At 43.4% G+C, this 288,358-nt stretch overlaps 4 protein-coding genes across 14 annotated transcripts; 3 read left to right on the forward strand and 1 right to left on the reverse strand.

Annotated features, from left to right (window-relative positions):
• Positions 1-15,756: 15,756 nt before the first annotated feature.
• UCHL3 (ubiquitin C-terminal hydrolase L3) lies at positions 15,757-41,452 on the reverse strand. Of its 2 annotated transcripts, XM_033147957.1 has the most exons (10): positions 41,351-41,452; positions 40,233-40,244; positions 36,163-36,291; positions 33,234-33,390; positions 32,783-32,868; positions 31,235-31,282; positions 22,782-22,988; positions 18,324-18,399; positions 16,327-16,385; positions 15,757-15,975 (listed from the first exon to the last, which is right to left on the reverse strand). In XM_033147957.1, exons 1-10 carry the CDS (start codon positions 41,390-41,392, stop codon positions 15,892-15,894), a joined length of 900 nt encoding a protein of 299 aa, XP_033003848.1. In that variant the 5' UTR covers positions 41,393-41,452; the 3' UTR covers positions 15,757-15,891. The 2 variants fall into 2 exon arrangements, with proteins under 2 accessions (XP_033003848.1, XP_033003849.1); XM_033147958.1 differs by lacking the exon at positions 22,782-22,988.
• Positions 41,453-42,054: 602 nt separating this feature from the next.
• LOC117045109 (mediator of RNA polymerase II transcription subunit 22) lies at positions 42,055-46,284 on the forward strand. 2 transcript variants are annotated; one of them, XM_033145889.1, is made up of 2 exons: positions 42,055-42,091; positions 45,822-46,284. In XM_033145889.1, the coding sequence occupies exons 1-2, from the start codon at positions 42,068-42,070 to the stop codon at positions 46,233-46,235; spliced, it is 438 nt and encodes a 145-aa protein (XP_033001780.1). In that variant the 5' UTR covers positions 42,055-42,067; the 3' UTR covers positions 46,236-46,284. The 2 variants fall into 2 exon arrangements, with proteins under 2 accessions (XP_033001780.1, XP_033001781.1); XM_033145890.1 differs by lacking the exon at positions 42,055-42,091 and having other exon boundaries at positions 45,796-46,284.
• Positions 46,285-49,509: 3,225 nt separating this feature from the next.
• Positions 49,510-58,090, forward strand: COMMD6 (COMM domain containing 6). 3 transcript variants are annotated; one of them, XM_033147961.1, is made up of 7 exons: positions 49,510-49,749; positions 52,360-52,418; positions 55,162-55,227; positions 55,579-55,655; positions 56,154-56,322; positions 56,957-57,109; positions 57,618-58,090. In XM_033147961.1, the coding sequence occupies exons 1-7, from the start codon at positions 49,692-49,694 to the stop codon at positions 57,666-57,668; spliced, it is 633 nt and encodes a 210-aa protein (XP_033003852.1). In that variant the 5' UTR covers positions 49,510-49,691; the 3' UTR covers positions 57,669-58,090. The 3 variants fall into 3 exon arrangements, with proteins under 3 accessions (XP_033003852.1, XP_033003850.1, XP_033003851.1); XM_033147959.1 differs by lacking the exon at positions 57,618-58,090 and adding an exon at positions 57,297-57,391 and having other exon boundaries at positions 49,670-49,749; XM_033147960.1 differs by lacking the exons at positions 49,510-49,749; positions 52,360-52,418 and having other exon boundaries at positions 56,159-56,322.
• Positions 58,091-63,153: 5,063 nt separating this feature from the next.
• On the forward strand, positions 63,154-144,226 carry TBC1D4 (TBC1 domain family member 4). Of its 7 annotated transcripts, none has more exons than XM_033147968.1 (20): positions 63,155-63,755; positions 95,461-96,057; positions 96,976-97,065; positions 98,801-98,905; positions 101,271-101,403; positions 104,623-104,714; positions 105,308-105,418; positions 107,386-107,508; positions 112,044-112,118; positions 113,638-113,864; positions 119,674-119,814; positions 126,974-127,134; positions 130,730-130,939; positions 134,501-134,659; positions 135,480-135,638; positions 137,198-137,442; positions 139,531-139,690; positions 140,664-140,833; positions 141,870-142,046; positions 143,795-144,226. In XM_033147968.1, exons 1-20 carry the CDS (start codon positions 63,306-63,308, stop codon positions 144,005-144,007), a joined length of 3,798 nt encoding a protein of 1,265 aa, XP_033003859.1. In that variant the 5' UTR covers positions 63,155-63,305; the 3' UTR covers positions 144,008-144,226. The 7 variants fall into 7 exon arrangements, with proteins under 7 accessions (XP_033003858.1, XP_033003859.1, XP_033003853.1 ...); XM_033147962.1 differs by lacking the exon at positions 119,674-119,814 and adding an exon at positions 133,632-133,634; XM_033147969.1 differs by having other exon boundaries at positions 107,389-107,508.
• Positions 144,227-288,358: the final 144,132 nt, after the last annotated feature.

Consider the following 288,358-nt stretch of genomic DNA (forward strand, 5'->3'; position numbering starts at 1 on the left):
CCTATCAAACAGCAGCCAACTTCAGTGCTAAAGCCCACTGTATTTCTACAGCCTGTTACCCCAACTTCTCTGTATTTTGGGTCTGTAGCATTCCCACCCTTTATTACCAAGGAAACCGCTTTCCAGTTTTGGTGCATTTACCTGCCTCCTCCAAACAATGACACCCAAGGACTTGCTTCTTATCAGCAATCCTTTGGGACCCAGGTCTTGACAGCAAATCTTTAGACAGCTGCAGACTAGGTCTCTGTTTTGTCTTCACTGCCTGATGACCTGCCCGCATCTCTGGTAACCTGACTTTGCCTTCCAAAAACCTCCCGCCAGAGGCCCCATCTCACACAAAGAAATGGAATGCAAAAGAAATAGGATGCAAATTGACAAATAAGGAAGCTTTCCTGGATGGCATTTCTAAATATGCAGAGACACATCCAAAACTGATCATCCTTGCTTCCGAATCACAGTGATCTAATATAGCTTTAGGACGCATTTCCTAACTTACGTCAGGGCTTCATAAGGGCTGCAATTTCTAACACATGGTTTTTATGATGCTTTATGAACAACATACCATTAACAACACAAGAATTGGCTGGCTGGATCTAGTCTGACAACAGCCAGCAAGATGCTTTGAAGCTCAAAAGCAAGACAGAAAGGCAAATAAATGCCTTTCCTATTCTCTCTCCAGCGACTGCCTGCTTAGAGGCAAGCATACCAGGGAACCCACTGGGCTCTTCCAAGCATGTGTGCATAGGACTTCAGCTTCAGACAAAGGGATGTACAAGTTGTGGTACCTGTTCCTTAAGGGAAAAAAAGCTCACTCATCCAAACAGCCGGCATGAGTACAGTAGTGCAGTCAAAACAGGGGCGTACCCAGGATCAAAACTAGGGGGGGGGGGGAGCCATGGTCGTTCAGGTTCAAAAACAAAAACAGCTTCAAAAAACAGAAAAACTCCCCCCCCCCAACAGAAAGCCCCAAATGGCTGAAAAACTCAGTTTCCCAGGATCCTCAGTCCTCGCAAAGGAACTACTCACCATGCAAGGGAACTCAGTTTGCCAAGCTCCCTTGAAACGATGAATCCTGGCAACGATGAATTCACCCCCTGACACTGCCCAAGTCTCAGCCTGCATCCCCATTTGACCAAGCAGGGTGCAGGCTAGGATCCGGTCTCTGATAGGCACGCCAGCTCTTTGTCGGCATGAGGGAGGGGGAAACAACCGGCGCAACACACACACACACACACACACACACACACAGAGTGGCCAACTGTTCCTTGGCAAGAGCGGGAGAGCTCAATTGTTATTGAGATTTTTGGAGGGGGAGAAAGACCAGTCTTGAGCTTTTTTGCCTTTTAGGCTGCCGATAACCATTTAATTTTTATTTATTTTTTGCTTCTGGGGGGGGGGCAACTGCCCCCCTGCCCCCCCTGGGTACGCCCATGAGTCAAAACAAAATAAAATAAAAAATTCCTTCCAGTAGCACCTTAGAGACCAACTAAGTTTGTTCTTGGTATGAGCTTTCGTGTGCATGCACACTTCTTTAGATACCAGTAGTGTAGAACATTCATGGGACCCCTCATCATAATCAGACCCTTTTCGTCTTCTCAATAGCCACATCTTAAATGAAATAAAACTCCATATCTCTTTAACGTATTAGCTCCATCTGTTCTAAGAAAAATACTTCAGGTCCTAGGGGATAGTCTGCAGTGTACATTCCCTATCTGAAATCGTATCATCGTTGCATTTTAACTATTGTAATGTTTGAATTAAGCATGCTTACTATGCTTCACTGTGGAAGCTCTCCCTATACTTAAGTTAGAAAACACACACACAAATTTGTATTTCACCATTTCACATTAAGAATTTTATTGTTCTTCCCACCTGTGTGTTACTGGCAACAAAAAGAGGGACTACTGAGAGTGCTATTGCTACCATATGTTAACAAGCAATACAATGTGTGGTTGCATTTATATTCTTAAAGTGCATTTTTATCAGTGTCAAGGATATCATCTTGCACATACGCCTTTGAGTTGAAAACGGGTATCAAGATAAATGCTAGAGGTGCTGCCAATGCAAAGCAGACATTTGGTGGGGCTGTATAAAAACAAAGTATTTTTGGTTCCAAAACAGAATGGCTAGCATCGCAATTCCTATAATACATAAAATCTACTCTACTTCTTTGCCACATTTGAAATTCCAGTTGGCCCATTTAAAAAACTGAGCCATTTGACTGGCTACTGTCAGAAACAAGATGTCTGACTTGATAGACTCTTTGTCTGACCCTGAACTCTTGCATCTAATAAATGAAAATTATTTGAGTCACTCAGTTAGAACACCCTGTTGTTCAGTCGTTCAGTCGTGTCCGACTCTTCGTGACCCCATGGACCAGAGCACGCCAGGCACGCCTATCCTTCACTGCCTCTCGCAGTTTGGCCAAACTCATGCTAGTCGCTTCGAGAACACTGTCCAACCATCTCATCCTCTGTCGTTCCCTTCTCCTTGTGCCCTCCATCTTTCCCAACATCAGGGTCTTTTCCAGGGAGTCTTCTCTTCTCATGAGGTGGCCAAAGTACTGGAGCCTCAACTTCAGGATCTGCCCTTCCAGTGAGCACTCAGGGCTGATTTCTTTGAGAATGGATAGGTTTGATCTTCTTGCAGTCCATGGGACTCTCAAGAGTCTCCTCCAGCACCATAATTCAAAAGCATCAATTCTTCGGCGATCAGCCTTCTTTATGGTCCAGCTCTCACTTCCATACATTACTATACAGAACACCCTACACCCTTTTAAATGTGTCTGTGGGAGGGGGCTATTTCTTTGCTTTGTTTTTGTTAATGTTTTTATTATGCATTTTGCACTTTTTTATCTTGTATTTTTATGTTGTGAACTGCCCCGAGATTTACGGATGAAGGGCAGTATACAAATTTAACAAAACAAAAAAAAAGTACATGAAGTTCATTTAGCAGCTATATTGAGGATACCTCTAAGGCGAAATCTCATTTACTGATTAAAAAAGAAATCGTCTGCAAAGGTAAGAAATGGGGCAAGGCCTCTTTGCAAATGTCTTTACTTGGCAAGTGGAGCCAGCAGGAGTTAATTGCAAGAGTTAATCACTACTTCTTATTTGTTATGCTTCTCATCAAGAACTGCAAGGTCCTATTTCCCCATAAAATGGGTGGTGGTGGGCGCTAATAGATTCTTCACTCTGGTTGGCTATAGCTTCTGTGGTGTATCCATAATCAAATTAAGGAAACACATTGCAATTGACATCATGGCCCAAATACAAAGCCAGAGCCCAAGTTATCCAGGTACTCTCCTTCCAAGATTAAAAACTATCTGTGGCTAAATTCACCTCCTAACTAAAATCATAGAGCATAGGTAAGAGAAGACCAGACTCTGTGATTATACTAAATTTTAATGTGCATAATGAAGAAATCAAAAACAGACCAGCTGCAACAAACACGTGTCTATTCTACAAATGTCAACAAATAAGGCTGTAATCCTAACCAGCCTACTCAGAGAAAAGTCCTATTGAATTCAATTAGGTACTCATTGGTAAGTGAGGTTCAGATTGCAGCCTAAATTGCTGGGTATTATTATTATTATTATTATTATTATTATTATTATTATTGGTTCCAGGGTAAAAGGGAAAAGTCCCAGTTATTAATAGATATCCATCAAAGGAAAAATCCTCCCATATCCTTAAATAGTACACAAACTCCTTGAGGGTAAAGAAAAATTCAATTATCTTATTGACCCATTAACTTCACCTTTGTGAAGCAATATTCCTTTTTCAAACACTATGGTTGCAAAGAAGCAAGTTTAAAAACCTGTTTCAAGAGTCTGAAAGCAATTCAGGGCAGAAGCATGATTCTCCGTGATAGTGCCCATCTCAATTCCATTTTTAGTGCTACGGGGCAAGCAGGGGTTCATAAGCCCCATATTTACCGGCACTTTCTAACTTGTAGCTCTGCTCTTACTTGTTATAAAGTCAATTGTAGTTAACACTACAATTACGCTCTGCATTCCAGCACACCTGGTGTGTGCATGTAAGCTCAGTCTTCATAGTTCCCACATAGGTGCCATAAACCTGTAGGCTCAGAGTCTACTTGCTGAGAAATTCTACCACCCGAAACAGGACAAGCCATGGGAATACACTTAAAATTCCAGTTTATTCATTTCCTGAAACAGAAGAAGGGGGGAAGTGTTTCCCTTTTCCCTCCCTTTTAGAAACCTAGTAAAATGTGTACAGAAATTCCCGGAGTTGCAAATAATTTTCCTTGAGAACTGTGACTAGTTTTACAGTAGAACTTAAGTGTTCGCTTTCCGAAAGTGCACAGGTGCCTCCAACTGTTGGGGATGTTCAAAAGTGCTTCTGCTGAACTGAGCCACCAAGACACCTTTGTTAACTTTATAGAGCGTCACCTCTCTCAACTACTTGAGTTCCAAGCATAAGTTAGGTTCTTTTCCGGAATCGGCTGTCAAATTTCTCCCACAAGTGCAATTCCATTGTCCTTGGCAGGACTACATTAGTTCAGGTTGACAACTCAATTGCCCCCTTAAGAACGGCACACAGACCCAATCCCTGCCACAAAATTTAATATATGCTTTGCTAAGTGGAAAGGAATGCACCCTCCCAAATCCCGTTGTTCATTCGAGAACATTGAAGGCGAAAGTTAAACCAGATCTGAAGGCCATCTCACTTAACCATCTGCACCTGAGCAGGATTCTTCATTCCCTGCATTCTTAATGAGCAACTCCCAATAACAGCAGTCTGCTTATCAAGGCCAAGAAATGCCTGAGTTCCTAAACCAAACTTTTCACTGAAGGCACTGTTTTCCTGAAGTTGCCATGTGGAAGATAATGGATACCGAATGCAATTCACCAAAGTGTAAAAGGACATGCATATAAGACCCACTGTATGTTTCAACAAGCCATCTTCTAGTACCTGAAAGGCTAGGAAATTTGTTGCGGGAATCAGGCTTCCATGAACTGGTGTAGTGGTTAAGAGCGGTGGACTCGTAATCTGGGGAACCGGGTTCGCGTCTCCGCTCCTCCACATGCAGCTGCTGGGTGACCTTGGGCTAGTCACACTTCTCTGAAGTCTCTCAGCCCCACTCACCTCACAGAGTGTTTGTTGTGGGGGAAGAAGGGAAAGGAGAATGTTAGCCGCTTTGAGACTCCTTCGGGTAGTGAAAAGCGGGATATCGAATCCAAACTCCTCTTCTTCTTCTTCTAGAGCAGTGTTTCCCACACTTGGGTCTCCAGATGCTTTTTAGAATACAACTCCCACCATCCCTAGTTAGCAGGACCAGTGGTCAGGGGATGATGGGAATTGTAGTCCCAAAAAAGCTGGAGACCCAAGTATTGGAAACACTGTTCTAGAGCAAGAAAGCCATGCCCTTCTAGTTGTTGCTGATGGACTACAAATCCCATCACCCACATCCGGCGTAGCCCATAGATAGGGATAATGGAAGCTGTGGTCCAACAACAGCTGGGGGTGGGCGTGCTACAGGTTCAAACGCCTATTCTACAGAACCTAAATATCCTGTAATAAGAAACTTTCCTATACATTAAAAGGATATGCCAACATAGGAATAGTTAATGGGGATATACCCAAAGAGAAAGTGGATTTTTTCCTATACGCGACAACCGCGGCGAGAACATTAATAGCCCAGCATTGGAAGGATAACTACATCCCAACCAAGAAAGAGTGGCTGAGTAAGTTAGCGGAATATCTGGAATCGGCAAAGCTGACCAATATAATAAAACAAAAGCCAAAAAAGGTAATTCAAGACCAATGGAACTGTTTTAATGAATATATGAGTAAACAAGGATTAAGAGAAAGGTTTTGGTTATGTCTAGAATAGCAATTAAGTGGATCTATGATAATTTTGATGTTGAAGGGAAGAATGGCAAAAATGTTCAGATAGTGTAGGTAGTGAAATGCAGCGATGGAAGTTGGTTATTGTAACTTTAACAATAATTTACCTTTTTTGTTATCTCTTTCTTTGGTCTCTTACTTTTTTCTCTTTCTGTAATTTCTTTTTTCCTTTTATTGTTTGTAATGTAAATTGTTTCTTTTATTGTATCCAATGTGTATTTGTAAAATTTGTAAAATTTTGTAAACTATTTGGAAATAAAATAAAGACTTAAAAAAAAGGATATGCCAACATAGAAGGGTATCCAGCAATCGCAACACAGAAGCAACTCCAACTTGGTACACATACTCTGAAGTTATTCCTACAAAATCCAAGGGGCCTTATTTCCAAATGAGCTAATGAATACCGCATCAACCCCATCAAAATTTCCACAAAATCTCTGCTTAATTTGAGCCAAGGCTCCACCCAAGAACCTGTGGCTGCTGAACTCTCAAATGGCAAAAAAAACCTAGTCAGAGCCATACCCAGGCAGCTCCTTTAACAAGGAGCTGTATCGGCACCCCTCCGTCCCTTGCACTCTCTGCCAAGGTGCCTGTGTGCCTCACCCAGTTGCCCAGGGCAGTGGAGGAGCAGTCCAGGAAGAGCACAGATGGACTCACTCCAAGCCAAAGTGGAAAAGGTGCAATTTTTGAAACTGCACCCTTGGCAGAGCCAACCTAACCAACACCTGGGTACACCTCTGAAACTAGTGCTCATACTAGAGGAGAAAAAGTTGGGTGGCCCTTCCTGATATCCGTAAGGCCCACATCCCAGCTCCCTTCAATTTTACCCATATCATACCACACCCTACCTAGAGTGTGTTTTCCAAGTAAGGCAGTAGTTAAAGGGGCCACCCCCACCCTGTTATTTAACAAGGCATGAAATGACAGGATGTATGCAAGCAAGGATACCTTTACCTCCTCAAATCCCCACCAGGCACATCTGGAATTGGTGCTAGGCGCTTGCAAGAAGGTTGCATGACCAACCGGCCAGCCAGCCAGCCACTCCACTTTTTTGCAAGTTAAATGCTACACCCAACCCCCTGCAAGGAGCAGTGCTTTTTCGCCCCTGGAGGTACTCAGGGATATGCAGTAGGGCAGCTTTTGTTTCAGAAGTATCACATTGGCTTTTTTCCAGGCTACAAAACTTTCTGAGACTTCTGAATGGAAAGGAGAGAGGAGAAGTGTATACACACACACACACACAAAACTTATTTAAAAAGTTGAACCAATAACTTTTGTTTTATGGACCCAAGGTAAATCTGGAGGATGATTTGCTCTGTTACAGACCATTTCCCCGTTCCGTTCTCTTTTCCACCCACCCACCTCCCCGTTTTAAAATATCTCCTGTCTGATGAAGAAGTGTGGGCAATGCCAGGGCAAGGAGGACGGCGCGGAGAAAGCGAGGGAGAAGCAGCCTTCATGTGCTTGTTGCTTTTAAAGGGCAATATCTATAAATGCTCGCGACAAAAAAAACAAGTGCCCCCCCCCCCAATTGCCCAGCTTTTCTACCTGCGGGACGCTGAAGGGACCCCCCCCCCCCGCGCGGCTCTCTTACCTCCACCCAGCGGCGAGCTTCGGCAAAGGCGCCCTCGCCATCCTCTCTGCTCTCCATGGCCGGCAAGAGAGAGGAAGGCACGGCGGGACTCCCGTGCTGAGGAAGAAGAAGGAGAAAGCTTGTGAGAAGCGCCCCACCGCCGAGGGAAACGGGGGGGACGGACGCCGAGGGAGGGGGAAAAAACCCACCCGCTCAGGAGGCGTCGCCAAGTCGCGAGCTCCCCACCACGCGAAGTTTTTACGCCAAGCGTAAAAAGGAAAAAAAAAAGGGACAAAGTTTGGGGAGGGACCCCTCTCCACCTCCTCACCGTTACCTCAGCGAGAAGCGAGGGGCTCAGCCCCCTTGGCCCGCTCCAGCCCCGCCGCGACGCGCCCTTTCCCTCGTCACAGACGCCCGGCTCTTGCGCTCGGGCGCTGCGCAACCGGGGACCCCTCAAGCGCACTTTCGCCGCCGCCACGGGCAGCCCCTTTCCCCGCGCGCGCTCTCCGCTAGGAAAGGCGCGCCCGCCCCACTTCTCCTCCTCCTCCTCCTCCTCTCCAGTCCTCCTTCACCACCTACCTCCAGCCGGCGCTCCAGCCAGCAGCCGCGGGCAAACTTTGGCCAACTTCCCCGGGGGACGACGCAGGCGCGACTCCCACCTGGCGGCAGGTAAGGCAACGGCAGCCGCGCTCCGAGGACCTCCTCGGTCTCTCCTTAAGGAAGCCGCGCATTGTGCGGAGGCGCCCCCACCCTGCGAAAAAGCGGCACGGCACCTGGATAGAGAGAGCCTCATTGCAGGGTTTTCCAAATCAGCGGCCTGGACCTAATCTAGCAAGCCCGCAGCGATCAGGTGCTTTGTCCATTTGGAAAGCGCTGTTGGCTTTGCGGTGGTCACCCTGTGTGCCTCCTTCCGTGAGAGGTCCAAAGGGTGGCAACATGAGAACCGGCCTTTTTTTCTCCTCTTCTTGCAGTGGCTCCCCATTTGTGGAATGCGGTCTCCAGAGGTTCCCCTGGCACCTTCATTACCGGTATATATTTTTAGATGCCAGGCGAAAATGTTCCTCTTCAGCTAGACCTTGGGCTGATTAACATTCCATTGCCTTTTAAATGTGTCTGTGGTGAGAGGGGTTATTGGTTCATTTTGCACACGTTATTGTGTATTTCTGTGTTTTCATTTGGTGTGTTTCCATTGTGAAAAAACCCTGTGCTCTGCGGATGAAAGGTGGTATACAAATTCAGTAAAGAATAGTAATAGTTCTACAGGTGAAACTAAAAAAATTAGAATATCGTGGAAAAATCCATTTATGTAAGCAATTGTTTTCATTAGCTACTGGAGTTTAATATACAAGATAGACTCATGACATGCAAAGCGAGATATGTCAAGCCTTTGTTTGTTATAATTGTGATGATTTTTGTGTTCAGCTTATGAAAACCCCAAAGTTGAAATTGTTAATTTGGGGTTCTCATCAGCTGTACGCCATAACCATCACAATTATAACAAATAAAGGCTTATACTCATGACATGCAAAGCGAGATATGTCAAGCCTTTATTTGTTATAATTGTGATGGTTATGGCGTACAGCTGATGAGAACCCCAAATTAACAATTTCAGTTTTGGGGTTTTCATCAGCTGTACACCATAACCATCACAATTATAACAAGCAAAGGCTTGACATATCTCGCTTTGCATGTCATGAGTCTATCTCATATATTAGTTTCACCTTTTAAGTTGAATTACTGAAAGAAATGAACCTTTCCACGATATTCTAATTTTTCGAGTTTCACCTGTAGAAGGCAGTTTCTGGAAATTTAGGGATGGTAATATAATAATATATTTTTATTTATACCCCACCCTCCCCGGCCAAGACTGGGCCCAGGGCAGCTAACACTGAATATAAATACAGTAAAAACATTTTTTTAAGTGTTCAGGGAAGCTATAATTGTGTTATTGTAAACTTTGGACCAGTACTGCACCCATAAACGCAGCTTCCTTGTTGGAACTGAACACAGTATATCATCCTTATCATACTTCAGTGAGACAAGGCAGGGCTTACTTTTATTCCAGCACCAATATAAACCAAGGGGTTGAGGTTTCTGTCTCTGCATGTAAGAATGCAGGCCTTTGTGGCAGTCACGTGGGGGAACGGAAAGCATTCTGTTTACTGTGTCTATCAATCGTGGCTTTTGTTGCCTTGGAAAGTCCAACAAGGGCATATGTCAGAGGAGAGATTCACAGCATCTTGTGATGACCCCAGGTGCTCAGCCCTAGTCAAAGATGTAGAATCCAATGCTTCAGTTGTTACTGAGCCAATGTATACGGCCTCTATATTTCTCCAACCTTATGTATCTTTCACATATTTAAGCTTAGAGGTAAACAATGCATAAACAGGAATAAAATAATTCCACTGATATTCCAAGATGATGCATATCAACTTTTGAAAATACCTGGAAAGATCAATTGTAAAGCTTCCATCCCCTCACTACCTGAAGCCAGTAAGAACAAATAAAACATGATCTCTCCCCCCCTTTTTTTCTTTGAACTCCTCCTGGATGCAATTGCAACATAAAAGTCTAAATGCCTGGATACTTCAAACTGATGTAAAATGTTATTTTAGGCACTCCAACATCCTATCTCAGTTGCTATCAAATAATATAAGGTAGTTGGTTACCATAAATTTTCATTCTTTTACAGCTCGTGTTTAGCAAAGTAAAGTAAAGGGACATCCCTGTTTTGTCTGAACTCAGGTATTACAAGAATTCTTTTAATTGCCTTCCAAAGAGCAAGTGTGTTGTGGGAAGACTGCTGTGGTCCAGTTAAGTTCTCCTTTTGGAGAATTTACATAATCACCAGCAAGTGCCGTTTATCACAGGGGCCATTTGTTCTGTAGCAAATTGAAACAAGTCATTTTATTAGTTACTGTTTAAAAACAAACAAACAAACAAACAAAAAACCTAATGCGTACGTTCCAAAATCGTTCTGAATGCCATATATGCTCATTTGGAAGAGAGATTCTAACTTTCATTTTCCTGTAGTCACTAGGACAGCTGGAGGTTACAGGGGCAGGGCAAGGGGGAAGAGAAAGGGAGACTGACAATCTCAGCTATCTACTCTTCCAACTTGATAGCATATCTTAGCCAAAGCATCCTACATTCCAGACAGTTGTTTTCCCATACATAACTCTCCAATAGCAAGAGGACCAAGACACAGAAGCATTTATAAAAGGGAGGGGTTTTTTGTCTTTTGAAATTGAGCCCTTGTAAATTCCTCTGTTGGGTTTGTTTTTGTGCAAAAAAGTTACTACTCTGTCATCTCTAACAGTTCCTTTCCCCTTAGATACAAATATTAGTTAACAGCCCAACTTCCGAGAGTTTGCTTTTTTAAAAAACAACAACAACACAGTGCGATCCTCTACATATCTATTTAGAAGTACAGGTGAAACTCGAAAAATCAGAATATCGTGGAAAGGTTCATTTATTTCAGTAATTTAACTTAAAAGGTGAAACTAATATATGAGATAGACGTATGACATGCAAAGCGAGATATGTCAAGCCTTTATTTGTTATAATTGTGATGATTATGGCGTACAGCTGATGAGAACCCCAAATTAACAATTTCAACTTTGGGGTTTTCATCAGCTGTGCGCCATAATCATCACAATTATAACAAGCAAAGGCTTGACATATCTTGCTTTGCATGTCATGAGTCTATCTCATACATTAAACTCCAGTAGCTAATGAAAACAATTGCTTACATAAATGGACTTTTCCACGATATTCGAATTTTTCGAGTTTCACCTGTATGTCCCATTAAATTCAACAGGACTCACTGCCAGGTACGAGAGTGTAAGATTGTAGCCTAAACTGCTGATAAAACAAGGTCTGACTTTCCCCATGGGTCTTTGAAATTTTCTTGTAATTAGGGTAAGGTGCCTGAACATCTCATGCCACTTTGATGGGAAACTCAGTTGGCAGCAAAGCAGCTAGGTTTCCCATTGAAAGCAATGGGAAATGCAAGGAACAAAAACAAATGCCATAAAAATGAATAATTTGAATGACTGAACAATCAGGGTTTTTTATAATTAAAAAAATTGACATATACATATACTTTAAGAAACCTCGCTGTATGGAGATTACTAGAGCAGAAGTAACTTAAGAGATATTTCATATTGGAACAGCGAGACAACAGCCTTAAAATTCTGGTGCCGCATTTAAATTTGAGGGGTGATCTAGAAGTTCAGACCTGTAGTAGAGCCATGAGCTGTTTTCCACAATGGTTTGGTAACAAGCCTCACTCCCTACCTTTGAGACACAACCACTATGACGGCTTTAATTCTACTCGTTGCTTTCCTCCTACTTCTCACTGTGATGCTGTTCCCAGAGCTCATAAAAAAAACCGATGAGAGTAGGCTTGAGATACAGGTTGCATAACCTAGAAGAGGCAGCAGCAATAGTTGAAGGGAAGGCCAGGCCAAGCTAAGCAGCAGCAGCAACCTGTATTAACCTATGGAAAGCAGGCATCATAAGATGGACTAGATTAACCTGTTTGCTTCTAGGAAGGCCCTCCTCCTCTTTACCTGTTGCACTGTGCAGGAACAGTTTTCTCAAACATCCTTCGGTTTCCATCATTTGTTCCTATATGCAGCAATGACTTATTTCACAAAGCGTGTGCATGTTCTTTTTTTTAATTATTATTATTATTATCATCATATATGCAATATTTTACAAAGTCATACATTAACTATTACATATGCAAATAAAAACAAAAACTAACATAAACAATTTCTGCTGTATATGCGTCTTTTGTTGTTACCCCTATCCAGTATTCATTTCTATATATATATAAACTACTACAAATTATTCCAAAGTAATTTACACATTATCAGCCAAGAGTAACTTGTCGGTAACCATAAATAAGGATAACAAAGAGAAAATACAAAAGGAAGAAAAAGAAAAGAAAAAGAAAAATTAAGCCAAACCCCCCCCCCCACGCACCCCAAAATTGAAAATCAGTATCGACAGATTTTCCTATTTTTCCCAACTTCCAATCAAACCCAACCGTGTATTTCGCTCTTTCTTATGAGTGTTTCAACCTGTCCACATCTCCTCAGTTAGATCTTTATTCCCCTACCTTTCCAACCATTACCCTATTTTCTCCTGTCTCCTTCCTACTATGTCCTGGGCTACTGAAATGCTGGCATGACTATCCGACCTTTGCTATATTTCTGAACATATATTATATATCTGGACCAATTTTCTTGAAAGCATGTGCATGTTCTCAAGCTAGTACGTTTCAGCCACACTATCTTAAAACCTTGCTCCGTGTTTTACTGTTAACGACGACGTACGCAATGTGGGATTGCAATTGCTCCATGGCAAGATACCCATAACCTCTTCCCTGTGACATAAATAGTGACACACTCATTGCAGTGTTTAGCGAACTTGTAAAAAATATGTTATGTTTGAGGCTCCTGGAGTTCAGGAAAGGGGTACCTCATACAGGAAGTGGATTGAGGCTGAATAAAAAGGAGCAGTGGTGGTGGAATATTAAGTTGTAAACAAGCACAATACGACTTTGGAACGGGCTTACTGCTGACGTGGAAGTGAAAGTCTAGTGCTTTTAATCTTGCCATTTCTACTTGTTTTAGGGCACAAGTATATCTGTAAGCAGGACCCAGGTGGCGCTGTGGGTTAAACCACAGAGCCTAGGGCTTGCTGATCAGAAGGTCGGCGGTTCGAATCCCTGCCACGGGGTGAGCTCCCGTTGCTCGGCCCCAGCTCCTGCCCACCTACCAGTTCGAAAGCACCCCAAAAAGTGCAAGTAGATAAATAGGGACCGCTCCAGCGGGAAGGTAAACGGCGTTTCCGTGCGCTGCTCTGGTTCACCAGTAGCGGCTTTGTCATGCTGGCCACATGACCCAGAAGCTGTCTGTGGACAAACGCCAGCTCTCACGGCCTATAGAGCGAGATGAGCGCCGCAACCCCAGAGTCGGACACGACTGGACCTGATGGTCAGGGGTCCCTTTACCTTTAATATCTGTAAGCACTGCAGCTCTAAAAGCCAAAGCTATTTTCCTGAATTTAAAAATGAAACACCTGAGCAGATCTCACCATAGGTGCATCTCTCTCTCTTTCTACCCCAAAATATAGGATTTTTGCAGGCACTTGTCACTCCAAGAGCGAGGCTCATGGAGAATTTACATTACAGGCACAAATGCAGCTAGCACAAATAAGCAGATGTTAGAAACAGGCAGATGTTTCCAATTACAGTATTCTTCAGGGGAACCTTCGAAAAGTTTATTCTCATTTTTCTTTGTCGGCATTCAAGTGATCAAGTCATCCTTAACTAAAAGCTCAGCGGTGCTAGCTCGAACAAACAGATAAATGAGGCTAACCATTAGAGGTTTTCACAAGTGTGTTAGAAGTACACATGTGCGTACAGACATATACACAGCCCATAGCTCAATTAACCGCTCAGTGCTTGCTTTGCTTCAAGTCTTTGCAAGGAAAATAAAACCCTTTTAATGAGACATTTAGCAACACTGACAAGAGTAAGGATGGGAAAGGCCACAGGTCAGGTTAGTGATGAAGTCTGTTGAATAGTTTGACCATCTGAATGAATTCAAAACCAGGGGGCTGGTGACATCTTCAATGATCCTGAATCTTAGCTGGAAAAGAATATGGGAACCATTAGTTAGCATGGCTGCAAATGGTTTTTTTTTTGTCAAGGCTTGCAGCCATCTCTTAAGAACATGGTTCCTTATCATTGGTGGAAAACTCAGGGGAATTATGAACCGAGTAGCTTGACTTCTGTAGCAAATGTTACAAAAGCAAGTAAGAGCTAATCACAAGCGTATAAAAGAAAGTCAGAGACTTTATTAAGACACAATACAATAATGATCTTCTTTAGTCCAGTAGCTGGCAATTTAATAGTGACATCACAACAGATATACAGGTGAAACTCAAAAAATTAGAATATTGTGGAAAGGTTCATTTCTTTCAGTAATTCAGCTTAAAAGGTGGAACTAATATATGAGATAGACTCATGACATGCAACGCGAGATATTATTTGTTATAATTGTGATTAAGGCGTACAGCTGATAACCCCAAATTAACAATTTCAACTTTGGGGTTTTCATTAGCTGTACGCCATAATCATCAAAATTGTAACAAATAAAGGCTTGACATATCTCGCTTTGCATGTCATGAGTCTATCTCATATATTAAACTCCAGTAGCTAATGAAAACAATTGCTTACATAAATGGACTTTTCCGTGATATTCTAATTTTTCGAGTTTCACCTGTAAAAACTTCAGAAAGGCTGTATCCTCTTATTAATCTTGATGCACCAGGATTAAGATGAAAAGTCAATCGGTTGGGGGGGAAGAGGTATACAAAGGGTAGTAATATTAATTAATGAATTGGTCAGAGATATTAATATTCCTCATTGGCAGAGATAGCTCTAGCCCAGGCTTCTTCAACCTCGGCCCTCCAGATGTTTTTGGCCTACAACTCCCATGATCCCTAGCTAGCAGGACCAGTGGTCAGGGATGATGGGAATTGTAGTCTCAAAACATCTGGAGGGCCGAGGTTGAGGAAGCCTGCTCTAGCCCATGTTATTAGTGTCATTTGCCATAAAAACCTGTGCTCATTTCAGAGGTGTATGGCATATGTTATTAATATGGTCTGTCTACACAGAGTCAGTTCTAAGGCCTACTTCGGTTAAAGAGCAACCCCAGAATGCAGAAAGTCAAAAGCTTGTTTTCCCCTCTGACAGATTTGGGCCAGCTCAGCTGAGAGCAAGTAGCCTTGCTCCTGAATGGGGTTTGGATCTGGTGTAACTTTACACTGGATTAACATATATGAGCTTCTTGTGTACAGGACTGCTCCCTTAACAGCATCTTACGAAGCTGGCAACTGCTTACCAAAAGTCCATGCAATAACCCGTAAGACCAGATCAGTTACTCTGCAAACAGGAGTTGTCTTGACCTTTCTTTTGTTGCACATTCATGTTGAGAACTGCATTGTGCCTGCAGCAATTTCCTTTATAGTGATGAAGCTTTCTCTGGCTGTTGCAATCAGAGAAACTGCTATGGGTCACAAGCCATGTTAGACAGCATCAGATGGATTTTGCTGTGCTATATATGAGGATGATCAGGATTGCTTGCTCTCAGTAAAAAAATCCCCCCCAAAAAACCTGTGAACTGGGTCCATGGCTCTTTTCATTATGTTGTGCTACTAACACAGCTGCTCTTCTGGAATGCATTCATGCAATCATTCAAAATAACTCTAGAAGAAACAGGCTACATGAGATAAAGGACAAATCTGAAGTTTAATCCACATCAACATGTTATTTGCATGGTATCAAAAATTGGATCATTGATTTATGGCAAAAGCATTATTCTGTTACAATACATTAGGCAGTTTCTGTCCTTGTGCAGGAATAATTTAGGCAGCTGCTAGAGCAATTGCATTGAACCTTAATTCATCTGGATCACGTTCCATGAATTTCTTGCATACTTCTACTGCATCCTAGTAAGAGGAAAGAAACGATAAAGATGCGTCATCTATTCTGCAACCCAAACAAAACGGAAACTGATCAATCATTGCCTAACTAACATTAGGAGTGGTGAGAACAGTTCTGCATTTGTTTACCAGGAATTTTGACTGATCAGAAGACCGATCATAATGATAATACCAATTAGAAAACAATATTCAGTATGCCCAGCTTCTAGCAGTACTGGCAATTTGAAGCTCATCTAAATTCGTACTATATTCTACAACAGCAGTTTCACAAAATAACCTAGTAAATACTTCATACCACCCACAACAGCTCTGCTATAAGAAGCGTCAAAGTCTGGTGATATGAAACGATATTCCTACCTCTAAAAAAGTGTCGTCACTAGATTGCCCATGGTTTATTGGGAAAGGCTTCCGTCCATCTGTTGGGAAACACAGAAAGAAAATTTCTAAGAATTCATGTGGAAAGCATTAAGTAGTAAATTTGACATGGCTTATCTTCTTCAGGGGGGCAAATACTACACCTCATGTGATCCCATAAAATAAGTTTTAATGTCATTTAATCCTTTGATATTTTCCCCACTATACAGTGAAATAACAGGGCTAGGAAAAATTAAGTACTATAGTTAAATTTGTACAAGTAGCAAAGATTTAAAATTTATTATTATTATTATTAAATCACTTTCCACAACATACGGTATGTCCCAAGGCCAATGTATGACAGTAAACCCTGCTAAAAAAAGTTACAAAACTACCAAAAAACCCCAAAACAAAACAGGAAGTTTAGAAACAACAGAAAATGGGCATCTGGGATAGCTACAAATTGCTGCACTGCAGGGGGTTGGACTAGATGATCCTCAGGGTCTCTTCCAGCTCTATAATTCCATGATTCTATGAACTATGGCTGAGACCTATTCATTCAGCTGCAAAAGCTTGTTGGAGCAAAAATGTGAATGACGCTGCATTAACAGCATATACCAATTCCACTGACAGAGTTAGTCTTGAGAGATGGGCATTGTTCTAGTTCTTCCTTTATAAACATGTACACAGATCAAAGCAAATGGAAACCTACTGAGTTTTTCATGCTAACTTACTATAAAATGAATCAAGATCCCCTGTAGACTAGCTTCCCATTGCCACCACTAGGGCCCAGAAAATGCTTTCCAAGTTCAAACAGGACACAAAGACAATAGCCCTTCTATGTTTAGTTTTAGAAATTCAGACATTCACTGCCATTAAGTATGGAGGCACAATTTAACTACATTGTTAATAGTAATAAGCCGATCCTCCATGACAACTACTTTTTAAAGCTATCCAACATAAGAGGCCAAATTCATGAAGCCAACTTCTCAGCTTCTATTAAATATGCCGGGCAAGACTTCGTCTTCCATTCCCAGTTTTCAGTTTCTCGTGTAAATTCATTTAGTTTGGTAGCTATTTTTTATTCCATCACGGACAGATCCCTAAATTGTTTTCATATGAGGTATGCGCTTCAGACATTTTCAATGTGTTTACTGCAATGGTTGACTTCTATATACGCAGCAATCCAAGAGGCAGTTCTGCAATGCACATTCTTGGTTGCGTTCCAGAGACCTAGAGCTGACCACCCACATTTTGCAAGCTAAGTTTTTTTTTTTTTTTAATTCTGTTCCCTAGCCTATTCTGGTAAATTGTTATCTATAAATATAAAGAGCATATTTTTTGTTACAAAGCGTAAGTGTTTTGTGTTTAGGTGGTCTTCCAGGATTCAAAAAAGCAAACAATCTGAACAGACTAAATAAGGCACAAAAGGACAGAGGAGATCTTAGGAAACTTTGGATGTATAGTTTTGGTGCTATGGTTTCAAATCAAAGAAGTTATACTAATGACGCAGTACTAATGAGTATTAGAAGGTCTGAGGTCTTAGGCAACTGCCTCTCTTAACCCTGTTACTAGAGACTGAATCCACAGTCTTTCACATGCAAGGTTTGCAATTGCAGGTTTCCTATGACTTCAACTTTATACTGGCTCATGGAAGACAACATACATCTTCAAAAGGTCACTCTAAATCCATGGAACGTTCAAGGTAGGGGGGAAACCATTACCAACTCATACATTTAAAAAATCAGAAACAAGTTATGAACTAAAACGGAGGCCTGCTCATCAGGTTAACAGCTTTCCCCTTCCAAAAGTAGCTGTTCCAACATTCTTCAATTCTTCTTAACTGTGGTTCTCGAAAGGCAGAACATGACCGAGAATTCTTTACTGGACGATCTTGTAATCACTATCCATTCTTGGCAGGCTATACACCCGAGGTAAAAAATATCAAAAATTAAGCATTGATAATATGATCCCTTTTGGAAGAGAAGGATTGCTCTTACCCAACTCGTAGAGATTGCCATCAATGTTTACTAATGCGATGAAGTGAAGATCTACCTTTTCATCTATACTGGGTGCCTGCGAGAGAATACAACATGCATGCGAGTCATTAGTAGGCGCTGAAACTGTGCTCTACCCAGTTGGGAAGAACTTAACCCGAGCCAGGGCTCAACCTATGAACCCGGTTTGAACAATACATGTGAAGTATAAAAGACAGGGGCTTCTAAATAAAGAAAAGCACACTGTTCCTCAAGACTGAACCAGCTTCTAGGGTTGGTTTTGGTTCTGTCCAGGCTTGACCTCTGGCACCTCTCATTTGAGAACTTTGGCACTGGAGAGAGAAGAGTCCTGTCTCAAAGGAATTGAGGGTGAAGATGGTCCTTTGGCCACTACTGTACCTACAAAAAAATATACTTGTAACACACACACACATACCTGCAATTTGGGCAAATATATAAATTTTCACTTGACAAAAGTATGCCCTCTCCCTTTCATACACACCTGACAGATGCAAGTCCCACGGAACACAATGAGGTCTACAGCTAAGGCGTAAGATTGCACTGTTAACTCCCTATTTTGAGTCTGTATACATCATCTTATACTGAAATGGTCCTTTCCTAACAAAAACACAGCTTCCGTTTTGCTGGTCTGGTTATCAGGCAATGGTCACAGGGCAATACCAGGAGAAACAGAGGATGGTGATACAAAACGGTACTTGACTAATCCTGGCACCATAGTGCACCATGTTATTTCTGGCCCCAATACTAGACTTAAAATGCTATTTTTACTGTGAGATTTTTAGTAAGCCACTTTAGTGAGCCCTTTGGTGCATTAAAGTGGGTTGCAAATAATAAAATTGACCATGGCTATTTACTGGGCATTTTGCAGCCACACAGTTTACAAAATGCTAATGATCATTATACTGCAGCCCCCACCCGCACCCATGCAAAACAAAAGCTAAAATGAAGTTTTTATATTGCAAACTGCCCTGTGATTGATCTTTGGATGAAGGGTGGTATAGAATAATGACAATCCGGTTTTAACAAAATAGCCAGTATGACAGTTTAAGAATTAGAAACACAGAATGGCTGTGTAATTTAGAAATAACAAATGTATTACGGTAATTTAATTCCACCTATGCCCACGTGTACAAAGTGTTGGTCTAACAGACATCCAAAATACACTGTTCTTCATGGCAACAGCTCCAGAAGCTGGTTAAAATTAACTCCATTTTTTAAGAAGTCTCACATTTCTGCCAAAAGGTATTCCAAGTGTTCTCATTGATGCAAGAAGCATTCCAGTGCCAAAAACTCTGGGCTAGTACAACATTGCGGCGGCACACGTTAAGAACACTAGAAACCTAATGTAATGTTATGACAGTGTCAATTTGCAGATATAATGGCACAAGTGTCCAAGCTACAGACATTCATTTATAGATTGGAACAGCAGCTCCCTGTAGAGATGAAAGATTTGTGTAAGATTTGTGAAGGTGTTAAGAAGAGAATACAAAACAACAAAGGATGGGACACCTTTTTCTGCAAAGAGGCACAAATATATAGTTTGCAACTCTCTTTTTGTGGGGGAGGAAGACACAACCAAAGGGGAGATTGGATAGTGGCTTACAAAGCTGCACAAAGTGTGCAGGAAATGCACAGGAAAAACTCACATGACTCACGGATTGGTGTCTATGTGACTGATATGTCCATGTGTGCTTTGAATGTCAAGTGGAAAAAGCATGGCTATGAAACATGGTCCGGCTGACTTTTCACCCATGGCCACTTATAATTGCCAATCTTATAACAAACTTGTAATTTTGAGACTGTAGCGACTTCCATTGTGGAAAAAAATAGGGGGATGTTGTCAGGAGTATAGTCTCAAGATGTTTTTCCTACAAGTCACTATTATATTGGGGTCAGTTGTGCCTGAAGACTCAAAGCAGTTTGCCGTGTAGTACTTAGCACTCAAATTCTGCATTACTTACACAGGGGCATGCAACCTTTGTGCCTTTAATGAAGGATTGCATTGGGGGGCCTGAAGAGGTTTCTTCTAGACCCTATCAGTTTTAGTCTTAGAGAAGCATTTGCCCAAGCTTATCTTAGTTCCAGGTCTCCTTCAGATCCTAAATTTTCATTGTCACAGATTTTCGGTCCCACATTCATGTCACTTTTAGGAAAAGGGTATAAAAATACGTCAACACAAAGCAGACCTGAAAGTTGTGTGAAGATGAAACGTATAGATCTACCAGCTTTTCCAGATGTTACTGTCTGTGTGGGCAAAAACAGCAGTTTCTAACTAGACAACGAATGCTTCTATAGCAGCCATTTTCTCTAGAACTGATGGCACTTGCCCATTCAGTTATTCCTAAGAATCGTAATGACAAACTCCAAACCGCTATATTCTCATGCTTTCCCTGTGACTCTCCTGTTGTCCCCTCCACCAAGTGTTCACTCACGGCAATGAGTTTGCACGGAGATGCAAAAAAAAAAAAAAAAAAAAAGTCGTTGATGTGTTCAAACTGACATTGCACATAGACAAACTTTTGTAGCGGAGATCGGCTGCTGCACTTTTTCATTTCAGAGTGACACCACGCCTGCGCTCTGGGCCAGTGACTGAAATAAATCGATTCATTCACACCATGGCTGCATCATGTAGATGCAAAGAATGCAAACCCTGTTTGTTCCCAGGTTCCTGCGGACATCTTTAAGTGTAACAAAGACAGGATTGTGGGGGGAAACAGCTCCGTCAGTTATAATTGTGCTTCCAGCTGATCACAGAAGACCATTCACTGTCCATTGTTAAAGGTTCCTGGTGCTAATGTATTCATTGTCTTACAGAATTAGCAAGCTTTCCAACAAACTACATGGATGGGTACTAGGATGTAGCCAAAGGAAAAGAGTTTCCACAATGAATGAACATCCTTCTCCATCCTGCCTCCATCTTGTTTGGTCAAGATGCTGTGGAATGCTATTGATCTTGTATATGCTGCTTAATCTTTGAGCTGAAAGATACCACTGACATATTGATTTTTTAGAAACAGGTAGGTAGCCGTGTTGGTCTGCCGTAGTCGAAACAAGATATCTGAAGAAGTGTGCATGCACACGAAAGCTCATACCAATAACAAACTTAGTTGGTTTCTAAGGTGCTACCGGAAGGTATTTTTTTATTTTTTATTTTTTAGAAGTTTGCCTTCTGGTTAGCACTTAGTAGTCTACACAGTGTTCCAAAGAGGAGTTTCTGCTGTTATAGAAAGAGCAAGATTGATGAACTTCCTTATCCCATTTCTTGTTATGAGAATCTGGGTCTGGTTTAATTCAATTTCTGAAAGTATTGCATATCTCGACAACTGCCTTCTTTGATGATTTTGAAAGAACTTTAAATGCTGTATGTGGTCTATATGGTCCATATTTGTTTACTCTTTACAATACATCTTAATAAGTTCAGATCACAGCTCTTTTAACTTATCCAAGAGTCTTGCTACTGAGTTGGTTAGGAGATATTTTACATCCTCCATCAAACCAACTGTTACAGCATAACATATTTCTCCAGAGTAGGGTATTTTTAGTTTTATGTAGGTCAGTGTCTGTATATTATTTTTTTTAATACGGAAGTAATAGCAGTAAGCATCCATCAACTTTATTTATACAAAGTTTTAATGCTTATATGAGCTCTTTTTTTAAGCCAAAGGCTAGCATCTAAATAAAATTTTAAAAACCCATTCATGTTCTCAGTACCACATAGAGACAGTGTTCAGACTCTCTTCCTGGTAGCTAGGCCTCTCCCAAACTAGAAGTAAAAAAGATTAGAATTTGAATACATAATGCAGTTTAACACAGTCATAAAAAAGACAAGGGAAATTTGAAAACAAGATAAGCACCTCTTGTTTAAGTTGCAGAAAAATATTTGTTCATTGGTATAATTCAAATGCCTGTTTCTACAAAAAGAAAGGAACAAGATCAACCAAGATCGAGATCATATTGGATGATTTTTACAATTAAACAGAATACACATATATTTACTGCAAATGTAAACAATCAGCGATGCCAACAGAACATTTAATCCATATTGTACATCTCTGATGAAAGATTTAGATCAGGAAGAGCTGGAGAATATTGCAAAGCACGCAGAGCACTGGGCCCTGGGAAAAAAAGCAAAGAGACTTTCAATTAGATGTGAGAGGAGCGGATTTGGCACAGAACTAAGAATTAGCAGACCCAACGAAACACCAGTGAGATACGAGAAACCAGATGGAAGATGGGAAAAATCTTGGGGGGGGGGGGAAGTAGACGTTCCTAATGCTATTTGTCATTATTGAGAGTCTCCTGATGAAGATTTAAGACAGTACGCTTCGTCTACTGGGAAAAAAGGCCTAAGGGAATTCAGAGCCAAAGAGTCCCGCCAATAAGCCTGAATGTCGAGGGCGTCTGCCGCAGAGAAGAGATGGAAGATTTGACTACACTTACAAAAGAATGGAGCCCAATAGATGATAGGGGTATTGTGGGCCGCCATCGCTGGAGGGAGACAGGTGGACTGGTAGCCTTTACAGGGCTTGTGGCTTTTGCAGAGGCTACATGATTGCATCTGATCAGTGTCAAGGAAGCAGAGCGACGCAAGGGTGAAGCCTTCATTTTGCAGTGGCTAAACTCAGGCTGTGGTGAGGATGATGGTGACTACACAGATATTGAAAAGAGAAGAAAAGAAGACACAACTTTACCCGCTTTAGAGGTCACTGTACAGTTTTTGCTCATGTTATTTTTTTTTATAAATATATATATCTCCCGCTTTTCACCCCATCTGGGTTTCAAAGCAGCTTACAAAAAAAAAATTTAAAAACACACCGTAAGTAACATTTAGAAACACAAACTTAAAACATGGCAGAACAAAACAGAACTTGCGTCCGTGGTGCAAAGGTCCCGGAAATAAAACTGCTTCAACCCAGAGCCAGAAACGTTGCAGGTACGGTGCCTGCCTGTTTTCTAATGGGAGAGTGTTCCACAGAGTGAGGCCCATAGTGCTAAAGACATGACTCCCCACTGAAGCGACTCAAGCTTCTGGTCCACAGGGGACCACTAATACTACTCCCCCAGATTACCTAAGGGGTTGACCTGGAACATGCAGGTTAAGACATTCAATGAAGCATCCTGGGTCTAAGTTGTTCAGGGCTTTGGACACCAATACAGAAACCCTGAACCTGGCACAGTAGCAGATGAGAAACCATGCAGGTCTTTTGAACACGGGTGTCATGTGCTGACAGCAGTTTCCTCCCAGCACTAGTCTAGCTGCAGCATTTCGCATTAGCTGAAGCTACCCAGAGCCGTCTCATCCATTGGGGCTGGTGGCGCGGCGCACCAGGGCGCAATGGCCTGGAGGGCGCCTCCGCCCTCCAGCCCCGCTGGCAGCGCCTGCCGGCAGCGCCCTCTGACTCCCGGCAAGGGAGCTGGCCGGCCACGCCACGCCCTCTGGCTGCCCAGCAGAGCACAGGAGCTCTGCGCGCCCTTCCAGCGCTTCCGGGACGGGAGGCGAGGGCAGCCGGATCGCGCTCCGCGCGCAGCCGCCCGCCCGCCCGATCGCGCTCCGCGCGCAGCCGGCCACCCACCCGATCGCGCTCCGCGCGCAGCCGCCCGCCCGCCCGCCCGATGCAGCGCGAGCTGCCCAGCCGCGCCGCGCCGTCCGGCTGCGCGCGGGAGCGCGAGCCGGCCGCCCTCGCCTCCCATCCCGGAAGCGCTGGAAGGGCGCGCAGAGCCCCGCGCCGCTCCAGCGCCACGCCCCTCATCCCCCGCTCGCCCACCCCCCTCCCAAGGGGCGGCAAGCGCGGGAGGGAGGCGGCGGAGAGGCGGCATGGCGGGGGCGCCGGAGGGATAGCCGCGCCAGGGCGGCAGATCCCCTTAAGACGGCTCTGAAGCTACCCCACCCCACAGCTGCCCCACACAGGTTATATGCATACGAAGGGACAGAAATTTGACTGAAGCTATCTAAGAGCTGTTGCGATCTAAACGTTTGCTGTGCTGTTCTTTTTTTCCATGGCAAATGTGTTAGTGCTGCTCTTAATCTTTCATAACATCAAGGCTCATCTAAACCACCTGCAAATGCAATTTCAGACACCTTGTGATAAATTCTTGTGGGACTGTTATCTTCCCACCATTCTGTTATTTGGTGGTAGGTAGGGGATGGAGTGGTGGTTGGTGGAGAGAAATAAGAAAGCTCTGGTGTGGTTCATCACTTCATGGGATGGGCACTCTAGGGCCGGAAAGGCAGACTAACAGCCTTCAAACGGCAAAATTGCAGACCCTGCTACCTGGGGCACACTTGGTGTGAGTTGGTCTCCCTGATAAAAGAAGCTCAAGGATCAGTTGCTTTTTTTGTTTTTAAGTGAGAAAACCACAAAAGGTGGGATCCAAGTGGGGGCAGAGAAGTCAGGCCTGAACCCTGGGAAGTCAGAGGCCCTGTGAATTGGTTGTCCCCGTGTCCTGGAGACTGACCGGTTACCTGTTCTGGATGGGGCTGCGATCCCTCTGAAAGAACAGGTTGGGAGTTTTGGGGGTGCTCCTGGATCCATCTCTGTCACTGGAAGCTCAAGGTGGCCTCAGGGGCTAGGAATGCTTTTTACCAGCTGCAGCCAATAAACCTGTTCTTGGACAGGGATGATCTGGCCACAGGGAACCATGCATTGGTAACCTCAATACTTGATCACTGCAATACACCCCAGCAGGTGAAAAAAGCTGTGGCTAGACTGCTGATAGGGACAGATGATCACCAGTATGTACCGCTGGTGCTCAAAGGTTTGCACAGGCAGCCCATACCCTACCAGGCCAGGTTCAATGAAGTTTCTTGTATTAATTTACAAGGCCCTGAAGAATATGGGCCCAGGATGCTTTGAGGGTCACCGAATCCCTTATAGCCCTGCTTGATCACGGGGGTCTTTGGGGGCAGTCCCTGTTAATGGTTCCCCCATGGCTGTCCAGTACTGTGGTCCCAGTTTTATAGAAGTCCCTTCCACTTGAGGACAAACAGGTGCCTTCCCTACTTAACTTAATGGCACCTACAGATTTTTGTTGTTGTTATTATTTCGGCAGGTGTTTTAACTGATGTTTAATTTTATAGTTTTAACTGATTTTTATTTTTTTGTATTGCATCTTTGCAAACCGCTTGGAGACACTGTAGTTAAACAATATATGGACTGTTTAAATAAATAAGTAAAATGGAGTTTAGTAAAGGCCAGTTTACAGTATATAGCAAGCAGGATCAAGCAGTAGAGCTTTCTCTGTGTTCTACAAATTTAAGTCACCTGGGAATGGGATTATATATTTGAATCCTTTCCCCATAAAGCATGTAGAAAATAAGTGTGTCAAGGAGAAGGGTTCAAGTTTATCCTCCTCTCTCAAAAGCTAGTTATCCCGTACTAGGGTTGATACCATTAGTCAATTCCAACTCCGACAAACTTTTTTCACACAGCTCTTGAAGAACAAGGAGAGTACCATTTGGTCAAGAAATCGCACAATTAAAAAAAAAATACTGTAATTTGAGTCCTGGAAGACTCTATACTACAGCTATTGCTAAAGGGAGTGTGAATGCTAGACTTATCCCTTTACACCTCCTTTCCCCATGTAATTCATCGCTCCTGTGACCTGCCAAAGCGGAGAGGAATACAGTGAATTCAGCAGCAGCAAGGGGGACTGGGTGGAATGCAGGAAATATGACTATTGTCATCTTGAAGTCCTTCGGGAGCCCTAAAATCAAAAGGCTGCTCTAATGGGCAGTTCATTGCACATTTGTCTTTTCAGAAGCGGTAAAGTTTCACCGACAGCCCGGTGGGCGAGTTGCAAAATGCAGGCCTATCACTCAAGAGTTGCCCAAAGTCTTCTCATAACTGAAATGCCAAAGCTAGATAACATATTTAGCTCTGCATTCCAGAACGCCTCAGCCTTATTTGGGAAGGGAGGTTTGGCTTCATTTTCCCGGTAGAGGAATTGCTTGCCTAGAAACACAATAAAAACAAGCAATAACTTAGCTTGGTTAACACTTGGCAGGAAATAACTTTACGGCATGTGTACTGTACTTTGAAACTCTGAATAACAAGTTTCAGGAAATCAGCGATGAAGAGTCCCATCAAGACAAGGCCATCCATCCAACACACTGCTTTTATACTTGTAAGGTAGCAGGAACTGATTAGGATGCTAAGGGTTTAAAATGGGAATGCATTTACCCATGTTAAATTTAAGTTAAACTGCATAAATTGTACTATTAGATAACCCCTAGCCATCAATTCACTGGATATAATTTCCATTAATCCAAGGTTAATACATACAAAGTGTTGCTGGCTGGTCTACACACACACACACACACACACACACACACGGCTGCCAGGAGCCCCACATTTGCAAGGTTTTCTTGTTTCTTTTTAAAAGGAACTTTCTAGCCCGTGCAGAACATAAAAGTTAGAAAGCAGCCGCCATTCGAAGCAATTGCTTTCTGAACATATGCACCTGCTCCTGCCCTTCCAAGGAGCGCCGTCAAGAGCTGTGATTGACAAGTACTAGAGAAAAAGTGACACAAACCTAAGGGAAGACCAGGAAATGGCCTCAAAATGACCCAGGAATTACTTTTTCCAGACATTTGGAGAATGGACTTTGTGGGTCATTCCAAAGCCATTTTCTTTTCACCTCCTCTGGTATGGAAGTGACTAAAGAAGACAACTAAGAAAAATCCATGATTTTAGCGTAGCTGACTCAACGGTGACATGTCCACCGAAAACCAAAAGGTAGCAACAGAGTTTGTATTCTTTCTAACAACAGAGTTTGTATTCTTTCTCCCCTCCTCCACGGTTTGTAAACATAAATAAACCCCAGCAAATAAAAAATTAAATCTAGCATTATAGTACATCATCCATGTTGCAGCAGAGTATTGTGGTTAAGAAAGCGCGGCTGACATCAGTTCTAGAACGAAGCCCAGTACAGCCATACAACACTGCTGGGGCAGGTGGTCTGCAAGAGTTGTATACAACAAACCTGCAGTGTTGTTGTTGTTGTTGTTCAGTCGTTCATTCGTGTCCGACTCTTCGTGACCCCATGGACCAGAGCACGCCAGGCACGCCTATCCTTCACTGCCTCCCGCAGTTTGGCCAAACTCATGCCAGTCGCTTCGAGAACACTGTCCAACCATCTCATCCTCTGTCGTCCCCTTCTCCTTGTGCCCTCCATCTTTCCCAACATCAGGGTCTTTTCCAGGGAGTCTTCTCTTCTCATGAGGTGGCCAAAGTACTGGAGCCTCAACTTCAGGATCTGTCCTTCTAGTGAGCACTCAGGGCCGATTTCCTTGAGAATAGATAGGTTTGATCTTCTTGCAGTCCATGGGACTCTCAAGAGTCTCCTCCAGCACCATAATTCAAAAGCATCAATTCTTCGGCGATCAGCCTTCTTGATGGTCCAGCTCTCACTTCCGTACATTACTACTGGGAAAACCATAGCTTTAACTATACGGACCTTTGTTGGCAAGGTGATGTCTTTGCTTTTTAAGATGCTGTCTAGGTTTGTCACTGCAGAATACACCTGCAGTGTAGCCCACGGCTATTACTCAGTATCTTGTTTTTAGGGAACTGCAGCTGTGTGGGATTGTCGATCACAGCAGCAACGTGGGTACAGTATGTCGATATACCACGCAGTTTACCTGGTGATATATCACAATGCTAAAAACCAAAATAATGCCCAGCCCTACTGAGAACAGTGGGGATATCCAAATATTAATTTGCGTTATGACCTTAAAGATTCCTTGCTTCCATCAAAACATTGGCCTGGTTCAAACGGTCCCCTCAAACCATAGCTATGAAAACTGGAAGTCAGCCATGGGTGTCAACAGAGCAATTGGCAGTGGAGCAAAGCAGCTGTGATCATTACAGTGAGCGCCCACACGCCAAAAATCCACATATATTCATGATTCGGCTTAATGTTACATGTGAACTGAGTGGAATCCATGCTGCACAGGAAGATGTGGGGAAGGAACCACATGATCACACAGCTCACTACAAGCACAGTTAAAACCATTGGCACTGCTACCGTCCAAAATTAGAAAGCAATTTTAACAGCAGCACTAAATGTGTTCCAGACATCCATACCAGTTTAATACTAGCATAGCATCTTTTCAGTACTGTACCAGCATACAAATAGTCATTGCAGCACGGCTATTACAACAATCCCTCAGGCCTATTTCAAATACAATGCAACATTGCAACAAGTAAACTCTCTGTCACAATTTCTAGTCCAGATTTTTTGTAACGATTCCTAACTAAATTTAGGACACACACATATAGCCCAGTGAAAATATGCTTCCAATTTTACCGTCATGCACATCCACTCCGGAAAGCGACTTTGTATACATTTAGCAAATGGAAAAAGGCATCTGGCAAACAGTATTTCATATTGTAGCACCGAGTATTGTATCCCCACCTAGAGGTTACACAGCACAAGTTTGCTTTCTACACCCTTGTAACACAACCAGTGTTAAGTCAGTAATGAAATGAGGCTTTCCCAACTTAAAAACTCACAAGGTCAGGCACCCAGCCCATTTTAGTTAGTGGCTGGTTCACACAGCTTGTGGTTAAGTCTGGAGAACGCTAAACCACAGGCCCGGGTCAAATGAAACATTAAGTCAAGCCACACCTTAGCTTGGCACGGCAGCCAAAAGGACCAGGGAGGAACAAGGCAGGTCCAAGCTCATCTTCAGGAGCCTGTGCATTCACCTCAAACCAAGTTTTAGTTTCGTGTGATGTACAAGCCAGGCCATTAACACTGAAGTCCTGTGACACTTACTGTGACTGACAAATAATTACAGTTCCAGTTACAGGTGGGTAGCCGTGTTGGTCTGCCATAGTCAAAACAAAATCGAAAATTCTTTCTAGTAGCACCTTAGAGACCAACTGAGTTTGTTCCTGGTATGAGCTTTCGTGTGCATGCACACTTCTTCAGATACACTGAAACAGAAGTCACCAGATCCTTAAATATAGTGGGGGAGTGGGGAGGGGTATTACTCAGAAGGGTGGTGGGAATGGGTGATAGGCTGATAAGTGTGGAAAACCTGTTGACGACTCTAAACGGCTGCAATTAGACTAATTAGAGTAATACCCCTCCCCACTCCCCCACTATATTTAAGGATCTGGTGACTTCTGTTTCAGTGTATCTGAAGAAGTGTGCATGCACACGAAAGCTCATACCAGGAACAAACTCAGTTGGTCTCTAAGGTGCTACTAGAAAGAATTTTCGAAATAATTACAGTGTAAGCTTTTGGGGCGCTCCAGCCCAGTTAATATTTGTTAGTCTTTACTGTGCCCACAAAGCTCCTTGATTGTTTTTGCTACAAAATACCAGCAAGGTTTTCACAGTAATGATTCATTTAATCTGTTGCAGGTAAAGGTAAAGGAACCCTGGACGGTTAAAGTCCAGTCAAAGACGACTATGGGGTTGCAGTGCTCATCTCGCTTTCAGGCCGAGGGAGCCGGCGTTTGTCCGCAGTTTTTCCGGGTCATGTGGCCAGCATGACTAAGCCGCTTCTGGCGAACCAGAGTAGCGCACGGAAACACCATTTACCTTCCTGCCGGAGCAGTGCCTATTTATCTACTTGCACTTTGACGTGCTTTTGAACTGCTAGATTGGCGGGAGCTGGGACGGAACAATTGGAGCTCACCCCGTCGCAGGGATTCGAACCGCCGACCTTCTGATCGGCAAGCCCTAGGCTCTGTGGTTTAGACCACAGCGCCACCTGCGTCCCACAATGCATAGGCGAATAATGCTAAAACAAAATCAACACAGATGTTGTTGATTTTCTGCTGCATTTAGTAAACCTGGCTCCATACGCTGAAATTTATTTCACTGTATGAATGATACGAGACAAAGTATGCAGCCATGCTTTGGATGGCCTAATGTGCTACATAAACGTTACATGTTATCTTTAAATACAAAATAAAGTATCCGTTTTGCCTGTCGTGGGCCTTTGGGGCACAAAGTTTTGGAAAGGTTCCACTGCAGGGGAGACCAACATCTAGTAGCTAAATGCTCATAAGGAAAGCTTAACCATTGCAAGGCAGCGCATTGTGAGCTGAAGAACACATGAACACACCAATGCTATCAGGTTTTCTTTTGCCTCAGCCCTATCCCAAAGAGCCTGGGAAGGAGAAGGTAGCACACACAAGTGGGGGACCGCTTTTATTGAATGTATCCTGCCTAAACCTTCACCTATTGGTACTTTGCCATTCGTGGTGGCTAATGGACACGATCCAAAATTAAAGACAAGGCTAAATCCTGCTGAAATTGACTAAAAAATAGAAGCATTTCAATTTTACCATTGATTACACCAGATGGGTCTTTAAAAAAAAACACCAGCCATCAGCCTATAACCACAGCTGTCTCACCACATGGGATTGGCTCAGATTAGATTAGATTAGAGTGTATTTTAACATTAAATGTGTTCACAATGTGCTCATCATGTATGTGCTGCTGTGAACTGAAGAGGAAGCGCAGAAGAAGACAATGTTCCTATGGTAAGAAAACGACTATGCATTTACGATATTAAATAAAAAGCTTCCTATTAATATTCATATAGCACTTTCCCCAAGCATTTGGTTCTTCAGATATAAGGCCTCATTAAAAAAAAAAAATCCCATGAACTGACATCAACCTAAGCACAGCCGCTTACAACACCAGTGAAACATATTGTATTTGTAACCTTTTTAAAAATATATTTCATACATCCATATGGACCCTTGCTATTTCCCTGCAGGATAGATACCACTTTTCTAGTTTTTATCAACCCAGTGGATTTTTTTTTACAGAAAAGAGAGAAACTCCCCCCACCAACTTGTTAGAAACTGCATACAGAAAGATCCCTACTCAAAATTTTACTCAAGGGGAAAACACATTAAGTTCAATACCTCAGTCTGACCTTCATGGGCACTGGATTCATGAGTGACACGGATCGCCTGAAACAATAAAAACGCAATTAGTTTATAGGCAAGATCTTACATTATACAGTGATTTATCATAATCGAAGTGCCAAACCCAGATTTTTAAGTTCCCTCCAACTGTCTAAATAAAATTACCATTCTGAACTCTTTTTTAATGAAATCATGTACCTTCAAATCCCAAGTAGCATTTAGGGGAAGGGTAGGTGGGTATTGAGGTTGTAAAGAGGTCTGGATTGATGGTGGGAGCTCCTCATTGCCCCCTCTCCATCCCAGGGCTGGGGAAAAAAATTAAGATGGTCTGCCCTCAAGAGACTTACGGAAATGAAGGGATACTTGAATGCTATGGGGAATTTTCCAGTTGGCATGGCTTGTGTGGCCCTGACTTTACTGCAGAATAGCGAGACGGAGGAGCTCCAGGCTAGACAGCAGCTAGAGTACAGGTGTTGGTTTCCTAGCAAAACCAACAAGACACAGATTAAGAGCCCACAGCTGTGCCTGCTGGCTGTGATGCCACTAGTACGCCAACATCTATCCAAACCAACTTCATCAAACAAGGTTGTACAGGTGCTGGAAACCCTGTTTGCAAGCAGCAAGGGACTGGATCAGGGATATCTCATTATCACACTGATGCTGCACAGGCACCTTATCTGTTACTGGACCAAATTCGAGCTGTTGGCATGCATTAATATATATATAAAGCCCTTAACAGCATCAAACCAAACCATTTGAAGGAGCATCTCTTCTCATATCTTCCAGCCTGGGCCTTGTGGTCAGCCAGATTGGGTGGGAATGGGGTGCACCATGAGAGGCTTTTTGGCAAATGAAGTTGTGTCTCTGAACTCAGGCATATGGGTGAGCAGTCCAAGTGCACTGCTGCCAAGGGGTTTAAAGGTAAAGGACCCCTGATCATTAGGTCCAGTCGTGGACGACTCTGGGGTTGCGGCGCTCATCTCGCTTTACTGGCCGAGGGAGCCGGTGTACAGCTTCCGGGTCATGTGGCCAGCATGACTAAGCCGCTTCTGGTGAACCAGAGCAGAACACGGAAACGCTGTTTACCTTCCCACCAGAGTGGTACCTATTTATCTACTTGCACTTTGACATGCTTTCGAACTGCTAGGTTGGCAGGAGTAGGGACTGAGCAATGGGAACTCACCCTGTCACGGGGATTCAAACCGCCGACCTTCTGATCAGCAAGCCCTAAGCTCTGTGGTTTAGACCACAGCGCCACCCATGTCCCTTGCCAAGGGGTTTGGAATGTCTTAATTTAATGCTTCTATAGTGCTGCCTTTCATTTTATTCATTTCAAGCAACAAAGGGCAGGTGATATATATGTTAGATAATAAAATTCAGCCAAATATATGTAGTTCTTAGACTTCCCTAATATTATATGAACCCAAAACCCTGCATTGACTGCCCCACCCAAAGCCTGTGTGATCTGGCTTGACACAAACAAGTATTTTGCCTAAAAGCGAAATACTCCCGTTTCCCAAATTTATATTAAGGAATGATACTGACTTCATAAGTTTCTAGATACTTGGCCCTCTCTTCAGGACTCATGGGCATAGAGTCATCTAGGAACTTCTTAAGTGAGGAGTCAGTTTCTAGAACAAATAAAAGAACATGAATTTTAAAATATGTTAAACTATGTTACTTTGAACTCTTTGACAAAATGCATTACTGCACTTATCACATCTTATTTTTTTCACATGAAGTGACAACATAAATAATTACAGTACCTGTTAAGAACTGAGGAGAACATTAATCTTAAAAATCCATGCTGAATTTGCTATGTATTTTATTCCGCTGCAGCTATTCATATTGTGGCAATTGTTTTCCAAGAGCATTTCAGCCAACTTTTGCTTATTTCTAAGTTTTCTGCATTTCAGCATAAGCAATGAGCAGTTCAGGAGCGCCCCCTACCCTTCAAACCACTGAAGAGGCACCATAGTAGAAACGAAGGATTTACCAAAGTTAATTTTATCCCTGTTGTTTGCAATAGCGTGAATCAGCCCAATAGTTCCGCAGGCGTTGCTGATTGTTTGCTTCATGAAATACACTGATGGTTTTACTTCTTGTCCCTGAGCTTTTATTTTTTCTTCCTCTTCCGTTCGGAATGTTTCATACTAGAAGGCAAGAATAAAAAAATAAAAAAACACGTAGCAATTCGCTTTTTTCCAATCCCGTTTTTTTTAAAAGAATAATTCTATAACATAAGCAGTCCTTGCCAAAAAGAAGCAGCAGAACCTAAGAATAAAATTTGTTCTTGCTTTGAGATACTGCCACTAGTAAGCTGGAGACCTTTCTAAACGTTATAGATTGTCTAACTGACTGTTTTACTCCCAGTAAACATGCATCAATTCATGCTCTTAGCATGGCTAGTTTTACTGCTAGTAAGACAAATTCACCAACTTCTTTTACAAAGAGCACATCACAAGCTAAAGGTAACTACTGTCAACTGAAGCAAACTAAACCTTGCTAGTTTTCACATCTGCTAGCTCCTGCTTAAAGTCTATACACTATTACACCGAGTTCTTTCATTGGTTGAATAATCTTCAAAGCACGCGACAGCTAGTTGTGTCTATTATATAGCACATTCTGTTATAAATCTCTGCCTGCAATGTTTTAACCTTTGCTCCCAACCAAGCTATCTCAAGGAATATAAATCATTAGAATATCCTAAAACAAACAACAAGCCTATTGAACAGGTGTTTAACATTTCCAAACATATTTAAACCTTTCCCGGATTTCAGCAACTGAGATACACTACAACTTGGACTGTTGCAAAGGCCTGGCTTATGCTGAAATAAACTTTGGCCCAGCAGCCAGGGAGCGGGGGGAATCAGGGAACAGCAAACCAGCTGAGGGCTCCTCTTGGGTACCTAACTGCAATCTTGCTAAGCCAAGGTTTGGCTAATCTGGTCACAAAAACCAGGGGAAAATAGTATTTCACGTGTGGTCCTAGCCATGTCTCCTCAGGGGAAAGCCCTGCTGAATTAAATGTGGCTTGGTCCAAGGTAAATGGGTTAGGATTGTAATGTTAGTAAATTAAAGCAGCTTAGGTTTTCATAGCAACAAAAACAGTTGTTTTGAGGAAAACCACATACTTCGTTGTTAGATAAATATACACACTGAGCAACAAGCTTGACCTTAGAAGAGATATTTGCCTATTTTTCTTCTAAGAATGCCTGCTTCCTGCCACTTCAAAAAGCAAATATCCTGTTCTCAATTATTAGTGAACTTCATTTTAGAAGAGCAGATCATTTTTAAATTTAAACAATTAAGCAACTCAACACTGCAGTTGTAATTGGAGGCCCAACAGGTTAGTACAGGTTTTGGCCTGCACAGCTTGCTATATGAACAGTGTCTACACTGGTGACCCAAAAAATTAAATATCTAGGTTTCCCCCCACTAAAGAATTATGTTTTCCAAAGAGGCTGTGATTGAGAATGCAAAAACGAAGTTGAAAGTACAGTGGAACCTCAGTTTTCGAACTTAATCCGTTCGGGAAGTCCGTTCGACTTCCGAAGCATTCGAAAACTGAGGATCAAAGGGCTGTCAGCAAGTTGAATGGGGGAAATTGAGAAATGCGCCTCGGAAACCGTTCAACTTCTGAGGCGCATTTGAAAACGGAAGTATTCACTTCCGGGTTTTCGGCGTTCAGCTTCTGAAACATTCGGCAGCCGAGACGTTCGAAAACCGAGGTTTGATTGTACTGTGAGAACTTGATCAATGCAGGCTTGTAAACACCCATGGCTTCCATGTGAGCAGGTCAACTATATGAAAAACCCTCTATTTTTCAGGCAGTCAAATCGAAAATGCTTTCCTTACCATTAAATGGCCAGTTGCTACTAATTTTTTGGAATTATTTGCAAATGTGTGGCTAAATATATGCTTCATACCCAGGAAGGATTTATCGGGAAAAGTAGAGGATTGCAGGTGTTAACTATTTCTCCCTGCTCCACATTATCACTGTTTGCAGACCTGCCATAAGCTTTAAGACAGAGGTAGGGAATCGTTCCCACCTGATGGGGCAAATTCCAGGTCCCTCGTTCCCCAACAAGTCACTCTGACAGGGGCTGACATATGATGGCAGGTGAGCAATTTTGGCAAAATGACCTGGTGAGACAAATTGGGCATGCAGGCTGTAGGAGTATTTTGGTCTACTGAGATTTAGGGTACAGGATCAAATCCTGACTTTGGAGAAAGCCTTAAACAGGTTCAAGTGTCATGAGAAACTGTGGCTTAATAAGCTAGAGTCTCTTCACCCAAACAAGGTTCATGAAGGAAGAAGGGGGAAATTGGAGTGAGCATTGTTCTAGTCTGATAAACCATGGTTCGTCAGACTAAGATCTGAACCTACCAAAGCCTGCTTTCCTTAGGTCACTTGTAAGACAACAGAGTTAAAGTAACAGGTGGGTAGCCGTGTTGGTCTGCCATAGTCGAAACAAAATAGAAAATTCTTTCCAGTAGCACCTTAGAGACCAACTGAGTTTGTTCTTGGTATGAGCTTTCGTGTGCATGCACACTTCTTCAGATACACTGAAACGGAAGTCACCAGATCCTTAAATATAGTGAGGGAGTGGGGAGGGGTATTACTCAGAAGGGTAGTGGGAATGGGTGATCAGCTGATAGGTGTGGAAAACCTGTTGACGACTGCTGCAATTAGTCTTGCAAGGAAAGGGAAGGGGTGAGATGGCTAAAGATAGCTTTGTTATGTATAATGAGATAATCCAATGTCTTTGTTCAGACCAGGTTTCTCCATGGTTTTAAGTTTGGTGATTAGTTGCAATTCAGCCACTTCCCTTCCCAGTCTATTTCTGAAATTTCTTTGTATTATGACAGAGTTAAAGTTCTTCATTGGGAAGATAACTGTGTTGGAGATAAATAATAATTACCTTTTCTGTTACTGGAAAGAGGAGAAGGATAGCACAAACAGGTCTTGGCACCATGCTAAGGAGTTCTGGTTCCATGCCGTACACATCTACAAACTGCCAGCTGGGATGTATCCCTAGCTGTTTGAGAAACTAGTAAAAAAGAGATACACGTTAAGCATTTATCAATACAGTAAGTATATCCTTCACACAGTGTACTGTAAAGAAGATTCTTTGCAAAAGAAAGGTTATACAGTGGTGCCCCGCTAGACGAAAATAATTCGTTCTGCGAAAATTTTCGTCTAGCGGGTTTTTCGTCTTGCGGAGCGGCAATGACAGCCGCGCTCCGCAAAACGAAAAAAAAAAAAAGACGAAAATTTTTCGTCTTGCGAGGCAGCCCCATAGACTTTTTCGTCTTGCGGGGCAGCCTTCCGCTAGACGAATGCCTTCGTCTAGCGAGTTTTTCGTCTTGCGAGGCATTCGTCTAGCGGGGTACCACTGTATTTTGCGTCTTTCAGTATGGTTCAACGTAGACAGTACAAGTGACAGAGGATGGTAGCAATGAACAGCAAGGTTAAGTTATACAGTATATTATTAAGAAACCGAATTCTTAAAAGCTCAAGGAAAAATGGTTTTGCTTCTGGAACTTAAGTGTCTAGGGAGCAATGCAATCAGTTTTGCAAATTTAAGGCTGACTATGGCTTGTGATTCTCAAACTGCGATTCCTACACCCACAACATCCCTGCATTTTAAAGTAACTTTTCAAACTCGGAGGACTTTTATATAAGCAGTTTGTGATGTGGCACAACAACCTTCTGCTCAAAGTAAGAAATTCAAGGGTTCCACAGCCTTTGGGTGCCACCCACCCCACCATCGCAAAGAAGCAATCTTCAAACTATGCCATTCCTAATTTCATTTCCCACTGCTCTCTCCAGAAATTAGAAAGTAACGCAGTTGAAGATAACCAATTTTATCTTCAGAGACTCACCTGCAAGTTCTCTTACACTAATCAATACAGATGCACAAGAGAATTAACTGTTCACATAGGTGACCCCACATTTTCCACATAGCCTCTGGCTTAACCCCTTAATCCTTATCCTGACCTGTACTGTACCTGGATTTTAAAATGTGTTAACTGTACTTGGTCACAAACATCACTTGCTTCTCTGATCCCTACTTAAGTTATAACAGAACTGAGGAGATAAACTACATAGAATAACTGATGGAAGAGGAAGATGGTGTTTCTACTGCCACGAAGCACACTAGGGGACCTGCAGCATGTAATTCTCAAATGCTTCACTAACCATAAATTGCCACCCAGAAAAGGGCCTTAAATAGGGTTGCAACAATCTGAAGCCATGCACTTCTCTGCATAAACCACTGATTATGCAGAGCTTGAAATTAAACAGCACCTGTGCATGAACACAGATATAGAAGACTTATACTTGGCTGTCAAAATCTAGTTACCGATGGTACAAGCCGGGCCACTGGAATTCAGTAGATCTTTAACTTGTGTGCTACATTAATGAAACTGCTGAACTCAATGCGATCCCACGCAAACAGCCTTTATCTAGCAGATAATGCATTTACAATGCAGGCTTTTCTGGGCGGGGTCTCTGTGCCACTTACTCTGCAAGTTTCTCTTCTTTCGGTCTTCCATGTACCCGGTACTCTGCCAAAACCCAGCACTGACTTTTCACAGCTGGGGAAACCCAGCACCGTGCTATGGAATCGGCGGACTTCCACCACAAAGCTTAAAGGTGTCAAAATGAAATTCAGTGACATGGCAACTGTCGCTTGACACTCCTGCCTGCCTGCCTGAATCTTAGCGCTGTGGACACGGAGAGGAGAAGAAACAGCAGCTGCCATAATATATCGCTGTACCTCCCTCCAGAGTATGCCAAGCAGGAGAAAGTATGCACTGCTTGGGGCATTGCTTGCTTGCCATAAGAGGTCAGGCGACTGTGTGATTCCTGTGTGAATAATCCTTCTCCAGGAAAAAAAAAAGAGATTGTGAAGAGGTAAAGGCAAGAACTGCATTTACTGAATTTTACAGGGATGGCTTAAGCAAGAGTTACTGTACTAGTACTTATCTGTCACATAGGCCTAAAGGGAAATTCCTTCATGAACCCTATGTGCTGATGCACTAGCTTTTGAGCATGCCAGAAAACTCATCTGCTGTGAAAGATTTCGTTACCACCCAAGCAATAAGCAATTAACCTGTCTCGTCTTCTCAGGGACGCTATTGAGCAACATCTGCAAAAGCCTAACGTGTCACATTCGAAAGACCGGATTACAGTTCTTCACAAACACCACAAACCTCTTGCTCCACATATCCATCTCAGATTCAACATAAATTAAGATTCTTTATTCTGAATCTTGTACAAGAAAGTGCCTTGATGGCCTTTTATCTATCCTCTAAGCACCGGGTTAACTAGTAACTTACATGTGTTCGTTCTTTTAAAAGTCACTCCTCATACTTTATACACATATTCAAAAGGAAGTCACCCTTCCACATCAACTCCATCACTTAATTGTCATCCTTTCCTAGAAAACTGATACTGTCCTATGCATGCAGGAAGTGCATTTCATTCCTGTGGTGTCACCTAGGACCAGTTATACAGGACAGATCAAGAACTATGATAGGTATGGCAAAATACAGAAACTGCTTAGTCAACTGTCTTGGGTAGCTGACATACACAAAGGAAGATGATACCCCATTCCATTAATGCTAAAGACATGTTAAGATGCAAAAGATAACGAAGCTATGGTGAGCCAAACAAAGTGTTACAGAACCAGATCAATGTGTTAATAGAAACAGTGAATCAAATTTCTAAGCATTGCAAATTAAGATTAACAAGACTAAAGATACGGATACTTATACTTAGGATTTATAACTTAGATTTATGCGGAAATTGTTCAATTTATTTGGGTACTCCCCCCCCCCCCCAGCAAATATTTTTAATGGAATATATGTACAATACAATACAATAACCGTATAGTATAGTATAATATAATATAATATAATAACAATCCTTACAATATTCCTTTGTTTTGAATGCATCTTAAGATTCCCAAACTGGAAACTCATGCTCCAGTCATCACAGACAGAATAAAAAAATGCTTATTATGTTCATTTATTATATATTATGTCAAATCCTATGTAGGGACGCGGGCGGCACTGTGGTCTAAACCACAGAGCCTAGGGCTTGCCAATCAGAAGGTCGGTGGTTCAAATCCCCGCGACGGGGTGAGCTCCCGTTGTTCGGTCCCTGCTCCTGCCAACCTAGCAGTTCGAAAGCACGTCAAAGTGCAAGTAGATAAATAGGTACCGCTCTGGCGGGAAGGTAAATGGCGTTTCCGTGCGCTGCTCTGGTTCACCAGAAGCAGCTTAGTCATGCTGGCCACACGACCCGGAAGCTGTACGCCGGCTCCCTCGGCCAATAAAGCGAGATGAGCGCCGCAACCCCAGAGTCGTCCGTGACTGGACCTAATGGTCAGGGGTCCCTTTACCTTTACTTATACTTAGAAACATTATGAGACCATGTGATAAACAGTGATGAACACTGTTATCAAACACTGTTTATAAAACCATAAAACACATTTTTACATTCATGAGTTTCTTTTCTCCCAAACTTAAATTCTCCACAAGGAGATGCTTTCCCTAACAAAATGAGTAGGCTGCAAGGAGGCGGTCAGGGTATAATTTTTTGTGGTGACTGTGCAGGGCCTTGAAGGAGAATGGGAAACTCCCTGGCCTTAAAACAGGGAAGGCAGCGAGTCAATTTCTTGCAACAAATGCAAACACGTATTGCAGCATCCTGAAAGACCAACAGATTTATTGCGGCATAAGCTTTCATAGACCAGAGCTTACTCCATCAGATGCCCAAGTGTTATCTTCAAGCTGACGGATGAGAGAGAGCCTGTGAGTGGGCGTACAACACACAGACACACACGCATGCACACAGAGACAGAATAAAGGAGGAATGTAAACATCACAGCCAAAAGGTTATGGGAACAGAACAGGTGCAAAACCCAAGAATAAAACAAGAACCACTTTATCTTAAATGAATAAATAAATAAAAGATGCTCACCTGGTTTGTGACCTGAAAAAAAAACAGGAAGAAGAAAAAAATGTGGTTTAGTTCTAGTCAGTCACGAAGCAGTAAAACTCAAACTGGAAATGCTTTAGCTCATTCCCCACCCTCCTGAAATCCTCAACAGCTAATGTTCCCCTATGCATAACCCCCTCACCCCAGTTCCCCCCCCTTTTATTATCTTTCATTCTGTCATCCTTATGTTATACATCTTGATTTCTATACTGTAGACCACCCTGTGATCTCCGGATGGAAGGTGGTATATAGGTTTACTAAGCAAGCAAGTAAACAAACAACCCCCCCTTTTGTCATTTCTCTGCCAACCACCTTCCCCTCCTTCCCAAAATGAACTCAGAATTGACTCCTACTGCCACTGCCACCGCCCCAAACTTAAATATATTAAATGCAGGTGTTGGTGTGTGTGCGTACATGTATATAAACTGTGTGTGTGTGTGTGTGTGTGTGTATATATATATATATATAATTGTATATATGCATATATATATATAATTGTATATATGCATATATATATAAATTGTATATATGCATATATATATATATAATTGTATATATGCATATATATGCACATGTATACATATATGTATATGAATGTGCAAGCATATATATGTGTATAAAATATATGCATGCATACCTATATTTATACTTGTGAGCATAAATATACTCATATATAGATGTATATAAATATATGCGAGTGTGTGCACATATGTGTATGCATTAAAAGAATATGTGTATATTACATATATGTGTGTACACATGTGTGTGCATATACTTATATACAGGTGTCAATAAATATGCGTGTGCGTGCACATATATGCGTGTGCATTGATATAAATATATATAAATATATATAAATATATTGTGTGTTGCGTAGATGCGTATATGTGCGTGTGTGTACAAATATATATAGATGTAAATAAATAGGTCTGTGTGCATTACATATATCTATACACACACACAATATATATATATATATATATATATATATATATATATATACACACACACACACACACATATATACACACACACACACATCGACGTGTGCGTGGCCCCGGCCCCCTCTTTGCTCCCTCCTCCTCCCCAGGCTCTCTCACATCGGGGTTCGCCTCCAGAGGCAGCCAGCGGTGGGACTCCATGGCTCTCTTTCTCTCTCCCTCGCGCGCTCCACGGGCCGGAGGAGGAGGAGGAGAGAGCGACGCTGCTGCCGGCCGGGATTCTCGAGACCTCGGTCTTCAGCTCCCCTCGGTCCTCTTCCGCACGGAGCCCGGCCCGTCCGCCCCGTCGGACAGCGTCGCTCGCAGAGCCCGCCCCGCGCGCCTCTAAGCCTGAGAAAAGCGTGGCCCGTACCAATGCCTCCCAAGACGTACGGGGGGGGAAGGGCGGGAAAGGTAATACGTACGCCCGGCTTTTTTTCTTTTCTTTTACCCCCTTCTCGTCGCCTGCGGCCCCGTTGAAATAAACCCGGTATTAAAACAGCAGAATAAAATGAGGGCCGCGCGGCGTTGTGTAAATATGCCTGGTTTCCTTCTCTTTCCCTCCCCCCTCTGCTCTGCGATGAATTGGTTTCTCCCACGGCCGGCTGAGCAGCTGCAGGGTCAGCCTGCTGCCTCTAGAGGGCGGCGCTCGAGGTTCCGCCGCAGCTCTGTGCTGGCCCACCCACGAGGCCAGGTGAGTCGGCGCAGCATCCGCAGCGGGGGCAAATCTTTATCCCCCATCTTCTTGCTCCTGATTTGGATCTTTACTGGCCCGTTCCTCCCTGGAGGAGAGAGGAAGAGGAGGAGGCCCTCTTGAGGTTCCTTTCAGGCACCAAAATGTCTTGGGCCGGCCCTTACCTGGTAACAAAGTTTAATCCCTTGGCGGAACAAACCTCTGGCTCTTTTAGTACTTGTAATTTTTTTTTTAAAAAAAAAGGTCCATGGAAGCAGCGCACCGTGAGAGTTAGCAGAATGCTTTGTTGGGTTTAGAATAATAGAATTGTAGTAATAATAGCGTAGTCAGCTGAGTTGGCAAAAATGACAGAAAAACTGAGAGGTGATGCTGATCAAACATTTTTAATCTCAATAAACCATTAAAAAGCAAAAACAAAAATTGTAGTAGTAGTAGTAGTAGTAATTTATTATTTCTACCCCACCCATCTGGCTGGGTTTCCCCATCCACTCTGGGCAGCTGCAGCTCCCAATAGAATATTAAAAACACTATAAGACATCAAACCTTTTTTTAAAAAAAAAAGAAGTTGGAAGGGACTCCTTGCACTGAAAAGCAGCATTTCAGTGCAACAGGAAAGAGGGAGGCAGAGCTTGAAATGAAACTACCGGTACCTTCCCATTTTAACATATAGATTCCGGGGGCTGAATGCCTAATGTGGTTTTCTTTCCTTTTTGGATATTTAACTGGCATTCAATGTGAAATAGTTATTTTTCCGGGTGTTTAATATGCCAGTGTTTAACCTAACTATTATTGTTATTATTATTATTATTATTATTATTATTATATTTGTACCCCGCTCATCTGGCTGGGTCTCCCCGGCCACTCTGGGCGGCCTCCAACAAATATTAAATACATTAAAATGTCACAGATTAAAAACTTCCCTAAACAGGGCTGCCTTCGGGTATTTTCTGAATGTCAGGTAGTTGCTTATCTCTTTGACCACTGATGGGAGGGCGTTCCACAGGGCAGGCGCCACTACCAAGAAGGCCCTCTGCCTGGTTCCCTGTAGCTTTGCTTCTCGCAGTGAGGGAACCACCAGAAGGCCCTCAGCGCTGGATCTCAGTGTCCGGGCTGAATGATGGGGGTGGAGACGCTCCTTCAGGTATACTGGACCAAGGCCGTTTAGGGCTTTAAAAGTCAGCACCAACACTTTGAATTGTGCTCGGAAACGTACTGGAAGCCAATGTAGATCTCTCAGGACCGGTGTTATGTGGTCCCGGCGGCCACTCCCAGTCACCAGTCTAGCTGCCGCATTCTGGATTAACTGCAGTTTCCGGGTCACCTTCAAAGGTAGCCCCACGTAGAGCGCATTGCAGTAGTCCAAGCGGGCGATAACCAGAGCATGCACCACTCTGGCGAGACAGTCCGTGGGCAGGTAGGGTCTCAGCCTGTGTACCAGATGGAGCTGGTAGACAGCCGCCCTGGACACAGAATTAACCTGCACCTCCATGGACAGCTGTGAGTCCAAAATGACTCCCAGGACCGCACACTAGGACATCTTCCCTCTGAAGGAAATGCATATGTATGGCTGGAGTAAAGGATAAGGTCAGTCTGGCTAGTCCAGCATTGGCCAGTAAAATGCTTCTAGTTTGCACGGCTTGAAGGTTTACAGATCAGATATTTTGGTATCCTGTGTCTAAATACAGGACCCTACTTGCTTTGTGTGGCGCACTCACCCATACAATGTGAATATATGGTAGTTTCTTCTTTTAATATTGAAAGTGCCATTGCAACACAATTTTTTATTGAGCAAGACTGCCAAGGAAGCCACAACACCATTAAATGAATGATTCACCCCCTGTTATTCACCCCAGTTTCTAGCAGTTAATAGCAAAGGAACAGCCTGAGCAAAATCTTCCAATACCTGAATACCTGATCATCCCGGATAATAGTTGTTGACAGCAGTACTTCCTGCTGTCTGATTGTTTTTATGATTAGCTTTTAATTAATACATGACTCTTACATTTTTGATATCGTATCAGTGTCCGTGGATGAATGCAATGCCTCAGTGCTGATTCACAATTTTTCTATGCGCAATGCAGATGATGGGGGGGGGTAGACCTTCCATGCATCACAGAGCCACAACCAATCACAGCTTTCAGCATGTGTCCACTGTAGGTCATTGGGTGTGTCTGGGGATGTCCCTCCCTTTCCCATCTGAAGTCCCCTAAGCATCAAGCACTGTTTAGCTTCTGTTGCCAATGATGTGGCCAACTTAGCATGGCCAGGTTGTTTCATCACATACAGGAGACTCAGCTTTCAATTGGGTTTTATTCCAGTATGTGAAGCCCAAATCATGTATGGTCAAAACACGTTGGGTTCAAAGGTGAGTGGGATCGTCAGTCTTTTTTTTCCCTCAGACACCTACCGTATTTTCCGGCGTATAAGACGACTGGGCGTATAAGGCGACCCCCAACTTTTCCAGTTAAAATATAGAGTTTGAGATATACTCGACCGCAGATTCTCCACCTGGCGTATAAGACGACCCCCGACTTTTGAGAAGATTTTCCTGGATTAAAAAGTAGTCTTATACGCCAGAATATACAGTAAATCCTTTCCGCCCCCTTTGATTTTTTTATTATTTGCCAAGCGTTTAAAGCTTGAATGCACACAAGTTAAATGTACATAAGTTGCAAGTCACCTGTAGTGCATGTTCTGTCTCTTCTGTTGCCCTCCCACCAGATGTAAAAGAGAACAACAACAACTACCAGACTTTTAGAAGACATCAGGGAAGCTTTTAATGTTTGATGGATTATTATATTTTAATATTTTGTTGGAAGCCGCCCAGAATGGCTGGGGAAGCCCAGCCACATGGGTGGGGTATAAATGAATTGTTGTTGTTGTTGTTGTTGTTGTTGTTGTTATTTTGTTTGTTGTATTAGCCAGGGGTCAGTAAACTTTTTCAGCAGGGGGTCAGTCCACTGTCCCTCAGACCTTGTGTGGGGCCGGACTACATTTTTTTGGGGGAAATGAACGAATTCCTATGCCCCACAACCCAGAGGTGCATTTTAAATAAAAGCACACATTATACTCATGTACAAACACCAGGCAGGCCCCACAAATAACCCAGAGATGCATTTTAAATAAAAGGACACATTCTACTCATGTAAAAACACGCTGATTCCCGGACCGTCCGCGGGCCAAATTTAGAAGGCAATTGGGCCGGATCTGGCCCCTGGGACTTAGGTTGCCTACCCATGTATTAGTCTATTGCAACTTCATTAAATGAATAGCTTGTTACGTACAGTAACTTAATTCTGGAGTCTGCCTTAGAAGATTCTTTGTTCAAAAACAGCCACTTTAAAGTCAGTAGCAATAAATGGATACAAAACCTGACATCAGAAGGGGTAACTATTCAGAAACCCCTGGGAGAGAACTGCAAGCTTTCAGGACACTCCTGTTACTGACCTTAAAATGGCAATTTTCGAACTCAGGAACGTTAAGATCAAGCATGAAAATGCTAGATTACAACAGTTTGATAACAGGGGATTTGTGACAAGAGCAGCCTCTGCAATGGTGGAATGAAATAATCTTTTCCAATCCGGGTGGGACTGTGTTTCAATTTATCACAGTCAAGCCATCATTTTATATGTATGCTGGCTTTCCAAAGGTAAAACCATGTTCAAGGAGGCTGACAACATATAAAACTACAAAACATAACAAAAGTCGTCATAAACAATGAGCAAAACATCAAAAAGTACCCAAATGAAACGTTTTCCCCGCCCCATTGGTTGGACGTAGCCAATGAAGGATGAATCGTTCGCAAGAGAAAAAGAAAAAATGGCCGCCTGGCCACAAGAGGATTACATGTATTAAGTTGTAACTTTTTCTGACCTTTTTGCCCCCACAATGTCTCAGCAGCACGTGCTCCCCCAGAGCAAGGAAACCCTCCTCCAGTCTTACAAGAAGAGGCTGAAAGATGACATCAAGTCTGTCATGGATAACTTCACAGAGATAATCAAAACTGCGAAGATTGAGGAAGAAACCCAAGTTTCTCGGGCAACCCAAGGCGAGCAGGACAACTATGAGATGCATGTCAGAGCTGCAAATATTGTCCGGGCTGGCGAGTCTCTTATGAAGCTCGTCTCTGAGCTAAAACAGTTCCTGATCCTCAACGACTTCCCTTCCGTCAACGAAGCCATCAACCGGAGGAACCAGCAGATGCGCAGCCTTCAGGAGGAATGCGACAAGAAGCTTATTGCCCTGCGTGATGAGATCTCCATAGACCTCTATGAGCTGGAGGAAGAATATTACTCTTCTAGGTACAAATGAAGCCATGGACTATTCCCCTGTAGTAACCACAACAATTTCCTGTTTCTGGCATGGGAGGCGGTGGCGGGGTGTGTGGGAAAACAACAACAACTGTCCTTGTTTTAAAAAAAGCACCCCTAAATTCTCAGCACCCAAAGAATCCTGGCCCCAAAGCGGTTTTATTGAGTACTTTATGTTTGGCGTGAGAGGTGGGTGTTTTGGAGGGCAAGTGCACCATGTAACTCAGACTTTTTGCACGGAGATTTGGAGGTGAGCTTCCCTCCTGCCCCCTCATCGACATTGTGATCTTGTCACCTACATAACTTGCAAACAGGAACAGGTATTGGATCTTGAACTGCCCAGAGTGCCCTAATCACTAGTCAGTGTAAATTGCAATCCTAACCATGTCTACTCAGAAGTCAGGGCCGGATTTAGGTTTGATGAAGCCCTAAGGGCAGGCATGTCTAACAGGTAGATCGTGATCTACTGGTAGATCCTTGGACGTCTGTGGTAGATCACTGGTAGATCATTGGCTCCCCCCAAAGAAGCTGAACAACTGTGGCTCCCCTTAAAAAAGCTCAACATTTTACCTCCCCCCTGAAAAAACTCAACAACTTTGACCTGAACCCCCGCAAAATGGGGCTGCCTCCTTCCTAAAAAAGGCTGAACCCCCCTGAAAATAAAGCTGAACCCCCCCCAAAAGGGGGTAGATCACTGCCAGTTTTTAAAACTGTGAGTAGATCACAGTCTCTTGGGAGTTGGCCACCTCTGCCCTAAGCTACTGTGGGGCCCTTTATATAATAATAATAATAATAATAATAATAATAATAATAATAATAATAATAATTTTATTTATACCCCGCCCTTCCCAGCCAGAAAACCGGGCTCAGGGCGGCTAACATCAATTAAAATCACAGCAAAAAAAACACACCATAAAAACGATCAATTTAAAATAACAGATTAAAATACAAATTTAAAAATTCAATTAAAACTGCAGGTCTCAATTTCAAAATAACCCACCAATAAAAGATGAAGCATAAATATTAAACAGAAACCAACCTAAAGGCCAGGTGGAACAGCTCCATCTTGCAGGCCCTGCGGAAAGATGCCAAATCCCGCAGGGCCCTGGTCTCTTGTGATAGGCTGTTCCACCAAGTCGGGGCCAATATTGAGAAGGCCCTGGCCCTAGTTGAGGCCAACCTAGCTTCTTTGTTGCTCGGGACCTCCAAAAGATTATTATTTGAGGACCTTAAGGTCCTACATGGGACATACCAGGACATATGTCCAGCTGTCCTTTGTCAACAACAAATTGTTTTGTGTAGTCCAGAAGAAATATATGCTATATGGTAATTTATGGAACCAATAGGTATCTAAAGCCATTGGCACATAACAAAATATATATTTTATCAAAGAAAAACCGAGTTTTACCCCTTTAAATTTTTGGAGGCCCCCAAGAGAGTGGGGCCCTAAGCTATATCTTGTTTAGCTCATACGTAAATCTGACACTGTCAGAAGTAAATCCTCTTGAATTCAATGGGGTTTGTTCCTCGCTAAGTGGGATTAAACTGCTTTGAATTTCTTTATTTTCACAATCAAGTGGTGTATAAAATTTATGAAATAAATAATAAATGAAGGTGCCAGCTTTAGGCCACATTCATACAATACATTAAAAGCACTAGGATGCCATGCTGAACAGTTATGGATTCCCCCGGATAATTATGGGAGCTGTAGTTTTCGAATGTGCAGAGATTACAGGGTTGCAATTAATTCCCTGAGTTCCCTGTTAAAATAGATTGATTGTTAAGCCACTCTGGAAATAGTAGGTCTGTGAGGGGAATAAGGGCCTCCTAATAGTGCTTAGCATCGTTAACTACAGCTCCAGAGTTCTTTGGGAGAAGCCATTATTGTTTAAAGTGGTATCTTATGCATGGTAGGAGCATGCCATAGTCCATGCGTAGGCAACCTAAGGCCCGGGGGCCAAATGCGGCCCAATCGCCTCCTCGTTCTGGTCCGTGGACAGTCCGGGAATCAGCGTGTTTTTACATGAGTAGAATGTGTCCTCTTATTTAAAATACCGGTACATCTCTGGGTTATTTGTGAGCCATAGGAATTCGTTCATTTCCCCCCCCCTTCAAAATATAGTCCAGCCCCCCCCCCAAAAGGTCTGAGGGACAGTGGACCGGCCCCCTGCTGAAAAAGTTTGCTGACCCATGCCATTGTCAAACACAACAATATCTGAAGGGCTGCAATCCAGAAGATATGGAACTTTGGGGTTTAGGATGCGATCATATGCACCCGTAGCTGAAAGGGACCACAGCTGAATAGAGTGGGGCTTGCTTCTGAGTAAAGATACTTAAAAGGTAAAGGACCCCTGGCAGTTAAGTCCAGTCGCGAACGACTCTGGGGTTGCGGTGCTCATCTCGCGTTACTGGCCAAGGGAGCCGGCGTACAGCTTCCGGGTCATGTGGCCAGCATGACTAAGCCGCTTCTGGCGAACCAGAGCAGCGCACGGAAACGCCATTTACCTTCCTGCCGGAGCGGTACCTATTTATCTACTTGCACTTTAATATGCTTTCAAACTGCTAGGCTGGCAGGAGCTGAGACCGAGCAACGGGAGCTCACCCTGTCACGGGGATTTGAACTGCCAACCTTCTGATCGGGAAGCCCTAGGCTCTGTGGTTTAGACCACAGCACCACCCGTGTCCCTATATAGGATTTGACATAATAAATAAATAATAATTGGACATAATAAGCATTTTTTATTCTGTCTGTGATTACTGGACAATGATTTTCCAGTTTGGGAATCTTAAGATGCATTCAAAACAAAGCAGTATTTTAAGGATTGTTTGGTTATGCTATTATATTATATTATATCACATTATATTATATTGCACATACATATATCCCATTAAAAATATTTGCTGCGGGGGGAGGTACCCAAATAAATTAAACAATATTCACATAAATCATAGGATCCAAAACAAAAATACAAAAAAGCTGCTGCAGCAAAACTCGGCTCCCAAACAAGTCCCGCCTTAAATGATAGCCCAGCCCAAGATTCCTACAGACCTCCGGGTGAACGATGGACTCCAACTCCCATCAGTCCCTGCCAGCATGACGAACGGCCAGGAGTTATGGGAGTTGTAGTCCAGAAGAAATAAAATTAAGTGGAGGGTGGGGAGAATGGAGCGTTTTCAGGGGGAAGGGGCCACGACTTATTCCAGCGGGAGTCAACTGATTCCCCCGGGCAAAAATGCATGCTAGCAAGACCGCAGACCTTCTCCCCGCCCGTAAACCGTCCAAAGCGACCAAGAGCGGAAGAAGCTCCGCCATCGGAAACAACGGAGGGAAACCCTGGCTTCTGATTGGCTAGGAGGGACGCCTCGGAAGGAGAAAAATTCTTTGTTGCTGCGAAGTGACCAATCAGGGAGCCGCTCGTTGTTCGTCGACGTTCTAAAGTGGGAGGCGCGTCCTTTGATGTCTATGGCCGCGGGAGTCGCCGCGATGGTGCTCGGAAACCCGCTCGGACCTTGGGGTGAGTTTGGGGAGAGGTTGGTTGGTCGCTTTGGGGACTGGACGAGGAAGCATGCTGTGGAGGTTGACTTTAAAAAAAGGCGGGGGGTCCGTATATTTTTACCCGGGAGTAAGCCTTGTTGAACATAGTGTTTGCTTCCCCTCAAGTGCTTCCTGGGCTACGCTGCCTCCTAACTCTGCCTAATAATAATAATAATTTATTTATACCCCGCCCATCTGGCGCTGGGTTTTCCCAGCCACTCTGGGCGGCTTCCAGCAAAATATTAAAATACAATATTTAATCAAATATTAAAAGCTTCACTAAACAGCGCTTCCCACTTCCTACATAGGTGGTTCTAGAACCAGGTAGGTAGCGGTGTTGGTCTGAGGCAGTCAAAATAATTTTTTTAAAAAATAAAAAATTGTCCACTAGCACCTTAGAAACCAACTAAGTTTGTTCCGGGTATAAGCTTTCCTGTGCATGCACACTTGCACAAAAGCTTATATCCAGAGCAAACTTAGTTGGTCTCTAAGGTGCTACTGGACATTTTTTTAAATTTGTATTTATTTATTTCAAGTACATAGGTGGTGTTTATCCTGTGCGTCTTTTGCAAGCCGCCTTCTCAACGTGCTTGCTCTCAAGTAATCCCTCTGTTTCACTTTTAGCCATACCTAGAAGCTATGCATTGCTATTATTTGCTATTTATTAAATTTGCATATCACCTTTCACCTGTAGATCTCAGGGTGGTTAGTGGGCCTTTAGATTTTGTGAGAGTGCTACAGCTCATCCTTGACCACTGGCCGTGTTGCCTGGGACGGATAGGAATCAAAGTGCAACAACATCAGGAGAGTCACAGATCCTCCATTGGTGCTTCAGGTTGTCCTAAGAATAATTGCCCTACAGTTTCTTTATCCTAGACTCACAGAAGTGTAGATTTGGAAGGGCCCCTGAAGGTCATCCAGTCCAACCCTCTGCAGTGCACGAATCACAACTAGATCATCCCTGACAGATGGCCATCCAATCTCTGCTTTAAAACCTCCAAGGAAGGAGAGTCCACAATCTCCCAAGGGAATCCGTTCCACTGCCAAAACAGCTCTTGCTGCCAGAAAGTTATTGCTGATGTTTAGCCACAATCTCCCTTTTTGTAACTTGAGTCCTGCCTTCTGAGCAGGAGAAAACAAGCTTGCTCCATTTTCCACGTGACAGTCCTTGAGATATCTGTCTCCTCTGTGTCTCCTCTTTTCCAGGCTAAACATATCCAAATCCCGCAACAGTTCCAAATAAGGTTTTGTTTCCAGACCCTTAAGTGCAGGCATAGGCAAACTCAGCCCTCCAGATGTTTTGGGACTACAACTCCCATAATCCCTAGCTAACAGGACCAGTGGTCAGGGATGATGGGAGTTGTAGTCCCAAAACATCTGGAGGGCCGAGTTTGCCTATGCCTGCCTAAGTGTTTCCTGCCACCCCCTGCCCAGTGAACACCTAATTTTTCCTGACGTCTTCCTGCATATGCTTTGCCCCTCAAAAAACTACATCCCATACTTGTGTGGACTATGGGTGTCTAGGAAATGCTTGATTCACTTTCCAATATTCATCATTTTTGCAGCCACTATTGAGCAGAAAACAACATCTCCTTATTCATTCATTAGTTGGGTTAAATAATACAATGTTTATACTTTTATCTAATAGTAAAATACGTTTAGATAAAAAATATTTATTTGCTTTTCTGTTTTATATCATCAATCAATGCATAGTATGTTACCATCAAACATGTGGTAGTAAGAGAGAAAGAGAATATTATTTACAGATATATGTCTAATATATATACAGTGTGTGTGTGTGTATATATATATATCTGTAAATAATAATAGTAACATATTCCTCCAGTTTAATTGACTCTTATGAGCCGTAATTTTAACTCCCCTTCCACTCTTTCTCTTGTTTCCTATCTGTTGTCTTTCTGACTGCGTTTTCTTATTCTGAATTATTTTCATTACTTTACACTACCTGTATTCCACTTTGTCCCATCTACTGCTGCGTATTTTTTTTCAGTCTGTTACACTTACTTTCTTCTTATAATATATTTTCCATATATTCTATATATAACATCCAGTCCTCTTTTTTAAATTCTTATCTGTTTTTCTTAAATCTATTTGTCATGCTGGCACATTCTATATATTTTAATATTTTAAGGTGCCATTCTTCTCTTGATGGTCCTGCATCTGTTCTCCACTTTGTGCTACCAGAATTGCTTCTGGGAATTTTAACAATAGAAATCCCCAAAAACAAAACTACTCTATGGATGTATGCGACTACAGCTGCCCGAATTCTAGTAAAAGACCTTTTGAAAACCATTTGTGGAGCAGTTAAATTCATGAACCCCTCTGTTCATATGAACCAGAGTGTAAAGTTTTTTTGGGGGAAAGGATCCTCTGTTTTTTGCTGTGCCAAGGCAAACAGGTGCAGCTAAGGTGTTTAAACCCACCAGCGAAGTGCACAATTTTGGGGATTTTCTTCAGGCTGCTGCCAGCGAGATACCCACTGATGGCCGTTTTCCACCCTGCTGGTGCATTGGTTAGAGATACACAGTGATTTAAATGTGGAGCTCAAAATCGTGTCTCTGTTTTGCAGATTTTGGCAGTACCGCAGACATCATCAGAACAATACCACAGGATCTGTTTGCAGAGCTAGTAAGTAACGCCGGTCTCCTTTCCGCCTTTTAATCATGGATCATTTTATAGCGATTTTGCTCCATTGTGTGCCTTACGGTTTTTTAAATTCCCTTCCTAGTATTTCTGATGCACAGTTTCATGAAAGAAAAGCAGTTTTGCTTCAGAGGATGGTGGGATGGAGCTATGCTGTCTCCTCACATGGGACTGGAATATTTTAAGATTTGAGATGCACTCCATTGAAAACAGTGGAGCTTACTTCCGAGTAAACATGCATAGGGTGGCACAGTTCATAAACAATTCTACCCTATACCACTTTAAGGAAAGCGTATTTATTTGTCTCCAGGATAAACTTCAGATTGGTTTGTATTATTTAACTTATATTCAAAAAATACTGTATTGGCACGAACATAAGCCGCACCCACAGATATGCCGCACCTCTAAAATTCAGAGGGCGGGGGGAAGAGAAAAAAAGACAATACCTGAATATAAGCTGCTCCCTTAAAATTCTGCAGGCACTCACACCCGTAAATGGCAAATGTGGAAGAAAATCTTATGGGTACTAGAGAGGACCTGCAAGTGGGTTAAACACCTGTTTGTAGCACTGTAAATGCAAATAAAAAATGAATACAGCACTGTAAAATACAGGAAAAGTGATGAATGACATTAGAATTAATTGCACAACAGTCTCAAGCTCACAAATCGGCAATAAAACAATTTTGGTTCCATATGTCTGTTTCAGCAGCGATATTGTAAAAGCCAATTTCCGTAAGGTCACGAATTTAAGCCGCACTTTAACTTTTCATGGTCGTAATTTGGGGGGGGGGGAGAAGTGTGGCTTATATTTGGGCTAATATGGTAAGGGTAAAGGTAAAGGGACCCCTGACCATTAGGTCCAGTCGCGAACGACTCTGGGGTTACGGCGCTCATCTCGCTTTACTGGCCGAGGGAGCCGGCGTACAGCTTCCGGGTCATGAGACCAGCATGACTAAGCCGCTTCTGGAGAACCAGAGCAGCGCACGGAAATGCCGTTTACCTTCCCGCTGGAGCGGTACCTATTTATCTACTTGCACTTTGACGTGCTTTCGAACTGCTAGGTGGGCAGGAGCTGGGACCGAGCAACGGGAGCTCACCCTATCACGGGGATTCGAACCGATGACCTTCTGATCGGCAAGCCCTAGGCTCTGGTTTAGACCACAGCTGAAACCGTTTTAGGTTCTAGCCTGTTAATATGGCCGCATTTGCATATAACTCTAAGAAACCATGGTTTAATGTGAAAACGATGGTTCCTGGAGAGGAGATGGCAGCCACGTGAGCCAGTTTGTGTAAGCCATAGTTTAGTGTTACATGCAAACCAGGCCCTTATCGCATTATTGGCACGTATAGGGTGCTTGGCGAAGTGAAGACTATTATATACAGACCCCCTCCCAAGGACAGCCTCCGTGGTTCAACTGTCCAAGGAAGTTGGACTAGATGAGCCTTTGGGTCCCTTCCAACTCTACATTTCTATTCAATAATTTTTTTAAATTTGAATTTAATTTATAGAAGTATATACTCCAGTAGTAATGTACCGGAAGTGAGAGCTGGACCATCAAGAAGGCTGATCACTGAAGAATTGATGCTTTTGAATTATGGTGCTGGAGGAGACTCTTGAGAGTCCCATGGACTGCAAGAAGATCAAACCTATCCATTCTCAAGGAAATCGGCCCTGAGTGCTCACTAGAAGGACAGATCCTGAAGTTGAGGCTCCAGTACTTTGGCCACCTCATGAGAAGAGAAGACTCCCTGGAAAAGACCCTGATGTTGGGAAAGATGGAGGGCACAAGGAGAAGGGGACGACAGAGGATGAGATGGGTGGACAGTGTTCTCGAAGCTACTAACATGAGTTTGGCCAAACTGCGGGAGGCAGTGGAAGACAGGAGTGCCTGGGGTGCTCTGGTCCATGGGGTCACGAAGAGTCGGACACGACTGAACAACAACAAAATATACTGCTTTATCACTTTTTTTAAAAAAATCGTGGCTTACAATAGTATCTGTGCGTAAGAAAAATGCATAACTATGTAAAATCTGAGACTATCAATTTCCATTATGGAAAGACGTAATCTTAATTGCTGGCCTAACCTGGGTGGCATAGGAAAGTTTTCAGCAGATGTCTAAAGGTTTAAACAAGATGCACAATGAATCTTTCTTGGCAGAGCATAAGCTTTAGTTGATTGTTTACCGTTTAAAGGTAATTTTCATATTAGCAAGGCCAATACAGACCCATTCTTGGAAATACTGTATGGATGTGCGAGAGAATTTACAATAGAAGCAAAGCACATCCTTAATGCCCTTTTAGTTAATCTTTTTTGTTATTGGCCATTCTTTAGTACAGTAGCTCACCATAGCCAAGGAAGCCTGAAAATAAGTCTTCCCTTTAACTCTCAGTCTCGGTTATTTAAAACGTGCATGCATTAATCAGTCAGCTAAAACTTCTGGTTAAAGCTTGCAGTTGTGGGTATGAAAATTGTCCAGGCAAGGCCTTCCTTACTAGACGATTCCTCGCTGGATGATTGACAGTTGCCATGTTTTTGAATGATCTTAAAACCAGGGATTCTTCCACCACCATTTTATCACACTCTTACACTCTTGCCATTGAAAGCAAATGGATGCGGTTTCGTTTCCGGGGGGTGGGGGGGTGGATCCTTTTAATTACCACGTATTGCATTTGCAATTAGCAAGTCGTTGTCATCCAAGAACCATTTAAAATCTTCTTTCTTTGCAGTGTGAGCAAATCATTCGGAATCTTCAGTGTCAGATCCCAGCTGTGAACACAGTGGAACTATGTCAGGTAAACTGAATTGCTAAAACAATATTGCATAAGTAAGAGATGAAAGGATATAAGGAACGCAAGTTGAAAGCACAGTGTAGATTAAAGGAAATCGAGAAAAGGGTGGAGGGAAGGGTGAAGGGATGAGGGTGGGCCGAGCTGCATCTATATGTATTTTTTTGGTATATTTTTATTGATGTACAATACCAGAGATAGATTCATGGAGTCTTGAATGCGGAATGTAATGACTGATAATTAAAATAAAACTTATTTGATTTTTTTTTAAAAAAACAACAACATTGCATGCATATTAACAACACCCGTTAGAATTTGTCCTCTGCTACAACCCAATGAACTGCTTTTCTCTCCTAGAGATTTCAAGCAGCTGGGATTGAAATAGTCGCTAGTGATCTGGAAAAGGTTGTTAATGCCATTTCCTTTGTATTCAGGTAAGCAAACATGGTCCTCGGATCTCAACTATATTGCTACTGTTTACTGCAGGGAAGAAATTTAATATCTGCAATTATGAGCAGTGCTCCTGTGAATTAAAAACACTGATTTACCCTTATAGCCTAGTTTGTTAGCCTGCCCTATAATCATCAACGATACATAGGGATTCCTCATACATATTATTTGGTACACCATTGGCCCAAGGCAAACCATGATGCTCCGCTTAACCTCCTTGACAGTGTTCTTTGTGAGATTGAAGTGAAATAATTCCAGAATTCACTGGAGGAAGAGCAAGCCACAAGTATGACAAATGATCTAATTTTGTTTAATTGTATTTTATTTTATTTGGGTGTTGTTTTTTTTTTACAAAAACCCTGCTAAAATAGGTGTAAAGCAGTCTTCCAGGGGAAAAGCAAAATTTTAAATCAGCTCTTTTCTGTTTAAAATCTAGCAGTGAATTCTTCCTTTCCCTTCCTCTCCTTTTTTGTTTTGTTTAGCACAGCAGCAAAAGATAAACTCTCGCCAGAAGACCTGTCTTCCAGGCTAGGCGGTGCAGCTGGCACTCTGCCGAAACAAGCTGTCCAGGTTCTTCGTCACGTCTGGAACGAACAGGGCAGCTCAATCGCAGTGTCAGAAGATGCTAAAAATGTAGCAGTTGTTGGACGGGTAAAACAATTTGTTTTAAAGGAAGTTTGCATTGGGCTAGCCTCCTTCTGCAGAGCATGGCGTAAAATTCTAGTTGCATATTATTGTTTTCCCATGACACTGTCCTGGTTTGCACACCACATCAAACCATAGTTATTTAGAAAACAAAAACCCACTATGGTTTAACATGAACGAGCAGCACAATGTTGTGTGCTGTGCAAAAGTTTCCAGGGTACCCCTCCCTTGCTATCTCTGAGCTGCAGATGTAGGAATGTGGTTTTGTGCAAACGGGGGCTCGTGGTTTGTTTGGGGGAAGCAAACCACGAGCCTGGGTTCAGAACAAAAAAAATCATTATTAATTAAATGACAATTTATTTCTAAGCTGTGTATTAATGTGGCGTCCACGGTTTGCCAGCAGTTCTGTTGACTTCAACAACTTGGTTCACATCTGAATTAGCACACTCTGGTTTCCTGTGAACCAGAATATCAAGGAGGGAATATGACCATGCACATGTGCCCAAGTCTGTTTAATGGAACGCCAAACTATGGTTTGGTGCTCCATTTGAGCACACTACTTGCGCATTCCGCCAGCCTCAAAGAACTCAATTGGCCACATTGTCCGATTCTCTCCCCCTCCCTCTTTATTTATTTGCAGCTTATTGATTTTCAGTGGAAGCTGGGGATGGCAGTGAGCTCCGACAGCTGCAAATCTTTGAAGTCTCCTTATGTCACGATGGCAGTAAAAGTGGCAGATGCTTCAGGCCACATCACAAGCAAAACATTTGAAATGACGGTCCCACAATTTCAGGTTTGTATAATAACATAAACCCTTCCAAAGGTTGGCACTTGTTCTAACGTGGTTACAAATCAACTGGGTTGCAATGGAAACACCATTGGTTTTCTGTGTTCCTGTTAACCTAAGACTCCAAAACTGGGGGAATGCGTTGACTTTTTGAAATATGTTTTGTGTAACAGTGTACTATGATTGGCTCTAGAATGAAAAAGAGAGAGAATTTGGACATTAGAGGAGAGAAGGGAGGTTGAAGAAATGCAGAAGTGTGAAAAGGCCCTGACTGGGGGATTTGAACTTAGACATACAAGCCAAACACTGTAGGTCAGCTTTCCCCAACCCGTGTCATCCCGGTGTTTTGGACTGTAACTTGCATCAGCCTCTGCCAGGATGAGCAGCGGTTAGAGATTTTGGTAGTTCTACTCCTAAACATTTGGGGGGCACCAAATGTTTGAAGTAGGCTGCTACATCTCATGGACTGTGTATCCAAATAATCGTATATCCTTTCCTCTTTTTTCCATTTTAGAACTTCTACAATCAGTTCAAGGAAATGGCAGCCGTCCTTGAGACAGTTTGAGCATCTGCTTCGCAGTTGTTTGAACCGAACGAGCTGTTCCTGTTTGCCTTAAAACATTGTGGTTTTTGCTAAGGGAAGGTGTCGTTTCAATTTCCTACGCAACTTTGCCCATCTGCTGGACTGTTCATGTTCAAAAGCCTGTAAAATGTCTTCTTATATACTGAAATGCCACACATAAGTAGAAGGATGTGCTGCTTAAGAGCAAATGTAGTGGGCATATGATTTCCACCAGAAGAACCCAGAAAAGTGGATTCTGCAGGAGAAGTTCCCTGAGTGCTGTTAGCCACAATTATAAAGCTTGTGGTTTCTGTTAATTTTTAGCTCTATCATACTGATTAGCCTGTTACCCATGAAACTTGACGTGCCACATACTTTAGGAACCAAAAATGCTATTGTTTTCTATTAAATCTAATGGTGGGAAACATAGTTGCACATTTATTTCCCTGATTGTCTGCTGCCTTTTGCTTAAGAACCTTAAGACTGTGTGAATGTACTTGTCTGCTGTTAGACGTTTTAAACAGTAATTTTAGGCTGGGATTTGTAGTTTTCCATGCATGCCCCAGACTGCAGAACCTTGGGCCTTCTGAAAATCAGGAGTGGTCCAAGGGGGCTGCATCTGATAGGCAAAACTGTCTGGCCCCTGTATGCATGCATGTCCCCCCTTTTTTAGATCCTAGCTAGTTCATTAAGGGACGCGGGTGGCGCTGTGGGTTAAACCACAGTCTAGGGCTTGCCGATCAGAAGGCTGGCAGTTCGAATCCCCGCGACGGGGTGAGCTCCCGTTGCTCAGTCCCTGCTCCTGCCAACCTGCCAGTTCGAAAGCATGTCAAAGTGCAAGTAGATAAATAGGTACCGCTCTGGTGAGAAGGTAAATGGCGTTTCCGTGCACTGCTCTGGTTCGCCAGAAGCGGCTTAGTCATGCTGGCCACATGACCCGGAAGCTATACGCTGGCTCTCTCGGCCAATAAAGTGAGATGACTGCAGCAACCCGAGTCGGCTGCGACTGGACATAATAGTCAGAGGTCCCTTTACCTTTACGCCCATTAAAGGTAAAGGGACCCCTGACAGTTAAGTCCAGTCGCGAACAACTCTGGGGGTTGCGGCACTCATCTCGCTTTACTGGCCGAGGGAGCCAGCGTCTCCACTCTGCAGACAGTATTTCCAGGTCATGTGGCCAGCATGACTAAGGCGCTTCTGGCACAACGGAACACCAAAACCAGAGCAGCGCACAGAAACGCCGTTTACCTTCCCGCCGGAGCGGTACCTATTTATCTACTTGCACTTTTGGCGTGCTTTCGAACTGCTAGGTGGACAGGAGCTGGGACCGAGCAACGGGAGCTCACTCCGTCACGGGGATTTGAACCGCCAACCTTCTGATCAGCAAGCCCTAGGCTCTGTAGTTTAGATCACAGCGCCACCCACGTCCCTTACCTTAGCCCATTATGGGCTATTAAATACAGCTTTGGTTCTATTGCAGAGCACTTGCTTAAAGTGATTGCTCCCAAACTAGCCCTGAAGCAAGCAGTGAATGCTGACCCAGCAATTAAGTTTAGGAAGTTATAATTTGATGCATAAGCCCTCAGCCCGTGTCTGCTGGTGTCCTTCCGCAGGAATGGTCTCTTCAATGGAGGGTCTGGGTAGGAGTCAACAGTTCATCCACTCTTTATTTTGACGAGTTTCTTGCCTTGTTGCAAACCTGTAGTAATTACTAAGAGGCCTTTTAACTGCTACTAAATGACCTCTGAACGGCTTATTGTATCAACAGGGGCAGTGAATATTTTAGGGCAGTGTAGAATCCTCTGGAATTTTGTACAAATTGGAAGGACAGATCCTGAAGCTGAGGCTCCAATACTTTGGCCACCTCATTTGAAGACTTCCTGGAAAAGACCCTGATGTTGGGAAAGATGGAGGGCACAAGGAGAAGGGGACGAGAGAGGACGAGATGGTTGGACAGTGTTCTCGAAGCTACCAAACTGCTGGAGGTAGTGGAAGTGCCTGGCGTGCTGTGGTCCATGGGGTCACGAAGAGTCGGACACGACTAAACAACAACATATCATCTGATCTTATAGATGGACATACAACAACCAGGTAGAAAAGAAGGGAAAAAAATGGAGCACAGTGTAAGACACTGTAGCACCAGCAAAAATAATAAAGATACCGTACTAGTTGCAAACTGCATGATGAAATAGAGTTTAAAGTGCTTAAGTCCCATCTTCTGTTTATCTAAGCCAGCCTCTCCATAGAGAAACCTACTGAGTAGGACAGGGGTCAGCAAACTTTTTCAGCAGGGGGCCGGTCCACTGTCCCTCAGACCTTGTGGGGGGCCGGACTATATTTTGGAGGGGGGAAATGATCAAATTCCTATGCCCCACAAATAACCCAGAGATGCATTTTAAATAAAAGGGCACATTCCACTCATGTAAAAACATGCTGATTCCTGGACCGTCCGCGCGCCAGATTTAGAAGGTGATTGGGCCAGATCCATCCCCCGGGCCTTAGGTTGCCTACCCATGGTGTAGGAGAAGGATCTGTATCTCAAGCTGTTGTGACAATAATGACTAAGTAATCCTTGGGCTCCATCACACTCAGAGAGGAGCCAGCACAAGCTCTGATGCAGAAGTAAATAATGCACAGATGCAACGGGCAGTCTTCGTAGGTGTGCATACTTTGAGCTCCCAGGGGCCTTTGAAATTACGTTATCTCTTTCCACAGACCTCCTCCTCATGCAAATAGACCCTTGCCCATGGTTTGAGGATTACTAAACTCGCTGCAGAGCTGTGCGTGTGCTCTTGTGTTTTAACAGTCATGATCACAACCTAGCATACTTACCCAAATATGAACCCTAAACACTGACTTCCATGAGCAAAATGCCATTGAAACCTGAAGCACTTTCTCCTAAGTACCGAGCCACTGCAGGGCTTTTGAGGATAACAAATGATAGGCGGATTAAGGGATAAGAAGCCAAATGATGAAATAAGTGGATAAGCCTGTCAGGAGATGAGGGGGGATTATTAAATGGGTTGATGCGAACGGATCCCCGGATCGTGAGACAGGAGAGAGGGAGTGCCGTTTTGCTTTTGGGGATGTTGCATCCCGATCATAATTGTATTTACCCTCAAAAGAAGGCTGCTGGTTTCAGTGGTTCTTGCTTTCAAATAAACAGGCTTCAGTAGCAGCCTTTAATTGTTTTAAAAAGGGAAGGCGAGGGTTTGGGAACCACTGGTCTAGTGTATAAGATGTGCAGCTGTAGTCTTTAAGGCGCCAGCCCCCAACCTACAAATCAAATTAAAACACTACCCCTTGGAAATCTATAGTATTTTGGGGGAGGGGTACCATATAGCCTATAAAACCTTAAAATGTGAACTTTTTTGGGGGGGGTGAGGTGGGCAGAGACCCATCTCTTTCTAGGTATGATTAAAACAACACCCCTACAGAGCAGGATGGTCCTTTAGGGCAAATTGGGCACCAGCCTCACCTACCTGCTTTCAGTTTTCCTCAAGCCTCAGCATCAGAGGCCAAAACTAGAAATAATTGACACTGGCTCTGCTTATGGGTGGTCCCCCTGCCATGTGCCTACCGGTTCCAACGGGCACCAGCCGCCACTGCACCCTCAAATGATTCAGGGCGCAACATGACACACCAAGCAGAGCTCGATAGGGTTTCTTACGCCCTGAACTTGACCTGCTGCAATATCCTAAGTAGGCTCGTTTCATACGCAAGCCCCCATGACTTCAGCATACCAGGTCATCATTCTTTCTTGGTAGCACCAAAGTGACCTCCACAGGCCCCAAGCCTGGGCAGTGTTTCTGGAAGTCCTGGACCCCTGTCCAGAGGAAAGCAGAGCAGGAGTTTGGATTTGGATTTGGTATCCCGCTTTATCACTACCCGAAGGAGTCTCAAAGCGGCTCACATTCTCCTTTCCCTTCACTCTGTGAGGTGAGTGGGGCTGAGAGACTTCAGAGAAGTGTGACTAGCCCAAGGTCACCCAGCAGCTGCATGTGGAGGGGCGGAGGCGCAAACCAGGTTCACCAGATTACGAGTCCACCGCTCTTAGCACTACACCACACACTGGCTCTCACTGGAGTTGCTGGAAGGCGGCGTACAAGACCCCCCCCCCCAAACCATCTCAGGGACTCCACTCCGGATTTGTGTAGGGTTTACTCTTTAATCTCTAGTGGAAAAATTCCACAAGGCAGCGGAGGTTTAGGGTCAGGGTTTTTCTTTTCCTAGATGGGCAATCTCCCCAGTTTGATGAGCCCCACTTCCCTCTCCAGCAGGTGCAGAAACCATCTTTTCCACCCTTGGACCCGCTATTGGTCTCACCTGCTCAATCCATTGGAGCCTGTCTTCACATGCAGGGAAAGTCCCTAACTCAAGGGTTTGAGTGAGACCCATAGGCTACCCTCACCTACAGATCATAATTTCATTTACTGTATTTTTAATATCGAATCTTGGTGTTTTTCTGTCACCTCAAAGCACCTCAGGGAGTAATATTCAGCAATGCTCATTGCATTAGGATAGGGCTGGGAATTATGCCCCTTGTGGCGTTATTGTGGCTTATGTCACAATAAATCCCTCAGTCCATCAGCCCCGCCCCCCACCCTTTGTTTCCTCTCCCTCTCGGCCACCCCCCCCCCGCCTGCCCGCCTAAGAGTTACGTTAGAGCCTTGACGCGTAAGTTGCGCTGGTTCGACGGCGGCGACTACCCAAGCAAGAAGGCAGGCGCGCAACCCGGGCGCAAAAGACGCCACTGAAGACCGCGCTTAAACTTCCAAGTTAATCCACTCAGGATCGCGCTTGCGACTCCTCTGCTGGATCTTGCCGCTAGATCCGCCCTGCGGCAGCCAGCGGACCACGAAGGGTGCGTGCATGAAGCCGACTACCCCGCTCTTTCCTCCCCTTCTGCTGCTGGGCATGTGCGGCCCGACGCGCACACATGCGCGGAGGATGCGCAGACGGCGAGAGGACTGTAGCTTCGCCTTGCTTGGCTGGAGCCCGGATCGGCTTCTGCAGCCGCGTTGAGGCGGTGAAGGGGAGCCTCCGAGAGGGACTAAGACGCATCTCGGTGTTTGTTTTTTTTTGGCCGTCGGGAAACCAACCAGGCGGAGGCGGCGAGTCTCCTTTGCGGGCAAACTGCAGGGGAGGGCGGGCCAAGGCGTCCAGCCCGCCTCCCAGGCGCGTCGCCTTTCCGTGCGCCACCCCTCGCTCCGAGGAGGCGGGAGGAGGCAACCCTCGCGGCCGCCTCACTGGCGCTGCCCTCCGGGGTGGGCGGGCGCAGGAGGCGGGCGCGGACGGGGACGGCCGTCGCGCAGCTCCAGGCGAGACCCGCAGGAGCGCGGCGGGTGCTGGGAGAGGGTCGCGCCACGGAGCCCTGCAGCACCTCCGAGGGACCGCGGCACCGGGATAAATGCACAAAGAGTCAGCAGCCACCGACGCCGCCACCGACGTGCTGCCTCGCTGCTTGCAGCAGGGCATGAAATGTCCCCGTTTCCTCGCGGGGGAGCCGCGCTGAGCTGCAGGTGACCCGCTTTCCAAGGGCCGCGCAAGGCTGCGCTCCTTCTTCGGACGCCGTAAAGGAAACCGAGGACGCCTTTGGCTGGGGCTCTTGCTCCCCCCCGGGCTGCTCCTGCTGGCCTCATGGAGAAGACGAGCTCGGACGGGGCTTTCTCTCACCCCCTGGAGCCCCCCGCCGACCCGCTGCAAGGCGTCGGCAAGGCGCCGTCGGGGGAGAAGCGCTTCAAGTTGTGGTATTTGGGCTGGTCGTGCCTGGACCGGCGCACCACGCTGCCCATGCTACCTTGGCTGGTGGCCGAGATCCGTCGGCGCAGCCAGAAGCAGGATCCCAGCTCGGTGCCCGCCCGCGAAGTGCTGCTGCTGCTGGGCTCGCCCAACCTGCGCTGCATCCCGTCGGCCAGCAGCGCCTCGAACCCGGCCGTGTTCATCTTCGAGCACAAGGCGCAGCACATCTCGCGCTTCATCCACAACAGCCACGACCTCACCTACTTCGCCTACCTGATCAAAGCGCAGCCCGACGACCCCGAGTCCCCGACGGCTTGCCACGTCTTCAAGGCCACCGACCCCAGCCAGGCAAGTCCAGGCCCGAGAGGAGGGAGGGAGGGACGGCGGGAGGGCTGGAGTCGAGCGATGGGCTGCGGCCGCTTCCGCGCTTTGGCCGCGGGCGCGCAAGGGATGAACAAGCGGCCCGCGCCATGCGGGGCAGCGGGTTCCTCGGCCTGCCTCTGCAATGTCGCGCGCGCCTCTTCCTCCTTCTCCGCCCTCCCCCGAAGGAAGGCCACGCGCGGGCTATTGCCAGTCGGAGTGTGCAAACAAACCCGCATTTTGTATCCTTGCAATAGTCCTGCGTGGCCCCCGGCCAGGCTAGGGCTGCCGCAAAGGTCTTTTAACTCAAAGTGGGATTTGAACCCAGCTCCAAGGGTTCTTGTGCCAGTCTTCGGACTTGTGGGGGAAACACCCGGATCACCCCAAAGTGGAATGCATTCACAGACTGAGAGAATGTGCTTTTGTCTAGTAGTCTCCTAAAGTAGACAAACATTCTGGTGAAAATGATCTGAAGGCTACAGCAAGGTGCATGGTAACTTGAGAGAAAGCATCACTCCACTCACTTGAGCTTCTGAGGAAACTTGCTTAGAATTGGGCTGCAAATGTAACGCACAGAGACTGTGATGGACAGCTAGGTCTGCACACCTTTTTGAAGCTGTGAGCACCTACCGTGTTTCTCCTAAAATAAGACACCGTCATATTTTTTCCCCCTCAACAAAACACAGTATGGCTTATTTTCAGGGGATGTCTTATTTTAACCGCATCGCATCAGTACGCTGTATAGCCACGCCTCTCCAGGCTGTTTTAATGGGAGGTGCCGCATCACTATGGCTTATTTTCGGGGAACGGCTTATATTTCGCAAATGCATAGAAATCCTGCTATGGCTTATTTTATGGCCATGTCTTATTTTAGGAGAAACAGGGTAGCTAATATTCCAGGAGGGTAGCGTTGTGTGTCCAAGGTGGTTCTTTCCAAAGTCTGCTCTGCCCCGTGAAGTATATGCAGAAGGGAAAGTAACTTTCTGGTGAATCATGGTGGGTTTCCAGATTTGCAGAGGTGTGTATTCCTGTTAATGTATAGCCAGGTGACATATATCACTTACATTAGTGTGGTGCTGGGGATGGCAGTGGAACCCTGGAAAAAGCAGTGTGAGAACGGCTGCCTGTTCTTTCCTTGAGTTCTGTCTCCTATACAGAATGAGTTCTACAAGTCCCTTGACTGCATTCATGAAGGAGACTCTAACCCAGGCATCCTCAAACTCGGCCCGCCAGATGTTTTTTTGGCCTACAACTCCCATGATCCCTAGCTAGCAGAACCAGTGGTCAGGGATGATGGGAATTGTAGTCTCAAAACATCTGGAGGGCCGAGGTTGAGGAAGCCTGCTCTAACCAGGCTGTTCTCTGAATCCTGCAGTGGGAGCCAAGAGTCAAAATAGGGCACCAACGGGTGGAGCAGTAAACTATATGCAGGTCCTGATGTGTTTCTAATTAAACCCTAAAACTATGCCACCTGTATGCAAAACACACCTGTGCTTTAATTCAATAAAAAACAGTAGCAGCTGTAAGGGGGAAATAATATGATTAGATTTTTTGAGTATTGCACAATGCATGTTTACTTAGAAGAAAATCCCCACCCCTGGGAATAAGTGTATATGTAAGAGCCTCAATACTTATGCTGGGTAACTCTCACTTAAATGCTAATAGCAGTCCAAGTATCTATCTTTGCCACTAAACCTTCTCTTCCAAATTGTTCTACTCCAGTAGGACACATTTTGGCCTTGCTGTACTTAATCTTGGTTCATTCCTTCTGCTACCCAAATATTGTTGGGTATTTTCAGTTACCTTTCCCTAGAGCTCTCCCCATGTTACCATGATTGCATTAGCTTTAGACAACTCCAGCTAAGGGGATTTAAAAAATAATAATAATTATGCACAGATACTGAGAATTAGTATCTTTGAAATTAGGACCCAAATCTAGCTCAGGTGTTCCTTTTGAGTAATGAAACCTCCGTAACCGCTGCTTTAGGTGACTCGAGAGGAGGAAGGAAACACACAGGAGATGTGAGATACCAAGTTTGGTATGCAGGAGAATGCTAATTCTTAAGACAAATGCATTCAGATGCAATGAAGGAGATAGGTCCATGGTTTGGGGACCATGAGGTCTCCCCTGTTGGAGGCATACCAGTTCCTGGGAATTACAAGGAGAGTGCATTTGGGTCTTGCTTGTGTTTCTCAGAGGCATCCAGTTGGCCATTGTGACAACAGGATGCGGGTCTAGATGGGCCTCTGGTCTGATCCTCCAGGGCTCTCTTTATGACCTTGCATCTTGGACAAGCATTTTCCTCCTTTTTAATGGAAAAAAAACCCCCACCGTTCCCGAATCTTCAGCTATGGCGGTTGCTTCAGGGTTCAACCAGATGGGCAGTTTCTTGGCTTGGCACTTGCAGTTACAGGACGACGACAAAGAACCAACTTCATTTGTATTGCTGGCTCATAGTGCTGCTTCGTGCCAATATTTACTACCCTAGCGGTGTGCAATTTGTCCGGATTGCTTCTGTGCCATAATAAAACACCAGTTGCACCTTATCGGGAATACCCTGAAGGTTCACGATGCAGCTTTGTGAGTGAAGCTGAGCACCTGGTCTTGGCTTGCTCTGGCATCACCGTATACAAGATTATCTGGGGACCAGGTGTAAAGATACTTTGAGCTTCTTGAGAGAAGTGTGGGTCTGGGGTATCAGATACTCAGTAGCCACTAAAAGCTTGGCTCTGGTGACTTTTACCAGAGCTGCTTTTGAGGTCACATATGTTGCCTAGAAAACTTGGTAGGCTCTATAAAGTTCTGGAGATCTTTACAAGCATTTATTATTGCCTCTCGGTACATGTGGCCTGCAGCAGTTTTGCAATCGCAGCTGCCTGCAATCTGTTCTATTCAGGGCAGGCAGGGGCAGAAACATGGAATGAAATGGCAAGTTCTCTTGATACAGAAGCTCTATTTCAGTTAAACTAGCATGAGTTTTCTGCAGAATATCTTGGAGCACAAATCTATCCCAAGTTTAACACCTTTAAGCAAGTTAAAGGGCTATGGTTATAAGATAACTGCTGTTATAATAAGATGAGTTGTTTGAGGCACAGTGTAATCAAAATGCAATGAATTTCAAACTTTTTTTCCGGTTCTGATTCAATGTGATCCACAATTACCCTTGTTGTTCAGTCGTGTCCGACTCTTCGTGACCCCATGGACCAGAGCACGCCAGGCACCCCTATCTTCCACTGCCTCCCGCAGTTTGGCCAAACTCATGCCAGTCACTTTGAGAACACTGTCCAACCATCTCATCCTCTGTCGTCCCCTTCTCCTTGTGCCCTCCATCTTTCCCAACATCAGGGTCTTTTCCAGGGAGTCTTCTCTTCTCATGAGGTGGCCAAATTACCCTTACTCAGCTAAATAGTTGAAATGCCAAAACAACAAAGCTTAAAGGGAAATAATGCAAAGGAAGCAGGATTTAATAAAATAAAATAAAAATTGGTTTTCTAATAATGGCTGGGTGCTTTGTTTTGCTTCACAAGGATTAAATGCCAACTTGTTTGGAAAGTCTTGCTGCACAGCTAGTTGACCACTGCTGTGTGGAACGCTTAAGAGAACACAGGTAACACAATCTTCATCTCTGTTCTAAACTATGGGATGGAAAGCTGAGGACCAAGCCCCACGTTAGTTTTGAAGTTATATATGCCTCTTATAGAGCTCCTCGCTTTAGCCATATAGTAGACGCAGGTGGGCTTGCTTATCAGAAGGTCGGTGGTTCGAATCTCTGCGACAGGGTGAGCTCCCGTTGCTCGGTCCCTGCTCCTGCCAACCTAGCAGTTCGAAAGCACGTCAAAGTGCAAGTAGATAAATAGGTACCACTCCGGCGGGAAGGTAAATGGTGTTTCCGTGCGCTGCTCTGGTACGCCAGAAGCGGCTTAGTCATGCTGGCCACATGACCTGGAAGCTGTACGCTGGCTCCCTCAGCCAATAGAGCGAGCTGAGCGCCGCAACCCCAGAGTCGTTCACAACTGGATTTGATGGTCATGGGTCCCTTTACCTTTACGTAGATGCACAATGGAGAGGAGGTTTATCTAGAAGTCTAGAAGTTTATCTAGAAGTCTAGAAGTCTGCACTTTGCATGCATGGGGTCTCTTGTTTCACAGATTTGTGAAGAGTCCCAAGCTTGTGCTAAAGCAAGTGCATTCTACAGGTTCAGAACTGCTTCACCAGAAATGGTTTAAAGAGATCGCTGTGACTGAGGATTTGCTATGAATTAGCTCATTCATTTGGATTCATTCGATCACAGAACTCCTTAAGCCGAAGCCCCTCTTTCTTCATTGTGTCTTCCAGGAAGTATGAATGAAATGTCCTTGTGCAGAATATTAAACTTGCCTAGCATGCAGCATCACACCTGCACATTTCTCCTGTGAAGGACGTTTTGTGTCAAGCAAACATTCATGCCACCTGCCCGACCCATTAAGATGCAGGGCTGGACTATAAATAGGTAACTCATTGTAGCTATGGGCAGCTCTGTCAAAAGCTTTTTAAATAGTAAGTTAACCTGGGAGATATTAGTGCAGCAGTACCACCCTCATGGTGGGACGTGGGTGGCGCTGTGGTCTAAACCACTGAGCCTCTTGGGCTTGCCGATCAGAAGGTTGGTGGTTCAAATCCCCGTGATGGGGTGAGCTCCAGTTTTTCGGTCCCACCTCCTGCCCACCTAGCAGTTTGAAAGCACGTCAAAGTGCGAATAGATAAATAGGTACCGCTCCGGCAGGAAGGTAAACGGCGTTTCCATGTGCTGCTCTGGTTCGCCAGAAGCGGCTTAGTCATGCTGGCCACATGACCCGGAAGCTGTCTGCGGACAAACGCCGGCTCCCTCGGCCTATAGAGCGAGATGAGCAACCCCAGAGTCGGCCGTGACTGGACCTAACGGTCAGGGATCCCTTTACCTTTACCTTTATCACCCTCATAGTTTGTGATCAGTCACCAAAACAGCTCTTAGTAGAATTATTCACTGTACTGGTGTAGTAAGAGAAGATGTGTATATGTGTGTGTGTGTGTTTGTGTGCACGCGCACAAAAGTGATGATAAATGTTTGGCTGAAGAAGCTATTACTTTAAAACTGCCCCTTCTATTTTCAGGCGTTATATAGTGTTTTCCTGTGGCCAAACTATACATTGTGGTTGTCAATGGTTGCCGTGTGTGTGTGTGTTTTGGTGCTGCGCTGCCCCATGAATCAGCTGGTTTGCATGTCTTTTGGTGCTGCACTGCTGCACAAATCAGCTGATCTGCAGCACCAAAATAGGCACATTTCAGTTCATGCTTTTCAAAAAGTATAAAGTGTTGCCGAATATGTGCGCGCAACAGTACACTTTGTTTTGGCACTCACAACCCAGGAGCCTTGTGGCGAATAGCTTTTCTATCGCAGTTTCTAACACTGCCCTTTAAGGGAGGTTTCCAACATTTAACGTAGGAACATGTAAAAACATCAACCCAAAGTGCCATTGTGAAACTAATTTTCAGAAAAGGCAGCTAAATGTTCCAGGACGTAAGGAGATTTCTGAAAACGTTTTCAGGAATATATGCATATAAATTGCCTGATACGTTAAAAGGAACAAAGTGCTTTATAGATGCGCCCTAGGCTTTGCTGTGTTCCGGCTCATTTCCCTGCGTAGCTACCCCTAAATGACAAAAATAAATAAATGCAGCATTGTTCCGAAAGAACAAAACATTATGAACAACCTGTGTTTCTCTGCTGCATGAACTGAAGGAGTCAAAAGCACGTTTAGGAAACTTCAGCCTGAGCACTTGTGATGGAAGCTAAGAGTCTTCTGCAAGGTTCTGCTGGAATAAATCAGTTTGACAGGAGAAAGGCTTTGTGTAGGACTGAGATCTGCCAGACTGCGCATCACATCAGTTTCCTGGAACTCTGCCATGAGCCTGGGAGGGATCTGTGCTCTGAATGCTTCTTTATTAGGATGTACTGGGTACGAGTTTTGACCTCTTGTTTCAGGCATGTCATAGGAGGAGTGGGAGCGACAGCTTTCGGTAGTTGTTCAGAATTAACCAGCAATACAGACACTGTTTGTGTGTGTGTGTGTGTGTGTGTGTGTGTGTATGTAAAAAAGCAGATGAACTTTTCTGGACATGGTTCCGGGTAGCTACTGGAACAGTCGCTTCAAATCGAAGCCCAAAGTAGCAATGGACTTCCTGTGTCTCAACATTCAATTCCACGAGTGTCGCTCTGCGCTGGAACGCTACTTTATTGTGAAGTGATTTTTTTTTGCAGCCCGCATTTCGATGGCTAGGTGCAGAAATGCATCATTCCCGACCAGGGTGGATTTGATTTAAATCAAATCGATTTAAATAACAATTTAAATCACTAGTCAGTAAGACTCGGTTTAAATCACTAGTCAGTAAGACTTGATTTCAGTCACACACACCCCGAAAGACTCATTGTTTCTGGTATAATCTTAATATTTACAACCAGATGAAGGTTTCATTTTTGGAACAATAAATTTTCAGAGTAGTTTTTATTTTACAACTCTTATGGTTATACTATTAGAAATACATAGACCGATAATTAAGAAATTGTTGTGAGGTTTATTAAGTTAACTGTTTATATTTGGACAACTTTTCTGCTGTACTTTATTGGAAGGAGAAAAATAATCATTTCCTTAATAACAATTTAAACAATTTGTTAAACTAAAACAATAACATTATAGCATATGTATCTATGTTTGTTAACTGAGGTGGTTAAGTAACAACAACAACAACAATAATAAACAACTTAGACTAAGTTTTAGTACACATGAAAAACTTAAAACAAATCCTTATTTCCTGATGAATAGCATTTGGACTATAATGTAACTTAAATAGAAAACTATCTTTAGAAAGATTTTCCCTCCGAAATAATTTTATTTTAAAAATCCCATTTAAATTTGAAAAATCAATTTTAATTAAAAAATCAATTTTTTTAAAAAATGTCATTGATTTTTATCCACCCTGTTCTCGGCCCGTGTCCCATTTTAATGCAGGCCTTCAGCCTGGGAAGAAGCAGGTGAGAGTAGTAGTCTCTCCCCTCACTAGGCTCTGAGAGTATTTGGAAAACAGCAAGAAATGTTGCTACTTCTGAGTGATTTGAAAGCTCAGCACGATGGCAGGCAAATACCCTGAGTCAGAGGAAACACAGGGCTGGCTGATGGTAACCATAGATTTTGTCTCAGCACAAAGAACATCCCAAAAAATGTGAATCCCGGCAGTAGCTCAGGGATGGGGTAGATGTAGCCAGTTGTCATTGGACTCCAATTCCTATCAGTCCCAGCCAGCGTGAAGGATGATGGGAGTTGTAGTCCCAGGAAAATCTGGAGGGCCAGATCCCCCCCCTCGTGTGTTCCTAGATTGTACATACAATTATATTGAGGCTTTCTGGATGTTATGGAGGGTACCTTAACAGTTTTGGGTTACATTTTGCACGATATATCCTATCCTTGAGGTAGAGAAGAACAATTGTCCTGTTTTTGAGGTTTCTCAAGCAAATGGACTCTTTTGGATTATATGTGATAGCAAAGCTGAGGGACGTTCCCTAATAAATTTCAGCGCTGCCGTTTCCACGAGTCTGTTCGTGGGGCCTGAAAAGTCTTTATATTAGCAAGCGGGAATCTTCAAAGTGTGCGTAATTTTAGCTTGGCAGTGCTTGGTTTAATTTATGGCTTTAGAATAGCTTTCCTTATGAGGTTATGATTTGTAAGTGGAAGGAGTTACTCCTTTTAACCACAAATTAAAAAGCACTCACAAAAACTGTAATTTCTGTTTTTTATTTTTCTGAATGAAGAAGACTGTAAATAGAGCGAGTTAATCTTTTTGTGTAAGACTTCACAATAAAGCAGGGTGGAATTGATTTAAATCAAACCGATTTAAATCACGATTTAAATCACTAATCAGTAAGGCTCAGGGTGGATTTAAATAACAAAAATCTGATTTATATTTTTAAAAAATCCGATTTAAATTAAAAAAACACCACCCTGAGCCTTACTGACTAGTGATTTAAATCGTGATTTAAATCAGTTTGATTTAAATCAAATCCACCCTGCAATAAAGAGACGTGGGATGTTGTAGTTTACTTTTTCTTTCTTTAAGGGTGAACATTAAATCTGATTTTGTTTTGTTAGTTGTACTTCCTTCTGAAAAATCAGGATTAAGGGGACAAAATAGATAGTTCTGGTCCAGGGTATCTTCTTGTCATTCCAAACAAAAATATTTGGGTAAAGTTGCATTTTCTAGTGCAGCATCCTCATTATCTGCAGTGGGCTATGGAGAGGCTGAAGGATTGGCTGTGCATGGCACTGACTCAGGGTGGAGACAGGAGCAGTTAATTCTTATTTAGCGGGTCATTCCATGTCATTTCAACGAGGTCAGGTCACCCTCCATTTCGGATGTTGATGAAATTTGGTGTACACCCTTCCCTTATAGTTGAAAGAAACCCCCTTAAATTTTCCCCCTCTATCTCAAACGGTTTTAATTTTATAGCATTTTGAAGTTTCGTTAAATCTGTGTTGTTTGTCCCTCTTGAGACCCTCAGCACAAGATACCCTTGTGTACATTTTATTTTTTTTCTCCATAACCAATGATCAGATCTCTTTGAAATTGTACACAGAGCTCAATAAAATGATGAGCATTTCAGAAAAAAATACACCACCACTCAAAAGATTTTATAAATGCTTATTTATTTATTTTTTATATAAATGCACTTGCAGCCTAGTTTTTTGGTGGAAAAACTAGGTTTAGAAAACCTGAATTTACAGCGTGTGGGCATGACGTAACCAAAGGTTTTTGATGTTGAAAATTATTGCAAAGGCATGCTCTTTCTCGACAAAGAATGAAATTTATGGGTTTTTTTATTCCTTGTCACAAAAATTTTACTTTTTTTGGACATCATGGGGGGGGTGGCTACTGGGTAGCCATTTTGTAAAACTTTCCTATATGATGATTCCTGGAATACTGTAGGAGGAAGCTAGAATAAAAAATCGGACAAGTTCTAATACAAGCCATTGTAGGATGCTACCATAACAGGCAACAGGCATAAGAAAAATTGAAATGGCAAGCTATAATCTAAAACTTAAATATTAAAGAACAACTTTTCTAAAGATTATTTTTCTTTCGTTCCTGATCTGCACTGAGGGAGAGAAATGTGTTTGGGCTCTGGCCTTCCAAAGTGGACTGCTAGCAAGCTCCATTTATCAGAGGCGCCATTCCTTCCACATGCCCCTCTTGTTTCTGAAATTGCAACCAAGGAGCCAGCAGGTAATCAGATTTGGCCATGGGGCCTGCAGTAGCTAATCTGTATTTTTTTCTGGTTCCCGGCTTATATTTTCTGCATTAGAGTCTAAAGCTGAGAGTGTATGGTAAGCAGATTTAGTATTATATCTTAATTGAATGTGAAATGCAAAATCTCCTTCCTTAGGTTGCTGACGTCTGTCAGTGTGTGTGTGTAGGGCATTATTTATCGAAGATGATGATTTCAATTTTCAGTCTTTGGGGATCTGAATGTACAGAGTGTGTGCATCACAAATAGGATAGTTTGTCCAAATGAAATAAATAAATTGAGAAAAACAAAACAACAATAACACAGATTGGCTCTGAAAAATGGGGGGCTCGTTCGGAAAGGAAGCAGTTCATTTTTGCAAACTAACTTTTTTTAGTAATCAGTCACGCGTTATGGATTCTGGATATAACCAGCCAGTCTTGCAAGTAGCCCATCTAGAAAGTTCTGAGTTCAAAAGCTCCCTCAGCACTCGGCCTCTGTTTCCCCAGTAGTATATGAAAACAACCCCAGGAATCTTAGTTGTGAAACTGTGCAGAAGCTTCCTCTATCTAGTTTTTCATCTTCCTCTTGGACGATACATATTTGTTTATATTTTAGGCACCCTGCGTCAGTGAGTCAGCATAACCTACTTAATACTGCAAAGAAAGATAGCTGGCTGCTAACGTCGTAGGATTTTAAAGGACATTGTATTTGCCTGATATGCATGCATTAATTTTTTTAGTAATCCTGGAATTCTATATAAAAATAGCAAACTTTGAGTGTGAATCTTTTTGTAGCCAAAAACAGCACCATCCAAGCCCATGAAAGTGGTATCTGCAAGCTTAAAGGTACCCCTGACAGTTAAGTCTAGTGGCGGACGACTCTGGGGTTGCACGCTCATCTCGCTCTATAGGCCGAGGGAGCCGGCGTTTGTCCGCAGACAGCTTCTGGGTCATGTGGCCAGCATGACTAAGCCGCTTCTGGCGAACCAGAGCAGCGCACGGAAACGCCGTTTACCTTCCCGCCAGAGCGGTACCTATTTATCTACTTGCACTGGTGTGCTTTTGAACTGCTAGGTTGGCAGGAGCAGGGACCGAGCAACGGGAGCTCACCCTGTCACGGGGATTCGAACCGCTGGCCTTCTGATCGGCAAGCCGTAGGCTCTGTGGTTTAGACCACAGCGCCACCTGTGTCCCAGGAAGCTTAGGAAACAGCAAAACTTACAGAGGTACAAAATAAAAAATCGGAGGGGGGAACCCTAAGGTGGAATTCCCCTCTCCGCCCAAAAAAGTAATCCCAGTGAGGACTGAAAGAATGCTCAGTAGACATGGAATCGTTTACCCTTGACCGAAAAACGGTACACTCCTTCTATCTGGGATTGTCGTCCTCTTCCACTGAGTGCGCAGCTTCGGGAGGGAAGCACATGGAGCGGTGAGGGAGGAAGGGGACACCCGCCTAGCCACCCAGATCAGCCGAATCAACCCTGGCGATCAATGGGGTAACAGATGTCGCAGCCAGATCGCCCTCACATCCAGTAGACATGGAATGCTGAATGTGAGGAGGAGGAGGAAAAATAGAATGAAGGCTCTCTAAAGGCGTGGCTGGCTGTAATCCTGAACAGGAACACTGCATACTGTAACATTTTGTTGCAGGACCCACTTCTGCCATATACTGTTGCTTTGTCAATGAAACAGTCGCCTTGAAAAATTGGTGCGCCACGCATGGATATAATTTTAAATTTATGCGCAGTGCTGCAATACTTGTTCACAATAGCGATCCGATTGGCTTGATGTTGGAGATTTGACAGCGTCCCGATTCACGCTTGCCCTACATAGCGCAGGTCCTTTTCCTTTTTGCTGTCTTCCATACCTGTGTCCTTTATTGTGTGTGGGGATGTGCTTGCATTTGATCTGCAGATAACGCCACACATATCAACAGTCAGCCGGGTTGCAAGGGTTGAGTTGTTTTCTATGCTTGAATATTTGTACTAAATGCTTGGATGACCACTTACCAGCAGAAGCACAGAGTCTGCCCGTTTTCCAGGCGAGTTCCCAGCTCAAATGATATTGTTGGGAGATCCAAACCCTTGATAGACGCATCCCGTAAGGGGGCCTTGGCGTGACTCATAGTTGGAGAGGAAGGTGGTTGGAATCGGAGAGAGGAGGTGCATCCTGGGAAGTCACTCTTGGGCAATGGCTTCACTTGCATGGACAAAGGTGCACCACAAGGGTAACTGAGTCATAGGGCAGTGGGCCATTGCCGTAAGCCATCAGAGTGGTACCTTGTTTCTCAAACTTCATCCATTCCGGAAGTCCATTGCAAAACCAAGGCACGCTTTCCCATAGAAAGTAATGCAAAATGGATTCCAGACTTTTAAAAACATCTCCTAAAACAGCAATTTAACATGAATTTTACTATCTAACGCAGGAGTCAGCAACCTTTTTCAGCTGTTAAAGAAAGCTTTTTTGGGGGGGGGGTAGTTTTATAATCTACCTTTTACCCGCTGTTTTTCTGTTATGTTTCCTAGCCATTGGCCAGCCTTGCTGGGGCTGTTGGGAGTTGTAGTTCAGCATCCGGAGGGCCAAAGATCCCCTGACCACTGGTCCTGCCAGCTAGGGATGATGGGAGTTGTAGTCCAACGACAGCTGGATGCCCAAGTTTGGGAAACACTGGTCTAGGCCCAGTGTTTGTAAAATGCATTTGTTGGACTATCTGCTTCCCTGATGGCTCGACCCAGATCTTTGCCATTGGATTCCTTCTTGGTAGTCCTTGTGAAATGTTTGAAACGGTACTCCCCTCTGCGATTGAATTATGTGCCCCTGATGACATCTCCGTACATAAATCAGCTTCCATTACACTCTTCCACTTGGTCTTTCTCAAGCGACTTACATACTAGAGTGCGAATTACGTACGCCTGCTGCTTCTGAGCTTTTTGAGCATGCTAATAAAAATGTCCGTATCCTGAGACTATGTGGAAGGCATGTCCACACATGGAACAATATGAAATGCTCTTGGACAAAGTATGCAGGTCTTTTGATGGCATTGCCTGATGTAGCTGTTCTAAGTGTATTGTTATTTGTTTCGTTAACAAAATGTTCGCAAATAAAAAAGTGTTTTTTAAGAGGCACGCCTTTCATTCTGCATGCAGGTGCCCTCCTGTTTCAGAAACTGGATTTCTTCCAACCTTAACTTGAGTGAGTAAGGATTTGAACCGATGTCTCAATAATTCAGTCTTTTGTTCTGAGCTAGTTTGGTGGTGGTGGTGGAGATATTTCTAGTGGTGAATGATACCCTGCAATTTTGAGTGGCTCATCTCGTAGGGCAAGTGGACACGCAGTGGTGCAAAAACAGGGAGGAAAGATGTGATAACTTGCAGACTGTGTAGGATCAACCTTGCTTTGAGGGACAACTGAAAGTCATGGTGATGTAATGGGATTTAATGGGCCCATTGGGATTAAGAATTAACTTTCTCTTGGCAGTACTAATTAAGTCAAAGATTGGCATGTAGAAACAATAGTATGAAGAACAGAGGGCTTCTGTATTTCAAGGATCCAGGCAGGATATGGTGTGCAATATTGCAGCCCTGGATAGACTCTGTGTTTTGGGAGGGGGAAATCAACCCAGGATCTGTTTTTAAAAGGGGGAAATACCCTGTCCAACTCTACAGCAAAGCTGCTCTGCCATATATTTGAAGCAAAAAAATAAAATGGTGATTAATCACGGAGCATCTGCAAGTCAAGTTAAGAATTCGGTGGTTTATGTGCGTGTTTGTTTATGTTTAGGATGTAGTAAACTTTGTTTGCTGGAAAAGAAAATGCAGTGCTCTTGCGAGTATGTCCTGCTGAACTCATTGGGAGTTTCTTTTGATTCAACATGCGTAAGGCTGAGCTGCCAGAGTTGGAGCGGGTTAATAGAATTAGCTGATCCTTTCCGTTATTTGTGGCTGTGCCTTCAACAGCAGCCTGATGTGCAGAAATTATTTGGTGATGATGTTTCATTCCGCACAGAGAAAACGCTGACCTGCTGATTTCTGGACATCTCATTGCATGCAGAAGCACTTGAGCAGCTGGTCTTGTTTACCGAATCATTTGGCCACCCCAAATTGGTTCAGTCATCTTGCTGCTTAAGAGCTGAAAAAGAAAACTTCCCATATGGTTTAAATACTTTTTCTGTTTGTACTCTCCATCCTATAGTAGTAAACTTAAAATAGCAACTCTGATAATGTGTTCTGCCTTACTCTACTTCGGATGCAACATCCTTTGCTTTCTGGCGTTTTTTTACCATGGAAGCTTGTGCTATATTTCAGTTTGCAACTAGATACCGAAGAAAACGTTTAGCTAAAATAAGTTTTCATGACTCTGGTTCTTTTTCTGCAGCTTTGGAATGATTTATCATAAATAAGTCTAACTGAGGGACTTTTCACATTTCTGGACCAGAAACTTGTAGTTTTTAGATATCCTTGTTTGTAATAAATATAAAAAGGGGCCTTGTACATTTTATTTTATGTGATTGGGAGTAATGTCAAGGTCTGGGTCTCAATTCTGGCAATATTTAACTAGTACTGGCTTTTCAGAAAATAACATTACTGTAGTATGAACAAACCTGAAAGGGAATAAAATGAAGCTAAGCTTTTCTGTTTTCCTTGAGTAAATGATTGAAATCAAAGCAAGTTTTTTCAATAACTTGTTTTTTCCTTTTTATTGATAGGAAGATAGCGGCTTCAGTGGCAACCCTTTCTCACTCTGAGAGTACATAAACTGCATCTTTCTTACGTTTGGAGTTGTTGTCATTGCAAGTGCTGTGTTTAATGCTGTTATAGCCCCTGTTAACGGCAGGAAAGGAAAAACATTTAAATTTAGCCATATCTTTTATATGGTGGGACGCAGGTGGCGCTGTGGTCTAAACCACAGAGCCTAGGGCTTGCCGATCAGAAGGTCGGCGGTTCGAATCCCCGTGACGGGGTGAGCTCCTGCTGTTCGGTCCCAGCTCCTGCCCATCTAGCAGTTTGAAAGCACGTCAAAAAGTGCAAGTAGATAAATAGGTACCGCTCCGGCGGGAAGGTAAACGGCATTTCCGTGCGCTGCTCTGGTTCTCCAGAAGCGGCTTAGTCATGCTGGCCACATGACCCAGAAGCTGTACGCCGGCTCCCTCGGCCAGTAAAGCGAGATGAGCGCCGCAACTCCAGAGTTGTCCGTGACTGGACCTAACGGTCTGAGGTCCCTTTACCTTTACCTTTATATGGTGCTCCCCCCTTTTTTTGAACGGTGCTGCATTCAGAAACTTTTGGGGAACCCTTAGTATATAAACATGTCTCACGAGGAACCTGGCCCCAGTGACCAAGCTTGCACATCTTGCTTTGGATTCTGGGAAGTGTTTGAAGTGCACACTCAGTTTATGCAGTGCATTGTCCTGGCTTGTATAAAACAAGCCCAAAGGAGGCCACCGACCCGTTCACAGGTCCTTGTGTGATCAGTGGAAACAGATGGTCCTGTGAAGTATTAACCAATCTCATTTCCAACCTGATAATTGCCACCAGCCCGGATTTTAACTTGTCTGAATTAATTTTAAGATGCATTTTAATTAATTGATGTCTGTTTTTATGCATATTGTGTTGTTTTTATGATGTTTGCTGCTCTGAGCCCAGCCTCAGCCCGGGAGGGCAGGATACAAATAAAAATTATTATTATTATTATCATTATTATTTATTTTTGGGGCTGTTTATCACATTGCATGACCTGTGGGAGGGACGTGTTGTAGGGGGAAGATCGGTCACAAAGCTGTGCCTTGCAGAACTTGTATCTGGTGCTCCTGGTCCTATCTGAGACTTCTCAATGAAAAGCTTCCTCTGAATATGTCTGGAGCACCGCTGGTCTAAACTGCAGCAATCTTCAAACATATACTAATATGGTAAGCAAGATTTTACGAGCCACCAAGTCTTGAAACACCAGAGATCTAGGATTTATCAAAGCATGCAGTAGCTGTTCATCATTCTTCTCCCTGTTCAGTTACTGGGGAAGGGAAGGAATGTGAATACAGGAAGCTTAATGGGCTTGTGGTGGCACTTTCATGTCAGTAGCGTTACTCTAGGGTAACGTGCAAGAAATAAAGCAGCTGATGTTCTTCCTGGCACGCGCACCTAAGGCAGTAGATCTCAGCCCATAATACACTTGCTTAGTCTTGAGCTGCTGCAACACTTTGTTATTCCTGGCATGGGCAAATGCCAGGATCCAAGGAGTGTGCCAAGTAACTCTGACTGCCTTAGGACTTTTTGGATGACTTCTTCTCAAGCAACATCCTGTTCTCCACCCCACCCTCACTTCCAATCCTATGCAGCATGGACCACTTACGGGACTCGAGAGAATTAATAGAAGCACTTAACTCTGTAAACTGGAGACCATCTATTCAAAATGGCGGACGTTAGGTAAAGCTGAGGAGTGTCTCGAGTAGCTCTTGGATCAAGACCAAAGTACCAACAAAAAATTCTGCTTGCTTAATTCTGTACACAAGGCTGCTGTTAAAGACAAATGATTTTCACAAGTTTGAGCAAGGTGTTAACACAAGCCCTGTGTACTTGATAGAGCATCCATTCTTTGAAAGGACCAATTTTCTTGAAAATAAATAGTTCACCCTGTCTAAACTAAATAGTACTACTTTGATGCAGATGAGAGTGTTCTGAAATAAACGTTGACACTTTGCTGTAGCCGCAGTCCAAAGCTGGTGAGATCGGTTTTGCCCTCGTCTTCTCCTCTTCCATTTTACTGCCTTATATGAAAATATATGTTCAGTTATTATGTAAACCTGAGTGTTTTATTGCTTGTGGTCCAGATGAGGAAGGAAAGTAGACCGCATAATTGCAAAACGCTGTTGGTTTATTAAGCCTCATAACTTTCCTTGGGAAGGAACTCTTTTCTTCAGGGAATGAACGGGCTTAATCTGTTCCACTGTTTACAGCGCAGTTTCTTGCAATATGTTAATTTCCAAGAATAACTCGTTTTGACGTGTGGCAAAATAGCGGCTCCTCAGCACTGACATTGGAGTGACCTTAAGGAAAGGTACTAATAAGCTCTTAAGCTTTACTGAAAATGGTGGGATATACCGTATTTTTCACTCCATAGGGTGCACCGGACCATAGGGCGCACCTCATTTTTAGAGGAGGAAACAAGGAAAAAAATATTTTTCTGGTTTCCCCCCTCTAAAAGCCCTGTTTTGCAGCTTTTTTTGCAAAGGGAAAAGCCCTGTTTTTCTGAGGATCAGCTAAAAGTTTTGCAGCTTTTTTTTTGCAAAGGGAGAAAAGCAAAGCTCCTTTTGCAAAGGGGGAAAAGCAAAGAGGAAAAGCCCCATTTTTATGGGGTTCAACTCACATTTCTGTAGCTTCTGAAGGAAAGGGAGCCATTTCTACAGTTTCCAGACAGATAATCTAATCAGCCAGTCCCATGTCGCTGGGGAAACAAACAACCTCCCTCTGCAGCACATTCAACAATGAAGGACGGGGCTGAAAGGGAGCCGGGACTCTTATCTCTCTCCCAATCTCTTGCTGATCAGCTGCTGAGCGGGGTCCTTTCAACACCCCTTTTTCTCTTTGTAAAATAAAAAGCACTATCTGCTTTTGGCCCCTGGGCAATTCGGCTCCAGGGACCACCATTCGCTCCATAAGACGCACAGATATTTCCCATTAATTTTCAGGAGGGAAAAAGTGCGTCTTATGGAGCGAAAAATACGGTAATTACCAAAATATCTCTTTCGTACAAAGGTGAGGAAGCTACAACCCGCAGGCGAAAGTTGGCCCAGCAGACGTCCCAGTTTGACCTGCGAGTCTGTTTCTTCCCAACCGTGGCTCCCTACCACATCCTTGACATCACATAAGACATCGGGTGGGAGGCAGGTATAGGTGTGGCCTTCACTTTGAAGAGCCATTTCCTAGTGGTTTCAAGAGAAACCTCCTGGAAGTGCATTTCCAAGGTGATGTCTCTCAGCCATTGCTAGAAATTCCCCAGGCATTAGGCCAGTTTTGCAACTGGTGCGGGTCTAGTTACAACAACATGGAGATCTCTAGATGCCAAGCTGGCACTGAGATCTCCACCTGGCTGGCCCCTCCAGCTTTCTTAAGCAGCTAAGCAGAAGAACTCATTTAATGCAAGGACTACATGGTTCATCCCCTCCTCAGTTTATCCCTACAACGACCCTGTCAGGGAGGTTAAGAGGTTGTGACTGACTCCACCTGAAATATTTTCCTTGAAGCTTGAATTTGTTTTATTCTGGATTGTTTTATTTAACGTTTTAATGTGTTGTAAAACACGGAGAGACCCCCCCCTTAAAATATAAAGTGGTATAGGAATGAAAATAATAATAATACTGTTAGGGAACCGTCAGTTCCCAGAGGGGCAGTGCAGGGGCTGTGGAAATACAGAGAGCCCCAGCGCCGCGGGGACAGCAGCAACACCCCCAGTGGGGAAAGCGGGACGTCCTTTAGCAGGGAGGAGAGACAGGAAGCTAGTCAGGCGAGGAGGGGGCTTGAGTATGCTGCAGAGCCCCAGCGCTCACCTAGCCAGGCCGGCAGGGAGGAAAGCATGACGTTTCCGTTGCTCCAGTTGCGTAGAGGGGTGAAACGCAAGGAGGCGGGGAAGAGGTTTGGGGTGCCGAAGTTGTTTTGGGGTGCTCCCGAAAAGCGCCACTTCCAGAATCTGGGAGTGACTAAGCAGGTCATGGATTTTGGAGCTCTGCACTGTACATATTTGTAAATAGAAGGAACGGAGGAACGAGAAACCACCACCGGAACCTCACAAATACAGTGGTACCTTGTTTTTCGAACATGATCCATTCCGGAGGACCGTTCGAATTTTGAAACGTTCGAAAACCAAGGCGCAAAGGGAAGTCTGCAGGAAACTGGGGGGGGGGGGAGGGAATAACAGGTACACGCAGCGGAAGCCGTCTGACTTCCGAGGTGTGTTGGAAAACGGAAGCATTTACTTCTGGGTTTTCGGCGTTTGAAAACCGAAAGGTCCAGCTTCCAAGACGTTTGAAAATCAAGGTACCACTGTAATAATAATAATAAATTTCATGATTACAACAGTGCCACCTAGACATTCCTTTGTGGCAACCGTAACCAAGGTTTAAGGCTCCATTTGGTGATTAGCTTCTATATCTGAGTTTCTAACACTGCTTTGAAGTGTGTTTTCAAGTACCGTAGTTTCTCTTGAAACTGCTTTGAAACACACTTCAGATTGTTAATTCAGGAATTACGGAGATGAGATTGTCAGTTTATGAACTTCATGACGACAAAGTATTGTACTGTATATGACAATATATGTGTCTTTTTATGGCTTGACATTTTTCTGACTTACTAGATTTATATTTTTGGTAAGTTTTTGTGTGTGGCGTTAACAGTTTATTTTGCTTACGTTCAATTTATTCCTTGTTAATGCTGTGACGATATGTGAAAGGAAGAAAAAACTGGCGTGTGTTTTTACGGTATATATTCCTTGCTAAGGAAAGGAACATTTTGATCTTCCCTTTCCCTTTCGCTCAATTGACTTCATTAGCCTCAATGATGTCATCCATGTAAATTTAATTATATATTTGTGTGATCCCCGTTTGGCTGAAATCAGTCCGTGATTAATTCAACATTTTGTGTTGAAAACTCATGATATCATAGCTACCACCAGTAGAAGCAATGGCACTAACCAGGACTGGAAAAACAAAACTGCTTAAGGAAACAGTTCTATCAAGTGCTATTTTTCTAGAAAAAAGGTGTCTGAACAAACCACGAACACCTCCCTTGTTCTCTTATAATGGTAATGGCGCCCACCTGAGATGTGCCAAAACTGAGTCCCGGTCAGGAAGAAAGCCCCGGTTCTACCCTACCAGATGGTTATTGAATAAAATTGAAACTAGATGTCTGCTTGGTGTGTCTTTTTGTACAGCCCTGGTTGAGAGCAGGATGTTTCGAAAGCAAAATCTGGGTGATTGTTTAAGCATAGCAGCTAGTGTTGAAGTGGGATATGTTATTATGAAATGTTGTCCACAAGCAACGAAACTTACATCCTGGTTTGTGTTCTGACAAAGAAAATACTTGAGGAATATTTGGCGGTCAGTTTTCCGCTTGGTCAGTTTTCCGCTTGGTCAGTTTTCCGCTTGGTCATTCAACGGTCAGTTTTCCGCTTGGTCATTCAAAAATGTCAGGATTCCGTTGCCTTTTGCCCTAGAAAGTTGTTGTCTTTTATAGTTATTTTCCCAGAAAGGATGTTGCTTTAAAAAAAAAAAGGAAGTGATTGATGAAAGTTAAAAGACTGTTGATGGGAAAACTAATTAACCTTATATAGTTCAGTTCTTGTTAGTAGGAGAAAATGTTAAGACTCCGAAGAGCAATAAATCAGATTAATTATCCTGCTGGATGCAGGCATTTGAGGCCCAGAACCAAATCATCTTGATGTGGGAATCGTATGAGTAACTTGGTTGAAAGTTGGCTGCATAAGTTATGAAGCGGGGTGCTTTGTAGATTTGCAAGATGGATTAAATGTAATGGCTGGGATCCAGACAGTTGCATTAGGCGTGCCCAAGAGCTTTGACATGCGCAGTAAGATTTTTCATTATTTTTTCCACAGTAACCTGCAAAGCCATCTTGCAAATGCTTTCAAAACTTGCCTTGGTTCCTAAAGCAGTTTGTTCAGTGGCAAGGAGGACAAAAAAACAACGGCCAAATTCAAGCTTTGAGCCCTATTAGAACCTTTTAATGAGGGTGAAAGAGGAGAGCGCAAAATATGGTCTGAAGCTCAACATCAAAAAAACTAAGATCATGGCCACTGGTCCCATCACCTCCTGGCAAATAGAAGGGGAAGAAATGGAGGCAGTGAGAGATTTCACTTTCTTGGGTTCCATGATCACTGCAGAGGGTGACAGCAGTCACGAAATTAGAAGACGCCTGCTTCTTGGGAGAAAAGCAATGACAAACCTAGACAGCATCTTAAAAAGCAAAGACATCACCTTGCCGACAAAGGTCCGTATAGTTAAAGCTATGGTTTTCCCAGTAGTAATGTACGGAAGTGAGAGCTGGACCATAAAGAAGGCTGATCGCCAAAGAATTGATGCTTTTGAATTATGGTGCTGGAGGAGACACTTGAGAGTCCCATGGACTGCAAGAAGATCAAACCTATCCATTCTTAAAGAAATCAGCCCTGAGTGCTCACTAGAAGGACAGATCCTGAAGTTGAGGCTCCAGTACTTTGGCCACCTCATGAGAAGAGAAGGCTCCCTAGAAAAGACCCTGATGTTGGGAAAGATGGAGGGCACAAGGAGAAGGGGACGACAGAGGATGAGATGGTTGGACAGTGTTCTCGAAGCTACTAACATGAGTTTGGCCAAACTGCGAGAGGCAGTGAAGGATAGGCGTGCCTGGCGTGCTCTGGTCCATGGGGTCACGAAGAGTCGGACACGACTGAACGACTGAACAACAACAACAACAGGCACTCAGAATAGTTCTCTTGGTTTCAGACAGTATTAGGCAGCAGAGCAATCGGTGCTGCTTTTCGTTTTAGTCGGTCCCATGTTCCGATTTAGGTTCTTTCCTCTTCAAGCCTCACAAAGCTTGAAAACATTAACTTATTAAATGCGCAACACGTGTTTACGTGGATGCAAAAAGGAGGAGGAGGTTTCACTGTTCCATAAATGTGCAAACTTGGAAGATTCATGTCTCAGGATAATTGCCACGAGAAAATGAGCAGCAGAAAAACACACACCCCTGATTCACTGTTCCTTAATGCTTGAATTAGACCTTTTGGGATGTACAGTGGTACCTTGGTTCTCAAACGCCTTGGTACTCAAACAACTTGGAACCCAAACACTGCAAACCTGGAAGTAAGTGTCCCGGTTTGCAAACTTTTTTCAGAAGCCGAACGTGCTCCGTTTTGGGTCTTGCGCTTCCGTTTTGAGTGCCACACTTCCGTTTTGAGTGTTACACTGAGGTCTTGTCTGTTTTTGCTATTTATTTTGCGTTTTTGTTTTTGCGGCTCTTTTGTTGTTTTTGTGACTGTGTGGAACCCAGTTCAGCTACTGATTGAATGAAGGAATGAATGATTGTGTGACTGCAGTCCATTGTTTATTGCTTTCATTTTATGGACCAATTGTCTCGTTAGATAGTAAAATTTTAGGGGTTGTTTTTAAAAGTCTGGAACGGATTAATCCATTTTGCATTACTTTCTATGGGAAAGTGCACCTTGGTTTTGGAACGGACTTCCGGAACAGATTAAGTTTGAGAACCAAGGTACCACTGTATAGCTGCAGCAGAAAACAGCAGCTTTATGTCTCTTTGTTCTGACTTGTTGTTGTTGTTCAGTCGTTCAGTCGTGTCCGACTCTTCGTGACCCCATGGACCAGAGCACGCCAGGCACGCCTATCCTTCACTGCCTCCCGCAGTTTGGCCAAACTCATGTTAGTAGCTTCGAGAATACTGTCCAACCATCTCATCCTTTGTCGTCCCCTTCTCCTTGTGCCCTCCATCTTTCCCAACATCAGGGTCTTTTCCAGGGAGTCTTCTCTTCTCATGAGGTGGCCAAAGTACTGGAGCCTCAACTTCAGGATCTGTCCTTCTAGTGAGCACTCAGGGCCGATTTCCTTGAGAATGGATAGGTTTGATCTTCTTGCAGTCTATGGGACTCTCAAGAGTCTCCTCCAGCACCATAATTCAAAAGCATCAATTCTTCGGCGATCAGCCTTCTTTATGGTCCAGCTCTCACTGACTTACTCTAATAATATGTCTTGACTAGTTTCCTGTTCTTATCAGTGATGGGCGATGACACCTTGCAACATGGCGATGTGTTTCACACACATGAGTGAGTGAGAGAGATGCTGTTTTGCTGTGATGTTTGGTTCTGGTTCTGACTTAAATTGCAGCTTGCAGCTGTGATAATGAATTCTTCATAATACCTTCTGTAAGCCAACAAGCCCTACATGGGCTGTTAGTGGAATGCATTTTTTTTTCACTTGCAGAAATATCATTTTTATTTTCTTAAGGACCCTCCTGTTCCTTTGGCAGCACTCAGTTCACTAAAGTTCTTAGAGAGATATTGGATCAGGCCCAATCCTGTAAAGGGGAAGAGAGTACCCATCTCTGAACCTGCTGGCTGCAGGGCTCTCTGGGTAGTGCAGAGAGCAAGTACTTGGCCTAGTTTTCCCCGTGATAATAAACCCGTGCCCAGGGTGTACCACTTCTGACTGCAAGCCCTGCTTGGAGTCCCTTTAATAATTTAATAACAATTATTTTATTCGTACCTCGCCCATCTGACTGGGTTGCCCCAGCCACTCTCAATTTCTCAATCTTAAAATCAGTTCTTAGCGTTACTGCAGGAAATCTGCCTTAAAAAAATAAAAATCCTGATGCAAACTCGTGCCTTTTAGTGTGAATTTCTCCTGACGAACACATTTTTTGTTCTGTTTTTCCTCAATAGAGACATTTTTAGAATGCAGTTTTCCTAATATAATGCATTTTCTTGTGATTTTTCACTAACATTTCACCAACGCATGCCATTTTATGTATACTCATAGAATCATACAGTTGGAAGAGACCACAAGGGCCATCCAGTCCAACCCCCTGCCAAGCAGGAAACACCATCAAAGCATTCCTGACAGATGGCTGTCAAGCCTCTGCTTAAAGACCTCCAAAGAAGGAGACTCCACCACACTCCTTGGCAGCAAATTCCACTGTCGGACAGCTCTTACTGTCAGGAAGTTCTTCCTAATGTTTAGGTGGAAACTTCTTTCTTGTAGTTTGAATCCATTGCCCCGTGTCCGCTTCTCTGGAGCAGCAGAAAACAACCTTTCACCCTCCTCTATATGACATCCTTTGATATATTTGAACATGGCTATCATATCACCCCTTAACCTTCTCTTCTCCAGGCTAAACATACCCAGCTCCCTAAGCCGTTCCTCATAAGGCATCGTTTCCAGGCCTTTGACCATTTTGGTTGCCCTCCTCTGGACACGTTCAAGCTTGTCAGTATCCTTCTTGAACTGTGGTGCCCAGAACTGGACACAGTATTCCAGGTGAGGTCTGACCAGAGCGGAATACCGTGGTACTATTACTTCCCTTGATCTATAGATGCTACACTCCTATTGATGCAGCCCAGAATTGCATTGGCTTTTTTAGCAAAGGGTACCCAACATGGTGGCTGTTGTGGACTACAACTCCTATCAGCCCCAGCCAGCACGGCCACTGATTGCGGATGATGGGATTTGTAGTCCAAAACATCTGGAGGGTGCCATGCTGGAAACCACTGCCTTTTTGTATATATTACTTGACTGGAGAACTGCATTTCAAAATTCAGCGAAGTGCATATCTATAAAGATGCGACTGTTCTTCGGTTCGCAGCTTGCTTTGGAAAGTGCAAACCTGCTAGGTTTGTCTTTAAATGTGAGTTTACTGTCCCCAATCCTTACGTGCTAAGTTTCTCTGCAAAGGCTTTTCCACTTTTCCTGAAACCTCATCTCTGTAGAACTGAATGGGCCTAAGTTATGCTCTGGTGGGGCTTAAATGGATGAGATCCCTGATCATTCTTCAGCTGGGAAGTGATGGTTCCATATTGTTAGTAAACCTTCTTCAGTTGGTCAGTGGCCGTACCTCGCAATTGAATTACTTGGAGCTGCAGTTGGCGGTAAAATTCGGGGTTCACTGAAGGACACCACGAGCTGCCAGGGGGTTTATGCAGGAAAAACCTTTTGGAGGCAGGAACCTCTTGGAACTGGAAACAACCTGCATTCTTTTAGTATCCATTAATTGAAGCTCCACTGCACATACCTGTGTGTGTGTGTGTGTTTTTTTTTAAAAAAAATCTGGAAACGAGCCAGAACAGCCAGTCTTTCAAGGCCACAGATAAAATCACCTTTATTAAAATGTGTGCAAGACAAGTTCTTGCAGACCTAACTCTGTAGACAGCTGTGCCCACATTCCTACATCGGGTTATGGAGAGGGCAGCGTTTTAAAGTACGTCAGACACAAATTGCTAGGTAAACAGAAATGTCTTGCCCGACGTTTCAAGCCTAGTTTTCATATCGCTAGGACTGGGTTCGGATATAAACCTGAAATAAACAGGAAACTGTACCAGGTCTGCGCTTTCGGCTGAAGGCTTGTGTGTGTGTGTGTGTTAACTCTGGCCTGCTTGTTTATTGAACGTAAGATGAAGGAAATCTACCTTTACCTCTTTTAGGCTGCAACCTAAGGAGTCTCAAAATGGCAGTGCAGGCCGTAAAATGAACCAGTTGTGTTGTGTGCAGTCCTCTTTAAAAAGGAGTGAACAGGTGACAATATCAGGGGTTGGCAAAAGAAGTTATATGCCCATAAAGGAAGCATATGTGTTGGTTATCTTGGTTTTGTGAGGATTATGCTTTGTCATTCAGTTATATTTTGGGCATAGAGATGTAAAATTTCCAGAAATTTTGAAGCTCGGGGGGAAAAAACAGTTTTTTCCGGTTTTTTTTTTTGTTGTTGAAAAAACAGAAATGTTCGGAATTTTTTTAAAAAATGCTACATTAGCACTTCTTTTTTCTTTTCCAGATTGAAAGTCATTCTGTTACTTTAGAAACATAAAATATAGCTATGGAAAATTTTAATGGGCATAAAATTATCACAACTAGCATGTAAAAAATATAGTGTATCCAAACAGTTACCCAGAATTACAAACAGAATTTACTTTAAAAATAATATTTATTTGTGTTTGTAACAAATGGAGCAACAATCTCCTGAACTGTTTACTAGTTTATGTGGAACCCAAAAAAAGAAAAACTCCACAAAACAATTTTTAAAAATCCAGAAGTAACAATTATTCATATTTCCTCTCCACAGTATTTTTAAAAAAAACATTCTCATAAAAAAGAACTGAAGAAGGAAGTGGGACTAAGTTTCAATGAATGGGCATGAAATTTAATCAGAATCATTTTCTGAGCTGTAATTAGGTATATACTTTCAGGCCCTTTTTGTTGCTCTATATTTTCTTCCAGTGCTTTGAGGCCTAGTGAAGAGGAACAGAACCAATGCATACCACACGCATGCAAAAACAAAACTGAAACCTTTTTCTTTTCTGGTGACAACAGCACCTCCTAAAGGAAGAAATGTATCTTGTTTTTGCATTGGAGAGTTCAGTTTGTAACCTAGGACTTGCTTGTCCTCACAGAAATTAGAATAATCTGATATACCATACATATTTTTTTAAGAAATGATTTATAAAATATTTGAACCCCTTATCTTAAAATATTTTATTCATCCTGTTAAAATAAAACATTCCATAATCTATTTTCCCCCCAATTTTTTGGGAAAAAAACAAAAAAGGCTTCAGGGGGAAAAAATGGTTTTTTCCCTAATTTTTCCGGGGTTTTTCCGGGCCTTTACATCTCTATTTGGGCATGAAGTTCTTTTGCCTTTACTTCTTACATCTCGTCTTCAATAATTGCTGCCAACATAAGCATAATTTTAATGGATTTCTAGCAGGTGTTCAGGGTTGTGTGTGTTGCCATATAGCAGCCTCTCTAAAAGATCATTACGAGGGAGGAAGTCTGTGTTGATGTGGCAGCGGAACATTTAAGTTTTCAAATATAGATGCAGAGCTCAGAAAAAGAGAAGTAATATTGATTGCAAAAGCTGAGGCTGGCCCATTTTCCTCCTAAGCAGAAGCAGAAATATTTTCAGCATAGGCATTCTGGAATGTGGTTTTGTGGAGAATAACGGCTGATAGGGAATCTGTGCTAGAGATGTGTAGTTCATTTGTTAATGATGAAGGATAAACTTGCTATTTATCAGGCTACATGGGGGGGGGCAGGACATTTGCACATTGTGCTACAAACATTCACACTTCAATAAAGGTTAGGGGTTGATATCCTTATGTAACTGTATATACTTGTACTGTTATGAGTTTGTGGGTGTTTCTATGTTTCACGGGATTCCAGATATTTATTGAAGCTTAATTGAGTAAATACAGGCGTGGCAATTCCTATCTCTGACCTAGATTCCTGCTCTGGAGATATTTCACTTCCCAGCATACAGGTGAAACTCGAAAAAAAATAGAATATCATGCAAAGGTTCGTTTCTTTCAGTTATTCAACTTAAAAGGTGAAACTAATATATGAGATAGACTCATGACATGCAAAGCGAGATATGTCAAGCCTTTATTTGTTATAATTGTGATGATTATGGCGTACAGCTGATGTGAACCCCAAATTAACAATTTCAACTTTGGGGTTTTCATCAGCTGTGCGCCATAATCATCACAATTATAACAAACAAAGGCTTGACATATCTCGCTTTGCATGTCATGAGTCTATCTCATATATTCATGTCATGAGTCTATCTCATATATTCAACTCCACTAGCTAATGAAAACAATTGCTTACATAAATGGACTTTTCCACGATACTCTAATTTTTCGAGTTTCACCTGTATGTTGCTCACCTGTTCTGACATACCTTGAAAATATCCTGCTTGCCTGGAGGTGCAGTCTGATGCACCTGGGAGAGTTGTGTGCAAGTTAATATTATTATTCTTATCCACAATATATCCACCCCTCTAAAACCACACTGCACACCATAAAACTACCTCTGGAGCAATTCCCAGCACGTGGTTATTGAGCATGTCAGGAGGAAGACTAGGCTAAATCCCTTTCCCCTGACACTGAATTAGTATGTGCAGGGAATTTTTTTTTTTTTAAAGTACTCAGCCGCTGTCGGCTGTGGTCCATCCTAGACTGTTTTAGCACTTCATCGAGAATTGGCGCTTTGTGTTGCCGAAACAAACTTGAAAATACTTGCCACAGGTGCAGTAAATAAATAAAAGGCTAGGATTTGATTTGGTGCAAGAAATACATGCAAAGATGGTTATTATGGCAGTATCCGACAGCAATATTTAGTTGGTTGCAATGATCTCATTGGTTGGATAGATGGATGAGATGGATGGACAGTGTTCTCGAAGCGACTGGCATGAGTTTGGCCAAACTGCGAGAGGCAGTGGGGGATAGGCGTGCCTGGCGTGCTCTGGTCCATGGGGTCACGAAGAGTCGGACACGACTGAACAACAACAACAATGATCTCATTGCAACCTCAGATATGCTGATGACACAACCTTGATGGCAGAAAGTGAGGAGGAATTAATGAACCTTTTAATGAGGGTGAAAGAGGAGAGCGCAAAATATGGTCTGAAGCTCAACATCAAAAAAGCTAAGATCATGGCCACTGGTCCCATCACCTCCTGGCAAATAGAAGGGGAAGAAATGGAGGCAGTGAGAGATTTCACTTTCTTGGGTTCCATGATCACTGCAGAGGGTGACAGCAGTCACGAAATTAGAAGACACCTGCTTCTTGGGAGAAAAGCAATGACAAACCTAGACAGCATCTTAAAAAGCAAAGACATCACCTTGCTGACAAAGGTCCGTATAGTTAAAGCTATGGTTTTCCCAGTAGTGATATATGGAAGTGAGAGCTGGACCATCAAGAAGGCTGATAGCCGAAGAATTTATGCTTCTGAATTATGGTGCTGGAGGAGACCCTTGAGAGTTCCATGGACTGCAAGAAGATCAAACATATCCATTCTTAAGGAAATCAGCCCTGAATGCTCACTGGAAGGACAGATCCCAAACCATAAGTTTGCCCTAGCAAAAGGAAGAGCCTTTATCTGTGGATATTTCTTGCTCTTTCTTCCCCAGTCTCCTAAGCAAGGCTGATGTCGTACCAAAAATCAGATTGGTCCAAATCTGATGCATCAATACCATTGATTTGTGCGCCTCTCTCTGTCTCTCTCTCTCTCTCCAGCCTTCTATCTCCTACAGGTTGTGCTCTCAATAAATATAGGCTGCTAAACAAGCTCGGTGCCCCAATAGCTTTGAATTCAAAATCTTATAAATTGCACCCGTCTCTTCATAGAGCAATCCCTTGGCATACATCCCTTGGCAACTGCAGTCTTGAGCGATCAATAAACCTGCTCCTTTAGATACAAAGCTTGTATATGCTTGCTCACAGAAATAAGAATATGTTTTCCCTACTTTATGTGCATCTTTATGATCAATATAATAACACTTAATGAGTAGATGGCGGACTTTCCACTTTGATCTTGGAAGCAGATTCACTGTTGGATAATGCTTTTAAGCTGAAGTTTGAGTTTATATGTTTATAAAATCATGTAATCCGAAGTGGGGTCTCTTTGCATCAGTTAGCACCATTCTCCAGTGTTTACATGAGTGTAAACAAAATCAAAGTAATAACACTTGGGTTTGTGTCTTTCAGAGATGCTCACATGTGAACAATTTAAGGAGAATTTTAAACATCTGTGTGCATGATGCAATATATTACCCAGAGTTTACAATCCATCCATGTTTATACCTGCAGAATACTTAAAACTTTAGTCTGCTTATGTGAATCAGACCCCTTTAGTTTAGTTTTAATTATATAGTTTTTAAGAATGCAACTAAAAGGGCCTGTAGACAGTTAAATGCTTGACAGCATATGCGCTTCCTGTGTTTTAAATATCAGGAAACACTCTGCTTTTGAATCTGTAATGACTGCTCCTTGAAAAACCATGCAACTTTTGCTGTGAACAGAGTGTCTTAAGGAAATGCCATGAAATAGCTGCCAATTCTGTAGCAAGAGAGACTCCCCCCCCTTGCAGAAGAAAAAAGTATTTCTAAATACAGTCCTCTTTCTGTTTCTGGAGTTCTGTAGAACTTCGAGAATGCCTTCACTGTTTTGCTGCAATGCTAATAACAAGGTACCACTTTGTTGCATATGGAATAGGAGAGGCTTCCAGCTTACTAAATCTCAAAGCACTTACCTAAAAAATTCATAAAGAAAATATTCATGCAGCTAGTGTGTTATGTGTATAGCATTTCGGGGGAAATTTGCTAGCAGAATAGCTTCAGCTTTTTATATGTGAGATGTGTGGCAGAACTAATACTATTCACAGGCTTCTTCGCTTGAAGTATTGTATTATAATGTATTTCCCATTTTCCGTATCCAGAATGGATATGGTCGTCAACATAAGCTTGCATGCAGCGGTGGTTTTGTGCTACTGTAAAGCATATCCCATCAAATGAAAATTGGCTGCCCTACCTTGTCCGTTCCCACCACCACCTACCCTGGTCGCTTGAATTCTCCAAAAATTGTATGTATTCAAACTCCAAATGGAGAATTTTTGTACTGTGGGAGCATGCCATATTTTCCTTTGATAGGTCAATGCTCAAAGTAAATAAATGAACTATTGGGTTGTATCTTTTCTAAACCTGTGAGATCAAGCTGATGTTGAAGTTCAAGTAGAAAGTCACCTTTATAATGAACAAATTTCTTAACCATACTCAAGTCTTTGAAATTTTAAGTTGTTGCACAAATTCTACTGTCATAAGAAAGGATGCTTTTAATGCTTAATAGTCATGATGGAGAATGTGGTTTCTGAGGACTCTAGGGCTTGAATACTTGTGATTAGAAGTGTTGGTAGAATTGTAGCCATTTTTCTGCCGTTTGTGGCAATTGTAATGTGCTCTGCTAGGTGCTGTATAGTTTTTATTTATATTTTATTACTTCTTTCATTTCACACTGGAGAGCCACTGTGGTGTAGTGGTTAAGAGCGGTAGTCTCGTAATCTGGTGAACCAGGTGCGCGTCTCCGCTCCTCCACATGCAGCTGCTGGGTGATCTTGGGCTAGTCACGCTTCTTTGAAGTTTCTCATCCCCACTCACCTCACAGAGTGTTTGTTGTGGGGGAGGAAGGGAAAGGAGAATGTTAGCCGCTTTGAGACTCCTTCGGGTAGTGATAAAGCGGGATATCAAATCCAAACTCCTTTTCTTCTTCTCTTTACTGTACAGTGGAACCCCGGGTTACGCACACCTCGGGTTGCGGACGTTCGAGTTAAGAACGGCCGCAACTCGGAAGCGTTTCCGGAGCATGCGCGGCCCCCGGATGCGCAGAACGTTTATGCGCACTTTGCGCATGCGCAGAAGTGCTCAAATTGTGCTACTTCCGGTTTTTCGGGGTTTTTTGTGCGTTCGGAATACACACGTCCGTGTTACGCACGGTGACCCGGAACGGATCGCGTGCGTAACCCGGGGTTCCACTGTAGTTTATTGTATTTCAGTTTGCATTCCATAGAATTCAAATTGCAAATCAATAAACTATAATATAAGAAATAAAAGAAGCAGTCAAATACAATTGTAATCGATGTAAACATGCCGCAGACTACCAGGATGAAGTTTGTGGAGTTCTAGTGGTCCATGGACCACAGTTAGGAAATTTGCGTTCCTAACCCCTTTGTCCAAGCTTGCAGTAGTAGATGTCATTGTCCCCTGCCCACTGAAGTGTGTGTCTTTTGGGGGTGGTGATAACAGAGATGCACTCCCTGTCTTGGTTATGCTTAGATTTTTCAGTGTGTCCTGTTCATGAATGCATGGAGCAATTGATAACTTTTGTTGTTCAGTCGTTCAGTCGTGTCCGACTCTTCGTGACCCCATGGACCAGAGCACGCCAGGCACGCCTATCCTTCACTGCCTCTCGCAGTTTGGCCAAACTCATGCCAGTCGCTTCGAGAACACTGTCCAACCATCTCATCCTCTGTCGTCCCCTTCTCCTTGTGCCCTCCATCTTTCCCAACATCAGGGTCTTTTCTAGGGAGTCTTCTCTTCTCATGAGGTGGCCAAAGTACTGGAGCCTCAACTTCAGGATCTGTCCTTCTAGTGAGCACTCAGGGCTGATTTCTTTGAGAATGGATAGGTTTGATCTTCTTGCAGTCCATGGGACTCTCAAGAGTCTCCTCTAGCACCATAATTCAAAAGCATCAATTCTTCGGCAATCAGCCTTCTTTATGGTCCAGCTCTCACTTCCATACATCACTACTGGGAAAACCATAGCTTTAACTATACGGACCTTTGTCGGCAAGGTGATGTCTCTGTTTTTTAAGATGCTGTCTAGGTTTGTCATTGCTTTTCTCCCAAGAAGCAGGCATCTTCTAATTTGGTGACTGCTGTCACCATCTGCAGTGATCATGGAACGCAAGAAAGTAAAATCTCTCACTGCCTCCATTTCTTCCCCTTCTATTTGCCAGGACAAAGATCTTCCTTCTGTGTAAGGACTGGGCTATCCCTTTTTCTGGACGCCCATCCAAGGAAAGTGTAAGGTAAAGTTACCAGACATCCCCGTTTCCCAGGGACAGTCCCCGGATTTACAAATCAGTCCCCTGACAAAATCCATCTATTTAGTAGGAAGTTGAAAAGTGTCCCCGGATTCATTGGGGTGGAAAATCTGGTAACCTTAGTGTAAGGCAAACCTCCACTCCGGAGACAGCAGCACCCTTCTCCTAAAGGAAGCGCCTCTCTTTTTGTTAAAAAGTTCTCGGGGTTTTTTTCAGTTTTCCTCTTGTTAATGATGATTCTCTTTCTCCTTTTCTAAAGGTTCCAGATGTCATCAGCAGCATAAGACAGGTTTCCAAAGCAGCCCTAAAAGAGGACGCCAAGCCTAACAAAGACAGCGAAGATGCCTTCTACAACTCTCAAAAATTTGAGGTTCTGTACTGTGGCAAAGTGATGGTGGCCCACAAAAAGGCCCCTTCCAGCCTGATTGACGACTGCATCGAGAAGTTCAACCTGCACGAGCGTCAGCGCCTGAAACTGTTGAGCGAGCAGAGGAATGCGGAATCTATCGCGGATCTTATGGAGTGCGATGGGGAAGTGCCCTCTTCTCCCTCGGACAGTCCGTTTGAGGAGGTGGACGGCCTGAACGGTGGTAGCCCCGGGATGTTCATAGTTGGGAGCCAGCCCAACCTGGCCAGCTTGGCCAGCTCCCGCGTCTCTTTCCCCGAGCGCATCTTGGAGGATTCGGGGTTTGATGAGCAGCAGGAGTTCCGATCCCGGTGTAGCAGTGTTACGGGTGTCATGCAAAGGAAGGTTCACGACAATAGTTTGAAAACACAATCCCGGAGACGTCACGCAAGTGCCCCAAGCCACGTCCAGCCTTCTGACTCCGAAAAGAACAGGACAATGCTGTTTCAGGTATGTTCTGTGTGTAATCCAGAATATTACACACAGGGGTCTTTGCCGCAGGACCACATTCATCCAGTGCTTTACCAGCTGCACTGGCTCCCGGTGGAGTACAGGGTCAGGTTTAAGGTGCTGGTTTTGACCTTTAAAGCCCTATGCGGCTTAGGACCCTCATACCTAAGGGACCGCCTCTCCTGGTATGTCCCAGGTAGGACCTTAAGGTCCTCAAATAATAATTTGTTGGAGGTCCCGAGCCACAAGGATGCTAGGTTGGCTTCAACTAGGGCCAGGGCCTTCTCAGTACTGGCCCCGACTTGGTGGAACAGTCTGGCACAAGAGACCAGGGCCCTGCGGGATTTGGCATCTTTCCGCAGGGCCTGCAAGATGGAGCTGTTCCACCTAGCCTTTGGGTTGGTTTCAGTTTAACCCTGACGTTTCGTTCTTTTGGGGTGATTGGTGGGCTACTTAAAAATGAGGCTGAAGTTTAGATTTAGTTTTAAATTGTATTTTAATCTGTATTTTAATGAACTGTTTTATGTTTTTGTTGTGATTTTATTAGTGTTAGCCGCCCTGAGCCCGGTTTGGCAGGGAAGGGTGGGGTATAAATAAAAATTTATATTATTATTATTATTATTATTATTATTCACAGCTGGGAGGGTGGAGTGGATGGGAAGGGATTGAGGCAGTGGCGTAGCAATGGGGGGGGCGGTCCGCTCCCTTTGCCACGTCTCCAGGGGTGAGATGGCATGCGGTTTGCTGGCGGCGGTGCTCCAGCACCATACAGACGGTGCCGGGTTCCTCTGCTCGCGGCTCCAGCCGCATGTAGAGGATCCTCCATTCGCGGCTGCAGCCACAAGCATATAGGATAGCTATTTGTCCATGATGTTCTGATTGCCTTAACACGTCGTTGGCGTTTTCTCTCTTTTCAAGGTTGGTCGATTTGAAATTAACCTCATCAGTCCAGATACTAAATCGGTTGTGTTTGAGAAGAACTTTAAAGATATCTCCGCATGTTCTCAGGTGGGTATCCAAGCTAGGTTGAAGAGTGTTTGGAGAAAACAAGCTCGGCACCTTCAGAATAAAAGCAGATTTGGAAAATTATGTGTCAGTGGAAGGACTGAGGTGGGAGGAACTATTTGTTAACATCTGCTTAGTTGTTCCTGCTTTTCACTGTTGAATTCAATATAGTCTAGCAGAATATAATAATAAAAGGGGAATGCCAGAGAATTATCCTGCAGTATCAACAACAGTTTAAGCTGGAAAAAAAACACCTAAGATCATGGCCACTGGTCCCATCACCTCCTGGCAAATAGAAGGGAAAGAAATGGAGGCAGTGAGAGATTTTACTTTCTTGGGCTCCATGATCACTGCGGGTGGTGACAGCAGTCATGAAATTAACAGACGCCTCCTTCTTTGGAGAAAAGCAATGACAAACCTAGACAGCATCTTAAAAAGCAGAGACATCACCTTGCTGACAAAGGTCCGTATAGTTAAAGCTATGGTTTTCCCAGTAGTGATGTATGGAAGTGAGAGCTGGACCATCAAGAAGGCTGATGCCGAAGAATTGATGCTTTTGAGTTATGGTGCTGGATGAGATTCTTGAGGGTCCCATGGAGTGCAAGAAGATCAAACCTATCCATTCTGAAGGAAATCAGCCCTGAGTGCTCACTGGAAGGACAGATCCTGAAGCTGAGGCTCCAGTACTTTGGCCACCTCATGAGAAGAGAAGACTCCCTGGAAAAGACCCTGATGTTGGGAAAGATGGAGGGCACAAGGAGAAGGGGATGACAGGGGATGAGATGGTTGGACAGTGTTCTCGAAGCTACTAATATGAGTTTGGCCAAACTGGGGGAGGCAGTGGAAGACAGGAGTGCCTGGCGTGCTCTGGTCCATTGGGTCACGAAGAGTCAGACACAACTAAATGACTAAACAACAACCAACACTTTGAATTGTGCTCAGAAACATACTGGGAGCCAATATACCAAGACCGGTGTTATGTGGTCTTGGCGGCCGCTTCCAGTCACCAGTCTAGCTGCCACATTCTGGATTAGTTGTAGCTTCTGAGTCACCTTCCAAGGTAGCCCTGCGTAGAGCGCATTGCAGTCTCGGCCGGCGTACCAGATGAACATACAAATTTTATACACGTACCAGTGTATAGAAATAAACACTGCATGTGATCCATTTCAACTCAGGCCGAGGCTGCCACCATTTTCATTTTGTATGCTTGGGCCTAGAAGTCAGGAGCTATGCCAAGTAGAGACTTAACCATTTCGGATCTTTTCATGTTCCCCTCAGAAAGAAAGGGCACACATCATTTTGGGGTCCTTCTCGATTTGCAGGGCTTTGGGGAGTGTCAGAAATGTGTACTGAGGGGGGGAACAGGCAGTGGAAGCAGAAACAAAAGTCAGAAAAATGATCCTGACTCTTCAGTGTAGTAATTCAAAATGGTGATCTGTTTGCTTTTGTTTCTTTTTTTGGAGATGTGTGTTGGAGCGGGGAGTATTACATATTCAGAAATGTTCGTCTGTGTTTATTTATACCCTCTTTAAAACAACCACAAAAGGATCGTGGTTTTTCTATCTATGTGATTGGGAAGCACTATACAGGAAAATGAGGTTTAGTTAGTCCTGATTTTTTAATAGTAGTAATAATAATAATACTGTAAATATAATGCTTGAGTCCTAATGATCAGTAGTTGATGAAAAACAATTAATTTTTTACTGTATGTTTAGCATTTCGTTTTATTTCTCTCCAGGGCATAAGACACATAGATCACTTTGGTTTTATTTGTCGGGAATCTGCGGAACCTGGGATCAATCAGTATGTTTGCTATGTGTTCCAGTGTGCAAGCGAATCGCTGGTAAGTCACTACTGTTTAATGTATTCTTCTGTCCATCTAGTGGTTTGTATCTCAAGAGTTATAAAACTTCAAAATTGTGGTAAGATTTTTGTGTTCCCTTTTTTTTTTTTTTTTGGACGCAGTCCAAATCCATAGCGTGATCTCCTTGTGACTCTTAGTTCTGGACAGTGGGAAACAAACCAGCACATGCTTCTAGTCTGTGTTTTCCTTCCCACATCCTACGGCAGTAATTTCATGTGCCAGGGCACAATTGGCAGATATTTCATACCCATTTTGAGCAGGGTAATGAAGCAACACATCTCCCTTTTCTCTTCATCCTCACAAGGGCAGGAGGAAAGAGACCCTGGGATTCAAGAGTCTATGATGCTGCAGTAGCAGGGGAAATCCCAGAAACAATGCAATTGACAAAAAAACCCAAAAACCAACAGTACCCACCCAAAGTACTATAAGCCTAAAAGATTATAATAGTTGCGTCCCCCCACAACCAACACCCATAGTTGCAAAAAGGGTATTGCTTGTTCTGATGCCTGATTGACATTACTTCCTACATGGCTCACAAATAACTAAATACACTAGCAAGCTTATGCATGCCTTCAGTGTGGTGTAATGGTTAAGAGCGGTAGACTTGTAATCTGGGGAACCGGGTTCACGTCTCCGCTCCTCCACATGAAGCTGCTGGGTGACCTTGGGCTAGTCGCACTTCTCTGAAGTCTCTCAGCCCCACTCACCTCCCAGAGTGTTTGTTGTGGGGGAGGAAGGGAAAGGAGATTGTTAGCCGCTTTGAGACTCCGTAAAGGTAAAGGGACCCCTGAGCATTAGGTCCAGTCGTGTCTGACTCTGGGGTTGCGGCGCTCATCTCGTGTTACTGGCCGAGGGAGCCGGCGTACAGCTTCCGGGTCATGTGGCCAGCATGACTAAGCCGCTTCTAGTGAAACAGAGCAGCGCACGGAAACGCCGTTTACCTTCCCGTTGGAGCGGTATCTATTTATCTACTTGCACTTTGACGTGCTTTCGAACTGCTAGGTTGGCAGGAGCTGGGACCGAGCAATGCATCGCAGGGATTTGAACCGCCAACCTTCTGATCGGCAAGCCCTAGGCTCTGTGGTTTAACTCCTTAGGGTAGTGATAAAGTGGGATATCAAATCCAAACTCCTCCTCTTCTTCTTCTTCTTCTGAGCTTCTATACTGGCAGGACAGAATTTTATGCTGTAATTTCAGGTGGTGAGAATGGCGCCAATTATAACTAAAAGCCGTTTTGCAGAAATCTGTGGCTAGGCTCCTGTGCCATTTAAGGCTTCGAACAGTTAGGATCTAAATGATACAGATGATGTGATCTTTGGAAAGAGAAAATTGCACAGCCACCAAATACTCTGCTAAGCGACAATCCATAGACGAGCGCTTCGTTTTCTTTTCATGGCCAATATTCTTCACAAGAAAGCTGTGGAACCGTGTCCAAATGCAAAAAGAAGAAGAAGAAGTTCAAAGCAAACTAGAAGCTACTGTAAAAAGTGAATCTTGTTCCAGATTTTTCCAGACTCGAGGTCTGGCTTTCCTAAACGGCACAACATAAAATATAGGAGGTACTGAAAAGCTTCTATGCGGAGGCATGAAAATGGATTTGAATCTCTATACCACATGAGGGGAAGCCTTGTAACCTCTGACCCTTTTTCTCACAGAGAATGTAAAGTGTCCCCCCCCCCCCTAATGTGGGAGAGTGTGGGAATTTTGTTTGCCTCTATTTGCAATTGTGTCAGGGGAGCATGGCCCAGACTGTCGTCTGGAAACAATAAAGTCTGGCGAGCTGTTCAGTTGGTTACTAATAGGTTGGTAGCTTGTCTTCGGCCTCTTTTAGTCCCAGTACATAAAGGCCCAGTGCTCCAAATTAAATTCTATCCAGGAGTAGGATTTAATAACTTCATTATGCTTATTGGAAAAGTTAGGTTTCCGATCCCTATTGTCAAACAATTCAGCTGTGTTAAAAAAACACACAATAAAGCAAGAAAAACGGCACTCGTGTTTAAAAAAACAACAACCAGCAAACCAAATGTGAAACAGAGCCTGCAAAATCAGTCTAATTTTAACAGCCCATTTAAATGAAAATAGGACACAGGACACTGACAGAAGCTGTAGTGAAATGAATGGGTTTTTAGCCATTGTGTAACTCCCATTCATTTCTGTAGGAGCATCACCTCAGTTTGCTGTGCCTTTTATTTCTAATGGTAACTCACTGGTTTGCTAGCTAGATTGAAAATGGGCCCAAAGTATCTGGTTTTTTTAAAATACATATATGTATGTATCTATCTTTATGTAACTGGTATTAACATGCACGCATAGGATTCATTGGATTTTATTCCTCCCTTTTCAGGTGGATGAAGTAATGCTCACTCTGAAGCAAGCATTCAGCACGGCTGCAGCCCTCCAGAGTGCCAAGACTCAGATTAAGCTCTGCGAGGCCTGCCCAATGCACTCTCTACACAAGCTCTGCGAAAGGATTGAAGGTAGCTGTGAGCCCTTGCTTGCTTGCTTTCTGAATCTGGAGCATTGTGCTTTGCGCACCTAGGTGCCACGGGGCTTTGTTTTGCAGTAACAGTCAATCTTGTTCGCTTAGGGTGCCATGCTAAGTCTTCCAGTGTCCATATACGTCTGGCTAAGGCTGTAATTTACATTAGATTGCCTTGCGTATGCCATAACTGTGAGGGAATATAACTTAACTACCCGGACCCTGAGATCATCTTCTGAGGCCCTCCTTCATGTGCCGCCTCCTCAAGAGGTCCGGAGGGTGGCAACACAGGAACGGGGCCTTCTCTGCAGTGGCTCCCCTTCTGTGGAATGCTCTCCCCCAGGGAAGTTCACCTGGCGCCTTCATTACACACCTTTAGGCACCAGGCACAAACCTTCCTTTTTAAGCAGGCCTTTGGATGATCTGATTTACATACAATGCCCTTTTAAAATGTGTTTTTTGGGGGCGGGGGCTATTGGGTTGTTGTTTTTATTTTTATCATGTATTTTGTGGTTTTATGTCTTGATTTTATTCTGTGAACCGCCCTGAGACCCCTGGGTATAGGGTGTTATATAAATTCAATAAACAACAACTGCTTCTTGTGGATATTTGGTTCTGTATCAAGAAGGCCCACGCACCAATTATAGGCCCCCTGCCTATTATAGGTTTATAGGATTCCTGTCATAGCCATAAATAGGGCATGTGCCAGATTGTCGCCTTTTAAAGGAAAGGAAGAGGGGCTACCTATATGAACCCTATCTAGAAGAAGAGCTCTGCAAAATCAGACCAAGGTTTAGCTAATCCGTTCAGTGATTGTGTTTCCAGTGGTGGCTAGAGAAGTTATTTTGCAAAACCCACAAACAAATCACGAAGGCAACAGCTTGTTCCCCACAGATCACCCCGCAGTACAGTGGTACCTCGGAAGTCGGACGGAATCCATTCCGGAAGTCCCTTTGACTTCCAAAACGTTTGGGAACCAAGGCGCAGCTTCCGATTGGCTGCAGGAAGCTCCTGCGGCCAATCGGAAGCCACAGAAGTAGTGTTGGATGTTTGGGTTCCAAAGACTGTCGTTCGCAAGCCGGAACACTCACTTCCGGGTTTGTGGCATTTGGGAGCCAAAACGTTAAGACTTGCAAGGCATTCGGGATCCAAGGCGCGACTGTATTTGGTATTCTGAAATATATGGAGGGGTCCATTTGGTTCCTACCCTGGCTTGTCATTCCACCTGAACAATGCTATTTTCCTATACATTTGTATAGGCTCATCCATACTTAATTTGTGCTGTGTTTCTAAGCACAGGTCCAGTATTGTTGTTTCTTGTCTTGGCGCTTTCCCCAAGGAAACCCGCATTTTAACACTGAGAGAAGAAATGCCCAATAGCAGCAAAACAGGGCACCTTCATCAGCCCCACCTGCAACAAAACCTGTCTCTCCCGTATCGTTCTCAACAGTGCTGTAACTCTCCAATGGTTTGACCACCCCCCAAGGCGCACTTATATATGGTCTCGTGAACAGACGGATGCCAGCATACATACCACCGAATCAGGGCAAATGGCAGTCAGTGGGAAACCCGATGGCCGTTTGTTCTGATTCAGCGGTGTAACATGGGTTTTCTTGGGGAAAGCACAACGTGGAGCCTGTGCCTGGGGAGTGCATAGCAAAAGGAACTCTAAATGAGCCCTAACTCATCCTGGGCAACAGCTTCCATCAAACGGATAACTTACACATTTTAAACAAAATAGAAAATTCTTTTCAGTAGCACCTTAGAGACCAACTGTGTTTGTTCTTGGTATGAGCTTTCGTGTGCATGCACACGAAAGCTCATACCAAGAACAAACACAGTTGGTCTCTAAGGTGCTACTGAAAAGAATTTTCTATTTTGTTTCGACTATGGCAGACCAACACGGCTACCCACCTGTAACTGGAACTATGGAAGGTTACACATTTTAAGAACGCGATATGGAAACCTTATTCAAAATGGAGGCCGTTAGAAGCTAGTCACTATACTGACAGCACGACAAGGCTACCCACATGGTACTCCCCCCTTCCCCTCCCCCCAGCCCAAAATAAAGCTTGCTTTCTTCTATGCTGGCATGTGTTTATAGCAGAAGTACATATTTAGTTGTCAGCTCCCTCTGGTGGCAGAGAAGTGTGCCAAGTCTGCGGAAGTGGCAGCCTGTGACTTAAGCTGATGCTTTCTTCAAGAAAAGAAAGAGCTTTGTCTTTTAGGGGGGGGTGGTTTGGCAGGGCTGGAAGGGTGTATGTAGGACCTACAATCACCTCTCTCTCTCGATTATGACTGGCCGCTCTAAACTCTCAAACTGAAATCCTGCGGGAGGCCTGGGTTTTGAAAGGGGTATGTCCTTCCTTGGCCTTAAGAGAGCGGAGGGGGAAAACCCCCACTGCTGAGTTATGATTCTGCCCTTGAGCAAGAAAAATGCACTCGAAACAACAACAACTTTGCATTGATTTAGCTACGCCAACAGCTTAAAGAAGATTTCTGTCACATGTGGTGGGTGGGTATTTATTTATTTAAAAAAAGAACTGCTGTATCTTGGAAGACTGTGCTTCAGTCAATAGAGGCATTCCAGGTGATAGTAGGTTCCAGACCTGGTGGTATGCTCGTTAAATTTTGTTAAATACTGGGTACCAGTGAAGGGAAAAGCCCACTTCATAGTGCCAAAAGGCTCTCGGAGCAGCCGAGAAAAGGTTTCTCAAACAAAATCTCTATTAAAATGTGGTACACAGACAGAAATCACACGGTGCTCATATGAAGGAGGCATTTCTGCTGTCATCCTAAAATGTCCCTGGTGTCATATCAACTCCCTCTCGAATCCTCTGAGGCATGGCTGTGCATCTGAGAAGATGGGTCTCACTAAGCCCCAATAAGACCATTAAGTCCAGTGCCTAAAACCACATAATCACATCACTGATGGTACTTCTATTTACCTGCTTGCTTGTTTGAGATTCCCCTGTTCCCCTTCTATAAATTAAGAATGTAATAAGACTGAATTTGTAAAAAGTTGTGGAGCAGAAACGTACAAACTAGTTTGATTTTGTTTTTAACATGAAACCCGGGTTTTCTTGACATTGTCATGATTTAATACACCGCACATTATTCAGTGTTCATGTTCTACAACAAGTATGGTGAGATAGTTTGTCAAAGAAATATAACTTACCTGATCAATGTCTGCCTGCCTCTCTGTTGTTTTCTTAAGGTCTTTATCCACCAAGAGCTAAAATTGCGATTCAGAGACATCTGTCCTCTCTCAGTGACAATGAGCAAGCTGACATCTTTGAGCGTGTGCAGGTAATAAACCGAACTGGTTTTCATTCGTTCTCTGGAACGGGACTACAGGATCAAGTTGTTAGCTGAAAGACACCAAAAATCAAAAGTACATTCACAAATATATACTCCGAAGGCTATTGTTAAACTACTATAAGTTGCTCAGAATGACTGGGGTAACCCAGCCAGATAGGCGGGGTATAAACATTATTACAGTGGTGCCTCGCTAGACAAAAATAATTTGTTCTGCGAGTGTCTTCGTAGAGCGATTTTTTCGTCTTGCGAAGCACCAATGCAAACCGCTAGTTTTCGCTTTAAAAAAAAATCGTCTTGCGAGGCAGCCCCATTGACTTTTTCGTCTTGCGGGGCAGCCTTCCCCTAGCGAATGCCGTTCGTCTAGCGAGTTTTTCGTCTAGCGAGGCATTCGTCTAGCGGGGCACCACTGTATTATTATTATTATTATTATTATTATTATTATTAAGCTGTGATGAAATGAATTTATTTTGATACTTTATTTCTAGAAGAATGAATTTTCTATTGTTTTATAAAAATGAAGTTGAACCAGAATTGCAGATATCAGATTTCCAAAAATATATTGCTTATTTCCCACCTAACAGAAAATGAAGCCCGTTACTGACCAGGAAGACAATGAGCTTGTGATCTTACACTTACGACAACTGTGTGAAGCTAAACAAAAGACTCACGTGCATATTGGAGAGGCCCCAATGGTAAGACTCTTTATCCTGTTTTGTTCTTTAGTGATGGCGGAAGACATCTTAGAACAATATGAACCCAAGTGCTGCTGTTGAATGGTTTCCCATCACCATCTTAACACCTTCCCCGGGGCTGCAACATACATCTCAGCATACATTTAGCTTAGTCCCAATGAAATCCCACTGAATTAATGTATGGTCAGGCTGGGTGGCGCTGTGGGTTAAACCACAGAGCCTAGAGCTTGCTGATCAGAAGGTTGGCGGTTCGAATCCCCACCATGGAGTGAGCTCCCATTGCTCGGTCCCAGCTCCTGCCCACCTAGCGGTTCAAAAGCACGTCAAAGTGCAAGTAGATAAATAGGTACCGCTCTGGCAGGAAGGTAAACGGCATTTCCGTGCGCTGCTCTGGTTCGCCAGAAGTGGCTTTGTCATGCTGGCCACATGACCCGGAAGCTGTACGCCAGCTCCCTTGGCCAATAAAGCGAGATGAGCGCCGTAACCCCAGAGTCGGACACTACTCGACCTTATGGTCAGGGGTCCCTTTACCTTTACAGGCTAGTAAACTGTGGCACCTTGTGGCAGTGGGTTCCAAAGGGCAATTATGTGTTGTGCCAGTCAGTTTCATTGGGTGACCCCAAGCTCTAGCCTTGTGAGAGAGGTGGGAAACTCTAGCCTTGGGGTGGGATTTGCAAGTTGATTTTGTTTGCAGAATAAGGAAGATGGTGAATGATAAGTACCATAGTGTAGAAATTATTGAGCCACCATCGTGCTGAGAGATCTCTTGAGCATTACAAAAATAGCTCCCTTTAATTATAAACCGCCTCTTGATTGAAATATTGTTAAGGCAGCAGTTAAGTTAAAAGCTTAACTACTAGGAAACAAAACTTGGTTATAAAACACCGCAACAGTTAACTATGTCAGAGCAGATAAACCAGGCTTCCTTAACCTCGGCCCTCCAGATGTTTTGAGACTACAATTCCCATCATCCCTGACCACTGGTCCTGCTAGCTGAGGATCATGGGAGTTGTAGGCCAAAAACACCTGGAGGGCCAAGGTTGAGGAAGCCCTATTCAGTATTCTTTGCTCCTGTGTTGACAGAAGTTCCACCTACAACTTTGCATGCAAACTCCCCCTCCCCAAAAAATATATGTTTTTAATGTGGACGCCTGTAGCAAGGGAGCATGAGCCTTCATATTCATGCATGGAGATTCCCTAGAATCTGAAACCCTGGCTTTGCTTTTAGCGAATGAATGGCCAGTGGGACCCTCTGATTTGCTTTGGGGCTGCAGTACACAAATGGGGTCACTACTACCCTGTGGCCCAGCCGCAATCCAAATTATTTATAGCAACAACATCAAGAAGTCGGCGATGAATTTTGCTCCCCTGATGTTGCATCTAGTTTGACCTGGTTTCCTTAAAGGTAAAGGGATCCCTGACCGTTAGGTCCAGTCGCGGACGACTCTGGGGTTGTGGCGCTCATCTCCTTTTACTGGCCAAGGGAGCTGGCATACAGCTTCCAGGTCATGTGGCCAGCATGAATAATCCGCTTCTGGCGAACCAGAGCAGCGCACGGAAATGCTGTTTACCTTCCCGCCGGAGCGGTACCTATTTATCTACTTGCACTTTGAAGTGCTTTCGAACGGCTGGGTTGGCAGGAGCTGGGACCGAGTAACGGGAGCTCACCCTATCACGGGGATTCGAACCGCCAACCTTCCGATCGGCAAGCCCTAGGCTCTGTGGTTTAGACCACAGCGCCACCCGCGTCCCTACCCGCGTTTCCTTACATTGCACTAAAAGTCAAAATGTAGCATGCAGAAAAAACTTAATGCAACGACACCCTGCAAATTTTAAAAGGCAACATGAGATAAGTACACATGTTTTCTGTTTTGCACTTTGTATATCTGTGGGTCAGTTTGGCAGGGGAACATTTGGGTTGTCTTCTGTAGGCAACATTGATGACAAAGCTTGCCTTTCTGTTTCAGCAGAATGCCTCCAACACGACAGTTCCAGAGAACGCAGCTAGTGGTGGCAGATTCAAACTTGACATTCTGAAAAACAAGGCCAAGAAATCTTTGACCAGCTCTCTAGAAAACATTTTCTCAAGGGTAAGGTTGCTCAGGGGCGAGGACTCCTGGGATGTAATTGTCCAAAAGATCATTGTAACCTTTTGGATATTTCAGTGGTGGCGAACCTATGGCACGGGTGCCAGAGTGGGCACGCAGAGCCCTCTCTGTTGGCACGCGCCATCACGCCAGCAGTGCCGTTGTTTGGGGTTTTCAAATTGGCAAGCAGCTTCCCCCCACGCCTCCTTGTGAGTAAACTTCTCCCACCCGCCGGCCCGCAGCAGCTTAGAGGCAGTTTATCTCCCCAAAGCAGCTATATTCCTGCCTCCCCGCCCCCGGCCATTGGTGGGATTTTTTTTACAGCCAGCAGGCTGTAGTTTGCATGATTGGTGGCTTTGTCAAGGGTTTTCGTTGATTGGTTGCTGTCTGCGATCCTTGAGATTATGTGTTGTTTCTGCTCCTTGTGCCATAGGAAGTGTTTATAATTCGTGTGAGTGTTCTTCTTCCCCCCAAAAACAATTGTGATCCAAGCCCCCCCAAAAAAGCTCTGCTAGTCTTGGCAACCCCCTCCCCAAAAAAACTCTGGGCAATGCCCCCCCCAAGCTCTATGTGTTGTTTCTGCTCCGTGTTTATAATTCGTGCGAGTGTTTTTCTCCCCACCAAAAAAACTACTGTGATCCAAGCCCCTCAAAAAAGTTCTGGAAGTCTTGGCAACCCCCCCCCAAAAAAACTCTGGAAATGTCCCCCAAAACTCTATGTGCTGTTTCTGCTCCGCGTGCCATAGGAAGCGTTTATAAGGCGTGTGAGTGTTTTTCTCCCCCCCAAAAAACAACTGTGTTCCAAGCCCCCCCCTCAACAACTCAGGGCAGCCCCCCCACTCATTTTATTACAGTATATTAATTATTATCCCATATTAAATTGCCGTGTTGGCACTTTGCGATAAATTAGTAGATTTTGGGTTGCAGTTTGGGCACTCGGTCTCCAAAAGGTTCGCCACCACTGGGATATTTGATTAGCTTCTTCGGTGACAAATTCTACCTATTTGGGCCTATTCTTTTTTGCATCCATCTCTTGAAAACTGAAATTCATGTTGAATTGTACAGATCACCAATAATTCATTAAGTTGTCTTTGCAACAACTACTGCAGAAATAAGAACTAATTTCAGTATGGCAAATGGTGGTCTGTTGGGGGTGCTGGTATTTTGCCTGTCGTGAATGTATTGTGCCCTACAGGAATGTGCTTCTCTCTGTTTATTTATATCACAAAATTTATACATTGCTTCGTAGTTTTTTCAAAAAGTGATTTACAAAAAGATAAAACCAATAAACCAGATTTTTTTTTTCAATACATTGAAACTTGGAAGAAGTTAAAATGCTAAAACAGATTAAAATTCACACCAGCTTTTCTAAGCATCTGCGTGGACTTGACTAAACTTCCCAGTTATAAAATGTTGATAAAATAATTGGCCTGACACAAGTTAATACCAATTTAAACTTGGTTAAAATCATGTGATCTGCAGAGCTCCGGAGCCAACTTTCTGACCTGACGCCATCTTAACCGGAAGTCACTAGAGATTCGACTTGACTAAACAAGCATGTTTTTAGCAGATTCAGAAAAGAGTTCAGTGAAGGCGCCTGCTTGATATCAATAGGCAGGGAGTTCCAAAGTGCAGATGCTGCAACACTAAAGAGTTCTAACAAATGTGGAACTTGTAGTCGTGCTAATTCTGCCAGTCAAAGCAATCGAGTGGGGCACATAAGGGGTAAGGTAATCAAGATTTGTTGTTTAATAGGCAATATGTGGCCCTGGGCAGCAACTAGGTTTGCAGAAGTGCCATTTTGTGAAATTATAAGTGGTAGAAAATGAACAGCAAACAAAGCTACCATGCAACGAGACACCCAAAATGTATTTAGCTTAAAAAATAAACAAAAGTTGAGGCTTCCACAGTTGCAAGCTCGTATCTCAAGGGCTGAGATAGGAGAGGGAAGGGGTTGTCTGGCAAAATTTGTTTCCAGTTGGCTGAATAAATACAATCTATTAAACTCCAGGTTTCATAAGTGCAACATATGTCTCTTGTCTTCAAAGCGTGCCATACTCTGTTTAGGGTAGCTTATGAGCAGTCAGCACATTTTTTTGAACATTGAAAGGAAATCTTGATGCTTTCCTGAAGCAAAATCCTGAGCCTCTTAAGAATTTCATTTATATCTCCTGCTGTTTTGCTGCCAGATAAATATTTGCTTCACTTAACAAGAGTTCTGTTCAACAGGCCTTAGTTCACACACATGGCTGTGGAGGGTGGGATTTGCATGTGCCCCAGATGTTCCTACCATTCCTACCCAGATGTTCCTGACTGCCTATTGAAGTTCACGCAGCCCTCTGTACTAAGCCCCATGGCTTGGATCCTGTGCTTCACTCCCATTCACAGAAGGGCTTCTGAGCCAACAGGATCCCACTGGCAAAAAGAGAGAAGGCAGTATCATTCATTGCCCTCCCTGCACCATGTATGCTGTTCTGGATACAGTGTTAGAAACTCAGATCTATTAACTAGGCACCAAATGGCTCCTTAAGCCTAGGTTGCAGTCGCCAAAATGGAATGTCTACTTGCCATTTGATGCTTTTGAATTATGGTGCTGGAGGAGACTCTTGAGAGTCCCATGGACTGCAAGAAGATCAAACCTATCCATTCTGAAGGAAATCAGCCCTGAGTGCTCACTGGAAGGACAGATCCTGAAGCTGAGGCTCTAATACTTTGGCCACCTCATGAGAAGAGAAGATGCCCTGGAAAAGACCCTGATGCTGGGAAAGATGGAGGGCACAAGGAGAAGGAGACGACAGAGGATGAGATGGTTGGACAGTGTTCTCGAAGCTACTAACATGAGTTTGGCCAAACTGTGGGAGGCAGTGAAAGATAGGAGTGCCTGGCGTGCTCTGGTCCATGGGGTCAAGAAGAGTCGGACACGACTCAACGACTAAACAACAACACTTGCCATTTGGGGGCAAAGCAGCTCTGAAGTCTTAGCTTTCAAATGATAGGCTTGACTGTGATTAATTCTCATTTAAACATCTGGCTAGTGCAGATTACAACCTTGAGTTCTGAGAACTTGAAGAAGTCACTTGATCCATATATTGGCTATTTCCAACCTCTTTTTCTTAACGGTGGCTGCTGCTGCTCAGGCTGCACAGAAAAAAAGCATTTTGGTTCCTGAAATTCATTCCGATCGTACAGATAAAATATAACTGATAGAATTCTATAAGATGGGGTGTTTGTGTGTGAAAACAGTCCAGATCCAATGATCCCCAGGTAGTGGAGATATCAGGCACCATCCTGGTACAAGTGGTTAAATGCCAGGTGCAAAATGTGCCTAATTTCGAACACTGTCTGGATCATAGCTGTCAACTTCTCCCTTTTCTTGCGAAGAATCCTATTCGGAATAAGGGAATTTCCCTTTAAAAAAGGGAAAAGTTGACAGCTATGGTCTGGGGGGCTCCCTAACCCTCTGGCATAGAATTTCAGGGGGTTAGTGACAGGAATGGTTGAGTCAATGAAAATTGCCTTCCTATCTGTTCTCCAGCGGGAGAATCCCATGCCCAGAGTTCTGCTTATGGGATCAAAGGATTCGAGACTGTATCCTTTTTTGACACATGAATACGCTAGAGCTTAATAAACGGACATGTGAGTTGCACAGGATTTCAGTTTTCAAGTGAGTGTTGCCAATTCGGGGTTGGTTTCTTAAGATTTAGTGTCAGGAGTATAACGCATTCCTGGACACCGCAGAGTTAGACACAGACTTTTCTGGAAGCTTCTGGCTGTTGTATAATTGACTGGACAGCACAACGCAGGAACTCAGAAACTCACTGGATAACTATATACAGTATTTATTGAAGCAACTAGTATCCATAAGTTACTATTTACTATTTACATAAAATTTATATAAAACATAAAATCTTTTCCTCTCTGTCTCTCTCTCTCTACACTTTCTCCTAACTAACACAACCACACACTAACCACACTAACCACCAAGCTCTCACACAGAGCTCAGTCTTTAGGAACTCATTGACCAATCACAGGTCGTTGCTAAGGGTCTGAGAGAGAGCAGATCTGGGCTTTCTGCCAACTACTAATTGCTTGTAAGATAGACAGCTGCATTTCTGCACGTAGGCAACTCTGAAATCTCTAACATGGTTCACAGCACGTTCCAACTTGGATTTCTTCATCAAGGATATTTCTTCAGCATGGAATTAAATGACTTTCCTTTCAGCACTTGACAGCTATATTGGCATAGATAGTGCAAGAAGCACATTCAAGCACCACAGCACATTCAAGCACTCTGTCCTATCCTTGCCAGCTTCCCCAAGGGATCTACAAAATGGGAAAGTTCCCAAATTCAGAGGGGTCCGCAGGCTGCTTCTGGCCTCTGCAGGCTGTCGCCGAGCCGTTAATGCTCCAGGCGAAATCCTTTTGTGAATTGTTTTCCTGGCTTTGCTCCCTCGTAGCCTCAAGTAAGCTGCTGTTTGTGAATTGCAGAGAGCGGGGAATGGGATCTAACAGATGGGGTGCTTTGTTGTTGTTCCGTAGGGAGCTAACCGAATGCGTGGCCGTTTGGGGAGCATGGACAGCTTTGAAAGGTGCAACAACCTCACTTCTGACAAAGTAAGTAATGGGCTTTGCGTGCGGGGCTGGGGAATAAAGTGCAAAATTATGCTGGATATAGGAGTTTATTCGGGTTTTCCTTTTAAAAAAAACTCGTGTGAGAAGCCCACTTTCTGATAAAATGGCTGATTATGGTTTGCTGTTTGTTTACCTTTTACAGGCAAAACAAAACGATAAGTAGCCTAACAGTGCTTGAAAACAGTCCCTTACCTTGTAGTTTTTTGGCTGGTTAGAGTCACAGCCTGGCAACCCAGCAGGGAAGAAGGTCTAAATTGGAAGAGTTAAGACATTTGTGGTAACTCGGTGGCTTGGGATTAAAACAAGGAGCAGGGATGCAGGGCAGATATTTTATTTCTTGGTGGAAAACATTCCATTTCATAAATTCATTAGTCATAAACAATGGATGCCAACTGCAAATGCATATTAGGAATGGCCGAGTTTTTAAGCTTTGTTTAGTAAATACAGGTAAAACAGAAGTCTGAATCGGGTCATTCTCTAGGGCGCAGAGGTGGGGAACTGGCCCACCTTCCATGGGGCAAAAATATTTGGGCTTGAAATGCAAGGCCAGTGGAGGGGGTAGCCTCCTGGAGAGAGGGCTCCATTTGGCCCCTGGGCCTCAGGTTCCACACCACTGATGTAAGAGGATCTTTAGTTAGCTCAGTTGGTCAGAGCATGGTGCTGATAACGCCAAGGTTGTGGGTTCAATCCCCATATGGGCCAGCTGCATATTCGTGCGTTGCCGGGGGTTGGGCTAGCTGACCCTCAAGATCCTTTCCATGGGTCCTGGTTCTAAAATCCTACTTGCTTTTATGCATGTAAACAGAATAACTCATTGCCAATTAGAATTAAAACTACTTAGAGGAAGTAAGCATGTAAAGCAGAAAAAAAGAAAGCCGTTGTTTATCCCAGTTGATACATGTCTCTTAAACAATGACATTTTAAATCTGTCATCCTTTGCTGTTAGCCTGCCTCTGCAGCATGTGTAAACAGCTCGTTGTACACTTTCCATTTATTTCCTGTTTTACATAGCAATTGGACATACACACACATTATTATTACTATTTTTCCTCCGAGAGATGTGGAAACAGAGCGGTTCCTTTGACTTCTAATTTTCCTCTTGCTCTTAACGCAGCTTTTTATTAGCAGATCCCTCTTCCAGGAAAGCGCTCTGACAGGACAGGAAATCTGTACGCGATATGCCGAGAAAAGAAGCCAGTTTTGATTGGAACCCAGGCTTGAAAATGTAGTAACAGTGCCAGTAACGTATTCGGATTCTTTTGGCGGTATTGTTCGCGAGAGGTCATGGCAATTCCAGGGGCAAAAGGATGTTTGGCATAGTTTCTAATTAGCATACAATGGGTTTGCTTTCGTTTTTTTTTCACCCAGCAGCAGGAGGAGGAGGCTCAGTTTCATCTCCTCTCTTGTTAACTTGCAGAGATTGCTCTGACGAATTCACTGAGTAAGTTATAGGGTGTAAAAGGGGGCAACCTCATTCCTGACTGTGGCTGGCTTCTTCCAGGAATGCTCTTCTGGGGAATCTCCACCCACGACGCCCCCCGCTTCTCCCGTATCCTCAGCTTGGCAGCCGTTCCCCGAAGAGGATTCCGATTCTCCTCAGTTCAGGAGACGAGCCCATACCTTTAGCCATCCGCCGTCCAGCGCCAAAAAGAGGATTACTTTCCAAGACGGGAGGTCCCAAAGTGTCAAGTCTCCTCCTCTGAGACAGAACTCTGCGGAGCATAGCAGGTGAGTTTTGAGCCAAGCGACTGCATAGGAATCTTGTAGGCTTGTCTGGATATCTTTTATCCTCCCCCCACCTTTTTTTTGATGGAACAAGGATAAGAATCTTGGAATAGTTGCCTGGGTTTTTCATTCTATTGCAGGCAGCCGGAGAGTAACAGTTTACAGCATGATCTTTAGTATATTTTACTCAGTAGTAAGTTCCAGTGAGTTTAGTAAGTCCTAGGAGTCCTCATAAGGGAGCTGGTCCTGGAGGAAGAACTGTGAGGGGAGAGACTCGATCAGGCAAGGCCTCCTTCCACCTGCTTCTCAATTTGTATTATTTTATGTACTGTGGCTTCCCGTTGTTTTATTGATTATTGTTTATATTATTATTTATTATAGTTTAGAAATTATTTACTGTAATTGTTTAGTGGATTTATGTTTAACTTTTATAGGTTGATATTTTTATACTATTTTATACTATTCTAATGATTGTTGAATGTTACTTTTTTGATGTAGGTTGCCTATTTTAAAGTTTTGTTTTATTATCACATTTAGTATTGTTTTGGGACGCGGTGTGGCGCTGTGGGTTAAACCACAGAGCCTAGGGCTTGCTGATCAGAAAGTCGGCGGTTCGAATCCCCATGACAGGGTGAGCTCCCGTTGCTCGGTCCCAGCTCCTGTCCACCTAGCAGTTCGAAAGCACGTCAAAAGTGCAAGTAGATAAACAGGTACCGCTCCAGTGGGAAGGTAAACGGCGTTTCCATGCGCTGCTCTGGTTTGCCAGAAGCGGCTTTGTCATGCTGGCCACATGACCCAGAAGGTGTATGCCGGCTCCCTCGGCCAATAAAACGAGATGAGCGCCGCAACCCCAGAGTCGGACACGACTGGACCTAATGGTCAGGGGTCCCTTTACCTTTAGTATTGCTTTAGATTGTTATAAGATGTACATTTTTTGTTTCTTCAGCTTGAAAAACCGCCTTGAGTATCATAAGATAGAAAGACGGTATACAAATTAAAAACGATGAAGGTGTTGATGACTTCTTCCTGTGTAGAGCTTTGCTTCCTACAAACAGAGATTGAGTTTTTGTTGTTAATAAAAACACTTTCATTCGACGGCTGTAAAATATCTGAAGCAATCAGGTGCTTATAATTATGATGGCCTACAATTTAATAAATCAGAAAGCGGCTATAGCCAGCCAATACAAATATGTGCTCCATATAAAGAGCTGCTCTTTTGGATGTGACTCGCTCTTCTGTGCAAACCTCTTGAGATGAACGGAAGATGCACAAAAGCGACTGGACCCACTGATTCGTGGACTTTATTTATTTAAATCTTTAAGGCCTTTAGTGCTTTGTATAAAGAAAAGTAGCAGTTTTGTTTTAAAAGAAGATCGGCCTTGTTTTGTCTAAAATTCTAGAGTGGTTCAAGTCTTGTGCTTTGTTTCATCATAGACCCATTTCTCTTTTCGCCGATCAGGGATTTACAATACAATGGTTTTATTTTAGACTAACATTTTTAGGGTGTTACAGGTAGGTAGCCATGTTGGTCTGCCGTAGTCGAAACAAAATGAAAAATAAAAAAATTCCTTCCAGTAGCACCTTAGAGACCAACTAAGTCTGTTATTGGTATGAGCTTTCGTGTGCTTGCACAAGAAGAAGTGTGCATGCACACGAAAGCGCATACCAATAACAGACTTAGTTGGTCTCTAAGGTGCTACTGGAAGGATTTTTTTTAATTTTTAGGGTGCTTTTCTGTTCCAAACTCTCAAAGCAACATAGAAAAAAAATATGTTTTTAATTATCGGGGGGGGGATATTATTATGTAAGAAGAAGAAGCAAACATTGAACAATGAGGATTTTAAGCAATGCGAAAGCAAAACCAGCAGCAGAACTGTTCTGGCACCTCTCAACCAGGAGAGGGGGGCAGAGACATAGCTCACCTAATCTCAAAAGGACATAGAATTAAGTGTAGTCTTTCGATACTGGAAGAAGAGGAATCCCCAACAACTGCACTTCTGAAAATGGTGGGACAAAGGGAGGATAATATGGGAGCAGGTGGTCCTTTAACTATCCATTCCCAACCTGTTTAGGGAGTTAAAATTGATTTCCAGCACTTTTGGATCAGGCTTCAAAACAAGCTGGAAGTACAGTATCAAATAATTTCTGAGTGACGTGTTCACAGAAAAAGACGCCCCCTTTCATTCTCTCTGGCCACTGCCTTCTTCAATGGACGCAGAACTTGAGCACTTGGCAAAAGCAGTCAGCACACAGTGCATTGCAGCCGTTGAACATGGATGTGGCCAGGGCATGTAAGAAAACAGCCGGAGCATAGCTCTCAAACTTTTTCCTTTTTTTAAGGGAAATTCCCTTATTCTGAATAGGATTCCTCGCAAGAAAAGGGAAAAGTTGCCAGCTATGAGCCAGAGCCTCAATACATTGTCATCTAGATATTGAATAATTCTTATGCAACAGCTTCAGTGTTTAAGATGTGGTCCAATACTTGAACATGTAAATGATTGCACTGTAAGTGTCCTTAAATGCCTCCAAAACTAGATAATTTAGGTGGTTTTATTCGTAATCTTAAGCAAAACTTCCCCTTGAAACTGCAGAACACCTTAACCTTCATAGAACAATGTGCAGAGGTGAGTTGCGGTCTTCGTGAGCCTCCATTGCAGACAGTGGCCATGCAATTTCAAGGAATCACAATACACTATGTTCTGACACCCACTCAGCCAGACCTACATGGTGGTGCCATTTTAACTCTTAGGAGGGCAGGATGAAGGCTTGGATTCCAAATACTCCCATAATCCCACCCCCCCGAACTGTGTAGCCTTAATACCAAGTCACTTTTTAAATTAATTGAGATGAGAGGATTCGTGCAAAGAATGAGCTTGGGTTCAGGATGCCTCTAGCTGAGATTTCCCTCCCTAACATCTAGGGTAGAGAAAGCGAGCCTTTCCCAAGTGTTTTTAATGTACCAAGCCTTTTTGTACTGTATTTCTCCGTTGAAATGACTGAGACGACCATTTATTCATTTATTTTTAATCGTACAATCAGCTCCACAGCCAGACCAGTTGTAACAGCAGCTCTTGCGGTTGAGATCCTTTCTTATACAGATAGGTAATCAATTTTTTCCAAATAAAAATAAAATCCTTCCAGTAGCACCTTAGAGACCAACTAAGTTTGTTCTTGTTAGGAGCTTTTGTGTGCATGCACACTTCTTCAGGTACACTGAAACGGATCTGAAGAATCTGAAGAAGTGTGCATGCACACGAAAGCTCATACCAATAACAAACTTAGTTGGTCTCTAAGGTGCTACTGGAAGGATTTTTTTTTTTTTTTAATTTCGACTACGGCAGACCAATACAGCTGCCTACCTGTAACCATTTTTTCCAGTTAGTGCTAATGCCTCCAATCATCACCATTGCCAAGTTAAGCTTCCCTTCATCCAGTGTTTGTGGCCGGATCTACAATGGATTGCAGTGTGATTGAAGTCGCTCAAGTTGTTTCTTCCCTAAAAGACTGGTATCGGTCTTGCCCTGTTTAGTAGGTTGCTGCAACTCTGTGTAGGAACCGCTTTTCAAACAGCTGACGGTGAATTGTCCCTAGTAGTAAGTCTGCTTCCAGCAGGGGTATCTGTTGCTAATCTGCCCTTCTGTGTCCATGGTTATTTGACCCCCTCTCAAGACCTCCTTCTGGCAGTTTGTAGCTTGTCAGCAAAGTGACCTTGTCTTTTGCTGATGAATTCAGTGTTAGGTTGCCCCCCGCCCCCCCCTAGACACTAATCATTACGATGCTGCGTTGAAACAGGAAACTTGAACAATAATTGTGTTAGACTTGCTGACAACATTTATTTGCCCATTGCTGCAGAGCTGTTGTCTTGCTTGCTCAGCAAGTTTTCTAGTCAAAACAGCAAATCTTCAACAGTTTGATCGTAAGTTGTTTTTGTGCACATGTTGTAGACTCAAAAAACGATCGCCCCAGAAATATTTGGTGGCGGAGGCTTGTAATGATTCACCTTCTAACAGCCTGAAATAATTCTGACGACACTTAAGTTTTCCCGTCAACTCTAGAACACGTTTATTTTGACCGACTCGCATCATTTTGGAGTCCATCACTGTAAAATAACTGCATGCTTTGTATTCTCCCCACCATCTTTCTGCCCACCCCAAATAATATTCTGGTGAAATGTTGTTGTTTTTCCTGTTGAAAGCAAGCCTGTACCTGAAAACAAGGTGGCAGAGTAGCACTTTGTGGGTACATTGCAGAAGGGGAAATCGTAAATCAAAATGAGTTGAGAGAAGCCTGATCATAAGTAAACTAATAACTGTGAATCTATTACCGTATTGGCCCAAATATAAGCTGCACCCGAATATAAGCCACAGCTTTAAAATTCAAGGGGGGGGGGAGAAAATACCCGAATATAAGCCTCTCCCTTAAAATTCTGCAGGCACTCAACCCATAAATAGCAAATATAGAAGAAAATCCGTAGCACCGTATATGCAAATAAAAAAATCAATACTGCACTGTATTATACAGGGAAAGGAACGAATGACATTAGAATTAATTGCACAACAGTCTCAAGCTCGCAAATCGGCAATAAAACAATTTTTTTTTGTTCTGTTTTACCAGCGATATCCTAAAAGCCCATTTTTGTGAGGTTGTGAATTTAAGCCTCACTTTTAACTTTTCGTGGTCAGAATTTTTTTGGGGGGTGGCTTATATCTGGGCCAATACGGTAAGTTTGAATAAGAGCAAATAAAAAAAGGGGAAATTGTCCTAGGGACATAGGGAGCTCCTTTATGCTGCCTTACCTAGAGCTGCTGATAGTTAGACCTGGGACCTTTTGCATGCAAGACAGGTGACCTAAAACTGAGCAACTTTCCCTGTCCTGTTTTGTGTTAATAGTTGAGATGCTGTAGGCTGAAGTAATAAGCAGTTGTCACCACAAATGGCAGACGTGCGTCCAGCAGCTCCCATGCCCCCTTGTAACACGTAGCAGAACTTCCTTCTTGTCCGAATGTTCTGATGTCAGGCAATGGATAAATTACAGTATAGGAGGAGAAGGATGAGTTAAGGTGTGGTGCTGGTGTTTTTATCAGGCTGTTGCAATTACTGCTCGCGTGGTTTTTCTTAGTTCCCAGTATACCACAAGACCTGCAACTTCTTAAGTTTTAATGAAAGCTGAACCTTTAGGGTCTGGTATATCCCTGAAGGGACGCGGGTGGCGCTGTGGGTTAAACCACAGAGCCTAGGGCTTGCCCATCAGAAGGTCGGCAGTTCGAATCCCCACCGCGGGGTGAGCTCCTGTTGCTCGGTCCCAGCTCCTGCCAACCTAGCAGTTCGAAAGCACGTCGAAGTGCAAGTAGATAAATAGGTACCACTCCAGCGGGAAGGAAAACGGCGTTTCCGTGCACTGCTCTGGTTCGCCAGAAGCGGCTTTGTCATGCTGGCCACATGACCCTTCGCCGCAACCCCAGAGTCGGACACGACTGGACCTAATGGTCAGCGGTCCCTTTACCTTACCTATATCCCTGAAGGGGGAGGAGGAGGTAGTTTACCTTGACTAGATGTGCAGGTTGAGGGAAGTGAAGCCAAGTACATCTTTTCGGTTTCTTTAAATGCCCCCCCCCACCTCAACAACTTCAGCAAAATTTCATGGCGCACTAAACTTAAAATGCATCCCGTTTTCACACTGTTGCTGTAATAATGGCAATTACAATTCAGGTCTTGACTGAACCTCTTACATGGTGAGTATGGAGTGTGGGAACGCTTTAAAATGTTGTACTGAAACTCATTTGCTACGCTTTTTCTTATCGCCTGCTGTCAGGCTGACAATGGCCCGACGCGCTCGCAGTGAGAGTGAATCATCGAGTCTCCCTTCTTCCTTCTCTGCCCCATCTTTCCTGAAAAGCTTTTACCAGAGCTCAGGAAAACCATCTCCTCAGTCTGAGAATGAACTCCCCCAGAGGTGAGAACGCTGGTTTCTGCCTGGCCTGCAACTTTGCACTTCCTATGCAGCCGGCTTGCGATAAGGAATTTTTGCCACTCGCTTCTAAGTGAGATACTTCACTTGTTTCGTGAAAACCTGTGAACAGAGCCTTTCTGTGGAAATGCCTGCTGAGGGTTACAGCGCAGAGATCTTGCATAACTACTACACTGTTTTCTAACTAATGCCAAAATAATGTGTTTTTTTAATTAAAAAAAATCAACATTGCCAAACCCAGTAAGTGAAAAATCAGGAGGTTTCTAAATATACTGGTTGTGTTTTTCCCCCAAAATGGGATTATTATTTTTTTTAAAAACCCTGCATAAATCTTTATATGACTTTAAATTATTCCTCTGGACAATCTCTGCATGTCTCCCTAGTGCAGTCTAGTACAAGACTTGGATGTGGAAGCACTTTTATTCCTCGAATAAAACGGATTTTCTGTCATCCTCAGTACCCCATCCATAAAAATGGGGACAATCTTGTTCCGCCACACAGAATGGTTGTAAAGTTTGTTTGAGGAGTTGATAACGAGCAGGGCATTTCACACTACACACTTTTGAAGTGTTATCAGATTTTTTAAAAAATAAACTACCTTTATTGCTGAGTTAACAATGGAAAGAAAATAATCCAGGGACTTTTTTTTTAAAAAAAAGGAGAGAAAAAATGGCAATGTTGATGATATTAGTGGGTATTATACTAATTAGCTGCTTAATCGTGTGCTGTATGGCAGGGGCAGTGTTAAGGCTGCCTGTGTGTGACTAACATTGGCATGCTTTTGTTGTTTTAATGCTTTAAATGAGGAATATAATTTGCACTGGGCTTCTAATGCCTGCTATGAGGGAGGCTTGTTATAGGCTGTGTGAAGTGACCACCCTTTGGCCAACCTGGATATTTGCATTTTGACTGGGTAGTTACTGGTACGATTCAACCGCTGCAGATAGGTTCAGATTCCCCAACCCGCCCTGCTTTCAGTACACAATGACACGTACAGGCGAAACTCGAAAAATTAGAATATCGTGGGAAAAGTCCATTTATGCAAGCAATTGTTTTCATTAGCTACTGGAGTTGAATATATGAGATAGACTCATGACATGCGAAGCGAGATATGTCAAGCCTTTGTTTGTTATAATTGTGATGATTATGGCGCTCAGCTGATGAAAACCCCAAAGTTGAGATTGTTGATTTGGGGTTCTCATCAGCTGTACGCCATAATCATCACAATTACGACAAATAAAGGCTTGACATATCTCGCTTTGCATGTCATGAGTCTGTCGCATATATTAGTTTCACCTTTTAAGTGGAACTACTGAAAGAAATGAACCTTTCCACGATATTCCAATTTTTCGAGTTTCACCTGTACTATACAGCAAGTGTGGTTTTCCCTCGACTTTCTGAGCATGTCGATGAAGGTTTTGTGAAGCCCCAAGTGCATGAGGGAAGTGTCAAAAAGTATCAGTGGTACATTTCTTTGGTATGTACCACTTGAATGGTTTCAGAATTGTGATTTCACCATTTTTGCTGCTCGCGAAAGCATAGGCTTCGCTGCAGTCTGTGGACCATGATGTGGAGGATATTGTGCTTCGGCCTTCTTGTAATGTCTCTGTTTGGATTATATTTTTACTGAACCAAAGCAATGTTCTATTTAACTGGAGGTCTGCAGGCCCAGCAGAGTGTCCATTGGCCCATGCCTGTGGCCCTCTGTCTCAGGTCCCATTCTTTGCCAAACTGGCTTGTGAGTATGCAGGTAACCTTGGACCTGGACCCAGAGAGTCGAGGAGGCTGATGGCGCTCACTGATTCAAACAGAATTAATTGGCTTTGCAGGATTTTCAGTGAAGATCGGCGATAACCATAGCTGAGAAATACCACGGGGATGTTTCTTTCTTTCCTGCTAAACCCAAATGTCACCCTGCAGGTCATCTTACTACAGTGACAGATGTTTGTCTGATGCAACCAATTTTTTTTAATTTAACCATATTACAACTTAAAAGGAGATTAAATAAGAACTTTAAAGTCATATCTGGAGTACATCTAGCCAGCATCTCCTTCACCCCAAGGTCATTTGCTTTCAAACTCCCATCTCAATCAATCAATCACTTTATTTCAGCTTTAAGCTCGTATAAAACAATACTTCTTGGGAGAAAAGCAATGACAAACCTAGACAGCATCTTAAAAAGCAAAGACATCACCTTGCCGACAAAGGTCCGTATAGTTAAAGCTATGGTTTTCCCAGTAGTAATGTACGGAAGTGAGAGCTGGACCATCAAGAAGGCTGATCGCCGAAGAATGGATGCTTTTGAATTATGGTGCTGGAAGAGACTCTTGAGAGTCCCATGGACTGCAAGAAGACCAAACCTATCCATTCTCAAAGAAATCAGCCCTGAGTGCTCACTAGAAGGACAGATCCTGAAGCTGAGGCTCCAGTACTTTGGCCACCTCATGAGAAGAGAAGACTCCCTGGAAAAGACCCTGATGTTGGGAAAGATGGAGGGCACAAGGAGAAGGGGACGACAGAGGATGAGATGGTTGGACAGTGTTCTCGAAGCTACTAACATGAGTTTGGCCAAACTGCGGGAGGCAGTGAAGGATAGGCGTGCCTGGCGTGCTCTGGTCCATGGGGTCACGAAGAGTCGGACACGACTGAACGAGTGAACAACAACAACAAAACAATACTAAGACAAATACACACATTAAATTTAAAAATTAATGACAATAAAAGCCTTAATAAGTTTGTTCCTGGTATGAGCTTTCGTGTGCATGCACACTTCTTCAGATGCACACTTCTTCAGGTATCTGAAGAAGTGTGCATGCACACGAAAGCTCATACCAGGAACAAACTTAGTTGGTCTCTAAGGTGCTACTGGAAAGAATTTTTGATTTTGTTTTGACTATGGCAGACCAACACGGCTACCCACCTGTAGCCTTAATAAGGATACAAAATTAAATATGGGAATTATAAGGAAATTTCACTTTCCAAACAGCAGTCCATTACGTCGCTTAGATGTCAGAACAGAAGTTACTCCCATCTCAAAGATTTTTCAGCTGTGGCGACTTCAGTAACAAACTGTATCTCTTTATTTTGCTAGTTTAATACCGCAATGAGCTTTGAAAACAATAAGTGGGTGTTAGCATTCTGGTTGATGCAGGTTTTAATAGGAGCAGCAATGTTGTTCCTGATTTTAAGCAGTTAAAGCACTGTCCGATGGCTGAGGGAGGCAACAGAACTATTAAAAGTACCTTTCTAATGGAAGTGCTTAAATGCCATAGGCAACATACACCATCTAAGAAGCAGCATTCTTTTCTTGTGTGAGGAATGCCTCTTACAAGATAACACATATCACGCATGTTTCTTTCTTTAAAATTTACTGTAGGCAACTATATGCAGATTTAATCGATCAATTGCATCTCCTAAATTAGTGGACTGAGGCGTCTTTCATCTAGCTATAGCCCTAATTTGTTTTTTTAAAAAATGTATTTATTAACTTTTTTCAAAACATCAACAAAATACATAAAATAAACAGATACAACAATTACAAACACATCACAAATATAAAAATAAAAACTATACAAACAAACTGAAAAATACAAAAATGAAAAACAAAAAATTATTTGTTAAAAACTGCTTCTTTCCTTAACATTGTTGCTTGACTTCCTCACGTCTGCCCTTCCTGCGTTCATTGTCATTCGTCTTTAGTAATTTCTTTACATTGTACCAACCATATTTTCCAAAACTCTTATCCATTTGTTAAACTATTTTCTTAATTCATTATTTCACATTTCCTTAATACTTAACATAATTCTAAATCTGCAGTCTGACATTTCTTCCAAGTTCCTTCTAAATTTCAATCCTACTATATTTTTTTCAAATACATTTTAAATTTTTTCCATTCTTCTCCCACTGTGTCACGGAGTTTCCCGGTCATCTCAGCAAGTTCCATATAGTCCATCATTTTCATCTGCCTATATAGCCCTACTTTGAAGAGGTTCTCTTTTTAACTGTGTTGTCTTATAACTATCAGCTAAAATCTGCCTACCTGGCAGAGGAAGCCTTTTACTGTTCTCATCCTGGTCTTGGCCTCTTTTTACTAAATATTTCTGTGCGGAGGAACATCTTGGCCTCATCTTCCTAGCTTAGTCGACAGAGCACGAGACTCTGGGGGTCATGGGTTCGAGCCCCATGTTGAGCAAAAGATCCCTGCATTGCAGGGGGCTGGGCTGGACTAGATGACTCTCGTCCCTTCCAACTCCACATTTCTGTTTTTGTATGGTCTCTTATTGCTCCTACTATGCATAACAGGTTATCACTGTTAGTGACGGACTTAAGTCATGAGCACTCCCAGTTCACTGACTGGCCATCTTATTTACAAGTTATATATGTAACTGTAAAGCTGTTGAGTTTCTTAATATTTCAGACGTTTCATCAATAGCAAATCTATCTATCTAGGGCTTAGGTTTTTCTTCTTGCACTTTTAGGGCAACCAGGAAAATTGGATGTGTGGTCTTCTGTCATTCAGAGCAATACAAAACAAAACAAAATAAAAAATAAAAAAATTCCTTCCAGTAGCAACTTAGAGACCAACTAAGTTTGTTCCCTTGGTATGAGCTTTCGTGTGCATGCACACTTCTTCAGATACTGAGAAATACAGAGAGAGATAAGCAACATCATAGTCAACCCACCAGAGGATTAAAACTGATAGGAATTTTTCAGCCTTAGGACACATTAGTTAAAGTCTTAAGCATCTGAGCTGCTCTTCTCTATTCACCGGTTGGGCGTGTTTTCATTTTCCAGTTAACATCAGTGAGTAGGTACACAGGCTAAGGCGTGAATTTCCCTTTTAGCTTTCTGTTTTCCTTCAAAGGAAAGGAGAAGTTGAACCGAAAGCAAAGCCGAGAGACAATGCAATTTTTTCATATGCTGCACTTCTAAAGATTTACTTTTGGGTGAGTTACGGCTTGTGGGTTAAAATTAAAAAACGCTCCAATTGTGAACGAAATAAGGGGGATTATTTTTGTTGAAAATTGGTTGTGCAACTGTGCTACCAAGAAATCTAGAGCTTGTTGCTCTTGTTGCTTAGGAAATCCCCTGCATTTATTTGGAGAAGCTCGGTGCTTATGCTGATGAAACTTGAAGAAGGAATAAAAAGGGCTTTTGTAATTGCAGTGTGGTTTTGGTACCAGATCATTCTAAAGGAACCTTTTTTTCCCTGTAAAAGTTTGCAAAAGCAGAAGCAAACTTCACACGATCGTCTCACAGCTGGCTAAATGGAGTTCATGGCCAACCAGGTAGTTTTAAGTGTTTTGCTAATTCCTTTCTGATGCTTCACAATGTATCAGCAGCTTAAGAGTAAAAACACAAAGTGAGAAACTGAACAGTGGTTTCCTTTGCAGTTCTGATTCGGTTACTTTTATCCCTGCTTTGTCTCTAAGAAGGTGCATTAAAACTTAGGTGGGTTTAGTATGGGTTAATGGAAGTCCTTTTTACTTGTGGTGGGAACTGCGATGTGTGCTTGTGAGAGCAATCTCTAAAGTAAAAGGACTAGGTTGGAGCTTCAATGTAGGGGTTTTAAAAAATTAAAATGTAAGGAAACGATAAACACATTTCACTTTCAGAAGGCAGTCTTACTTGCATTTGTTTCACTCTGAAAGCTGCTGTTAAGCTTTACAAGCAAAAGTTGATAGTACTACTCCACACAGCCCAATAAACTGCTCTTGCTAATCTCTAGGGGATTTTGCCATTTCTTTTTGAAACCATTTTTTAAAAAACCTAGCAAAGACTTGCATTTGGTACCTGCTTGGAAAACTAGGTTACTTGGGATCAGAAAATTAAAGGGCCACTGGAAGACATATTGCTCAGGATTCATTGATGTGAGCTCGGTTTTTGCACAGCTAAAGTAGGGAGCGTCTATGGCTATCCTGTTTAGAAATTAACATTTTAGTGATGAGTGTGGGGGCAACAAAAGAGGTCGAAATAGTTCTTTCTTGGTGCATTATTTATATAAAAGCTACCTCACGCCCACTTGCTATGTATGTGAACTATTTAAGATTGTCAAATGAAGGCATTCTGCATACTTTTTGTCACAATACTATTTTGTCAAAATAATGTCACAATAATGCAATGCATTTTGAGAGAGTTTAGAGGGTTTTCTCTGAAAGCCCATGTGTGTCTCCTTTTGATAGCTCTAGTTTCTTCCTCTTTTGTAGTTCAGTCTTTGTAATTCTGTGTTTGAATATATTCATTTGCTTTCATGCACATATAAGACTCATGGAATGTGGATGCAATTTGAAAAAGAGAGACTTGACATGCTTGTTTGGACCTTCACATCAAGTGCCTTGTGTTGTATAGCCTTATCTATCCAGAAAGCCTAAGGCGATTGGTAGTCTTCAGGTAACCTAGAAGTTGAGATAAATCACATTTTTAGCTCACATTCCAGATATATGGACATGAGGGACACACACACACACACACACAGAGAGAGAGAGAGAGAGTCTACTCTCAATTTTGATAATAACGGTTCTGCTATATACAGTTTTCCTCCTTCAAGAAGAAGAAGGAGTTTGGATTTGATATCCCGCTTTATCACTATCTGAAGGAGTCTCGAAGCGGCTAACATTCTCCTTTCCCTTCCTCCCCCACAACAAACACTCTGTGAGGTGAGTGGGGCTGAGAGACTTCAAAGAAGTGTGACTAGCCCAAGGTCACCCAGCAGCTGCATGCGGAGGAGCGGAGACGCGAACCCGGTTCACCAGATTACGAGTCTACCGCTCTTAACCACTACACCACACAAATAGATATGCTGTATGCAACATAGTTTTCCACAACTCTAAATGTTTGATTCCAAAATTGTAGTACGGGACTTACAAGAAACATGTTGGAGATTTGTGGATAAACTTCCAGGTTTCTGGTTGTAGAAACAGTACAGTGCCTAGGACAAAGATATGGCGAAAACTTGGGCCCAGATGAGGCCGGTGTCCTTAATGGAAAGATCTGGGAAGCCTCGCTGTGTGGCGATTACATTGAAAGGATGTAATCCTTTGTGTGTTAAAGGCTGTTCCGCTGGCTTTGCATGGCCATGCCTAGGCTTTTATCCGTCTTCCTTGATGCTGACTTGGGCTGTTGTCTTTTCCTCCTGATCCTGCAGTGATGGGGAAAGAAGAAAAAGGACCTCCTCTGTGTGCAGCAATGACTCTCTAAATGCTGGCGGAATTACTCTTACCCCCCGCCGGATTTCCTGGCGGCAGAGAATCTTCCTAAGGGTGGCATCGCCCATGAAGAAATCACCCTCAGCAATGCAACTTCAAGGTCAGTTTTCATTTTGAGGCGGCAGTTTACATAACGACGATTCGATTTCATATCTCTGTTTAAGAGTGGTAGTTCCCAGTCTGCTCTTAAAAGAAGTGGGCAAGTTCTGCAAGACCCAAGTTTGAATACTTGATATGCTTGTTAGGTGCATGTTTCGTTTTAAGGTTCTAAATGGATGGGTTTTTTTCCAGGTAGTTGGCCTTTTTGTGGCAGTACACTATCAAAGTCGGAGTCAAGTCTATGATTGACTATCCCTGTATCTTTGAGAGCAGAGATAAGAGATCGTATGGGGTTGTAAGCATTCATATTAATTATAGTTTAAGCAAAGGGGTTTGTCAGGAAGTCGGTCCAGAGGATTGGGAATACATGGTTTGTGAAGATTAAACAGGGGAAACCCTGTGTTTTTTTTTCTTGTTTCCCCCCCTTTTTTCTTTTTTCTTCTTTATCTTGTTCCTTTTTATTTTCTCTCTCCCTTCTTTTTCTCTTTTTTTTCTTTTTTTTCTTTTTCTTTCTTTGTTCCTTTCGTTTTTCTTTACAGTGATTGGTATGGGATACTGTAATTGGTTATAGTGCGAAAGTAAGACACAGACAACTATAATATTGTAAATAATTTTATTGGCACTGAAAGGTTTTCTGTTCATATTTGTTGTTTGATGTATCTGAAATTCTGGAATTTTGTTTGTGGAAAATTTAAATTATGCAAAAAAAAAAAAATCAAAAAAAAAATCAACATGTTGTTCTAAGAGTAACCACTTAAGTTGTCTCCAGAAACACATGGCCACATCTCCTCCTATCTGCTTCCGAATCATGTTTCCTTCTGACCTCCCTGGTAACATTTGGTTAACAACTATATTATGCAACGTATCTATGTCACCAGCACTGCCTTGACCTCAAGCTACAGCTAAGGAAGTCATATGGGGTGGTGCAAGAGTGGCAACAGGCTAATGAACATAAGAAGAATCCTACAGGATCTGATCCAATGTCCATCTAGTCCAGGGTTTCCCCAACTTGGGTCTCCAGCTATATTGTTGGACTACAGCTCCCATCACCCCAGCCACTGGTCCTGCTAGCTAGGGATGATGGGAGTTGTAGTCCAAAAACAGCTGGAGGGCCAAGTTTGGGAAACCCTGATTAGCCCAATATCCTCCTCACCCACAGGTGCATCTGGAAAGCCCACAAGCAGAGTCTGAAGGAAATTCATTATGTCATTGCTTCTCAGCAACTGACAATCAGAGTTAATATTGTTACATGTTGGAAAAAGATTGATGGAATGGAATCAAGCCTGTGCAAAGGGCTGGAAGGGGTGATTGAAATTTTTTTTGAAGTGCTTGTGCAACTCCGGAAACAGGAACCGATTGCTGGGGGTGGCAGCCCCAGGTCGGGGAAATTTATAATATCTAGACGCCAAGGTGGCAGCTTGGTGTCGAGGGACATGGAATTAAGATTTTTACAAGAACAAGAATGGCAAGAAGGAACGGAGGAGCACAGAAGAGAAAAGCTGAACACCCTGGGGCTCGATGCAAGGTTTGTTGTGAATGCAGCCTGGATCTGTGGACGTTTGGAAGGAGATCTTTGGAGAGCCAGCTCTGGCGCAAGACAGGAAAAGGCAATGGACAGAAGGGGAGTGGGTTGAAGTATTAAATTTATAATTTAAATGGTCTGTCATGGTATCCGAAATCGGTGTGCGAAGTCTGTTAATCTTAAGTCTATTTTAAGTAAGAAAGGAGATATGGAACTTTAAGTCAAAAGCAGCATGTTAAAGGATAGAAGAAATAAGTTTAGTTATAAGAATATTTGATTATGATTTAAGTTACAATAGTAAGATTAAGATATTTGTGTTATTTTTGAGTAAAGCTAAACTTTTATAGAGTGAAGTTGTTAAGGAATTAAGTGTATTGATTTAAAACCGAAGGTGAAAAGGCGGGGGAAGTCAAGTGTCAAGATTTGAAACTAGAATTTTTTTTTTTTTTTAAGGTATACTGTTAAGAAGGAAAATCCTGACGTTTTATGTATTTGTATTTGTTTTTATTTGTAGGTGTGGGGTCGGGTATGTGTTTTTTTTTTTTTTTTGTATAAAAAACTAATAAACTCTGTTAAAAAAAAAAAAATATTGTTACATGTTGCCCTGTCCTCCATGAATTTGCCAGTCCTCATTTAAGACCATCGAGGCAAGTGATCACATCCCTTCCCTTTGCCTCTTCTGAATCTCCTGCCAGCCAGTTAAACTGGAGGAATCCTAGTGTTAAAAGGGAGGGAGAAAAAACTTCTCTCTCCTCTTTCTTCACACCGTGCTTGTCAACCACTTTGCATCATTTGGGCCTGTGTCATATTGCCTTTCAGGTGCTATGAATCAGATGTGATGCAGATGGTATGGGCCATCTTTCCTTGGTTTTAAAAGAATATGCTAGAAATACTAGCATAGGAAAAGGCAGGTGTTGGGGTGTGTGCCAGATCACCAGATCTGTCTCGGGTAATGAAGGCCAACTGAGCAAAGCTAGATCAACTCTTGGTTAAGATTGGCAAAGTTTCACCCCTGGAGGAAACTTTCGGCTAATTGCAAGTTCGCTGCAGTACTGCTTTCAATGCCTAAGCTGGATAATATCCAGTTATCATATTGACAGATGCTGCTGCTTGGAGAGTGCTCTAGTAACAGTTCTGGATGCTAAATCAAAAGGAACACTAATTGCAATTAGCAGTTAAAGGGACCCCTGACCATTAGGTCCAGTCATGTCCGACTCTGGGGTTGCGGCGCTCATCTCTTGTTACTGGCCGAGGGAGCCGGCGTACAGCTTCCGGGTCATGTGGCCAGCATGACAAAGCCGCTTCTGGCGAACCAGAGCAGCACACGGAAACACTGTTAGCTGTTAGGAAGTATTTATTCAAGGGAGGCCATAGGCCAGAAAGAAAGGGTTCAAGCATTTCAACTTTTGTCTTTCCCTAAAGCCGATATACGGCGCATTAAGGGAATATATATAGTCCTGGCACTTTACTCTCGAGAACAAAACTTGCAGAATTATGTATGTCTGCTGGCACTTTCTGACTTGATTGTTATATTCAGCAGAACCACAGAAGATGAATGCTCATTAGCACTTGATTTCCAAAATTACATGCAATAGGTGACACTGACTGTTAGAATGGCTCATCTGTCTGTCTGGCAGGGCAAACTGTGGATGCAAAGAATCTTAAAACAAATTTGCTGACTGCTGTGTGAAGAAGTAGTATTGGATGAGATAACAAACCCAGAGTTAGGCTGTATCAGGGTGACATTGCAAAAGTCCCATCTTGCTTTCTTGTGAGGGTCCAGCTGGGCTTGTAGCAACATGTCCTTAGGTCCACGGGCTTCAGTTAGGGTACTATATATGTTGCTGAGTGCTGGAGCACAGACTAAAAATACCACGTACTACTGTTATTGTTTATAGAGTGTCATCAATGTACATGGCACTTCTGCAGAATAAGCAAAAAACCAAAACCCCAGTAACCCAGGTGTCTCTCCCAAGAGGAGAGAAAAGGGAGATGGGTGGATGTGAGCATATGCAGTAATATACTCTCAAATAGTGTTTAATAAATCCATGGCTAATGCAGCAATATTTTGCAGATGGAGGTGATGTAAATGAATTGTTGCCGCTGTCTCCTCTTGCGCGATCTTTTGATGAAGACCCCCTTGTTTCCTTATTGCAAAACGATGATGTTCAAGATAAGACTGGGGAGAAAAAGAACTCCGAAGAGCTGCAGAGTCTGTGGAGAAAAGCCATCCATCAGCAGATACTGCTTCTTCGGATGGAAAAGGAAAACCAGAAATTGGAAGGTTAGTGAAGGTTAAGATAAAGAATGGTTGAGGATGTTGCTCTGCCTTCCAGGCATGGGCGTCCCAGGGATCAGTTAACGAATTCCCTGTGAAACTTGAAGCAGAAGTAGCTAATGAAATGTGCAAATGGCAAATTTCATGGGCTTACCTTTTGTCCTTCAATATAAAGGTTTTCGGTATGCGTCACAAAATTAAGATAAAACTGTTCAAGCAAATGACAAGCCCATCCTGCATGGCTTTTGGGTCTGGCTGGACCGGCGATCCCTGTTGCAGTTCAGCACCTTAAAACCATGTTTGCAGTGGTACCTCGGGTTACATACGCTTCAGGTTACATACTCTGCTAACCCAGAAATAACGCTTCAGGTTAAGAACTTTGCTTCAGGATAAGAACCAGAAATTGTGCTCTGGCGGCGCAGTGGGAGGCCCCATTAGCTAAAGTGGTGCTTCAGGTTAAGAACAGTTTCAGGTTAAGAACGGACCTCCGGAACGAATTAAGTACTTAACCCGAGGTACCACTGTATTTTCCTTTATCTATATAAGATGATAGGCAGTTCCTGCTTTCAATTTTGCCTCCAGCTTCACAGCCCTTGCTGACGTTCTTTCCTTCTTGCCACTTTTGCTCTCAGATCAACACAAGATAATATCGCCAAGGCAGCTACCTGCAAACAAACAATAAACCAATCAAAGTCCACAAAAATGGCGAAAGTAGTTTCTTTCCCAAATTGGTTTAAACTTAAACATTAGCAAACACAGTGAATAAAGACTTCGCTTGTAATATATATCAGTGCTCATTTCTTCTCTTTCCAAAATAGACTTCGTTCCGGTAATCCGACGTTTCGTCGCTAAAAAGCTTAGTCATTGAGCTTTGTAGTAAATAATATACAAGAGAAGACAGTATGTAAACGACTTAAAGCAGGGCCATATCTGTCCCCGTCTGCATGTTTCCATCGGGAGGAGCATAGAAAGAGGACGATGTCCTTCAGTTTGTTAAACTGGGGATACAGTATTGTCTTGTGTTCACTGCAGTAGTCATTGTATCACCACCCTGTTAATTGTTTTATACTTTCTGCCTCCGGCTAGACCCTCTGCTCCTTTCGGTTCTCTTGCTAGCACAGTAGTTTTCAGCTGTGTTCTTCAGGAGTTGGCCAAGGAGATCAGTATTGCCTGGCTGCCTTTAGGGAAACTTGACTGCCTGTTTTTGCTCTTTGCCATCAATGCACCGGCAAAAAGAGTAATTTGGTGCGTAAGTCAGGGCACACTGTCAGTTCATGCAGGGCATTGCGATGTCCCATCCTTCCACGTGAGTCCTAACATCCTCTGTTCTATAAAACTGTTCCTTGGCACACAAAAACGACGTGGAAAGGACTTCTCAAGGGTAGGAGGCTTTAAAACTAATGCCCTTCGAACATCACCTCTGGAATGTCACCGTCTTAGCGTGCACAAAATATCCGAGCCAGCTTATAAATTCAGCAGAAGCTAGTGGTAAAGCTGAAAATTTGATAGGCTGTAGAGTGGAAGTTAGTTGTATTTGATATAAGATGATAAGATAGGCTAAGAGATAGATTTAATTAATTAGATGAGGATAACATGAGTTAAGAGATAAGAGATATTAGTGGATAAGTAGTTGTTAGAAAATAGATTAGAATTATATTAATTTAGGAAGTTACAAAAAAAGGTATTCACAAGGGACGCAGAAGGAGGAGATAGGAGGAAATCCCACTAAGGTGTGAGGAAAAATTGAATTATTCTTTATAGAAGTAATAAGTTGTTATTTTTGTTGTGTTTTTTGTTAATGTTTTTTGTTGTTTGCTTTTTTGTTATGTGGAAAAAAATAATAAATATTATTTATTTAAAAAGCTGAAAATTAAATCTTTTGCAACTTCTTGTATGTACTGAGGGTGATCAGTGCTGGGCCCACTCCTAACATCCTGGGGGTTTTTTCTATGTGGAGAAAGTTGGGAGTTTGTATGTGTTGTATTCCCCCCCCCCCTCACACTCCCTCACTCATATATCTTCAGCTCTAATGAGGTGGCTGAGAGATAAGCAGGCCCTTAAATGAGACACTCAACTTTTCAAACATTACCACAGATTTTGGATTTTGTTTGTTTCATTTATTTATTTTTAGCTTATTTGAACTGCCTAGGTGGTGCACATGGTCACCTGCATCATACACCGTTTGGCAGAGATGCTTGTGAAGAAAATGTAGATAGGAGTGGCTTGTAATCCTTTTTTCCGTAGTTTTGTGGGTTTGAAAAAGCATAAAGCAAACACCTCTTTCTCTTTCTTCCATAATAACGTTGAATTATGAAGCAGTGAAAATGAGAAAACAAATTGTGGCAGTGGGAATTCTGCTTGAGTGGAAGTTTCTAATCGGTGTGTTTCAGCTGGTTGGTTTGCATCAGCTTCAAACTCTTTGCTGTATCGCATAGCATTTAAAATTGCATCGTTCGATGGCTGAGACAACGTATAAACCTGCCTCCCTTCTCCCTCACCTTTCCATGCACAGAGAGTTAAGTTGATAAAGCAAGTTGCAGCAGATTTCACTCCTGCCTTTGTGCAATTTTTTCCCCTGCCCGTACACCCTCTTTGCTCATTCATCATCAGATGAAATTTGTTGACAAAATACTAATGAAAATACTTCCTATTCTTCTTAATGCTGTCGAGGAAGCTTGAATTATATTTTCTTTTATAGAAGGTAAGATGCACGTAAGGAAAATCTTTTCTACCCCTCCTTATAGGTAACCCACTATTTGAATCACTGCAGATGGTAGAATAGCACTTCGCCTTTCACAGTTTGAGTGATGGAATTGTAGCTTTACGTCTTGCATGTGCTGCTTCCATCTACCAGTGTGGTGTAGTGGTTAAGAGCGGTAGACTCGTAATCTGGGGAACCAGGTTCGCGTCTCCACTCCTCCACATGCAGCTGCTGGGTGACCTTGGGCTAGTCACACTTCTCTGAAGTCTCTCAGCCCCACTCACCTCACAGAGTGTTTGTTGTGGGGGAGGAAGGGAAAGGAGAATGTTAGCCGCTTTGAGACTCCTTTGGGTAGTGAAAAGCAGGATATCAAATCCAAACTCTTCTTCTTCTTCTTCTACTCAAGCGCCATGTTCTTTGCAACTCCACCAAATCTAGTGATTAGCTTTAAGACGGGATAATCACGTTGTGAACCATACAGCGGAAGTCAGATCATCTTTCCTTGTGTGGACCGAAGGAGCTTGTGTTCCAGGCTGGCGCAGGGGAGACAACTGAGTGCATGTTCTCACCTTCCCACAGCTTTTAAGAAAGTCTTCTGCTATTTATTATTGAGTCTTACCGAACTTTCTACAGCTTTAGTTTTAAGGGCAGGTTGTACAAGGCTGTAAGTGTGCAGAGCTTATGCACAGTAAGAGAACAGTGCTATGTGTAACTGCCCCCAAACATGCCTTCCTAAACTTAGGCCTGTAGGATGGTCCCCGTGACATTACCTGATATGCGGCCTACATGCCAGACATACATGGCGTTAAATGCGGATCTGTGGTCCATCATCTGAAATGGTCCGTGCCTTGTGTTCTCTCTTACAGCAAGCAGAGATGAGCTCCAGTCCAGAAAGGTTAAGCTGGACTATGAGGAAGTTGGTACTTGTCAGAAAGACGCTATCAATATCTGGGATAAGAAGCTGTTGAATTGCAGAGCCAAGATCAGATGCGACATGGAAGATATCCATGCAACTCTGAAAGATGGTAATTTTTATTTTTATTTTTTGGAGACCTTGCATTTTTCATCTGTTTGAACATCACCATATGCAGGGAACGAGCCTGATGCAAAGCACTGACATTTTTTCTGGTGACTTTCCCCTCGCATTTCTTGCCTTGCATTTTCAGTTGAAAACTCTGTAATTATCATCCCTTTGAGTCTTGGGAAAGGTGTGACTGACAAATAAAGATTTCTGGGCTATAACTAGAGAAAGGGAGTGCTCCGCTTGAGTTTGTGTGGAAAAGTAAACTACAGTGGTACCTCGACTTACGAGCGACTCAACTTCTGCATTTTTCGACTTCCGAATGAAGTAAGCGAAAAAATGGCTGCCGCTTCCGAAATTTTCGACTTCCGAAGTGAAAGCAGCGGCACGATACCTTGACTTACGAAGATTTCAATGCGCTTTTTCGAGGTACAATTTTTTTTTCTGTTCCGAGATGGCGGCTTCGACTTGCGAAGATTTCGATTTACGAGCGCGCCTTCGGAACGGATTAACTTCGTAAGTCAAGGTACCACTGTATTTCCCTAAAACTCAGAAAATAGGTCTGAAAATTCGGAGGCTCCTGAAGAATGTCACTGGGCCGGCAAAAGGATCCCATTTTTTTTTTTATTTTTTTTTGCCCCGTTGTGAGGCTGCAATGAATGAGATGTTGAAAGTGTTCATGTGGAACAGAGTGTGTAGAAGTTCAAAATAATGACCCCAATGGTTATAAATTAGAAATGGGTAATATTTATATTTGTAGTGAACTCTATTAAACCACTGCACAATCCCCCTGAATAATTTTGTTTTGTATCTTCTCTGTTCAGGTGTTCCCAAAAGTCGCCGGGGAGAAATATGGCAATTTCTTGCTGTGCAGCATCGCGTAAGGCACCGGCTACCAAATAAACAGCAGCCCCCTGATATCTCTTACAAAGAACTCCTGAAACAGTTGACATCTCAGCAACATGCGATCCTTGTAGACCTAGGTAACTTTTTTTTTTCATAGTCAGGACTTTAGGTCATGAATGGGTTGGAGGGTGGGGGTATGGGCGGGGAGGGGACTTGTTCCAAGTTGATCCGGTTCTGCAAATTGTATAAATTGTACCATTGAAGTACCGGGATAACACCTCTTAATGTGCATAAATTCATTTTTGTTTTGCTAGCCTCCAGGTAAACAACTCTGTGAGCGCTGAAGACTTCCTCTTCATTCCTTGAAGTCTTATTCAGCAACCCCCTCTGGTTTCTGAAACGTTAGGTGGCACTATCTGTAAACATGCAGCTGCATATTTTAGCCATGAGGCTTAGAAACCTGACGTTCAAAAAAGAAAAAAAGAGTTCTTTTGGGAACCTGAATTTTGTGCCTAGTGTTCAGTTCTGTGCTTCTGCTGTGCCACCCAAATCTTGCAGCATGCTTACATTTATTGCTTTATGGCTGCCAGTTGTTATGCCTGGAAACTGCCCCCAGTAATAAGCACCCCGTTTTTCATTTGCTTAGGATGGTTCATTTTCACACTTCTCATGACCACGGCCCAGGAGTAGCACAGTGTAAGGAACCGAGAGAGAGGGAGACTTCAAAGTCCTGCCGAGAGACGAAAGTGAAGTTTAACATTCTTGTTGCTATTGGCTAATAGGGTGGTAGTCAATGAAGGTTTACTCAGAGTAGACCCACTGAAAATAACAAACAAGTCTAAGTTAGGTCCATTGATTTCAACGGGTTTGCTCTGAGTAAAACTTAGTTGACTATTGCCCATGGTTAGGAAGTGTGGTAAAAGCTTCCCATTTGTACAAGGGTTATATCTGTGTATGTGTGTGTAAGCAATCACATTGGAAGCTAGTCAGTTACACTCATGGCTGGCTTCCCAAATGATAAAATTCCTTCCAGTAGCACCTTGTTGTTGTTGTTCAGTCGTATCCGACTCTTCGTGACCCCATGGACCAGAGCACGCCAGGCACACTGAGAGCCAGTGTGGTGTAGTGGTTAAGAGAGGTAGACTTGTAATCTGGGGAACCGGGTTCGTGTCTCCACTCCTCCACATGCAGCTGCTGGGTGACCTTGGGCTAGTCACACTTCTCTGAAGTCTCTCAGCCCCACTCACCTCACAGAGTGTTTGTTGTGGGGGAGGAAGGGAAAGGAGAATGTTAGCCGCTTTGAGACTCCTTTGGGTAGTGAAAAGCGGGATATCAAATCCAAACTTCTTCTTCTTCTTCTTCTTTCACTGCCTCCCGCAGTTTGGCCAAACTCATGCTAGTCGCTTCGAGAACACTGTCCAACCATCTCATCCTCTGTTGTCCCCTTCTCCTTGTGCCTTCCATCTTTCCCAACATCAGAGTCTTTTCTAGGGAGTCTTCTCTTCTCATGAGGTGGCCAAAGTACTGGAGCCTCAACTTCAGGATCTAAGTAGCACCTTAGAGACCAACTAAGTTCACACACACTGGTAATAGAACTTCTGATGATTTTTATTCTGACTGAGTGTCCTGTGAGTTCTTCATTCCAGATGACAACTCTCTCCATCTCTCCCACTCTCTCTCTCTCTTTTCCCACCAGGAAGGACCTTCCCAACACATCCTTACTTCTCTACTCAGTTAGGAGCAGGGCAGCTCTCCCTCTTCAATCTTCTGAAAGCTTATTCCTTGCTGGACAAGGAGGTGGGCTACTGCCAAGGCATCAGCTTTGTAGCTGGGGTGCTGCTCCTCCACATGAGCGAAGAACAAGCCTTCGAAATGCTCAAATTCCTCATGTACGACCTCGGCTTCCGGAAGCAGTACAGGCCGGACATGATGTCGCTACAGGTAAGGCAGAAATGGGCTTCCGCTTGGGAGAAAGATGTTACACTGGGAGATTGGAGGCAGCATTGCAGAAGGCTCATGAACTAAATGTGGCCTGCCACCTAGTTCTCTCTGGTTTCTGATCTCTCGTCGTACTTGGTACAACCTCTCTTACCACTGTTTCCTAGAATCATAGAATCATAGAGTTGGAAGAGACCACAAGGGCCATCCAGTCCAACCCCCTGCCAAGCAGGAAACAGCATCAAAGCATTCCTGACAGATGGCTGCCAAGCCTCCACTTAAAGACCTCCAAAGAAGGAGACTCCACCACACTCCTTGGCAGCAAATTCCACTGTCGAACAGCTCTTACTGTCAGGAAGTTCTTTCCTAATGTTTAGGTGGAATCTTCTTTCTTGTAGTTTGAATCCATTGCCCCGTGTCCGCTTCTCTGGAGCAGCAGAAAACAACCTTTCTCCCTCCTCTGTATGACATCCTTTTATATATTTGAACATGGCTATCATGTCCTTAACCTTCTCTTCTCCAGGCTAAACATACCCAGCTCCCTAAGCCGTTCCTCATAAGGCATCGTTTCCAGGCCTTTGACCATTTTGGTTGCCCTCCTCTGGACATGTTCCAGCGTTCCTGTGTTGTCCCTTAAAAGTTCCCATTGGCTTGTTGGGGAGTTCCCTTCCCTGTGTTTTTCTCAACCATCTTAGCAGTTTACACACTTCACCGCATACTCTGCTGCCATATAACCTGCTGCTCCATGACATTATTCGGTGCTTTCGGTGGAAGCGATAAAGCAGAGGAACACGGTGTTAGAAGCTAACTCGCTTCATGGCCTGGATTCATCCTCGCTCAGCTTCTTGCAGCGACAAAGTGAAAGACCCACAGTTAGAAACTTGGATCCCAGGAAGCAGCTTATATACTCAAGAAGCATGCATAGAGCTGAGCTGCTGATGTGGCAAACAACAGGTGAAACTCGAAAAATTAGAATATCGTGGAAAGGTTCATTTCTTTCAGTAATTCAGCTTAAAAGGTGAAACTAATATATGAGATAGACTCATGACATGCAAAGCGAGATATGTCAAGCCTTTGTTTGTTATAATTGTGATGAGTATGGCGTACAGCTGATGAGAACCCTAAATTAGCAATTTCAACTTTGGGGTTCTCATTAGCTGGATGCCATAATCATTACAATTATAACAAACAAAGGCTTGACATATCTCGCTTTGCATGAGTCCATCTCATATATTCAACTCCAGTAGCTAATGAAGACAATTGCTTACATAAATGAACTTTTCCACGATATTCTAATTTTTCGAGTTTCACCTGTATTCCCTCACTCAGAAATAGCGCCTTTCTTTACGTGTAAACCTCTGTTAGCAATGTAATAAGACGTGGCAGCTGAGCAATATCTCCGTGCTTTCCAGATACAGGTAGGTAGCCGTGTTGGTCTGCAATAGTCAAAACAAAATTAAAAAAAAAATCCTTCCAGTAGCACCTTAGAGACCAACTAAGTTTGTTCTTGGTATGAGCTTTCGTGTATCTTAAGAAGTGTGCATGCACACGAAAGCTCATACCAAGAACAAACTTAGTTGGTCTCTAAGGTGCTACTGGAAGGATTTTTTAATTTTTAATTTTGTTTTCCCTGCTTTCCGTTCCTTGATTTTGAGGGAGAGCTTTGCAGACCCACTTGGAATTCCGAAGACAAATTCCAGAGTGCTAGTTCACAGGAGACTACTTTAACTGTTTCAGCATAGTTTATCGGTTAGAGTAAGGGACAAACGACACATTATTTGGGAGATCTGTGATAGTTTTCTAGCTTAGATAAACCAACCTGAAATACAACCTTGGGTGCTGCGAATCTGAAAAGCTGCCTGCATTAGTGCCTATGACCGCATCTTATGGCAGTGAATTCTAGATATGTGCATATATACATGTGGTCACACCTTCTGGACAGACCCAAGCATCATGTGAACAGCAGCCGTAGGGAGAGGGGACCCAAACAGCCTCAGGGTTTCCCCCTGGGGAAACTGGGATAGCAGGTACAAATTGCACAAGAAGTCGGAGAAATTCTTAATCTCTTCACTTTCCCGAATTTTAATACAGATCCAGATGTACCAGCTGTCGAGGCTACTGCATGATTATCACAGAGACCTCTACAACCACCTTGAGGAGAACGAGATCAGCCCCAGCCTTTATGCTGCCCCCTGGTTTCTTACTTTATTTGCTTCGCAGTTTCCATTGGGATTTGTAGCCAGAGTGTTCGGTAAGAAGCTTTTCAGTGTATTGGCTGGGCAGATCAATAATAGACCCCTCCAAATTGGTGGTTTTGTGTGTGTGTGTGGGGGGGGTGTCTATTCTGCAACATGCCTTTGACGTAATCATATTGCCTTTAGTGACAAATTTATACCAGACCGCCCACATTTAATTCTGCTTTACGCTGGCTAACATACATTGGCTTATTTAACATCAGCTTCTCATGCGTAAGAACTGTTCCCTAATTCAGGTGTGTACAGGTGAAAATCAAAAAATTAGAATATCGTGGAAAGGTTCATTTCTTTCAGTAATTCAACTTAAAAGGTGAAACTAATATATGAGATAGACTCATGACATGCAAAGCGAGATATGTCAAGCCTTTATTTGTCGTAATTGTGATGATTATGGCGTACAGCTGATGAGAACCCCAAATCAACAATTTCAACTTTGGGGTTTTCATCAGCTGTACGTCATAATAATCACATTTATAACAAACAAAGGCTTGACATATCTCGCTTTGCATGTCAAGAGTCTATCTCATATATTAAACTCCAGTAGTTAATGAAAACAATTGCTTACATAAATGGATTTTTCCACGATATTCTAATTTTTTGATATTCTAATTTTTTAAGACTCCACTCCTTTTTTCTGAAACTGATCCTTCTGCCGTAATTTTTAAAAAGTGTATTGCAGGAACATAATCTACATTTCATTAGCTCTTGGGCCATGGTGACGGTTCACTGATGCTAGCCAAGCCATGTGTTGTGCTCCGATTTTACTTGAGAAGAAACGACACATTTTCTTGACTTGGAATATTAAAGCATGTGTGACGTATATGTTAATTATAAAACATGTTTTAATGTAACAACACAAAACAAATGACTATTTTTTTTAATCCCCTTGAATCTTCAACATAAATATGTATATAAGACAACGTTTCAAATGGGAAAAAAATCTAATCTATGCTTTGTTCTCTGCCCTAGACATAATATTTCTTCAGGGAACAGAAGTCATATTTAAAGTAGCACTAAGTTTGCTTAGCAGCCAAGAGGAACACATCATGATGTGCGAGGCTTTTGAAAGCATCGTCGAGTTTCTGAAAAACACTCTACCAGACATGACAAAGCTCCAAATGGAAAAGATTATGACACAGGTAATAATCTCACATCTGCTCTGTTCCACCCCCACACAAACAGTATAATGCATTGATAATGCATCACGTGGCCATTCAGTTATACGATAGTGCCCAGAGAACTGAGCTGTGAACCAAAAGCCCCTGGGCTTGTCATAAATTCACCAAGTGTCTGGGATACAGGGAATAATAACTGGACTTCCTTACAGGGGTTTTTTGTAAGGATTACTGAGCTTATGTACGTGAAGCACTCTGTAAAGTTCACTGTTGTTCTAATGAGAAATAAAGAACATTTTAACGGAACAGGATAAAATAAAAGTTATACTATATCCTTATAGAAGTGAGCAATTCCAATTCCATATATGCCCATCTTCATGTATAGGCATTATTATTATCATCCGAATACATACATGTATATTTTTAGCCTGCTGTATTTTGTACAAATGTTTTACAAATGTCAAAGGTTAACAGCTAAATACATTTTAAAGAAACAAATGCACATCTGCAGCACCCTCCAAATGTCATTGGAATATATTTCAAATGTGTGTGCATTTTTAAAAATGTACTTGTGCAATTACAAATGTGTGTGTGGTTGGTTGTGTGTGTGTGTGTGTGTGTGTTTTAACTGTACTTAGCTGCTAATCCTTGAAACTTCTTTGAGTTAGCATGTTGGCAAACGGTCAAGAAAATTTCCCAGCTATCTTACTGACATTACTCTCCGCCTCTGGTAAGATTCGCCTATTTATTGGCCTGTCTAGAAAGTGTGTTAATGTAGCCACATCAGCCCAAGTTGCACAGGTTCCACTTGGGTCCACAAACTTCAGTTTGGGACATGCACGATGCTGATTCCTCAAGATTGCATCTTTCTGGCTCATTATCCAGAAGCAGCTTCTAGTCTTGAGAGTCATCCCTTCTGGGGGAGAACTGCGAACACCTCCTTGACTCTTGTAACCAGCTGGATGAGGCATCCTCGTAGGCGTGCTTTGTTTAGTTCAGATGGTCCTTTTCGCCTGAATTAAACCCTGATAAGGAAGCCGGTTTTCTCTTCTGTCGGCAGGTCTTTGAGATGGATATTTCCAAACAGCTGCATGCCTATGAGGTGGAGTACCACGTTCTGCAAGATGAACTGCAAGAGAACTCAAATCTGTGCGATGATGGGGAGGCTCCCGAGAAACTCGAAAGGGCAAACAATCAGCTGAAGAGGCAGAATATGGACCTCTTGGAGAAACTACAGGTAAACTGTCAAGGGCCAAGCGACATGTTGCGACTTCATCCTGCATTGCAGAACCGGTATGGCACATGGGTTTGGCCTAGGGAACCTAATAGGTCCGCTCAAAACAAAATACCGTATTTTTCGCTCCGCAAGACGCACTTTTTCCCTCCTAAAATAGTCAGGGGAAATATATGTGCGTCTTATGGAGCGAATGGTGGTCCCTGGAGCTGAATTGCCCAGGGGCCAAAAGAGGATAATGCTTTTTATTTTACAAAGAGAAAAGGGAGTGTTGAAAGGACCCTGCTCAGCAGCTGATCAGCAAGAGATCGGGAGAGAGATAAGAGTCCCCGGCTCCCTTTCAGCCCCGCCTTCCTTTGTTGAATGTGCTGCAGAGGGAGGTTGTTTGTTTCCCCAGCGACATGTGACTGGCTAATTAGATTATCTGTCTGGAAACTGTAGAAAAGGCTCCCTTTCCTTTAGAAGCTTCAGAAATGTGAGTTGAACCCCATAAAAATGGGGCTTTTCCTCTTTGCTTTTCCCCCTTTGCAAAAAAAGCTGCAAAACTTTTAGCTGATCCTCAAAAAAACAGGGTTTTTCCTTTGCAAAAAAAGCTGCAAAGGTTTTAGCTGATCCTCAGAAAAACAGGCCTTTTAGAAGAGGAAAACCAGAAAAATATTTTTTTTCTTGTTTCCTCCTCTAAAAACGAGGTGCACCCTATGGTCCGGTGCGCCCTATGGAGCGAAAAATACGGTAAAAAATAAACAAATTCTTTCCAGTAGCACCTTAGAGACCAACTAAGTTTGTTCTTGGTATGAGCTTTCGTGTGCATGCACACCTCTTCAGATAGGTCCATTCAGGCTCTCTGGTTCTCTAAATGTTTAGCAGAAGACCTGGGTCTGGGCTAAACAAAAGGAGAAACACCAGGAGAGGGTACTTGACGCCCTCCTGTATTTCCATATCCCAGCCTCTCTTCCTCAGAGGAAACTTCCAGTCCTTTGTTTAGTGGCTGAGGAAGAGGATTATGGAGGAAGAGTGAGGCCAACAGTTCTCTTCAAATTGCATCCTCTCCCCTGCTGTTTTTCACACGTTTGCCAAACACCCAGATCTGATGGTGAATGCTTCGTTTGGTCTTCAGGCTCATTGAGGTTGGATAGGAAAACACACCAGGTTGTATCCATGTAAGCCAGAATAGAGGGGCCATAGCCCAGTGGGAAAGCATTTGCTTTGCGTGCAGAACGTCCCAGGTTCAAATCCTGACAATCTCCAGGGAGGGCTGAGAGGAACATCTTTCTGCCTGAAACCCTGGAGAACTGCTGCCAGTCAGTGTAGACAATATGGAGCTAGGTAGACACTGTGGTACCCCGGCACACGGTTTGGGAATGGCTGTTGCCAAAGTGCAGTAGACTGTGATTAGAATTTAAGATCCACAATAAAAGAACAACTAGTTCTTTTCAGTGAACTGGAAATTAGATGTGTCTGTTTTGCAACGGCAAGCAAACAGGAAATGCTTTATCCCCAATGAACCTGAAGGGAACAGTGAGCAATTTGTATAATGTCTTTGCAAGCATTTTATCCACTCACCCCAGAGTGTTTGTTGTGGGGGAGGAAGGGAAAGGAGAATGTTGGCCGCTTTGAGACTCCTTCGGGTAGTGATAAAGCAGGATATCAAATCCAAACTCTTCTTCTTCTTCTTCAAGTAGGTGCTACGCGTTTCTGCTCACGGGGACACTTGTTGCTTTAAAAAAATCATTTTCCTGCTTTCCAATTAGGCAGCTCATGCTAAAATCCAGAGTGTGGAATCTAACCTGGAAGTCGTCTTGGAAAGGGAGAGTAAGATGAAGAGCTTAATCCAGTCACTGGAAGAAGAGAAGGCGCTCTACAGAAAGACTATGGAGAAAATCTGCAAATACTTGCCGGAAGAGGTGCTGCCTGACTGTGAACAGCTGCTAAAGGAAGCAAACTGTAACCCAAGCAAAATTTAGAAATAAGCCATAGGTGAAGCGTTGCAGGCAACACGGTTTCGAACAATAAAGAAAAGGGAAAACTAGAAAACACAGAAGGTATCTGCATAATCTCACACGGGTACTGGGATTCTTCTAGCAGCGGAGAGGCCTTTAAAATCTTGATATGCAAATCCCAGGTTAAATGTTTTTAATAATGGGTGTACATAAATAGCAATGCAAAAAAAGAAAGAAAAAGAAGATTGAATCTAAAGAAGACAGTTAGATGTATATTGAGGAGTGGTGTGAAGGGAAAAAGATGAATTCCACCCTTTTGAACCGCTGGTAACTTCAGTATGTTCTCTGGATCTAGTGAAAGGGACATGTTGTCTTTATATACATTGATTAATACTTGAAAAGAAAACAAGAATGTAATTGTTCCCCTCCAAAGAAGAGCATGTTTTCCATTTTAGTTGGGGATTTCTTTTGTGTTTCATGTAAGGTTTCTTTCTATATGTGTTTGTGTGTGTGTCTCTGGCCATTTTTGTGGAGGACACCCCCGTAAGCTCTTAGGTTCCTGCAGTTCATTCTGCTGACATCCACATACGTCAAAGAATAATCCTGACCGGCTGTCATTTTGCGGCTCAGCTGTTGAGGAGAGTTAAAACGGTGCCAGGTTGCTTTTCTCCTGCATGCGGAGAAGCGGCCGTGCCTTATTCTCCCCACCGGAGGCAGGAAAAGCCAAGGTTGGAAGCAGCTCCTCTTCCCCCGTTCACTGTGGTGTGAAATTTCAGAGCTGAAACAGGCTCTTGGAAATTTCGGGCGATGTATCTTGCTGCAGATACACCATGATGAATAGCGGGTTGGCCGTGAAACGTGTGAACGCTCCCTGAAATAAAATACCCCCTTCATATACAGAACCAGCATGTGTTTCCAAGGTAGCTTTCCCCTCTGACACACTAGCTCTGTAGGTGTAGGAATTATTTTACGGGGGGAAAGAATCAAAAGTTTTCGTTCATCGCCCGTCTTCTCACATGAAGCACACCAACAGATAACGTTACATGGAGTTTGCGCCTGTCTGCTGGCACATGAGATAACCTTCGATTTGAATGCTGCTTCATGCAGTTTAATATGTGATGAATACATGGTTTCAGTGAGCCAAAGAAACCTTGTAAGAGCCCCCAACCTCTCTGTGTGCAAAGGGCCAATGACCCGTCCAGTTCCCCCCCCCCTTTATTGGGATATGGGCACTGACAAAACTTCAGGATTCTCTGTGTAGACTATTGTTGTTGTTCAGTCGTTCAGTCATGTCCGACTCTTCATGACCCCATGGACCAGAGCACGCCAGGCACGCCTATCCTTCACTGCCTCTCGTAGTTTGGCCAAACTCATGTTAGTAGCTTCGAGAACACTGTCCAACCATCTCATCCTCTGTCGTCCCCTTCTTGTACCCTCCATCTTTCCCAACATCAGGGTCTTTTCCAGGGAGTCTTCTCATGAGGTGGCCAAAGTACTGGAGCCTCAACTTCAGGATCTGTCCTTCTAGTGAGCACTCAGGGCTGATTTCTTTGAGAATGGATAGGTTTGATCTTCTTGCAGTCCATGGGACTCTCAAGAGTCTCCTCCAGCACCATAATTCAAAAGCATCAATTCTTCGGCGATCGGCCTTCTTTATGGTCCAGCTCTCACTTCCGTACATAGTCACTTCCGTGTAGACTATTATGATGCCTCAAATATGCCCTTGCCACAGAGAAGCATATAGACGTATTTACTCTGCAGGAAAGTCGTCGTCCAAATCTAGTGGTTAGTACATTTCAGCTTAAGATATCTGTTCTGCAGCGTACCTTTTCTCGTTTAGTTTAGAAGCAGGATTCAATACCGATAGACAGTTCGAGCTTTTTCCCCCGGAAGCTTCCGTTCTTTCATCAGTCTCTGCTTTTGCACAGCGCTGAAGATCTGTTGTTTTCGGAAGCCACTTCTGTCTTGTAGACCCGACCCTGAAGTCCATATTTGATCTGAGGGAGCTATGAAAATAGCAGCTGATCATGCACAGGAAATTTGCATTTGTGGGAACATGCTTGAATCGAATTACTGTAACATCCAGTGGGGATTTATTTGTTATATTTTTCCAGGTATTGTTTTTTTAAAAATAATAATAATAAGCCAAGTGCCAAATTCAGCCAAGTGTCTTACTCATAGGTTGGGGGGGGGGGTGAGCTGGAGAGAGTGCCAATGTTTCCTTTGTAAATGAGGGGCAGTATTTCAATATGAGTAGGAAAATGAGAGTACCCCTAAACATTTTTTTTTTAAGAAAAACAACAACCACCAAGCAAGTCCAAGGGAAAACAAAGTTGGTTTGCTGATTTAGTACGGCAGTACCAGTCTTTTCTTGTTAGCTGAAAACACTAATGGTGTGATCATCACGGGGCACAGTCTAGCAGGAGTGGATGAAACAAATAGCTGACCTTGTAGGAAATCGCACTGTGGAGGACAGATTTCTAATAGATTGTGCCTAGAATTATTTTCTTGCAGCTGTTGCCTCTTACCCAAATGAATAAACTCACATACTAATAATTGCATTTTCCCAGATGGAAGGGGGAAAGTAATTCTCCTTTCTTTCTTTTTTGCAATTTCACTTGAAGCAATATTGTGCATACAGAACCAGCCCTGTTGAACTGTGTACTGCATCGATCAACCTGTTGAGGCGCACATTGCAATTTTTCCCCCAGAACTTTTTGTGTTTTTTTTAGAGGCCGAGAAAGTTTCACCCTAAGTTGGACTTATTCACATGTACCATTTGGAGAATTTCCAATAAATGTCATTGCTGCATTTCCTCTGGTTGTTTTCATTCGCGATACAGATCTTTTGCATGTGAAGAGAGGAATTCCTGTTCGTCTTTTGTACCAGGAGAAATCATACTCGGGGGGGGGGGGGGGGTTCACCCAATTAAATTAACTGGCAGCAAGCTCAGGACTGACAAAAGAGAGCATCTATTCAAACTGCTTTTTATGGAATTAGCTGCCAAAAGAGAGTGGCTTAGATTTGACACATCCATGAAGGAAATTGGTGGCTAAATTTGTTAGCTAAATGGAGCCTCCATATTGAAAGGCAGTAGACTTCTCTATAGCAGTGGCTATAAACAAGCCAACCTCGCGGGTTTATGAGGATCTTCAGGATGCCTGGCTGCTCTGGGAAATTGAATGCTGAACTAGATGGACCCTTGACCTCAAAATCAAACATGCTGGAAATGTAAAGAGAAAGAAGGTACTTTTCTCCATATGTGGTGGTCTTGTAAGAGTATACAGTGGTACCTTGGTTCTCAAACTTAATCCGTTCTGGAAATCTGTTCCAAAACCAAAGCGTTCCAAAACCAAGGCGTGCTTTCCCTTAGAAACGGATTCATCCATACTTCTAAAAACAACCCCTAAAGCAGCAATTTAACATGAATTTTACTATCTAACGAGACCATTGATCCATAAAATGAAAGCAACAATCAATGTACTGAACTATAAAATAAGACAGTGTTCTAGGTGATAAAAATTAAAATTAATTTCTTTTCTTACCTGCACCGATGATAGTCATCGTTTGGATGGGGGGCTTTTATCCATTTCCGCAGTCACACAATCAATCGGTAGCTGAACTGGGTTCCACACAGGCACAAAAACAAATTAACAGAAAAAGCCTCAAAAAACATAAAATAAATAGCAGAAACAAAAGCGCCAAACTTAATCTGTTCCGGAAGTCTGTTTGACTTCCAAAATGTTCGAAAACCAAGGCATGGTTTCTGATTGGTGCAGGTGCCCCGGAAACAATAGCCAACAGCCGCATCGGACATTCGGCTTCCAAAAAACGTTTGAAAACTGGAACACTTAGTTCTGGGTTTTCGGCATTTGGGAACCAAGGCATTTGAGAACCAAGGTACCACTGTAAAAGCTTTCTGGGAAATGATTTCTAATGAATTGAAGAAAATGTTTAAAATAACTTTTACTAAAAAAACAACAACAACACCAGATGCTTTTCTTTTAGGGGTAATTGGTACAGAGTTACCAAAATATTTTTTAAAAAGAAATAGTTTATGTATGCTATGACCGCAACCATTATGGTTTACGCTCAGGAATGGAAAGAAGATTCTTTACTAGCCAAGGAGTCATCACAGACTATATTAATGGGTTATGGATTATGGCAAAACTTAGAGAAGCAATTAGGAACCAAGAGGGGGAGCTTTATAAAAGACTAGGGAAAATTTGTGGATTATCTGAAACGTTACTGTACACATATAAATTCATTAGCAGGATTAACTTAAACCAAATAGTTGAAATTAATGTCAAAAGATAACTAGGAAGCAATTAATACTGTAATTGGAGTAGTGAAGGAGATGCAGTTATAAATTTAAAAATATAAGAAACCCCAAAATGAGTGGGGTGGGGTTCAAAATACATATATTAGTTGGAAAGTATTGGATTGTATTTATGTCAAACTATTTCTGAAAAATGGGGAAAAGACCAACTAAGTTTGTTCTTGGTATGAGCTTTCGTGTGCATGCACACGAAAGCTCATACCAAGAACAAACTTAGTTGGTCTTTAAATTATGAGCTGTTAAGAATCTCTGGGAGTAAAATGAAGTTTACATTTTCTACCTGGATCTTGTAGAAATAAAAACATGTCAGCTCCTTCAGCCACTAAAAAGAAAATAAGTCAATACTCAACATTAACTAGTTCAGACTGGAGACGTGTGTTATGAAAACTACACTTTAAAAATAAAATATTTTAAAAATAAGATAAACAATGATGGTTATTGCTTTGTGTACTCCACAACATGAAGAAATAATGTCCAGAAAAGCAGAATTATTAAGCACACACATATTGTTTGGAACAAGCTTCCATTGATCTCACTTATGTAAATGGTTCCATTGTTTTAGACAGTTGGATGGAGTTTTCTCCAAATCCAACCTTATCTGTAATTATTACTGCTATTCTTTTTATTGCATTTATTCATTGCTCGCGACAGAAATGTCTCAAAGCAACATAAATTATAGGTTTCATCCTCGAATCTCTGCCAGAATTCTCTTCTTGGGAATTGTTGACTTAATTTGTTCAGTCAGGACCTCATGGGTTTCTCTGGATTCACATTTCTGAAAGGATCAATTGCTGTACCCCACATAAGAATACTAGCTGCTTGTGGGGGAGATGATAGCCTAGAATCTAGATGATAACTTGAAATGTGGCCCAGATTGTATGTACACGTGGCTTACCTGAAAAACTGTCCATACTATGGGCGAGAGAGGGAGAGTTTTGCAAAACTGGCTTGAGTGCAAAAAATGAATGTCAGCACTCCAGTCTCTGCAGATATTTCTCTGAAAATCTGCCTTTGGTGTGGAGCCCCTGGCAGACAGAGAGTTAAAACAATTTCTTCTTCACTATATTAGCCGCTAGATGTCACTGTACCTTTCATATACCCTCGTGAAATTTCCTAGACATTTCCCTTCTCACTGGAAGTGTCGATACATATTCACATGCATCGTGATTAGTGAACCAATACTGAGTCATTAGGTATAGGTAAAGGGACCCCTGACCGTTAGGTCCAGTCGCGGACGACTCTGGGGTTGCGGCGCTCATCTCGCTTTACTGGCCGAGGGAGCCGGCGTACAGCTTCCAGGTCATGGGGCCAGCATAACTAAGCCGCTTCTGGCGAACCAGAGCAGTGCACGGAAACACTGTTTACCTTCCCGCCGGAGCGGTACCTATTTATCTACTTGCACTGTGTGCTTTCGAACTGCTAGGTGGGCAGGAGCAGGGACCGAGCAACAGGAGCTCACTCTATTGCGGGGATTCAAACCGTCGACCTTCTGATCAGCAAGCCTAAGCTCTCTGGTTTAACGCACAGCGCCACTCACATCAATACTAGGGCACTAAAACTTCATTGCTTAAGCATGTTGCGTTAGTCACAGAAACACTTAACCCGCCCCCCCCATCCACCCAACAAATCTATGTTTTAACCTATTCTTTGAGGTTCTTCGTATTAAGAAAATGTGGTGCTATATTAACTAATATGTTTTACATGCAGCGGTTTTTTTGTGACCAACGTAGCACCACAGCGGTGCAACTTACTTAGCACAGATGTTTTGCTGTATGTGCCATTCAAACACTTTTCTTTCTCTGATAATTTCATAATTATTAAGGGAGCTATCTATGCACAAGAAACGGGCATAAAGCAAGCTTGCGTAAGTTAAGCCACAAGAAAGTTACACCACACCCAGCTTGTTCATTTGGGCCGAGAGCGCTGGGTGACTACTGCTGCTGCTCTTCCAGAGCCTGGCAATAGCAGAGCATAAAAAAGGTAAAGGACCCCCGGATGGTTAAGTCCAGTCAAAGGCGACTATGGAGTTGCGGCGCTTTTCTTGCTTTCAGGCCGAGGGAGCCGGCGTTTGTCCACAGACAGCTTTCCGGATCATGTGGCCAGCAGGACTAAACCGCTTCTGGCGCAACAGAACACAGTGACGGAAGCCATTTACCTTCCCACAGCAGTGGTACCTATTTATCTACTTGCACTTTTATGCGCTTTTGAACTGCTAGGTTGGCAGGAGCTGGGACAGAGCAATGGGAGCTCACCCCATCACAGGGATTCGAACTGCCAACCTCCTGATCAGCAAGCCCAAGAGGCTCAGTGGTTTAGACCACAGCGCCACCCGCTCCTTCCTGGCGGTAGTAGAGCATACGGTAACTATGGCAATAATGAAAAACAGCATGCCCATAATTTAGTGGGCATTGCAGAGCTTGGGCTCACCATCTCTTTTGCTGCATCCTGAAGTGTGGGTGCTGCTTCCCCCACCCCCAGAAAGAAATCGTGGCATTTTTAATCCCCCCCTCCCGTTGTGCGTTTCAGAGTTTGAACGCAATCGTAAAAGTTAACGCAGCCCTTCGTAGGGTTCCTCTCTCTGTAAGCTGGAGCTTCATAATGGAGATTTAGTGGGCTGTAAACAGGATGTCGAGCGGTGCCCTCCGTCAAAAATTAATGATGGCAACGGAGATTAAACCGTTCTTCCGTGAAGCTGCAGCGCATAATGCTGGGAGAGGTTTTCAGGCAAGCTTAAAATAGACTGTTTTCTTCCTCCCACCCCACCCGCAGGGGCAGCCCCAAGAATCATAGAACCATAGAGTTGGAAGAGACCACAAGGGCCATCCAGTCCAACCCCCTGCCAAGCAGGAAACACCATCAAAGCATTCCTGACAGATGGCTGTCAAGCCTCTGCTTAAAGACCTCCAAAGAAGGAGACTCCACCACACTCCTTGGCAGCAAATTCCACTGCCGAACAGCTCTCACTGTCAGAAAGTTCTTCCTAATGTTTAGGTGGAATCTTCTTTCTTGTAGTTTGAATCCATTGCTCCGTGTCTGCTTCTCTGGAGCAGCAGAAAACAACCTTTCACCCTCCTCTATACAACATCCTTTTATATATTTGAACATGGCTATCATATCACCCCTTAACCTTCTCTTCTCCAGGCTAAATATACCCAGCTCCCTAAGCTGTTCCTCATAAGGCATCGTTTCCAGGCCTTTGACCATTTTGGTTGCCCTCTTCTGGACACGTTCCAGCTTGTCAGTAATCCTTCTTGAACTGTGGTGCCCAGAACTGGACACAGTAATCCAGGTGAGGTCTGACCAGAGCAGAATATAATGGTACTATTACTTCCCTTGATCTAGACGCTATACTCCTATTGATGCAGCCCAGAATTGCATTGGCTTTTTTAGCTGCTGCATCACACTGTTTACTCATGTCAAGTTTGTGGTCTACCAAGACTCCGAGATCCTTTTCACATGTACTGCTCTCAAGCCAGGTGTCACCCATCCCTTATTTGTGTCTTTCATTTTTTTTGCCCAAGTGTAGTACTTTACATTTCTCCCTGTTAAAATTCATCTTGTTTGCTTTGGGCCCAGTTGTCTAATCTGTTAAGGTCATTTTGAAGTGTGATCCTGTCCTCTGGGGAATCACACTTCAAAATGACCTTAACAGAACTCGCTGCTGTCTCCTCCATTACCCACAGAAGCTTCACTCCACAAAAGGGAGCAATTCCTAAGCCCTGTAGAAAACCAGGACAATGTTTTTGAGTCGTTCCAAGTGGGAGCTCTTTTATGTAGCCATCCTCTTGTGTATATGAGTTACAGCGGCCTTGGTGGTTTGGGAGCAGCCCATCTCCATGGTCTTGCCTAGCGGATGTTAGCGATTTTGTAAAAGGACGGGGAGGTTCGCAGTGACTGACTCTGGATCCCTTCCCCCTTCAACAGTGTGCCTGCTGAAGTGGGGTCTGGGTACATGGCATGAGAGAGATTGAGATTTAAATAGGGGAGGGGGAGAGAGACAGACTTTTGAGCTGGACTTAGCTGGAAAACCGGGACCTGAAAGGGGGTTGGGTTGGGTGGGGTGGGAAGATTGCACAAATTGCTTTGAGGAATCTATACCAACAACAGTAACAACCCTGAAGCTTTTCTTTTAGGGATGATGGGGGCAGGAGTCCCCAAAAAGATGGTTGAGTTGTTTATGTATGTTACAACTGCAGCTAGGATTCTCCAAGCACACGAAATGGAAAGAAGCGGAAATACCCACTGATGAAGAATCGATAAGCAAAGGGATGGATCACACAGAACTGGCAAAGTTAACAGCTAAAATAAGAGAACCTAATGACGAAGGTTTTTTGGGGGGGAGGGGAGAACCGCAACCCTTTTTGGATTATTTAAAGAAATATTATTGTATGATGAACACCCTAGCAGGATTTGAACTGGGAGCAACAGAAGGGATTAAAGATTAGAGTAGTTTTATTAAGGTTTAAGAGAGAGAAGACGGTGTGGCAGAGGGAGAGAAACAGAAACACCATGGGAAAGGGGATGGGAAGTGTTAAAAAAAGAGAGAAGATTTTATTATGTATTGAAATGTATGTGTGGAATTTTGGAAAACTTAATAAAAAAAACTTCACACCCACAAATTCCAAGTCATCGAGGCTTTTCTCTAGGCCTGGCTGCCATTAAATATAGGTGTATGGTACCCAGAAAGAAGGTTGGGGTACCCTGTGCATGGAACTATTTCCCACTTTTGATGTCTTTTTGATGCCAAAGGAAGAGAATCTGCCGGCATTCCAGCATGATCTATAGCTGCCCGGTTTGATTTCATCACCAATATTTCATCAATATTTTTGCGGCGAAGAAACAAAGCTCACCTGCTGGGCTCACCAAGGGCAAAAAAATAGATTTCGCCTTCATGCTGTCCAAGTGAACCCCTTTACGTTATCCCAAGTAAGTAAGAGGTAAACATTCACTCCTATGGAGAAAAGTAAATTCACTACAAACCCTCTTTCAAAATCCCACCACCTCTGAAGACACTGATGTGACTTACAAGCCTTTCCTGCACACAGAATCTGGCTGTGGTTCCTTCTTCTTGCTCTTCCTTTCTTCTTGTTTTTTTCCGGCTACCTGTAGAGATCTTCTACTTGAGTGTTCAGTTCTATACAACTGCACGATAACTACGCAGCGCTGGAAAATCTCCCCTTAATTTTGCTCTCCATAGGCATTCACTGACTGTGATTCACTTGAGCACACGTAAGTGTTGCTGGATGAGAATAGCAGACTGATTTGTCTACAAAATGGAAAGCAGCAGTCGTCGTCTTCTTTTATCAAGCTTGGTTTTTTAAAAAATGCATATGTCCTCCTGATAAATTGCAAGTGCCTCAATTGATGGAAAAGGTCTTTGTGGCAGCGCTGGTTCTGCACCTTTTCTCATTTTATTTATAAATTTTATTTTTCAGCTTTAAAAAAAAGGAATTTTAACAGAAATTCAAATCCGATATTTCCCCAATAAACATACATATTTTGACACACACATCCCGTCATGTTTTCTTTCCTTTTTTCCAATTTGTAACACTTAATTTCCTTCATTACTCCCAATTATTAATTCTTTTAGCATTAATTTTAGCTGCTTCGTTTAAGTTGATCCTGCTAATGAACTTATATGTGTGAAATCCACAAATTTTCCCCAGTCTTTGTAATCCACAAATTTCCCCCAGTCTTTGATAAAAGTTTTCTCCCTCTTGGTTTCCGATTGCTTCTGTAAGTTTTGCCATTTCGGCATAGCCCATTAATTTAGTCTGCCACTCCTCCTCTTTTGTTGGCACAGAATCTTCTTTCCATCTCTGGAAAGAAAGATGTTAATAGTGCTAATAATTTCTATTAGCAGAATTAGACTGAACCAATATGATATTAAACTAGAATAAGCTAAGAGATATAAAGAAGGGAATAATAAGTTTATAACTGTGCGAAAAACTTGGATAAAAATCATATATTCAGTGATACTAATTGGGAGTCTTTTTGTTTTACAACAAGAATGTTTTAAATTTTGGAAAACAGGTTAATTTTTGTGTTGTCTAGTCTGTAAGGCTTTTCTTTTTTCCTCTTTCTTTTTTGTAATTTTTGCATTTTTGTATATATATTTTCTCTCTCTCTCTTTTTCTTTTTCTTTTCTCTCTTTTCTTTTTTGTTATGTTTTTTGCTCTTTTTTCTATTTTTTTTTAGTTTTTCTATTTCCCCCCTTCTATAGTATGTTAATTTTGAGATTATATTTATTGAATATGCGAATTGTGTAAATTGTATGAATGGTTTTAAAATAATAAAGTTTATTCAAAAGAAAAGAAAGATGTTATGCCCCTTTCCTCAAGACAATGCACAGGGTCATTCGGGCTCAGGGCTACTCAATGAAGCTGGATGTTGGAAAATTCAGGACAGACGAAAGCACTTCATAGCCATTGATATTACTAGATCTATTACTAGATCAGATTACTACTTCTGCCTTCACTGTTGGAGTCAGCATGCTTCTGAATGCCAGTTGCTGGGGAAAGCGCTCTTGTGCAAGTCCTGCTTGCACGCTTCCCATTGGCTTGTGGTGGGCCACTGTGTGAGCAGAAACCTGGGCTAGATAATCCATATTTCTCAGCAAGCCCACCCTTATATAAAATAATCTTGTGCTTTGCGGAGGTGCCACTAGATGGCACCCCATCTCTGAAGAATTTCCAGGCGAATAATGCTCCTAGCCTGATATAGAGGATTCCCAAGGCAACTTGTTTCCCAAGCTGATTTTTTTCCCCTCCAGATTATTGCTCTGTAAAGATGTAAACATTGCACGAGAAATCGTTCTTTCGAAAAGCATGTGCGCCCTGCAGGGGTGTGGTTGATTGCTGGCTTTCAGATATTACAGAATGACGTCTTCCATGGGACCATATCCCCTGGACCTTTCAATTGTTTTACACAAAATAATTGCTGGGGGGGGGAGGAGAGAGAGGTGGCACATTGCTCCTATTATCGCCTCGGTCACCTTCTCAGCTCGGGCATCTCTTCGCTAGGTTCCCAAGCAGTAGCAGGCAATCAAATCAAGTGAAATTCCTCGTCTATTTTATTGTGTCCTCTGCTCTTGTCTTCTGGTTCTGGCTCAATTCTTCTGAGCGGATCCCACCCCACCCTCACCCCACCCCGGCTCTCTGTAATCTGATTATAGAAAAACACACCTTTTCAAGCTCATTTTTTTAAAAAAGGCGGATGTTAAAAAATAAAAAGACAGTTTAACATATTAGAGAGTTCTTGAGACAGAGAGAGAGATGATTACAAGAAAAGCTCTCTAAGGCTGTGGCGATCTCTCTGTAAATGCAGGACATGTCCCTTGAGAAAAGGCTATTGAGTTATTATTACTGTACAAATAGTTTCATTGAGACTATTGGCCAGATGAATAGACTACGGTCTAATTCCTCAGGCAGGTTTGGTTTGTAGGTGATTATTATAGAATAAAATGCCATTTAAGTGCTTTGCACAGATGACAGTCACATTTAAAGATCTTTGTATTTTTTTTTAAAAAAATGTGAAGATCAAAGAAGACATTATACAAGAGATCTTCAGTTCAGAAGCTTCTCATAGTTGCTGTTGTAGCGTGGGGATAGTGCTTCAGCAAGTGATTGCAGCTCTCTGACATAGCAGGCAGGAGACAGCTTCTTCATGTAACACTCTTTATTTAGGCAAACAAGACTGGGAACTGAGGAGAGGGAAGCTACATTTATAGGGGCAGAAGACTGGCTAGAAAGGATACATTTTGGAGGGAACAATCTCAAGCAATCACAAAGCTGCCTTTTGGTGGGAACCAATAAGACTGAGGATCCAAATGCAGCAACTTGAATGAACCAATAGTAGCTGTTCCTTCTGGAACAGGAAGGCAGTTACTTTCCCCTAATGTGAATACAGATAATAGTAATATAGATATGATAACCCTTGAATCAATACACAACAGTTGCATTGAAACTGAAGAGAATAAAGAACTATCCATCCGTCCTATTTAAAGATTTCCTCAAACAACCTTGGAAACTATAGTTTGCTAGAAGTCCAGGAATAGTAGCTCATTGAGGGGCGGTTCCCATGATTCCTTGGGGGAAGACAGGTACTTTAAATGTGCTTTAATTGTATGGTGAGTACATAGCCCAAGTCGTCCTTGTGGATGTGATTGTATGGTTGGGCTTTAAATAATCTCTCCACAGCTTCTTGAACCCTCTGGGGCAGCACGGATGTTGACGCAGTTGCTCCAACATGGCGTCATATAAAATGTCTACCCAGATGGCCGGGCTTCCTCATGCATTTACACCAGTGTTTTTCAACCACTGTTCCGTGGCACACTAGTGTGCCGCGAGATGTTGCCTGGTGTGCCGTGGGAAAAATTGAAAAATTCAAGAGAATTACTTTATATATAGTCAATATAGGCACAGAGTTAAATTTTTAAACATTTTCTAATGGTGGTGTGCCTCGTGATTTTTTTCATGAAACAAGTGTGCCTTGGCCCAAAAAAGGTTGAAAAACACTGATTTACACCACTGTAACATAACATAGTTTCTTTGTTATGTATCCGCATGGAAGCTCACCCATGTGGGCTGAAGTTTCCAATACATTCCCAACAGCAAATGGGAGCAGCCATGTCACCCACATGTGTAAAAGAAGCCTTGGGTTGGTTTCCAAGGCCAGTGTGGTGTAGTGGTTAAGAGCGGTAGACTCGTAATCTGGGGAACCGGGTTCGCGTCTCCGCTCTTCCACATGCAGCTGCTGGGTGACCTTGGGCTAGTCACACTTCTTTGAAGTTTCTCAGCCCCACTCACCTCACAGAGTGTTTGTTGTGGGGGAGGAAGGGAAAGGAGATTGTTAGCTGCTTTGAGACTCCTTTGGGTAGTGATAAAGCGGGATATCAAATCCAAACTCCTCTTTTTCTTCTTCTTCCACACGAGTGCCAATGTACTGTTAATCTCAGCAGAGAGAATGTGCGTCATTGGTAAATCTGCACAACTATTTTGCTCCCTTTGGGGTGGGTGTTTGTCTGATTATCTATCAAAGTTCTCTCCATACTTCACAACTTATCCGTTTTGCTCCAGTAAACTTGTCATTTTCTCCTCCTTTGTTTTTGAGGAACATTTTCATGGTGAATTTATGACATCTGTAAAAACATGATTGCAATGACAGGGGGTTGGGCTAGAGGACCCTGGGGTCCTTCCCAACTCTACAATTCTATGATTCATAGCAGAATTAAATAAAAGAAGAAAGTAAGTGGTTACTGTGAAAGCCACACTCTTCTCTTCCCAGTAAGAACGTATCAGCATTAGGGCCAGACTAAAGACCAGCCAGGTATGAATTTAACTGCACCTTGATTTGGTGAATTCAAAAGTTACAATACAGCTTTGTCCAATTCCATAATCCTCAACCCCACATCACTGTCATCTTGGCTCGCCGAAGATCCTCAATAAGAACCCGACCAGCCATATGGTTGGCTAGACATTTTCAATCTATGTATTTCCTCCATAGACACCTCTGTGGTGATGATGGCATTGAAACACCCTGTTCTTCAATAAAAGAGAAAAGGGAAAGGGGGAGAGCAGATCGTGTCAAAGGTATCTTTCTTGGAGATGCCTTTGATTAATTGCAGGAGACTTGTAGGGCAGGAGAGTCCCATGAATGAGCTTGCCCCACTTCATCTTTAGAAGCTTGGCAGGAGGGGTATGTCAAAGTGTTGGGACAGCTTCCTATGTAGCTTCCATTGAGTTCTGAATCTCTTGCCTTGCTCAGATATGGACCTTGCTGTTGAGGCTGTCCTGAAATTAGCCTGACTAAAGTTTTCCCCCCTATTGCCAAGGAAGAGTTGCTGTCATGTTTTGGAATGGGATGTGTATGTCACACCCCAAATGCACCTGACCGTACCCCGTCCGTCAGCTTTAATGAACCTTATTGGCCACATTGTCACAAGCACTTTCGCCCCATTATCAAAACGCATCCATTGAAACTGATCCCACAATGTTGCAGCAGATGTAAAGGGCACCTCACAAGAGACTACGGTGAATGGATTTAGGGTCAAGACTGCGATGGAAGGAAGCAACTTTACCCTCAAAACGCCTTGCAAATAAATCTCTGTGGGCTTCCAAAGGGTCTAAAACACCATTGTTAACAGACTTCGGACAACACAAAAGGATGGCTGCTCAGGGATATGAGGCGGGGAAAGCAGAGGGTCTATTTGCCACCTTCGAGGTCATGCAGCAGGCATGATGATGATGAAGAAGAAGAGTTTGGATTTGATATCCCGCTTTTCACTACCCGAAGGAGTCTCAAAGCGGCTAACATTCTCCTTTCCCTTCCTCCCCCACAACAAACACTCTGTGAGGTGAGTGAGGCTGAGAGACTTCAGAGAAGTGTGACTAGCCCAAGGTCACCCAGCAGCTGCATGTGGAGGAGCGGAGACACGAACCCGGTTCCCCAGATTACAAGTCTACCACTCTTAACCACTACACCACACTGGCTCTCCCTCCTGCTCAGCTGACTTTTCAGTGCCCCATTCACCACATGTGTTCTAGCCATTCTCTGGCATGTTTCCTCGCCCTTGGGTCTATGGTGCACCAAAATGCAGAATGCGTTCCACCATGCTGGAGAGGGTGCTTGAGGGCTGCCCTGTTAAGAGCTTGAAGCATCTCAGCACAGTGGTACCTTGGTTCTCAAACACCTTGGTACTCAAACAACTTGGAATCCAAACACTGCAAACCTGGAAGTAAGTGTTCTGGTTTGCGAACTTTTTTCAGAAGCTGAAAGTGCTCCATTTTGAGTCTTACGCTTCCAATTCGAGTGCCACACTTCTGTTTTGGGTGTTACGCTGAGGTCAGTCAGTTTTTGCGTTTTTGTAGCTCTTTTTGTTGTTGTTTTTGTGACTGCGTGGAACCCAGTTCAGCTACTGATTGATTGATTGTGCTTTCGTTTTATGGATCAATGGTCTCGTTAGATAGTAAAATTCATGTTAAATTGCTGTATTAGGGGTTGTTTTTAAAAGTCTGGAATGGATTAATCCATTTTGCATTACTTTCTATGGGAAAGTGCGCCTTGGTTTTGGAACGGACTTCTGGAACAGATTAAGTTTGAGAACCAAGATACCACTGTATTTCACAGTGTGGGCTTCAATAGGGTGACCTGCTCTATCCACTGGGGAAGAAACCGAGAGCATTCAGAAATCCATTGGATTCCATTTGTTTCCTAGGGCAGATAATTAGTCCACCATCCCTAATTGGAGAATTGGAGACCTAAGTCCAAAATTCTCCAGGAAGTGGTCCGACATTGACCGTGGTTTGATATATGGTCACATGCCGTTGTAATTATTTTCTTATACGCATGCACACTTTAAAAACATTATAATAAAATGTAAATGCAAAAAACAATCACTAAGGTAAGGGGCACCCGGCACTTTGCATTTCATGCTTAGCTGCTGCAGGAATATTGTAATCCAGGCTGCAGACTGGTTGTGTGTCTGTCTGCATGGAAAGGTGGGAATTTGTTTAGGACTGGAGGAGCAGAGAGGAGCAAACTCTCTGGGGTTTTGTGCCTTTACAGCAGGAAGCTCCTGGGGGGTCTATTGAGACTCAGCGATATTGAGCATTTTACTCAATTAATTGATTGGTTAATTAACTTATATATAAAAGCCTTCCTAAATCGCTTGGCAAAATTTGTTCGTAGTAATTATTGTAGCATTTGTGAAACCCTAGAACAACATCCCCAGGAATTTTGCTGCCTCTGGTGGCAGAATCCACAGCAGACCCAGCCTCGAAGAAACACGTTGTTTGCTGCTCTTGCAGCAGCAGTGATGGCTGTGTGCTCCTTGGAGGCCAAGATCTGCCTCCTTTCCCACAGCCCCTGCCTCAAACCACTTCCACAGCATCCTTTCGGTGAATAGGAGGCACTTCTGGCCGAGGGAGTAAATGGTGGGGGGCTGCCTTCCGGGCTCTGCACCCATCCTACATGATTCAGCTCATAACCCTTTCCCTCCCTCAAGAGCCAGTGTGGTGTAGTGGTTAAGAGCAGTAGTCACATAGAGACTTCCGGTTAGGTGCCGAGTCAATGGCGGACGGGAGTCCGACGGCTCCGTCCTCCGTTAGGCGATAGGGAACTCCGTGCCTGCGCCACGGGTCCCTTAAAGCCACGGGAAGAGCGTCCCGTGGACCGACGGCTTCGTGGGTCCCAGACGTGCTGTCTCCGCTCCTGATTTACCCTCGTAAGGGGGAGAATCGGGCGAGCGGAGCCCCAGCACGGGACTGAAGAAGCGACTGCCTGCGGAGGATCAAAGCAGCGATCCCGCCAGACCTGAGCACCCGGCACTTCCTACATAGAAACTTCCAAAGAAACTCTGTAAGTTAAAATACTGGATTATTTTACAAGTTTAAAGAGCACTGCTTGCAGAGGAAACTTCAAAAGGAAGCCTGTTCCCTTTGAACTGTTTGCGCGAGTTTGGTAGCGCTAAAAGATCAAAGCCGCGGCTAACGGGAAAGTTTTGCGAACTCTGCCAAACTTTTTAAAAGTTACTTAAAAGTTGTTTAAAGGTTGTTTAAAGACTTAAAAATAGTTGATATGGCAAAAGAAGACACCGCTCCCCCTCTGGACTAGGATTCCGGGTCAGTAGCGGGCTGCAATATATTGTTGCCATTTTTTCTTTGTTGGGACTCCAGTGTTACAGTGACTGTTTACCAGTGGAGATACTTTGACTCTTTTACAGCCAGATACAAGCTATTTTAAAGACTTGGTGGTTACATTGCAAGTGAGAAACAGTTACCGGCTTGGGCTATTTAAAATAGACTCTTCTTGGCTTTAAGGAATTTACAATCTTGAAAAATCTGAACTCTTTGCCTAAATTAATGGACTGTTGTGGACTCCTGGCTCAGCAGCCTCTTTGTTCTCAGAAAGCTAGCTGCAGGCCACCTGGTGTTTACTTTTGGGACTGTTGGTCTTCTGCTGTGAATGTCTGAGATAGTTACTATAGCAACTGGAGTGACCTTGAGATTACAGTTGCAGAGCCCACAGGGAATGGAAACTAGATCTAAAGGAACTGGCTCTGAAAAAAGGAAAGGCTCTGTTTCCTTAACTCTTCAGGAACAAATGGAGAAACTGGCTGCAAGTGTGGCAGAAATTGCAGCAGGTTTGAAAAGTGTCACCGAAGGGTTGAAGCAAACACAAGAATCGGTGAATGCTATTGGTGCATCAGTGAATACAACAGTTAACTCTGCAATAGAAAAGCTCCAAGTGGATATTAAGGCCGATATTAAAGCCTCCACCCAGACATTAGAAAAATCGATTGGTCAAATTGAGGAAAATGTAAGAAAGAACAGAGACGAAATTAATAAAATTGGGCAGGAGGTGACTACGTTAAAAAAGGACTCTGAGGAAATTAAAGTGGTCAGAGAAAAAATAAAAAAGGTGGAGGAAAAATTGGACAATTTAGATTTGGAGCAGATAGAAAATATTGGAACACGACAGAGGACTGTGGAAGAGTCTCTTGCTTTTCTGCAACTACACCAGAGAGAAGGAAACATCCGTTTGAGGGGTCTTCCAGAATTGGAGGGGGAAGACCTGAAAGCCTATATTGTGGAACTATTTTCAACTTTCTGGGAGTTAGAAGAGGTAAACGTCTCAGCACGCATAGTGAAGGCCTTCAGATTTGGACCAAGAGGCTCCAGAGGAAAGAAAAGCACTAAAACAGTCAGTGACTGTTTGATTGTGCTGCACGATAGACACGACAGAGACTACTTTCTGGATTTACACTACAGAAACAACCTGGTGGTACAGCAGAATAAAGTAATTTTTTACAAGGATATCCCCAGATTCTTTTTAGATAAAAGAGCTCCTTATAACGACCTGGTGACGGAGTTAAGAAGAAGAAAAATCTCCTTCAGTTGGGAATTCCCAGAAGGCCTGGCATTTACGTTTGAAGGGAAAAAGATAAGAATAAGGTCCTTGGCGGAAAAGCAAAAGTTTTTGGACAAGCATCTGGAACACTTCAAAGGAACTCCACTGGACCCAGCACAGCTCTACAAGTTCCCAGAAGTATTCCCACCACCGCCGGGACTACCAGGACCAAGCCAAGATCCAGAACAAGATAAGAAAGGACAGGCAACTGGAGGAGAGGAATAAACAAAGAAATGGCGCTCAAGTTAATGACTTGGAATGTTCGGGGATTAAATCAGAGACCAAAGAGACGCAGAGTGTTTTACAGCATAGAAAAGAAGAATTTGGATATAATATGTCTACAGGAAACCCACATAGTCCGGCGTCACAGAAGATTGCTACAGAACAAAAAATTAGGCCAAGAGTTCATATCATCGGACAAGGTCAAGAAGAGAGGAGTAGTGATTTATGCAAAGGAGAAATATAGCCCAAGACAGCTATTTAAAGATGAAGAAGGGAGATACATTGCAATTGAAATTAATGTACAAGGCGAAAAATTTTTGATTCTGGGACTTTATGCACCAAATGATGGAAAGTCGATTTTTTACAAAAAAATACATGATTTGCTGCTGGATTATTTGGACTATAAGGTAGTTTGCCTTGGAGACTTTAATGGGGCAGTTTCCACACTAATGGATAGATCTCAAAGAACAAAACTAACAAATGATGGGAAACTCCCAAAGACTTTTTTTGAAATGGTGGACAATTTGAACTTGGTGGACTCTTGGAGATTAAAAAACCCCACAGAAACAGAGGCAACGTATTTCAGCGAATCTCAGCAGTCATGGTCGAGGATAGATTATATCTGGATCTCGAATGAATTGGCTCCAAAATTACAAAAAGCAGAAATCGGTCCTAAAACGCTTTCAGACCACAATCCGGTGCAGGTAAACCTAAAAATGATTTCCAAGGATTCTTTCAGGTGGAGAATGGATGATGCATTGATGAGAGATACCAAGCTAGTAGAAAGAGCGGCGAAAAAGATGAAAGAATATTTTCAAATTAATTGGAACTCAGAAGTGGAGAAAAGGATTGCTTGGGATGCAAGTAAAGCGGTAATGAGAGGATTCCTCATTAGTGAAAAGGCAAAAAAGAAGAAACAACAAAGTGCAGAAATGGAGAGACTGTTGAAATTAATCAAAGGAAAGGAAAAAGAATTAAGAGGACATCCCAGATGTGTCAAAATCCAAAAAGAAATTAAATACTTGCAATCCCAATATGCGAATATCATGAATCAAGATATCGAATGGAAAGTGAAAATGATGAAACAAAGAACATTTGAATCTGCAAATAAATGTGGAAAACTACTAGCTTGGCAATTAAAGAAAAGACAAAAGGCAAAGGTCATCAGTAAATTGGTAGTAAATGGAAAAAATGTAGAGAAACCGGAGGAAATCAGATGGTGCTTTCAGAGATTCTATAAGCAACTGTACAAGGAGGAGAAGATAGATGAAGTAGAGATAGACCGATTTCTGGAAAAGAACGGATTGCAAAAAGTCCCAGAGGAAAAATTAATAACTCTCAACCACCCAATAACGACACAAGAAATAGAAGATGCAATAAACAACATGCAATTGGGGAAGGCTCCAGGACCGGATGGATTAACAGCAAAATACTATAAGACATTGAAAGACTGGCTATCGCAGCCGTTAAGAGAAGTTTGCAACAAAATACTAGAAGGAGATAGGGCACCAGAGACGTGGAAAGAAGCCTTTATCACACTGATTCTAAAACCAGATACAGATAAGACTTTAATGAAAAATTATCGTCCAATCTCCCTTTTGAATGTGGATTATAAAATTTTCGCAAATGTTTTGGCTACAAGGTTGAAAAGAGTGTTGAAAGACCATATACATAGAGACCAAGCAGGTTTCTTGCCAGGAAGACAAATAAGTAATAATACGAGAATTATTGTGGACATTCTAGAAAAACTGGAGAGAGACATAAACACAGATGCAGCACTATTGTTTGTTGATGCAGAGAAAGCTTTTGACAAAGTATCCTGGATATTTATGAAAAAGAATTTGGAAAAGATGGGAGTTGGAGAAAAATTCTTAAATGGCATTAAGGCCATTTACACAGAACAAAGAGCAAAAGTCATTGTAAACAGTGTGATATCGGAGGAGATCGAAGTAGAGAAAGGAACAAGACAAGGGTGCCCTATCTCCCCTTTACTTTTTATTACGGTCCTGGAAGTCCTTCTAAATATGATTCGGAAAGATAAACAGACAAAAGGAATTAAAGTGGGAGAGAAGGAATACAAATTACGTGCCTTCGCGGACGATTTGATGCTATCCCTGCAAGAACCAGAAGGCAGTGTCCCCAGAGCCTTGGAATTAATTGAACAATTTGGACTTGTAGCTGGCTTCAAATTAAATAAGCAGAAAACCAAAGTATTAGGTAAAAATTTGAGTGCAGAACAGATCCAAAGAATTCAAGAAGCCACAGGCCTCAATTTTGTTAAATCTGTAAAATATCTAGGTATCAATCTCACAAATAAGAACTTGAACCTGTATAAGGATAACTATGAAAAATTGTGGATGGAGATAAAAAAAGATATGGAGATCTGGACAAGACTTAAATTGTCGCTAATGGGAAGAATAGCAGTGGTTAAAATGAATGTCCTACCAAGGATGCTGTTTTTATTCCAAGCCATACCAATTTTGGACAAACTAGACTGTTTTAAGAAATGGCAAAAGGACCTATCGAAATTTATATGGCAGGGCAAAAAGCCAAGAATAAAATTCAAGATTTTAACAGACTCTAAAGACAGAGGAGGCTTTGCCCTGCCGGACTTAAGGCTTTATTTTGAAGCCGCGGCCTTTTGCTGGTTAAAGGATTGGTTTAAACTAGAGAACGTTGATGTGTTGGACTTGGAGGGACATGATAATATGTTTGGTTGGCATGCATACCTTTGGTATGACAAGGTTAAAATCCACAGAACTTTTAAGTCTCATATTGTTAGAAAATCCCTATATCAGGTTTGGACTAGATACAAAGACTTGTTTGAGAGAAAGACTCCTAGATGGATCTCTCCAGTGGAGGCCAAGGCATATAAGAGACCGAATATGTCTGCAAACTGGTTAAGATATATGGACATATTGCAGCAGGAAGGGGACTCCTTTAAGCTAAAAAGCTATGATCAAGTAAAAAGTCAGGTCCCCGACTGGCTGCACTATCATCAGGTTTATGAAATATTTAAAATGGACAAAAAAGTTGGTTTTCAAGTAGAAAAATCAAAACTGGAAACAGAACTGATAGAATCGAATTTTAAAAACCTTTCCAAAATGTATAATCTTCTGCTAGAGTGGCATACAAAAGATGAATTGGTCAAATCCTCAATGATAGATTGGGCAAAAGATGTAGGACATAATATTATGATGGATGACTGGGAGAGATTGTGGCAAAAAGGTATCAAATTTACTGCTTGTCATGGTTTAAGAGAAAACATAATGAAAATGGTTTATAGATGGTATTTGACACCAGTTAAGATTGCCAAGATGAATACCAAAATGTCAGATGTATGTTGGAAATGTAAACATGCGAAAGGTACCTTTTTTCATATGTGGTGGTTGTGCCCAGCGGTAAGTGCTTTCTGGGATAAGATTTACAATGAGCTTAAGAAGGTAATGAAAGTTACCTTTTGTAAGAAACCAGAGGCATTTCTTCTGAGCATAACCAATGAAGAGATACCCAGTCAGGATAGAGTGTTTTTTATGTATGCCACAACAGCAGCCAGAATTCTATTGGCAAGAACATGGAAAGGTGAAGAGATACCAACGGTGGAGGAATGGCAGATGAAGATGATGGAATACATGGAACTCGCAGAACTGACCGTCAGAGTCCGGGACCAGAGGGAGGGGAAGGCGTCGCAGGAGTGGAAAAAATTTAAGGACTATTTAGTTAAATCAGTTAAACTGAATATTTGAGCAGAATTAGACAGAACATCGGCTTTGTTAGATATGTGTCAGATTTAAATGGTAAGAGGAATTGTTGTTATGTGAAAGATGTATGTGTCAAAATATGTTAAGATAGGTCGTTAAGATAAGATACATAGTTATTGAGATATTTGATTAAGTAAAAGTTAAGCATATTAAAATTTGGGTAAATGTGAATCGAACAATATATAAAGCTACCTTGAAGAAGTATTTGTTTTTTTTGAAGACAGTGGAGGGAACGGGGGAAGTCCCCAAACAGAGAAGTTAGAAACAAGAAATATACAAAGATAGATATTGGTTAAGGTTTGTATATGTTATTTTTATGTTTTTATTGCTGTTATTGTTTCGAATGTTGATTATGTTTATTGTTGATTATGTTCAATGTTGATTTTGTTTTTTATTGTTGCTTATGTTTTGTGTTGATGTTGTACCTTGTTTTCTCTTTGTTTTATTGGAAAATAATAAAATCTTATAAAAAAAAAAAGAGCAGTAGTCACATAATCTGGGGAACCGGGTTCGTGTCTCCGCTCCTCCACATGCAGCTGCTGGGTGACCTTGGGCTAGTCACACTTCTTTGAAGTCTCTCAGCCCCACTCACCTCACAGAGTGTTTGTTGTGGGGGAGGAAGGGAAAGGAGAATGTTAGCCGCTTTGAGACTCCTTCGGGTACTGATAAAGCGGGATATCAAATCCAAACTCTTCTTTTTCTCCCATGATGGGTAGCGTTGACTGATTTCCCCAGGTAGGTCTCCAGTCCTGCCTTGTTCTTGAGGTAGATCTTCATTCCCTCCTCATTCCTGATGTAGATCTTCACTCACCCCTTCTTCCCTGGTGGGGAGGGATGCCGTTTTGCAGTTCACCTCACGTGCCAAAATGTCTTTGGCGGATCATAGCCATGGAGTGTGTCTGGGTGTCCTTGCAGAGGGATGTACAGCTGGAGAGCCTCTGAAGTCCAGTCCTCGTCTGCATCTATCATTGGTCCCAGAGTGTCACAGGTCTGGGGTGGTAAATGGGAGTGGGTGGCCCACTGTCCTCCAGCTGCTTTGGCCGACGACTTCTACAAGGAAGCGTGCAGATCCCCACGGGGCCAAAACAAATTCTCCGTCAGAAAACCCTCTCCAGATGTAGCTGCAGCTGTTGTGCCCCTGCAAGTAATTGTTTGTGTGAGGTATCTATGCGTGTGAGCAGTGTTTTAACTGGAAGGCTGAATTCGTGAAATATTGCCGCTTCTCTTTTGTGAATAGGCAAATCACAACTCTCCTTTCTCCTGTTAAGGAAAGAGAAGGGAACATTTATTTCTTTGTGCCTGCCTGCTTAGTGCTCACTGACCCTCTGGGAGTGTCTTTCTCCAGAGAAACAGCCTGCGACCGTATTTCTATGGCTTGTCATTCCTAAAGGGGCTACACATCAACTTAGCTTTCCTGCTCCGCTGCAAGCAGCATGCAAATTTTTGCCTTGTTTAAGAGGGTCTCTGCTTAAACCAGACTGTGTAATAATAAAATAAAATAAAATAATAATAAATATGAATGTGCAATGTACATTATTTTTTTATTGTTGGCATCCATCAGTCTTGAGAGACAGGCATCAGGAGTAAAGTCCAACTGTTGGAGACTTACAGAGCCTGCTGTGGTCTGATAGGGGAGAGACATGTTTTATTCCAGTTTGGGCAGATGAAGGCATGCAATTTCACTGTTACAGTTGCAATCTGGCGTTTCTTCTCTCTGCGCTCTTCCCAGTGGTCATTTCTCCTCTGGTCACTGCTCCCTTGGTCAGAAAGCAAGATGAGCGCCGCGATCCCATAGTCGCCTTTGACTTGACTTTACCATCCAGGGGTCCTTTACCTTTACCTATTAGGAAAACTACATTGTGGGGTGTCTATTTATGTGCAAATTCTTCATGGAAAAGATCCGTTGTGGTTGGTTTTAATCCCATGGTGGTGCCTGAAGAAGGAAAACCAGTATTTTTTAATTTTTTAAAAAGTCATCATTTGATTCTGAACCAACAGAGCACCTGTGGCACAAGGTAGGGCTGAGTGCATGTAGCCGTTTTTTGGCAGCTGTGGTCCTGCCAGACAGCTGCGAAAAGCGGATATAGTGTAAAAGGGGGAACGAATCCACCCTTTGCTTCCTCTCCTGAACATCTGGTTTATTGAAAGGGAAGGAGCAAAAACTTCTTTTTAGAAAAATCGCTCTGTGCACAAGCTATGCTGCTGAATCAGGGGGAGAACTGCCTCGCACAACTCCCAATCCACCATAACTAAGGATGTGCGAATCAAAGCCTGTTTCCTCAGGTATATCGGATGCTTTATGGGGTTAGAAGAGATTCCTTTAATTCTACCCAATGGAAGAGTGCCCTTTTCCTGAACAGAAATCCAGAGGGGGGGGGGGATGATGACGCAGTAATATTGTCACAGATCAAAGGAGAGGAGAAATATACTGGCTAAATATAATGTCACGCCCACAGGTGACCTTCCTCTTTACGGATAGCCATGAACAAAAAACTCTCACAGATGAAACTCTGCAAAAGTGGACTGACACATCATCATAAAGTGAAAACACCCAGAAACTCCAGATGGTGTGGTGTGTGTGTGGGTTGTTATTTTATTTTATATATATGTGTTCATAGCAGATGTAAATCCAGATAGCACTGCTACTGCCTCATGTTTAGAAATTGGAAATTCGGGTTTTAAATCCCAGTCCGGCTCAAATTATACAAATACTGGAGGTATGCGGTGTGCGAGGGAGGGGGAAGGGCGGAAATTCCCTACGAACTGTCGGCGTGCATCCAATTATGTGCGATATTAAGTGCTTTGATAATGGCCATTTTAAGGGAACAATGTTGGCAGCCTTGGAAAAGGACAGAGAGGAGAAGAGGACAAACGAGGTCTGACACGGAGATTGCCGGATGAATGTGACTTGAAATGAAATTTCGGCTTTAACGCGGTCGGAAGCCGACCCTTTGACCTCCTTTTTCCCGGTGCCGCACCACCACACCCACAGGCCTCCATTTCATCTTCCGCCCTAGACAGTCCCCAGGATACCACGGCTTCAGAACTCCCTCCCATTAGCTGCAGGAATCCAGGATATCCATGGCAACCAGTCTCGATTCTAACCCCAGGGAGGAGACAGCGGAATTGAAAAGCCCCAGCCTGCTCCTGCGTCTCCAGCTCAGTAAATTGGCAGTCGAGTTGTTGCCTCGGCTCCATTAGATTACGATGTACATTTCTATCTTTCTTTGTTCCTTTTCTTCCCAGCCTCTGCAGCTCTCCCTCTTTCTCTCGCTGTCAGTGGGCGAGGCCTTTCTTCGAGGCAACTTGCACACAGAGCTCTCTTGGCTTTAAGGTGGGATTTTTTTTTTGAGGGGGGGTGAGGCAGGGTGGGTTTTGTTTTGTTTTTTGCTCAATATTCCCAGAGCGCACTGGACAAATTAGTGAAAAGGTGCTGCAAGGTCCCTCTGAGAGCCAGTGTGGTGTAGTGGTTAAGAGCGGTAGACTCGTAATCTGGGGAACCGGGTTCACGTCTCCGCTCCTCCACATGCAGCTGCTGGGTGACCTTGGGCTAGTCACACTTCTCTGAAGTCTCTCAGCCCCACTCACCTCACAGAGTGTTTGTTGTGGGGGAGGAAGGGAAAGGATAATGTTAGCCGCTTTGAGACTCCTTCGGGTAGTGAAAAGCGGGATATCAAATCCAAACTCCTCTTCTTCTTCCCCTTCTCCTTCTCCTTCTCCTTCCCCTTCCCCTTCCCCTTCCCCTTCTCCTCCTCCTCCTCATACGCCAAGTCTATCATAGGGCTGATCTCATAAACCAGGCTGCTTGGATAATAAATAGGTTTTTTATGAGGCAGTTAAAATGAAAGATCAAATAACTGCGATCATTACAAAAGTGATTGTTTATGGCACAGATATTAAGATGAGATGCCTTCTCCCTCCTAGCTAATGCTACATGGATGCAGCTAATTTGTGCGCCGCAGACTTATGGAATTCCAGTTTGGGGCCCAAGAGGCTTGCATGGAAAAGTTAGGTGGTCCCATCACTCTACTAACGATATTTTAGTAGGAACTTTTCTCAAGATGGTATTTTGCAGGTTATGTGCACCTCAGAGCACTCAAGAGTGGTTTAAGCCCACATTACAATGGGTGTAGAAAACTGCAACTTGTAGGCATGGCCCAAAAACTATAAAAACCAGTGTTAACCGTCTCTTGTCTGTCATTCAAAGTAACATTCACATATGCAAGTAGTTTAAATTAGTGATTTAAATGGACTCCAGTTAAATACCTGGGGATCTAGTCCCACAAGGATATATCTATGTAATCCTCATAACACATCACCTTCAGATATAAGTAAGGTTCTTTTGATCAAACTTGCAACTATCTTGGCTTTGAAAGATAGCAGGGGGCACTCTGTAAAGAGTTTATTTTGTTTTTTTTATCTACCAGTATCCCTCTGGAACATAATACAGACATGGTAGAAACTGATAGCAAAGTTCCTATGGCAAAACTGGCAAGAATAGCAACAACGCTTAAATGCTAGTTCGATGGGAAACCGACCCTTGCAATGATCACAGGCTGTGTTATTATGCATCCAAAATAGCTAAGGCTACAGCACTGGCGGAGGAAGGGGGCATGGTGGGTGCGGTCCACCTCGGGTGTCATCCCTGAGGGGGGGTGACATTGCTGCGCCACCCCCAGGACGCTCGCTGCTTGCCGTGGGAATGTGTGCTGCTCCGGGTGCCGGAGCTGCTAGCTCTGCCTCTGGGTTACAGAGAGCTTTATTTAAGATTTAAAAAGCTCTACTTCCATGCCCACCAAGGAGAGAACTTATTCCGGCAGGCAACAATGGCAGGGCCTTTTCCATGATGGCCCCATGGCTTGTCCAGGATTGGTGTTATATGCTCAAATCGCCTTGTCCCAGTGAGTAACTTGGCTGCTGCATTCTGCGCCAGCCGAAGTGTCCAAACCATCTTCAGAGGCAGCACCATGTATAACACATTGCAATAACCTAGAGATTACCAGAGCATAGATGACAGAAGTCAGGCTATCCCTGTCCACATAGGGGTACGCCACTGAGGCCACCTGAGCTTCAAGTGACAGCAAAGGATCCAGGAGTATCCCCAAGCTATGAACCTGCTCTTTCAGAGGAAGTATAACCCCATCAAGAGCTAGCAACGTCCCAACCATCCAGTCCAGGGAACCACCCACTAACAGTGCCTCAGTCAGGACCGGTGCTAGGGCTTCTTGCGCCCTATGCGAACCACCTTATGGCGCCCCCCCCCCCGCCAAAGCCTGCTTTAGCGGGAGGTGGGGGTGGTGGAGAGGCAAGCAGCAGTTTCTCTGCTGTAGCAGAGAAACTGCTGCTCGCCCGTCCCGCCGCCCGCCAAAGCCTGCTTTAGCGGGAGGTGGGGGGGTGGAGAGGCAAGCAGCAGTTTCTCCGCTGTAGCAGAGACGTTTTGGGGGGGTTTCCAAGCCTGGCCAGCGCCCCCTCCATTTTGGCGCCCTGGGCAATTGCCTAGTTCGCCTAATGGACGCGCCGGCCCCGGCCTCAGTCTGATCTAGATTGAGCTTCAGTTTATTGGCTCTCATCTGGTCCATAACCGAGGCAAGACAGTGGTCCCACACATCCACTGGCTCACCTGCAGATGTAAAGAAGCAGACCAGTCTCTCGCCGGCATATTGCTGACAACATACTCCAAAGCTGCAGATGACTCCACTCTGCAGTGATTTCATGTAATGTTAAACAGCATGGGGCATAACATCGAACCCTGAGGAACCCCACACTGAAGGCTTCACAAGGTCAAAGAGCACTCTCCAAGCATCACCATCTTGAAATGATCATCTAAGTGGACCACCACCCTCAGATATGGCATCTGGGGAAGAACCTTCACATTTGCTTTCACCGTGTTCAAAAACAAGCCCAGTTACCCTGGGCTTGACTTCTCATGAAATTCCCTTGCCATTTTTCACATAAGGAGAAGCCCACATGGGCATTCCAGCAGAATCTCGTCTCCTGTGGCTCTTAAAAATGACCCAATGATGGTTCTTCAGAAACCCGCAGGCTATCAACTCGCATGAATAAGTAAAGGCATTGCTTCCAAACAAGACATCAGTTCATGTTTAATTTTAACCATAACTTGGTTTTCTGCCACCTGCGCAAGAAAGGTAGAGCTCTGATAAAATGAATGCTCACATGCATAATTAAGCAGCAGTACAATATGACATAGCTTACTAATTTGTTGAACAAGACTCACCATAGTTATAAAAAAGGGAATATCGAATGAGCAAAATCATAGCTCACTAGGTGACAGAAGGAAGGCAGACCTGACACTATTCTTTGAGTATTATAACACTGTCCTGGAAGAAATTGCATACAAATTAGGCTTTTAGTAATTCCAGAGCTTGAAAACAAAAGGCAGAGGATGCTGAATTCTGCAGCAAAAAATGGTCTGTTTAAATATGTATGTCGCAGAAACTGAAAACTGAGGCAAAGCTAATAAATCGGAGCATTGTTTAAACCCTTGGAAATGGATTGCGTGTCGTCTCCTCATTGCCTTGCAGTATGGGTGTGGCATCTGTTCTGGGTCGGGTCCTGCAGCTAGAGATCTTTGGCAGCCATTTATCTCTATGTCAGCCACCCGTGTCATTGGCTCTGGGAAGGATGGAAAAGGGGGCTTCTGTTACTAGGCAACATACTGGCTTTCATCGTGCAATGATGGCCAGTTGCACTAGGGAGAGAACAGAAGAAATTACTCCCACAAACCCTGCTGAGGGATTGGCCACTTCAGGACTTCGGCGAGGCTGTCGTTCTGTGTGGTAAATGTCTCTCCGGCAAGGGCCTGTATTGCGGGATGCAGCCGGAACGCCGGGGTGACTTATGCCTGGCGCTGCACTGGTCGTGAGGGCAAGGGAGGGAGCAGAGAAAAATCACCCGCTATGTAAGAGGTTAGGGAAATGGTTGGAGGCCTGAACCGAATTCCCCCATCCTAAAACAGGCAAATTGCTTTTCCACACGCACTCGTTCCCTCTGGGCTCGGGGGAAAATGTTCACAAGACAGAACGTCAAAGGCCCATTGCTACAACTATCTCAGCCCACAGAAGTTGTGGGGAGAAATGTCAGTCGCTTAGGTTATTGATGGCGTGCTACGAGTCACTATTAATTGGCTGGACCTTATGCATGCCAGAAGCTTCACAGCTAACCTGACCTAGGGCTCATTTCTGGTAGTGTTCCTCAAAACCCCTACTCTGCAAAGGTCCTTTTGACCTGGATGCAGCCGAGACGCAAAGGTGCTAGGTTGCAAATGCTGCATGGGGGGGCGGGGAGGAACCTTCTAAAAGAGACACTGAATTGGGGCGAAAGATGCGGGACATAATATACAAATGACAGACTGGGAGAGGCTATGGAAAATAGATCTGAAATTTACGGCATGTTCTTTACTGAAAGAAAATTATATGAAAATTATGTACCGGTGGTATTTGACTCCGGTAAAACTAGCAAAAATGTACGGAACAAGTACCAATGTATGCTGGAAATGTAAAGAAAAAGAAGGTACGTTTTAATCATATGTGGTGGACCTGTAATATAACTAAAAAAAATTCTGGGAAATGATATATAATGAATTGAAAAAAAATGTTCAAAATAACTTTTGTTAAAAAACCAGAAGCTTTTTTATTAGGAATTATAGGCAATGCTTTTATTCTTTTAAAAAAATGTTTAGGGGTACTCTCATTTTCCTACTCATATTGAAATACTGCCCCTCAATGAGGCCAAACATTTACAAAATGTTTAGGGGTATGCGTACCCCCTGTGTCCCCCCCAGAAAAAAGCACTGATTGTAGGGCCTGAGACCATTGTGTCTCATTGCATTGTGTTGCCTTGCATTATTTGTCGTTTTGTACACATCCCTTGGCCATTGCTGTCAAGTTTCGGATTTGAAAATAAGGGATCAGCAGTCTCACCTATCCCGGGGAAAGTCACATGTCAGTGGTGGGCGGAGCCAGAAGCAAAAGTGGGCGGAGCATCAATGTAAACTCCAAGTGGGCTCGGGCTCAGAGCGGAGCAAAGAGGAGGGCGGCCAGCAAAGAGGAGGGCAGCCACGTGCTCCGTGCGATGGAGCCCCATCGTCTTCTTGTCTGATCCCATCAAAACAGGACAGGAAGCAGCAGCTGCTCAAAGGCAGCCAGGCTCCGCCCACCAGCTTATTGGCCGGCTGAGGGGCTCGGCGGCAATGGATAGGGGCTGATGCAGGGGGAGGAATACACCCCCCTGTAAGCACAGGAAACGGCTCCCACTTGCTTTGAGGGCTGAGGCTTTTCTCTCCAAGTAGGCGAGGTCTTCCCACCCAGTCCCTGGCCAGCAGGGGAGGAGCTGCTTCCATTAAAAACGGGAAATTTAAGGGAAATAAAAAATAAGAGAAACTGCTTAAAATAAGGGAGAATCTCGGGGAAAACGGGATACTTGACAGCACTGCCCTTGGCTGGAGAACTGTGGCGCAAAATTCAGAGAAGTGTGAATTTCAAAGGATGCCTTTGTTTTGGCCAATGCATTGTTTTGGAAAGCGTGGATTGGACAGAATCACCTTTACATGTGAACTAAATCAAATTTCCTCCCCCATCCCGAGGTAGAAGAGGGTTTTTCACTCCACAGCAAAGTCAGTATTTATGTATGGAGCTTCATGCATCGCTGCAATTTAGCACACCACACCTTAATGAAATGGGCAAACCTCTCCACATTTTCCATATGGTAAGCTGGTTGTCTAAATTCACGTGACAAATAAATAGCAATTGATTTAGCTTGGTTCAAAGATACAATTGAAACATACTTCCTCCATATTAAAACAGTGAATGGAGAAGAATGCCCCTAAATTGTCATTATATTAGCAAGGTAGTATATCTACCAGCGTGTGTAATAAAGTCTGCAATCCTAAGTGTGCTTACTTGGGAATAAGTCCCATTAAATTTCAAGTGGCGGCTACTTCGGAGCAAAATGCATAGGGCTGGACTGTAAGTGGCTGGGTGACCAGGTCTCTCCACACAGAAATTGCTCTGATCTAACTAAATCAGTTCTGTAATTGATTCCTGTCTTAATTTGGTGTAAGCCACCAATGCAGGCACACTGGGGTTAGAATAATTTTGTTAAACTGACACAAGCTATACTTAATCTGATTTAGCAGTTGACTGTATCTCACTTGAAGGAATTAATTTTATTAAATTGGAACAGTTTCTATGAGTAGGCAAGTCTTAAGTAAAAGTGCAACCGTATGGCTCCGTTTGCCCAGTTCTTTCTTTTTAAATTTCCTTTTCTCAGTGCTTTACCCTCTTTCTTGTGAGAGTATTTTTTTTTATTAGATGGGAAAAGGTTGGCCTGTTTTTCAATAGTAAAAATATAAACAAGAAGTTTAATAGTATGAAATCTTCTATAGGATTTCCCTCTGTCTTTCACTTCCTTCTGATAAGACTATGCAAAAGGCAATGTATTATGGATGAAAGTAGAACAGAGTTTCTTGGACAAAATTTTCAGTCTTCAAGAAACAAGTTGCAGTGTCTCTGTGTGTTTAACTTCAGGCCTTATTTTCACTCCTTTTTGGGGGTGGGTGGGTTACCATCTTACGTGGGTGGCGCTGTGGGTTAAACCACAGAGCCTAGGGCTGCTGATCAGAAGGTCGGCGGTTCGAATCCCCACAACGGGGTGAGCTCCCGTTGCTCGGTCCCAGCTCCTGCCAACCTAGCAGTTCGAAAGCACATCAAAGTGCAAGTAGATAAATAGGTACCGCTCTGGCGGGAAGGTAAACGGCGTTTCTGTGCGCTGCTCTGGTTCGCCAAAAGCAGCTTAGTCATACTGGCCACATGTACCGGAAGCTGTCTGCGGAAAACGCCGGCTCCCTCGGCCTATAGAGCGAGATGAACGTACAACTCCAGAGTCATCCGCGACTGGACCTAATGGTCAGGGGTCCCTTTACCTTTAACTTGACCATTTCACCACTTTAAATCACACCCCATTCTAAAGGATTTTTCCGCGTGTCCTGTTAATGTGATATCCATTCAGTCTGGCATAATGCCACATTTGACAAACAGCTGGTTTGCGGCAGCCCTCTTCCTAGAGCACTGGGCAGTTAGTTTTTATTAATCATCTAAAAGTATATGCTGCGTAGTAGAATCAGGCTAGCCTCATCATTTCACCTGTTGCCACCATTTGAGCTCGAATGGATGAACCTGTCTATTGCACCGTTGTATTAAAAATGATAGGTCTATAAACGCTGCAGTAAACATTGAAAAGCCGCCTCTTTATTTCCCGATCAACTTCGGTGTAGGCAAGGATTATGGGAGCTTACTGTGCTGCCCGGAGGCCCCAAGCGATAATGGAATAGACTTTGCCTGCCAGAAACGCAGTTGACACCACACCAAATTATTTCATTCTCTGACGAAATCTAGATTTGGGCTCAGTTCAAGCAAGAAGAGACCAACAGTATCCCCCAGGTATGTGTCTCTCAGAAGGCGGCCGACGCGGGACGACACATTTGCCACTACCATATTACGCTCGAGTCCCCTGTGAACATCTTTTTATAGTTTTAACTGTTATGTGAGGTGGCAGGAAGAAAACGACACGGCAGCCTTTCATTTTAAGATTCCAAAGTAGCAAAGCTGGGAGAAAATAGAGATATTACAATTCTAATGCCTGGGATTAGTTTACCTCAGCAGAAAATCTATTACAATAATAACTTTTCGATGAAATGCAATTGACTTTTTCTTTCCCTTAAAGTCCTGCAATATTTCAATGGCAAGATTTCAGTTATCTATTACACCACTCCAAGGATTTCTCTTATCAGCTGGACTGTGTGTTCTCGCTGATAACCAAGAGGTATACACACGCTTAGGGATAGCAACTAACCCAGAATTGTAAAGAGTTATTTGTAAAAGCTCCTTCTCTCTCTCTCTCTCTCTCTCTCTCTCTCTCTCTCTCTCTCTCTCTCTCTCTCTCTCTGTGTGTGTGTGTGTGTGTTTGTTTGTTTTTTTAAAAAATTATCTGCAGATGACATTAACAATAAGAATATTCCATCAATCCTAATTTAAGTGTATGGAGCAATATAAGCACTTCATATGTCCAAACAGTTATCTAAACCAAGACTGACGATTATGTGCTAAAATATAGAAAAGGCAGTGAGATGTTCAGACCACTGAGTCGTGGATGGTGGGTATTTGTCCTTCCAGCAAGTCCAAGAGTGAGGTCTTCTCATTGGGCAGGCCAGGACCTCATACACAATGCCCACTTTTGTGCCCTGGGGAGGTCGTATCAGTGCTGCTAATGAAGCAGTTTGACCTCCCCCCCCCAGACGCCCACTCCATGGTCTCTCAAGACACACAAATACCACAACAACAAAGAAATGCAATATAGGTGTCTTTGGCCACCAAAAGGGCTAACAGAACCCACTTTTGCTGTTCATTTGTTGGTCCCCACACCACAGGATTGTAATCTAAGAGTCCATGAACATCCACAAATAGCAAGGATTTATCCGAAACACAGTTAATGCAAGCAATAATTTCCAACCAGGAGGAGGACACCACTGGGGGCGGGTGCCAGGAGTAGGTCAGCAATAAATCACACTGCTTCAGTGAAGTTAACTCTTTATTCAAGGAAACAAGGTTGACTCAGGAGGCCAGGGCTAGTGAGCACAGCAACTGTTCCTGGTAGAAATTCCCCTATGAGGCAGTTGTGGGGACTGAAGCTCCCACAGCTCCCTAAGGCTCCTCCTTCCCAAGGAATCTGAGGCTCCATTGTTCTGTCCTTGCTCCACCCACTTCATACCTCTTCTGGTCCTGGGAGACCAGGGGAGAGGGGAGCTGGTCGCAGAAGGAGAGGGGGGGACCCCCTGGCTTCTTCAACAGCCTGCCTGATCTCTGCCACTTGCCCGTCCTCCTCTCCAGACTCCTCTTCTGCCTCTAGTTCTGGAATGCTCTCTGGCACAGCCTCTTTCTGTTCACTAAACCCTGTTGCCTATTCAGCTTCTGACACCTCCTCCTCCCAGTCTGCTCTCTCTTATCCCTCGGACCACTCATCACAGTCCCACCACCAATCCCCTGACTCTGAGCATGTTTTTTTTTGGGGGGGGGTTTCCATTGGTGCCTCCCACCAGTCCTCTGCAGCCAGCCAGTCCACGACACAAAGAGTCACTTGCAGCACTAAGTCACTAGCGTCTATTTGAACTAGCCAATCCGTTCGTATAAAGGTGCTGCAGAGTCCCAAGATAACAGGAACATCCATTTTTTGTTCAACCAATCTCAATTTTAAATCTAAAGAAACACTACATACAGATGCTAAAACAACGTTCCATGACTGAGCTGAATGGAACCCTCTGTCCTACTCATCTCTAAGATCTTGAGATCTCCAAGATACACAACATTCCAATAAATGTTTATAAGCAACTAATACGGGGTTAGCTTTCTGCAAAGAGCTAATTATGTCCTCCAGCAGAGATACTGAGGTCCTCAAAGCTGACACTAAATAGCAAACAGACCTTAAAAAGGTTCTGCAGCTGAAGGTACTGCCATTCAACACTAGCAGGTAAGTGGCATTGAAGCCACGAGATTGAAAATGACGACAGTTCTCCATCCTGTCCTCTTAACTGATCTAATGTATAAATCCCACTATCAACCCGCTTCTTCCATAAAAACGGGACTGCATCTCTATTTTCAAATCTGGATTACCTCATAAAGTTAGCTTAGCATGAGCACATGGGTCAAAGCGTACCTGACAAGACACTATACGCCACAGATCCCTCACTACTGAAACCACAAGTGGAAATTTCCCCAACACCATCCATTTGTAGAGAGGTGCCGAATACGTCGTCTCCAAGACTACCCATGTAGGGTTATTTGCAAAAAAAAGGGGGAGACTTGCCAATCAATTCTATGTGCAAAAAGGCATGCCCTGTGATATAGGCAGAGATCTTTAAAACTAAACCCTCACTTCCCTCTACAGCACATGCAGATTGCTGGACCCACTACTGGTCTTGTCCCCTCAATCTGCCACAGAGCCGCATTTCCCATTGGGGTTAGTGGCGCGTTGCGCCAGAGCGCTGGCCTCTCAGGGGCGCCCCAGCAAGTGGAGCTGCGTAGCTTTGCCAGTGGCCTCCCCTTTTCCTGCACACCCACCAGCTGTGCCCCGCCAACCATAAGGCTGGCAGGCGTTAAGCTTCCCTCCCAACCCTCCTCAGGAGGAGAGCGATCCCCGCAGAGGCTTAGTATGAAAGCTGTGCCCCGCCAACCATATGGCTTGTGGGGGCACAGCTTCCTTCCCAAGCCTCTGCAGGGATCACTCTCCTGCAGCGGCATGGGGGAGAGTTGTGCCCCCCCAATGGCTGGCAGTGCGCAGCTACGGCCACCCCGACACTATCCGTGGTAATTTGGGGGGGGGCTGGGCGGATATTTGCACCCCGGTGCCGCATCTGCTAAAGACGACCCTGATCTGCCATAGCCTGTCTTCTCATGCAGGGGAAGTCCCTAACTCACAGAGGGTTTGAGACCCATCAGCTACCCTCACCCAGTTTAGCCGGCCAGTTGAAGCTGTTTCCTGGTATGTGGCCACTGTCACATACAGACAGTTTCCAGGAGTCATGTTTGAGCGCTGAGTGAAGGGTGGAGACCAAAAGTGGACAAACTACCCCAGAAGGAGCACAACATGTCTCCCACAAGAGGTACTTCCATAGTCCTGTGCTGCACAGCCACGAGCACAGCCCAGTGGAGTGAGAGGCCAACCAACCAGTAGAGTTTCAGACGGGTACTTGCCTGGAAGCAGAGTCCATAAGCAAAGCCAGGTCCAGTCGTAAGGTCAGGTGTATAGCAGATCACGTGGTCAGATAGTCCAGAGGTCAAGGAATCTGATGATCTTGGGGTCAAGGGCACAGACCAGCAGGAAGGTCGGACCAGGAACTACAAGTGTTGTTGCCAGCATCTGGCTGCTGCTGGAAGCTCTGCTTAGGAAGGCTGAAGCCAGCTGGTTCTCATCAGTGCCTTCTCCTCTGTGTAATTGAAGGCTGATCAGCTGCAGGTGGAGTCACTCTGCCTTCTCCCCCTTCAGGCTGCTGTTCAGCAGGTGAGGCTGACTTCTGGCCCATGACAGGTACTACCCTTCCCCTAACACCCCATACACCCCATGTGTCTTAACATTGCCTCCACTACTAAGGGTTCTGCTTGCCCCGCTGCTTTCCCCTGGGAAAACCCGATCTTAACCACTGAATTGGAGGAAACGTCAATTGGGTTTTCTGCAGATTGATGTTTGCTCTTCAGCACTAAAGAGCGGGTTTTCCTGGGGAAAGTGGCAAGGCAAACAGAGAACCACTCAGACCTGTACTTTCAAGGCCCAGGACAAGTTGAATTGTGGCGGAGCCCTTTCTATAAGGAATCCCCATCTTTCCGAATCCATAGATACCTCTGTCACCAGCCTATTTAAGTTCAATTTTATCATTTGAGAAATGTGTCTAGAAACCAAAACACCTAAATATGTTATAGCCTCTGGACTCCAGCCAAACTGCCAATTAGCACGTAAACTGGATGACTTAACACTGCTCATTGGCATTAATTCAGGGTTTAACCAGAAACTGCACCAAAATTATAGCCAAAATTCAACAAAAATTTCCATCAATTTTATTTTTTCTGATAGAAACGATTTAGACCTATGAATAATAACAAATCCTCTGTACATGTGGCTATTTTAAACTTGTTTATGTACGAACACATGATTCTCTGTATTCTGCCTAATTGCACATATCAATGGCACCAAACATAAATAAAAAACCAGAGGAGAAAGAGGCCTCTCCCTCTCTCTTGTAATTGTCAAAGAGATATATGTAAAAACTGTGTGTGTGCTGATGATTCTATTTATAAACGGTAGTGTGGCATGCCTGCAAAATTTGTGGCATCCCAAGGTGAACATAGCTTCACCAGCCACAACGTTTTGCCTACTACGCCAGCAGTTTTCCACCTTTTCAGACTTTTCCTTCCCACAGTTGTGGTCTGCGGAACAAACTGATTCTGTGAGGTAGCAGTGCAGTGCACACCAGATGATGTCACTAAGAAACACCTTCCCTCTTTCAAAGTGTCATTTTGCACTTTAAAAGCAAGTTCTGTCCTCTCTCTTTTCAACCTCATCTCACCCCCAATACCATAACAACAGATAAACAGAAAAACGCATGAACGAATTCATGTTTCACCTTTAACAATCAAAAAGACAAGCAGCCCTCATGCAGATGCCTGAGTCAGCATTTGTTTCGCTAATATGTGGATCTGACGTTTATTGGTTTGTTTTTGTTCTTCTTCTGTTATGCATTTTGTGTTCTCCTCTTGTACTTTTATCTTGTGAGCTGCTCTGTAGTCTTCGGATGAAATGCGGTATACAAAACAAACAAACAAATTTAAGTTACAAAGCAGATTCAACCTGTAGCTCCGAAACACATGCTGTGCTCCTTTTTTCTATTACGTCCTCCATCCTAAATAAACCAGGCCGTCACTGAAAGCAAATTAATCTTGCGACTAAGGCTATCCCCCTTCAGCGATCTCTGGGTAGTTTTGAATAATAAAAACGGATAGGTGAAGGTAAAAACATGTTACCTTTATGTCCAGAAAGCCATCAGGCATGAAATGGAGAATCACTATTACCCAAATGACTATATGCTGTAGTCAAAATAACCTGTGCAGAGCCACCAATTTTCAAAGTAAACATCAAACGAAATTATACTACAGTTTATCAAATGATGCTCTATATGTTTTACGACATTTATTGCAGATATTTTTGCGACCCCCTTTGACCGTAATGGATTTCACTAATAATTTTTACGGAAAGCCTCGATTTGCTTGATTTGTGATGGCAAAAGACTATCATTATCAGGAACCTTAGCCCCTCAGTCGCAGCTGAAGCTCCGATCAGGTCTAATATATAGCTGTGTCTGGGAAGGCTGGGGAAATGAATGAGCTGGGAATATGAATGAGCAGAGATTTTAAAAAGATCCCAGGTCCCTGGCTACCTAGGTACGTAGACATTTCAACTTTTCCCCAGCCTAGCATTAAAATATTGTGTACTCATACCAGCAATTTGATGCTAGCTGCCCATGTCATGCATTTTCCCATAGCTGTTAATATCTTCCATCATTACGTCTTAGATTTTTGAGACTGTACACCTGTAAACTCAGCTTCTCCTCCGAACCACTTCCTTCATGCAGGCTGGAAAAGGCTTCCGGAAAGGGCTCAACACAGCTGCATTGCTCTACAGACTTACCTGCAAATAAGTCCCATTGAATTCAGTAGGTCTTTTATTTTTATTTTTTTAAAGAATAGTTTTTATTTATATTTCATCTCAAATATAAAGCAAACCCAAGTACCTCCCCTCCCCCCTGCAACTACCCTCAATTTTCTCCTCTGGTTTGTTGCATAATAATTTCCCTGCTTTTTGTTTATACCTTAAAACTGTATTCTCTAAATTAGGTCCTTTCTTTCCTCTGTTTGGTAATTGCAAGTGTTTAGTCAAATCCTGCTAGTGAGTTCATTTCTTTACAATATTTCTGTAAGTACATCGTAAATGGTTCCCACTCCTTTTTGAAGTCTTTATTGTCTTTATCTCTTAATCTCTCAGTCAGTTTGGCCATTTCGGCGTAGTCCATAAGTTTATTTTGCCATTCTTCTTTAGTTGGTATCTCGTCACTTTTCCATTTTGGGGCTAGGAGTATCCTAGCCGCCGTTGTAGCGTACATGAAGATTTTCTTCTTCTCTTCCGGCAGATCTTGGCCTGTAATGCCTAGTAAAAAGGCTTCTGGACTTTTGACAAAGGTTATCTTAAACATCATTTTCATTTCATTATATATTGTTTCCCAATATTTCTTAATTGCTTTGCAATTCCACCACATATGTAAGAACATACCCTCTTTTTCTTTACACTTCCAACATTTATAGAGCCTGTTCTTTACATTATTGCCATTTTGACAGGTGTTATATCATCATTCTCATATAATTCTCTTTTGCATGTCGAGGTCCCCAAGCCACCCCCCAATAAATTCACACTTCAAACATAAATTTTGTTTGGGTTTTTGGCAATAATTTAGGCCACAACTTTATTAAAATACAAATTACGTGAGTGGTTGCACAGGCGTTGGTTCTGACTATCTGTCCGACAGGATAGAGCTGACATTCGGTCAGCGATGGGAGAATGCCATCTGGGGAGAGATATGGAGGATGGGGGCGGAGCCCTCCCTCTCCCAGGAGGTTCCCTACCGGGGGTTCGGACAAAAGCATGTCGAGCCCCTGGATTCCTTTAATGGAATTTCCTACACACCACCATCATTTGGAGGGGCGGCCACCCCTCCAATAATAATCACAATGAACCAATGCCTAACCGCCAACCTTACAAGTTGTGACTAGTTGCTACTGCAGTAGGCGAAAACCAGATGGCAACAGCCAATCAGCCAAATGGAAAAATTCCTACCAGGCCCCTGCCCCAAAAGCAGATGACCCCATGACAGGCAGTTGCAAGGTCAATACAGAGGCCTAAGAAAGAGGGAGGGAGCGCAGGTGATCCGAAGCACGCAGCCAAGAGAAGGATCACCCTGCGTGCAAGAGAATATAAAGGACGCTGGGCTGTCCATCACAAATGGCAACATATACCGTATATCGTGGCGTACAAGACGACTTTTTAATCCCGGAAAATCTTCTCTAAAGTCGGGGGTCGTCTTGTACGGCGGCAACGGGTAGAGCGGAGCCTTCGTCCGCCACTGCACACAGCCTAGGGGAAAGCAGCAAGGGAGAGGGAGAATTTGCAGTTGAAAAGTAGTTGGTGGAGAAACATTCCCATACTACCATATTTTGTCTCCAGGTCACCTACCTCCTTAGAAAAGGCAAATGCCAACCTGACACACCGCTGGTAGGGTATACATTGATGGCAGAGTGGGAATATACCTTTAGCTCCATCTTGGGTCTTCTTGGAAAAACTGTCAGGGGCTTGACTGAGGAGGAATGGTGGGAACTGCCCCCTCCTCTTCCTGCACCTTCCCGAGAAGAGGACAGTATAGATTTAGAACAGTGGTTTGCAGAAGGTCATAGTTCAGAAGCTGGGAAATATTGGGAGAGGAGTAGGAAGAAGAAGCACCAGGGGAGACACAGCTAACAGACTCAGTGTCTCTTGAAAGCATTCCTGACCCCCCTCCCAGAACAAGGCGTGCCTTGAGAGTAATAGAAAACTTAAAGGCAGAAAACACAGATCAGCCGGCACAGGGGTGACATAGAATTGGAGGGACTTTACTTGGAGCAACACCATTATCTCAGAGAGATCGCATCCCTTCCTTCATCTCTCTCTGTGAATATTGAATAAACTACCTGGTAAGAACTATTCTTGTTTTTTCTGCTTCTTGGCACCCCAAGAAATCCAAGAAATTGGAGGGATGTGCATTGTTGCTTGCAGAGAAAGTAAAACCCAACCTAAGTCACCTGCAGGGGTTCTATACAACTGAGACACCCCACTTTGAAATTCTCCAATATGCAATATTTGCAGAAAGTGAGCCTGACGGTGAGTTTGGGACCAAATATATGGCTCCACTTTGGAGATACTGTTCAGCAAGAGCTAGCTATATATATATATATATATATATATATATATATATATATATATATATATATATTGCTGTTCTTCATTTCTTTTTTCAAGTTATATACCTGCCATATATAAAAATGGACTCCAAGACATTTTTCTTAGGGAACTGAAACAGGTTGGGGGAGAGGAGAAGATTCTTCCTGGTTGCAACAGAAGCTCCACGTTGTCGTTGAGAAACCTGACATACTTAATGATTTCCCGCCAAACGTTATTTGGGATTTCAGAACGCAACAGGTTCACAATACAGTGAAACATAAAAAGTACCATATAAAATAAACGACACCCTGTTGCCTTATAACTGTGTGTCCTGTAGCCACTATAAAACGCCACTGTGATAAATCTTTAGATGTGGGGGGTCAATAAAGCAATAGTACTTTACTGTGAAAACTGATCATTGAATGTAACAACTGATTCATTACACCATTAACATGTCCTCAGCTTTGTCTTAAAGGCAGTTTACTAAGCGAGTGCTCGTTAACTTCTGTAATGAATAGTTTCTTGGAGGGGAGAAAAGATATAAAATAGTCTCTCTGAATTTATCAACAACAGTGAGGGAAGTTTTCAGAACGCTGACGGCACAATCCAGCACTTGTCTACATGGATAAGTGAATTCCTTGGGGCTTACTCCCAAGTAGGAAGTTATAGGATTGCTGCCTGAACCTTGTGACAAGAATGTGATGATATTAAGAGATGTTTAATCATGGCAGTGTTTCAAGACTTTGGATAGAGTGATAGCAAACGGAATTGGGCACTGGAGAAAGCATTCTAGATTGTAATAAATTTTAGAGGACAGGTTCCTTTTTCATGTTCTCAAGGAAATTTATGGTATTTGCGTCTCCGTTTTATCCTGCTATTTCTCCAAGGAGCCCGGGGCAGTTGTTTCTTTCACCTCCTCTTTTATCCTTACAACAACCCAGTGAGGTAGGTTAGGCTGAGAAAACATGACTGCCTCGATACCCCTAAGCAAGTTTTTCATTTTGTGGTTGGGTGGGGGCTTCAACCTCACTTGTCTTAATCCAGGGGTCAGCAAACTTTTTCAGCAGGGGGCCGGTCCACTGTCCCTCAGACCTTTTGGGGGGCCGGACTATATTTTGGAAAAAAAATATGAACGAATTCCTATGCCCCACAAATAACCCAGAGATGCATTTTAAATAAAAGCACACATTCTACTCATGTAAAAACACCAGGCAGGCCCCACAAATAACCCAGAGATGCATTATAAATAAAAGGACACATTCTACTCATGTAAAAACACGCTGATTCCTGGACTGTCCACAGGCCGGATTGAGAAGGTGATAGGGCCACATCCATGCATGCAGGGAAGCATGGAACTACTGGAAAGGCCAAAGTATAAACTAAATTCAACGAGCCTGACTTTGTGCTGTTATTCGACCAACAAACTGATGCCTTCTTCTCTCTGCATTTTCAACTCAGTGATCTTTGCATTTGTTGAGGCCAGAAAGGCTAGTTTGCGTAGGCTAAACCCAAGAATGTCATGTTTGGCACACTTCAGGAGAACCGCTGAAGCTTTATTTCCCCTTCGGTATCCAAAATATTGACTAAATTCTACCATTTATTAATTTATAACACTAACAGTTATGGATGCCGTTGCACCTCTAAACTCCGTGACCCCAGATCTGCAGCAATATAATTATTCATTCATTCATTCATTAATCGCTGTTCCTCTTTAAACAATAAACATGTAGCCCATCAGAGAATATATGACGTTTTCATACAGCACTATGGTTTTCATTCCCTCAACATCTTTTCAATCCTTTAATCCTTTAAATAAGGAACATATCCCAATTTTACAGCACTGAGCTTCTGGGAACCTGCAGGAATAAAAGATTTTGAAATTCTGTGGTAAAAGGATTATTCTGCATAAACTATTGCTTCGTAGGCATTACCGCAGCTTCCAAATTCAAATGCCAGGAGGAAAACAGCAGACTCTGATTGGGTAGAAGACTGAATGGAGAGAAGTTAGCGTCATGGATTTTTTTAAAAAAATAATGATTCGGATATTTTCAGATCTGCTTTAGATATAACCCAATTTGCAACAACCTGGCCAAATTAGCACTTGGAAGCAAACGTATACTCTCCATGTGCCTAAATTCTGAGCCTGCAGAAGACAATCATTCCAATGAGTTTGCTTAAGATACGCATGTGAATCATTATAGTGATTTGCCCCAATTTCTTCCATGCTGTTGTAATAATAATAATAATAATAATAATAATAATAATAATAATAATAATAATTTATTTGTACCCCACCCATCTGGCTGGGTCTCCCCAGCCACTCTGGGCGGCTTCCACCAAACATTAAAATACATTTAAAATATCACAGTTTAAAAACTTCCCTAAACAGGGCTGCCTTCAGGTGTTTTCTGAATGTCAGGTAGTTGTTTATTCCCTTGACTTCTGATGGGAGGGCGTTCCACAGTGCGGGCGCCACTACCGAGAAGGCCCTCTGCCTGGTTCCCTGTAGTTTTGCTTCTCGCAGTGAGGGAACCGACAGAAGGCCCTCGGCACTGGATCTCAGTGTCCGGGCTGATTGATGGGGGTGGAGACGCTCCTTCAGGTATACAGGACCGAGGCTGTTTAGGGCTTTAAAGGTCAGCACCAACACTTTGAATTGTGCTCGGAAACGTACTGGGAGCCAATGTAGATCTCTCAGGACTGGTGTTATGTGGTCCCAGCGGCCACTCCCAGTCACCAGTCTAGCTGCCGCATTCTGGATTAATTGCAGCTTCCGGGTCACCTTCAAAGGTAGCCCCACATAGAGCGCATTGCAGTAGTCCAAGCGGGAGATAACCAGAGCATGTACCACTCTGGTGAGACAATCTGCGGGCAGGTAGGGTCTCAGCCTGCGTACCAGATGGAGCTGGTAGACAGCCGCCCTGGACACAGGAATGTTGTAGGAATTTTAAGGTCTTTCATATATAATAATTGTTATTAATGTACCAAACAAATAAGGCCACATGTCTGAAAACAGCACAGGAAGACAGGCCTCACTCCATTTTGATCCTAGCTGGCCAAGTGTTTTCATCTGCAGGGAGGAGGTGAGAAGTCTCTGCCTGAGTGCCAGATATGGGCCATTTCTCTTACAAAGGACAGCCATTAGCCCTACCAGCCAGGGCAGGAAACCTTTTGTTTTGCATAAATGTGTGTCTGGGAGGGGTCAAGGAGAGATGGCACAGGTGTGGAAAATTCCCAAGTTACCTCCTCTGACCCTCCCATTTTGTGATACAAAATAGAAAATTCCTTCCAGTAGCACCTTAGAGACCAACTGAGTTTGTTCTTGGTATGAGCTTTCGTGTGCATGCACACTTCTTCAGATACACTGAAACAGAAGTGACCAGATCCTTAAATATAGTGAGGGAGTGGGGAGGGGTATTACTCAGAAGGGTGGTGGGAATGGGTGATCAGCTGATAGGTGTGGAAAACCTGTGGACGACTCTTAACGGCTGCAATTAGTCTTGCAGGGAAAGGCAAGGGGTGAGATGGCTAAAGATAGCTTTGTTATGTATAATGAGATAAGAATCCAATGTCTTTGTTCAGACCAGGTTTCTCCATGGTTTTAAGTTTGGTGATGTAGCTCTGATTTTGTGATGTAGCTCTGATGTATCGGGGGTGCTGGTCTTGGGTTACATCTCTTCTGTTGATTAGATGATGTTTCTGGGGGTGGGCTAGACTCCAAGGGGGATATTGAAATGTCTTTATAAGAGCATGCCTGCATTGTTCTGGGTCTTTCCTCCTGAAAATCACCGCTGTTGCAACAGCTTCAATAAAGATCAATGCATTGCTTCTCAATCTTCTCTGGTTGGCCTGTTTTTTTACTCCTACCAATGGAGAACCTGCAAAGGACTTGGCAAGGGCTCTTGTGTACCCCATAAGGGAACAAGGGCAGATTTTTTATTATTACAATGCTGAAAGATGTAATATGGTTACTATGCTTTACTGACCCAGTTTCTTTCAGCGGCCATTGTTATTATCTCTACAGCACTTGGTTGAGGAATATGGATGCTAATTTCTTCGATCTGTGCAGCAACATTCTCATGAACGAGGCCATTACTACAGCTAGGAAAACTGAGTCTGAAGACGCCATTTGCCCTCCAGGACCATCTAGTAAGCCTATTACCGAAACACCGATCAAAGGTACAACCCATAGCTGTCAACTTTTCCCTTTTCTTGCGAGGAATCCTATTTGGAATAAGGGAATTTCCCTTAAAAGGGGGGGAAAGTTGACAGCTATGGTACAACCACAGGGATATTTGCACATTAAAATGACTCTATATGTAAAATGATATATCTGGCCTTTGGAAATATATGTAATTGCAACATTGCAAAGAACATGTCAACATCCAAATATACCCTAAGTTGCAATGTAGAAAAACCAGGCAAAAAATTGAATTCCTCTCTGGATTATGTTCAATGTTTGAAATATAATTTAAACCTGGGCTGAGCCAGGAATGGGTTGAAGGACATATTCTGAAAATCTTCATCAGAACTAGAAAAGCTTCCCCTTCAGTAATTTTTCAAGCGCTGAAAATGTATCCATTTACCGTATTTTTTTCCGTCTATGAGACGCCCCCATGTATAAGACGGTCCCTATTTTTTGAGCCCAAAATAAAGAAATAAATATTTTACACATTCAGTGTATAAGACGACCCCCAATTTTAAACTTAAAAAAAAAAAACGGGGGGGGGGATATAGTCCTACACACGGAAAAATACGGTAGTTTCAACTGGGATGGTCACCCACCCCATGTGACTTGCTCTATTTCTAAATTGGCTTAACCTCCTTTGCATTTTGTGATGTCAGAAGCCAAATAAATAAATAAATAAATAAATAACAATAAAATCTGATTGGTGGCAGAGCAGCACAATAAATGAAACAGCTGCTTTGTGAATTCCCGCTCTTAATTATGTAATGATCACGGTCTGTTCTTTTCTTCATTTCAACAATCTCTGACTTCACCGTCTACAATGCCGCTGCCACAACCGCTGTGTGTATATACTTGTAACGCGAGATAACACCATATATCTGATGAAGTGAACCGCAGGCCACAAATGCTTATGCCGTAATAAATGTGCTAGTCTCTAAGGGGCTGCTCTCTGTTCATAAGATAGCAGCATGTCTACCCCCATAGAAGGTAAACAACTCTGGATTTGCCTTTCTGTCCCCATAGCTTTAGTTGTTACGTGTTGCTATGGAATTTAAAGCTGCAGAATCTCTAGTCAACCCAGGTGGCAAATTCCATTTCTCGAGAAATATCCTTGCTCTGTAGAAGAGAATAATCAGACTCACAGTGATCCTTGCGGCAATAACTCTTGCAGCTACCCTTGCTGCCGCTGCAGTCATTGGGTCCGTAGACTGATGCTGATTTATGTTACTAAAGTCTCCCAAGATGGTGGTGATGCGTGTCATTAAATCCTTATTTATAGGCCGCCTTTTAGGTGATGGCCCTCACAACGGGGGCTTACATAAGAAAAACCAACAGGAAAGAAATCAGAATAAAATCTTTCAATACATGGGTCAGTGTCAGGGCTGGTTCAGCTGCAGGTCAGCACAGAGACTGGGAGACGAGCAGTAAAGTTAATTCTTTATTCAAGGAAACAGAATACACAGAGAGAAACCTATGGGCAAGTCTAGGTCGCAGTAAAGCAGTTGCCACAACTGAGGATCTGTGCCTCCCACTTCCGCCCACGTTTCCTCCTTGGCTGGATGTTTTCCCAGCAGCCTTCAACTCCACTGGGTAAAGGCTTCCTGTGCTCTTTGTTCTGCTACATGTAAGGCTCTCTGTGTCCTTGGAGGCAAGGGAGGAGGGGAGTTGAGTATAGTAGGACCAGCAGGCTCTTGTGAAGTTGCTATATCCTCTGGTTCCTCTCTCTCACTCAAGCCTGTCGCTTGTTCGGCATCCATCCATTCTGTCATCCTCTGACCTGTATCCCACCACCACTCCCTTGGCTCTGATCCTTCCTCCTCTGAGGTTTCCCTAGGGGTTCTCTGGCTGGAGTTTCCCACCACTCCTCCTTGTCCAGCCAGTCTCTGACAGTCAGCTATTATTGTGGTGGTTTGTTTTTTTTAAAATGAATAAAATAGTGGCCCAGAATATACTAGGAATACTATGACATTCTCCAAACAGTTCCATCCATAATTTAAAACTTGCAGCGTTGAGAGACCTCGTTTAAGAAAAGCTTGAAATAAATAGGTTTTGAAAACATGCTTCAGGTTGGAACTTTGCTCATTGAGAAACAGGTTCCATAACTTGGGGGGGCACTGAGAAGACCCCTGTCTTTTGCTCCTGCCAGTCAAATCAACCTTAGACTGTGAGCAGGCCTTTGATGCTGATCTGAATTAACAGGTAGGCTTATATGTGTATAGATGGTGCTTCAGGTTGTATTTTCCCATTCTCTCACCAAATGATTGTTTTTCCTTAAGTGTGCACGTTGATTTTATATTACTTTCTGGATCAGCACCAAGAACTTATTCCCTTATAGCCCAAGCCTATATGTGAGAATTCAAACATCCGGTTTTTCCCATTGCACAGTGACTTGCTTGAGAGGTCCGATTAGGATGGGTCTATGCAAGATCTGTTAATTACAATTGGTTTAATTCACACTGAAAATGGGAATCCTGTGTACTGGTGAAAGGGTTTAACATAAGGTTACCAGACATCCCCGTTTCCCGGGGACAGTCCCCGGATTTACAAATCAGTCCCCATACTAAATAAAGTTGAAAAGGGTTCCGGGTTCATTGAAAAAAATCTGGTAAGCTTAGTTTAACAGCAACACTGAAGCTTTAGAAAAGCAAGAAGAGCAGCCTCTGAGCTTTAACTAGTAGATAATTAACAGATTGTTGTTCTCTACTAGATAACATGGGGGGGGGGGTTGAATTGCAAAATCTTGGTTTTGAAGGGAGTTGTCTCAAGACTCTGTGGGGTGAAAATCTAAATGAAGTTCTCAAGGAAAACAGCTCCAGGTGAAATGGAAGCCTGTTAGCTTTCCTAAATTATAAAGCTCCAAAATACAGGCCAAAAGAGAGCAGGTCTGGGAAGAGCGAGGCATACAATGGGCACCACCAGTGAAAAGGCCCTGCTCTGTGTAGCTCCTGCCCTATCATTTGATAGGGTGCCCACTTGCACTCCTTCGTCCAGTACAAAGACCATAAGAAGGGAGAGCCAGGACCTTGAAGTCCCCAACAGTTGTTAATCAAGCAAGCAAGCAAGCAAGCAAGCACACAGGTCACCTTTGTCACAGTCAGGACGCCTATGTTCTGGCCAGGCTTGCACCCAATCTTGTTTTTGTACAATCTTGTTTGTCCTCAGTAACCAAAATTATATTATCAACATATACAAGCAGAAAATTTGTTTTCCTTCATTCGCAAGGAATCATACGAAACAAAGTGGCACTAATAAAGAAAAGTTCCAGAGTGGCAACAGAAAGCAAACTAAAAATGCTTTTGCAGTTCATTAAACTATCCAGCAATATCAAGTTATAGGAAAACTGGTGCTATTAACAGTAATCCTTCTAGTTGGTTAATTGGTTCGGCAACTTCCATGCACATGACGTGTGATTATTTTCCCCAAGAGTTAAATGATAACTGATCAGGGGCAGCAACAGTTGCAAATGGCAACAAAATATCCGTGAAAGGAAGAGGAGCAGGTTTGCTCAAGTGTGTTGCAGGTAGAAATACTGTTTGTAATGAAGTGAGAGCAGTAGTTTACTTGCTCAAATTAACAAATAAGAAAGTTTTGAGAATTTAAATTCTAGATTGAAATTGATTACTTGAGAAGGGGATTGTAACAAAAACACTGGGGCCTAATTTGAATAGTAGAGTGCCTGGTTTCTGGTGGGCAGACCAAAGCACTCGTCAGTAGAGCTGTGAGATTCAGGTGAGGGTCAGATGCCTTGTCAATCCCAGCAGGTATATAACAGGAAAGACCCAGCCTGCCAAGGCCTCAAAAGGTTTACAAAGTTCAGTTATTGCAGAAGTTTTTCAGTGTTAATTTTATGCATTTTTAAAAATCACCATGGTGTTTAACAATAATATCTTATGTCCTTTAGAGCAGAAATTGTTAATTGCAGAATTTTAAATACCCGTCATCATCCTTGGCTTCACTCAATTTTGTTTATAACACTCTTCCATTTTCTTCTAGTTGTGAGGGTGGAGGGTGGGGATGGGCCTCACAAGTGGAGTAGCCTAGGGTCTCTCTTCATCTAAATCCGGCCCTGCTGCTGTGCCTGCCATGCTGAAAGCAAGACAAGGTTTGGCTTAGCATGTCTTTGTCTAATCCCTTTTTAAAGTCATCTAAGTGACTTGTCATTGCCAGTATCATATGGCAGAGAGTTTCAGAAGCTAGATACCAGTTATGTGAATATTTGTAACCTACATTTTCTAAAGAATGGTACTTCTTTTTACAGTATGAGCTAGGAAGGGAATTAATTAATTAATTAATATTATTATTATTTACTTAATTGGAATTACAACAGCAAAGTGTTTTCCTGTTATACAGTTGTGCTATTCCACACACCCCTTTGTTTCATTCCAGCAGATTCTTAAATCAATGACAAGTCTCCTCGGAGTCATGGGGAAAATATCCAGCAAAACGACATTTTCCATATGGATGCAATATTTGTAACCAAAAACACAATTCTTATGGGTTTTGTCAGCCTTCTTGTTCGCCTCACACTCACAGACTTTTGTTATCAGCTAATAAATCTGTCTTTGAAAAACTGCTACATTTGGATGTTATTGGATGAAGTGTTAGGAATAAAAAAAGGGGTGGAGGAAAACTGGAATTGTTGGGGCTTCCAGCTTCCATCTCCCCTTTCTTGCCTGTAGCATATATATATATTTAAAGAATCACATGCAGTGGTCCAGGGGTACTTGCTACATGATATAATAATTGGGACATGTCCCACTGCTATGCACAAGTTAAAAGATTACAACATTTTGTATAGCCTAATTGCTATCCAGTAGGCACAGTTAGTATAAGTTTCTAGAAGGGCTGTGAACACTTCAGAATGGCCTTTATGTGACCCAGGATAAACCAACCTGGATCTGGACCCTGAAGCAATTTGGGGGCCTTGCACAGTCATGTGCTTGGGAGAGGGGAGGAGTTATGCATCTCTTTTCCCCTCCCAACCATATCTTTAATTGGGGTTCAAAACCCTAATTAAACATGAAATCAGAAGGGGGACACACATCTCGTTCTTCCCTCCTGGGTGGGGAGATGCACACAAGCTGCCTACATGTGTCAGGGGCTGGACTGAGGAGGAATGGTGGGAACTGTCACCCCCTCTTTCTGCACCTTCCCGAGAAGAGGACGACAGTATAGATTTAGAACAGTGGTTTGCAGACGGTCATAGTTCAGAGGCTACAGAGGGGAGAAGCTGGGAAATGATGATGATGATGATGATGATGATGATGATTTATTAACACCCCGCCCATCTGACTGGGTTTCCCCAGCCACTCTGGGTGGATCCCAATCAAATATCAAAAACACAATACAACATTAAACATTAAAAACTTCCCTAAACAGGGCTGCCTTCAGGTATTTTCTGAATGTCAGGCAGTTGTTTATTCCCTTGACCTCTGATGGGAGGGCGTTCCACAGGGCGGGCGCCACTACCTAGAAGGCCCTCTGCCTGGTTCCCTGTAGCTTTGCTTCTCGCAGTGAGGGAACCGCCAGAAGGCCCTCGGCGCTGGATCTCAGTGTCCGGGCTGAACAATGGGGGTGGAGACGCTCCTTCAGGTATACAGGACCGAGGCCGTTTAAGGCTTTAAAGGTCAGCACCAACAATATTGGGAGAGTGGCAGGAAGAAGAAGCACCAGGGGAGAGACAGCTAACAGACTCAGTGTCTCTTGAAAGCATTCCTGACCCCCCCCTCCCAGAGCAAGGCATGCCTTGAGAGAAATAGAACAGAAAACTCAGAGGCAGTAAGCACAATTCAGCCATTGCAGGGGTCACGTAGAATAGGAGGGACTGAGGGGGTGGGACTTTACTTGGAGCATTGCCATTATCTCAGAGAGACCACATTCCTTCATCTCTTGCTGTGAATTTTGAATAAACTACTTGGTAAGAACTCTTCTTGTTTTTTCTGCTTCTTGGCATACCAGCACGGGAGGGATAGGATTCTCTGAAGCCTTGACAGCATGTCTCCTTCTCCCCTCCTCTCCTTGTTATCAGACTGGCCCCCACCGGGTGGTCTCGATTTGACCCAAGGCGATCTGTGGCTGCCTCAGCTCAATTCAGCTGAATCCTGGGGCAACCCAAATTGGCTTGGCTGGATCCAGGGCACAGTTCTAGAGCGTGGAACACAGCTCATACCAACACGTAGAGTGTGGGGTGGGGTTAACCATTTGGGGGCTGAGGGCCGCCAACCCCCTGGGAGCCACATATCAAAGTACATGTGGCCGAGGTGAAAAATTAGGTGTGTTCAGTATGGAAATGGAACATGGCTGAAGTAGAAAATTAATACTACCAGTATTGTTCCCCATCAAAATCCAATCAATTGCAATCGTTACAAACAAATCTCATCAGGTTATGCTTTCTCTCCCCAAAACAGGCTCCCCCAAATTCATTTCTACACCTTCAGATGACATAAATTTGTGTTGCTTCTTCTATTCAAAGATTTCATTCAATCAAGAATTAAATCTGGCTGTTTTCTCCCCCCCCCGCAAGATTTATCCCATCAACTTCCAAGCCAATCATGTTATGCTATTTGTTTCCCACCGAAACAGGTCCCTCAAAATCCACCCCATTAACTTTCCAGGTTGATATTTAAATCTCTGTCCCCATCGCCATTCATTTAATTTACTTCTTTCATCTGCCCACAGAGTTGTTCCCTTTGCCTTCCAACCTCTTCCCTTGCATCAGCTGCGTCGCGACTGTCCCCAAATCGAGAGGCAACTGGCTCACCAATGCTTTCATTATTAAACGTTGCAGTATTGGTGCTGCCTGCTTTTATTGCCGAGTTTTAAATGGATGGCACTGGCTGCAGTGCATATCCCTGTGCAATGCTCTCAGCCATCCCTGGGACGATTCATTGATTATCGTTAGTCTTCGGCTGCTGACAGCATCACAGCCACCTACTGAGTAGCACTATTAATAGAGCGACTGGAAACTGTCGCTCTGACAACGCAGAAGGAGCATCAACAAATAAGGAGCCTTTTTTGGGGGGGGGGTAGCTACAGAGGTGCAAATTGTCCAATACTCACTGGTAGGTAGTTGAACAAATATCAAATGCCACAGAAGAGACCTGGTAGAAGAAACTACGCTGTACAACCACTTATTTCTTATGGAAATGGAGAGCCACGAAACTATGCAAGAGCCAGTGTGGTGTAGTGGTTAAGAGAGGTAGACTCGCAATCTGGGGAACCGGGTTCGTGTCTCCGCTCCTCCACATGCAGCTGCTGGGTAACCTTGGGCTAGTCACACTTCTTTGAAGTCTCTCAGCCCCACTCACCTCACAGAGTGTTTGTTGTGGGGGAGGAAGGGAAAGGAGAATGTTAGCTGCTTTGAGACTCCATCGGGTAGTGAAAAGCAGGATATCAAATCCAAACTCCTCCTCCTCCTCCTCCTCCTCCTCCTCCTCCTCCTCCTCCTCCTCCTCCTCCTTCTCCTCCTCCTCCTCCTCCCAGGCATGGCCTGAAGGTTCAGGACGTGGAATCTTTCTGAAACTATGCAGTCTTGGGTCTCTTCAGCGTCTGGATAAGAGAACTCTGCGCATGGATAAGAGAACTTCTTCCACAGAAGAAAGGTATCACATAAGTGACTTACACTTTAAATAAATGTGCTATAGTGGAAATAACACAAAGAGGTCGTCCTACTCACTGACCCCTGCCGTATGTCTTCAGTAGAAACTTGCATCCAAATAAATAATTGTTCTATATATTTATTGAAAAGTGCTGTCCAAACTGGTGGGAGCAGGCAAATAGTTGGTCCTAGGTTTGCCATATGTCCAGAAGTTCCCGGATATACCTAGAATATCACAGTCGGAAGCAGTGTCCGGGTGGGATTCGGCAAAATGTCCAGGAAAACCCAGACGTATGGCAACCCATATCAGCAGTGTCATTTTTGCCGATTTTCCTGAAAAATAGCTCAAAAACGTCATTTTCTGGGGCGATTTTGCCAGAAATGTTCAACAACTTTGCCCCTCCCCCAAAGCTCTGGATTTACACTTTTGGAAATATGCTAACCCTAGCTGGTCCAGCCTTGAGCCAGTGCAGCAATTAGGCCCACAGTGAGGCTGACTTGGGATCCTGCGGCAGAGTAGCCCTTCTTCCAACCCTGATGTCAGAAGATTCCACTTGGGGGCCTTCCAAAGGCAACTGCTGGCAGATCAGCCTCCACCCAATCCAACCCCAGTGGGGGGATTTTGGGACTTGCCCCCTGTGTGATGGCAAAATTTGGTGCCCCAGCCTCTCGCACTCCGTTGTAAAGCCTAGTTGGAGCATCCTCAAGGCTCCGTGCCCCTTGCAGGTGAACCAGTCGCGATCCCCTAAATCTGCCTCGGCCAACCCCCAATTCAACACCACCACCCAGCCTGGCTCAAAGCAGGTATGTCCCTTCCCCAAGATCATGCCCACTGAACTAAGTGGAAGTTATTTTTGAGTATACATACTTAGGATTGATCTGCTTCCGCTTCCAAAAGCTGGACAATCCCATTATTCTTAACTGCTGTAGAAAAAGTTAACTAAAGACCATTTGTCCAACCCATTGATCTGTAGAATTTATATAATCTCATCTCTACCTACCCAGCTCTCTACAGATAGAAGAAGAGGAAGAAGAGTTTGGATTTGATATCCTGCTTTATCACTACCCAAAGGAGTCTCAAAGCGGCTAACATTCTCCTTTCCCTTCCTCCCCCACAACAAACACTCTGGGAGGTGAGTGAGGCTGAGAGACTTCAAAGAAGTATGACTGGCCCAAGGTCACCCAGCAGCTGCATGTGGAGGAGCAGAGACACGAACCCGGTTCCCCAGATTGCGAGTCTACCACTCTTAACCACTACACCACACTGGCTCTCAGTGTGGAATAGGAACCTCAAAAGCAAAGTTTTGATATTCTTCCTTTAGCACTTAAATGCCCATCCTTAGGTGCATTTCTAATAATATTTCCAACAAACAATGCATGTAAATAAGTCTCTCTCTGTCTCTCTCTCTCTCTCTCCCCTTTTCCTCCTGCTCTTTCTCAGTCACACTAAACCAAATCACTATTACATCAGCAAAACTTGTGGTTACACCTTGAGTTTCCTCTGTGCTATGCACTGGGGACTCATGAATCTTTCAAAGGCCAGAAAAGGGATAACAGGTGTTCCTTGGCTTCCCCCAGAAATATAAATTTCTTTATATGCTGCCTATGTTTTACACTTCCTAGAATCCTCTCTCTGGGAGCCATGGACAGAGCTGGCCGAAGCCCAAAGGTTCTCAAAATGATAAAGCGGGATATCAAATCCAAACTCTTCTTCTTCTTCTTCTTCTTCTTCTTCTTCTTCTTCTTCTTCTTCTTCTTCTTCTTCTGATTTTTGTGGAAATTGTTCAGTTTGGTTGTTGTTGTTTTTTAAAAAAATGTTTTATTTACTTTTATGACTACTTTTGCTATGTCGTAGTTATGCATTTTTTTCATGTTGTAAACTACCTTGAGCCTGGTTGGAACTGCGGAAAGGCAGCATAGAAATAAAACCATGCATGCATGCATTTAATCAGCTATGTCTGAGGAACTTGCTACCCTTCCCACAGAAATAACAGCATATGCCTGGTTGCAAGCCCCTTTGTCCCAGTCACTGCCAGTTAGGAAAGGAACTGGCGAGGCTCTTAGCCCGAGTGTTTTTGTGACATTAGCAGCCAACAGACCAATCCTCTCCTGCTGCCTACAAGTCAATAAATTTCTGAGCTCATTTGGGTACACGGCTGGTTCCACAGGTTGCCTAGAAACCAGCCTGGGAGGAGGAAACAGGTAAAACAGCATCCACAGAAAAGACATAGAGATGGGCAAAGAGAGTCTGAAGAGTGGTGGGAGCAACTGCTGCTTTCTGAATTAACAAATTGGTTTCCATTCGCCCTGCCACGCCTTTCCTTTGCTCTGTTTCTTGTCTTCCTCCTCCTTTTGGCATGGCAGTCATCTAGTGGTTTAGCCCTAAATAGATTCCCACCCTGCAATAAATCTTAAGAGTTTCCCCTGGCTGGAGAGTTGATGAATGATCTCTTGGCCTCTCAGCCATGAACCTCTTTTGCCTGGCATGTTTCTTCCCCCAATTAATTCCTCTCCTTATGCTTCAGGAACAAGGCCAGGCTGAAGATTTGGCTGTTCTTCACAATCTGGTCAGAGACTTGGCAGGCAGGCTAACATATTTCCTTTCATCATGCTTATACTGCTAAAACTGAACTTTATCTTTCCATTAAATGGCACACGAGAGAGAGAGTTTTCTGGTAACCTTTATCTAGAAACCTTTATCTATCTATTACACTCAGGGATGTGTCTAACTAACTGCAAATGGAGCCAGTGCCACCTCCCTGAGCCACCTTCTGAAACTAGTTCTAAACAAGATCACGTTGACAATCTCTGAAGCACAAGGAGTAAAACTGCAGCTGCTTTAAATAGGACAGATGGCGTACTTAGGGATGGGCGAATCTGTCAGGTTGGGTTTCTCACAGTTTCTCAGTTTTGTTTTGTTTTCCAGTCGGAAGGAAACCAATGTTGTTTCCAGACTCATTTACAAGCACAGCCTGGCTCTAGTTTCTGATGAGTCTTTGGGGACACATCATGGCTGCTCTTGAAAATATGATGGCTTCTCACTGCCGCTCCCCAAATAAATGGACCCACATGAGCTGGGAACAGGGCCCCTCACTACCCTTTGGGAGATGACCACCATTTCCATACCCTGGCCTGTAAGAAATAATGTGGTCTCAATGCAGCAAGAAAGTGAGGCACCTGCAACTCCACATCAGTTTGTGTGTTTTTTAAAAGCCTGCATGAAAATTCATTAGTATTTTGTGTGAATTCTTCCTAAAATACACATTTCGCATGTGATTTTGCCTAATAAATTAATAATAATAATAATATGCACATCTTTGCAAAGCATATTTTCCCTAATACACACACTATGTTGATGTAGGTATACAGTAGATACATAGACTGATATTTCCTAACATAAGGCGTTGCTTTCACTAATTTATGGACATTTTACCTTATTATCTTCATGCACATAACAACATTCAGAGACGTGCAAATCTGGAAGGATGGCTGTGTTTTAGTTCGTTAATAATAATAATAATAATAATAATAATAATAATAATAATAATACTATTATTATTTATACCCTGCCCATCTCTCGGGGTTTCCCAAGCAACTCTGGGTGGCTCCCAACAGAATATTAAAAACACGATAAAACATCAAACATTAAAAACTTCCCTAAACAGGGCTGCCTTCAGATGTCTTCTAAAAGTCAGATAGTTGTTTATTTCCTTGACATCTGATGGGAGGGCGTTCTACAGGGTGGGCACCACTACCAAGAAGGCCCTCTGCCTGGTTTCCTGTAACTTTGCTTCTCGCAGTGAGGGAACCACCAGAAGGCGCTCAGAGCTGGACCTCAGTGTCCAGGCAGAACGATGGGGGTGGAGACGCTCCTTCAGGTCTACTGGGCCGAGGCTGTTTAGGGCTTTAAAGATCAGCACCAACACTTTGAATTGTGCTTGGAAACGTACTGGGAGCCAATGTAGGTCTTTCAAGACCAGTGTTATATTATTCCAAAGGTGCAAATGACGTAGGTTTGCCTTTCAATGTAAACTGAGTTGGATGTCACTAGCCATGTCCTGAATGCTTAAATTGCTTCATGGTGATACCATAGCCCTGTTCAGATGGATAGTGTATACAGAAAATGAGGCTAGGGTTCAGAATTGGACCTTCTGGCCCCAAACTCTGTATCCATTAGAGCTTGTGAACAGACTCCACACATGGACACACTGTATGTGTAAGCAAGGACCCTGCAAAAAAGAGTGTCCCTGATCATCTGCACATGCCAACACATATTCTGTTTCTGCATGTGTAGAATCTCTTCACAATGGCTACTAAATACCTATCACCAACAGGCATAATTCTGACCGCACATGTGCTCCCTGTACGTAACATCTTCCATAAACAGGGTTTATTAAATGTTGTTGTTTAGTCGTTTAGTTGTGTCCAACTCTTCGTGACCCCATGGACCAGAGCATGCCAGGCACTCCTGTCTTCCACTGCCTCCCGCAGTTTGGTCAGACTCATGTTGGTAGCTACGAGAACGCTGTCCAACCATCTCGTCCTCTGTCGTCCCCTTCTCCTTGTGCCCTCCATCTTTCCCAACATCAGGGTCTTTTCCAGGGAGTCTTCTGTCCTCATCAGGTGGCCAAAGTATTGGAGCCTCAGCTTCAGGATCTGTCCTTCCAGTGAGCACTCAGGGCTGATTTCCTTCAGAATGAATAGGTTTGATCTTCTTGCAGTCCATGGGACTCTCAAGAGTCTCCTCCAGCACCATAATTCAATAGATCTTTGCAATTTTTTTTACATTTTGCAGAAAAGGAACAGGGGGAGATATTGGGCTAAAGCCCAATTGGTTGTATCCAGTGGGGTCCTTCATGCTGACTGAAGTATCTTCAACCCAGCAGAGCCTTGCACCGCCACAATGAGGAGGGACCTGCTGTAGCCCTCCGGATCAGTTCCCACCCTGTTTGGAAGGGTCCCCTAACTCTGAAAAAGATTTGGGGTGCATGCAGAGGACTGGGCAGGGAGGAATGGCAAAAATAGCCTATTTCCTCATTCCACTAACTGAAGACTGCTGGATCAGACAGCCTTCCATCAATGCAAAGGAAATTTTCAGATACCACCTCATGTGTCCTTAGTCTTAATCCAGGTCTTCTCTCATATATCCCTCCATTTTACTAATCACCCAACCATACTGGATGTCTTCCTGTTGCAAATGTCAGAATACATATTGTCACATTTTTTTCTGAGAACGCTGTGAATTTTGTCACTTGCCCTTTGTCTCTGTACTACAGATGAAATCTAACAGGTGGTGAGAATGCAAGCAATGCAGGGATTATGAGTGATATTCTCATTTGAGAAAGTAATTATTTCATCTGATTATGCATTGCATTGTATTCATGATCAGAACACCCGAAATTATTCAATTGTTTTAATGCTTCAGCAAATAACTCAGGTTATCCATTTCTTTCCCATTCTTGCAGTCGGGTTTTTTTTTAATATTTTCATTTTCTTTAGCCTTGATTAACTGGTTTGGGTGCACAAGTTACTTTTGGATACAGTGGTAGGAATTTTGTAAAATACGCAATGCTGGAAAGAGGATACATAGGTTGAATCTGCTAGGCTGACCTGTGCCAGAGTGTGAAATACATGATCATTACCAAAAGTGAATGGCTGCTCAAGGTGTGCGAAAGAATTACATTTGTTAAGATGACATCATGCCAGCTACCTATCCACAGCTACTGAGGATAACATGGAGGCTGGCTTGCAAGTTTGGTACTTGTCTACTCAGCAGTCCCACTCAATTCAATGCGGCTTACACCAAGGTAAATGGATATAGGATTGCAGTCTGCAGCAGAATACTCTAAGCAGAATATTTAAAATTGATTTAAAATATCTGTTGTTGTTGTTCAGTCGTGTCCGACTCTTTGTGACCCCATGGACCAGAGCACGCCAGGCACCCCTATCCTCCACTGCCTCTCGCAGTTTGGCCAAACTCATGTTAGTAGCTTCGAGAACACTGTCCAACCATCTCATCCTCTGTCGTCCCCTTCTCCTTGTGCCCTCCATCTTTCCCAACATCAGGGTCTTTTCCAGGGGGTCTTCTCTTCTCATGAGGTAGCCAAAATATTGGAGCCTCAGTTTCAGGATCTGTCCTTCCAGTGAGCACTCAGGGCTGATTTCTTTAAGGATGGATAAGTTTGATCTTTTTGCAGTCCATGGGACTCTCAAGAGTCTCCTCCAGCACCATAATTCAAAAGCATCAATTCTTCGGCGATCAGTCTTCTTTATGGTCCAGTTCTCAGTTCCATACATTACTACTGGGAAAACCATAGCTTTAAAATATACTGACTGGGTTAAGTTATGTGGCAAGGAATCTATTGATTCTTTGGTACAGTAAATAAATATAGTGAGTGGATAAATGCAGGAAATCTCTCTTTGTTTCTCCCCACCTGGTTTTGGGATCTGCCTCATGCTAAGGCATCACCTGCCCTATATATTTAAACCAGTACCAGGCCACTTTAAACAGCCATGGCTTCCCCCAGAGCACCCTGGCAACTATAGTTTGTTAAGACTGCAGATAATTGTTAGGAGATCCCCTATTCCCTTTGCAGAGTTCCCTGGGTAAAGGAACAAGAGGAACATGCTCAAAGACAGACTCAGACTTCCCAAGGTTTGGGTTCGGCTGCTGGAGAGGCCTGTTCACAGTCCCTACACTCTATATTTCACACGGCAGAGGGTCACACAAAAGGCCTCTGCTGAAGACATTAGCTTACAGGTAAATTCACGTTGGTGGAGGTGATAAGACAGGCTCCTCAGTTGTAGGGAAAGTTCTCAAATTCCGCTCACATCCCTCGAAGGTTGGGGACTGAACTGTCCTCCATCCCTGGATTCAGCTCCTGGTCCAGGTCTGAGCTCCAGCTGACTATCGTGCAGAAACAAATGGGAAAGAGAGAGCAAATAATGATGTTGAAATAGACGGAGGTGATGGCATGGCTGGCCAAGCCAGGCTTGACCAACATACAGGAAGTGAGGTGATGCCAACACTCCTGATTGGCTGAGCGAGGAGGAGGGAGTGGGGAGGAGTTGCCAGACAGCAAAGACGGATGTGTTTGTCAATTTCAATTTCTCTCAGTTTTTCATCCCCTCCCCAATCTTAAGCTGAGTTCTGCCCATTTCCAGATAAGTTTGTGGTTTTAAAAAATCATGAACATTCGTATACTTTCATGTGCATTCTTTGACGTACACACGTTCATATGCAACTTCCCTATATATATGCAACTTTGCAAGCAATGTTACCCAGTGCAATGGATTCTGTACATTGTCTTCACCAATATACTCTCCCCTAATACGTGCTTTTCAAATCCCCCCCCCCCTTTTAAGATGTAAAACTGCATTGCAAATTTCAGAGGAATGCAAATTTTGAAGGATAGCTCCAGTTCAGTTCACATATACTCATTTGGAAAGATGTGATTGTATGAAAATGTGAACCCAACAATTCCTTTTCACCCCTGCTGGCCAGTCCTCCTCCGCTTCACTCAGCATGGGAGGTAGGTTGGGTTGGGTTTAAGAACCAGGAGGAATAAGTGGGGTGGAGGGTGGGAGGAAGGAGATTTGGCAAATGCAGCCTGGCTGCAGAATTCAGTGGGCTGAATCCAGCCCTTGGACTGAGAGCTATCTATCCGTACCCTATTGCCAAAATTATTATCTCATATATACTGTATGCTGCCAGTGGGAACTCCTTAACAGTTAGACATATAGCTGCTGCTTTCTAATGTGACAGAAAAGCATAAAATAGTGTGCTTTTGTGCACTGGGAAATTGCTTTCTGGAATTTTTCTTATGAGGTGATAGTGGGTGACATAATAATTCTGGGAGATTAAGTGCTACTGAAGTTGGACATTGAGTTTATTAAATCTATTCTATCATTGTATTATTTGAAGTTTAGTTTGTTTAATGTCAAAGCTTTGGAGCGATTATTGACTTTTTTTTTTAAAGGCTGTCTTTAAAACCGGATAGGGATGCAAAGATTTTCATTTTGACAATTTAAATCTGAAGCGTTTGGAAACCATTAATGTCAAGAGTAGGTAAGTCAGGAAGGGCTCAGCTGAAATGACTATGGGCCGAATAGAATTACACCGGTGGCAATATTTGCTTTAGAGAGGACATAATGGGGCGTATGCAATAGGAGACAATTGCTCCTTTGAAATCGAGGCCAGGCAACTGAAGATAGAATGTATAGCCAGGGCAGATTCTGACAGCTCAGGGCTTGGATCGAATGTGGCAGGTGAAGAGGTAGAATCAGGGTGGAACCTGGGCAGAATCTGATGGGTTGAATGGCAGAGCCAGTATGGGGACTTTGTGAGATACTAGGATGCTTGCTAGGGGTGGAGTGAGGAGTAGCGCAAAGATCTTTGCCTGGCTAGCTCTGAGTTTTACTGTTATCTCAGACCCCGATACTGATTACCTGCCAGAATGTGGTGTTACGGATTGGACCGGAAAAGTAATGACTAATCTGCAAAAAATCTTATCCCACCAATTAGCTCCATCCAAGCTATGACCCTGTGTTGCATAAGGCTGCAATCTTAGGCACGCTTACCTTGGAGTAAGCTGCTTTGAACTCGATGGGGCTTACTTCTGAGTAGACAACAAGAGGCACATGCGGTGAGCATGGTCTGAGGAGATGTTTGGTCTCGGGACTAATAATAAAGGTAAAGGGACCCCTGACCATCAGGTCCAGTCGTGTCCGTCTCTGGGGTTGCGGCGCTCATCTCGCTCTATAGGCCGAGGGAGCCGACGTTTGTCCGCAGACAGCTTCCGGGTCATGTGGCCAGCATGACAAAGCCGCTTCTGGTGAACCAGAGCAGCGCACGGAAACGCCGTTTACCTTCCCGACAAAACAGAACTTCAGCCCTCGCTTGCCACTTGCCAAAGTCCCTTCTCAGCTGTTCAAAATCATGTTCCTGATGATAGTTCAAGCCAAGCTGAGATCATTTTAGTTTACTCATTTTCATCCTTTTGTGCACAAACCATCACACTGAGGGTCTGAGTCTAAAGCGAGGAAGGAGAAAACTCCCTGGAATCACAAGTGAAGGAAACACATCATTGTTTTTGCAGATTGCTCTAAGTCAGCTTGTTGCCTACACTTGGAAGTAACAAACCTGGAATGGCTGCCAACAGTTTGCAGAGAACTATGGAAGAGATTTTATGGCTGTGGAAAGTTGAAGGCCACTAAATCCCATGTGTGAATCTCTTTTTCTTTTTCTTTTAAACTGGGAATCCCCTTCAAAGCAATGAAGTCATCCTGACACGGGCATGAGTTTCCAGCCACCTGCTTCCTATCAATGACATTACAAAATCGTTTTATCTGCTATATTAGAATATTCTTGTTTATAGATTCGAGTTTAATTTAAGGCAGTTCGTAATCTTTCAAAATTAGCTACCATCTAATTAGATAATGAGCCATGGGCAAATCTGTCATCAGCATCAGCATCCCAATATTTACTATTTATTTAATGATAAACTGTTTTTGGGCATTTGCTATTTTCTCAGAAGTGTGTGTGTGTGTGTGTGTGTGTGTATTCACATATCTGAGCATGTGGATGGTCAAACTGCACAGGGGGGGCATACATGCATGCAAGCCTTGCCTCTGAGCAGGAGAAGAAGAAGAAGAAGAAGAAGAAGAAGAAGAAGAAGAAGAAGAAGAAGAAGAAGAAGAGGAGGAGGAGGTGTTTGGATTTGATATCCCGCTTTTCACTACCGGAATGAGTCTCAAAGCAGCTAACATTCTCCTTTCCCTTCCTCCCCCACAACAAACACTCCGTGAGGTGAGTGGGGCCGAGAGACTTCAAAGAAGTGTGACTAGCCCAAGGTCACCCAGCAGCTGCATGTGGAGGAGCGGAGACACGAACCCAGTTCCCCAGATTATGAGTCTGCCACTCTTAACCACTACACCACACTGGCTCTCCCTCAGACTTTTGTAGGCTTTAGTGCAAAGGTCCAAAGGGGGCTTTTACAGGCATTCTGTCAGATGCCCTCTGAAACCTCTCTGCAACTGGGAATCCAAATGGGGCAGGGAGAAGATCTTTTAACACACTTAAAAAAAACCCCCAACCCTTTAGACCTTTGTGTGAATGTGACCTGCACGGATGCACAAAGGTCTGAAGAAGAGCCACTTTGGGGTGGGGGCTTCCGTGAACTGCACACCCCTCCCCACATTCACAGCTTAAGCCTTTGCATGTTCAGGTAAATACCAGAATGCACCTGAGGCAGTGTGTTTCTGGAAGGAGAGGAAATTAGATGATGGATGCACTGATAGAGCATTGGGGAGGCAGAAGTCAAAACCAGGCCCTGCCCGGAACGTCCGTTTACCAAGCCTGGTTGTCTATATAGAAAAGCTTTTGAATGAAATGTCGACTGTTTTCTTGCATTCACACGGTAGCTGTTCTGCCTTGAGTGGCAATGGTATTTCTAATTAGTTTTCAAACCTGTCCTTTTCTGTTACGTTGTTTTAAGCTGTCCTAGGGTAAACATATGGGTGCAGTCATTGGCTATTCAAACCAGCTATCCTAAAGGGTTTCTACCGAGTAATTCTTCTACGGGAAAGCAGCTACAGCTGTTTAACTCTGCCGCAAGGTGAAATGATGCTTGTCCAGAATGCTGGAAGAGCAGTCACTGCAGTAAACAGATAAAATGGAAAGACGAAATAGATGAGACAGGTGTTGAATAGCAAGGAGACAGATTAGCCTGGGCTCGGCGGGCAAAAGCATGTCAGAGCACAGAATCCTAAACGAAGAGTGATCCTTATTTCCGGTTTCCATATGACAGCAAGGGGCTGCCTCTCTGCAGGGAAACCCAATTTGACAATTAGCATCAGGATTCAAATGGGGCTGGTTTAATTGCAGTCCAGTGGTAGAGCTGGGAGAGACATCTCCCATCATCCCTAGCTAACAGGACCAGTGGTCAGGGATGATGGGAGTTGTAGTCCCAAAACATCTGGAGGGCCGAGTTTGCCTGTGTCTGTACTCTACCTTCAACTCCTTGGGGGTGGGAGAGAGAAAGGTGGGTTATAAATGGAATTAAAAAATGAAGAACTACAAGCTAAGTGTGATTTTGAAAAACACTTTCTCAGCTGCAGTTCCCAGCTGTCCAAGTGACAAGAAGGCTATGAGCAGATGAGGGTGGGGATACTCACCTGTCCTCTGGCCAGGGTGTTGCTGCTGTTTACATCACTGTTCGACCTCCTCGTAAGCAACGACACAATCAAGTAGAGGCCAGGTGAGCAACGCTGCTCCACCATGCCACCTGCTACTGAGTGAGGAACTATAAAGTAAGAGGCCTGAATACATTTTAAATAGCACCATTATTTACTATTATTTACTATCAATTTATCACCCACCCTTCGCCATAAGGCTTCAGGATGGGTTACAACATTTTAAAATACAATGTGAATAGTTTTTAAACTGTGACTTTGTATTGTATTTTGGTATTTGTTGGAGGCCGCCCAGAGTGGCTGGGGAGACCCAGCCAGATAGGCGGGGTATAAATAATAAATTATTATTATTATTATTATTATTATTATTATTATTAGTCTTGAGAATAGGGTGGGTCTCCAAAATATGTCAGGTGTCACAGGCCAGGATAAAGAACTGGATCTTCAGGCTATTCCACACTTCAGTTCTGAGCACTTTCCCCCAGAAAACCCGCTCTTTAGTGCTAAATTGGAACAAACAACAATCCATGGAAAACTCAATTGTTGTTGGTTCCAACTCAGCACTAAAGAGCAGGTTTCCCTGCATGGAAGCAGCAAAGTCAGTGGAGGTGTCAGGATAATCCCTTCAGCATACAATGCGAACTGATAATGAAGATGCCAGATCTCTGCTAGGAGGGGCGTCTACAGTTTAGGGGCTGCCAGAGAGCATGCTGTCTCCTGGGCCACCATCCCTTGAACTTCTGAAGGTGATGGAACTGCCAAGATAAACACCCTTCTGTTTATCTTAACACCCAAGAGGGTCTGTAGGGAAGGAGGTGGTCTCTCAGATGTTTGGGACCTAATTTGTTTAGTGCTTTAAACACCCAATGTAAGCACCTGGAATATGAAGACCATTATTCTACTGATTATTTTAATAGCTTGATTTTGACTGAAAGTTGATAATGGGAAGTTGATGGAGATGGAGAGATAACTCATTCGGGGTGACTAATCACATCTTCCTATGTATTTTTGCAGCGCATACAAAAATGGACTTCTTTTTTTTGACCAATTTGGAATGGAAAAATGTAGCTTCCCCATATATGCATTCATTGTTTGTCAAACTGATTCCCCCCCCCCAACTCAGGGATGATCTCTAAATGGTATTTAAAAACTGGGGAGGCAGAAAAATGATATTGTTGCCATTCAAGTTGGGAGAGAGGTTTTGATCTGATGTTCAGCTGGATTGGAAGCGATCAGGAAAGTGCGTGCGCTGCAGAGTCCATTCAAATGGTCAGTGGGAATCTAATTCAGGACTGATGGGTTTTTTTTGCTGCCTGTTTTTAGGAGTCAACTTAGACAATTGTAAGTAGATAGATTCCAAAGGCTGCATGGGTCTCAATTGCTCATTCATTGAAAAGAATCTGAAGTCTGTAGCACTGCTGCTGGACTTTTGCCTGCTCATGAAGAGATTAATATCCTATTCCCTGAAAAAAAAAATTCTGGTTCATTCATTCATTGGCTGATACTGCGACTTTTAAGCCACTGCATAATGGAGGTTGCCAGGAAAAAACAACAACACACAGTGCCAAACATTTTAAAATAATGACTAAACCGGAGGTATCTGTACTTTTGCCTGCGTCCTGTACACTCAAATGGGAGAATGAACAATTCATATGAAATTATTCACTGTGAATTATGTGCTCCATTCTGCACTTAAATACATCTGCCAGGATCACCAAACAGGGCTGGATGACTAAAGTAATGAAGTGACCAAGATAATAGAAACTGCCTGCTGTTTCAACTCTGCCCCAAAAGACGCGTCAGCTGATTATTTGCAGATGTTCCTTCTCCAGCTTGATGGCAAATGTGCCTGTAAAGTCTTTTGAACTTGACTTTTTGTTCCTGGGTTTGTTTTCTAATTGGCCAAGCACCCCATGATCTGAAGTCACAACCTATACCAATTACAATATTTATTCATCTATTTTGCTCCAAGAAAAGGGAGCCAGAAATGTGATGACAATATTGAAATGAATAAAATGCTTAACGTGTTAAGATTTTATTTTTGCAGAGACCCAAAGAGGCTTTCCCTTTGGTTCTTTTGCCCCTTCCCTCCTAACTGTCTTTTAGCCCCAAGTACTCTTATTCCATTACAGGCTATTCCTTCAAAGAATGTGTTTATGAAAACTGGACAATGAACCTACAGTCCAACTCTTCAGCAGTTGAACATCATCAAAAGTGGCCACATCTATCTCACCCCAAAAGGATATGGACTGACTGGGGGTGGGGGGGCTGCTGACAAGGGGAGGGGGAGCTGAACTGTAAGGACATTTTCTCTCCTTTTGACTTCAACACTCTGTGCCCCAGAATTGTCTCAAGATCACTATTGCTTCAAGATATGGAATTGATATATAATTGTTACGTTATATGTTGTGTGACATTATGCAAAAAACCTTGAACTATGTTTGACAGTATATATTATTTCCACAAAGGGGGGAACCCAATTTTTGTGTGTAATTGTTTTCATGTTTACTGTATGGTGTCTTGGTGTATATTGCTTACACACCAATGGAGGATTTTCATGCGTTTTATGCCTCTAATAGATCAAACTATTGCGTAGTCCAATATTTAGGTTAGACAGATTTATATGGTATTCCAACCTTCCCTACACATTTTAGATTGTTTTAGGTCATTTTATCTTCAAGATCAAAACAAAACCCCAGATACATGAAGGTGTTTATGCTTTGATTTAGCAGGAATGGTTCCTTATATATTAAATTATTAATTTGGACCACTGCCTTTTTAGAATGGTTTTTCACAGTTTGGTTTGGAAAGTGAGAACCATGGGCCTATATAAATTTTAATTGGACTTCATTTGAATTGGACAAGTGTATCCAAGGTGTCATTGGCTTTCGTCCCTTTAAATAGCAAGAGCGCAGGCCCACCCCTTTGAGAGCAGGACCAAAGCCACAGAGGCCCCAAGGATGGGCAGGATGGGGCATTTCTCTCCAGGGAGTGTCACACCTAACCACGTGGGGTGAAATGCTTTAGGTCAAATCAATGCAAGCCCTTACACCAGGGATGCATGTTGATGGGTGTTGCTGTGGCATGCTGAGGGTCAAGAGACCAGAGGACAGCTAGATTTGACACCTGGGAACACACACACAAAACGGACAAAAACAAAACAAAACAAACTGCATTTTCAGTCACTGGCGGGCCTTTCTGGTGAATAAGCATAAACCACTATTGGAAATGATTCTCCCAAAGTGCCAGCATAGTAATTTAGTAACAAAATGCAGCATATGTTATTTTTACGTAATATCCTATGTCTAGCTAGGTACACTGATACACTTCCAAAGGGCCTAAAGAGGCGTGACATGCAAGTCCCTTTCAGGTTACATACACCCACACCTGGGAGGTTGGATGCCATGATAATATTTAGTGTATATAACATGCGGGACGAAAGGGGGGTGGGAAATATGTCTATCTCTGAACTGTAGTTATGTGCGGAGAAAGGATTTGCGGTTCTTTCAGAACCTGATGCAAATCTATCTCCGAAGGGGGGAATGTTACGGAAATTATGGGGGGGTCACCTAAGCAAAGTCTCCTCCTGAGTAAACTCATTTGGGGTATGGAGTGATGCCCTTAAGGGGACCCATCTCTCTGCCATGATCTAGTAGGCGAGAGACCACGTACACAGGGAAATGCCTCAGCAGGTAATCTCTGGGTGCTTCAGGAAGCCACTGGGCTATAATAATAATAATAATAATATTTATTATTTGTACCCCGCCCATCTGGCTGGATTTCCCCAGCCACTCTGGGCGGCTTCCAACAGAAACCAAATACAACAATATCAAACATTAAAAACTTCCCTAAAAAGGGCTGCCTTCAGGTTTTTTCTGAATGTCAGGTAGTTGTTTATTTCCCTGACCTGTGATGGGCTAATATCCCTCAACCAGAATCCCATTGTTCTCTCCCAGATAAGTGCTCAAGGTATCCTTGCCAATACTTAACACCAATTCACATTGGCCCAGGGCTATCTCCCTGATATTGCTCTGTTTCCCCCATATGCTAATCTTGTTTTCCTATATGTTAATCATGTATAACCCTTCCCTTTAGTCATGTAGTAATGATGTTTCCAAACTTTATTCTGGGATATGATAGGAGTTTTTAAAAGTTCTTGTAACGCTGCTCTGGGTGTGCAGTTTGACTGTAACCTATTGTGCAATAAACCCTGTCTTGTCCTTGCTCCGGTGGCTGGACTTCTTTTATTTAACTCCACAGAAACCAGTGGGCTTATCCCTAAGGGCCAGGTGGCTGGGCAGTTCCACACCTGCGATTTTTCCGTTACAGAGCCCAGTCTCCGCCGGGGAGGGCGGGATACAAATAAAAGTTGTTGTTGTTGTTGTTGTTGTTGTTGTTGTTGTTACATGGGGTCCTGCTACCTTGCTGTCCGTTGAGCTACTTGGGCTGTCTGGTTGGCACCCCCATCTTTTCCTTTCAAGATCTTCCCCTTCCCAGAGGTTATTCAAGAAAGGTTGTGACGTTGCCACATGAGTCGCTTCCTAGCTGCTAGGAAGTCAAGGGGATTTTTTTGCTACCCAAGGAAGAGCTGGTTTCATCCAGCCTCGAGGTGGGACTCTAGGGAGGTGGGCAGCTGGATGCCACTAAGGCTCAGGGGTAGAGGCCCTTCCACTCTCTGCCCGCTTGGCTTCCCTGTACTGTGGCAATGATAGGTGTAGCAGAGCATGCTAGCTGGATCCATGCTGCTGCCACAGTGTAGGAGGCAATCAGATCAGGGTGGAGAATCAGGAGAAGCGGGCATGGCAGGATCTCGGTGTGGGAGCCTCTCTCTACCCATTGCAGTGTGGAGATGGTCTCAAAATTCTCAGCCCAGGAAGATGGCAAAATTTACTGCAGGGAGACAGGAGGAAAATACATTCTAATCTGGGGGACTTTTTCTTTCCAGAGAAGACCAAAAAAATGTGCTTTTGGAGAGATTTTGCTAATTTCAGTCTTTATGATAATATGAGACTTGTTCAAGAAATTGTTTTTACTGTTTTTGGAAGCACACAGATGGGATCTGAATAAGCTGGTCTGACAATGAAGTCGTATAATGCTCTGCAGAAGGAAATCTGTTGTACATTACATTAAAGAGAGAAAGAAATTGGAGAAGTGACATAATGAAGTTAGATTTATTTCTTCAGCTGTTGAATTTGGAGATGATCCTGCAGAAGTCTCAGGTTCATGCTTTTGCTGAGCTGTTAAGCACAAAGCTGTAATCCAAAGCATATTTACTAGGAACTGAGGATGCTATTCTGTACACACATATATGGGAGTAAGTCCCATGCAAAGGAGGAAATCTGCTTGTGATCAGACTGTTGATTCTGTATGGTGGCTACTTGGCTGGCTAAAGTGAACAAAAATCATTTGGTCAATTCTGCCTTGGTCAGACCAAGCTCAAGACCAAAGTCCTTTTTAAATAAAATAAAAGGTCTGAAGAGTTAAAAAAAAAAAACCCTCTAGAAATAAATGGCCTTGAGGTAATGAGGACACTTCTCCACTATAAATGCTAAGGATTTGGCTATCAATGGGCAGTAAAAATTAGAAAGAAACTTCTTCTCTTTCTTTCTTCTTTGGCGATCAGTCGTAGCCAAGTAATATTGTCTTCCATAAACACGGTTTTAACAGTAAGTCCATAAGTTACTCTGGAGGCCAATTCTGGATCCACACATCCTTCCATAGTGGGGACATACAGGTAGGTTTCCGGGTGGGAGTTGATCACGGTGAGGGTTTGCCAAGTATGCCTTCCTCTTAGCATGTTTCTCCCTTTCATCCTGAGTTTTAGCATCTTCAAAGCCCATGTTCTCCAATTGGAGCACTTGCAGGCCAGTGTTTCCCAGTTGTCAGTGTTTATACTACATTTTAAAAAGATTTACCTTGAGAGAGTTTTTAAACCTCTTTTGTTGACCACCGGCATTACGCTTTTGATTTTTAAGTTCGGAATAGAGGTAGTTGCTTTGGAAGATGATAATTGGGCATCCAAACAACATGACCAGTCCAACGAAGTAGATGTTGAAGAATCATTGCTTCAGCACTGGTGATCTTTGCTTCTTCCAAGAAACTAATAGTGTGGTGTAGTGTCGGACTAGGACCTGGGAGTCCAGGGTTCGAATCCCCACTCAACCATGAAGCTCACTGGGTGGTCTTGCACCAGTCACTCACTTACCTAACCTAACTCACAGGGCTGTGGTGAGAATAACATGGAGAGGTGGAGACCTGTGTATTCCACCTTGCGCTCCTTGGAGAAAAAAGTGGGATATAAATGTAATAACTAACTAATTAAAGAACTAAATATTCTCCTTTCTCAAACGCCTCTGCTCTTTGAAAAGAAACTTTTCTGGGGGATCTTTGGAAGCACATCAGAGGTAAGTGGGATATGAATCTCACAAGAACTTTGTAGAGGAAAAGGAAAGGTAAAAATGATGTCATGTGTGGTAAGACAATCTATGAGGAGGGGGTCTTTACTCTTAGACCCCCCAGCCTGCGATGTTCCAGGAGATAAGAGACAAATTATGGTTTGAATTAGTTAGTAAAGGAAAGGTATGATGTGACCATTGGTGCTGAGGACACACAAACTTTTTTCCATTTGTTTACTGATGTTGATTGCACAAATTGGTTTGTACTCTGCAGTCCAAATCACCACTCCTATCATTGTTGGCAAGATGCAGTCAAGTGCTTATTTATTTAAGAGCATTTTAAACCAACCCTTCACTGACTAGCAATCTCAGGGTGGAGTGCAACAAAGCAAACAGGGAAAAATAAAAATAAAAATAACAATTACATCAAGATCAGATCAAAGGCCAGGTTGTTGTTGTGTGTGCTTTTAACAACTTGAACAACAAACATAGCAAAAAGCAAATTGCCTGAGCAAATAAATATGCTTTCAGCTGACAATGAAAACTCAACAGAGTCAGAGCCAGCTGTATATATCTGAGGGGCACACATTCCAGAGGAAGGCTGCCACTGCAGAGAGGTCCCTCTTGTAGATTGCCACAAAAGGGATCTCATGATCTGAACTCAGAGGCAGGTTGGTTCGGAGGAAGATGCTCCTTGAAGTATTTAGGTCCCAAGTTGTTTAGGGCTTTCAGCTCAAAAAGGATTTGTTGTAACATCAAGAAGAACAAGGATGACAAACAGAGGCATTCAGCCCAGTAGATAGACACCTGAAGCCACCAAAGGCAACACACCTCCCTGCCTGTGATAGGTCGCCTTATGCTGTGACTGGCAAATCACAATGCTGGCCCTATCGCAGCAGGGATTGGCTGTCTGCCATCTACCAGCAAATGTCATTGGAGGGTTTAGAATCCTGTCTTTTGTGATGCAGGTGAAGCTCCTGAGCTCCAGGTGGCATCAAGGGCTAGGCTTGCAGTCTCCATTCTGGCTCACAGGGGCTAGGAGCCCACCCATTTGTGGCCACCGCCAGGCCACTCCTCCATTGCTCTGGGTGGCTGGATGAAGCCCTGGGCATTTTGGTGGAGGAATCTGGCAACTGGCATGGGCCGTTGCGGTAGCCCTGCAGGGCTCCCTCTCCAGTTTGGCTGGTGGTGTTATTAGAAGCTTGACCGGAGCGCCTAGCATGACTCAGAGGGAAGAAAGGCGGAGAGAGCAGGTGAGAGTTGCAGCAGGAGGAAGAAGGGGGGGAGGCAGAGAAGTAGAAGGAAAAGGGGCAGAGCAGACTCAATCCCCACGGGCATGGAGGAAATTGCTGGAGGAGCACAGAAAAGCAAACCTTTTGCATTTCTGGTCCCTGGTCTGTCCCAGCTTTGGAGGTAACGATACATCAGTGCCAAATTTACATATAAGCTAAACAAGCTATAGTTTGGGCCTCAAATTTTTTTTAAAGGAAAAAAAAACCACTGGGTGTACATTTCCAAAATATAAGATAAAAAACCAATAAAATAAAACCTACATACTGTACAGCAACAGTGTTTTGTGTTGTGTAGGCCCATATGATGTAAGTAATGGGCCCCGCCTGGTAGCCAGCTCCCTAAAATATCACAGGTTTGCTCATTTCTATATATAGGGTGCCTACATTCTGCATGGACTGCTTATTTTGTTATGTGCAAATGGCTTTAGATACCTATTAGGTCCATAAATTACCATATAGCATACAGTCGTACCTCCGGGTTGCATACTTTTTGGGTTATGAACTCTGCTAACCCGGAAGCGCAAACTGACGCATGCGATTTGCGCATGTGCAGAGTGTTTTTCCAGTTTTTTCCGGTCTACGAATTGTTCGGGTTACGTCCTTTTCGGGTTACATACTGTAACCCGGAACGGATTAAGTACGTAACCCGGGGTACCACTGTATATTCTACACAAGAAACAGTGACATTTTGTTGTTGACAAAGGACAGCTGGACATGTAAAGGGCCCCATTTCCTTCAGTAGCTTAGGGCCTCATCAAACCCAAATCCGGCCCTGGTGCTGGCAGTGCAATGCCTTCATGACCTCTGTGAAATGATGTTGACAAGCTGCTAAGCTGAACAAACGAGCAGCGGCATGTTACAAAAGCCGCAGCGTGCGGTTCATTTTTGAAGGCAGCCCCATAATGATCCCATTACAGTAGTCCAACCAAGTGTTGTTTGAGGCTACAGAAATACAAACTTAAGGAAGCATAATGTCACCGTTGTGACATACAGTAATATTTATTCTCTGTGACAATAATGGGAATGCTACAGAGAGTGGTTGTTTTTTTTTGTAAAATGGAGACTTCTGAATTGTTAAGCTGCATTAGACAATTGGTAATTTGAAAGGGCCTTCATTCGGCAGCACAATTGAGCCAATACGGAGCATTTTTAAATTCCACTGTGCAAGAAATGCTTGCCATTCACTGGATCTTGCCCATGTTTATTGCTGTTCATCACGATTCTATTTAAATCTGGAAATTAAATAAAAAACACCACAGCGAAACACTAGAAGAAAATTTTCTCTTCATTCCCTTCTTTGCCGTTCTGCCTCCTTCTCTTCCAAGGAAAAAAGATTAATGGCATTTTTACTGGAATCGGTCTATTACAAGATGATTACATTTAGATTAAGGAATGGTAGATTTATAGAGAACTCAAATATATTGAAGATGGAGAGCTCATTTAAAGGGCTGGGAAGAATTTATGGGTTGTAAATACAGATGCTTTTTTATATAAAAAATGCTTGTAGTTTGTCACTAAATGCAAGTGAGAATACAATCACTATTCTAAGCTAAGTTTTTCTTCAAATGATCAGTTCTCTTATTCCACATTTGGTTGGGAATGGCAGTGTGCCCCTTCCCATCCGTTTTGTCACTTCTTTATGTGACAACCTTTTTCACTGTATGCCTTTACAACGTGGGCGTAAAGTCTGAGTGTTACTGGGCTAAAACTCCCATCATCCCTGACTGCTGACCATGGTGCGGGGAGGATTGGGGCACTGATGGGAGTTGCAGTCCAAGAACACTGGAGGGTAACAGATCAGCTACCACTGTTTTACAGAACCAGATAGCACTGGGTTATTAACCAATAGTTTCTCTTGCTGCTGGCTTTGGTAGTCGAAGCAACCCTTTTGCTGCATTAAGACTGGAAGCACTGATCACTCCTGCTGTGTAAAAATAATAATCAAGAATGAATACTGGTCCCTGGTGTGGAGAAGGGTTGCTGACATCACCAAGGGCAACGATGTCGTGCACTTGCATGTTGTGGATGGAGACCCTTCCTCCACCACCACCTCCCTGCTAGATTACCAGGCAGTGGATCCCAACAGTTCTGCCGAGCTAAGTGCACCTCTCAGCCATGCCCCATCTGAGGAGTGCAGTTGCTGAGCAGGGACCTACATAGGGTGAGGTGGTACCTGTCGAGCCCTTGGTCGCAAGTTGTTTCTGTGGTAAACAACTATTGGGCCATTCCATGAAAAATGAGCCTGATAAGAATGCTAGATGAGCACTGGACTTTGGTGAGGAAGATTCCAAACGTGCAGTCTAACCATTTTTTTAAAGCTAAAGACAAAATAAGTTTAGTTTATGAACCTTCTTTTCAAAAGTCCACCCACGTAGTCTTCACAGAAGTGTTCAAGTTAAAAGTTTTCTGATGATTGTCCCACCCGTGACGGCATTTCCCCCCCCCTAATTTTGTATCGTTAAATTTCTTAATCTTAATTTCTGATTGCATAGTTGTAACCAATAAACATTGATTTAAACAGATATGCTGAGTTTATCATTGATTCACCTCCCAACTCACAGAGTTTCTCCATAAATCAAACTTATCTCAAGCTCCATGTTCTTTTTTTGTCCCACCCGTGACAATACTTTAACATTTAATAAAATTGTCAAAAAATATCTATAAAAATAATTAAAAATTAGTAAAATGTTCAGCATCTTATTAAGAACATAGTTTAAATTTTGGTTGTTAATTTTATGTATATTTACATTGTTACACGTGTGAATACCAAAAAACATGGTCCAAGTGTCCCACCCGTGACAATTGAATAGTCCTATTCGCAAAATGAGCAGAGTTTTGTGGCACCTTAAACGTATAGGACATGGGTTTTTGAGGGAATGTTCAGGGAGGCAGGAGAAGATATATTGTTTATTAATATCCTTCCTAACTTGCGCTAGCAAGTTCTATAACTTAGCAGAGTTTTACATTCCCCTTTTAAAGGCACAGTAGATAGCTGGTTGCAGGCTTGTTTAAGCCTCTCAGTATTAGGTTCCTGGTAAGTTCCCTTATATCCCCCTTAAAAGAATAAACATGCCACAATCTTGTGTAAAGTATATGAAATAAGTTTACTCACATTATCAGTTCACAGTTGGATCTCTGAAGGCAGACTTAATTACAAAGTATATACATGTGGATCTATCCCATATGGAGATAATCCCAGTGTCCTCTGTTGGCTGAGAGCCAACAGAGCAATTCTAGCTAAGAGCTGGTCCAACGATGGAGGAAGTCAAAAAGGGAGAGAGATGGCTGCTTGTCCTTTTTGTTACCTGGACAGGTAAGGTCACACTCACCTCTAGTCACGTGCAAGGAAAGATGCTCCAGCCCAGGAGGAAACAGGAAGTTTTGACTGGCTGGACCAACATCCCCTTGCATGTCCACTCTAGGAAAACAAGGAATGTTGTATTTGACTGCTCCCAGTGGATTACATACCACAGTTTTCTCAGTAGTGACACCACAACTCTGGAACCGCAGCCAGAGAGACCATTGTCAGTAGATATGGATATTAGATATGGATATTTAAATCCACAACCAAGGTATGCAACTCACTGGGCATTAGGTCTCTCTCTAGCTTTCTCCATGAGACCAAGCTTAGGAACTTGCCAAAATACGAAAACATGGTTATGAAGTGGACTCTTAACTTATCATAAATTTGTTATTCTTTAAGGTGCCAATACCCTGTTGCATTATTCTTTATTATTATTGAATTTTTTGGTCACCATCCACTACAAACCAATATTCTAGGTGAAGCAATGATACAATTTAAAACTAAGGCTGCAATATATGCCCACTTACCTAAGACTAAGCCTTATTTAAAGTAATGGGACTTACTTTTGAGTAGACGTGTAAAGGATTGCATTGTAAGAGTTTAAAATATGGAAGAGGTTGCGGAAGCAATTCGCCATCCAGCTAGCAATATGCACAATTAGCAGGGGTAGCCCTTAGTTGAATCAGAATAAAAATCTTTTGCTTCTTTGCATTTGACATTATGAAGCTATCGTCCATCATTTTCTTCTAGCATCTGCAGCTGCGCTCCCTAGATATATTTATCCATTTGAGTTCACCTTGAGCTTATCATATGCACATCACCATAAAATGATTGGGTTCAGTTAACAAGATGCTTTCTTGGGTATTAATAAAACAAAATGAAGGACTAGAAATCTAAATCATCTTGGCCCAGAATCTCATGCTCTGGTGCCCAAAGACCTTACAGCAAGAGTGTGCACTGATCCTCATCATTCCTGGATATAATAACCACAAACAGCAGCACCATATAAAGATATAATTGAATGAGTTGTTAATGTGTGGGATGCGGAAAGCCCTGTGAGGAAAACTATGAGGTTGCTTTTGCTCTGTGACTCTTAGGATTATTTCACAAATAAAAGATCAAATCCGTTTAAAATGAAATAAAAAATTAAAATCGAGGCCATCACAGAAGGATTCTGTAGTCTGGGAAATGCAGATAGATTTCAAGGCAAATATCAAACATTAAAGCCCATGGAACAGATGTCACTTTTTAAAATTAAATTTCTTAAACTTTCATTTGAAAACAACATATCGTAGTTTCATTGTACCGAGTGGGAGGACTGAAGAACGTAAGTTAACTGTCCGCTATAATTATTATATGGACCTGTCTCCTACTGAATATACCTATATATCTTTATCTATGCTGAAGACAATCTTCTTCAACTTTAAAAAACGTACCTTTCTATATCAAATTTGAAGCATAAATACGTCTCCTATGAAATATATCTGTATCTATGCTGATGGCAGTCTTCTTCAGCTATGAAGCATTAATCACTTCACACAATAAAAACGTCTTTAAAAGTTTATTTGCTCATACTAATCACTGGTACAATTCTTTTTAAAATTGTTAGATCATCAAAATAAAAGTGAGCTTTGTTAAAGTTCCAGTAGTATGTAAATAATTTACATCTATGTGTAGATGTGTCTAAAAATAATTTACATCTATGTGTACTTTATCCAGTTCTATATATGTCGATTGTAGACTACAAAAAATGTTTCCAGAAAACAATAATAACAATAATTTTATTATTTATATTTATAACTAGCTGGCCCGGCCACGCATTGCGGTGGCTTTTTTATGAAATGGAAAGGGAAGATCTATATAAATATATACCGGTAAATGTAAACTGTCCATGCCCACAGCTTCTCCCGTTGAATTTCCGCCTGCCTCCTCTCCGTCTTTCCCCCCGTTTCTTCCTCCCTCCACACAGCTTCTCCCGTTGAATTTCCGCCTGCCTCCTCTCCATCTTTTCCGTTTCTTCCTCCCTCCACACAGCTTCTCCCATTGAATTTCCGCCTGCCTCCTCTCCGTCTTTCCCCCGTTTCTTCCTCCCTCCACACAGCTTCTCCCGTTGAATTTCCGCCTGCCTCCTCTCCATCTTTTCCGTTTCTTCCTCCCTCCACACAGCTTCTCCCGTTGAATTTCCGCCTGCCTCTTCTCTGTCGTTCCCCTTCATTTCTGACTGCCTCCACACAGCTTCTCCCGTTGAATTTCCGCTTGCCTCCTCTCCGTCTTTCCCGCCGTTTCTGCCTGCTACCTTCCCCTCCTCCGCACTTTCCCTGGTCACCCCGAAACTCTGTTTCTCACTGCTGTATAATTGCGAATGGAGCTCGCGTTCTGGAAAGTGGCTGTCGATTGCTGTGGCCTGGGAAAGCGCGCATGCACACGCAGATGGCTTCTTCGGGGGTTGGTGGCCTCATTTTTGCCCCGCGTTACCATAGCAACCTGGCCTCACAACGCCGCCTGGCCTCAAAGCCCGGCTTCTCTCCTGTCTCTTGAGGTTGGTTGTGTAGTAGCAGCTCTATTGCCCCCCACCCCACCCCCACCTCTCTGCAAACAGCTGCCTGTCGGGCCCCTTGAGGCAGCGGCTGAAAGTTAGGCTGCAAATGGCGGACAGCAGTTTGAGGTGGCGGCTGTAAGTTGTCGCCTCGGGAGTTGGGTGGCGCCTTTCTATTGGTTGCTGGTTGTGATGTCAGTGCTGTTGCTGCTGACATCTAATAGGCGCGCCAATTTTTTGCGTTTATTCTTTATTTTAGGTATGTCAGGTGTGGCTTTTTAAAAATTTTATTATCCTATGTTATTCCCTGATGGTCATGGAATGCTGTGTCCTAATTTGATGCTGTTTGGTCCAGCGGTTACGGAGCAAGTTGGTAACACCCATGCATGTTCCCATTGCGTGCGTGGGTGTTACCAACTTGCTCCGAGAGTTATTTTTTTACACTAAGCCAGAACAGGAAAAATTAGGAATCATTAATGTGTATATTTCACATCAACAAATCAACCATATGCAAACTGGATGCCACTGACATTTCTGTAACGCGAAATGTAGCGCCGCAACCCCAGAGTCGGACACGACTGGACCTAATGGTCAGGGGTCCCTTTACCTTTATACCAATAGCACTAGCCCAGCTAACATAAAAGAGTAGTTGTGGACAAGAATAAATTGCTCTGTAGAAGTTGTTCCTCTGGATATGAATAGCAAGAGCAGATCCAACATTCTGGTTTTTCTTAAGTGGAAAACTGCACAGTAAACACAGAGTCTCTCACTGCATCTGCAGAGTGCTGTTGAAATGGGCACAATGTCAATGCATTTTGGATTACTCACCTGTCTCCCCAAACTGGCTGCCTGCATCTTTAATGCGGAATGGATGCCCATCTATGTCAAAATTGATGTTTCTCTCCAGCGTGAGCAAGGAATGAGATACCAGGTTCATTTCTTAACCTTTACTCAGAAACATGCCCATCACTGTAAACATTTCAAGATGAGAAATAAGAGTGTTGCTAGCTAACCTTAGCAGAATGTTGAATTACTGGGATGCAGTTAGATGGTTCCTCAGGGTTTCGCTCCCCCTCCAAGCTGACTTTCCCATCCATTTTTGTTAGATATCATGATCTCAAGGCGTCTAAACCTGAACAACCAGCAAGGAAGTGGCAGCATTTACAAAATGGTTATGATGTGTGCACATTCATCCCAATCTGAAATAAGTTAACTCAGAATAGCAGCCACTCTTTGCTGTTAATAGCTGATTTTCTTTAAGGGTAAGAAAATAAAGCAGAGAGAAAGACAAGTTCCTTACCAAATTTTGACACCTTGATTGCAAATGAAAAATTAGCCATTTTCCACCCCCGGCATTTTAACATTTCGAAAGGTTTTTCTTGGCAAAGCTTGTCGCCAACACAACAGGAGATATGAAGGGGAAATATTAACCGACCTTGATAACCAAACACCTTGGGGGGGGGGGGATTGGCTGACCATTCAAGTGTATAAAACTGTACCGCTGTGTAAAAACAAGACAAGAGGAGAAAGCTAATAAGGCAGAAAAAGGCTGCAAAATAAAAGGAACTATTTGGAATACATATATTTTCTAAAGTAAGGTATTGTTTATGAGTGAGCTTTGGTATGTAGCTATGTAGAGATTTGGTAATTTTGAGGAAGGGAGAAATCTGCCCCGTTAACATTCATAGATATCACCTTGGCAAAGATGATTTCCTGGAGAATTAATGCCAGAGTGGTAGTAATGGCCCTGTGCAATGCCTCAGGCCACCAACTCCCAGCTGGCATAATCTGCAGGAAATGCATTGTGCTTTGACGGCTGCTTAGAATGAGCATTCAGCCTGTTATTCTGGAATCTCTCTCTCTCTCTCTCTCTCTCTCTCTCTCTCTCTCTCTCTCTCTCTGGGATAAAAGGACCTAGAATTCAGAGTCACACCCCCAAAACTCCCACCCATAATTTTGCAATCAGACTCAAAAGAGCAGTGAAAATGCACAATCTATGATCCGAATGAATGATTCCAATTACAGACATGTGTATGCTTGTTTACATTGCTTTTTTTTATTCTTCAAATTGCCAAATGGCAGGCAGTTTTATGAGTGAAATAGAGAACATGGAGCGGGGTGGGTGGGTACAGAATATGAAAGTGTATGAGAGCAACACCCCACAAGTACTATATAAAAAGGAAAGTAATCTAGATTAGATGTTACAGTCTACTGATCATTGGCAGCCCCACTTAGAATGCAGCCCCCCCCCCCGGTGTTGACTGGGGGAGATTAGGATGCTGTGCAGACCCCCTCTCTTGTCCGCCTCTGCTGGCAGAGAGATGTGCCACCAATGCAGGGCCAGCACTTGGTGGCCCCAAGATGCACTCTGCCAGTGTCAAAAAGTGTGCCAGCAGTAAATCACACCGTTCAAAGTTGGAGTTAACTCTTTATTAGCAAAAACATGGTCTTCACAGATTTGGCAGACTTCATCCACAGTAGGTCTTACCCCATAAATCAGTTGCTGAGACTGAAAGCCTCTGCCTCCTCACAGGTGTCTAATTCCCCTCCTTTCCAGGGCTTTCTCCAAGCAATCAGAGACTGTTTCACCCATTTCAGCCCTCTTCTGGTTGAGGAAGACAAGAGGAGCTTGTTTGCTGTGACTTCTGGAAACTGTGAGTAAAAGATTCACTTGTTTGCAAAGCTAAGTGTCTATGATTTATTCTAAGTATTTTTTGCAGGAAACATTAAATTTAGATGAGGGCACGTGTAAATCTAACCAAGCTTTAATGTGCTTGGAGCAATCACCACTGTGCTTAACTCTGTTACCGGAGCGTAGGAATCTCTCTCCAACAATAGGAACAATTTTCAACAAGAGAAGTTGCTGAATTACAACTCATTACCAAATAAAAACTATGGAGAGACCTGGTCTGAATAGAGGTATTGGATTCATGTCCCATTATACACGCTAAAGCTAATTTTGGTCATCTATCCCTTTAAAAATCCCTTGCCCTTCCCTGTGGAACCAACTGCCATCATTGTCACCAACAGTTATATAAGGTTGCAGTTACCTCTGTTTCAGAGTATCAGAAGTGTGTATACACATGGAAGCTCATACCTAGAAAGCTTATACTTAGTTGGTCTTTAAGGTGCTACTGGAACATCTTTCAATAAAAACGTTTTTGTTTTTTTTTTAAAAAAATCTTTATCTTTGTTATTTATGACAACAGACCAACACGGCTACCTACCTGAATCTGTAATTCTCAAAAGGGAAATGGTGTGAGGGGGGGGAAGGGTTAAGCACTCCCCCCCCACCCCTGTCTCATAATCTCAATCTGGATTAGGGTCCCTGTGGGACTGATTTGTGAAAGAGGCAGTAGTAGTTGTAAGTCTGTGCTTTTCAAAGCATGTGTTTAATATAACGTGTATATTAACTATGACTGAGAAATAAGGTGAATTTTGTCTTATTGCTGACAGCTGTTGTGGTTTTAGCACTCTAAATCGTCAATTTAACCTTTAAGAACGACCATCAGTGCCATTTTTAAACAGTTGCCTCTGTGATTTCTAAGGGGAAACCTTGTCTGCACTTTCCTATTAATATCTGATCTGCCTTAGAGTTGGCGAACTTCTCTTTCTTAATTAAGTTTACATTGAAAATATGTTTTCTATTGTCGACTGACCTTTTAAATGCTAATGGCAAATGTAACCTCTGAAGTGTTATTGCAATCTCACGACTGCACTATTAATACCATCTTTGTGTTGTCAGATTTACGTTGATCCCATGAGATAACTTTCTCTTGATTCATGAAAAACCTAAGTTTCATTTATCAGAGTTTTATTTGATGCTTTAGTAATTGTGATACAAGTTACCATTATTCTTGCAAACAGCCAGTTTACAATTTATTCTCAGTCATTATCATAACTTGTATGCTTCTGGTATTCTGTGAAATGGGTTCACCTTCACAAATGGACATTAGAGAGAAAGGGGACTGGCATCAGTGCCCCCTGGACAGTATGGTCTATTCTACCAAGTGAAAGCACTCAAGGGGGCAATCCTATGGCAAGTGGGGATTAGGCTGGACCCTAAACTCATTCAGCTTGGTCATGTGACCTGGCAAACTGGCATAAAATATTTTTAAATGCTTCTTTCCCCTCTGCTAGGATAAAATATGTACTCTACTGGTGTCATCGTAGTGTTGTAAGCCAAAAATGGCTTATCCTCTGAGTTTACGCCAATAAAACTCAGAGACAATAGGAGTTAGGAGTCCATTGTTTATTGCAAAGCAATAGGTTACAGTTGAATCTTTTCGCGAAACTGCAACCCCGCCCAAGGGTCAGGGTGGTGGTATTTATAACATTTCAAACAAAGGATTTCAATTTTCACCAATCATGTGCATCATTACCTCATTTCATGTTTAATACACATGCGCAATAAGTATTGCTAACTAAACTTTGATTCTCACCGTGATCTGTTACATTGTGTTAGTATGCATGTTGGGAACCTGTGTTACGTGTAGCCATTTGCACCATGTATCAACTTATGTTCTAGTTTATGAGCTGTATCTTCGTGATTTACTGTATTAGCTGTCCTTCTGCCCCGGTGGGGGACAGCATCTTGCAAAATCATCAGTTTCTTAAAGCAGCAGGTTACCATAACTTCTCTATTAGGGGCATATTCAAGGATTTATAGGGGTTCACACTATCACATTCATTATGGCCCTATGGGCCTCAACCACATTAGGAAGAGTTGAGACATCAATGTAGCTATTTATTTATTTTTAACCAATAAGTGTACACAGTAGGGATGGAGAATGTATGGTCTGCCCAGTTGGGTCCTCTAGTGACACAATCTGGGGTGGCACCACAGCCACCAGTGAATGGCACTTGACATGGGAGCCCTACATTAGCAACGCTAAACATTGGGCACTCTGAAAAATACAACTTTGTGCCAACAGGTTCCTGTCCTAGGGCATTGGCATCACCAGGCAAGCCCATCTGGAAGGAGGGTCTGAATCTTTTATATAGTTTCCACAATGACCGCTCTCCACATCAAATGGTCGTGCACAGCCCCCCGGATCCCAGTGCGGCTCCCGGTAGTTCAGGCTGGCTTCACCCTCCCCAGGCTGGGTACCTGGAGGTCTCCTCCTACCTCAGCCAATCGCCCAATCCCGCCTGGGGAGGCGTTGCCAGGGGATCGGCCAGGTAGGGGGAGGGACCGCCCTGCCCACACAACAGAAGGTGAATCTTACCTGCGAAGTGGCAGTTGGCTCCAGAGCTTCTCCCACCCTCCACTCCCTCAGCTAAGCCTTCTTTTGCAGGTTAACCTCTTCTCCACAGGTACGCAGGCGCTGCTATGTCAGGGTCGCTGTTGAAGGGCCGGAAAGGAATTTCCCTGCATTGGTAGGTTTTGCATTTCCTGTAGCAAAATGTCACAACTTTGGCGGTTTCAGGCCTTGGGTGGAATCCTTTAGTCTATCTTCCTAAATGGGGGGGGGGGGGGTGAAGCAGTGACCCATGCCCCCTTTGCGGCGGCGATACCAGGGTTCCCAGTTAAAGGGGTCTTGGGGGGAGGCATTGGCCATACGCCGAGAGGTTGTCATTGCTCTCCCCTGCAACGGCGGCAAAACGGGGCGTGGGCTCTCTGCTTGAACATATGTTCTCCAGAGTCAGTCCAACCCCCATGCATTCTGGATAAACCCTGATGTCCCAGTGCCTGAGCCAAGGCCTCCCTTCATCTGAAACTTAATAAGTTGTGGCCAATTTTAATCCCATAGCACGTTGTCTTGAGTCATTATTCTTCTCGGGGGTCGCCTGGGGTTTGGGGGGACTTTGCCTGTCCAAGCAATGTTCAGTGCCCCACAAAACCAGGGGTTTCAAGTGGTATTAGTGGCAATGCCAGGGAGGTGATGGTGGCAACCCAACCCAGGCCTAGTAAGGGGACAGGCGGAACCAGTGGGGCTCTTTCCTAGCAGTACGTTGAGCCTGCTCAAGCCTTTTGCTGGTCATGGCAATCTCAAAAGTTGCATAACTCTCCTCCCAACACACACATACATACCAGAATCTGGAAGTGGAAAGATTTAATTTTTTGTCTATGGGAACAAAATCACCTAGGACATGAGCCAACCTGGGTCGTTCTGGAGCTCTACAACATCTTTAAGAAATGGAACTTGGTTCTGAGCCGGGAATGTAGTGCACCTGTCTCTGAGGAAGAATAATCCTTAAATTGAGCTGATTCATGGAATTTTAGAGTTGGAAGGGACCCTAGGGTCATCAAGTCCAACCCCCTGCAATGCAGGAATCTAAGCATCCATGACAGATGGTCATCCAACCTCTGCTTACAAACCTCCAAGGAAGGAGAGTCCACCACCTCCCAAGGGATTCTATTCCACTGCTGAAGAGCTCTTCTGTCAGAAAGTTTTTCCGTATGTTTAGATGGAATCTCCTTTCTTGTAACTTGAAGCTATTGGTTCGAGTCCTACCCTCCATGGGAGGAGAAAAGAAGCTTGTTCCCTCTGAAAGAAAGAAGTGAGGGGGGGGGCTCACCTCGTATGATTCACAAACACAGAACAGAGCAAAGCTCTCATCCACAGTGCAGTTAAATGAGGCTGTGGAAGCCTAGGTTATTTCCTATGATTTTTAATGTGAATAAGTTTCACTATCATTTTCTGTAATGCAACATCTGCTTTTCCCTATTACATTTTTATGTGACATTTGTGGGCGCAACATGGCTTAATAAGATAAATGGCTTATTTTCTAAGTGCTTGAACTCAAACAAGAGCACACTCAAAAATATCTCAAAGAAGAAAGCTCTCCATTTCCCTGGAGATTATTTACGATTATGGCAGATACATTCCAGTGAATTTTACAACTGATGTTGATTTTATCACATGCTGGGTGTAATCAGGATAGCAATTTCTGTCCTAGGCTTAGAGAGCTTTGGCCACAGAAACATAACTGGGGGGAATCAGGAAGTAGGTGACCACTTGTCTTGAATGGTACAGCAAAAACATTGTTAAAGTGGCAGAGACTTCATGCACAACACTGTACCATCCCAAGACATTTTTGGTGCTTGAGGCAGAACAGTAAATGACTCCCCTTTCCAATACAAAGTGCATAGTACTCAAGGCTTAGGATTGCCATATTTCAAAAAGTAAAAACCAGGAAGACCCCCCAAATCGTTGAGCTTTTTTTTTTAAGGAAACCACCAAAACTGGTCAAGTTATTTTGACACAGAAGATTCCACAATTGCCTTTCTCGGGGAATAAATACCCAATACAGTGGTACCTCCGGTTACAGACGCTTCAGGTTCCAGACTCCACTAACCCAGAAATATTACTTCGGGTTAAGAACTTTGCCCCAGGGTGAGAACAGAAATCGTGTGGCGGCGGCGGCGGGAGACCCCATTAGCTAAAGTGGTACCTCAGGTTAAGAACAGTTTCAGGTTAAGAACGGACCTCCAGAACGAATTAAGTTCTTAACCTGAGGTACCACTGTATAGTCAATATTCCCCTTTCATGATGCCCCAAACCACGGCTCTTTTTTAGCCAGAACTTGCCAGAACTCAGTTCCAGCACCTCTATTTTCTAATTATAGAAAAATAAAAAGGTAAAAAGGTAAAGGACCCCTGACAGTTAAGTCCAGTCATGAAGGACTCTGGGGTTGCGGCACTCATCTCACTTTACTGGCTGAGGGAGCCGGTGTACAGCTTCCGGGTCATGTGGCCAGCATGACTAAAACGCTTCTGGTGAACCAGAGCAGCACACAGAAACACTGTTTACCTTCCCACCGGAGTGGTACCTATTTATCTACTTGCACTTTGACGTGCTTTCGAACTGCTGGGTTGGCAGGAGCAGGGACTAAACAATGGGAGCTCACCCTGTCACAGGGATTCGAACCGCCTACCTTCCGTTCAGTAAGCCCAAAGCTCAGTGGTTTACACCACAGCGCCACCCGCGTCCCATTATAGAAAAATAGTCCTGCCCAAATCCAGCAGCCTGAGGTGGCTGTCCACGCTGCCTCATATACAACTCACCTGTTGTATCAGAGTCAGACCAACTAGTTGGTAGTTTTCCAGATGTTCCTTTTCTCCCCTTCAACTGTTCCCTTTTATGAAAATGGCCTTTCCCCAGCCCTGTTGATGTGATGTTGCAAATATGATGGTGTCACACCGACATCAGCCTGCATGCAGATCTGTCTGGTGCCCAAACACAATTCAGAAGCAGGGCAACGCTTCCTGGGAGAACACTCTTGAACTAATTAGTAAATAAATAATCAAAGAGGATAGGGTGACCTTTTTGAAACTCAAAAACGAGAACATGAAACACAGCAAATTGTTTCACAGTTGAAATAGGATGTTTGCTTTCTTTTATAGGTACTGTATATACAATATGTAAAGGCAGGGTTTAATTTTTTTATATAAAATGCAGATGTGGGAATCCACATTCTTAGCTTGTTTTGGAGATATTAGCTCGTAGTGATGTATTTTTCTTGATAGTCCATACACACCCACGGCCTCCCGTTTATGATGCAGTAAATTTTTTACAAACCTCTCTGTAACAGCAGAATTTGGCACAGATGAATTTGACAAAGCAATGATGAGGTCAATAAGATGACAGAATAGAGGATACATAAAGATTCACTCTCCAGGTGGATAATTTCCTGGCAGTGCATATCTGGGGAGTAAGTAGGGACATATAACTTTACAAGTGGGCTTTGGACCTCAGGAAATGCCTCTCTCATTATACATTCCCCATTTATTATTGGGGGGAAATCCTGTAGTAATTTTGGATGTCTTATATGTACACACAACCACTCTCTTTAAAACATTGGCTTGAATTTCAAAAAGAGAAACAGGTGACTGGAATTTTATGGTCAGCTATTGGAGGCCAGTTGGTTTCACATGACAATTGTTTGACCTGGGGGGGAACGCTCTTTGGGGTTTGTTTCACAAAAGATAAAACAGAGCTCCAGCCTAGTTACGCTTCACCCTTTGCGAATAACTTTAAAGCACCTATCCTCTGGTATCCCTGGAAGATGGCATTACATTATCTTGTCGCAATCCTTTTCAGGGTCCATTAATTTCCAGGTGCAAGCTGGAATAATGTAGAATAATACCATCATTCCATTACATTTATACCATACATGGAAGAGCAAAGCTGATGCACATAGAAATTTGTACCATCCACTGACAGAAATGAAGGCTGAGCCGACACCACAAACTCCCTCAAGGCGCAGCATTGTGGCTATTACCTAGCCCCCAGCCCCCATTATTTAGCAGCTATCTCGATGCAATGTTGTTTGCATGTTGCCTGTTGCAGGGCAACAGTGAAGTCAGCCACCCACCGCAACACAAAAAGAATTCCTAGATTATGGTGGGCTAATAAAACACTCTAATTAGTGCCACAATGTGAATTATGTCTTCGGGAAAATGGAGGCTGACGTGGATGGAAAATATAATTAAGGGAGTGTGGATACCTGCACCTGCAATTATGTCAGAAGAGAAAAGGAAGACCTCAGCAAGATCTCTGAGAAACAGTAATGGATTAGGAAGCAACTGCCGCAGTGAAAATATGCAGGGGAGAATAACGTGTGGTTCTAAGCTTGATGTTTTTGTGGCACTTTAAACCCATTGATTATATTGATACTCTGGGATCTGCGTTTAAAGGAAAGCTTGATCTTAGGTTAACACTCTGGTTGGCAGTTGTATACCACATCGTGAGGGTGTGATGTTGTTTTGCTACCTCTTCTTTGATGCTGGTAGAAATAATAATAATAATAATAATAATAATAATAATAATAATAATAATAATTTATTTGTACCCCACCCATCTGGCTGGGTCTCCCCAGCCACTCTGGGCAGCTTCCATCAAATATTAAAATACATTTAAAATATCACAGATTAAAAACTTCCCTAAACAGGGCTGCCTTCAGGTATTTTCTGAATGTCAGGTAGTTGTTTATTCCCTTGACCTCTGATGGGAGGGCGCCACTACCGAGAAGGCCCTCTGCCTGGTTTCCGGTAGCTTTGCTTCTCGCAGAAGCAGAGAAACATGGCCGAGAGGTATTCCCACTGAGGGAGGGAGGCAACTGAAAAGCTACTGTGGCTCTTAGCAGAGCTTGCATCTGAGGTACCAGCTTTTCAGGAAATGCTGCATTGCCAGCCTTGTGTGACAGCTCATGATGAATATGTGCAGCAGAATCCTAGGTACGTTTAGCTTGGACAAAAGCCCCATTGTGTTCAGTGGGGCTTATTGCCTAGGAAGTGTGCATAGGATTACAACATTGACCTGCAGGGTTTACGTGCTGCTTTTCAACTTGCATTCCCAAAGCAGTGTGAACTAATTTTGCAAACCCGTCGAAAAGCAAAAATTAAAGCAAGAGCACAGGAGTAGGGCCGTGCTGCTGTTCCTGACCCACAATTGCTTGCCTTCCTCTCTACCTGGGACGCAGGTGGCGCTGTGGTCTAAACCATAGAGCCTAGTGCTTGTCGATCAGCAGGTTGGCAGTTCGAATCCCTGCGACGGGGTGAGCTCCTGTTGCTCAGTCCCTGCTCCTGCCAACCTAGCAGTTCGAAAGCATGCAAAAAAAAAAGTGCAAGTAGATAAATAGGTACCGCTCCGGTGGGAAGGTAAATGGCGTTTCTGTGCACTGCTTTGGTTCGCCAGAAGCAGCTTAGTCATGCTGGCCACATGACCCGGAAGCTGTACGCCGGCTCCCTTGGCCAGTAAAGTGAGATGAGCATCTGGACTTAACAGTCAGGGGTAGCTTTACCTTTACCTCTCTACCTGGAGGTATTACTGTAGTTGCATTAGTTGTGGTTGTCTGCTGAGAGAAAGCCTCTGTGTGTGGATAGCTGAGAGGTTAGGAAATCATCCATGCTGCCTTGAGCTCACTGGAGGAAAGGCAGGATATTAAAGTGATAAAAGCAAGAATAAATAAACAACAAACCTGCACAGAAACCATCCAAGTCAGAATGAATGCAAACGGCAGGCTGATACTTGTAGTCTTATTTTCAGCCAAGATTTGCTCAAGCCTTTTGAAACAATTTAAATCTATTATAATACAATATAGGAAGTCAAGGGGTACATGGGAGATGAGTAGCTCAGTATTTTCTCGGGAGGGGAAGAACTTTCTTAGACATGGACCATAAGAGCAGCTCACCAGTTCACCTTGAGTCACTAGCAATAATTGTATTGGGAACAAGTGGATGTATCTGCAATGCTGGATATTCTCTCTGAGTCAGCCACTCAGTGCCGGCTATCACTATGCTGTGAATATTCATTGCATCTGGAGTCAATCTGGATCTGCGGTTTGGAAGGTTCTTCTTTTTGGAAATAGAACCGCACAGTTCAGTTTGCCCAACGTTACGCATTGAGTTAAATGCATGTGATTTTCACAACTGTGGAAGTTTTACTTTGTCGCCACAGTGCTTTTGTATTTTAGTAGTCCAGCATGTGCTCCCGACTCCCAGTTGTTGAAGAGTATTAGCCACAAAGTGACTTTTCAACTTAAATTAGGCTGTTGAAACGTAGAAAGCTGACCAGGAATGTGAAAGGAGTGGAAGCCTGACTACCCCTGTTGTGTCTCTCTGATTTTAAATGTTTATTGACCCTAACTTTCCCTTTCTTTCTGCATGTATGCATCCCATAACATATAAAACTAACATTCGTCATTCTCCTTAATTTGTGATTTGGCTGGATCTTGGAAATCTTGTTTTAATGAAGGGAAGGTCATGCATCTGAAGTGGTAAATGTCCTAATGTTATAAACAATGCATCTTAAGCAATGAAGGGGGAACTAGTGATTTCCATAACAAGAGAACTATCTTTGGGAAGGCAGCTCCACCTCAGCTGAGTTGCTCTGGAAAGAGGCCAGAGCAAACTGCTTTGCCTCCATTTTGAGGGGAAACCCCCCCCCCCCGAGGACTGTCCTATAATTAGCTCTGTACATGGAAGGGGCAGCCGCAGCTCCTGCAAAGTCTGTCACTGAGCCCGAGGGGATCAGTCAAAAATGTTCAGTCAAAAGCAATGCTCGGATGAGAATTTCAGAAAGCAGCAGAGCTCTTTCCTCCAGTGACCAGGCGTCACAGTGGTGGCCTGTTACCTAAACCAGAACAAGTTGCAGAGACGTTCATAAGATCAAGTGAGCTGTCATAAAGAGGGGTGTGTGCAGGAGGGGAGGGTATAACCCCACTTTGGTCATGATACAGAATGCTTGTGGTAGGATTGCCAGATTGCAATAGAGAAACCTATGTTTTAACTTTTGATACACTGATAACATAGTGGAGGTCTCTTCCCGCTGAGCTGCTCTTATAATATTCTGTTCAGTTCAGCCTTTGCCTGTTGTTGCATCCCGGGCCACCTCTATGGCAGAGTCACTTCACAGAGAACAAGGTAAAGGTAAAGGTAAAAGACCCCTGGATGGTTAAGTCCAGTCAAAGGCAACTATGGGGTTGTGGCACTCATCTCGCTTTCAGGCCGAGGAAGCCGGAGTTTGTCCACAGACAGCTTTCTCATTCCTTCGGGACTGGCAGTTTGGAGTGTTTGTTTCCACATTTTGTACCCAGTCTTTGCATAAGCTTACATCTAACAAAAAAAAAAAAGGTGTCTTTTAAAAGTGCCAGGATCATACTGGTATCCGAAAGCATACTGCCTCCAAGTGTAGCAGTTGCCCAAAGGGGCCGCAATGAATATGATAATGTGAACCCCAATAAATCATTTAATATGCTACCGGCCTCTCTGTTAATGTGCATGCGTACTAAACTGAAATGAGGTAATGAAATGTGATTGGTTAATTTGAAATCCTTTGTTTGAAATGTTATAAATGCCCCTGCCCAGACCTTTGGGCGGGGTTGCAGTCTTTGCAAAACGATTTCCACTGTAGTAGTAGTAGTAGTAGTAGTAATAATAATAATAATAATAATAATAATAATAATAATTTATTTGTACCCCGCCCATCTGGCTGGGTCTCCCCAGCCACTCTGGGCGGCTTCCACCAAACATTAAAATACATTTAAAATATCACAGTTTAAAAACTTCCCTAAACAGGGCTGCCTTCAGGTATTTTCTGAATGTCAGGTAGTTGTTTATTCCCTTGACCTCTGATGGGAGGGTGTTCCACAGGGCGGGCGCCACTACCGAGAAGGCCCTCTGCCTGGTTCCCTGTAGTTTTGCTTCTCGCAGTGAGGGAACCAACAGAAGGCCCTCGGCGCTGGATCTCAGTGTCCGTGCTGAATGATGGGGGTGGAGACGCTCCTTCAGGTATACAGGACTGAGGCCGTTTAGGGCTTTAAACCCTTATTGCTTTGCAATAAAGAAAACAGAATGGACTCCTAGCTCCTCTAGTCTCTGAGTTTTATTGGTGTAGCTCAGAAGAAGGGCCTTTTGCATTGCCCAATGCAACACAAGCAGTTGCCAAATGTTCCAGACGACCAGTACCCTGGAGTTACGATTTGTGTTGTTGTGAGCGCTGCTGCGTTCTAACTGCCTCAGAACGCCAAGGGGCAGTTGCTGTGGTGACCAAATCGAACCAGCTCCAGTCTTCTCAGGTCTTCTCTGAGGTTAAAGAGAAAGCCTTGGAAAAAGCCCTTGCGTCCCAGAGGCTGGTTGAAGAACCAATTTCGCCATGCCTTCAGTTGCCAGCCTTGCGAGTACCAGAGCTAAAGTACCACCCCAGGCACATCATGGCTCCTTTCCTGTACGGCTGCTGTGCAGAGTATCCTGCGTACAACTAGGTGCCTTTGTCTTGGCTGTTAACGGCTGCATTATGAGCATCTATTCCACAGCCAATATTGAATGGAGAGTGTGGCAGGTTGAGAACGTCATGGGCAGCAACAAACCTGGCACTGTAGGGATTGGGATATGGGGCGCCTGTTCGGTGCGTAGAATCACCATCGAGAAAATAAACATTATATGCACAGCATTGGATGATGAGGAGTCCCTACCCTCTGAAATAATCATTGCCCAAGACTTGATGCCATTAGCCGTCATTGCGAATGCGGTGACCGTTTTTTGTATGGCCTTTGCGCTCTATAACATCTTCAAGCCTGGAAAACACGACGATTTCATCTTCACCTTCTTTTCGATTGGAGCCGTTATGGACTTGGCAGCAGGAACGTTTGTACTTATTTCTGTTTCGTGGAATCTGTATTCTATCCTCGTAAACGAAGGAATGAAACTTCCTGAAGTTTTGGGAGTGCCTCTCATTCCGAATGACCAACGTGCTGGGATTTCTATTTATGTGGGGTTCATTGCTGCAGCTTCGCAGCTCTTAAGTGGAACACTGGTCCTTGGAGAAAAATATTTCTGGAAAATCAGTCAAAAGGACACTTCTAAGGAAAAATTTGTAACCGATCCGGAAAATGTTACAGAAAATGAAAGCCCAATGCTGAGGGTGAAGTGTAGGCAGTATTACTCTACTGTGAAACTTGAGGGTGAAGATCAACCCACGATTCTGCGGAGATATCAAAGGCATATGCAAGCAGAAACCCATTAGGAATGTGGCTAAGGAATGGTTCCAGTCCTGGAACTGGCTTTTTAAAAAATGGTAGCATGGAACATTCTGTGTATTTATTATCAGATTTGTTGGTTATATGTTTTCCTATGCATTTTCTGTTTCATTTTCTGTTTTTAACTGAATGCTTCCGTATCCCACCCCAGGATGGTTACAACATAACCTAAAATTAGTAGAGTTCATGAACAGCAGCAATTAGAAATATTTCAAAACAAAAAATTATAGGAGAATGGAAATATGTGGAGGAATATTTGAAGAAAGAAGGAATAGAAACAAAATTGGTGATCTGCTTGAAATGACTGACATACAGGGAAAAGTAATTATGGATAACGAGGGATAAGTATATAAAGATATTTTGTAACAAACTTGATTAAATAAAGCATAGACAAGAACTTTAGTAGGAGACACAAAGACGAACTTTAGGAAGTCATTTTAACTTTTTTTCTTTTTTCCCTCTGTCTTTTTTTGAGTTCTATTTTTACTTGATTGTGTAATTGTATGTAATGATGTGGTTGTGTAATTGTCTTTTGTAATTGTGTAGACTGTGTTTGTATTATTATTTGTATTATCTTAAAGAAATTTCAATAAAAAACTTGTTTTTGTTTTTGTTTTTTTAAAAAAGGGTGAACTATAGATAGGGAAAATAAATGAAAAGTATCAAACTGTTCTATCTAGATATTTATGTTATGCTATAGCTCTTTTAGCAATAATAAGAATGCTATCTCAGATGATGATCGCAGGGTCCAGGTTGGTTCATATGGGGAGATGCAGTCTTTGAGGTATTGCGGTCTTGAGCACATTCACAAAATATGTATAGTCCAGTTTTATTCCCAACAAAAGAAGTACATTAGGAGCAAACTCTGCCTGCCTACCCTACCTATGAACATGATGTCTTCAGATCTTGGACGCTGAGCAAGCATTTATGGAAGATCACATTTTTCTGGCTGCTTGTCTTGGGATTAGTCACCATTTGGATGGGACGACTCCAAGGAAAGCAGAGGTGCTGGAGGATATGGTATTGGTGAGTCATTAAATGCCAATTTGCTCTTGCTTGAGTCATGGCTGGGCCTCTGCTGTGACATCTTTTAGAAAGATGCTCCGCTCCCAAGAGTGTTTTTGTTTTCCCCCCATTTCGGCTGATTCATAGTACTGCAGTCCTTGCCAAGGTCCACCTAATCACTCTTTGCAGCCGTACTTGATTAAAGAGCATTGGGGTCGAAATGCTGAACCATACACATTTGCTACGCATCACTTCGCAGCTAAACTCTTCAGATGGCAGAGAAACCGGAACAGGGCTTCTGAGGATCTCAAAGTGAGCAGGTCCCTGGCATATAAGGCTTTCAATGCCTGAAACATCACATTGAATTGAACTGGGGAACAAACTGGTAACTGGCCAGTGTAGGGAATGATATACTGGTGTTATGCGTTCCAGTCTGCCTGCTTCAGTTAACACCCTGGCGGCTGTGTTCCGGACCAACTGCCATTTTCAAACAGTCTTCCAAGGCAGGCTATATTGCAGTGTTCTTATTTGGAAGTGAACAGACATGGCTTCTTGAGGGAAGGGTATAGTTAGCACACCAGCTGAAAACGGCAATAGGCACTCCTGGCCATTCTAAATGGTAGGAGTCATCCCCAAACTGAAATGGATTTTGGGGTGGGGTGGGGTGTTGTAGCAGTTTCTTAGCAGTTTTTTTAAGTGATAGGCTATCAGTGTAACCCCATTCAAAACAGGTTACATATTTGAAGAGTTCCTAAACACCAGCCGCCAGCACCATTTCCCTCCCTCAATTAAGCTTTCGTTTGTTCACCCTTGTCCAGTGTGGTGTAGTGGTTAAGAGTGGTAGACTCGTAATCTGGGGAACCGGGTTCGTGTCTCCGCTCCTCCACATGCAGCTGCTGGGTGACCTTGGGCTAGTCACACTTCTCTGAAGTCTCTCAGCCCCACTCACCTCACAGAGTGTTTGTTGTGGGGGAGGAAGGGAAAGGAGAATGTTAGCCGCTTTGAGACTCCTTCGGGTAGTGAAAAGCGGGATATCAAATCCAAACTCTTCTTCTTCTTCTTCCTTATCCAATCCTATACTGACATCAGTATTTCAGGAATGAGAAACACAGAAGACATCTGGGTGTCAATCATGTACTGGTGACATGCCCCAGCCCATAGACCAATATCTGAGCAAGTCTTCAGATGCCCCTCGGCTCCCTCCCAGTGAGCGGTGCTCTCTGCGACTTGTGAGAGAAGACGGCAAGCAACCAATCCTTTTCTTTCCTCTTTCCTCTGTATTTGTCCTCTTTGCCGCGCAGGCTGCAAATGCCTATTTTTAGATGATATCTAAACATTTCACATGTAACAGTTATTGCAAAGCAGCTGTGAGTACATTTTCATGAAAACACCTGAAGGCCAAGCCAGACACTGTTTTCCTCTCCCCGAGGGAGGGTTTTAAATCTTATTCAGTTAATTTAAAACAACACTTGAACAGTAAAAAAAATAAAAATGGTTTGCTCAGCCTTGCACAGTAAAAGCACTGATTTACGACCACAGCGACTTTAATGATAGCTTTATTATATTAAATTATTTATTGCTGGGGATTCAAACAAATGAATACTAAATACAAAACCAATAATAGACCCCCTCTCCCTCCCCGCTCTCTTTTAAAAGTGGTTCCATTCCTTCTTCCTTCAGTGTTCTTCACCAAAGTGAATCTATGAGACTGCATTGGTTCTTACTGATGCTGTACATTGTTGTGCTAATTTCTTCTAGACAGGAATTCCTTTAATGATGCTTTCACATGTCCTGCATCATTTTTGTGGGGCTAACTTTTCTGGCAAGTGTGCCATAAGGCAAATTCCACACTGCGTTGAATTATGTAGCTCCTTTTGCCAGGCTTTTCCTGCAATACACTGAATACGGGAAATAACAGACCATAGTATAGGTGGTGTTCTATGCCACAGCCTAATCCAGTCCTCAGGACTCATAGCTACTTTCTCGGTGCACTACAGTCTTACGTTGTTCATGCCACTTTATGAAACCATGGCGCAGTCTGCCCATATCCCATGGTTACATCTCAGAGCAACACAGTTCCAGATTGCAGTCTGATATTTGGAACAGGTCAACTTGGAGCAGATCCACACCAAACATTTGAAACACAGTCGAAGCACATGACTTACCTCAAAGAATCACGGGAACTGTAATTTCCCCCTCAGAGAACCACAGTTTCCAGCACCGTTAACAAACCACAGTTGTCAGGATTCTCTGTGAGAATTCATTTTCTTTAAAAGTGTACGATGTGGATTTGCCCTTTGCCATCAATACACAAAAGGAGCATATATCCTCTGCTTCTCTTATCCCACACCCTGTGTTCTAGTTCTGTACAGAAATCAGTAGTTTGGACCTACATATGAATGTCCCCTTGTCCCAAACCTTGCTTCTTAACCATTATTTCACTTCTGAATGTGTTTTGTCTATTGGGTATTCAGTGTGTGCACTACGGAAGCTCAGTCAAGCAGTTAAACTCACCACAGGAAACAGCTACCGGTATTTAGCACAGTTATCTTTACCAACACACACTCTTTATACACACATTATTTATAGGTGTTACAAGAAATCTTCACTCTCGGAGCCCAGAGAGGGTTCTTTGCTACAAAATCCTTGCTGTGCCAAAATACACAAGTCAAGTTCTGAGTTCAGTTGCTCGTCCAGCAACCCTTCACGAAGTCTTCAGTCTTCAACAGCTCCAATTCCTCCACAGTTCCAATTCTCCACACCACTCCAAACTCTCTGCACTATCCCACACTGTATGCTGTAACCTGAGATCATTATCTACCCAGCATTATATGCCATTTCTGCCCAGAAACACTGATGTTTGCAGCTGCATTGAAAATGAGTCATCTCTGTTGACTCATGGAGAATTAACAATTTTTCTCACTTTCCTTAACTTTGCTTTGTAGGTATCAAACTAGATTGTTACCACTGGTCTGTACTGCAGACATCTGTGGATGGCTGCCATGTGCTTCCACAAGCTCAGACTAATCAATAGGGGGCGGGGCCCAAGCCTCACACTCCAGCTATAAAAAGGACTCCTGCTGCAGTGAGACCTGGGACCATCAGCGGCTGTGGGGAGGACTGCAGGGCCTGCTCCCTTCCAAGGCCTTTTCCAGCTGGCCTAGGGGGCGGGGCCCAAACCTCACACTCCCAGCCATAAAAATGACACTTTAGTGCTTAGAGAGTGGGGCTAGAAAATGTCCTTAAGCTGTCGATGGCATTTCAATTTTTCCCCTCCTTTTTTTTCTTTTTTTTTTTCTTCTCCTTTTGGGTTGTTGGGGGGGGTGGCTGGGTGGGGTGGATATTTTGTTGGGGATTAATTTTAGTATAATTGTTCTGTTTTTGTTTTATTGGTTGTTGTATAGTTTTGTTTTGTTTTAAGGGGTGGGATCAGAGCTGCCTGGGAGTGGGCCTCAGCCTACAGAATGGCTGGGGCATGTTCCACAGGGGGGGATGCACTAGTACACCCGATCTCAGTGATCATGGGCAGGAGGAGGAGTCACGCTAAGACCAGACCATGTCATTACCGAGGAGGCAGGCTTAGTCGTTGTTTGAGGACTATCCCTGCCTCCGGGTCTGGTCCTGACCGGACGGATACTGGAATCAACAAGGGATACCCACATGACCTGAAAGTGTTGCTGTGTAATGCCAGGTCAATGATGAACAAAACTACTGCCATCCACGACTTGATTGTGGATGGAGGATTTGACCTGGCATGTGTAACAGAGACTTGGTTGGATGAAGCAGATGGGCCTGTCCTTGCCGCTGCTTGCCCACCAGGTTTCTCTTACGCACAGCAACCCAGGCCATCTGGGCGGGGAGGGGGGGTTGCAGTGATTTTTAGGAAGTCATTAGTTTGCACCAGGCGTCCTATTGGGAAGACCGAGTTTTCTGAGTGCATGTTCTGGAAGTTGGGCAATAGGGGCAGTACAGGATTCCTTTTGGTGTACCGACCTCCCCGCTGCACCAAGGATTCCCTGTCCGAGCTGCTTCAGGTCGTGGCGGATGTGCTCCTGGAGACACCTAGCTTGGTTGTCTTGGGGGACTTTAATATCCATGCCGACACGACCTTACAAGGGGCCGCTCGGGACTTCGTGGAAAGCATGGCCTCCATGGGGCTGTCCCTGAATAAGTTTGGCCCAACTCATAGCCGCGGACATGCCTTAGACCTGGTATTCACCTCTATGGATGTTAGTGATCTGACATTAAGTAAAAGTGAAACAAAAGAAGTGCCATGGTCAGATCACTTCCTGGTCCAACTGGACTTCTCCGCGACCTTTCCCCTCTGCCGGGAGGTAGGACCAATTAGGATGGTCCGCCCCCACTACTTAATGGATCCAATGGGCTTCCAGAGAGTGGTGGGGGATGTTTTATCCCATGTTGATGGCCTTTCAGTTGATTCCCTGGTGACCCGCTGGAACGTGGAGTTAACCAGGGCTATTGACTGTCTGGCTCCGAAGCGCCCTCTCCGACTGCATGGAGCCCGGACAGCCCCGTGGTTTTCCCCGGAGCTGAGGGCGATGAAACAGTCGCTGAGACGGCTAGAGCGCCGGTGGCGGAAAACTCATTCTGAATCTGACCGGACACTGGCTAGAGCTCAACTTCGAGCCTACCAAGTGGCAATGGCAACGGCGAAGAGGGCTTTCTTCACCGTTTCTATTGCATCTGCAGAAAACAGCAGCAGGAGACTCTTCCAGGTGGTTCGCAGTTTAGCAGAACCACCATCGTCATCGGGGCCTGGTAGGGACCCCAAGATCTCCTGCAATGCTTTTGCAAAGTTTTTTGCAGATAAAGTCGCTCAGATTCGGAAGGAGGTAGATTCCACCGTGGGAGCAGGGCTGGGGCGGGAGAGTGCTAGAGCTCTGTCTAGTCATGTTTCATGGGATCAATTTCAATCTGTTACCTCCGAGGATGTGGACAGGCTGCTTGGACGAGTGAAACCAACCACCTGTGTCCTTGATCCTTGCCCATCCTGGCTAATAAAAGCGAGCCGGGAAGGACTGGGCGATGGGCTCCGCGGGGTGGTGAACGCTTCCCTCTGTGAGGGAGTCTTCCCATACCCGCTGAAGGAGGCGGTCATTAAACCGCTTCTTAAAAAAACATCTTTAGACCCGGCCAATATGGCCAACTATCGCCCAGTCTCAAATTTACCATTCTTGGGCAAGGTGATTGAGCGGGTGGTTGCGGAACAACTCCAGGCACGCCTAGAGGATGCGGACCATTTGGATCCCTTCCAATCGGGATTCAGGCCTCATCATGGGACTGAAACTGCCTTGGTCGCGCTGGTCGATGATCTCCGGCGGGCTAGGGACAAAGGTGAGAGCTGTTTCCTAGTTCTGCTGGATCTCTCAGCGGCCTTTGACACCATCGACCATAACATCCTTCTGGACCGGCTAGAGGGGTTGGGAGCTGGGGGCACTGTTATACAGTGGTTCCGCTCCTTCCTTCTGGGCCGTGTTCAGAAAGTGGTGATGGGGGATGAGTGTTCGGACCCCTGGGCTCTCACCTGTGGGGTGCCTCAGGGTTCCGTCCTCTCCCCCATGCTTTTTAATATCTATATGAAGCCGCTGGGAGAGATCATCAGGGGGTTTGGGCTGGGTGTTCATCAGTATGCGGATGATACCCAGCTCTACCTCTCTTTTAAATCAGAACCAGTGAAGGCGGTGAAGGTCCTGTGTGAGTGCCTGGAGGCGGTTGGAGGATGGATGGCGGCTAACAGATTGAGGTTGAATCCTGACAAGACAGAAGTACTGTTTTTGGGGGATAGGGGGCGAGTGGGTGTGGGGGACTCCCTGGTCCTGAATGGGGTAACTGTGCCCCTGAAGGACCAGGTGCGCAGCCTGGGAGTCATTTTGGACTCACAGCTGTCCATGGAGGCACAGGTTCATTCTGTGTCCAGGGCGGCTGTCTACCAGCTCCATCTGGTACGCAGGCTGAGACCCTACCTGCCCGTGGACTGTCTCGCCAGAGTGGTACATGCTCTAGTTATCTCCCGCTTGGACTACTGCAATGCGCTCTATGTGGGGCTTCCTTTGAAGGTGACCCGGAAACTGCAATTAATCCAGAATGCGGCAGCTAGACTGGTGACTGGGAGGGGCCGCCGGGACCACATAACACCGGTCCTGAGAGATCTACATTGGCTCCCAGTACGTTTCCGAGCACAATTCAAAGTGTTGGTGCTGACCTTTAAAGCCCTAAACGGCCTCGGTCCTGTATACCTGAAGGAGCGTCTCCACCCCCATCATTCAGCCCGGACACTGAGATCCAGCGCCGAGGGCCTTCTGTCGGTTCCCTCACTGCGAGAAGCAAAACTACAGGGAACCAGGCAGAGGGCCTTCTCGGTAGTGGCGCCCGCCCTGTGGAACGCCCTCCCATCAGAAGTCAAGGGAATAAACAACTACCTGACATTCAGAAAATTCCTAAAGGCAGCCCTGTTTAGGGAAGTTTTTAAACTGTGATATTTTAAATGCATTTTAATGTTTGATGGAAGCCGCCCAGAGTGGCTGGGGAGACCCAGCCAGATGGGCGGGGTACAAATAATAAATTATTAATTATTATAAATTATTTGCATGAAGAACAGTCCTATGCAGTGATATCCCTGCTTTTCACAAGAATATAATATACTCCAAGTTTGGACTGCATGTCTGAAACTATATTTTGTATTTTGCACCCAAGAGCAATCTACCTGTGTTCTCCTTGTTGCTGCATGGAACAATGCACAAATTAGACCTTTGGATTTAGTAAGTAAAGCTTTTAAACTTAATTAGTAGTGTGTACTCTGTTCATTTCTAGGGGGGTAGAAAGAGGAGGCAAGCATTTTAAGGCAGACTAAACAGGATATGCAAAAAGGATATCTCGTGCTATACAGCTGGTTAACTCTGAGACTGTTTTTAACTCTGTTGGAGGCTCTCTACTACTGGAGAGTGTGCAGAGCCCCACGTTTTGAATTGAGACGCCCAGCCAATTCTTTTGTTAACTACCCGTATCTGGGGCCATATCTACTTTCTACCTCCATATATGGCTCACCCTGAACTGCTATTTGCAGTTTTGCAAGTTCTGGACTAAAGCTGCTGAATTACTGCGGTACATTTGTGCCATTTGCATTTAAAGCCACTTCCCTTCTCCTCCTCCCTGCAACTCCCATGGACCTGAGCACTGGAAATAAATTAAAGATTTGCTCATGGAAGGGTATACAAAATGGCCAGAAAATTATTTCATATTGATTTTTGTATGAAATTGAATTATTGTTGAGTTAAGAGGGATTAAGGTAAAGTTAGCTGCGTTTTCCATACAGCTGGTTGTTCCTGCAGTCCCTCCTCTGTATTTTCTGGAAGCCTGTTTCAACATTACATTTAGTGACTAGACATCATAGCCTGAATTCTGAATAAGGAGAAATTGGACATTGCACAGGTACCCACTGATAGGCTAGGTTGAGTGGTGAGAAAAGAAATGGAGCCATCCAATTTGAATAATCCAATTTAAATCCCAGGGTGCTGCACAAATCATTACACATTATTTAGAAAGCAAAACAAACTGATGGAGAGATGATGGCTAACAAAGCAGAAATTAATCCAAAATAATATATGTGAGTGCTGGGGAAATGTCAGTCAAATGGAAGCCCAAGACAATTTTGATTAAAACCAGGAGAAAGAATTGAGTTAACTGTGCTCCGAGTTGATAATAAGCAACATTAGAAGGCACATTGTAGTCAGTGACAGTTATACATGAGAAGAATGACACTGATACAGAAATAATTGGGGAAATTAGTTGCCTGACACCCATGAGAAAGCATTGCTTCCAATAATGTTAAATATGCAATCAATCAACTGGAGCACGGACTTTATCGTGGGAAGGATGAAGAAAGAACACTGTAAGTGATAAGTTCTTACTACTGACCTATAGAAACTATAGGCTATTGAAGCCGTTTGTATTCTATGGCCTTAATGTGGACAAGAAAAAATACCAGCAAGAGCTCCCCCTAGCAAACAATTACAACAACAATGTCCAATAAAATCTAGTATCCCCAAAGGAATGACATTGTGGTGACTCACAGATATATTACAAATACTGATTCAGGCGCAGTAAACCATAGGCGCTTGGAAACAGTACACAGTACATTGCACAAGAACCTCTTCTAGGGAGTTAACATTAAGAAATGCACACATTATTAGAAAGGATTTACAAACAGCGGTTCTCTTGTCCCAAAAGCTGCACATTCAACCACTTAGAAGGTGTCTGGGCAGCTGGCCCATTTAATAAAGACTTTGGTCAAGAAGGATCCTAAATGCATATATTGATGGGCTTGATTTTCCTGCTAAGTATGTTTCTGAAAGGTGATAATCACAGACCTCAACAATTAGCAAGTCAGTTGATCTTTGAATACTCAATATATAAATTAGGGGCCTTCCAGGAATTTATCAAAACCATCCTCATCAGCTTCCAGTGATGAGAGTACCATTTAATTGCAGGCAAGGGCCAGCACGTTTGTTTGAAATGCACTGGATTGCGGCCAACAGTTTGATATCAAGTAAACATTAGTAAAGGTTTTCTATTGATAGCAATGATGGGAGATGTATTCATGCAGCTATTTTGGGCTCATTTTTTTGGTGTGGTGAAGTCAGTCAGAGGTAGTTCTTGCCATATGATGGATTGCTCATTCACTAAATGTGCTGGCTTTATTGTTGATTTTCTTAAGTGGCCAACTGATAGAAAACTCTACAAAGTTGGTCTCTTTGAAACTGAGCATAAGGAGAGGTCCTCTTTATCAGCACATTCTGTGCCCAGATGAAGATCTATGAAGATATATTTAGAGGGAGAGACTCTTTCCTTTCCTTCATCGCTATTCCAACTACTGGACAAAACAGGGAATCCTAGGTCAATTAAGGGCATATGCCAGAGGGAATGGAGTCTATACCTTCTCCTTTTCATATATAATATTCATTGCAACAGAACTGTTACCCATAAGCCACCTTACTGTGTAAACCAGAAGTGGCTAACTTGTGGCATTCCACATGGTATGTTGGGCTGCCGTTAAAAATGACTTGGAAACTTCATAAGGTGCAAAATGCAGCAGCCTGGTTACGGGCTGAGAATGTGTATAAGTGTGTTGTAAAATGCCTGCACTGGTTGCCAGTTCATGTCTGGGCTCAATCCAAGGTACTCACATTAGTGCTTAAAAAAATTAGAATGATTTTTTAAAGGAACTGTCAGTAGGATTGCGATGCTGGTGTCCCATAGATGGCTTTGAATGTCTCTCAGCTTTGATGACTTCATGTTTTGCAAAAGGGATAGAAATATTTTCATTCTTTGCCTTACCAGCTGCGAGGGCTTTTTAGTGCAGTGCTCCAGGTAATTGTGTGTGTCTGAAATATTTATATGTTAGCCCATTGATCTCCGACAGCCTGTTTTGTAATGCCTTTCATCATGTGACTGTTGGCTATGAGGAACACCCGCTGAGCTTTGCAGTGCTAAAGTTTACACTGGCATATATGGGTTCCTTGCTATACTAACATGTCAGTATTAGCTACTGAACAGCTAGAACAATTTCTGTTCAGAGAAATTGCTAGTTCTGCTCTGTGTTTGGCAAAGTGCTAAATAAATAAATAATGTGTGGGGAAGTTAAATGGATGGGACTAGTGAAATCGAGGGGTGGGGGAAGAGGCTATGGGACCACTCTGCTGGTGCCAAAACCACTATATGAGGCCATAAAAGGATGTTAGACATTAAGAAGAAGAAGAAGAGTTTGGATTTGATATCCTGCTTTATCACTACCCGAAGGAGTCTCAAAGCGGCTAACAATCTCCTTTCCCTTCCTCCCCCACAACAAACACTCTGGGAGGTGAGTGGGGCTGAGAGACTTCAGAGAAGTGTGACTAGCCCAAGGTCACCCAGCAGCTGCAGGTGGAGGAGCGGAGACGCGAACCCAGTTCACCAGATTACGAGTCTACCGCTCTTAACCACTACACCACACTGGCTCAATCAAGTTAAGGGGACTGATAGATATTAGAAGGCTTGTGTACATCAGAGGCGTAGGAAAGGGGGCGGGGGGCGTCCGCCCCAGGTGCCATCATGGAGGGGGTGACAAATTATCAAGGAACTATTACTGCCCTACTAGGGCAGTTAATAAAAACTTTTTTTTTTAAATGCCTGCTCCAAAGGTCTTATCTTACCACACTAGGGATTATATAGCTATATCTGAAATTTCATGCCGGATCAGTGCCTCAGAGTTTCAGGTTTCTGACCAAATGGTAAGGTTTACAACAAAATGGACATTTATCACCGTCTATTTAACATTGCCCTCGGCGCAGAACGAAACCTTCGGTTCAGGATGCCAGACCAGTTATTGCATCTTGGCTTAATTCACTCCATTCACTCACTCCATAAAATAGACTTCTTGCATTTGGCAGACTAAACAAGAAGTGATGAGGCACTTAGAGAAATTACGTTTCTACATTATTTCATAATAAGATGTTAATGATATAAAAATCATACCAGTCATACAGTTTTGGTCCATGGGAAACCACATGGGTGAGCATGAGGGTTGGAGATGCCAAAGGCCACCCTCCTCTGACTGACATGTTAATGTATCGATGGCTCCCTGCGTGAGTATAAAAAACTTTTGTGACATTATATACAGCTTTTATTAATTCTTCAGCACTGGGTAACTCAGAGCACAACAGTGTTATCTAAAATGACAAATTAGAGATCTTGGCTCATCATGCACTTTTTAATTTCATGCTTGTCTTCTGCAAAATCTTCTGCTATATATTTTACTTGCACAAAGCAGAGATGCGGCACAAAGCTTTAAAAAGTTATAGATTAAAATCTCATTTGGAATCAATGGAATTATACAGGAACTATACAGGAGAAGACTATTGCCCTCACGTCTTGGTTAGGAGCTTTGCAGAAGCAACTGTGGAAGACTGGAAACTAGATAATCCTCCGATCTAGTCCAACAGGACTCTTGCATTCTCCTATTCTTTTGGCTCAGAACCCCTGTAATACTAGCAATCTCTTTGCTTTTGCTGATGTTTGTCCAACTCCACTTCAAGACACATCCAGGAGAATTGTGAGAACTGGCTGTGTAGTAATGAGCAACTGGATCTGTGAAGGTACCTTAGTTGCATACCCTCCAACATTTCTCCAACGAAAACAGGGACATCCTGTTCTACATCAGGAAGCTTCTCCTGCATTTGATCTCTCGCAAACATAGCCATCATATGCAGTACACATCTACATCATTGTGGTGGTGATGACAGAAACCGTGCAAATGATCAGGAACATACAAGACAGTAAGTCCTATTGAACTCAGTGGAACATTGTTCTGAGTAAAAATGCTTAGGATTGCAGCTCTCTATATTGGACAAACAGGCCAAACCCTACGCCAAAGGATAAATGGACATAAATCTGATATCAGGAATCACAAGACAGAGAAACCAGTAGGAGAACACTTCAATCTCCCAGGACATTCTATAAAAGAACTCAAAGTAGTGGTCTTAATACAAAGAAATTTCAGAAATAGACTGGAAAGAGAAGTGGCTGAATTGCAACTAATCACCAAACTTAAAACCATGGAGAAACCTGGTCTGAACAAAGACATTGGATTCTTATCTCATTATACATGACAAAGCTATCTTTAACCATCTCACCCCTTGCCTTTCCCTGCAAGACTAACTGCAGCCATTAAGAGTCATCAACAGGTTTTCCACACCTATCAGCTGATCACCCATTCCCACCATCCTTCTGAGTAACAACCCTCCCCACTCCCTCACTATATTTAAGGGTCTGGTGACTTCTGTTTCAGTGTATCTGAAGAAGTGTGCATGCACACGAAAGCTCATACCAAGAACAAACTTAGTTGGTCTCTAAGGTGCTACTGGAAAGAATTTTTTTTATTTTATTTTGTTTTGACTATGGCAGACCAACACGGCTACCCACCTGTAATTAGGATTGCAGTGTAAGTCTTTACCCAATTACCTGGGGGTAAGCTCTATTGAACACAGTGGAACTTACTTATGAGTAGACAATGTAAGGCTCCATTCACAGTAAAGGAATAAGCATTCCCCATGTTTCCGAAGAAATGGCTGGCTGCTGAAGCATTGCAATTAATTTTTTTTTGTAATTGGTGACATTTCCCTTCAAAATTACAGGAAGGACTTTGCTTCACTGTTTCCTTCACTTGGTGCAGGTATTTAATTTTCAGTATGAACAGGGATCTGTTTTTGCATCCACACCCCTTTTACTTGTTCTCTGAGATGTGGGGGGAGGAAAAAGGAAGAGCAGGACATTCCATGATCAAATTGGAAACTGGGACAGTTTCTGTAATTCTGGGACTGTCCCTGGAAAATTGGAACATTTAGAGGGTATGTAGTTGCATATACAAGGGACGCGGGTGGTGCTGTGGGTTAAACCACAGAGCCTAGGACTTGCTGATCAGAAGGTCGGCAGTTTGAATCCCCGCGACGGGTGAGCTCCCGTTGCTCGGTCCCAGCTTCTCCCAACCTAGCAGTTCGAAAGCACGTCAAAGTGCAAGTAGATAAATAGGGACCACTCTGGTGGGAAGGCCAAAGTAGGCCTTTGGCCACCTCATGAGAAGAGAAGACTCCCTAGAAAAGACCCTGATGTTGGGAAAGATGGAGGGCACAAGGAGAAGGGGACGACAGAGGATGAGATGGTTGGACAGTGTTCTCGAAGCTACTAACATGAGTTTGGCCAAACTGCGGGAGGCAGTGAAGGATAGGAGTGCCTGGCGTGCTCTGGTCCATGGGGGTCACAAAGAGTCGGACACGACTGAACGACTGAACAACAACAACCGGTGGGAAGGTAAACGGTGTTTCCGTGCGCTGCTCTGGTTCACCAGAAGCGGCTTAGTCATGCTGGCCACATGACCCGGAAGCTGTACGCCGGCTCCCTCGGCCAGTAATGCGAGATGAGTGCTGCAACCCCAGAGTCGTCCGTGACTGGACCTAACAGTCAGGGGTCCCTTTACCTTACTAGTTGCATATACACATTCATGCCCTACTCCTGTGTACAGAATGACACAGAGGTGTGTTTTGACAAGCAAACAGGCACAGAAGTGTCAATGAAAGGACAGCAACCAAGGTTGCTGAAGAGGCCAGAGACCATCTTTCCTACAGTGCCTTCTGCTCAGGAAGCCTAGAAACTCTTGGGGTGGCATATTGTTTAGGTGTCAAGGTTTCATTTTAACTGCAGAAAGGTGGCATACAAATAAATGATGAAGAAGAAGAACTATCACTATAGTGAATGGAATACAATTATTGCGGCTTCCATGAACTCTTGGCAAAATTCTGTATACCAAATCTGTGGTGGGTACAGGATTGCCCTCCATATCTCATTCGATCCTGGCTTTCATGTATACATTTTAACATTAAATGAAATATATGCATCGTTCTGAATGCCTGGGGTGTGTGTGTGCTGTGCTTCAGAGTTAGTGCTTTTTGGACCTCTTGAACTTCTGCAGTCTTCTTATCGCTGTGACGCATAGGTAGGGTTCATTCCAGACATGCTCTGTAGCAGCAAGATAATTTTGTGTCAGAAAGGCCCACTTGGCCATGTCTGTTTTCTGGTACCCCAACTCAGTGTGCGTGCCCATCCCTGTGCATGTGCACACAATATGTTGTATGCAAGAGGAGCAAAGGGGCGACCATTATTCAAATATCGCAGTTAACACAGTATAGTTAAGGAACGCAGGACACTACAGGAATTCGGTGTAGATACGTAGAATGCAATGTTTATGCCCTTTTTAAACACATGATATTGAAAGTGTGGAGATATGCTGCACAACATATTTATGTGCCCTATTTGGCAAAAGTGCAGACAAGTACAGGATCAGGCGATTCTGTTTTCAGAGGGGAAATGAGTTTATAAATTAAACTCTTAGTTATTAATAGAAAGCTAAGTGTTTCTCAAAATCATAGTATGTCCGCATCCACCCAAACACCATAACTAATCATGATCTATAGTTGGCTGATGGTGATGATGATAATAACAAGCTCTGAGAGGGAATTTTGTGTATGTGTAATTGCTTCACAAGGCTGCTTGCTACGTAGATCCACGCAGGAGTACCTATTTCAGTCATGAGTTGGTGACATTTTAAAAAACAAACAAACATTGAGCAAGATAGGATTGGCAGGAGAAAATGTTGTCAAGGCAATGTTGTCATCAGCCTGGAGAAATCATTTCACGACGGCGGCAAAATGGCTGTGAAATAATCCTTATAATGCATATGCTCTGGGTAACCAAAGTAAATGCGGTCAACCGCCATACATCAGGATGTGTTTTGAGATACACATTTCACTTGGTGTGCCCTGTAGCTAATGAACATCTGAGAAGGTGAGCCACCTCATCCATCAACTCCTCCGTCTCCAGGCCCTGAAGCTCTAAATCAAGCTGATGCTGAACACAATATAACAGGACTGACAAGGTCTATACAGAGACGAGCTCCTTCTGATGTCGGAGGATGAATGAGGTGAAATAATTGGGCAAATACACCTGGTACAACACCTCCTGTGTGCGCCTACCTCACAACCTGGTTCTGTATCTGAAAGAAGAACATCGTTTACTGAATGTAACCAAATACCAAAAACATCGAGCATTTGCAAAGTAATATTCTATAACACACCATCAGGGAATTTTACAGAAGAGCATAAACAAAAAGGCCAAATTTATGTTTGATGGGATAGACTGCTAACGCTTTCTTGATGCTGTCACTGGATGTGTTTCCTAATTACTTTCATCAGCATTTTCTTTTATAGCAAGAAACACAGTTCTCTGATTTGATTCATCAGATAGTTTTACAGACAGCAAGTGATTAACCAGAATGATATGATGACCTTGATGCATATAATTTTTTATACCAGATTTCTCCAGTCATACCAAAATTGCGCTTGATTTTTTTGAGATCAGAAGCATACACTGTAGTTGATTAAAAAAGCAACAACCCATAGGCCAGGTTAAGATATGCTAACTATAGTAAGCAATTAACAAATCTTCATCAGAACTGTTTTGGCTTCATTTTCAGGGCTTCTCTGTTGCACTCTGTGCTCTCTAGATCTAACTGCCTTTGATGTTAACAGTGACTGACATTGTTATAACCAATTCTTATGCTATCTCTCCACATTCAATAAATTGGGTTCTTTTATCCTAGCAAATCTGATCCGCGATTTAGCCAAATTGCCACCCACTTGTTTTGCTTTGCTTTCATTGTTGCTTAAGACAGATCCAAAGTGATTATTTGGTGTTTAATACCATTTTGTTATCCACTGCCTCTAATTTCCCACTATCTTGCCTAAGCGGATAAGTTTGACATTGGCCTCCTGGTGGTTTAAAAGCTTTCCATCATTTATTTTTCTTGGTAACACTAATTGTTTTTTTGTGGGTTTTTTTTTTTACTTGCTACAGTAAACCTTTGGATCAATCACTGTAAATGATTTGTATTTACTCTTGGTGTTCCTCTCTTCTTTTTAGAGACAATCCAAGATATAACTTAGTCCACTTAAGCCTATTGATATCAATGATGTATTTAATCCTCTCTTAGATTGTGGCCCTTTAGTAGATCTACAGCTTTGCCTCACATTCTGTTGCTCTGAGTTCTTAAACTTTAGAGAAGCATTTAGTTCTAATAATAATAATAATAATAATAATAATAATAATAATAATTTATTTCTACCCCGCCCTTCCCAATCCAAAGACCAGGCTCAGGGCGGCTAACAACAAATATAAGACAATGATTAAAACAACTTTAAAAACAGCTAAAAAACAGCATAAAAACAAACATCAGTGGGATCCCCAGGGCTAACTGGCCAGGTTAGTCATGCTAGGCCAGTAGGGAGACCAGGGAGGAATTTTAATGTAGGGACCCAGAAGGGTTTCTTCAGAAAAAAGGGAAGGGGGAAAGGAGAAAAAGGGAAGGGGGGGAGAAGAAGGGGAAGGGCCTATCCAATGATGATTGTGAGGTCAAAAATATTACAGTTGTAATCCTCCTTACTTACAAAAAAAAGTGTTAGAGAGCCACGTTATGAAAAAATAATAATGAGTAATGAGCCAAAGTTAAGCACCTTTTATTCCTATTTGATCTAACTGGAAGTGATTGACAAATTTGCTTAACTGCCATTGAAATCAATGAGACTGAAAAGTATATATCTTTGATAAGGTTCACTGTATTATGTGCACCTGACTGTTTTGCTCTTTTCTGCTATATTTCAAGATGACCAAAACTATTCTTCAGCACAGACCTAGCTAGAGCGTGAAACATATTTCAGTAGCTTAAGGAGCCACCAGCCATCAAAAGCTATTAACTGGAACCCTGTTGTCAACCATTAAGATTACAGAAATCTAGTGGGCGAGTGTGTCATTTGGCATATCCCAGGCTTAAAATAAGTATTGACTAAGAAGATAGAGACAGAGAGAGAAATCTTCAGAAAGAATGCAAGTTCTTGATTTTTTATTTTTATTTTTGCGTAAGATGTACAAATAAATAGTATTTCCCCACAAGTTATAGCTCTGGCTAAAGGGCCTGCTATATTAAATGGCAGATAAAGTTTTCTGATATGGCTTTAAACTTTCCTATCTCTGATACTGATCTCATTTATCAACCCTACAATAAAATGTCTTCCAAAGTCAATTAACTTCTCCTGTTAAACCAGCCTACTATCTAGTAGGACAGACGTTAAAGAGAATTACGGATTCTGAAATAAACTATCTGATTTAGAACTAAGACACTAAATATTTGGCTCCACATCCTGAAAACCCGGTTAATAAAAGAATCAGGTTTATGACGATAGTCCTTCAGAATGGAAGGAACCCTTTCATCTTGCAGTTCTATCCTCTTCAAAATTGTTCCACTTCGCCAAGCCCTCATTCAGGAGGGACAGCTCCCCTCTGCTCATTTGGCATGAGGAAGACTGGTGGGTGGAAGCCTCCAGATGGGGGTTATGATATGAACCACAAATTGCCCATCCTTGAATTATTTGACGACATGCCAGAGAACTGTGGCTTAATCTGCTTCATCATGACAATTGGTTTGAGTGGTTTTTAATGAAAATATTTCAAAATAGCTCATCTTTCAGGCAAATCATTTCAAGGTTGATATCGGAGTCACATCCTTTGCTGGAAATCTCATTGTCATTAGCACAACAGATACTTAAAGCTTGAGGTGGGATTTAATTCTGCAACGGGAGAGTTCTAGGATGATGTGACACTCGCCTTATGTATTTTTTATTGTAACATTTAATTGCACATTAAATATGTATCAAATTTGACAAAGACAAAGTGAACCTCAGAGAATAAACAACTCAACTTAATTCTGTTGCTTTGTAAAAGAAATGAGCCCGACGCATTCCTTTCCTTGCCTCTTGGCGAGCAAACAAAGCAGGGGTGAGAACCTGTGGCCCTGCTGCTTCAATTGCTGCTGTTGTCACCTTCCAATTTGTGAAAGGTTACTGTGTGAAGCTGGGAGCCATTTGTATTCGTGTCTCGGCCTCCATGATTTTCCAGGGTTCCAAAACAGCTTTGCAGGCCTGTTGTGGTATTGCTAACATGTGTGTGAATGTCAAAAAGCGCTACATAAGTTATGAGTATTATTTTACTATCAAGTATATGGCGCTGTGGTCTAAACCACAGAGCCTAGGGCTTGCCGATCAGAAGGTTGGCGTTTTGAATCCCCACGACGGAGTGAGCGCCCGTTGCTCGGTCCCTGCTCCTGCCAACCTAGCAGTTTGAAAGCACGTCAAAGTGCAAGTAGAAAAATAGGTACCGCTCCGGTGGGAAGGTAAACGGTATTTCTGTGCGCTGCTCTGGTTCGCCAGAAGCGGCTTAGTCAAGCTGGCCACATGACCCGGAAGCTGTACACCGGCTCCCTCGGCCAGTAAAGCGAGATGAGCGCCGCAACCACAGTGTCGTTCGCGACTGGACCTAATGGTCAGGGGTCCCTTTACCTTTACCTTATACATGTAACAATTCCCTGTTGTTGAAAATAGCAGGCCCCAGAAGCACTTGATATTGGCTTGATTGTGCCCAGTAATAAACACACACACACACACACATATTGTGGTAGGATTGCTACTATTTGTTGTAAAGTATATAGTGAGACAAGTCTTCTTTTGCCGGTGTTATGTTATGTTATGTTATGTTATGTTATGTTATGTTATGTTATGTTATGTTATGTTATGTTATGTTATGTTATGTTATGTTATATTTCATGAAATGATCCAGTTCTGCTGAAAGTGATACATGAATGAGAAACATTTATGAGTCAAGGGTCCAAGAGTGTCTCGAGTCATTATGATTTTCCGTGTTTTCTGTGGAAATCAAAGACCTCACTGCTCTCTTTTGAAGTAGCTGCTGTTGGTTTATGGAGCAGTCAATATACTTGGAGATTTTTCTTTCTTTTTTACTATAAACATTGATTGCTTTACAAAGGAATTATAGACATTGGGGAAAGCCTCCCATAACCTAAGAACTACTCCGCTGTCACTGTGCCACAATGTCTTGGATGTTAAGTTTCCTTGATAAAAATTTAAGGTGACCTTCAATATTGAAAGAGATCCCACAACTTCTTAGAGTAACTTGGAAATAATTCAATAGAATGTTTTGCATGTCCTTTACAAAACCTGTGCCCACATGTTAATTTGTGGGAACAATCTAAATTCATGAGGAGGAATCCCAGTGTTACTGCCAGGGCTCCTAGCTGGCCAGTGTGTTGAAAACAGGGTGATAGATAATATGAGCCCTTGATCTAATCCAGTTCTTGTGTGAGTGGAATTGTGTGAGTTTACTTGTGCAATAGAACTTCCTTTCCTCTCTTTCCCTTGTGTGTCCCTGGGGTGGGGTGGGGTGGACCCAGAACAGGGTGCAATCTGACTATCCACCCTTCCTTTCTCTTTTGATTACTCTTCGTGCATTCTTACCCTTCTTTTTCTATTGATGTTGAATTTAATCAGTTACGTTTTGTAAGTGTAAAAAGAAAGAAAGCCAGCATTCTGAAATATGGAATTGAATCCAGACTTAATATTCCTTAATGTAGACCCAAGTGACTCCAAGCATGACTAAGTCTGGATCCAACCCATAATTTTAAAAAAGTTTTTCTTTTTAAGGCAGGCAACAAACAGATTCATGTACCACTTTAAAAAAACAATGCAATTTGGTAACAAACTTTTCTTATCCCAACTGATCGCTGAGATGCTTGTGTGTTCTTAAGTACATCTGTCTGTTGCAGTACTTCAGAAAAGGAGCTCCATTAACTCGGTTTCCTTTCATTCTACTTACTAGGGACCATTTATATTTTCTGCCACATTGGCAGACTCCCATGTATTAACTCCATGGACTTTATAGCCAGAGATTGGCAGACGGCACTTTTGGCTCTATTCACTTTTAACTTCATTGCATATAGGGAGGTACTTTCTTCATTTGTTTCGATCTGCTGGACTTCCATCTCTTCCTGGATGCTTTCCACCTGGAATCTGATTTTGTTCACCTCTTGTTTAATTATTTGTGATTTAATTTGGCACTCAGGTTAGCCACAGCAGATTCTGCAAGTTTCTGCAGTCACTTGGCACCCACCTGATACGTGGCAGAGAGGATGGATGACTGACCAAAGTTAATTCACCCTTATGTGTATATCTGGCATTCAAATTAGTAAGGAAGGTTCACACCATCGCCCTGCTCTTTCTCTCTCTGAGATCTCATTTTAAATTAAATCTTTGTCCATACTTAAGTTCTTATAACTGTTGCGCTGCTGTTTTTTCTGAAAAAAGGCTCACTGTTTGGGAGGGTGAGAGGGGGTTGTTTTCTGCCCCCACCTCTATTGCCATTCTCATATTGAGAGCTGAACTTCTGCAGCAGGGAGTTTTTTTTCCTCCCTGTGGGGGTTCCTTATGTGATTCTGATATTCCAGGGTTCTAAATTATGAAGAATTCTTGCACAAATAGAACAAGTGTGCAACCCTCAAGACCAGGGCTGGATTTAGGTTTGATGAGGCCCTAAGCTACTGAAGGCAATGGGGCCCTTTATATGTACAGCTGTCATTTGTCAACAGCAAATTGTCACAGTTTTTTTGTGTTGAATATATGCTGTATGGTAATTTATTTATCTAATAGGTATCTAAAGCCATTTGCTGCTGTTGCTGTATATAGGTTTTATTTTATTTGTTTTTTATCTTATATTTTGGAAATGTACATCCAGTTGTTGTTTTCCTTTAGTTTTTTGCGGGGCCCCCAAGAGAGTGGGGCCCCAAGCTATAGCTTGTTTAGCCTATACGTAAATCTGTCACTGCTCAAGACCCCTTGCAGTCAATTTTCAGGCATGCATATTCCTTTAGTCTGGGGCAGCGTAAACAATGGAGTCCTGGGACTCCATAGATTTACTGTGGCATAAGCTTTTGCTGCCTGGAACCCATTTTGGTGCAGGAATAGGTGCATTCCTTTAAAAAAAGAGTTAACTGATGGTATTTTTAAAAAATCAAGCAACCAAATTTTAAGAAATAGGGACAAATCATTAAATGATACACTGTGAACAGGAACCTTATATCAGGCTTTGGGCCTCCAGGTGTTTGGGGCATGCATTACTTTGATTGCGTATCGAGGACCTCAAGCCACCACCACCCCCATTGACTTGACACAGGAGACATAATTTTTGTTTGGGTTTTTGGCAATAATTTAGGCCACAACTTTATTTAAATACAAATTCGGTGAGTGGTTGCATAGGCATTGGTTCAGACTACTGTCATACCGGGACAGAGGCTGGCCTAGAACCAGCGATTGGGAGAATGCCGCTGAGGAGAGTTAAGGAGCAGGGGGAAACAACGCTTCCCTCTCCCCATGGTCCCGGGGACTCGGCCACGGCCCTAACCCCTACCGGGGGCTTCGGACAAAGCATAAGAGTCGCCGGATTCCTTTAACGGAATTCCCAGCATCATCATGATTCTGGATGGGAACCGCCCAATCCAGCAATCCACACAGGAACCAATGCCTAACCGCCAACCTTACAAGTTGTGACAAGTTGCTACTGCAGTAGGCAAAACCAAATGGCAACAGCCAATCAGCCAGATGGACAAATTCCTACTGGGCCTCTGCCCCAAAGCAGACGACCCCATGACAGGCAGTTGCAAGGTCAAGCACAGAGGCCTAAGAAAAAGAGGGGGGGCTGGATGGGTGATCAGAAGCCGAAGTCAAGAGAAAGATTACCCTGCGTGCAGAGGATTATATAGGACGCTAAGCTGTCCATCACAAGTTGCAATATTTACTTTTGCCCAGTAACTCCTAACTGCCCTATAGCTGCTAAGGCCGGCTATCGGCCCCACACCCACAGGAAGGGATGTGTCTTGCCAGGTCCCGATCGCAACACGTGCTCTTACTCATGGTAGAACCCGATTTATTATTATCAATTTATTTATTTATTTAAATTTGTATACCACCCTTCTTCCTCAGATCTCAGAGCGGTTGGCAACATAAAAAATACAAGATAGAAAACACAAACTACATAATGAAAACAAGAACAAGAGCAAAATAATGCAATAATCCCCCCCCTACCACAAACACATTTAAAAGGATATTGGGTGTGAATCAGCCAAAGGCCTGATTGAAGAGGAACATTTTCACCTATGCCTGAAAGTGTATAATGAAGATGACAGCCGAACCGCCTGGGGAGAGCATTCCACAAACGAGAAGCCACTGCAGAAAAGGCCTGTTCACGAGCTGAAGGGCCTCAGATGATGATCACACGGTCTGGGGAGTTTCATATGGATAGAGGGGGCCCTTGAGGTGTTACAGTCCTGGCTGAGACTAGCGGAAGTGATACGAAATGTCTGGAGGGCACCAGGTTGGTGAAGCCTGTGCTTACACTTTCAGGAGAATGGGAATGGGGACATGATAGACAATAAATTGTCCATGATTGGATACTCAATCCTGGGGAGGATTATTTGCGCTTTCTGATGAATTCACAAAGAATCTCCCTTCAGACCTTGTGGAAAGACTGGGGGTGAATTCAGGATATGTGATGAGGGGACTCACTGAGGGCACACAGATTCAGACAGTAATGCCTGATGATAGTGCAATCCTATGCATGTTTCTCTGAATGGAAGTCCCACTGTGTTCAGTAGGTTTTACTTCCAGGTAAGTGTGAAAAATTTCCTGCTTTTCATGTCGAGTGATTCCCTTCACATTCCATTTTATGGAAAGAGAGAGAAATCTTGCAATGGGGTATCACAGCGAAGTCTTACGGTGTAAGTCTGTAACACAGAGACTGAATAAAGCAAATTTAATGAACCTGGGAACTGTTAACCCACAGAAGGTGATGAACAACAGAGAGTCATGATACCTGAGGCCTTGCTTTTGACTTATGTCTACATAGATAGTGTTGCCATGACGACTCTCTGGCTTTCCTGGGGGGTGGAGGAAAGCCAGGTGAACTTCACATTTCTCATGAGTGTGTGGAAACAATAGGACAACCCACTATATTCTGCAACAGTCTTAGAAACTGCACCCTTTTGAATTACGTCCCAGTATGTGTTTCTTAAAATGACATAGCTAAATAAAATTAAAACCGAGACAAAATGTTTAGTTATTTCTCCTTTGTTCCTGAGTCGTAGAGAAAACGTATCTAGGCCATTGTTCATCCTGAAGGACTTCAGTACTGTGAGCACATAAAGATACCATACATCACCCACACCCATAACCCGATCTTCACCTTTGCGTTGCTTTTGTGTGTGCAGCTTGGCAATGCAATTTATGGGACCTGGCAGATGTGGCCACAGAAACAGTTGCATGAAGGATGTTGTTGTTCAGTCGTTCAGTCGTGTCCGACTCTTCGTGACCCCATGGACCAGAGCACGCCAGGCACGCCTATCTTTCACTGCCTCTCGCAGTTTGGCCAAACTCATGCTAGTCGCTTCGAGAACACTGTCCAACCATCTCATCCTCTGTCGTCCCCTTCTCCTTGTGCCCTCCATCTTTCCCAACATCAGGGTCTTTTCTAGGGAGTCTTCTCTTCTCATGAGGTGGCCAAAGTACTGGAGCCTCAACTTCAGGATCTGTCCTTCCAATGAACACTCAAGGCTGATTTCCTTCAGAATGGATAGGTTTGATCTTCTTGCAGTCCATGGGACTCTCAAGAGTCTCCTCCAGCACCATAATTCAAAAGCATCAATTCTTCGGCGATCAGCCTTCTTTATGGTCCAGCTTTATGGTCTTCTTTATGGTCCATGAAGGATGCTCCATGCTAATCATGGGAAGTGTGCTCCACACAATTACCAGGAAGTGGGGGCCACTGCTGTCACTGCTGCCATCGAGCACATCACTGACCCCACCACTAGATGCCCATGCAGGGACCACTGACGCACATGCATAAGCTCCGTAAGTTTAGATATCCATGCCAATGCATGGACATCAAGGGGGTGGAGACTACAGTGTGTTCAACACTGATTGGGCAAGCAATATGACCTCACTTCTTGGTATTCACATGCAGGGGCACTGAAGGTTTCTGGAAGCGCAGAATTGTCAAAATACCTGCTTATTTAAGAGCAGTTTCCAGGGTTCTTATTACTGACAGATTTTTTTTTATTTTATTATTTACAATGGCACATAGATCTTGAATGTACAGTCATACCTTGGAAGTCGAACGGAATCCGTTCCGGAAGTCCATTCGACTTCCAAAACGTTCGAAAACCAAAGCGCAGCTTCTGATTGGCTGCAGGAAGCCACGGAAGCCACGGAAGCCCCATCCGACGTTCGGCTTCCAAAAATATTTCGCAAACCGGAACAGTCATTTCCGGGTTTGTGATGTTTGGGAGCCAAAACGTTCGAGAACTAAGCTCTACAACTTCCAAGGTACGACTGTAGTTGGAACTGATTTTACATATAATTTTGCTGTCAAGGTTACTATACATATTAATAAGCCACTTCTGTAAGCAACTTACGTAAGCCAGTAATATAAATGTTTCTTGTACTCTTTTCTAAATGGAGAGTTTAGTTTTAGAAACAACAAAAAACTTTTAAAGGACTTTTTAAAGGACTTCACTGAACACCTTGAAGGCAGCTTTTCCAACAGAAAGACTGCCTTTTGTGTTTATTGGAGACTAATCCCAGTGGCAGAGAGATTTAAGCTGCAATCCTATCAACACTTATCTGAGAATGAATCCCACTAAACCTAGTGCAACTTACTTCCAAGTAAACCCGTATAGGAGTGCTCAGTAAAGCCTGTGCTAAACTGGGCTTAAAACTGCTTAACTTTGGCTGAAGTGTGTGCCCCCCAATTTTTAGACTTCATTATCTAGAGATGAGGGTTTGGCATTATCAAGAACTATGCTTACAGCTTGCTTAAAAGCAAAATATAAGATTCCAGCTTCATCTGCCCATCCATCTGTGGTTCAGCTGAAATGTAGGACACTGTATACATTGTATTTTACAGTGTCTCCTGTATGAGTAATTTGGGCATCAAAATTTTGGAGAATTTTTTCTTCGTATAGGTGATGATTAGTTAGCGGTGTGGAGAGTGCAACTTGCCAGCTGATAATATATTATGCATATTCGGCATTAATGAAAGAAAATGGCTTCAAAAATTTAGAAGCTGAGATAGCATTTGCCTGCAGGAGTGATCATTTGTTTTGAAATATTGTTTGTCTGGAAGTGCATGGGTATAATTGTTATTTTGGTTTTTAGAATTCTAATAGTGCAATGGCTTATGTGCTATGAACAGTGAAGACAAGATCCGGCATCATGCGCTAGCAGATGCAGCAGGACTTCACCTTCCCTGCCTTTACCCTGCTGCCCCCGTGCCCCCAATCTACCAGAGATGATTTTTGGGGTTCACTAGAGCCTTTTTACTGTCCTTATGCTTCTCTAATTTGTATTCATGTCCAGAGCCCTCTTGAGTATGCAATGTAATTCGTGTTCCCTTTTGAACATTGCATTTCATCTAACCAAGATATGTTGCTTAATTTGCACTACTTGAAATCAATAAGAAAGGTATTCTACTGGAGCACTTGAACTTTTTGGGTGCCAGGCAGTACTGCAAAAAGGAGTTCAGCAATAGCTTTTGAATTCTGTTCAGATGCTACAAGTTGCTTTTCAACAGCTGATCTAGTTCAGGTCACCGAAAGGTCTTTCCATTGTTAGTGAGCCAAATGCTTAGAAAGAAATTCCAGCTGGTGTTTTATTCTCATACTTCATGAGCCAATTCTCTCCACCATTGCCCACCAAGATGATTCTCTTCGGTATCTCTATCATATGCAATAGTTCAAATAAAGGAGTTCCATTATAAACACCATTGCACATAAAAGCTCTTAGCAGCTATATCAGATTCATTTCTTCCCATTTAAGCTATTTGAATGTGGCAGGCTGCTGGCTTTCTCTCTCTCTCTAGATCATCAGCGCAAATGAGAACAGAGTTCATTCATTCCAAAATTCCATATCCCAATGGATCCATAAACGTCTAAGACAGCAATCCTGTACATGCCGACCTGGGAATACAGTACTCAATGAGACTTACTTCTAAGTAGACGTGCATAGGATTGCCCTGTAAGATGCATAAACTTTAAAAATGACCAGATGCAAGGAAAGATAGAATTCCCATGTAATTGAGAAAGATTTTGGCAAAATGGCCAGATGTAAAGAAGTATCACATTCCAATATATTTAACAGTTAAGGGATTTGGGCAGCTGAAAAATGTGTTGCGGGATTGGAAAGAAACGTACATACTGGAATACTTTATTTTGTGCACAGCTAATATTGTGGACTGCCCATACATGTGGTGTTCTGCTTTCATTCCTTAAAAAAAACAATCTGGTGGTCGTGTAAATATCTATGTAAACAGAACAACTGAAACGATGTACAAGTACCACGAAATCACTGATCTTCACCGATACATCTCCATTTTCATCTTCTGGGAAAACAGAAGATTCAGGAGTATCTCCAAAGGTTACAAATGTAGAGGTGATTATAAAGAAATACTTATAGTACATCTTTATAGAATTACACAAATATATAGAAGTAAATAAAGGGACGCGGGTGGCGCTGTGGGTTAAACCACAGAGCCTAGGGCTTGCTGATCAGAAGGTCGGTGGTTCGAATCCCCGCGACGGGGTGAGCTCCCGTTGCTCAGTCCCAGCTCCTGCCCACCTAGCAGTTCGAAAGCACGTCAAAGTGCAAGTAGATAAATAGGGATCGCTCCGGCAGGAAGGTAAACGGCGTTTCTGTGCACTGCTCTGGTTCTCCAGAAGCGGCTTTGTCATGCTGGCCACATGACTCGGAAGCTGTACGCCGGCTCCCTCGGCCAGTAACGCGAGATGAGCACCACAACCCCAGAGTCGGACACGACTGGACCTAATGGTCAGTTACCTATAGAAGTAAATGTCCCTTCTCTTGGCTGAGCATGTTTCCTACTTGCAAGGAGTTGTATTATGAGTGTTCAAGCATACACTCAGACTCACTTTAGTTTGGAGTGCCACACAAAATTATTTACACATTTATGTGTGAACTAGGCCTTGACCCTTGCTGTTGGAGGAGACAACCTGACTTCTCATTCTTTCTCCTGTGTGCATGCCCATCAGCACATCTTTCATGCTTGGTGTTGCTTGCAGTTTCACTTCTAGCAGAAGCCATGCAAGGACACATTATATTATAATGCTGGAGGGAAGAAGAAGAAGAAGAGTTTGGATTTGATATCCCGCTTTTCACTACCCGAAGGAGTCTCAAAGCGGCTAACATTCTCCTTTCCCTTCCTCCCCCACAACAAACACTGTGAGGTGAGTGGGGCTGAGAGACTTCAGAGAAGTGTGACTAGCCCAAGGTCACCCAGCAGCTGCATGTGGAGGAGCGGAGACACGAACCCGGTTCCCCAGATTACGAGTCTACCGCTCTTAACCACTACACCACACTGGCTCAGTGGAACTCAGGCATGCACCTTTAGCAGTCTCTGTGTTACACTTTTTAATAGTATGGACCAGCCTGTGACAACTGAGTGGAGTTGATATTTCATGGTGGAGGGAGATGATACAGTTCAGAGTCCAAAAGGAGCCATAAGAAGCACATGAAACTTACCCTTGTGCATGAAGCGCACTGAAATGTGTGTGTTTTGATACACATGTATCAAAAGCAGGGGCGGAGGAAGGGGGTGTGGTGGGTGCGGTCTGCCCCAGGTGTCACCACTTGGGGGGGGTGACAAAATGCCGGGTGGCACTCACCGCAGGGCCTGCAGCGCGCCCGAGTCACACGTCTCTCCTGGGAGTAACGCGGTGGCTTGGGCACCTGCAGGCTCCTTGCTGCCCCAAACGGTCTGCCCACTGCCTCCCCCCGAGCTGTAGGGAGGCTGAGTGGGAGGAGGCACACAGAGTCGGGAGGCCCCGCAGTGCGCCTTGCTCCGTCCCTGGGCACGCCGCCCCAGGCGCCCGAGCGGCTTCCTCCGCCACTGATCAAAAGATCTAAAAGAGAATACATAGATCAAAACATCATAGAAGGGTTGTGAATCTGAATGTCGCTAAATCGATGTATGTATATAATAATGTGCACATCTAATCCAAATATATTGAAAACCTTTTTGCTTTTAAACTGCTGCGTATTTATTTCTATCATACATTTTGTTTATTATACATCACTTTGGAAACATTCACCTGGGAAGTGGTTTATAAATTAATCAATAAATAAGTTAATAAAAGCGCAATGTAAATAGCAGAAATAGGTAACAATGCCACCAACCAATAAATTATAATATACGATAGCAATGGCAGCAACAACCGGCAAGAAGAACAATACTATTAGGACTACCACCCTCAACAACAATCAATGCTACTAAATAACAGGAACAGCAAAAATTCCCTTTGCAGCCCCACATGTGCTTTGGTGATGTGGGATAGCTCAGTCGGTAGAGCATGAGACTCTTAATCTCAGGGTTGTGGGTTCGAGCCCCACACTGGGCGAAAGAATCCTTGTGGTCCCTTCCAACTCTATGATTCTATCCCACTCAGGATGACTCCAGAGCATTGAGAGGCTTTTTAGGGGGCTGTAGCAGGAGGCTGATTGCCGAAGAATTGATGCTTTTGAATTATGGTGCTGGAGGAGACTCTTGAGAGTCCCATGGACTGCAAGAAGACCAAACCTATCCATTCTTAAAGAAATCAGCCCTGAGTGCTCACTGGAAGGACAGATCCTGAAGCTGATGCTCCAGTACTTTGGCCACCTCATGAGAAGAGAAGAAGACTCCCTAGAAAAGACCTTGATGTTGGGAAAGATTGAGGGCACAAGGAGAAGAGGACAACAGAGGATGAGATGGTTGGACAAACTGTGGGAGCCATTGAAAGATAGGCATGCCTGGCATGCTCTGGTCCATGGGGTCACAAAGAGTCGGACACGACCGAACGACTGAACAACAACAAGCAGGAGGCAGCAGCAAAACCTTCCATTTACAGATCTCTTGTTCAAGGCCAATTTTTAAAACTGTCTTTTCTTGAACAGGAAATTGCTAAGTATCTCTGTGCAAATATACACAAGAATCTTAGAGAAACTGTCGTCTGTTTTATGTGGTACCAACTTCCATGTTAAGTGGACTGGTAATTGCAATAGGAGGTAGGGGTAGACATGAACTGTACACATTGTTTATAGTATTTTTTCCTGGACAAATCAGGTTGCTATGGCAGACATGTTCCAAAAGGAAAATGCTTATACCTCATGGTTTCCTTTTCTTTTCTTTCTCCTGTGATGGACAGATGGTCAGGGCTGGGGGCTTGTATTTTCTCTTCCCATGCAGTAAGTCAAGTCCCTTTCGACTCCTAACATCCAGCTGTTCCAGCTGTTCTTCTATAGCAATAACCATAGCCATTTGATGTTGCCCTGTGTTCAAGCCTACTTCAGTTTTGGTTCCTGAAAAGACTTTCTCTGCTGAACAAAGTGGTTTCTACACTTCTCAATCCTAATTTGTAAGCTTCAATCTTCACATGTTCTCCAGCTTGGTCCATTCTTGGTTCCCTCTTCTCCAGTTGCTTGTGGACTCCATTGATGTCAAAGCACATTTTGGGGGGGGGGAGAATTCAGTTCTTAGGTCCCAGAAAGGGCCCTCCATGTTCCAACAGAAATATGAGAGAGTGAACTGGTTGTGGAAAAGGGCACTACAGTTTATCTCAGGGGAAGAGTGAAAATGATGTATCTCTGGAGACCTTCAGCCTTTTTTCAAGAGCCTGTGAGGCATTGAGAGATTTATTTTAAGGCTTATATATACAGTACTGTTTTCCAGATATTCAGTTTCCCAAAGTGGTTTACAAAATAATTTTGTAGGGGAAGTGAGAATAATAATAAAAAATACACGCTTTAATAAACATCAAGCAATGTAAATAAGAAAGCAGGAAACTAAACCACCTGAAAATCCCGGGTGGATAAAAGAAAGCCTTGAACTGGTGACGAAAATGTTGTTCCACTTCTTCTCCATGTTTGCTGTCTTAACTGCCCTCCAGCAGTCTCAAATTTCAGCAGTGTCCTGTGCAATGCCAAAATTTGGCCCTCCTCAACCTCTTGCCATCCATTCTATATATGGTGTCTCCTGAAGCACCCTCAAGGCTCTGCACCCGGTGCGACTGAAATGGCTGTGCTCCCCTAAATCTGCCTCTGCCTCCAACTCTCAACGTTTCAATTCCCTTGAGTGGCGGTGGCGCCAATGGCAGCAGTGGAAGCTGTGAGGGAGCATCCCTTTGCCTCTCCATGACCTCTCCGTGGCCGCTGCTGCCAGATTGCTCCCTTGGGCAGCCCATAGCAACTGCTGGAGAGCAGGCGAGGAGGAGGAGAGGCTGTTGCTGCTGCTTAGGCCCAGTCTCGTGTAATGTCCTAGCTCTGAGGTACAAGCAGAGGACAGGGCTGCCCTGGGCAGGAAGAAAGAGGAAGCAGAGTGGAGCATAAGGAGTCTTGATTTCTTATGTATAAAAAAATGATTTGTGCATCCATGGGTGGATCTACCCACGGGGGGGGGGGGGACCACTATAAATAAGTCATAAATTAAATTGTTATATCCAAAGGGGGAAAAAACACCATGTAAAATCGCATAGAAAAGTTTTGTGCTCTACAGCACCACCTGGGGTTGCATGTTTATAACACATTTAAAATGCCATATTTTTTTTTTACTAATGTAGCTGACCTCCGTGTCTAATCTTGACCTTTTCTAAAATTTATTCCTTTTGTAACTCTTCCAAAGAATAGAATAAAATCAGGATTGGGGAGTTTTCTCAGGACAGTAGAGGGTGTGTGTGCTTTGTCCCATTGGTGTAGTTGTGGTGGAAATGCTCTGCCAACACTATTCCTCAGTAGCTGTAGTCCAAGGTAGTCACATTTGCCTAATGGTAGAGCCAACCTTGCTCCATTGGATGGGGACCTGTGCTGGTAGATGTCTTCTGCATAAATGGACCATCAATTCAATCCACCAGAGGGGCTGTGTTTCGGCTCCATTGTCCTGACTATACTTTCATCCCTAAGCAAAGTTCCCAGTGGGGTGGCCCAGGACTGACAGAACTCAGCCTGTTGTCATGTTAATCAGCAATAATTTATTGGCTTCCCTGATGATTCTCTACGAAACATGCATAGGGGTACGGAAAACATTTATTGACTGATCGGCCTGATTAATCATCTAACACATTTCTCACAAATTAAAGATGACAATCTATGACAAGCTGTGTAAAACACAGTTGTATTCAGCTATATATTTCATTACTTTGTCTAATGATTAGCTGGGTTACTGAAGTCCCTTTCCTCCCGATTGGTTGCTTGACAGTCCCAATTTACAAATTACTTTTAAGACAATAAAATGGTGCCTACCATGTCAGTACAGAGGGCCTTCTCGGTAGTGGCAGCCATGCTGTGGAACACCCTTCCACCAGATGTCAAGGAAATAAGCAGCTATCCTATTTTTAAAAGACACCTGAAGGCAGCCCTGTTTAGGGAAGTTTTTAATATTTGATGCTGTATTGTTTTAACACTCGATTGGGACCCACCCAGAGTGGCTGGGAAACTCAGCCAGATGGGCGGGGTACAAATAAATTATTATTATTATTATTATTATTATTATTATTATTATTAGGAAGTAGGCAGCCATGGGTGCAGAAGTATGAATTTACCGGTATATATGAAGTGTCTTCAAATTGGAATAGAGGGTTTCTGGGAGTTATGGGAAGGAAATCTAGATAGGAGCTGTGATGATGTAGACTGAGAAAGGATATAGACTAAATCTCCATTAAAAACTATTTGTGCCAGGATCCAAGAGGCTTCCTGAAAGCTACTTGTTTGATGGCATTGGACACCATCCAAGCTGTCTTGAATAAATAAATCTATCTCCCCCATGTGCTGGAGCGGCTGCAACACCAGGGTGATCTTCTTTCACATTATATACTGCTCTTGTTCAGTTTGTCTCAGTAAAGTATTATCATTTCCTTTTCTCTCCGGACTCCCACCTGCTTTATTCCAGGCACCCTGCTAAGAACATGGCCACTTATATACAGTGGTACCTCGGGTTACAGACGCTTCAGGTTACAGACTCCGCTAACCCAGAAATAGTACCTTGGGTTAAGAACTTTGCTTCAGGATGGGAACAGAAATCGTGTGGCGGCAGCAGGATGGCAGCAGGAGGCCCCATTAGCTAAAGTGGTACCTCAGGTTAAGAACAGTTCTTAACCAGAGGTACCACTATACTGCCAGAAACAGAGGAAATGCCGCAACAATAGCAAAAGACAGAGTTTCTAAACATCTGCATATGACAATTTATATGTGTACAGTGCTAATGTAAAAATAAAAGACATCTTCCCATAGTGGGGAAGCTGGTGACCAGGTGGCATGTAAGCGTGCTCAGTCTTATGTCTACGTGTTAACCTCCTGCCTTCCATTCTTATGGTTCTGGTTCTTGCTCTTTATTGTTGGTTAGCTGCTTTGGGATTCATGTGAATGAAAAGCAGCATAGAAATGCAATCAACCAATCATTCTTTATCTTTAAATCAGATGGATTTTCAAATAGGAGTTCTTAAAATAAAGGAATGCTTGCTGTAAAGTAGAACCCACAGTCATTCTAGGCCTTTCTTTCTTCTCCACATGATTACACTTTCAGGGAGAGAGGAATGTTGTTGTTGTTGTTCAGTCATTCAGTCGTGTCTGACTCTTCGTGACCCCATGGACCAGAGCACACCAGGCATGCCTATCCTTCACTGCCTCCCGCAGTTTGGCCAAACTCATGCCAGTCACTTTGAGAACACTGTCCAACCATCTCATCCTCTGTCGTCCCCTTCTCCTTGTGCCCTCCATCTTTCCCAACATCCGGGTCTTTTCTAGGGAGTCTTCTCTTCTCATGAGAGAGGAATACTCCCCAGTAAAGGCTTTGACAGACAGACTAAAGAGTAGACAATAAAATTTAGGAGTGCAGGCACCTAAATGACCAAGGCTCTTGATCTGTTTGTTGTCCAGGCACTGAGGTCTGCCTTGGAACCATTTATAGGCAGGCTTGGTCAGGCCGGATCACTGAGATGTCTAAGTGGAATGGGCAGTGCTGTTGTATGAGAGGATAACATGGCCGTTTTAGCCTCTGTAGTCTTGAGTTCCTGAGCACCAGGGGAAGCAGTACACAGATCTGGTTCGAGTCCTGGCTGCTCCTGGCATACCCTTGTTTTTTCTGCAAGAGACAAAGGAGGTTTGAAGAACCATACTCTTGTCATTGTCTTGCAAATGAATGCAACCCTTTAAGTTGCATGTATTCCTCTGAGGTTCAAATGCCAGGTGATGAGATCTTTGAACAAAGGGGCACCTGCTACAGTTACTTTGTATTTACACTGAAACTTGAGTGGCGGGCCCTATTTCCAGAGTCCGATTACTTCCACCACCCTCGGTATTGTGTAACAAGACACACCGGAGGCTCTTTGGCGATCTGGCACATGGAATGGAAAAACAACAACAACCCAGCGGCATTCCAGGGGTGGTTTGGAAGCAAAGTGGAATGCAAGTTCCCTCGATGCAAAAAAAAAATCAGAAACCTTTGGAGCAGTGTCTGGCCTATGATTGAGTCTAATCGTTTCATTTCTCTAATGAGTTATGTAAATCCACTCACTGACTTGTAAAATTATTACCGTTTCATTAACTGTGGGACGGGCTCTAACCAAAACAGCGCCAGCTTTGAGAGCATTTTTACACATGGGGTTTAAAGCGATTCTTGCCTTGATTGCTTCGTAATGCGGATTTAAAATCTGCATTGGCCAGAATACTCCTTTGGGTGACCTCTCTTGTGCAATCTTTTTCTCAACCAACTATCAGGTGTTGGGGAAATGGCTTCGCATATATGAACTTTCTAACATATCTGCTGGTGACACCGATACAATTTCAAATGCATGGCGGGCGGGTGGGTGTTGTTCTTTCTGCAGAAGCAAGCAATGATTGACAGTTAATGTGTTACATAAGATGCAAGTGATTATTCCGAGAGAGTGATTGTATGTGCAGTGGTACCTTGGTACTCAAATGCCTTGGTTCCCAAACGCCGAAAAACCCAGAAGTAAGAGTTCCAGTTTTCGAACGTTTTTCAGAAGCTGAACATCCGATGTAGCTGTTGGCTATTGTTTCTGGGGTGCCTGCACCAATCAGAAACTGCGCCTTGGTTTTCGCTATTTATTTTGCATTTTTGTTTTTGAGGCTCCTCCGGTTAATATTTTTTTTGTGACTGTGTGGAACCCAGTTCAGCTACTGATTGATTGATTGATTGTGTGACTGCGGAAATGGATAAAAGCCTCCCATCCAAACAATGACTATCATCAGTGCAGGTAAGAAAACATAATAATTTTAATTTTTATCATCTACAATACTGTCTTATTTATTTTATAGTACAGTACATTGATTGTTGCTTTAATTTTATGGATCAATGGTCTTGTTAGAGAGTAAAGTTCATGTTAAATTGCTGTTTTCGGGGTTGTTTTTAAAAGTCTGGAACGGATTAATCTGTTTTGCATTACTTTCTATGGGAAAGGGCGCCTTGGTTTTGGAACGCTTTGGTTTTCGAACAGACTTCCAGATAAAGTTTGAGAACCAAGGTACCACTGTATTGCTAAGTCTTGAAATCCCAAATTCAGGGCTGGGGACAGAGCCCATAGCCTAAAGTACAGTGTCTGAGTGAAGCTTGTGGGCAGGACCTCGTGGCTTCTGGTCAGTTTAAAGATGGATTAGGGCAGTGTCAGCTCAACTTCTATCTTCATCATCACCATCATTTTAATATTTGTATCCTGCTCATCTAACTGGGTTGCCCCAGCCACTCCTGGCCGCTTTTGAAGAGTCTTTGGGTAACACACCCTCCATTATCCCCCTCAGTTCTCCATGAGAGGAGAACCTCTGTCCTATGGCCTGATTGGGCCAGCTAGGCCCCACATTTGGTCCCTGGTGCCTTTTCAGCCAAGCCACACCCACCTGATGCCCCATTGGCCACCTGTCATGGATGCTTTAGTTGAGATTTCTGCATTGCTGGGGTTGGACTAGATGACCCGCACAGGTTCCCTTCAAACTTTACGATTCTGCAATTCTGTGTCTTGTTTGGGGTAGATATCGGCAGGGCTTGGCCAAAAGGCAAAATCAGTTTTGAAGGACAGGGTAAAATAGCACTTTGAGAGGAGCTTTTGAAGACATAGAGACCTCTTTCAAAGCACTTCTTTCCACTGAAGATCTGAAAATCAACTGCCTGCACACACCATTTCAGCCATGCCTTGGCTGGCTCCAGCTCAGAAAAGTGGACTATAGCTCAGAAAAGCTTTTTCCCACAATAAGTTTGTGATCTTTAGGATGGCACAGGGCTGTTTTTTAACATATAGAAAAGTTGGGCATCACTCAAAAGCTGAGATGCGGTGCATGCTTAGCTCTAGAAACCCTGACTACAAGAAGAGTCTCAAAATTATTATTTCTGGTGTAAATATGGAATGCCCACTGCAACAATACCAGACAGCATTCAAGCCAAACTTTGCTATCAGCGCTATCAGGGAGAGTGAAACTTCCCCCTTCACAACCTTTACTAACGAGTGATTTCTTCATTATTTTATCACTTTGGATCCTTTTCTAGATTCCCTTGCTGACTCAGTTGCTTTCCCACTCTTGGAGGCTTCCCTCACTTCTTTCCAGCATGTTCCGTGCTTTTGCAATGGAACATTTAAAAAATATTATTATTATTCCCTTGCACTCAACTCATGACTATCCAGCTTTTTAACTTACTATGCAGAGATATAAAATATGCCTCCATGAGTCAATGGTGGCATCATAAATACTCCATTATGGGATATTAATGAAACGTATTGCCATGTTACCCATCATCCTAGCATAGCAGAGGCCCCGTAAAAACAGCAATAAATCAGGTGGTCTTAACAGCCAATCTACACACTTCAACACATAAAAATGTGGCCTTCCTCAGATATATGGCCCCAGGTTCTCTGGGTCCACCAGTCTGGTGTCATGTATAATGAAAATGGCCAGGATAATGACCTTATCAAGCACTACCAAACTTCATTTATAGACTAACTCCTTGTCTCTTGAACGCATGGTAGAAATTGTAGGCATCGTAAAGACACATCTGTTCGCTGAGTAATACCATCAGCCATATGCTCCCTGAAAAGATATATGCAGGGAGAAGTTGACAGCGGAGTTGGTGCTGCAGCTGGGCAGCCCGATGGCAAATCCTGCAGAAAATAGTTATGGAGACACCCGGCACTACCCACTCATTCAAGACAAGCGTTTCAGTCACCCTAAATTTGGACCCTAGACAAAAATATCCAAGAAGAGTGCCTCTTTGTACTAGGCTGTTGTGAACTGGGCAAAAAAAAAATGAAAGGCACAAATACAGGATGGGTGACACCTGGCTTGAGAGCAGTACATGTGAAAAGGATCTAGGAGTCTTGGTAGACCATAAACTTGACATGAGTCAACAGTGTGAAAGCCAATGCAATTTTGGGCTGCATCAATAGGAGTATAGCATCTAGATCAAGGGAAGTAATAGTACCACTGCATTCCGCTCTGGTCAGACCTCACCTGCAATATTGTGTCCAGTTCTGGGCACCACAGTTCAAGAAGGATACTGACAAGCTGGAACGTGTCCAGAGGAGGGCAACCAAAATGGTCAAAGGCCTGGAAACGATGCCTTATGAGGAACGGCTTAGGGAGCTGGGTATGTTTAGCCTGGAGAAGAGGTGGTTAAGGGGTGATATGATAGCCATGTTCAAATATATAAAAGGATGTCATATAGAGGAGGGTGAAAGGTTGTTTTCTGCTGCTCCAGAGAAGCGGACACGGAGCAATGGATTCAAACTACAAGAAAGAAGATTCCACCTAAACATTAGGAAGAACTTCCTGACAGTGAGAGCTGTTCGACAGTGGAATTTGCTGCCAAGGAGTGTGGTGGAGTCTCCTTCTTTGGAGGTCTTTAAGCAGAGGCTTGACAGACATCTGTCAGGAATGCTTTGATGGTGTTTCCTGCTTGGCAGGGGGTTGGACTGGATGGCCCTTGTGGTCTCTTCCAACTCTATGATTGTATGATTCTATGTCTATAGTCAGTAGGAGAGATGAATGTTGAGCATTTCCGATTTCCTGTGGAAATTGGAATTCCTTATTTCTGAGGAATTCAAAAAGGTTTGCTGCACTGAGGGAGGCAGGAATATACCCCCCCTCCTGTTAGGAAATTGAGATTTAACTGAAAAATAAAATAACCAGGCAATGGATTTCTCTTGCTTTTGGGATGGCCTCTACCTATGGCAAGTTGGGGCATATATTGACCTTATGAATAAGGTGCCCTTAAGGTTTGACCTTGCATGTAGTCAATGCTCAGGTGACAAGGAGAGTCCAAGAAAACTCTCCCATAAACTTTGCACCGCTACATCATTCACATAGCAAATTGTTCGACGTTTCCCCCCTAGTTTATCTGTCACAGCAGCTAAGATCCTAATAAAGCATGAAGAGATAATTGTTTTGGCATGCTTCTTCATTGCTCAACACATTTCTAGGGCTGCTGCTGCTGCTGCAATATGTAAAATGAAAAATTCGGCATGTATCATTTGGTCCGCTATTTTGTCAAAGCTGGGTGAGGGGGGTGTCAGTAGAATGGGAAAAAATAACAAGAGGATGAGCGGGTTCACGAGCACATGGAAATGGCAGTGGAATAGTCCTGGGATGACTTTGTGAAGTTATGAATAGGTATCCTATGCTAAACTCACGGATATGTTTAAAAAAGGCAGTTATGACTAGAAGTGAGACACCCGCCTATCTCATAATGAATGGCATATGCAACAGACATAGTAAACATCCATGATCATCTTTTAAAACAGACTGCATTGGAAGCTTCAGACAGGAGGGGAAAGAACATGTGATCATAGTAACAAGTTTCCTGGAAACGATAGTTTCAACAGAATGACAGCATTGTGAGATCCAGGTGCCGAACCCATCTGATTTGCACTTTTTGAAACAATGCACAAACCCTTTGACATTAGCCCTTCTCGGACTTTGGCAATGCAGCTTGCTGGGCAGCTAAAGTTTACAAAAATGCATCTAGTAGGGTGAAGTGTTCATACAATATAAGTAAAAATAATATGCAGTGTGCATTCTACATGGGCAGGGGTGTAGCAAGGGGGGTGGAGGGGGTGGGGGGCCCCGGGCAGCGCCCCTGCTGGGGGTGACACATTGGGGGCGGCCTTGCCTCCTGGGCTTTTTTTTTTTTTACTTTTAATTCTCCCAAATCCGCCGCCCGGCACCCCCGGGGGCGGGGCGTCGCGTGCGTCATGATGTCGTGACGCACGCACGCACCGCGATGCCCCACCCCCAGGGGTGCCTCTTGGCTTCCTGCCCCCGGCAGCCAAGGGGCTAAGAACGCCTCTGTACATGGGGAAATTGCTTGCAAAAACATGTATATATTAGGCAAACCTACATTCATAAATGAGTTTATTAGGAGAGATTAGACTAAAATGGTGAGAACTTTTTTTGGGGGGTGAGGGTAAATTGCAAAGTGATGTGGAAATGTGGAGTAGACTTTAAGATTGGAAAAATGAGAAACCAAGTTAAATTGACAGATTCACTCACCCCTATATAACAGCAAAATCCCCATCTTGTCAGGCTGAGAGCTTGTGGCACCCTACACACTACTTTTAGCAAGAGTTGTGCCATCTTGTTTGAAGGTCCTTTTGCCCCATCACAATTTTGTGCATTAGTATAGCAGCTCATTCCTCTCTCCCAACCCTCTTCAAGAAAAGTAAACAGTATATTTTGTTCCATGGGGGGAAGTAAAGAGTTATGTGATCCCCGAGCTAAGGAGTTAAGTAACTATACAGCCTTTAGAAGACACCTGAAGGCAGCCCTGTCTAGGAAAGTTTTTTAATGTTTCATGTTTTATTATGTTTTCACATATGTTGGAAGCTGCCTGGAATGGCTGAAACAGCCCAGTCAGATGCACAAGGTATAAATAATAAAGTTGTTGTTGTTGTTGTTGTTGTTGTTGTTCAATAGGATGTCCCTATTTTCACTGGAGAAATATTGGAGGGTATGGTAACTGAATCAAGCCCGTTCCTCTCTGCATAGCCCCATTTGGGTTGTGTTTCTTGGTCATGCTAGCATATGACAGACTGTCAGAAGACTGTTACAGAACTTTGGGAACTTTTGTACATTTATCTAACTGCATTTTAACCAACGTGCTTCAACCTAGGACTGGAGTATTCAAGGACAACGTGCAGTTCAATGAACTCAATCCATTTGAATGGCATAAACCCAAAGGTTGTGCTTTTTTTTTGTCCCAATCCACAAATTTTGCTTTATGAAATTCAGATGGCAACTTAATTTAATTTTTATAACCCACTGAGGTGACAAGGCTGACAATGAAACAAATGAAAATGTCACAAAATTAATTGCCATGCGCTGACACATCACAAAGTACCACGTCAAACAGTGAAGCAAATGTCTGGATTTGTTTAATCTGCATAATACATGTTAATTATGTAGCCTGCAGTTGGCTGATAATGAATCACATGGAGAAGGGCACATTACTGATTGGATGACTGATGAATGTAGAACTCCAGGGGGTTTGCTAAGTTAGTGCGTTGCAGTTCTGCTTTCATTTTCACAAAGACTAATTAAATGAACTAAACAAACACGAGTAAAATCAGAATACATTCATTTAGTATGAAATGCCAGCAAAGATCAGAAAGGATACAAACATTGATTTGCATATATTATGATGAGAAATAAGTCAAATATAACTCATATCTCTTGCTATCATTGCCTCTCAAATAACACTATAGTAGCAGAAATATTTTTAAGTAATCCAACTGACATCAGAATAACTATTCCAGAGTTAAATTAAATATACATATGTTTACTTATATTAAATTAGTCTCATCAAGACTGCAGTGGAACTCCTTCCAAGGATTGAAATTTTGTTGTTGCTGCTGCATGCATTTTTCAAACGTTTTGAATTTGAACTTCTTTCTGTGCTTTAAGAAAGCAAAAGTATGAACAGACTGCCCTACACGAAAGTGACAAAATACCCCATTGATTTAAATGAAATGTAATGTATTCATAATCTAGAAGATTAAAATATAAGAACAAAAAGGCCAGTTCTGACTGTTATGAGCCACATTTAAAACTTCTTGCCAAAGTGAGGGAATTTAATAAGGCACTGCAAGTTTAGGAAGTCTGGGACTTGCTAGCCTTAAGTCTGCACATACAGTGAGAAGATCAGAAGCAATTCCAAACCTGCCTTTCCAGGTTATCCCATGTAGACTCTTGCCTTCCATTTGAAAGGGGGAATGACAGCACCTAGCTGAAACAGAGCTGCTGGCATCTTTTCTGAAGATGAAGCAGTGACTCTGTTCAGTTCCCAGAGCCTGAGGTATCCACAAACCCTTATTTCACATTTCTCCTGGAGAGGAGATATTAGCATGGGACCTTAGAAGAAGCTAATATAGATAGTAGATAGATGCTCATGGGGTGAGGCACTTGAAAATTGTTTCTAATGGATATTGGCTTCCTCCTAATTTACATAAACACACGGACTCCCCGAGACATAAAATAAATAAAATTATTAATTAATTGATCGAACACTGCCAACATATATTGTACAACCAACAAGTTCTAGATTCAATGCGGTTTAGAACAGATGTGTTATTAACAAGCAAGCAGCCATATACGTATAGCACCCACCAAGTGAGCTCAACCTCCTCTAACTGAACAAGCTGACTGACAGGCTTGCTCTTCCTCGTCTTAAAGATACAGTGTTGTGTATGATCATGGGGTATGCTTGCAAAGGGGGCTGCAGAACAGGAGACAGGGTGAAGCATGGAAATGGGGGGGGGGGTCTGCGTCAAAGAGAGTTGATAAAAGCAGGAAGGTGGAGGGAGGGGGAAAGGGGGTGAGGGCAGGGGGGGCGAGGGGGGCGGTCCGCCCCAGGTTCCATAATGGAGGGGGTGACAAATTATCAAGGAACAATTTTTTTGGGGAAAAAATTTTTTTTTGAATTTTTTTTAAAATACCTGCTCCGAAGGTCTTATCTTACTATACTAGGGATTATATAGCTATATATGAAATTTCATGCATATTGGTTAATATCTTGACCCTCCTCCACCAAAATAGCTGTTCACTTGGCTGTTTTCCTATGTCATGAAGGCTGAAATTTCAGTTCAGAGAACACTTACTGTTCCCAACCCTAACCCTGTGGAAAGCCATCTAATTAGACTTTAATTTGATTTTGAGATGTTTTTAGGAGGTAATTTAATTATTTGATTCTATACCAATGTTATGTATCTGATGTTAGCCACCCTGAGCCTGACTTTGGCCAGGGAGGGTGGGATATAAATAAAAGTTTTTATATTATTACTTGTTATTATTCCTTTGTAAGAAAATATGAAATAACGTAAAACCATTTTTGCGGGGGGGGGGATCAATGGGGGGGTTGACAAGAAATTTTCTGCACCAGGTACCACCTGACCTTCCCATGCCTGGGGGGGGTGACAATTTTTTTTTGCCCCCGGGTACAATTTACCTTGCTACGCCCCTGGGTGAGGGGTGATAACAATATGAGGGAGAGAGGAGAGAGAGCATCTGCAGAATGGGGGTGAAGATAAAAGCAGAGGCATGAAAGTCTTACTTAAATGTCCTCCGAATCTGCGGTATTGTGGGGAAGGTACAGGGAAGTCCCATACGCCCAGAGAACTTGTCATTGTGCCCTGGGAGAGGTAGAGTCCACTGAACATATTCTCTTGAGCTTCCCTTTCTATACAGATTTCAGGCAAAATCTTATAGCCCCCCTCTTATCTCAACTTAGCTCTCTATCCAGAGAAAGACAGGTTTTATATTTGTTGAATAATGTTAACAGGGAAAAACAGCTTCCTTGGTGGCCAGATTTCTTTTTCTAGCTCTTAGGCGTCGTTAAGACTAAGATTGATTGCATTGACATGGGTTTATCTGTATAGCTTCATGTTAGTGCTGACTATGTTTTATTCTAAAGTTCCTTTAGATGTTTTAATTCTGTATGGATAAATGTATCTTTTCTGACTGACGGTTGAATAAAGAATGATGATGATGATGATGAAAGTCTTACAGAATAGGAGATGATGGTGGCTTCATGATTGGGCAGAAGGCGAAAGAGAGAAGTGGCTTCAGAAATGGGCTTAGAAAAGTGAAAAGCGAGCTTAGTAATTGCATGGGGTGGAAATGGGAAGCTTCAGGTGGCTGGTGGAGGAATTGCAGAGGGGTTGGCAAAGGGACCCAGGTGGCGCTGTGGGTTAAACCACAGAGTCTAGGGCTTGCTGATCAGAAGGTCGGCAGTTCGAATCCCTGCCACGGGGTGAGCTCCCGTTGCCCAGCTCCTGCCCACCTAGCAGTTCGAAAGCACATCAAAGTGCAAGTAGATAAATAGGGACCGCTCCAGCGGGAAGGTAAACGGCGTTTCCGTGCGCTGCTCTGGTTCGCCAGAAGCGGCTTTGTCATGCTGGCCACATGACCCGGAAGCTGTCTGCGGACAAACCCCAGCTCCCTTGGCCTATAGAGCGAGATGAGCGCCGCAACCCCAGAGTCGGACACGACTGGACCTGATGGTCAGGGGTCCCTTGGCAAATGCCCAAGCAAGGGGTACAACCCCTAGCAAGGTATGATAGCTTTCTGTTTGCAGAGCGTGATACGTATATTCTACAAACGCATCCGTACCCCCAAATATTATACTTTAGAAAGCAACGTGAGCATTGTATTAATAAACCCAGGCTTTCCTGCAACTGCAAAAAGTATGTTTATTTCAAAAGTAATCACATTAGGATAAATATTTTAATGCTTCAACATCAAGCCGTTTACACTTGAGCAGCCCCATTGATTCCAGTGGGGCTGCTTTCTAAAACTGCTTGTAAGAGATTTAAGGCGCTGCTGTGTCTAACTTATCCATATGCATTTAGGTAAATGTTTCCACAGAGCAAACAGCTTATGAATATGAAAGCAAATGTTTGTCTACTGAGTCAATATTTTAATAGTGGAATATTTTCCAATGCATCCAGGATGCAAAATAAATATAGCTGCAGCCTGAAAGTTACGGGCCCTTGTTTACCCAGTTGTAAGTCCTAATGTGTTAAATAGGCCTTACTCTCAAGTAACTGCATAGGATTGTAGCCCTGGATCTGTGCGGGTGTTGGTTTTAATATTGTGTTAATCATGTTTAGATTTTTTTTTAATGGACTGCTTTGCACACAAGACTTAGTGTGAGAGTCTGCTTGCCTGTGGATGTGTCAGGCGGTGTTAATCTTTTTCAGTTTCTTCCCCACTGATTTGCAAACTGCTTTTAAATAAAAAACAGAATTAAAAGCCTCTTGTAGTTTTGTTTACTGGGGTTTGTGTGTGTTTCTGGTTGCTGAATCATAGTACAACTACAGTGGCATGATGTCTGAAGTTCAGCATGGACTTTACATCAGTGGTCAATTGCTATTATTTTTACAGCTGTGGTAATAATTCTATGCTGCTGCAATGACCACTTTCCACACACGCAGAGTCCCCCACCATCGGAGGGAAGGGAGTTCCAAGCTCACACCCCTGTTCAACCCACCCTGATTTGAAGAAGTTATTTAGACAAATCCAGCCTTTCGCTTCCCTGGGTCTCCCTGAGTCCTCTTAAGGTAGCGTAGTTTGCGGCTTCCAGGCAACAGGGGTGTTAAAATGAGAAGGGACCGAAAAAGTTTTATGAAACGGGATCTAAGGTTTACTAAGACAAAAATATGGAGTTTTAAGAAAAGATGTTCTGTGTAAAAGTCATATAAAACCAGCCCCCAGCGAAGCAAAAGAACAAGCAGATGTAAAAACGTAATCGGTTGCCCCATCTCTAAGCACATTCCCTCGCCTCTTCTCTCCCAATTTTTCAGTGTCTCTTGAGTTCCTCCTTGTACAGACACCTCCAAGCAGTGCCAGATTTACGTATAAGCTAAACAAGCTATAGCTTAGGGCCCCACTCTCTTGGGCCCCCCCAAAAAAATTTAAAGGGGAAAAAACTGAATGTACACTTCCAAAATAAAAAATAAAAAATAAAATAAAACCTGCATACATACGGCAACAGTGTTTTGTGTTGTGTACCCTGTTTCTCCTAAAATAAGACATAGCCATAAAATAAGCCATAGCAGGATTTCTATGCATTTGCGAAATATAAGCCGTTCCCCAAAAATAAGCCATACCCCGAAAATAAGCCATAGTGACGTGGTACCTCCCATTAAAACAGCCTGGAGAGGCGTGGCTATGCAGCGTACCGATGCGACACGCTTAAAATAAGGCATCCCCTGAAAATAAGCCATACTGTGTTGTGTTGAGCGAAAAATATATATAAGACGGTGTCTTATTTTAGGAGAAACACGGTAGGGTCCTGTGGTGCTGGAGGAGACTCTTGAGAGTCCCATGGACTGCAAAAAGATCAAACTTATCCATCCTTAAAGAAATCAGCCTTGAGTGCTCATTGGAAGGACAAATCCTGAAGTTGAGGCTCCAGTACTTTGGCCACCTCATGAGAAGGGAAGACTCCCTGGAAAAGACCCTGATGTTGGGAAAGATGGAGGGCACAAGGAGAAGGGGACGACAGAGGATGAGATGGTTGGACAGTGTTCTCGAAGCTACTAACATGAGTTTGGCCAAACTGCGGGAGGAAGTGTAGGATAGGGGTGCCTGGCGTGCTCTGGTCCATGGGATCACGAAAAGTCGGACACGACTGAATGACTGAACAACAACAAAGGCTCCTATGATGTAAGTAATGGGTCCCACCTGCTAGCCTGCTCCCTAAAATATCACTGGCTTGCTAATTTCTATATCAATTACTTTGATAAAATACATATTTTGTTATGTGCAAATGGCTTTAGATACCTATTAGGTCCATAAATTACCACATAGCATATATTCAACATAAAAAACAGCGACAATTTGTTGTTGACAAAGGACAGCTGGACATATAAAGGGCCCCATTACCTTCAGTAACTTAGGGCCTCATCAGACCTAAATCCGGCCCTGCCTCCAAGTCAGCTACCAGGAGTTTGACCCCATGCAGTTTAAAGGATCCAGGGGAACAGTTTGGATGGTCTGTTCACATTGCATCACCTTCGGTGGGATGGGAATCCAAGTGCATATTCCACAGAAAGAAATGCCATGTGAATATGTAGCATCCTCACCTGCGTGCAAATGCTGGCTATCTGCCTTGCATTGCTTTCAAGAGAAATCCTTGTCAACTCTGTGGAACTGTAGTAGGCTCCAATTTGGACTTTATGAACATAAAGGTAAAAGGACCCCTGACCATTAGGTCCAGTCGTGGCCGACTCTGGGGTTGTGGCGCTCATCTCGTGTTACTGGCCGAGGGAGCTGGTGTACAGCTTCAAGGTCATGTGACCAGCATGACTAAGCCGCTTCTGGCGAACCAGAGCAGCGCACGGAAACGCTGTTTACCTTCCTGCCGGAGCGGTACCTATTTATCTACTTGCACTTTGACGTGCTTTCGAACTGCTAGGTGGGCAGGAGCAGGGACCGAGCAACGGGAGCTCACCCCGTCGTGGGGATTCGAACCACCGGCCTTCTGATCAGCAAGCCCTAGGCTCTGTGGTTTAACCCACAGCGCCACTTGCGTCCCTTTATGAACATATGTGGAGCAGAAACTAGCAGATACTTGGTCTTTGTGAATGAACTGATCTATTGGGACTTCCGTCTATATTGTTGCACTTTATGTGTTGTCTGTGTGCAAGATAAACATTTGATATTGTGATAAGAATATATAGAAGAGTATTGTTTATGTGAATGCACGTCTTGTGTGTTTGTCGAATGTATTTCACGTAACGCAAGGTTTGATGTTGTTTTGCAAATGCATGCTCAGCCACGAAGAGAGAAAATGGTGCGGTCCACATTTGTTTAACAAATTGCAAGCACAGAAGAGCATTTTTTTAAAGCATCAGAATGTTTTCCAGGCTTATTAAGGGGCTGGCAGGTTCGCCATGGAAGTGATAGGAGTGCCGCTTCATTTTAAACTGAACTTGTGCTGAAGTACCCTTATTTGATTTCTCTCAGATATTTAATGCTTCATTGTTGCTTTGTATGAGAACAGCGCACAATCTAATTTCTATTGATCTAAGTAGTTTACAAAACGAATCCCTGCAAGCAAATCCCACTCAAATTAACACTAGTAATTTTGAAAGTAGCATTTTTAGATTTACAAAATCCCAATTAGCAGTGCAGGCAGAATTAGAGATATTTTACTGATGTTAGTAAAAGTCTATATTTAAAAAGACTAATAATGCCCTATGTAGATGTCTTGACTGAAAGCACAAATACTTGCGTTTAAACTACAGGATTGCCCAATGTTGCATTTATTTTTTCAAGTGTTTGTGTGTGTGTTTCTTTATTACTCCCCATGGAACATCTTGAAGCAATTTCACAATCAAAACATATGCAAAGGCCACTGGCACTAACTAGAAGTTTTTCAGTTCCAGTGTAATATGATGGCGATATTCTGTCCCAGTCTGGAGCTGGTCTGAGACCATTTTAATAAATTATTATTATTATTATTATTATTATTATTATTATTATTATTATTATTATTATTCTGTCCCAGTGAGCGGTCAAACTGCAGCATTTTATTCAGCTTCTGGGCCAATCCTTTTATTTCCTGATCTACCTTGAGCAGTTTGATATGGAAGGTAGGATCTGCAATCAGGCCACTGCAATTTTTGAACCTGGCGATTGGAGGTGTGGGGTAAAAACTCTCAGAAATCCAAACCTCTTAGTATATTGAACATGGAGAGCCCTAAATTACTTGCAAAATAATTTAGCCGCTATGGCATGGCCAGAAAAAAGTATTATTTCCTGCAGTAAGAGCTAACTGGCAGAGATAGCAGCAAATTCCTTAATGCAGGTGGTGGTGATTTAAAAACTGGATTGCATGTGTATGTTCTTCATCAATTAATCTTAGACAATACTCCTAGCTGGTCTAAAATCCAAACTCAGTTGGACCTAGCATCAGCACATGACACCTTCTGGCCACTGTCAGGTCCCCAGCAGGACACGAACAGACAGCTGGGTCTGCCATTTTCATTACCCACAATGCCCTGGAAAGCTATATCACAGACATGGTATGGAATTAAAATGGCAGCTCCTAGTAGTTCCGCATCTGCCTGTGGTTCTCACCACAGTCAGATGAAACACACCGGGATTCGTCCACAAAGGAGGAGTGTCACCAACATAGGAGATACCCCACTATAATGGACTTCGCTGAAGGATCCCATATAACTACAGCCTGCCCTGGTATCTGTAGTGGGCCTTTTGAACTCATCACAACAGTAGTGGGCATTATTAGATGTCCTGGTTGGGCTGCCCTGCTTACCTGACCTCTGCTTACAAAGAGGGGGAGCAGACAACAAGGTCAGCACAGTGCAAACACACCATTGAGCCAATCTGGCACTCCCGCACCGCACCAACCTCACAACCACCTTCTCCCCTATCCTCCTCTACCCCCTGGTAAGCAGCAGGCACGCAACCAAGCATTTATGCCATATTTTAAAGTGTAGGGCAGCAATCACCGTAACTCGGATGATGATCATTTATTAGACTTCTTAGACAACTTGTGCACACGGCCTCTGAGTGACTTGCAGCGTATTTTTCACAAACAACAACAATAAGCATAAGTAAGCAAAAATGCATTATAAAATTGTTAACCCTGTTGGAAAGACAGAAGTTTCATAGATTTGGAAAATGTCCCATTTCAAACACAGATCTCAGTTGGTTGCCCAGGTTCACAAGTAGAGAAAATACACCTCATTTAAAGAGGTCAACAGGTCAGCCTTGAAGACTTCATGTTCTGAAAGCTGCCAAGATCTGCCCCGTTGAACATAGCTGAAGTATATCGATTTGCATCAGCTGTATGGAACGGCTCACATGCCAGCAACAGGTGATAGAAGCCGCAAGGGATTCAGCTACACAGTTGCAAATACAACGTTTTAAGTGTGTTTTAAGTGCATTATACAAATGTGACACCAGATGGCGATTGTGAGCTGATGGCAAATTCAATATATATTTCTAAAGCATTTTCACAGCTTTTATATATATATGTGTGTGTGTCTAGATTCCACATTGGTTTACACTGTCTCTTTCTTATTGGGAAAGCATAGCAAAGGCACAATGCAATCCTATCCTAACCATGTTTGCCAAACAAAACAAAACAAAACCTTGCTTTTGAATTCTCTGCCTCGGGCTGCTTTAAAAAAATGTGATTTTATGTTCTTGTATTTTAATGGTTTCGCCCCTTTTTTGTAATTGTTTGATGCTGTTTTTAGGATTCCATGTTTTCGTTACTTATGCACACACCTGTGTGTACATGTGTGAATATACACACAGACAACTACTGGGTGTGTAGTAACTTTTATAAATAAATAAAGAAAATAAACTATACTGAATTGCATTACTCTGGAGCACTGCCCCTTTAAAAACCAGCCACTTGTCTTGTGTAGCAGGGCTTTTGCAATCATCAGACTCGCTTTAGTACTGAACTCTTGCCAGATAAGCACTTGCCTTCCTTGGTAGCCTTAGCTGCGTGCATTTGTACTTTGGCATTGCCTGGAAGGTTATTTGCTGCCGCACTGAGCAATGCTAGGTGAAAGTCAACACCTGCCAGATGTGGCTTCATTCCCTGCGTTTGGACAAAGAGACCAAGGGTTGAACAATCTCTGGGGTGAAGGCTTGCGCTGGGCAGAATGAGTTCTAGCCCCAGGAATGCTCCATCTGTTACAAGCCGCTCCTCGTGCCGTCTTTCAGAGTGATTAGGAAGCTCGATTCCTGTTGCATTTCAACCATTTCTTGCAAGGTTCATTTCCTCCTAATGTGGATACGAAGGATTTAAAATTACCTCTTCCCCCTTAAAAAAAAAAGCACCAGCAATCCATAATTGAATGTTAACAGATTCTGTGGTGCAATCCAAACCGGTCTACAAGTAGGAGAAAGAGCTCATGGTCTTGTTCATATCTGAGGCTTACTAGATGGTGATGATTTATTAGATTGGTTTACTACCCTTCATCCAAAGATGTGACTGTTAATTAAGGGTGGGTGGGTGGTGGAATTTAATCCACTGCACGTTTAATGGCAAACCTACCTAATTAGGGTTTTCCAAAACAATATGTGAACTGAAACACAGCTATCCTTCAAAATTTGCACTTCTGTGAATTTTGTGGTGCAGTTCTCCAGTCAAGCAGCGTGTCCAAAAATACCATATATACTGTAGTAAAGTGTGCATAAAAATGCACGTGTGAATGAAAATAAAATACTAACATGCATAAAACGTTCAAGAAAGTTGCTTTGCAAAACTGCGTATATTTGGGGAAATTGCATACAAACCAAAATTCCAAGAAGGATCAAGTCACAATCCTAAAATATACTTGAATTTGGAGTTTAAATTTTTGAGTTCAGGTATTTAAATACATGACACTAGACTATTTTGTTTTAGATTGCAGTCACACATAGCACTACTAATATTGAGTTCTCATAGCAACAGCAACAAAATCTCTTTACACTAATGTTTGACTGTTTTGCCACTTCTAGATGAACTGTTTATTGAGCATTCATCCAATGATTTGTTTGCAGGGAAGTTAGACGATTTGTGTCAAGCAAACATTATCCCATACTTCCTTTATTGCAAATAAATAAATAAAATAAAATCTTGGAGGAAAGAGGTTTGTTGCACATGAGCTTCAAACCAACTTTCATTGCACTCCCTGAATTTGTGTTTAGAGAAGCCTAGCTACATGCAAGACAAAAGCAAATAGAATTTTGAACATTTTGGAACAGAGGGATAGAAATGTCTGAAACCTGAAGAACACAGTTTTTTAAAAGGAAAATGTAACGAACTAACTTTTAAATTAACGGGACGCGGGTGGCGCTGTGGGTTAAACCACAGAGCCTAGGGCTTGCTGATCAGAAGGTCGGCAGCTCGAATCCCTGCAACGGGGTGAGCTCCTGTTGCTCGGTCCCAGCTCCTGCCCACCTAGCAGTTCAAAAGCACATCAAAGTGCAAGTAGATAAATAGGTACTGCTCTGGCGCGAAGGTAAACGGCGTTGCTGTGGTTCGCCAGAAGCGGCTTAGTCATGCTGTACGCTGGCTCCCTTGGCCAGTAACGCGAGATGAGCGTCGCAAGCCCAGAGTCAGACACGACTGGACCTAATGGTCAGGGGTCCCTTTACCTTTACCCAACTTCTAAATTAATTTTCATCAACATGATTGTGATGACTACATGATCCCATGAGAGTTACATTTTTATTATTGGAGGGTAGAGCAGAACGTTAGTGTGGATGACCACAGTTGCAAATTGAGTACTTAACTGATAAGAGATTCATTAGCTCATCACTTCACATTATGTTTGTGACACAATCTATCTATGGACGATGGAGGGGAGAGGGAAGTAGCAGTTTCAATAGGTACCGAAAGCCGTTTGCCCTTGGTAGAATTTAGCAGTGATATTTATCCTGCCTGTACCAATCTGCCTCCAGAGTAGTCTTACCTCCTTGTCTGCAAGTGTCCATCTGACGGGGAGCCTGAGGCAAAGCCAGGCAGTCCCTAGGTGCAGCGTGGCTAGGCAACAGCAGCAAATCACCTCCCCGCTCGCATGCACACTCTCTCTGGCTCCCTTTCTTTTCCACACTTCAGCAGCTGTGTGCAGCATGATAAATTGGAAAGGGGGCATGACAGATGTAGGACTAGCCAGGGCTAATAAGAACTCCAGCTTTCAGAGGTGCGGAAACGACTCTGATGATACCCATTGTGCCATGTGTGTTTTTAATGCACACGGTGGCGAAGGGGGGAAATGGACAGTGCCAACAGAGATACGTGATTTGTTGTCCGTATATAAAGTGGTTAAGGGAAGTACTGTGAATGTCTGAATCAAGTGTGTGTCTGGGTTACAGATGTGTGTCTTGGGTTGTGCCCTGCCCTCCACCCATCTGCTTCAATGGGTACCAGCTGCTCTTGACAAAAATCAGGTTGCAGTCCTGAAAGCTAATGGGTATATGTTAGTATGAGTACAGTATTTGCAAGTGCTTTTTGTTTTGTTTTGTTTTGTTTTGTTTTTTGAAGCCTGAGTGCTATGTTTCCCCGATCAGGGCCTGCATATCAGCCAGGAGAGTGGTCGAGACAAAAGCGTCTCTGGCCAAAGCATACACAAACTGCAAACATGCACAGCCTGTGGAGACCATTGTGGGGACTGAGAGATGTCCGTCATTAAAGGGACAGGCTTCTGGGTGGGTGTCAGATCTCAGAGAAAAGGACAGGGCGGGGACAGAAGGCACATGACATAGACTCATAAAGCTGGAAGGGACCCAGAGGACCATCTAGCCCAGGCATGTCCAACTCCCAAGAGACTATGATCTATTCCCACTATAAAAAAAACTGACAGTAATCTACCCAGTGGATTGACCAAAGTTGTTGAGCTTTTTTTGGAGAGCTTCTCCTCCCCCCTCCTCCTCCTCCTCCTTTCCCCTTTTCTGTCTGGATCACAAGGGAGGACCCGTGACCGTGATCGACCGGTTGGACATGCCTGATCTAGCCCAATGCAGGAATATGCAGCACGACAAAGGGAACAGGTAGCGAGCTATCATTAAACATCGCAATATGATTTTCTCGTTGGAAAGTGGCTGAGGAATCTCAAACTGTCTCTGGCCCGAGGTGTCTCTTGAAGGGAAAGGTGGGGATCTTTCCCAGGAGATGACAATTTAGACTTGATCCAATGATAAGTGGAAGATGCTGGAGGATGCCTCATTGCTGCTGTCCAAGAATTAATTGATGCCGGATAAGGGTGTCTACTTGCACTGGATACAACAGAGTTTCCAGGGGCTAATTAGGGTGGCACTTACATGTGCCACTATGCACATCAGTTCTTGTGGGGAAATTCCCCTGTGCAGCAGCCGCTGTTTGGCACAAATCACTAGAACTTTCTCTGAAAACATCACTTGAGCTTCCTCTAGATAAGCAATATTTAGCTTGAACATCTTCTGACCATTTACAGTAGCACTATGTTCTTTGATCAGAGTGTAGC

The sequence above is a fragment of the Lacerta agilis genome, chromosome 4 (assembly GCF_009819535.1).
Source record: "Lacerta agilis isolate rLacAgi1 chromosome 4, rLacAgi1.pri, whole genome shotgun sequence".
NCBI lineage: Eukaryota > Metazoa > Chordata > Lepidosauria > Squamata > Lacertidae > Lacerta > Lacerta agilis.

Coding starts and splice junctions, on each gene's coding strand:
- UCHL3 (XM_033147957.1), bottom strand. CDS start 41,392: ATGGAGTCCCACCGCTGGCTGCCTCTGGAGGCGAACCCCGAT. Junction 31,283..32,782: donor AGTATCTAGAAACTTATGAA/GTCAGTATCATT, acceptor TTATTGTTTCAG/GCGATCCGTGTCACTCATGA. Junction 16,386..18,323: donor TGGCAATCTCTACGAGTTGG/GTAAGAGCAATC, acceptor GTTTCCCAACAG/ATGGACGGAAGCCTTTCCCA.
- LOC117045109 (XM_033145889.1), top strand. CDS start 42,068: ATGTCTTGGGCCGGCCCTTACCTG. Junction 42,092..45,821: donor CTTGGGCCGGCCCTTACCTG/GTAACAAAGTTT, acceptor ACAATGTCTCAG/CAGCACGTGCTCCCCCAGAG.
- COMMD6 (XM_033147961.1), top strand. CDS start 49,692: ATGTCTATGGCCGCGGGAGTCGCCGCGATGGTGCTCGGAAACCCGCTC. Junction 49,750..52,359: donor AAACCCGCTCGGACCTTGGG/GTGAGTTTGGGG, acceptor TCTGTTTTGCAG/ATTTTGGCAGTACCGCAGAC. Junction 52,419..55,161: donor AGGATCTGTTTGCAGAGCTA/GTAAGTAACGCC, acceptor CTTTCTTTGCAG/TGTGAGCAAATCATTCGGAA.
- TBC1D4 (XM_033147968.1), top strand. CDS start 63,306: ATGGAGAAGACGAGCTCGGACGGGGCTTTCTCTCACCCCCTGGAGCCC. Junction 105,419..107,385: donor ATATTGGAGAGGCCCCAATG/GTAAGACTCTTT, acceptor TTTCTGTTTCAG/CAGAATGCCTCCAACACGAC. Junction 112,119..113,637: donor ACAACCTCACTTCTGACAAA/GTAAGTAATGGG, acceptor GGCTTCTTCCAG/GAATGCTCTTCTGGGGAATC.